The following is a 247,899-nucleotide window of genomic DNA, read 5'->3' as shown; positions in this document are numbered from 1 at the left end:
TCTAAACATCACATTTTGACAGAAGCAACTTTTGTTTTTGTTCTTTCTTTTTATAGACCCACTGGAACCTGTTTTGTATGGTTGAGATTGCCTACTAAAATATATTATGTGATTTCAGTCATGCTATGGAAATATAACTTAAATATTTCCTCATGTACAAAAAGAAAAAAAAATATTTATCTTAATTTTATTGCCTTTTTTGTGTTTCATTAAAAAAAAGATGAATTCTTACAAAATAAAAGCATGTCAGTTGTTTCTTTCCCCACTCCACGCCCTCCCTCCACCTTACTGTTGGCTGTGAGCTCGTTGAATACCTCCCAGTGATCATCAATGCCGATCATTTGTCTGCTGTAAGAAAATGGACCGCAGAAGAAAGCAAGAATGAGGAGGCGAGTAGGTGGGGGAACACGAGAGGAGGAAGCAATTTGAAACTATAGCTGTAGCCGATAGAGGAGGAAGAATGGGGAGAGAAAGGGCAACTGTATCTTAGGGTGTTTCATGAGAGACAACGGGATAAAGTCTCTGCAGGCTCTACAGGTGGGTCAGGTATTCAGAATAATAAAAAAACAGAACAGGATCATTAAGAGAACAAAGGGAGGATATCAGATTTCAGCTGGCAAAGATTTCAAATCTGCACTCTGCATTTTTGTGCTAGCACACAGCTCATGTGAGAGTCTATAAACCACTATAAATAAATTATGTCAGTGCATTCCTGCACTGCATGGGTTTTCTGCTAGTGTGTGTGTGTATTACCCAAGAACAGTTGAGATTATATCCCCCCTGCAGGCTGTGGACTGCCTGGGCCAAAGTTTGCAAATTTGCTGGTGCTTTATTCAAGACTTCCTGCAACATATTCACACCTTTTGTATCGCATTGAGCCTTTTGTTATGCCGCTCACGGCAAACTTCTACTTTACCTTTGACCTCAAATTACAATCCAGTTGCCTTGTGGCCCCTTGCATTGCCTTGAACATCGGTCATAAACTTTTTCTACTCTGAGCTGTGGTTTGTTTTTTTGTTTTTTTTAAATGGCAGCCCCTCCTTCACAGTTTTTTCCATTTTAAAACTCGGGCCAGCGTCTGTTTTGCTTGTCAATACATAACAACTTTACTCATGGTCCTTGGCCATACATACCCACATTCAAATAGGGGCCAGTGGTATGTGTGCATATTTGCGTTTCTTTTGTCTTTTGCATTTAGCTGTTTCGGCAGTTTGACTTGTTATTACAAAGATATGAAACAGTACTCCCACCACACACACACACATGCTCCCTTTCTGCTTACTGTTGGTCTTTTACATCCTCCTCATCGGCCACTCAATCAACCAACGCCTTCAAAACACACACACGTTAAGTGCAGTCTTTGACTCCTTATCAGCAGGTTTGCACTGGGCTTATCTGGTTGACATTGTTAAACTACTTTACCCAGAATGCTGCAGGAGATAGGGCCACAATGGGAGGCTCGGGTGCCCTTTGGGTTAATGAGAGAGGGCTTTCACATTGTTAGAGCAAACATGCTGAAAGCTGATTTGTGTGTGTGTGTGTGTGTGTGTGTGTGTGTGCGTGCGTGCGTGCGTGCGTGTGCGTGTGTGCGCGAGCGCGTGTGCAATGGGTCAAGGTGTCATAGAAAGGTGTGGCAGTTTTCGTTGCATATCTCTGTTTTCAGGTGTAGGTTTGTGCAAAGGCACAACATCTGAAGCATGCTCACCTCAGCAATCCACTGAGTTGAGAAACAGCGAAATTTGGCAGACTGATACAGGAAAAGTGTGTACCTAAGATGCATATGTGTGTATGCATGTGTGTGTGATGCCAGGAGGTGGGGGATGGGTGGGTCCAATCCAGAGAAAGCCCTCTATTTAGATATAGCCCGAGCATGTCACCAGAGTGAATGAATGGCTGTCAGCTGCAGCGGGATGCTGCATGTGTGTGCAGATAGTTGGTACGTGTATGTGTGCGTGAAGTTTTATATGCGTGTGCGAGCTTGTGTATATTCAGGTCACTCAGTGTGGGAGTAAGGAGATCAGCGGCTTCTCTGCATCACCTCATCCATCGTTCATCTGAGCCACAGAGAGCTCGTCACAATGATCCATCTTACTATCTGTGTGTGTGTGTGTGTGTGTGTGTGTGTGTGTGTGTGTGTGATACTGTAGATGTCCCTATAGCCAGCCTGACTCATTTGTAGTTGTGCAACGTATTCTGTGGAAACAGATGGAAGGCTTACATAAATCATGGATTCTTGGCAGTGTGGAAGTCATGTCCATGTCTTCCTACATTACAACACCAACAAGCGTCCACTGTTCCATTTCCCCCAGTTTTATGACTTGACTCTGGACCATTACATGGAATATTTAAAGGAAAACATTAGGCTTGTACTTTCTTCTGAATTCCCACAGATAACTGGCCAAGTGTCAATGATACGGCCATGTTTTCAGCTTAACATATGAGTAAAAATATTTGACAGGTTTAAGGCAGTAAATATCAGGATTTGGTGTCAGTTCCTCAGAGAACTGGGCATTAATTTTATAGCTGCCATTCTGCATTACTGTTCGGGGATCATAATAAACAGTGTATTCTGTACACAAAATACACTGTTTTTATACTTTTAAGACTTTTAAGACATCTACACTTGGCCATTAGATTATTCTATCATCATTAGATCATTAAAGTAGACCTAATGTGGCTCGGTTCTCTAGCTTCCTTTAGTCCAAAAACAGCTAGAAAAAGTCTTTAATTAACGCTTTTGAATGCTGCTAAAAGTGTTGTTCAAACAAAGGTTTTCTTTCTTTTTGCAGGTTCAAGTCGAGTTAAATGTGGTATGACAGGTAAGTGTTCATTGTTCTCTCAGGTTGCAGGCACCGGACGGTTGCGGTTGCTTTCATGGGTAGAACTGCAAATATTTTCTGCAGATACTTGCTGGGAATGATTCCCTTTTCTTCAACAGGCTCGTGTTTCTTTGTTAGGGAGAGGAGGGGTCAGTAAAGTTTAACCAAAAGCAGAATCCCCAAACGGGTCAGGAACGTACGAGTTAGCGAACAACACGGTGTTAAACTAAGAGACCAATATTACTGAATTAGAACACTGAGTAGCAGTGAAAGTGAAAGAAGCAGAACCTGAGGATAGAGAAGAACCATGACAAGATTGGTAACCTGTCCATGCTGTACTCTTCCTTTAACCTTGTGAAATTTTGGCTCCAGCCTCTCTGTAACCGTGAACTGGATAAGAAGATAGATGGATATGTATTGTTATAACAGTTGGCCCTGCTATTAAACATGGTCAAAATGTTAAATAAAGATGTCAGTACAACTACAATAAATTCCTGTGAGCCAAAAGTGGAAGGTTCCTACTGCTCTAAATATACTGTTATACTGAGAGTGTATCTCCTCGATATGGTAATCTCGAGCACAGAGCTCTGCCTGTGAGCTCAGAGCCCCACTCACCTGCTGTTCCTTTCTTCTGCCCTTCAAAATCAGGAGGTTTTCCAATTTAGAAACTTAGGAGAACGTTAGCTTAAAGCGGTGATGTCAAACAAAAGGCCGGGTAGCCAGACTTGGCCCACCAAACACTCGAATCTGGATGATTCAACAGCTTTGGAAAATTTGAAGGAAGACGTACATTTTGGACATTTACCTGTATTTTCACAAGGTTTACAACTTTTCTACTAATTAATATCTCCTCCATGGGAATTCATCTCCTTCATACACCAAAGTAAATGAGAACTAAACAATGAAATGACAGAGAGGTCCGATTTGAATGATTTTTACTATGGGTTCACTTAATAACAAAGAAAATAAAAGAAAGAAAGGATATTATATTTCAATTATTAAATAAAATACACATTTATCACAGAACAGTCTTAGTTAATGATGATCTAACAGAACTTCTTCTGTTATTTTTACTAATTTATTTCTTAAAACTAAAGCCAGGACAGTCATGCTGACAGACGTATTTCGTTTACTACAGCAGCTTTCCTTTTCTTTGTAGAAAAACTGACATGTATTGTTTAAATATCAATTCTTTCATATTAAAACACCTCAAGGGTTAAATGTGTGGCTAAACTTCTTTACACTTACAGAAAGGGGAGTTTCACTGGTCCAGCCCACTTCTAATCAAAGTGGGCTGTATGTGGCCCAGGATGTAAAATGCCTGGCTTAAAGTGACAAAAGCTAACACATTCGTGTTAACACATATTGTTTAAAAGAGGATGAACTGAAGGGCTGCGCCAAAGATCAGGTTTGTTTTGAACTGCGAATCGTGTAAAAGATAGAAAAGGTAGAGTCCAAGAATAAAATCTGCAGCTGGTAATGAGAGACAGCATGAAGAGCTGACGTATCAAAGCTGCCACTGGTGAGAAAAGCATATTTTACACATGTTTGTCTTGCTGTTTGTGAAAGCTGTGGTTTGTCAAAGCAATCATTGTTACATGTGGCATATTAAAGGCTGACGTCTTTAAATATATTTTGTTTTCTTCTTTGTCTGAATGATAAAGGTAACAAGAAAAAATAAATTACTCCTAAAATAATGTTTATGGGGTGATTCAATGGTGCAATGCAAAACGCATTAAAGCAACTGTTATTTATTTGAGCACAATATGAGTTAATTGAGAAAATTCTGCTCAAAATAACTGCATTAAAATGACCAATTTAATCAATTTGTATTTTCTGATACACCGTTCCATGTCAAGGTAAAATCCTTTATCATTACAAACATTGTGTACACAGTGAAGCAGGGAAAAGAGTGACAAGAGTAGAAAGAAGAGAACAGTGACGAAAGGAGAAGAAAAAAGAGGAAAGAGGGGCTGAGGAAGAGGCGAGGATCAGGATGATTTTGCAGCCAGGATGCTGTCTCAGGGTGACATAGTGCCAAACTTCTTTCATGATGTCCTTATTTCACTATTAAACCACAGGAAAAGTAATGGTTTGCTTTCTGTAATGAAGCTAAAACAGACTCCACACACATACACGCACACGCTGTACATTGCTTAGACTAGTTCTGGCGGTTATCACTGATGCTGGTATTTGATATTTGGAATAGTAGAGGAGACTTGGCTGACTTGTGGCCGCCTGCCCCGACAATCAGAATAGGTCAAACATCTTGTAAAGTCTTAGTGGACACAGCAACCCGATCTGCAGACACCTGATAGCAGCAGTGCGGGAATGTGTGTGTGATATTTATGATAGGATCTTGATGCAGGCAAGAATTTACACGTATCTGTGTGTGTTTGTGAAAGAGAGGCACACTCGATTGCCAAACCTGCCAACTCTACCCCAGCGACAGCAGGAGAAAAGATATATACAGTGTATTTATATTAAACAACTAGTGTAAACCCACCCACCCACATGCACACACACACACGCACATATACATATCGCAAACAGGCCTGTATGTTCTTTCCTCTTGATCTGTTGTCAGCTACACTGTGGGGGTCATCAAAATACCTGTAACATTACACCTATCTGGACGTAACACGTACAGTAAATTAAAGCGAAACCTGAACTGTGTGGCAGTGTTGGAGGATTTATCACCTCACATGCTTCTATCACCACTTGAAATGTGAATTGATGCAACAGGCAGACAGTCGGGTCCCATTTCCTAACATTTCATCGGGTTTTTTTAAAACAATATTCCATATTAAATGGATACTATATCACAGGATCACTGTAACTGTTTTCATCGACGTGTGGCGTGCTCACAAGTCCATATCGCTTCTGTGTGAAACTGTTTCTTAAAAGGCCACTTGTTTTATGTCATATGTCAGGATATCTGGGGAATTATGGGAGGTTAAATTATATGCTGCTGTTGTTCTGTGTGTAAATTTAAACTGATGAGAAAACTGCTGTAGCTTTAAGTTGTGTATGGAAATACATTTTTTAAAAGTTCAAGAGAAAGTGAGTCTCTGGAGTTTCTTATGGTCATTAGGGTATTCACAGATCGGTTGGCAAGCGCTTGATGGCTGACGCCTTTTAAAATAATTTGCAAAAAGGTTGAAGAACTAAAAACTTTCCTGTCTCTCCTTTGGTTGATACTAGATTGCTGCAATCACCCTTAATTACATAAAAGATGCTGATTTGTCTGTAGACACTACTCACCATCGTCACTTTCCAAGAAGCTAGCATGTTTTTTGGTCACTAGCAGTTTGCATGCTAGTAGCTGTGCCTTAACAGAGCAAAAGGCCCAGCTTTGGAGTTGTACTCTTCACAATTACACTATAGCTTAGAGACTAGTTTGCAAATGTTTGCAGACTAGTCTGCATCTTCCATACAAACTACTCTTGCAGTTTTAAGGTGGTTTTTGGTGCCGCACCAGATAACTCTTTGCAACCAGTTTCACAGTACCAACTGCCAGCAACTACTCATGAACCATTAGCAGGTTACACACTTTCCGCACTGACAACACTGATTGTTGTCTATACCTACATGTCTGAGGCTTTAGCAACTGATTTTAAAATGACTGCCAGCAGCTTTCACAAACCACTCGCACCCCACTGGGAAATGTCTATTCTTCCCTTATGATGAGTGAGCATACTGGTTGGCCAGGATCAACGGACCCAACCACTGATCCATTTTCCTAACTCCTTAACCAGCTTAGTGTTTGTGGGAGTGCTAGAGTTTGTCTAACTCCAAACCTAACAAATTATTTTAGTTAATGAGGTTCAGAGGTGATGGGGTAGAATTTAAGACAAGCTACTTATTCAACCCTCTAGTCTTTAAGCTAAAGGCCCCCTGGGTGCTGCTTTGTATTTAGAAGAATGACTGAGGCATCTGTCGTCTTAATAGTTTTTATTATTAATAATATTTTTTATTATCTTCTCCTGTAAAAAACGCAGAAAACATGCTTCCTAATATACGTAACTTACAACAGGCTTCCTCTGTTGACTAGCTTGAAAAGCTGCCTGCAGTTACTTATAGAAGTCAGCTTGTCATTCTCATCCCACGTAGGAAAGAAAAAACACATTTTGAAAACCAAGGCAATTTTTTTCGTGCTCTCTCTTTTTAAGAAGCTCTAATTACTGAGACACAAAAATAATATCACCAGATATCTGGTAAAATGTGAAAGGCAATTTGGGGTAGATTCTTTTTTTCTTTCCAATTTACACATATGGGAGATTTGAAAGCAATTAAGAACACATAGAAACTCTGTAGTTATTAGAAATCCCAAGATGAGCCAGGTACAAATATTGATAATAATAATAAACAGAGATGGTGTCTAGATGTAGTTACCATGGTGATAAGTGACTGAAAATGAATAAACAATTTAGATTTTAATTGGTAAATGTAATAATTTGTGCACTGGAATTAGCCCTGATGGGCCTGCTTCATATTTTAAAAAAAACCACACACTCTGAATATATGAAAGGCTGAGAGATGCACGAAGAGTAAGAGTCATAAAAGACAACTGCCTTTGTGTGTTTTAAAACTCACGCTTGTGGTCCCCAAAGATGAGATCTGTTCTTCTCTGTCTGTATAAATGACAATTCATCAACTGACAACAATCCTGAGAGATTAAGACGCCACACTGAGTGAGCAGGGCCGAACCACCAGGAACATACAGTACAAAATCAATGGAACAGTTAAGCCTCCTATATGTCAGACAACAGGAATCAAGACAGGCCCCGGAAACCCTGCTTATATTTTGGTCTTTTTGTTATCCGTGTTGACTCAGCAAAGTGTGTGTGCGTGCGTGAGTGTTTGCATGACAATGGGAGACTGAGGAGGATTATGTGAGAATTATGTGTGTGTGTTTGAGGAAGCTGTATGGAGAATTTGTGGTTGCGTTCTTGCAGTAGTGAAAGTAAAAAGTATGTGTGTGAATAAGACTGAAGGTTTTGGATTAGTGTGTGTGTGTGTGTGTGTGTGTGTGTGTGTGTGTGTGTGTGTGTGTGTGTATACCCCTGGCAGCTGTTTGCCCCACCCAGAGCGGTCTTGGCAGTGTCTCCTTGCAGTAACTGCTCCCACATGTCAGCACAGTCAGGGCACTCTCCTCAGGTGCCAGAGTTTCAAGTGTATGTGTGCCTGTGCGTGACTATGTGAGAGAAAGCAATAGAAAAACAAAGACTGATCTGATTCCTAGCCTGTCCATTTTATACACTTGTGTGCTATATGAATAAAACATCAAATATTATCCGGAGAACTTCCAGGTTAGGCAAGGTACGGCTATGTTTGTGTCAGGGCCACATGGGCCAAGAGACCACTTAGTGACCATCTGGCAACCACCAGTCATGAGGGAAAAATGGGTATTTCCCCAGACAGTTGCAAGTAGTTGCTGGAGTTTGCTGGCAGTTGCTGTGAAATCAATCAATCAATTAATTGATAAAGGCTTATTCAAATATGCCTGTGCATTCTGGCACAGTTTTTAGGCGGTTTTTCTGAAAGCTTGCTCACAGTTGTTAGCATGAAATTGACCACTTAGGCTACGTTCACACTGCAGGCGAAAGCGCATTTTTTTGACCCTATGTGACCCATATCTGATCATGGTATGACAGTGTGAACGGCACAAATCCGATATTTTCAAATCCGATCTGGATCACTTTTGTATGTGGTACTGAATCCGATACATATCCGATGTTTTAGAAAGCGACTGCTGTTTGAACGGTCAAGTCGCATTACATCCGTCTTTTACGTCACTGACACAAGACAGACGCCAATTATCAGCGCCGGAGAAGCGCCTGAGAAGACATCGTGAACGCTTCCTGGCCATCCAGTGTAGATGTCAGTGAAACTGTTGGGAAGACAACGTTGGAGAAACGTGAACATTTTATTTGTACTGTATAATCTGCAGATTCTGACAGAAATCTGCAACTATCCTTTGAAGCACCGCTCCGCTCTAAAACAGCAATAAGGATCATTATTTGGCCATTTGTAAATAACAAAATAACTTTATAACTTAAAGCAAAACTGGGAAACGTAAAGTCAGAAACAGTCAAACAATACTGTTTGGTCTGGGTCTAAACAGAGTGCGTTGTGTGTGACGTCTTCTTTTGCGCATGCGGGCCGCTTTGTGGGTTCACACTAGAGCGCGTTTGCTGTCACATTTTATTTGTAGTGTGAACAAGCAGACAAAAAAATCGGATTTGATCAAAAAATCGGAATTGAGCATTAAGACCTGCAGTGTGAACGTAACCTTAGAGATACATATTGTGTATTCTGTGCTGCAATGAAAACTTTGCTTGCTTTGGTGCTTTGTAACCCATAGTTTGCATTTAGGGCGGCTCAGTTGCAAACCTTTGCCGACTACTCGCTAAGTGGTAAAGAAAAGCAAACCAAAAATGGAGACCTCTCACCTGCAAAGTAAAAATTGCATAATTTAAAATACCTCTGTTTGAGCAGTAAGGTAGAACTTTCAGTTTGAAGTTGATTTTTTCCATGTCCAATCTATGTTTCACTTTTTCAACTTTCACTACAACCTTCAACTGGGTGGCTGTAGCTCAGGAGGTAGAGCTGGTCACCTACTGATCGGAAGGTTGGTGGTTCGATCCCTGGCTCCTCCAGTCTGCATGTCACGTATCCTTGGGCAAGATACTAACCCCAACTTGCTCTCCGATGCATCCATCGGAGTATGAATGTGTGTGAATGTACTTAGAAAGCACTATGTATAGATAAAGTGCTTGTGAGAATGGGTGTGATTGGGTGAATGAGACATGTTGTATAGAGCGCTTTGAGTACTCTGGGAGAGTAGAAAAGCGCTATATAAGAATCAGTCCATTTACTACAGCTCAGAGAGTAAAGGGACAAGCATTCGCAGGCAAGCCGTCATCGTTCCCAGAAACTAGAAGCAACTGTTAGCAATCAAAAAGAGGCGCAGACACAGGACACAGCATCGGGTGGGTTATCAAAATAAAGAAACCTGCGCAGACTAAACACTTTGATTCAGAGGTGCATAGTGTAGGCCTATACCCATGGTTACATTACAGTTGGATATGATTACCTCAAGACCTCAGGGTATGGTAATGTTCGGATTAGATTGGGGTAAATGTTAAAATATTAATGTTACAATAAGATAACATGAGAAAGATAAGAAGTTCTTTATTTATCCCAAAAGTCGGGAAGTACCGGAAATTACCGCATATTACCTTATAATTAGGATATGGTAATATAGAGTTTAATTAAAAGTAAATTTTGTTTTTATGTTTTAAAGTCTCCTTTCTGGAGGAAATGTTTGCATCAAAACAATAAATGATATGTATGAACATTGGCACAAGTCTGTCTTTGTCACTGCTGTCTGAACTACTCCGAGTCTTTATTTATCTAGCTATACTTGCATGTGTGTAAGCCTAAGTGTGTGTTTGGGAGCATGCATATGGTAGTACAGCCCCCTGTGTGTTATTCATGACACGTTTCCATTGGCTCAAAGAAAACATTTCATCTCTAAACGTCCCTTTATCTTCTCCTGAGGTGTGTGTTCGAGTGCCTGTGTGTGTTTTTGCATAATGTGTCTCTGGTTCTGTAAGTTTTCTTCAAGTAAGCATAAACGTGTGATACCTACACGCACATCACAGGCCTCACAGTCGTGGGCTTTGTCTTTCGGTGTGTGTGCTGATGAGCGTGCATGAGTCAGTGTTTGCGTGCCGATGCCTCTTCACCCTTTCATCTCATGAAGTGTTCATCGGTCTGTCCTTCATCAATCACACCATACGGCAGATCACTCATCAGCCTGGTGTCCTGCTTTAAAACGATAAGATCTCTATCCACATAATCTGTCTGTACACGCACGCACACACACACAGCTGCGCACTCACGTGACGCCGACTGTGATCATAGAGAGTTTCGAAGGTATTCTTGCTAACACGGTAGGAGGCCCGCCGTTCGGCACCTACACATTATTACCCCTCCTAATAAACACACACCCTACAGCTCAATGTTAGTCACCAGTGCACACATACACAAATGTTCACACACACACACACACACACACACACACACACACACACACAGTTTCCATGGTGACGGATAGGCAGCCATGCAGAATGAGTGCATATTCCCTTGGGACATCTCCTTTGTCCATCTTTCCATCGCTCTCCTTTAGTGATGACAAGATGTCTCCTCCGTGTCTCTCATTTTTTTCCCCCTCTTCAGTCTCTGTTCATTATGCATAATGCATGTGTTTCGATTCATAAGCCACACTTCATATAGCCCATCCAGTGAGTAACAGCAGAGGTGGTCTTTGTTCCCAAACTCTTTCCTCCAGATTTGCCCATTGTATTGCTCAAAACTCTTATTCAACAAATGCAACTGAGACGTTAAGGTAGCTTGTCCTGTAACCTCGACGGTGTTGCAATAAGTGCTGCTTGAAGCAGTTTGAGTGGCAGCTCCTCATTATGAGTAACTCTAGTATGGATGGAGGGAGGGGAGGAGAGGGGGAGAGAGCGGATTGGTTGTTCTGTCAGTGGTTGTGAAAAGAGGCATTGGTTGTGTTAAAGGTGAAGACTACCCCTCGATGTCCTGTGTGTCACAGCAATCAGCATATTGAGGACATAGATGGACACAGGAAAAGTTATCTTTCTTGCAAAGTCAGTATTTTGGACAACAAGTGCAATTCTCAGTGTCTCTTTTTTGAAGGGTTTGGTATAAAATATTGCGAGTGGGTACTCAGAAGATGAACATGCACAGTTGTTTGAGAGGGCATGGTGCAGCATGGTGTGAATCACCCACCAGATGTCATGTCGGAGCCTCATTTCATGTGACCATGTGACAATAAGAACTGAATTCACCAAGCAAAGGGTGAGAGAGGCAAAGGGTTATGGCTGACACCACGGAGGATAGAAGGCAGGGGAGCTGGAAAACTTGGCTGAAAGGCTGAGAGGCATGGGAAGCAGATGAAGCCACTCAAGAGGGGGTCCCAGAAGTATGGAGAGCTGGCTGCAATGGTGAAAGCAATGCTGGGCAGGAGTCTGGCAATGGAGACAAAATCCCTCAGCAGACCGGCCAGGATCCTGAGCACTCCAGCTCACTCTTTGGAGCAAGCAAGACAGCGGTTGGATCTGGCTTAGAAACTAAAGAGGAGCCGGCCTCACGTCAATCAACCTTTGAACAGGCTTGGACCTGGTGACTATGAGAGATGCTGGCAGCAGCCATCCCAGCTAAAGGATAGTTATCAGCTGACCCACAAGCAGAAAACATGTTGTCAATGGTGTTCAGCAGTAAGACCTCCTTGGTGCTGGGAAGCAGTGAAGCTGAAACACCAGCAGAAAGGACCCAAATACACAGCTAATGCTAATGAGGAAGTGATAGGCAATCACAATGCAGGCAAAGACAAGTGAAAGATGCACAAGACAAATTGATTATAAAAATAAAACAGGAAGTCAAAGGAAGAAGTCACACAAAGCACACACTGGAAAACAGACGCAGCATGGGCAGGGAAACACGGGAGACATGGGGAAAAGGTCAACACTAAGAAACACAGGGCAAAAGCCAACGATTACCTTATAAAAGTTAAGTGCTAAAGCCAAAAAATACACACTGCTTGTAATATTAAAACATCTGAGCTCTGTAATTCTGAGAAGCCACAACAAAACAGTAGCCACCACCGCAGTCCCCTGTACACACACACGAGACCGACTTGTTCTGCCCCATGAGCACAATACGTTAAAAGCATCATCATAGCCAGGTGACTTCAGCTCTGTCATCTGGTATATATTTAACATCCTCTAGGTGTTAATTTAAAACAGTTTCTTATGGGTTTTGATATTCAAAGTGTGTGTATGCTGTTTTTCTTGGACCTCTCTTCACTGTCAGCAGAGATGTTTTATTGAAACAGTGTAACAAACTTACTCATCAGAGCAAAACGCAGTGATTTAAATGCTCAGGCAAACCATATGCGCCATGTGTGCAAATGAAAAACCATTGGTGCAGAAATAAATGTCTCTGCCTCTGTCATTTTTAGACACTTGAATACTCTGAGGCACTACACGATTCTTAGACACTTAATTCAAACCTTAAACATAAAAGCACGTGTTGCATTTTTTCCCCACATCTAAGCTCAACATGGCATCATTGCACATCCTGTTAACTAGATAACAATGACAATGATAGAAAAGAACTTTTCTAACCTAAAAAACATAAATCTTGACAATAAACTGACATGAGTGACATTACTTATTAAATATTTTCATCACTTTTATCTTCTACAACTAAAATAGCCATAGTTTGATTCTCTATGATTGAAGTTGGGGTTGTCAAATATTTGAAAACTATTCATATTGTTCGATATTCATTATTCAAATTCAATAAATAAAGTATGAGTTTGCAAAGAAAATTTACAAAAATTGTGACGTGACAAACTGAGCCCAAAAGATTAAAATGTTCTATAAATCAAGACTTACCTTCATAATAAGACATTTTAATGCAGCTGATATCATTTGGTGTCAATTTTCAGCATGACAGATTCATGTAAACAGGCACATTTTAAATCAAACTATTAGTTTTCAAACACGGAAGTAAAGTAGTCTGGTTTCTGAACCTAGAGCTTCAATCACAGAGGCCTAGACTGGTCACCACCCCATGGCAACCTCCAGTTGCTAAGGGAAAATTTCTATTTCCTGACCAGTTGACAAGTGTTTGTTGGAAGTTGTTGGCTGGTAAAAATCAGTTGTAAACAGGGTGCTGCACCAAAAACTTCTTTGTAATTGCTGTGGTTGCTAAAAGATGGCTGCGCTGCTTTGAGAAAAGTTGACAAGTGTTTGCAAACAAGTTGGTGTCAACTGGAAGGAGGTTTTCAGTCCTGCACCGTATACCTCATTGCAACCAATTTCAACCGGTCACCACCAGCGACCATTCAACCAGCTGGTCAGACACATTTTTTACTCATGATCAATGGTTGCTAGATGATCGTTATGATAGATGATGATCTAGGGCTGTATGATTGTGGGTTTAACAAAGCAATGACTGAAAAGTAAGTAAATAGAGAAAAGAAGAAATGTATTTTACAAAAGTGTTCATCGACTACTTTACATTATATCAAAGTTTCGTATCAAAGTTTTCATATCTTCAATGTTGTCCCATGAAAAGATATAATAAAATATTTACAAAAATGTGAGGGGTATACTCACTTTTGTGAGATACTGTATATATAGTGCCAAATCACAGCAGTTTTCTCTATAATAAAAGCAAGCACATGGCAACAGTGGGAAGAAATAAACTCCCTTTTAACAGGAAGTAACCTGCAGCAGAACCAGACTCGGGGAGAAGCAGCCCTCTGGGAGGGAGGGGAGGGAGACAGGACAAAAACTGGGTCTAGTCTTTTATTATTATTTTATTTACTATCTATTTAATATTTTATTTACTTCTATTCACTTTTATTCACTCCAACAAAAGGATATTTACAGTTAAATATATCATACATTTACATCATACTTTTTTTTTTATATTGGGCAGATAAAAGACTGAATCAAATAAAAAGATGATGATCAAACATGACACAGTTTATTCTAAGTGCAGCATGAATATGTGTACAAATTGGAATATCCATCTCTTAAATTTTTGATGAAAAGTTTCACCTAAAGCCTACATTGCAAACATCACAACACATGGGTTTAGCTAAATATATTGGAAACTATCCAGCTGTTGCTGTCGAAATCACAGTCTTGATCAAGTAAGTGACTAACCGGGCCATGCAGCTCGATTTAAAAATGCTTCTCCCCAAAACCCCATGATCTGAATCACATGGTACTGCTTCCCCACAACTGTGTATGTTCTCCATCTTTTATCTTAATAGCATATGAGTTAAGAATGGATTTATTGAAGGTCAGCAGTGTTCATTCAATATCTCCTTTGAAAATGTCATGAGTTATTCAATTTTATCCAACCATGTGGGGACCACAACCAAATCCACAAAGATGTCAGCTCCGATATCTGAAATAAAACAGACAAATTATTCATTTAACATTTCTGCTTTTAGATCACTTCCTGACAACATTTGTAAGTTCATCCTTTACGGTATGTTACATAGAAAGTTACTTTTTCTGCTCATTTTGGAATGCAAAAGAGCAATATCTCTGCCAAAGGAGCTTCTGTAATCGTTGCTCGACCACACAATCCCCCGACAAAATGCAACAACACCGAATGTTGTAACACTGGTTCAAAATTCTCGTGTTGAGACTGAAATAGGAATGAGAAATGAGGAGTTGGGGTTCAGAGAGATGGACAACTTGTGCAACATTGGTTGTAACGCAGCAAAATGAAAGGTTTGGGGATATGATACCAATGGGACATGGACAATAAAGGGCAAGGGGAGCAGAGGTGAACGGTGAGGGAGGCGATGGCTTTAAAGTGATCTTGTCTGAGAAGTCCAAGTGCTATCTGCCATTTCTCTGTGACTCAGTTTCGCTGTCATTAGTTGTTGCACAAACTACTTGAGCTCATTAGCTGCACACAAAATATCAGCGAGGGCTAATTGAGACTATGTGGTCACGAGTGTGAAGGTTTTAACAGGCTCGCCCTCCCCTATGGGGAAATGTTGAAAATGTGATTACGCGAGGGAGATGTTGGAAATTATCAGGGGAAATGTTAAGAAAACATCATCTGGTTTTACCCTGGGCTGATCTACTACCCAGTGACTGTTCACCCACACCACAGGATCCCTAATAAATAAGACTACAACTGTGCACTTCACTTTTATTGTGCGCGTGTGTGTGTATCTGATGTGTGTGTGTGACCTACCCTGTCCCTTGGCACGTGGAACATTTTGCACTGCTGTTTTTACAAGCTGCGCGTTAAGCTGTCCATCAAATGCCAGGAAAATACCCTGGATCCTTTCCCCCCTATTACACACACACACACATACACAAATGCGCACACAGACATTGATTCCCCAGAAACCACAGTCGCAGTAGTGGTAGCTGCTCCTCTGCCAAGCTCTTAAACACACTGAAACCAACCTCTCCACTCTTTACAGCCTCTTTTATACATGAGCCTTCTCTCCTTACATCTCTCCCTCGCTCATCCATCCTCCCTGCCACCCATCATTTATCTCTCTTTATATCGCTCCCTAAATATCCTTTCTGCTTGGATACAGGCCGCGTTATAAAGCAAGCAACTGCTGACTAGATGGGCTGTGATACAGCCAGCCTCATCTGGCCTTACCACCTTAGATTGGCTTGTTGTGAGATACGCTTGTAAATGTAAAATATAGCTTGACATGGCGCACGGCTCTCTATTACAGCTGCTTTTTTTACAGTCAAAAGAAAGGGTGCAAAGGCTGCGTGAGCATTTCAGTGTGTCTGTGTTTCTGCTTTATTACAGGTAGGCCAATATATCATGATGAAATTAAGCATGAAGGTTACACCTGAATCACAGCCACAAAATATCTGTGTCGCTGTAAATTTACCCTCGCATGAGGGTTATATTGTGTCCTCGATTAACTACTACAAATCCATTTTGGTCATGCTGTTGTAAATAAGCAATAGTGTCTGTGTACTATTAGGATCTACAGTAAGTAATACGTCAGAGGTTTTAGCTGTTTCAGATTGTCCACAGGATAGTCCATTTTGCCTTTAATTGATAATGTAGTTAGCCAAGAGGAAGACAGGAAATGTTGCGATACATGCAACAAAGAGCCCTTGTCTTGTGCCACTTTAAGCTTTTAGCATGGAGCATGCAGGAATGTGCAGTTTCTTCTGTAGAAATGTGGACACTGGCCTTGTGTAACAGAAATATGTAGATAGCATAGCCTGTATTTAAAGGAAGGACGTAGCCATGGTGACATCACCCACTGGTTACTTAACACAACATATTTTAAACAGGAAAAAGAAGAGCCAGGAAGCTGGAGCAAGAAGCCTAATGGCCTGAACTGTTTACCAAAATGAAAAATGTGGCAGATGTTACTGCCCTGTTCTGGTATTAAGTTACTTATCTCTACAGGGTGGGCCATTTATATGGATACACCGTAATAAAATGGGAATGGTTGGTGATATCAAAGTCCTGTTTGTGGCACATTAGTATATGTGAGGGGGCAAACTCCTCAAGATGAGTGGTGACCATGGTGGCCATTTAGAAGTCGGCCATCTTGGACTTCTCCATTCACATAAAAGTTTGCCTCATCACTGAACAAAAACTTCTGTGTGAACTGAGGGTCCTGTTCCAATTTTTGTTTTGCCCATTCTGCAAATTCTGTGCACCAATCTGGGTCATCCTCGTTGAGATGCTGCAGTAGCTGGAGTTTGTAAGGGTGCCATTTGTGAGTAGCTAATATCCGCCGAAGGGATGTTCGACTAATGCCACTCTCCAGTGACATGCGGCGAGTGCTACGCTGTGGGCTCTTGCTGAATGAAGCTAGGACAGCCACTGATGTTTCTTCATTAGTGACAGTTTTCTTGCGTCCACATTTTGGCAAATCTAACACTGAACCAGTTTCACAAAAATTAGCAAGCAGTTTGCTGACTGTAGCATGGGAGATGGGTGGTCTTGCATTGAAATCCGCTGCAATGACCCAGTTATTGCATTTACCAGATATCAACACAATTTCGATCCGCTCCTCACGTGTTAACCTCTTTGACATGTCAATGGCTGTGAACAAAGAAAACTTGTAAATAACTCATGAAAGAATAAAGTTACGTTGAAACCAAGCACACCATTGTTTTTCTTGTGACATTAGCCATAAGTTTGATGTGTCACATGGCCCTCTTCCTATTGAAAAAACAAAAGTTGTATCCAAGATGGCCGACTTCTAAATGGCCACCATGGTCACCACCCATCTTGAGGAGTTTGCCCCTCACATATACTAATGTGCCACAAACAGGACTTTAATATCACCAACCATTCCCATTTTATTACGGTGTATCCATATAAATGGCCCACCCTGTACTTCCTGCTTTACTTACTGAACAATATGTATAACGTTCCAATAGTGTAAGACCTTTTTAACCATGATATTTATTCAAATTCATTCAAACAAATCCATTTAATATGAACTTAATCCTAAACTCCATGCCTATGGCATTTCTTTTGATGACCTGAATTTCCTGAAAGGCAGCTGCATTTTAACATCCCTATCCAGGAATCCAGATTTCTTCCACATTTAGATTAAGATTTCCATATTTGGTTTCATTTTGTATTTGACTTTCACAAAATGGTCTGCCCTGCCTTCTGTGAGTTATAACTTCCAACAAATCATCACAGATCAGCTGCACAAACAGACAGTTTTTGTAGTTTTGTTTCTATTTACCACCACATTGGATTAAAAATTCTCAACACCAGACTGAAGTGCAGTCATTCAAGTTTAATTCAATGGTTTTTAGAGGGTTTTAAGGAATTATTATTAAGGAATTACAGACATTCACACAGTCCACATTTTCAGAGATTCAAATTGAATTGGACAATTGACTGTCAAGCAGTTTTATGACCAGCTTTCTTTGTTATTTCATGACAAATAAAGCAGAAATAAATGTTGAAATTGTATTTTTTTTAGCTGTTAAATGTAATTTTAAGTCATAAAAAGATGCCAGTGCAAAAAAAAAGAAGAGTTATAGCAAAAGTTTTAGGGGCATTTAAATCAACTCTCTGGTAGATTTTGCTGTGACCAGCTTAGCAACACCAAGTATCCTGAATGACCACGAAAGATACTTAAAGTGGAGGATAGCAGAATTATTTCCATGGTTAAGAAAAACATCACAGGTGTATCACTGTCTATAATCAAGATACACATTCATAAATGGAAATAAAGAAGATTTAAAACCCTAGTTACACTCCAGAACAAGAAGCCCAGATTAGACTTTGCCAGAAAACATCTAAAGGAACCTGCACAGTTCTGACAAACAGATGAAACCAAAATTAACGTGAGCCAGAATGATATGAAGAGAAAAATAAGGAGAAAGAGAGAAACAGTTCATAATCTGAAGCATACCACATCATCTGTCAAACATGGTGGAGGTAATGTTACAGCATGGGGACGTATGGCTGCCAGTGGAACTGGGTCACCAGTGTTTATGGATGATGTGACTGCTGATGGAAGTAGCAGGATGAATTGTGAAGTGTACAGTGCTATGCTCTCGAAAGTACTCTGCAAAACTGATTGAATGGCTTCAAAGTGCAAATGGATAATGACCTAAAGCATACTGCTGCAAAAAAAAAAATCAAGTTTCTCACAGCAAAGAAATTAGATATTCCTCAATGACCAAGTTAGTCACTTTCAGTTACTGAAAACAAAAATGTGAGCAAAGAGACCCACAAGCAAAACCTGAAAGCGGCCGCAGTAAAGGCCTGGTGGAGAATCTGAGGGAGGAGAAAAAGCATTTAGCGATGCACATGGCTCCAAGACTTCAGGCAAAGGAGACAGCATTCAAGACAATCTTTATATTTAACCCTTTATTAGTTTATCCAATTAATTTTGAGGCTCTGAAATTGAGGTACATTGTATACAAATGTCTAATTTCTAAACATTAATCCACAATTTCGGTTAAACCCCTCGAAATAAAGTCTACACTTCAATCATGTGCTGATTGTTGATTGAAACTCCACTGTGGTGGTGTACAGAGGCAAAACTACAAAAATCGCATCTCTATCCAACAAATTATGAACCTAACTATATTTAATAGTTTCTCTTCTCAGAGCAGTAGTTGGAATTTTAATAAAGAGAAACACTACACAGTTCAGGCATTTTAAAAATGCTATATTTGTGTTTGTTTCAATCAAAGAAACATGTCATGCTTTCCTCTTAGGCTATAATGATATTCTTCATATGAGTTCAGCAAGAAAATGTTTGTTTTATAGATATTCTATGTTGATATATGCAGTTCACTGGCCATCAGCACTTTCAAAAAATCAGTATTGGCCTTACCCTTCAAAAACTCAGTTAAACCCCTGGTTTATCTATACATCTGTGTGCATGAGAGAGCCTGTACCTGGGGAGAAAACACTGCAGAGAACCTTTGACAAATAAAAGGTGGGAGACAAAGGGGAAAGCTAAAAGGAGAGAAAGCATCACAGGGGCCATGATGGAGGGAAAAACATCAATACCGTGTGCATTTAGAGGAAGTGAGTGAGAAAGAGCAAGAAAGACAGAGCCATGGGAGAGAGGCAGGGAGCTCCGCTGAGAGAGAGAAGGAGGCTTGAAAATCAAGAGAGGAAGTCTAAATGAGATTATCTGAAAGAAGTCGAAGACAATGAGAGAAGCATTCAGAGAAATAGACAAAGGGAAGAGTGGAAGGCTTTCTATGACTTGAGCTGCAGGAAAAATCAAGCCTTGTCCATGAAGTGCATTCTGCTCAAGCCGATCTTCAGCTTTGCTTTTAGCACAGACATAAAGACTTCTAGTCTCCATTAATGTGCAAACAATAATTGACATCTTACCTGCATACGTGCATGAAGTAGCCACGGTGATAGGATGAAAGACCGCACAATGAAACAGACTTGTGGCAAGAAAAAAAAAAAAAAAACAAAGAAAAAAAACCCCACATATCCCTGGAACTCTGCTAATGTGCAAAAGCATAAACAAAACAGTTCATATAAAAAATCTCACAAGATAAGACTTATTTATTTGGTATTATGTCATTAGCAACAAACTGCCAATTTGTGAGTCCATCTTTCAGCATTTTCTCTTCCCTGCCTTTATGCTTTTTCTAGTTTTTGACCACAAATTTAGCTTTTTGCATGTTTGCACAAAGTAAACTATAGCAAGAATATGTCAGACCAAACAGCAGCTGTTAGTGTCAAATGTTTGTTTGTTTATGGTCTTTTTGTTAGATTTGTTGACCATAAGAACAACATAATATTCAAACGAACCTATTATCTAAAACAAAAACAGCTCTTGAGCATATATGTTGGTTAGTTCTACATCGACTGTCTGAAGCAAACTAATCACACTCCAGATAGAATTTTTAAACACATCAAATATCTAAACACATATCAAGTTTCTGGTCTAAAAGTATGTACCGTATTCCGTCTTCATGTCTAGTTATTACATCCCACTATACCCTTAAAATAAACGTGATAATGTGTCTAAACCATATGAGCTACCAGTCTGTCTTATGTCTTTTAGGTCAGTTAAAATCTGTTAAAAAAAGTTTCTGTTTGCCTGAGGTCACATAAATATAAAAAGGTGATTACACAGAAATAAACTTAAGGACCTGCACGGCTATATACATTAAATCAGCTGATTTGTCCACCGTGCTGAACAGATTTACATTAAAATTACCCAAACAGAAGGAAACAAACCTATAAACTTTCTCTAACAGCACTGTGATATAGAGAGACAGTCTCTGAAGCTTAACATAACCTGCTTTGCTTTTCTATTACACAGTTGCAAATTCTCAAAGGATGAACAACTTAAAAGGACTGATGCTGATCCAGCAGAAGTAAAGATCTTGTTCTTCTTAGTCTTTAATTTTTTTTATTCTTATATCTTTTTTGTTAGTAAAACCTTCTGCATTCATTTCCCACAAATCAACCACCAACGGTTTGGTCAGACACTCAGTGTTTGCTAAGCTACTAGTGACTAACGTAATGTAACAAATGGTGACCTTTAACCAGGTCAACATGGACAACGATACATCCTAATCCTGTAAAAAGATGAATGTAATGAGTAACTCACAGATATTCTTTTTCGTCCCATGGCCATCCAGTAAGTTACAAACTAAATTTGTGTTTTTCAAGGGTTGTTTTAAGCATGTGCGTTTGTGCGTGTGTGTGTGTGTGCGTATATGCAAAGGTTTTTGGTGGGGTCACGTCAACAGACAGTCAGCGATATAATTGCACCTCATTAGTCGTACAGATTGGCGCCTTTCACTCCCCTTCCATTTTCCTCAGTTTGGACGACCCCATAGGATGGCTGCCACTCAGAAGAAAGCCATTAACCAATCACAGCGTGGCATTTGTCACTAAGGGAAAAATAATGATAATTGTAATCCTTAGGATCTCCCAGATAACTAATTTATTTCATTTAAAAGCCAAATTACAGTGCTCAAATGCAGCGGAGGCCACAGTGGCACTCAAAGCGCAGCGTCGGAGAGGGATGAGCGACGTGTCGTGTCTTCATTAACTGTGCGAGAGGGAACCAAAGACTCTGCACGCAATTAATGCAACATCACAGTGCTAACGCTTATCACTCGCCCCCACAGAAATACACACACACACACACACACATTGTGAGTGACATAGACACAACAACGCACTGCTCATTACTCCTGTGCAGGTCTGGTCTCCATGGTCTAGGTGATGTGATGGGGGCTCTGGGAGCAGCTACCCAGTTGTCTGACACACACACACATACCTATACCCACAGACATGCACACACACATTCGCGCACACGCTCACAGGCACATAGTCTGCTATAAGGGATCAGGATGAGGGAAACCTCTGATTTGCCGCCTTTTATCTCAGGCGCAGAAACGTGCACACGCACACACACACTCTGTCTCTCCCGCTGTCTTTCACACACAAACACACGCACACACTCATGCACAGTGGAGTCATATCTTGATTAGGCAGCTTAGGTGGTCCCAGGGAAATACACTCATCTCTGTCTCTCTGCCTCCCCCTCTCTGGCATGTTGTTATCTCCAGGGTCCAAATGTTTGGAGATATCTTCACACACACCTGATGGCAAACAACCTCAGTTGTCTCCCCAGCCTGTCCTTCTTCTAACAGGCTTCTGCAGCCTTGACCGGACCCACAGCCTGTTTTACAAAGGGTTGTCCCCAACACCTATTTAGCCCAGTTTGTCAAAAAGGAACAGACAGAAAGGTAAATGCAAAGGTTTGAGGTTTACACTTGCAAAATCCTGCTCTGGAAAATTGGATTCCTCAGAAACTGAGGAATTGAATTTACATTTTGTTAAAATGAAACTGTGTTTGCACCCAACACTCTTTGCAATAGTTTGGTTTCTGGGGGGGGGGGGGGGGGGGGGGGGGGGGGGGGGGATACCCATCAAAGATGTCAGTTGTTAATTTTTTGGGTTTGTTGAGAAAAGAGATTCAACTCATACATGTTCCATGATTGTGTAATCAGTTAACTTGTTTGTGCAAAGGACTGCAAAAGAAAAGATTTGTTTTATATGAAATGTCTCTTTATAGGCTACCAAGCAGTTAGTTTTACTGCATGGCCACCATATAAATATCTGCAAAGTCTATCTGGTAAGTTGTCCCACCCCCAAAACCAACACCGAAGTATAGAGAATCTTTAAACTGTCACAGCTATGCAATGATTTCTTTTCTTTCCCTATCACTACAACTGCTTTACACCCCTTTGACTTATCAAAAACAACAATAGAAATTGTGTGTTCACAGTGTGAATACATCCATTACAGCCTTAGAGAGATAAACGCCCTCAGAAACTAGAAGAGGAGTTCCTTGTCTGTTACACAGATAGTAAACCGAGTTATAAATCAACTCATCTACACGCTATGCAAAACACAGAAAACACGTTCATTGGACAACTAAGGTGTGTTTCAGATAACATGATGATGGAGGGAGACATGGAGAAGTCTCTGCATGACTGATGTGTGTCAACTCTTGTTGCACCTCATTTTTAAATGAAATAATCACTCATTGGAAACTAAGACTTGCCAAATAGTCATCCTCTGGTATCAGAGTCATACACTTTGCCTCTCATACACCTCTCGCTTTCAACTTAACTAGTCACAGTCAGTAACCCATTTCTGGTGTATTTTAATGCAACAGGTAGCCCGTCAGCACCTGGATGATCATTTAGCGTCAATCACATGGCCTAAAACCAGAGATAAACTTTTTCCTGACTTTCATTTTGACTTTGTCTTTTCTGATGCTGTTTGGTTAAAGCAGTGTGGTCAGATTTAGGGAACAAAAATAAGCACCAACCTTAGAGAAATGATCACACACAGGCATTTTTACAAGTTAAACACAAGTTAGGATTAGAGTAATTACACTGTTAACATTAGTAGAAAATTGTCATTGGTTGAGCAAGTCACAAATCAATTCATAATAAAAGTATTAATAATAATTAGTACTTCAGCTGGAACAAATCAGATGAAGACCAGTGATTTTTCCAGCATTTTGATGATCCTGTCCAGTTTGTTCCTGTCTCAGTTAGGTTGCCATACCAGACTGAGGTTTTGAAGATAATTTAATTAATCATCATAATCTAACCATCTGTAGTGGTCAGTATCTATCAAAAGTGGTCAAAGGAAGGAACAGTGGTGAACCACCGACAGGTCATGGGCAGTCAAGGCTCACTGATTCGTGTGGGGAGCGAAGGTCAGCTCCCACAGACAGTGGGAACAGACAAAGTGAGTCTTGTTCAGATTGCTGAAAAAGTAAATGCTGGTTCTGATAGAAAAGTGTCAGAATACACAGTGCATACCAGTTTGTTGCATTTGGGGCTGCATAGCCACAGACCAGTCGGGGTGCTATGCTAACCCTTGTCTGCCTTCAAAAGCACCAACAATGGACACGTGACAATCAGAACCGGACCACAGAGTTATGGAGGGAAGTGGCCTAGTGTGATCAATCACATTTTCTTTTACATCACACGGATGGACAGGTGCACTTGCGATGCTTAATTGGGGAACACCTGGTAAGCATCGGCTTTGATTGACGTTCTGTACGGCAACCTTGAGTCCATGTGGATATTATTTTGACACGTGCCACCTACCTAAGCATTGTTGTAGACCATGTACACCCTTTCATGGAAACGGTATTCCCTGATGGCTGTGTCAAAAATGCTTTAGGAATGGTTTGGTGCACAACAACAAGTTAGAGGTGTTGACTTGGCTTCCAAATTCCCCAGATCTCAACCCAGCCGAGCATCAATGGGATACGGGAAAAACATGAAGGCCCCATCTCGCAAAAAGCAGGACTTAAACAATCTGTTGCTAACATCTTGGTGCCAGATACCAGAGGGCATCTTCAGGAGTTCTGACGGTGTCCGTGCTTTGATGAGTCAGTCCTGTTTTGGCAGCAAAAGGGGGATCAACATAATGTTAAGCAGGTGGTTACAATGTTATCCATGACCTGTGTAAGTAATATATTATATATATTATGCAATTTACAGTTTAAATAAACTTCTGCATGTATGCAACAAATTTATGTTGGTGTGTTTAAACTTAGTTTACATTGGACCTCATTGCTAAAAATAGGTTTTCGGGAATTTCGTTATTATGATTACAGTGAATTTATTTATTTATCTAGCGATACCTTTGTGGCATCCTTGAACAACGTCAGTCAGTGCTGTTTTGTTGAGGTTCAGCTGTCAACGCTCCACTGCATGCATCCTTGTCTACAGTTTTCTGTTAACAAAGTCCAAGATCCTGAGTCATTCCTGTTTGTGTCTGTCTAGTCATGGTGGCTGACATTACTCAACACAAGTATGTGTTAGCCAAATAACTCTAACCCGCTAGCTGACTCATTCAAATTTCTGCAAACAGCTTTGAAAGCAGCTGGGCTGTTCCAAAGGAGCTTCTAAATGGGACAGGACACATCCAGTGTCTAATTCGTTTTTTCGTTCTTTCTGGGGGTTTTTTGTTTATTTGTCAAAGGACATTTATAATGAAATGCAGTCCAGGTAGATGTTTTTAGCATCATTACAGCATGATGCCTTCAGTTACAGACATAATAGTTGGGCAACTCCCCAATAGCTTTGATAGTTTGATCACACACCGTGGGTAGGGTGTTTTCTTCCTGGTTGCAACACTTTTTGAATCAGTACCACTTTTGTCAGTGTTGTTAAAAACTAGTTCGGTTTGTGCATTGCTGTTCTGGTTTCGTATTTCTCTGTAATGTAGCACAGCATGAAACTAGAACTATATGCTAATTTCCAGCTTCAAATTTTTATTCTTGGACTTTGAATAATCGCCAATTCAAAATACTGTAGCAATTATGTTATACTTGACCCTGGTCCAGTCCTTCAGTTCATCCACACGCTGAAACAGGTGTTTTGGCCCCCGCTCCCCCTTTTTATGTTAACTTTTGTTTTGATTGGCTGCTGCTCACAAACAGAAGGTTTAAACAGTATGTGGGCAGGGCATATTAAAGATAACACCTCTCCCTGTCTCATATAGAGCCAAGAGCAAAAGGAAGAAGGTCTAAAGAAGAGCACTCTGCAGCTCAGTTATTGAAGTTTTGTATTTTCTAATTAGCTTTCATTTTTATCGTCTTCTTTTTTTTTTTTTACTTTTTTCAGTTAAGTTTAATTTCAGTCAGCTTCCAGAGAAGGTGTATTCATTCCACTTTAACTTTTTATTGTTTTAAAGTTTTTTGTTTTTATTAGTTTCAGTGTTGTTTTTAGTCTTTTGACTAATATTGCAAGAATAGCAATGCAGGATTTAAACAAATTACATAGTTATCACAATCAAAACCCAACACTCTTTGAAAAAACTAAATCTCAGTAAACATGTCCATCAAAGCCACATCAGGCAGGTTATAAGAGATGTCTAAAGCCTCTAAATGTTTTGCTTATTTTAGTTCATTTTCCAAGTTCATAGATTTTTTTCAGGTGTTTTTAACTTGAACCTAAAAACTGGAACCTAAAACACCTTCTAATGTCCCAGCAAACTCTATATTTAATGATCAAATCAATTTCATAAATGTGCTACTCAGCTAGGAAAATCCTTTGTCTGGAGCTGTTCTAATAATGACAGAGAAATAAAAGCTAAATAGATATATTTACCCATAAGCCAGTATTATTAGCCTGCTGGTTTTTTGCATCATGCACTGAAATGACACCATCTGCTAGAAGTGGAAATTCCCCAGTTTATCACTGGCTTACTATCTTACTACTATTATTATTTTTTAAACGCACTCCTGCAACACATCATTAACCAACTACAGAACAGGATGACACAGGAAAGATATATTTGGGGAACATTCAGGCTGTATGGGAGTTGGCATACAAGGCTTTTAACTTCACAGGACAACAGTGATTAACCTTGAATTTCCAGCCATAATCCTCGCTGTACACAGTAACACATTTGACTTTGTGTGACAGTAAGTAAACCATGCTAGGAACATTCTTTCAATAGACCGCCAGCACTGGTACTGATGAATGATTGACATAAGAAAACACAAACACACGTACACAGTTTCTATCGTTTTCACACACACACACTGATCTGGTTGAGTGGGCCCTGCTCACAACGTAATGACTGTGCTATGTGCTTTTTATTTTTCTTACTCCCGTAAAGTTGACTCCCGCTCCGCTTCCTAGCGTGTGTGTCGAAACGCTAACACAGTTCACTCTTCTCATATTCACAATAGCTGATGATGTGGTGTGATCGGTGACTGGAGCCAAAACTGCTGCAGACACATTTCAAAATGAGTTTAAGGAGGAGCTGTTCAATTTTTCATCTGACTGGCCGTTGACAGCCCGAGCATGCTTGTGTAAACACACGGCTGTGCTGAAACCACGCTTGCGTGTGCATGCGCGCGCAAACATTCGCATGTGCGCAGCTTCGGAGCCAAATGAGTTAACTGATAAACAAAAAACAAAACCACAAAAAAAACTCAGCATGGAGATAATTCACGCTATACCTCATCCTCAATCTTTGTTTAGCTGAAGTCATTTTGCTCACGTGCCCAAACAGCGGCGGGAAAACACACAGAGACAACGCGCGCGCGGATAGGTATATCATGCATTCTGGGCCTACAGTGCCGAGGCGTTCGGTAATTGAAAACAGGGCTGAATAATCGGGGAGAATGACAGCCCTGAAAGATTATGTGAACTCAAACATTAACACAATTAAGTGTGTGAGCACTGGAGTATGTCGCAGCATTAGACACTGTCTTTAATAGTCCCCCAGCACAAAGACGGGGGAATCTGTGCATGTGTGTGTGTGTGTGACAGAGAGAGAGAGTGTATGCATGACAATCCATATCACCGTGGTGCAGTGAAGAAAAACCAGAACCAGAGCAGCGGGCTGTTTTTTTAATGTTGGAAATCAAATAAATATGCTGTTGTTTTATTGTATTATCGGTTTGATGACAAAAACAGAACTCCAGCGCGGCCTCTCCTAAATCCTGTGAAAGGAGAAGCACAGAGATAACAAACAGTCTTATTTTTTCTCCTCTTTTTTTATAGCAGTGATCCGGTTGTTAAAGACAGACGCTTTATCAGACAATGAGCAAATGATTCAATTGTCTCCTGGTGATTCCACGCCTTAGCAACAGCCGCCGGGGCCGGCATGGCGGCGGCCCAGTTCTGATTTATCTAGCGGGCTGCACTCAGGTGCTGTTTTGTTAACAGGATTGCAGCCATTTATAACTGTGTTTCATTACTGTACTAAGAGCCGATAAGATGATCACTCACGCACGCACACACACTCGCACACACAGAGGCGCTAATTCAATCCGCTGACAGGGAAACACGGCAAACAACATCCATTATGGCCTCAGAGCTAATTGGTTATGTAGGGGGAGGGTGTGGTGGGTAGGCGAGAGAAAAGAGCTCACTTACCCAGGAGGAGGCTGGTTAAAGGAAGCCTGGATTTGGTGCGGGGATTTCTACAATGAGGTGGTGCCTTAGGAGAACGTTTCCTGCATTTTTCACCACCTATTGTTTGCAATTATTCAACACACTGATCTCTCACTTTACACCTACAAACAGGACAAGGTCTTTATTTTATTTATTTATTTATTTTAAAGAGTGCGAGATATAACATCCCTTCCTTCCTGCCCGTCTTTCCCTTTCGTACTTTTTCCCTTTTTGCCAATGCAGTGAACACTAAGCCCAAAACAAAGATGGCATCTTAGCCCCAGGTGGCATCAATCAACTGGTGACATTTAATAATTTCTTTTCTCCCGCTAAACCTTCCCTCCCGCCCTCCTAGATCACCTGACTATTACTATTAAAGATAAATCTTCTTCTCTACGATGAAGAAGAACCGGACGCAGATCCTGCTTGATGAATTACTGTCCTTTATGCAAAGACCAGATCTTTTAGGATTCCTGGCTTTGGTTCTATTTATTTACTTCCTCCATCACAGCACATCAGCAGCAGAATGATGGTGGATGAACGGCTGGAAAGGAAGGCAGATCGTCAGACAGATGGAGTTGCGGGGAGAAATAAATAATGTCAGCGAAGGTGTTTCGGGGTGCGAGAAGAGAAAAAGAGGGCATATTATAATAAAGAGGGGGAACAGGGAAGAAAGGGCTTGGAGTGCCCAAGGAAGGGAGACAGATAAACAGATAGAGATGAGTAGAGACAGAGAGAAACGGATGAGCAGATTTAGAGGGCAGGAGATAAGAGAGATAAAAGCATGGAGGAAAGAGGAGGAAGCGGGGGGTGGCTGCTACAGTGTACAGTGTTTACATGCGCCAATATGTTGCTGAACATGTCTGCTTACTTATGTCATTAGCTGGAGCTACAGAGTGCGCACAGACACACACGCACAATAAGAGATGCAGGTATGAAGACGGAGGCACAGGGAAACAGAATGATTGATGATATGATGACAGTACAAAAGTACGGGTTTTAGCAGTTGAGTAACCCTATTCATATTTTGAAAACTTAATGCTGTTTAATGATGAATGAGTGTATGTGTGTGTGAGTGTGTGTGTGATTAACTGCTGAACATGGCTGCACGCTCAGTAAAAAGCACAAATTCGTGGTAGATTGTTTTAAACGTGGCTCTCATCTCACTCTCTTCTCAGCCAAACACAGTATAAAGCTGTGCTCCCGTGTACACTGCAGGCCTCAGTTGTTCTAGATAGCATATGACGAAGGTGCATACGAGAACACTGACCAGAAAATAAATTGTCTTAAACCTCCTAGAGCCCATCTGAAGCAAATGTGGGCTAAACTCTGGAGAATGGGGTGGGGGGAGTAAATGCCACTAGTGTCGTGGGAGTCACTTAAATTTAATAAAGAAGTTTTTTTATTAAAGACATTTGTAAAATATATATACAAACATTCATGGGACACTTCATTAGACACCTTCAGCTGCTTGGTAATGCAAATATCAAATCAGCCAATCACATGGCAGCAGCCAACCAAATTTCAAACCGATCATCAGAATGGGGAACAAAGGTGGTTTATATGGCTCTGAATGTGGTACCAGATGTTGGTACCAGGTGAGCTGGTTTGAATATTTCAGAACGCTTTGTAGAATTTAAAAAGAATGAAAATGGCAACAGGAAAGGAAGGTAAAAAGGAAGGTCTGATGAGTCTCTATTTCTGCTGTGCCGTTTGGACGGTCGGGTCAGAATTTGATGTACACATGGATCCATCCTGATTTTCACAGTTAACCAATCGCCATGCTCCAGTGGAGTACATGTGGGAAGTGGTGAAGCAGAAGATTTGCATCGTGTGCAGCTTCTAAATGTGCATCAAGTATGTGATGCAATCTTAGTATTGTGGACCAAAATCTCTGTTTCCACCAACTTGTTGAAAGTGCACATACTTGCCATACCGAAAGAAAAAGATATGAAAACTGTCACACAAATTTCATTCATTTAAAGTAACTGTAACATTTCAGATTACACATTATTATACTATGTTATTACACTGTATTCATTTGCTTTTTATTGTTTTTCGCTATTATTTAAAATCTGTTGGCTTTTGTAACTTTGTAAAATGAGCTAGTAAGACAGATGAGACAGACCCAGTCCACCTTCAGTTTTCCATACTTCACTCCACACTAAGTTTGGTAGTTTTGCATGATCTTGCTGAGAGACCATCATACAAACAGATAATGTACCAATTCCGACCATGACATAGACTGTACCAGTCTCTTATTGGTAGCTTTTGGTTTTGTTTAGTATTCCTTCGGTGCATTGGCAAATTTTCATAAAGGTGACCCAGCTTCCCAGACCTCCAGATCTTGCCTACATCTCTGATCTGTTCAATTCGAGTGCATTTGAAGATGATCCCATGGCAGCCAGCTCACACAGAGAAAAAGAACATCATCTTCCTATATATTTTTCGAGTTAACCAGCTGCAAATATCAATATAGCTCAAGACACAAGTCATTTCACTATATTAGAAATGCATTAGAAAACTGTTTATATGGATGTAATTTTATGAGTAAATGTCCCAAACTGAAAATGTGGGCTTTTAAAAACATTACATTGTTGTGTATAATCATTTTTGTAATTATCTTTTCAACACACAAAGCAGCTGTTCACTTAGCTGTGAAAATTATTTCATTAGTTAAACTCATGGTGCTAATATGCCTGCATGCTTGGGCAAAGGTCTCTCATGAGCCAGGGAATATCTTAGCCCTTGCCAGACCAGGGGCGTGTGAGTAAGAGGTGAAATAGCTGTGAGGACTGTCATTGTAGTATATCACTGCAACCGATGTGTCACTCTTTTTTTTTAATAATACAAATAAGTGTGAGAAATTAAATAGAACAAATGTGCTGGAACAAAAATCTCATCAATCTTAATACCTTTTAGTAAAAGTGTAGTGTGTTTCACTCTGAGAATATACTGTTCATCGAAATAAACTAACACTGTTTGGATTTCATTTGTAAGATGTTATCTGGAAATTTTAAAGGTAAAAATAAAACTTTAACGTCTGGTAAACAGGGGGAAGGACCTGGAACTCAATTTAGATAGATAATAAAATAAAATAAAAAATATATATACTAATTACACTTTTAATACTTAAGTAGAGTTACGTGCATTTGATTGAGAGGTGTTATCAGAGAGTTGAAAATGTTATTTTTAACTTTAAAAGACAATTGAGGTTAAAATGTTGGGGTTTTTGTATAATTTTCGTTCTATCGCATTATCCCTTTTCCACAATTTGTGTACAGTTTTGACTTTTGGGTAAAAGCCCATACAAACAAAAGCTATTTTTACACAGATTCCTGTGTATAGGGTCAGTGTTGTTTGCAACTGAAGAACTTATTCTGAATCTCGTGACACCGCTCTTCAATTCCTTTATAGTGTCCAGACATCATCATCTTTCAGTGCGGGGGAAATCATGCCCAAAAACACAATTTAGCTGATATAAAGCTACATAAAGGAACTCATTGGTCCCAGTGGACTCTGATGACACTTATAAGAGAAATATGAAGACAGCCATTAGATCACATTGCACCTGGCCATTGCTCGGGGGTCTGGGTTTTTGTGGTTTTTGCACCAACTGCATCTTTGTGCTTTGGCCTTGGTAAAAGACTATTTGTGAATGGCAGCCCTGAATACAAGCTTTGTGAAACTCTGTCATTGCACAGTGTTGGTTGACACTGTAACACCGGGGGTTGAGAGGTTGATTAAAATCTGCAATGAATTTGGGCTTTGTATCTCCACAATATTCAGCAGCTTTCAGGTTACAGTAAATATTTGTCTATCTCTGAGGCTGAGCTTTGACTTTAAACCACTTTATCTCTTTGCTCTATCATCTCTTAAATTATTGCATGAAAGAATTTAGTTGGTTTTGTTGTGTGTAGTTTAGACTCACACTGATAAGCACCCTATCATTAAAATGTCAACATTTTAGAAAATCTCTGATCAAAAAAGTAAACATCTTTTGTAAATAATTATAATGCTTTTATGCAAAATTTTTAGACCTTTGATTAAGAAAAAGATTCGCCCACTGCCTTGCCACTGACAGCTGATCATATATCTGGCAGTGCTTGCTGAGCTAATCCTCACCATCACTGTGTCACCTTGTGAACACAAATCTCCGATCAGCTAATCAACTGATTTCATTTAGCCATGGTCAAGATGACCTGCTGAAGTTATAACTTAGCATCAGAATAGGGATGAAAAAGTGCATGGCTTTGAATGTAGCATGGTTGTACTGTGATTTTTCTGCACAACAATCTCTTGGGTTTACAAATAATAGCCTGAAAAGGAGAAAATATCCAGTGAACAACAGGTCTCTGGGAGAAAATGTTGAAGTAAGAAGTCAGAGATAATGCTCAGACTGGTTCAAGAAGACAGACAGTCAACAGTAACTCAAATAACTACTCTTTAGAACCATGATATGCAGAAGAGCATCTCTGAACATTGAAGCAGATGGGGTATAGCAGTGGAAGACCAGACTGAGTGCCACTCCTGTCGACTAAAAACATACAACTGCGTACAGCGGAGATGGGGGAGGGTCTGTGCTGGCGGACGTTGGTTACTGGCCTGGTAGCCTGGCTGCCCCTGGGAGGGTCCGGGACGGGCGTGGAGGCTTAGGGGTCTGGGGGTGCTCCGCCCCCCAGTCTGGGGTGCTGGCCGGGCCTTGGGGGCTTGGGTCCTGGCTGTTGTGTCGCCGGAGCAGTGGGCGGGTGGGTGCAGGGGGGCTCAGCCCCAGTGCAGGGGACCTCTGGTGCATCGGCCCAACTAGAGGGCTCTCTAACTGATGGGGAGGTTGTTATATCTTTGCAGGTGGTCCCCTCTCTACAGGAGCTCACTCTGCAGGTGGGGGGAGAGTTATAGGAGAGGTGGAGAATGAACTCAACCTGGGTGTCTATTGTCTTGTGTAGTTTGGGAGATAATTGGATGATGGGGTGGGTGCAGTTTTCTCTGGGGTGGAGTCGGGTGGGCTGCTCCGGACTCTGTGGGGCTGGGCGGTGCTGCGGTCCCCGGTCCAGATGGGCCTGGGCCCCCTTTCCCTGGTGGGTTCCAGAGTGTGGGGGTGCCTACTGGGGTCAGCGGGGGAGCTGGCCCCAGGGAGGGGCCGCTTGCCCCTCCCTTTCTTCCCTCCCCATCGTCAGCTGCCTCCCTATTCCCGCTCTACCACACCCACCCACACACGCAGGGCTTGGGGTGCAGGTATGTCACCAGGGTGCAGGGGAGGCACTCCCCCTCTGTCCCCTTCTGGCCGCCTGTGCCTCAATTTTATTCTGCAACCTAGACATCCACATTACTCACACTCTCACATAACACATACACATAGGGCCTTGGGGGTGGGCACGTTTTACAGCATCCAGAGGATGGTCGGTGTACTCCAACCCACCTCTGGCGCTGGTGCATTACCCTCAATTTTAAATGCATTTAGACACTAAGGGTTTTCGGGAAGAGCCGTGCTGCTCTCTGAGAGGAAGCTAGTACCATGCTCTCCTGAGTTTTAAATGCACTTTAGAACAGCACACAGCAACACTACATATGAGCGGGCGTAGGGAGGTTTGAGGTCTTCACTCATCCCGGTTCTGTTAGCCGTCAGGGCTGGGGGGCTGGGTGGAGGTGCTGGCCGTCAGACTGGGGTCTGGGATGCGGGCCTCCCTGCTACTGCAGATAAGGAGGTGGTCCGCTTGCCTCCACCCCAGAGAGAAGGGTTACATCTCCTGGGTCTAGGTGCGGCTTGCCCCTCTGAGGGCGGGGGTACCTGGACCTGGGATATAGAGTATATGTTTGGGGAGTGCGACTGTCTGTGCAGTGTCTATTTGTGTCTGTCTACACGTTGGGTGAGTGCCGAGTATTTGGTTGTGCATATGGGGTGGGAATGCACGTTTGTGTCTGCATGTGCCTGTTCGTCTGTGTCTATATGTCAGGTTGGGTCTTAGACTCAGCCTCTCTGGGAACATCTCAGGCCCTCTAAAGTACGGAGGCCTATCTCCCCTCACCACACTCCCTGCCGGTGGCTGATGCCCTCAGACGTTGGTGTGTTGGTGGTGCTTGTCGTCTGGGGCTGGGCGCTCATGTATGTACCGGCTGACTCCTGGTGGCCGATTGGCGGGGCCGGGCGCCTGTGGCCTGGCTGGGCTCCTTCCGGGGGGTGGGATGCCTCAGGGCCTGAAGCTCGGTCCTCTCTGGCAAAGCTGGCTGCCGGCAGAGCCCGCGGGCACGCCACTGCAACCCCCTCTGGCCTCTGCTCTGTAGCTGCGGGGTGACCTCTCCTTTGGGGCTCTACTCAGCTCTTCCCAGGAGGGTGGCATGGTTTCCCCCCCTTTGGTGGTCCTCCTCAGGTCCTTGTACTCTGGGGCCTCTGGATATCTGGGGCCTGGATCTCCTCCATACCTGCTTCATACCCTGGTGGACGGGGCTATGGCTCCCCACACTTCCTAGCAGATCGTTACATGGAGAAACCTTTGGAATACAAGCATGCTGATCCACACAGGTATGCACACAGGTGTACACACAGGTGTTCACAGACGCGGACTACACCTTTCTTGGCTGCTGCCTCAAAGCACATTGTGCGCTGTCTATCTTGCGTGCTGCACAATATCGTTTATTATTTAGTATCTACTGTTATCTACTGCTAGCTAGTTTATTGTGATGGTGCTGTAATTATTATGTTGCTCTTTGTTGTTTGCTTTCTCTTCTGTTTTTTTTCTCCATACAGGTGATCCAGGTGTTTTGTTTGTTTTTGTTTTTCTTTCTTCCCCCCCCTTCTCACCGTCTCTTCTCCCCTCTGGTTTTCTTTCTCTCCCTCTCTTTCTTTCATTCTTTCTCCCTGTCCTATCCCCCAGTCATGTCTGTCCCGATTTTGTAGCAACTGAAAATAAAATTAATTCATAATTATAATAAATGTCAATCAAATGGACCAATATGGCAAGGCCATGATGATCCACTTGGTAAAATAAATCCGCTTGGCATCTTTCTTGGCCTTAAGACAACAATTCTGATGGCTAAAGATCCAAACGGGACACCAAGAAAAACAAAAAAACAAAACAAAACATACAACTGAGACTAAAATTCACATGCGCTTACCAAAATTGTACAGCAAAAGACTGGAAAACTCTATTTCTGTTGCAACATTTAGATGGTAGGGTCAAAATTTGGTTTAAACAATGTCACAGCATGGCTGCATGCTGCCTTCATCCGCTCACTCCCAGTCACTGCCGATGTCCGCCCCTCCCTGAGCCTACTGAGGTTTCTTCCTGTTAAAAGGGAGTTTTTCTTTCCCACTGTGTCCAAAGCGCTTGCTCATAGGGGTCATATGATTGTTGTGGTTTTCGCTGTTTGCTCTGTATTATTGTAGGGTCTTTACCTTGCAATATAAGGCACCTTGAGGCAACTGTTATTGTGATTAAATAAAATTGAACTTGAATTGTATCAACTGAGCGTTGCTTAAACACCAACCTACCTGTGTATGGTTGCTGACTATGCCCATCCCTTTATGACCACAGTGTACCTATCTTCTGCTTCCACCAGAATAACACAGCATGTCACAAAGCTCAAAAGATATCAAACTGTTTCCTGAACATGGCAATGAGTTCACTGTTCTCAAATGGCCTTCGCCATCACCAGATCTCAGTTCAATAAAGCAACCCTTGAGATGTGGTGGAATGAGAGACTCCTGTCATGGATGTGCAGCCAATAAATCTACAGCAACAGTGTGATGCCATCATATCAATAAGGGCTAAAATCTCTGAGGAATGTTTCCAGCACGTTGTTGAATTTGTAACATGAAGGATTAAGGCAGTTCTAAAAGGCAAAAGGGATCAAACCCAGCACTAGCGAGGTTTTTGTTCAGCTATTATTCTAACTCTCTTGGTTCGGTAGTAGATTCAACCTTTTGCGAATTCCAGCCATTACATCAGGTTCAGTGCAAACTGAATCCAAAAAGCTCAGTCCTTCCCAATCCTGTAACCCCATCCATGGACCTCAGCTGCCAATTATTTATGACAGACTATTAGACTAAGCTTTAGTGGCTTTCTTTTAATAAGTTCTGAACTAGAGCCAGTAACAAGCTTTTTCATTTATCAGCTACCATTCCCTGTAGCTGATTCAGTTTGAAGGTTTGCAGTTAAAGGTTTTCTTCTTCTTTCACCTTAAGGATGTGGAAACATCTGTCCTTGACCTCTTCCTCTGAATTTGTTTTGAATAGTTGTCAATGCACTTATGGTTCATTCGCGGTTGCACGGTTAAAGTGCATCGGATTGCTGAGGAGCAGGAGAGCGGACTGCTTATGATGCTCTCGCTGCTTCCTGTCTTTGACTTCCCGACAGGTTTTGATTAACTATTGCGTCAGTGTCCCGCGTTAGCTAACTGTCCAAAAAAGCAAATGTTCCTCAGCAAACAAACAAAACCAAAAGTAAACCAATGAATTAATTTATTCTCGAGGCAACGGAAGCCCAAGAAAACACAACCAAACGCCAACCATGATTCAGAGCAGAAGCAGACCCATGTGGTTTGAGTTTATAGCTCTATCTGCATGTAATTTGGGCCGCAGCTGATCCAAATACTGCGTAAACACAGGGGGAAGGAGAGAGAAGGAGATCAGGACAGAGACGAGTGACATGGTATCCTCCACTTGTTTCAGTGTGTGTGTGTGTGTGTGTATGTGTGTGTGTGTGTGTGTGTGTGTGTGTGTGTGTGTGTGTGTGTGTGTGTGTGTGTGTGTGTGTGTGTGTGTGTGTGTGTGTGTGTGTGTTTTCCCTCTCTCTCCCTCACTCCTCTCTCTGATACTTTTGGTATGTTGATGGATAGCGCACACTCAGCAATATTTCATGGTATGATAGAGGTACAAAAAAAAAACCTTTCATGGCGAAACAAACAGGCTTCGAGCTGCTTAGGCATGTGTTGACAAATGAGGAGGGAGCATTAAGTACAGTCAGAAAATGGCAATGTGAATCCCCTGAAGAATAGAGAGAAAATATCTGACTACTTGTTTGGACCATAACCACGAGGCTGGGTAAGGCTCACATTGATGAGCGCACACACAAATACACACTCGCACACACACAAGCAAGTCCTTTGAGGAGCCCCGGGCCTAGAGGGAATAATGGTTAGCAACCTGAAAAATGCCCTCATCACAAAAGGCCTCCGACAGTAATAAATGAAATGGTTGAGCCAAACACATTAATCCATGCCAGTGTGTGTGTGTGTGTGTGTGTGTGTGTGTGTGTGTGTGTGTGTGTGTGTGTGTGTGTGTGTGTGTATGCATCCCTGTTTGTGTTTTTGTTTGCATATTGGTACTGGTATCGCTGAGTGTTTGTGTGCGTCAACACACTCCTGCTCACAAGCCCGTGTGTGAGTGAGAAGGAGGAGGGAGGCAGCTGAAAAATTTGAGACTGTAGTTTGAGACACTGAGAGGTGAGAGTGTAAATAGACTCGCTTACACTCTGTGGAAAGATCTTTTTAGAGATTTAAAAAAAAAAAAAACAGTTCGTGTTAAACCACAATTTCAGCTATCACACACTTTAAGTTTTAAAATCTGACTTAGATCAGTATGTGTCCCATCCTCCAATGTAAATGAAGCTTTGCCTGAACATCTTCACACATTCAGTAATTATTAACACTTATATGTTTCTTTAAAGATCTATTACAAAGGCCAGTTCTTTTGCTTTTCAGATGATAATTCATTCTTGTAATGCTGAAGAAGCTTTTAACGATCATCAGGAGCCCTACAGCAAATTTTATTTTTAATTATAATTTTTTTGTGTGCATGTTGTTAACCTGTATTATATACAGAAGATTATATACACAGAGAGACAGACATTTATTTAAAATATAAATGAACGATTATGAAGGCAAATGTTTAACGTTAAATTTGGATCGACAGCTAAGATGTGAATCCAATAAGGTACAACATGTATTACAATTGGGATCTTAAATTACTGAATCAAAGAAATCAGTACACGTACCAGGTTTCTTACATATCTTGTTTAAAATTTCAGGTTTCAGATTTTTTTAGCGATTATCACCGGTCATACCAGCATTACGGTAATTTCACATAAACATCACACCCACGGTGTCATTTTGTTGATAACTGTTTATTAACAACCAAGTTTCTGTTATGAAGTTGTGTAATGAAAATATTCAGAATGACAAGATAAATTAACCACACGTCTGTGATGAAAATGTGCTGCAGGCTTGGCTAGTTTAAATAAACTCCTCTACATATAGTCAGATTAAAGAGTGCAAGTATCAAGATCGTGCACTATGTCACCAGAGCTAATACTTATAATATATTTTAATGTCAAAACATTAAAAATGCAGTGATACTTGTTTGTACCATAGGCTCCATCTGAAATTTTGAGGTTGCGATTATTGATGGGTCGACAGTGGCAGCGGACACCTACAAAAGAAAAATGTACATAGGAGCCAGTTGTAAAGCACCACCAATACTCACTGATAACAAAGGCAGTAAGAATCGAGCATGGAGCTACTCTATGTTAGGAATGCTGTGTGAAATTAGCTGTGCTTCATAGGCAAAAATACTCGCACATGTGGCTAACATGATCAAAACTTTTACGTTAATGCAGTGTCACTAACCTCATACCAGTAACATTAGTAGGCTACTCAACAACTATCCTGACCTTTCAGCCTGTCCCATCAACAAAATATGATGTTAACGTTTAAAATAAATGATCTGCCACCTCCTTGTAATTTAAAATGACTTTTTAAATAGAGGAGTATATGTTTAAGTATGTGGGATTATCATTTTGTAATTATTTATTACTCATAGAGCTTAATAGCTGGCCTGGTGTTGTTTGAGTTACCTTGTGGGACTTTTCTCACTTCTGGGTCTCTGCTCTTCGTTGTGGTCCTTTTTGTTGTTGTAGTTGTTGATGTTGTAACAAAAGCAAACATATTTATACGTTTTCCACTTCTTTGCAACTTCCCTCATGTCCATTTCAACAGTTTCAACAATCTTCCTCCAGGAATTTGCTGATCTCAACATCATGATTGTTACTCTCTCGGGTTTCGCAAGCCTCTGCTGGTGGTAGCACCAGCAGAGGCTTGCGAACAAGTCTGCTGGTGCTATTTGATTAGTTTTCTCAGTCGCCATCTTGGTGTTTTTTTAACTGGATGTGATGAGAGAAGGGCAGACCTCACTTCAAGTCTGTACACTCTTTGCCTGACAACTCGTTAATCACAAGTTGTTGAGCCAATGAAACATAGTGTTGCTAAAATAACAAACTGAGCTTAATATTTTTTTTGTTAGTTTGGTACTTTGTATGTTTTTTTCCGATATGACCTAAAATTGGTCCATAAAGTCATCAGGAAAGTGTTTACACAGCTCAAGTCAGAGAGTTGTTTTCCCATACATCTGGAATTCTTTTTGCAATCACAGGTATTACCCCTTGATGGCCATCAAAAAATGCAGGTTTAAAGCTGCATCCACACAGACAGCAAGTTGTTTGTTGCACATCACTTTGAAACTGACATTTGGTCACTAGCAGATGGTCAAGGCTCTGGTTGCCTGGGTAACCCTGTCATATGTCAGTCACTGATAATATACACTCTCATTGGGAGTCACTATAATTGAGAAACGTTTAGCTCAGGACCGGCCTATTTTCTGTCGCAATTGTTTTTTCCTCCACAGTTACTTAACCCTTTAAAACCAGTCGGAGCGGGCACGCTCTGTTTTGCGTAACTATTTTTAAATCCCTGTAGAACCGGAACCACTTAAGCTAACACAATAATTTTTTCTGCACATGAAACCGGAGGAGTTGTACTTACATCTTATGCCATCAGCTTGTCCTAAGTCACGGTTTCCTTCCACATATAGCTTTGCAAAAACAGCATAAAAAGCACTTGAAGCAACAAAAACACAATATTACAGAAACACAATCCGATCAGCTGTCCATAACATTTCCTATGTTGGAGTAGAAGTCAGCGCGAACTATCGCGTGTCCACCATTACCTGGCCGAAACCGGAAGTGATGTCATTTTCGCGGTAAATGTAGATTTTTACCTTTACCTTTGTTTTTAAAAGTCATGTTTGACTTCATATTTTTTGTATAGAACTCAAATTGCACTGCTGAAAATAGTTTATTTTGATGCACATGCTGGGGGTTTTTTTTTGCAAATTTGCATTATAATATTTATTTTCGTTTTTCCAGCTGTATATAAAAATTGGTGTATCTCAAAAATAAAACTATGAAGACATTTAAAATAAATTTCCTGTTGTTAGAAACTATTTTGTGCAACTTTTTTGTATTTACAGTTTTGAGGGACAAACCGCTTAAATTTCTCTAACTAGAAAGATATGTAAAAAACAAAAAAACAAAAACTATTTTAATTTTTTTTTGTAGTTTATTGCACTTTTTTGCTATTTATATTGTTACTGTAGACTTTATGCATACATATTATCATAATTTGGGCTATGACGGTTATATTGATGTATAGCAACTTGAAATGCTCCCAAAAATGGCACTACAGCATGTAAAAATATAAAGATAACTCTGGCGGACTTGGTTCTATGGTAGGTCTTAAAGGGTTAATCATTGAATGTGGCTGACTTTGGTTGGTCAATGCAAATCAGGTTCTTTGCTGCCTTCACTTTTGACTATTTATTTTGTGTTTTTGTGGTTTAGATTACTGATTTTGTCCTGTTTGTCAACAGTATCTGAAAACATGAATAAATAACTGTCTAGGTTCCAACTACGTATGATATCTTCTTTATTCCTGGAGAAATTTCTTGAGGGGTAATGTAGGCTTCAGCTTGCACAGTAAACGAGTGAAAGTCTAATGAAAAACACCATTGGTCATTATAGGAATTGTAAGAGTTTTGGACATTTTTGGAACTTGGTGTCAAGTAGTGTCTAAAAGTCTAGAATTTTCATCTGGTTCTATTTTTAGGAGGTTAATATTTTTGCGCGTGCGTGGCGTTAAATCATTGGAGTACACTTTCACTTCAGCTTAACTGCACACACCCTAACCTGTTTTGGATCATTGTTTTTCAAAAGATAATTTGTCCTTGTCCACACATGAATGTGAGCCCAGTTTTTCAGATTTATCCCCTCTAGTGACCATTTTTGAAAAGCATAAAGAAAAACGAGTTCTTAAATTCAACCCGCTTAGAGCCGACATGAGCTCCCGCGTCCCTTGCCACTGCGCTTTGGCGTCTGGCCTCCCATTTTTTCCCCCCGCCCTTGCTTCTCTCATCTGTACCGCTTTCTAAACTGTATACATTTTCCCCCTCTCTTTGTTTCCAAACTGTATATTTTTAGTCAGCATTTGGCCTCACCTTGTTCTCCTCTTTATTCCCTTCACCATCGCTCTTTCGCTCTCCCTCTCCAAACTGTGTATATTTGGGTCTGTCTATGGGGAGTCAGGGGTCATTATTAATCTTGCTAGCTCTCCTACCTTCAGGCATAACAGCAGGGCCACATTTCTGTGTGTGCATGTGTGTGTAAGTGAGAGAGAAAGGAGTGTTAGCGAATGAGTCGGTTACAGTGTGTGAGTAAAGGTGTGGGAGAACATGTTTTTGTGAGTGCAATGTCTATGCGGCTTCATGTGTGTTGCATGGAGCATGTGCGTGAAGGAGAGGGAAAGTGTATTTTGCCATGATGGATCATGAGAGACCCACATTCTTAATGCACATTCGCACAAGACAGACACCCATGAGAAATGAAGGGGAGAGAGAGGGAGAGAGAGAGGGGGGAAGGAGAGAGAGACGATGGGGGAACACAGTTAGAGAGAGAAAGAGGATAACAGAGAAAGGAGAGAGAGAGCAAGCATGGAGAGTCCCTGTTCCTCCTGAACTCATTAACCGTTGTCCTCTCCGCCCTCCCTCCCGCACTCCCACAATGCCGAGCAGCGGCGTGCATCAATAACGCCAGTGACAGCACGAGGGGGACGGGTCAGACAAGCAACTGCCATCTCCCTGGCAACCACCACTATGGCCACCATCGCCACGACAACAAGGGGGTAGCGGGTATCCCTACCCCCACCCCCTCCCTCCCCTGCTGGCCCAGCTCACCTCCTGCAGGCGTCACACAGCGAGGGCCGCTGTGCCCGCTGCTGCTGGATCAGAAGAAAGCTAAATCCACAGCATGACTCCAGCATGGGATGAGGCGAGAAAAAGCTGACTGATCTCGATTCCGAGGTTGAACTGAATATTGACAGGAGACTCAATCTGAGCTGAGGTTAGCGGCATTATTCAACATTTCAAGAGGAGGACAAAGGGTAAGGGATGCTCCAGAGGAAGAAATCCCAAAAGGAGTCACTGCGGCTGGGTCTGTGAGGCCCACTGAGCAGTGCTGCCTCCGAGGGAGACACAAGCCCGAAATAACTGCTCTCGTCCAAACAGTAAAAGCTTTAGATGAAAAATAAGATTACATAGCATACTGGTGATTTATCTGTCTGTATCATAAACCATTACCACAGTATGAAATCAACATATATGAATGCAAAAAATCAAGGAAGGGTGGAGATTTCCACCTCTGGTTTTTAGCCTTATCTTATTTTGGTTTTGCTGACCACATTTCACTAACAGCCGCTTACATAGCTCAGGCAGCTTTCATGCAAAAAATAACTCTGATAAGCCTACAGCATGCAACTTGCCTGGCACCAGACGAGTTCAGGAGTCAGTTAAGACCATGGCAAAGAGTGGGGACGGGAATCAAACACTGATATGTCCAATGTATCGGAACAATATGTCTTCAAAGCTTATCAGCCCCTTTTACCAGTGCTGGCATGATTCGCTGAAAGTTGTTTATTTCAAAAACAGTTGTGTCAAACTCATGGCAGAGGAGCTATGTGCACAACACTTACTTCTTTTGACACAGATAACAAAGCACCTGTTTTGGGGATGAATGATCAATAACTGGACCTGTAATGGTACTGAAATCTGTGTAATCTCAAAGCCACATTCACCAGCTATGCCAGAAACATGACTCAAATGTGAAAACAAACAAACACATGCAGTCCTGTCAGTTTGCTTCGTTATTTCAGCTACCTCGAGGTTAAAAAAAAAGTTACCCAGTTTTGCCATTTGATACTGTCTAAAGATGAATGAGTCTCAAACAGGCTGCGGCTCGCTTCATTTCAATAGCCTTTGATTGACTTTACAGTGGAGGTTGTCACAGATTTTTCTGAAACATGAAATACTAAGACTACTGTGGTCTTTTTCTTAAAAAAAAAAAAAAATTAAATCAACTTCCTGGTAAAATCTGAATCCGTCATCATTTCAATCAAACTGAAAGAACAATTATTTTGTTAGCATTCAACAATTCCCAGTGCAGCTCCTATGAGATTTTGACATCATGCCAATGTCAGAGCTTTTAAACTCTTAGGAGCTTATGCACTGCACTTTTTTGGGGGGTGGGGGGGGGCATGGAGAATTACCATTTTGTAATTCGATTTGAGTTTAAAGTGTTCTGTGAGCTTCTTGTGGGCCCTGAGTGCTTCACTTTTTATACACTGCTTCACGTAGGTTTTTTTTCAACTGAAATGTGCTTTGATTTAAGCTAATTGAACATAGTCAACTTTAATAGTACTAAACTAGCACTAGAAATATTTTTCGATTTTACTAATAGATGTCCTAAGTTGCTTATGTTCCAAATGAAATGGATGTTTAGTTTTTTTCTTCCTTTGCTATCCGACCTTAAATAGTACTGAATGCTAGCTTCAGACAGAAGCTAGTGTTACTCCATTAAACTAAAATATATACTTTGCCGTTGACAATTAATAAAAACCGTTTGCTTCCCGATGCACGGAGGCGGTCGTCGACCCGGTATGGAAGTCTTGATGGTCCACATGTTTGATTTGGTGAAGATGCCCTTCCTGAGGCAACCATCCCCTTGGGATCAAAACTAGGAGTGCACTGGCTTGTAAATCGTAAGTGGACCGTTTCTTATACAGAGCGTTGCTACTCTTCTTGAGCACTCAAAGCAATTTATACAACTTGTTTCATTCACTCATTCATGCAAGCACTTTTTTATAATATGTGAAAATACTTTCTAGATAGCATTTGCAAGCATTCATGCACCACTGAATGCATCAGTGCGCACTTGGGGTTCAGTATCTTGCCCAGGAATAGTTTGGCATACTGGAAGAACCAGGGATCAAACAACCAACCTCGTGATTAGTAGATGAGATGCTGAGTTGCGGACATGGAAAGTATAATCCAAGTTTTAATTCTGTCTTTTTTTAGGCCCAGACAGGTTAATTTGTCCAAGTAAGGGCTAGCCTTCTTTTCCAGCAATCCTGGCGTTAGTAGTTAAGCTTTGATTATACTTTACACAAGTCCACTAGGACCCAAGTGATGCACGAGGGTCCATGCTATCATCTGTATGCCTGCCAATTTTTTGTGACCATGAGGACTATTCCTGCGAAGACTTAATACAGCAATGCACCATCTGCGCATGTGGTCCAGGCAGTGGACTTCAAAGAAATATAACAGGAACAGCTATCTGTGTTCACAACAGAATGCAGTCAAGGCTCACCTGCATGGCTGGTGCAATACATAATAACAGGAATACGCTGCCATCATCATCGACGTTCAGTGCAAAAACAGTGTATGCTGTAATAGAGGTTTAATTGAAAAATAAGGTTCACCTAGAAGATTAACAGTTTGGTGGTTGTGTGATCAGGATGGCCTTGGATGGGGTCAGATTCCTGAATTATTGTTACAGTTTGTCCTTATTAAAAAGTGAGAAGGTAGCAAGTGCTGAGCTTGCAAATGCAGACTGTATTTATTATACATGGATGTAGCTTCCAGTTCTGAAAAGTGAAGCAAATGTGCCGTAAATTTCTACTGTGTCCAAAGCTTAGCACATGGCAACTTACTGGGGCTGCAAAAAAAAAGACACCTAGGAAGCCTCTGTAAACGTCTTATTTAATACAGCACTTTGGACGTTATTAGTTTATACAAAAACTGTACAGCAGGCTGGTAAATCAGTTTATTCTTCACTGAGTGATTGACAAGTTGCAAGCCAATGAATGTGTAGTATAACTTGGTTTCACAGTCATATCCGCCTCTGCACTTGTGACATCTGGTTTAAAAAGCTAATCAGCTTTCACAAAGAGGCTGCAATCTATGCTTGCACACTCTGTGCTGCGAACAAGGTGAACAATCTCTGAGAATAAAACGCTTTCCCAAGTCCGCAGATTTTGTTGGTTTGAACAGTTTGTATAGTCAGATGCAGTGGTCTGGTCTCTTTGGAGACACTGGATGTCCCATAAGTGACATTTAAAATTGTCATTCACTGTAAATAGATAAAATATTAAAATGTTCTCAGTTAGCTTCCAATAGCCTTCCCAGATAGATAGAAAGATACTCACGCAACAATTCTATTTGAATCTCCTTGCCTGTTAATCTTTTGTAATATAATTAATTTATTAAAGGTTAACGGTCGTGTCACTGCACATATAAACACGGGCAAAGGCGCGCGCGGATATGTGTGTGTTGCGGTGGATGTTCAGTTTCGTGGGAGAGCGAGTCGGCTGGCTGCTTTGAAGATAAGGAAACATCGCAACAGACAACGTCTCGTGGAAACCATGGTTTATGTCGCAATTTCGAGCCGTTAAGAAAAAAGAGGACCGGAGCGAAATGTCTGTTCTGAGTTCGCGCGCCTCCTGATAGATGTGAAGCGATGGCGCAAGCGGCCGCGCGGTTGCCCGCGCGAGCCCACGGAGCTCGCGAGAGGGATATTTCCTTTCCTCTCGGATAGAAAAACAAGACAGAGAGGGGGAGGGGAGGAAGGGGGAGTGGTTGAATGCTGAAGATTGGCCAATAACACGGAGAGATCGTTGATAGGCGGGTCTTAAATGCGGGGTCTCAGCCAGTGAAAGCTCGACTGAGGGTCCGTGCCCCCACGTGGGTGTTGAGTTCCATACGACAACGAGCGAGCTTTAGTCCAATCACGGCGCCACAAGGTGTTAATCTTGACGCGGATTGGCCCGCTGCTTTTCACAGAGTCCCCTCACTCATCACGTTTAGCCCATCGTTATTAACTCTTTCCTACCACACAGGAAGGAGCTACTCTGCCCATAAAACACAAACCCGCACTGTAATAGCCAAATGTGAATTAATGAATGATTCAGAGGCGGTTTGTTTTTAGAAACGCAATACATCAGTTAATCCGGACTGTTTCAAAGCCTCGTTTCAGACACATTTAAAAGAAAAGCGAGGGTAATATACTATACTACAGTAGAGCACATGGGGCTGCCCGGAGCAGCGCTGAACCCTTTCAAGCGTGTGTTGGCCTGATCATAATCAAATCAGCATGCAAGAAAACCAATGAGATTAAAAGCACATGAGAAGTGCATGCTTAGCAGTGAGGTATAACCCACATTCACACATCCAGGCACTAAAACCGAGGGTCAAACCTGCACTTATAATGCCACGTACAAGCGTGGTTATACGGGCGCAGCAAAGGGGCTCAGGTACGGTGACGACTCGAAATCACCGAAACTGGGGAAATACCCCCCAACTCCCCGCCCCCTTTCATTTTAATTGCGCTGATGTTTTGCAGTTGATAAGGTTTGACGTGTTGACGCCTTTCAGTTTCTATAAAGTCTCGTCCGACCACTACCACCGCCCCCCATAAAGCAAGACACATTAAAAGCATTTTTTAAAGAACTTCATTGCCTCCTACCCCATGCAGTCATACAGGCACCAACACTGACAAACCAAGCATCAATCTTCTCTTTCGGTTTTTTTTGTCTTCGTAGCCTCCAAAAAATACATAGGCAAGGATCCTGTGGAGGAGCCGAAGTAGAAGGCTGACACCGCCCCTCCGCGGTGGCTTTGGGAATTAAAATTTCGAGCATGCAGTGTGTGTCAAGGGTCAGTGTGTGTGCATGATGATACAACTGTCTAATTTTGCAAGCCATCAAAAAGGCCTTATCACAGCTGCTAATTGAATGAATTATTGAATGAATTATTGGATGATCATTCATTTATTTTTAACACGAGGGAAAAGTAACAAAAATTGCAAACTCATTTGCAACATGTGACATATGCCATTGTTTTCAAAGGTTTCCACCTTTCTACTCAGCCACTGCGTGACCTTCTGAACTGCTCATCCCAGAAGTGCGTGTAAAGAAAAGCGAAGCAGGGAAGAAAAAGGTGGACACAGGTAGTCTGATACGACGCAAGATGGGATGGAGAGCGCAAATTTTTACTATAAAGACGCTTGAGCTTTCATATTAACTACAATGAGCACATTTGGTTCATTTGCACTGAAAGAACTGCCCTTTTTCACTTTACAGTCTCTGAAGTTGAAGTGAACTCTCAAGAGTTATTTACACCTATTGTTCCTGCGTTCCTGTCATGAAAAACAGGCAGCTGCAAAAAACAGATTCTGATTTAATAGTTCATTTTTTTCAGCTGCCAGAGGAGGAGTTAAATCTAAATCTAAGCAATGCAGGTACGTTTAGTTATTCTTAAGTGGGTAACTCTGTAAAAGACCCCCCTACCCCACCAATATTTGATAGAAAACTGGGTCCTCCTGCCAGGTGATTTACGGTAGTAAAGAACTGTATGTTGTTGCTGATGCTGTTGTTGCACAACAGCAACAGCAGCTTTACAGCTTGTTTTGGTGTGCCTTTGCACAAACAACAAGGACAACCAGTGGACTTAAAGACTGATCCAGTTGATCTCTCTTTCATTCACTTCACAACCTCTGGAAATGAACTGAGCACGAGAGTGGGGAGAATGGGGAAGACTTGGAGATAAACAAAAATAAACAGATAAATAGATATTTTTTAAAAAAGTGGAGATGACTGCAGGAGGAAACCGACCAAAGGGTGACTGTGTATTTGTGGCTGTGTGCCTGTTAGGATGGGGTAAGAGCAGGGGGGACACTGTGGGGTATGCAGCAGCACCCTGCAGTCCCAAGTAATGGCAGAATAGAACTTAATAGGGTAGAAAAAGGCTGGAGGCTGTTAACTCAGAAACGGTCATTTTGAATTCCCCATTCTCTCTCTCCAGCACTTCTTTCCTGCTCCTCCACTTTTCCATTCACCTTGTATGTCTTTAACTCTTCCCATCCATGCCTGCCTGTGTAATTTCCCGATATCCTTAACCCACCTCCCGCTGCCTTCCTTCCTTTCCTTTCCTTTCCTTTCGTTTCCTCCCTTCCTCCCCCCTATTCTTCATCTGATTCTCCCACTCCCTCCCCTCCTTGCTCCTCTCCTCCATCCTTCCCTGCTTCATCTCTCTCTTTTCCCGCCCTCCCTCCCTTACTGTGTTTCCTTGGAGGAGGTGTAATGATAGCTATTTGAGTGTCATCAGAGGATCGCTGTAATGGCTTCTAAAGCACCATCCCACGGTTGCCACGGTGAACCTGGCACAGCCGCTGTCCCAGAGTAAGAGGTGAAAAAAAAAACATCTGGTTGGGCTATGGACAGGCATCACCGTGCCGACAGCAGCAGCAGGAGCGGCGGCACATCAGCAGACGATGACGCAGCCCCCAGGGGCCACAGAGAGTGAGCTAATGATGCGTGGGATAGGATACATCTGAGGAGGAAGTACAGTACTAGTGATAATAGTGATAGTAATGAAAATAATAGCACTGATAACAATAACAGTTTATGGCTTTTTTGATTGGTGAGCAGCACGTCTGTCTCCCCCTCCCATCGCTTCCCCCCTCAGCCTCTGTGTTTGTACAGTTTGCCCGTTTTAGGCAGAACTGAAGACAAATGAAGAAGGGCAAAAGGTCGACTGATGATGATTTTTAACGATGGAAGTGTGTTATATCTGTTATTTTTCTGTTCTTATTAAAATATTACATGTACGCACGTGCATGCACGCTGCAGCAGGCTTTTTAGCAGCAAGAGATCCAATGAAGAGCAGGGTGAACATTTCTAAGAAGTGATTTTTATCCACATCATTGAGTGTGTTTAAGAAGACGCCATCAAATTTTCAATTGCTTGCGCCCAGATAGAATTTGTAGAATGAACTGCAAACTTATTTTCTCTGCTATTGCTTTTCACCTTAATGTCTCAGTTGTTGAATCAAAAAAACTCTCAAATACTGAAAATGATTTTGGCGGGTTTATATCGGACTGTGTGCAAAAAAAGGGATGTCCTCCATAGGTTAAGCAACAGAGCTCTGTGTGTGGTATAATGTGGATGTGAAAGTAAATAGTAAATTCGTTTTTTGCTTAGTTGTTTATTATTCTAAAAATTAGTCTTATTTTAATTTCTTTCTAAGATGTTTGCTTCTGCTTTGCATTGTGTCACCACCAGAAAGGCTTAAGGGAAAAATTGCACCACCCGCGTCCTTCAGAGCATGTGTGTTTGCAAGCGTGTGATTTTGTGTGCAGTGCGCATTGTTCATTACATTTAGTGTAGTTCAAGTCTGGGTCAGGAAGAGTAAATCTTTAGGTGGGTGGTGTTTACTATGAACCCTGAGACCCTCCTCTGACCTTTGTGTGTATGTGTTTGTGTGTGCAGTGATGACATGTATGTTGCTGTGGGTCATTGCACCTATGTGTGCGTTTAAAGGCACTGACAAGCAGAATGGGCAGTGTGCGTGCGTGCGTATGTGTGTGTGTGTGTGTGTGTGTGTGTGGAGGGGGGGTTAAGGGACTGGGGAGGGGTTGTGTCAGTAGATTAGCCAGGTTGGGATGATTGGGTTGAGGATTAGATGGATTCGGGAACAGACACGTCTGTTTACTCCGCAAAGAAGACTTACAATAGGCTGATTGGCAAGCTTGATTGCACACACACACACAATTGCAGGTGCTTATGCCACACACACACAAACACATTCATTCAAAACCCCATATGTTGATTAGCTTGTTATTGTTGCCTTTCTAATGCCCGCCATCTCCTTTCCTAAATTCAGTTGTAAAGTCCGACTCCCCCTGCCTCTCAGACATAGTTCCCACAAGGACTGACCCAGAGAGCTTGCAATCAGAGAAGGAGTGTAACTAAAGCCGAGCACGGCCAGGTAAGGAGAGCTGCACTCAGGCAACTACTCCAAAGGCACAGGGAGTGCTCTGGTTACACGGGGCTGTGTGTGTGTATATTTTGTTTGCATTGTTTCTACTTGCTCCTCTTTATGCGTCACAGAAAAAGGTGAAGTGCTGAGCTCGGAATAAGGTGCAGAGGCAGAGAAAGGCAGGATTACACACATGGCAGGTTAGAGAAAGGCGGTGAGAGAGAAGGAGAGGATGGGAGGAAAAAGCGACAGAGAGAGGCTTAAGATTACAGAGTCGAGCACCTTTTGTTGCTGAGTTCAGTTGCGATGGACCGCTTAAGTTTAGGGAAAGAGTGAAGGACTTCTTCAATCCTCTACCATAAAATTAGTATGACTGTGGAGGATGTTATCCTTCGCTGATCAAACCTGTGCCTGATTTTTTTTTTTTTTTGACGAAAAGAAAGAAAAGGAACCCCAGACTTCGAGGAAGGTGAAGAAGAAGAAGGTCAGAGTACTTGATGTGACTGATCTAAAGATAGTTGGCAAAGCAGCCAAAGGAGGAGCAAATGCAAAACCCCAGAGAAGTTTAGTAAGAGGGGGGAACAAGTGATTGAGCCTTCAGGGTGAATAACAAGTCATGCAAGAACAAGAGTTAAGCCGGACAAGAGAGCACTGTTCAGCACAAGAGAGAGAGGGCGAGGGTAGGCTGTAGAAGCAGAGATAAGCAGTCCACAGCAAAATTAGTCTACAGAGAAAGAGGGGTTGACACCGGACTGAAGAGAGATCAAGGTTGACTCAAGTCTTTGCTGCCTCTAACCTGATTAGGGAGAATAGTAGCGGCAGTGGAGGCGAGCCGGGAGACCCGATCAACCGAATGTGAGAGCCGGCAAGAGCAAAAAGAAAAAGAATTACAAGAGGACGCTCGGTGAAAGAAGCCTCTTAAATCTGGGAGCTGGAATTAGAGCCGTAGGAACTGCAGAGGGAAAGCCACAAAACCACAGTAAGTAAATTAGGAGGCTGTGGCTGGAAAAATGTGTAATGACGCCATGGGCGGGGGAAGGAATTTGTGGTCTTGGAAGTGCTTTATATACTGTACCTTAATGAATTGATTTCCTGCCTTTGCAACTTTAATATTTCATCATCCTCGTGACATCACCACCTACCATTCCACTTTTAAAACCCACTAGTCCTCCATTATTTCTGTGTTCAGTTTTACCTCAAATTAAGTTTCTTCCCCCTTCATCGCTAACTTGTTTCTCCCTTTCCACTCTTCTCTCTTCTTGCTCTTCCAATTCCACAGGTGAAAATGCCCACAAATGGGAACCGTCCTTTGAAGCTGCAGTTTGGTCTGATCAATCACGAGGGTCGCTACCTTACTGCTGAGTCCTTTGGCTTTAAGGTATAAAAATACAATAAGAGTGACAAACTATAAGGTGTCGATTTGCATTTCTGCTGGTGATGCTTTGCTGTTGGATCAGTATATGCAAGATTTTCAAGTGATACCTTTTCGTGCTTCTTAGGTGAATGCGTCAGCTCCCAGTCTGAAGAAAAAGCAGATATGGACTTTAGAGCAGGACTCCCAGGACAGCCAGGTGGTCTATTTACGCAGTCACCTGGGACGCTACCTGGCCTCCAACAAGGACGGCAAAGTCACCTGTGAGGCAGATGGCCACAATTCAGACTGTCGCTTCCTCATCGTGGCTCAGTCAGATGGCCGCTGGGCGCTGCAGTCTGAGCAGTACCTCCGCTTCTTCGGCGGCTCTCGGGACTACCTGTCCTGCTTTGCCCAGGTGATCACAGATGCAGAGCTGTGGGCAGTGCACCTGGCTCTGCATCCCCAGGCTAACCTGCTGTCTGTGGCCCGTAAGCGTTATGCCCACCTCTCTATGGAGGATGGGGAAATTGCTGTGCATCTGAACATTCCCTGGGGTGTGGCAGCGCTCCTGACCCTTGTCTACCAGGAAGGAAAGTATTGCCTAAAGACCTGTGACAGCCGGTTCCTCGGCAATGATGGAAAGCTCCTAATGGAGAGCGGGAGGGCCACAGCGTACACGTTGGAGCTGAAGTGTGGGAAGCTGGCCTTCAAAGACTGTGAGGGGAAGTATTTGTCTCCCATGGGTCCTACAGGGACCCTGAGGTCCGGACGATGCTCGAAACCAGGCAAAGATGAACTATTTGACCTGGAGGAGAGTCACCCTCAAGTAGTTCTGACAGCAGCCAATGGGCGATATGTCTCCATAAGACAAGGTAGGAAAACACAGAAATATCAGAGGGACAGGATATTCTAGCGAATTAGATTTTATCCTAAATCCTTGCAATACACACACACACAAATTGCTCCCCTGGCAGCTTGCTAGTACCCTAAAGAATCCCACATGTCTGATTAAATGGACAAAGGCTGACCTTAGGTGCCATCGAGAGTGGTCACACAAGCTTTTGCTGACAGACACAGACCTATGTGCATACATAATGAAGGAGAAATTGACAGCCGATAAGGGATGCATGGTAATTATGGGTAATGTAGTCTGCACATCAAGTTGCATCAACAACACAGTACATGGCTGCATGTCTCAAAGAAAACAAGATTGCTGGGGCTGATATGGGAGACTATCAGCCCCATCGTTGAGACCTGAGACAAGCACGTCATTTGTGTTCATGGCCGCTGGCCTACATCAGTATCGAGCCTAAACTAATAAGTTATTTTATTTAAATAACAGACTTAATGTGCATACATTTCAAGGAGAATAACAGAAGCAGACTTCTCAAGAACAACTTGCAATCACTTTTTATGTATTAAGAATAAAAAAGATGGTTCCATACTCCTAAAATATCAGATACCTCATTGTGAAATGTTCAGAAAAAGGGCCCTTTGTTTTCATTTTCTTTCACTAAATAATCTATTACAAATAGAGCTCTTTTCGAAAATCCCTTCTCAATCCTTCTCAAATGTACCTTCTGGCTTTGTTGGGCAATGTTGTTAACACGCTTTTACCCCTTGAGCTTACTGAAACAGCTGCCTGTAACCAATATACTGCAGAGTAATGCTCTGTTGATACTGTATTATGTATTTACTCTTCAGTCTTGTGATCGGGCTGTTGGAGGGGAGTTATTTGATCAGCGCGCAGGCACGACACCACACTACTGCACTGATGGATTACACCTGCTCCTCATTGACGTCGACATTAGGCTTTGTTTAGCGCAGCAGAAAAACTACAAAAACTATAATTGTGAGGGTTACATTACATGTGACTACAAATGCACTTGCATTAGGAGGGACTTGCACAGAGTTTCAATTGCTGATGGTCCAAAGGGCTTGCTGGTCTGATTTGAAACTGGATTTGGGGCAGATTAGCATACACCCCCCAGTCCTTGTCAGCATACTTGGTCATGACAGCCATCCACAGGCTGCAGATTCTTGTCTGCAGGGTTGAGTTACTTCAGGCCTGGGTGCTGTAATTGAATCTCCCCACCACTCATTGTTCCTGGTTAGCAGTGGGGGCTGCAAGCAGGAACCAAAGCATTGAAAACTGATTGGTTAAAGGGAAAGGAAGAAAATGGTTAAACCCTAAACACATATATGTAGCACATCACATGCATGCATGCAAGGATACTTTTTGCAGCATACTTTGTATCTGTTCTCTCCTTCCCCTTCCTACGCTTGTCCCGCACAAACAAAAGCTTTATCTTTCTTTGAGACACTCGCCCACTCACTACCATACCATCCTACTGCAGCGAGTGGTGAGATGAGGTGTGTTGAATTATTGATGAAGTTGGCCCCTGTTCCTGGAAGGCAAGGGTGGGAGGGGAGTCTGCTTTCAGAAACCCAAGCTTCCTCATACCTGCGGCCAAAACTTGTCCCCCACCGAATCCCGCTCTAACCAGTTAATCTAACCTGTTAACCTCAGCCTGAGTCAACCTCTATATGCTACTGGAAAGAAAAATCAAAGACAGAGTAAATATGCTCTATTTAGCAAGCTATGCCATTGTGACAGGTCATATTGCTTTTTTTGTAGGGTTTCAGTGGAAGGTGAGTGAATCAGATAAATTCTTAACCAGCATCAAACACTGAAGCAAGTGTGTGTTTGTGCTTTTCCTTGTATATAGTTTACAAGTGTGCATGTTTTAATGTGTCATACAGATCTGTTATCAAACCTCTCATCACGTTTCCTCGGGCACAAGGGGCCCGCTCTGCCCTGAATGTGAAAAGGAGATGACAGTCCAAATTTTCACAAACTTTTCAGGTCCACAGACACATAAAAGCACACATACCGTATACATGATCAGGCGTGCAGAGCTCAGTAACAGATAAGCCGAAAAAATAATTGGAGTGAAATGCAGTTGTAAAGGATGAAGAATTTAGAGAGAGAGAGAAATAAGGGACATGGGGATAGTAGCATCAGCTTACCATTAATAATTGACGCCAGAGCCATCTATCGTTGATGGATTAGTTAGGCCTGCTCCACTTGCAGGCTCTGTAAGACAACATCAGGAAGTGGAGCTGGTTCTGGGGTCTGATCCAAAATAATGCACTACTGAATCTACCTGTTTGTCCTCCAGATACACCTGAGAGTGTACTGATATGTGTGTGCTGTGCTTGTTGTTTGATGACAACATCTCACTTCTTATCCTCAGATTGCTGGCTTGGATTTCAGTATATCTAATCTCCCTCCCTATCTGTTCTTCTTTTCTTTCTCTTCCTTCATCCTTCTCTCCTTCCTCTGCCTCCCTTTCTCTCATCTATCAAATAGCAGCTGTGAGGTCCCAGCTGAGCCCTGTGTGAAGATCATTTCTGGGTTGAATTAGTGTGAAATGGGCACATGGAATAGGTAGACAAAGCATGACATTGAGTTGGGATGAGAGAGAATGGGAGTGATAGGCCCCCAGGCATAGCTGAAGAGTGGAAGGGCTAAAAATTATGCTTCAAATGCACTTAAGATCAATGATAATTTCACCAGTTGTAAGACTTCATGATGCCACGTTTATCGGGTGTGAATAAGATGTGATTAAAGCATCCCAGTGGCTCAGTAACCATGACATCTTTGTCACGTGTCAGCCCCCTTTTCTCCTTCCAACAGTGAGATTTGAAATTAGCTGTAGAGTGAAGCAACAAAAAATTTGTCATCGGGCCTCTCACACATGCTGAATGTTTATCTGTCTTGGAGTATGCCAAAGTTATTTACATGCATCCATTATTAACCTTTAACCACTTGATGTCTTGATCATAATGAGCAGTTACAAGGTCACAAAGACGTATTCATTGCTGCACAAAAACCTCCTTGTTATTGCTTTGGTTGCTAGCAGTTTACCACAGTCACCCATAGTTTACATAGATGACAGCATCTTGGCAGCAAACACTTACAAACTACTCACTGCTACTGCTACATTTTTCTTTTTATAACTTACTGACCTCACCCACGGCTGGAGTCTCAGCTGAAACCTCAGCCCTAAGATTTTGGTCACTGCCCTTTTGTTTTTTTGGACACAGACGCTTGTTAGCTTATTAGCTTATTTGAGGAGAGGGTGAAGCACCAAGTTATCAGCTAATGCTAGCTAGCTTGGTTAGCTAGCTACATAAGTAAAGAGCACAGTTTGAATGTGCAAACACGGCCAGCTGCTAGTTGGTGCTTACATACAAATAAAATAATTGAATTTTGTTCACCTAATGGGGCAAAAAAAATTGCACAGCCTATTTGTACAAGTAATCTTAGAGCAGGCCCCAAAAACACCAATACAATAAACAGAGTTACAGTTCTGTGACTCAAATTAGTTGAGCAGGCAGCTAGCAGTTAAAGGGATCATTTTTGAGGTGGCTGATACTACCACGAAATGAGTTAACGGGGTAAAGTAGAACTCTTGTACTATCTTATGTGTCATCTTAAGAGTTGGAAGAGAATCAGTCATTGCTATGCTCCTTGTCTCAGATTCAAGCCATTGCTTCACAAGGTTAACAGCTCAGCAAATTAGTAACTCATTCAGTGACAATGTACAACATGGTCCTAGGTGGAAAATTCAGTGTCAAACATTAATTTGTGCATGCATGTTACATACTAACCCACAGTGGTTAGTATCAAAGACACTTCTAGTGTAGTCTGACTTATTTCCTCTTGTTTTCCTCTTTTGCATGTAGATACAGTTCTATTTGACCTCAGGTCAGGGGGAAGCTTGTTCCAAAGAAAAGGACCACAGGAACTGAAAGCACACATTAAATCAAATTCTGGGAACAGTTAAAAAAGCTGGACCTTATACCCTCAGAGGTCTAAGCATAGATACTCATTATGGACCCTAGCAAGTTATTGTAACCCACTAGTGTAGTTTATTTATAACTAAACGGTGCCATTGGTTCTTTTGCATTTTTACCATGTTATCCCTCTGCTTTATCATCCGTGCTTCCTTCAGTTTGAGTTTTGAGAGGTTTTGGTAATTATCTGCACATCCTGCTAAGTGTGGACCATAAAATCCTCTGGTCTCTTCCTGTTTTTCCTTTATTCTTTTATTGAGGGGATTGAGGGATTGGACGGGTAGCACTCGAAAGCTGATTATATCAGAGCCCTGCTGTGAGGAGGGCAGACTGACAGGGCCAAAGGTGGGGTGAGGGTGGGAGGTGGGGCTTGAGGGGGGTCAGGGGGTACGCAGGAAAAGATCGGGGAAGGGATGAAGGTGGAGAATGATGACCAGGGAATAGAACAGGAAGAGATAAGAGGCATGCAGATTAGTGTTGTTAAAGGATTAGGAAAATGTATTGAGAATACTCGGGAATGCATCTAATTTAGGCTTAGCCCTCTGCAAGCTGTCTTGCAGTTTGTGGCAAACTATTGTCTTCCTCTCTGCGTTCAGGACAGTGTTAAAATGTGGCAATCAACAAAATAACTAAAATATGTATAGACAAGAAGCAAATTATCTACTTAAAACTAATGGGTTACATTCAGTAAATAACAGAGGATTAATTGTAAAGCCTGTTTGCCTTTGAACCTAGAAGACAAAGTACCCAAGTAAGAGTTTGTCACAGCTGTTTCTGTTTCACGTGTAAATAATAGAAATACTAAAATAATAATAGAGATTTTAATAAAGTGTTTTTCAGTCACAAGTGAGATTTTTGTTCAGGTGTTAAGTGGTCTTGGTGTAATCAACACAAAGCCTCACGGTGAGAGTGTTGTGTCTCTAAAACAGCTGATAACACTTTCACTTTAAGAAGCATCTTCCTGCCTTGGCATAATTATTTTGTTTCTCCATTTCCTGTATGCTCTTTTCATAACTGCATCCAGAGCTGCAATCACTGAAAATGTATTTACCCTCAGGAAGATATTCGAGGACGACACGTGGGATAAAGAGTGCAGTTTAAAAGATTTTTTAAAAATAACAGGATCAGATATAATTACAAGATCTTTTGTAGACCAAGCTAAACAAATCAGTGCGACTTCATTTTTAATCACAGTGTTTCTATAACACTAAAAACACCTCACATTTTCCAGCTTAAAGCAAAGTAACAGTGACAGCATGTGTTTATTTCGTCTCTCCCAGGAGTGAGCCTTGCAGCCAATCAGGAAGATGAGACAGACATGGAGACGTTTCAGATGGAGATTGACAAGGAAACCAAGAAGTGTACGTTCCGCACCAGCCAAGGGAACTGCTGGGCTCTGGTGGCTCATGGAGGCGTCCAGTGTACTGCAACTGAATTGTAAGAGAAGACTTTTATATGTTGTATAGAGAAAAATTAATGAATTTATCATTGAAAATGAGTCAGTTGGACATTTTACGTTACATAAATTTGACTCATTGCAACTGATAATTAAGATGCAAGGGTTAACATAAGAGGGATGGTCAAATGAGTGCATGAGATAGCAAACAGGTGAATCACATAGAATGATAAATAACTGTTATGAAGGAATGATCCCAGCAAATTTAGGCAATTTTCGTTTTATTTTACACATTATCCAAAACACCGAACTTCAAAAAAGTGTGAAATCTTTTCCACCACAGGTCAGCAAACACCATGTTCTCAGTGGAGTGGCTTGGCCACAAGGTGGCACTAAAAGCCAGCAATGGCAAATACATCTGTACCAAGAAAAACGGCCAGTTAGTCGCTGTCAGTGACTCCATCGGTAGGGGACACTCCTTTATATTATAACCCCTTTCTTTGGTAATTAAGAGGTGGCTCTTACCTCTCTTTTTTCTGATCATTACTATGTTGACTTTTGCCAGGGGATGATGAACAGTTCACTCTGAAACTCATCAACCGACCCATGCTTATCCTTAGAGGAGAGAATGGATTCATCTGCCACCACAGAAACTCGAACACACTGGATGCCAGCAGATCTGTCTATGACATTTTCACTGTGCAATTCAGCAATGGAGCCTACCATATTAAAGGTCAGCACATACATCAAACATACATAAAGCCAGGTTGCTTAGTTTTCCTCTAATTTGCTTGTTTACTGCAATTTGTCTACTCTGTCTGACTTTGGTGTATTTACTTTAAACCCCTGCAGGTGCTGATGGCCGGTTCTGGTACGTTAACAGTGCCGGGCTGGTGTGTTCAGATGGCGAGGCCCCTGAGGATTTCACTCTGGAGCTCCTTGAGCACGGCCGTCTCGCCATCCGTGGCAAGAATGGCAAATACCTGCGTGGAGACCAGGGAGGCACTCTTAAGGGAGATGGACTCTGCCTGAGCAGCTCAGCCCTCTGGGAGTATTAATACAAACCAATATTAGTCCAAACCTGAGTCCTAGCTAATCTCATTGTTGGCATTAAGTGCTTAATGTGAATCTAAATCACTGTTATTCTTTTTCCTTTTGCAAAGAGCATTATTGAGAGAGGCTCACATAGCTAGGTGAACAAAGAGAGGACTGCATATGTATATATTAGGCCAAGAGAATCTCAATGAAGTGAACAGTGTTTTGAGTGAGGATTTTAACAATTAGTGTTAATGAACACTTCATGTTTTCACAGATTTAGTTATTAGTATGACATAACGTAACATGACATGACATCCTTTTATGTATATTCATCATTCCATCTATATCTTTTTTGCCTTTTAACCACTAAAAACAAGTATTACATGAGCAAGCCAGTAAAGTTGTAGTGTGGGCATGTAATGGTACCGTTCACTCATTAGGTCAAGTGACACAGGGTGCCATTTGAGGCAGACGCAGTCACCATTAGAAGTGATGTCACCCTCTAGGTGGGTGAAGTCATGCATGGTACTACTGACTGAGGTTATTAGGAGACGAGAGTGACAAGGTTTCAAATAGCTGCCTGTAGAAACAGAGAAAGACTGTACCCGAGACTCGTACTTGGAGTGTGTTTTCTTTTTCTTTTGTGAACACAGAGATTTTTAAAAATGCATATCTTGCATTATTTTGTTTAGGTAAAGATTGTTTTATGAAAATAAAGGAACCAGGGATATCATAAAAAGCTGAAAATATGCTTCCTTCCCATTAATGTCACAAAATTAGCAGTACTACATCATGTGAGCGTGCCATAGGAGTTAATAACACTATGACCAATTTCAAAGTGTTCCTTGTGGATTTATGATGGACATTATTTCATTCTGACTACATGGAAACAATGCAGCTGGAAGCTTATTATCTACATGCAACTTCTTCTGTGTTAGCAGGGAATTATGAACTCACTCAATATACACTTGCCAGCCACATCATTAGGTACATCTGATCAAGTGCTAAATAGCTGAAATCAAGAAGTCAAAAACTGCACTTAGCATGTGTGTGTTTTGAAGAAGTCGGTTGATTGGGGCCTGATGAGGTGAAAGACCAACAGTTGGCAGAAAATGACCTAATCAGCCAATCACATGGCAGAAACTCAGTGCTTTTGGGCACACTAGACAACCTGCTAAAGTTCAAACTCAGTATCAGAATAATAAAGAAAGGTAATTGAAGCTACTTTGAACGTTATATGGTTGTCAGTGCCAGACAAGGTGGTACTTCAGAAGCTGCTGATATGCTGGGATATTTTGACACTACTATCCAGAAAATATCCAGTGTGCACCAGTTCTCTGGATGAAAATGCCTCATTGATGTCATAGATCAGAGGAGAAACTCATAGGAAACAGAAATAACCAACTCTTTACAAACAAGGTATGCAGAAGGGCATCTCTGAACACCTCACATGGTGAAGCAGATGTACTACAGCAGCAGAAGACCACACTGGGTGCCACTCCTGTCACCTACAAACCAGAAACTGAAGCTATAACGCAGAAGGGCTCACCAAAATTGAACAACTGAAGACCTGAAAAATGTGGCCTGGTTTGATGAGTCTTGAATTCTCCTGTATCAGTGGTTCAGACTGCTGGTGGTGGTGGCTGCCTCTGCACCACGTCACTAGTTTCTTGAATATTGAATGACTTCACTGTATGGTCCCCAGATCTCAATTCAATATAACAACCTTTAGGATGTGGTGGAATGGCAGATTCACATCATGGATGTGCAACCTGCATATCTGCAGCAAGTGTGTGATGCTATCATGTAACTATGGACCAGCACCTTGCTGAATCTTTGCTACAAAGCTATAAAAACAATCCAAGGGTACCATAACCCAGTACTAGCAAGGTATACCTAATAAAGTGGCTGGTCAGTCTATAATCAAGTTTACCACTGACGTTTGATATTGTGGCCTGAGAGACAGAATGTATAAAAGTCAGAAAGTCGACTTTTGTTTTTCTTTATTAAGCTGAAAAACTGCAATGTTTTCTTGAGAGATTCATCTTTTGGCGATTTCAAGATTTCAAGGGGTTAAACTGTTGAATGTCTTATAATCAGCTCTTGCGTTTGCTGTTAAAATCATTTACATTTTGTTGGATCAAATTTAGCAATTTTGTTCTTCATCATCACCTGCTATTCTCAAAGCCGGTGCTGTTTTTGGATGCACCTTGGCTGTCATAGTGAAAGAGTTTAGCAGCAAGGAACAGAACTCACCTGCTGCTGCTTTAGGCGTGTTGACGCTATCAGCTTTCGCACATCACACCATGATGGCAGCAGAAAATACCATCAGTTTCAGCAGCAGCAATGGTTGCTGAAATTATGGCACATTTGTCAGGTGCTTACTGGCTTTCTCCTCCTAAATGTCCTTCTCGCTCTTTTTCAGTCCCTTCTTAATAACAGTGATTGTTATTTTGACAAGAATGAAAATGTCCTGGCAAGACTGCCCAAGCTACTGACCGCTGTCACTGTTTCTATGTTCTGCTCTAAATTAAGCAAATAAATTCTCATGTTCTGTTTATGTGTCAGTGTGCTCATTCATAAAAGAGAGTGGACCCAAACTAGCACTGGAATCCGATGTTGAGACTGAACCCTGTAGTAAAATCTGTTTTTAAAATCTTGGTATATTAGATCTAAAGTCATGGTGAAAAGAAAGCAAAGGCTGTTTCAATTCCTAGGTTTATATGTGGCCATAATGAGAAAATATCCAGTCCACGCCAGGGCTTAAACCTGAGCTGAACAACAACACATGACATATTTAACTGTGTCATTATTTATTTAACAGAACTGAGCCAACATGCGGATGCAGAGTGTGAAAGAGCAGCCCACGTAGAATTTCCTTTAACAGCAATAACTTGAATGCATCGTTTTCTGTGTGACTTTATCACTCTCTCACACTGTTAAGAAGGAATTTTTGTTCTCTCTTCTTTACAGCATTGCTTCATTGATTAAGGTTTGCAGATATTTATTCATGCACAGCTCTGTTATGGCCCTCAGCACTTTGCTCAGGTTCAGGTCTGGACTTTTAACTGGGCCACTGTAACACCTTGTTTTCTTTCAGCCTTTCTCTTGTAGATTTGCTGCCATGCTTGGGATGAGTGTCCTGTTGCATGAGCAGCCAAGCTTTAGCTGTCAGACAGGACCTCACATTTGACTCTAGAATATTTTGGCATTCAGAGGAGTTCATGGTCGACTCAGTGACTGCAGGGTGCGCAGCTACTGTGGCTGCAAAACAAGCCCAAATCATTACCCCTCCACCGCCGTGCTTAACAGTTGTTAAGAGGTGTTTGTGCTGCTATGCTGTGTTTGGTATTCTCCACGTGGTATCATGCATTGTGGCCAAACATCTTTAGTTTGGTTTTATCTGCCCAAAGGATATTGTTTCTATTGTCTTGTGGTTTGTTCAAATGCAACTTGGTCTTGGTTTCTTCCATTTCTCTGAACACTGAATGGTCTGACCTTGGGGTGAATTTGCTGGGACATCCTCCCCTTGGAAGATTGTCCTGAATGATATTGAATAATCTTCCTCACTTTAGGATGATGAACTTCAATCTTGTAATCCTTCCCAGATTGATGGGCAGCAACTACTGCTTCTGTAAGATCACTGCTGATGTCTTTAATTATTGGCATTGTGTTAACACAGACCTGCAAATCACCAAAATATCTGCTTTTATAGAGCTGCTCACATTTGCTAATTATCAGTTACGGTGGTTCTTTTTGGCTTTTGAGTTTTTGTTGAATAAATATGGACGCAGAGTAATATGTCATGTGTTGTTGATCATTTATGTTTGTATTTATCTAATTGTGAGACCTCCTTACGACTAAATTATTTGTATTATATCCTCATACATGAAATGTTGTAATTGAAATAGGGTAGATTTTCTTTCTATCATGACTCTAAGTGATCAAGCCCATTATTTCCAGGATATTTAAGTCACTAATCCAGTTCTGAACCTAGAACCTCAGCAGGCTCACACTTTAATCAGTCGGCTTGCTGTACTTATGAGACAATAACCCGCAGAGTGTTGCTTAAGTTGTGAGTCTGAGCCAGACCTTTAAGGGACAATGGCTGTTAAGTAAAAAGGATTCAGTGAGTTACATATGTTTAGAATGCGATGCAACAACATGACAAATACAATCCTGTAATCTACTTTATACTTCAAACAATCTGGAGGCATTTATTCAACTTCATGCAGAAGCTATTTCTGCATGTTAGTTTCAAGACTTCAAACTGTAACAGAATAATCATTATACTAATAATGATTAGGACTAGTCTGGTTAGGAGTCACCTTTTCATTATGATTGAACCTAAAAAAGAAGCCAGTGACACTAAGGCTTCACCTGTAGAAGTACTGTGTTACCTTACCTGCAGCAGGTGAGGGGAAAACAGCAGGACATGGTGCCTGATCCACTCACACAGAAAAACCTCTGTAATTTAAATATCTGCTAAGTGCTAAGTATTTTAGTTTCCAAATGTACATTTGTGTGCCTTTTTCTTGTGCTAGTCCTAGAGAAAAGTAAAATATAGAAATGACTGATCCATCCATTCTCTTCCACTCATCCAGTTCAGAGCCACAGGAGGCTGAAGCCTGAAGTGTGGGTACACCCTGGACAGATCAGAAATGATACAGACTAAGAAAAAATAAACAAAACAAGTTTTCAACATAATAAAAAAATGCAATCCTGTGCAGTCCTTTTAATTTTCTCTCTGTCTGGTCTACATTAAGAAAAATTAACCACTAAGATTCACTTCTTAGACTGAGTTCTTCATATCATAGCGCTCACAGCAAGGTCTACAAATGAGTAACTATGAAGTTATTAAAAATAATTGCATTTAAACTCAATTACTATTCTGCGGTTTGTATCCATTAGAAGTCTGTTTTATTGCAGTGATGTAAACTGTTTGTAATCACTGTACTGACTGTGTGAGTCTGTATATTAAAAACTCATCGGAGCTTTAAAACAGAAATTGCTCCATGTCTCGGGCAATTAAAGGGACAGTTAATGTAGATCGCTAATAACATTCAATGACTTGCATCTCCCTGACCAGGTTTAGGAAGCTTATCCATCACAAGAACATTCAGTCCCTGCAATTATTATAGTGTCAGTTAAAATGGCTGTGATTACCCATTTTATGTCCAAAATGTACAATCCATCGCAAAATGCTGAGAAAGGCATAGGCAACTTTTTCCTCAGACAACTTTCCACACATAAACATATCAGGAATGTGTTTTTTCTGCAGTGGATTAAATGATTGGCTGAAAACATAACGATACTGAAATCTCAGTTGTCTGTTCCATGTTTATTCCATGTTCAAGCACAACGCATCAGATCCTACACTAAACAGAATATCTAACAGCCAATCACATGACAGAAACCCAGTGAATTTAGGTATGTAGACATGGTCAAGATGACCTGACAAAGTTCAAACAGAATATCAGAATGGGGAGGAAAGGTGATTTAAGTGACTTTGAATGTGCCGTGGTTGTTGGTGTCAGACAGACTCCTCTGACTATCTTAAAAATTGTTGATCTACTGGTGCACAACCATCATTAGTGTTTACAGGGAAAGGTCTGAAAAATAGAAAATATCCAGTGTGCGGCAGTTCTCTAGGTGAAAATGCCTTCTTGATGTCAGACCAAACTGCTTTACCAACAACAAAATTAACTCAAATAACCACTCGTTACAACCAAGCTACGCAGAAGAGCATCTCTGAATGCACGGCAGACCTTGAAGAAGACGAACAGCAGAAGACGGCACCGGTGCCACTCCTGTCAGCTAGTTACAGGAAACTGATGCTGCAAATCACATGGACTCAACAAAATAGGGCAATATCAGGCTGGAAAGATGTTACCTGGTCTGATGAATGTGAATTTCTGCTGTGACATCTGGTAGAGTCAGAGTTTGGCTTAAGCAACATGAAAGCATGGAAGTTAAAAGAGGGGTTAATTAACCCAATCAACTAGCAAGGTGTGCCTAATAAAGTGTCCAATGTAGTGACTGTGTCACACACACACCTGAAATATCAGGAGACTGTAAAAATGCACCTGTAAGACAGTTCTGGAGCTTGTCAAATTATGTGGTCTTTATACAATTTTAAACCCATTATGAGCAAGCGCTTGGCAACAGTGGGAAGCAAAAACTCCCTTTTAACAGGAAGAAATCTCTGACACAGCCAGGCTCAGGGAGGAGCAGCCATCTGGGAAACTATACTTAGGGTTAAAGTAACATGCACAGTATTGTGTTGTTTTAAATGTACATTTTGCACCGAGTCCTGTTTGGAGGTTGTGTAGTAAAATATTAATACTTGGAAACTAAAACAGTTACATGAGTATAAACACAAACAGGAGCAAAGTTACAGAAATACTTCACTGAATTTATTGTCATGTGAAAAAACAAGAGAAACTTTATTATTAGACATCACCAAATTATAACCTCTTCAAAATCAAAATATACTGTAAAATGTCATATAGAAACCATCTTACAGTCTAAAGTATTACATGTGCTTTGCACTGTGAAAGGGCTGGCAGCAAAGTCAGATTACGCAACAACACCAAACAAGCGAGGGCAGCTGTGTAGGTGTTACACTATGAGCAGAGGATTTCGTCTGAGTTCTTGGTAAACACTGAGAAGCAGCCGATCTCTCTGCACTGTGGACACGACCTCACCAAAGGCTCCTGAGATCTGACTTTGCTGGATCTGTTAACGCACAGAGGACACATGAAACAAAAAACACAGACGAGCTTTAATCTTAGCACACTTACAGACATCCCAAGCCCTCAAAAGCTCTAAAGTCTTGCTAATCAATTAATTGAACTAAGAGAAAATAGCTGGATAATTACGTGTATTTAATGATACGGAGGGCTTTGACATTAATGGGATTAATCGTCAAGCGCGGGCCCACTTACCTCGGCCCGCTGCAGCGCCCGTCTTAATCCTAAAATCTGGACATTCTTTGTAGAGGCAGCTTTCTCTGTGGCGCTCTGCAGCAGAGTCTGTGTCGAGGAGCAGAGGAAAAATTCAAACCTAAAGAATTTCAAGTAAAACAGGGACATGAAGCGTTGTTCTCAAGCCCAAAGACACGATAACGCTTCCTTTTAAACCGACCACACTGTTTGCAGCACACGTTAAAAGAATCGTCCCAGTTTCCATGTCATAGCACTGACTCGCAGCTCTCCTGCGAGTAGCTTAGTGTGTTTGTGAGGCTGGACGTCCTCCCTGATGCAGCCCTCCCCTCCCCTTCCCAAAGGATTTGTGTCTCCTCCTGGAATCGAAGCGGGGGGTCTTTCGCTTGTTAGGCTAACATGTGAACCACTGCACTAGGGAGCCGCTATTTTTACGCTCCTTCTATTTATGCCAATTCAAGTGGCTGGAAGGTGGAATGGCAAATTTGCACGTATCACAAAAGTCTAGCAGTATGTTCTGCATCAGTGGTGTCAAACATAAGACTCCAATCCGGCCCATCTAGACATGTTTGGCAAAGCTGAAAGAGGAGATAAATATTGAATTCTTGTGTCCGTGGTAAAAGAAATAAAATAAAATAGGACATTTTCTGTGAATTAACAAAAACTATCTGCTTTATAATTGGAGAACAGTTGGGCCAATCAGCAACCAGAAGCTTTTCTGTTAATGTCTTACATTTTATCCCCTTATAGTCACACTGAAAGATTTCTTTCCTTTGCTACAGCAGCGTTTCCCTATCATGCAGAAAAACTGGGATAATATTGAAGTTGTACTTCTTTTTCTTATATTAGCATATCTCTGGGATTAAATGTGCAGTTAAACTACTTTACAATGACAGAAATGGGAGTTTGATTGGGCTGGCCCACTTAAGATCAAATAGTGTGGCCCTTGATGTGAAGTGAGTTTGACATCCCTGTTATACATCTGTACAGTTTTACATTAAAAAAGAAGAATGCAAAATATTCAAAATCTGCAACTACCTAAGTTTAGCCAGAAATTAGCTTAGGTTATATAAGTGTGTTCTGGACCTGGATCCGGCGCAGCACAGCATGGTGCAGGCCACACACCGCTGCTAAAGATGAGCTCTCGATCTGAACCTCGATTGTAGCCTCCTTGTCTGTGCTCTCCTCCTCCCCCACGTTTATCTGGAGAATAAAGGAGCATTGACGATGAGGATATAAAACATACCAATATATGATTATATCATATTAGATAACGATTGACCTCTTTCACTGTCAGTTTCATTGCCGCTCCGTTTGGACCACGAGCGTGGGCCACTGAGGTGCTCAAAGCAATCTTGTCTCCTTGGCAACCCATCTTCACTCCTTCAGTATCTTCAGACAACAGTCGCTCAAGCAAAGACAGGCAGAGATCTTCGGGGTCTCGTATCGACTCTTTGGCATCCAAATTTGAACTCTTTTTTGGCTTCAGCGTATCCCTCACTATCTCTGATGACACCCATACGCTTGCTGAATACTTCTCAGGCTCAGGCTTTGCAGCACTTTCTCCTCCTCTGTTCGTTCTACCGCCGCACCTGAGCTGGCGCGAGCTTAAAAAGGTCTGGATGCTATCTGCTGCGGCGCTGCTGGGCTGAACTGTGGCCATCTTATGAGTAGCTGTGGGACTGTTTAGCTGCAAAGCATGCAGCCAGTCCACTGTCAGTGTGGACAGGGGCAAACTGATACAGCTGCTCTGCAAGCCTGCAAAGCTCGCCGCCACCTCCTCCTCTCCCAGAAGACTCGAGAGCGAGAAGATGAGCGAGCAGCTCACAGTCATGGGGAAAGATGCATCACCTGCAGCTGCGATAGGCAGAGACGCTTCGAATGTTTGCCCCGGACGGAGGTCGTGAAACGGGAATGAAAAATTAGTGGAGGAGCTTTCTCCTGCTGGGGAGGAAGAATAAGACAGAGGGGACACCGTAATGCTCAGCGTCCAGCCTCGTTCCAGGACAAATGGACTTGAATTATGCAGGAAACACACAAGGCTCAAGGAGTCTTTCTGAAGCAGTCTGCTCCAGCTAGTCTCGAAATGACATCTGATTGGTTTCTCCTTAATTGGAAGATCAGTAGTTGTGTCTGCCATCAGCAGGAAACTGACGCTGACGGCGTGATTCAGAAGCCTCAGAAACTGGTTTTTGGATTTGATGACTGTTTTCAGCACTGATGCTCTATATGAAGAAAGCAAAAAAAAAAAAAAATCACATATATATTTACAGATCTTTGCTGTGTTTTATTTAAATGTCGTCTTTCACACCCGATCAAATACTTGACGGGCATACCTCTCACAAACATCCCCGATGGCAGACAGGAGGTCCCTGACACTGCGGGACACCTGTGTGGAAGGAAGCTTAGACGATCCTTCATCCACCCTCCCCGCAGGTAAGCAGATCCTCTGGAGCTGCCCTCTGGCAGACACTCCAAGCAGCTGTACATCACCTGCTGTGCATGAAGCATTTTTAGAGTTAGGAAAAATAGTTTGAGAGTTTAAATTAGAATACAAGACAGAATTACATGAGTGCACAACATGTAGAACCTGTGCATTTTCCTGTTTCCTAACTTGAAGAGCACATTGAAGCTGAACTTATAATAAATCCATTCAAAGTCAGCACGTCTATTCTGCTCACCCGCAGTGCTGCATGCAGGCTCAGCCAGGGCGATGACTCTGCACACATTTAAACTGCTGGGGCTCTGGAGGGCGGCCGCTGTCGTCCCAGATGTCTCTTCCCCTCTTTCTTTGCTTTCTCTCGCAAACGATCCCTCCGACAGATCCAGTCGGAGCAGATCTGCACCAGTGCTGTAGTAAAAACAGCTTTTATCCATGCAGCCGCACCATACAGGCCCTGGTACACACCCCTCAGTAAAAGCAGCCACAGCGCTTCCCCCCTCTGAGCCTGCCTTGTCAGTCTTGATCAGTGCCACTCTGCCTTGTTCGCCCGCCGCCACCAAGCACTGTGCGTGACCCGTTTCCGTGACAACAGATGCACCGACAAAACAGACCGGCTGCTCCAGGCTGTGCAGGACTCGAAGGCGCGATCCCGGGAGACGCAGAGGAAGGAAACACAGGCGCCCATCTGGCAGGCCGCAAAGGATGACTGGAGATTTGGCAAGGGCGGCTTCAACTCCAAATAACAGTTTGAAGAGGAGAGGCTCCAGGTGGAAGTGGTCTTGAGCTACAGTTGACTCTGCAGAAGCATTGGAGGAAGACGATGCCTCTACATCACCCGAATGGATGCAAATTAGCACAGAGCCCTTTCTTGGTCCTCTATTTGACTCAGCAGCGCCACAGTCCACAGCTGAGGCCACCGGCAGATGGAACGAGCCAAACTCCTTGTGGCTAGTAGACGCCGTTTGCTTTGGCGTTTTGTACAAAGTCAGCAGCCAGGAGGCATCTCTCTGGCAAAGGGTCAGGAGCACAGAGCCAACGAGGAGCAGAGATGACACTTCATCTGCTCCAACAACGAGACACTCTTGGGAGATTTTCAGTTCAGCTGGACTGGAGGATGCATCAGCTTGAGAGCTTTGATCCCTGCAGAGGAGAAATGTCATATTACATAAGAGCAATTTAGCAGAGTTGAAATAACAGCATTAATTAAAAAAGGTTTACTGAAATCTAACTATGAGGGTTCATACCTGTGTAGCAGAAACTGTAAGTTTACACGGTAAACTCCACTCCTGCATGCAACATAGATTAGCTGCTTGTCCTGGTTTCCAACCAGGTCATTAACAGCAGCAGGTAACAGGAGGACAGTCTGCAACAGCACAATACGAAGCAACACACAGTATGGTTAATCCAGAGATATGCCCTGCAGTGTAGCTTATGTCTTAGTATAGCTTAATATTTGATTGATATCTAGATTTATTAGTATCTTTTTTCCCCTAATATATCTCTAGTTAACTTTTTTGCTTTCTGACCCTTGTGGTGTTGTAACAAGTGACTTTCCCCAGTGTGGGATAAATAAAGTACATAGATCTATATCTATTTATCTGTGTCTGATACATGTAAATCGGATACTTGCCGTGATTTTCCTCTCACGTTTACTGAACACGTAGATCTCTTCAGTGCCAGTGCAGATTAAAACATCTGTTCCGAAACCACAGAGGATCTTCACTTTATAAGATCTTCCCGAAAACCCAAACTGTGCCCAAGTCTCGACAGCACACCGTCCCTCCATAACCTGGACCCGGGGGCAGAAGAAGAAGAAGCCGCTGAATGAGCATATGTCACGTTAAGCTCACTTTAATGGTACTATCAGCTCAGTGAGGGATGCTAATGTGAGGTTATGTGAACCGGTTGTTGACAGAGGATGTGACACTGTCTCACAAAGTTCCGCGCGTTGTGCTTTCGACCAATAAACGTAATGAACTACATTGCCCATGACCACAAAGCGGAAGTGGGACGCAAGTATAACGGATGCTTGAACTTAAGGTTGACTCGTGCTCACGTAGAAGGTAGAGAGTAATGAATGAGAGCAAGTTTTGTTTTGTTTTTTAAATAAAGTCGAGTCAAATTTTAAACGTAGTTTGAGCGCATTTGTCTAATAAATTTCCTTATTTTTTCTCTCGGTCAAGAACACATGATGGCGCTCTTGTGCTCATACGATTAACTAATATACACACGAAGAAGGTGGGCAACCAATCAAAACAGCCGAATTGAAGTGTCGTCGAAATTTGAAAAGGCTCTGTAGTTTAGCTCACGGGTTCGTGCGACAGTGAATACAATGGATCCATACAACGAGGAAAACATCAAAATGTATTTTTTTGAGAATAGGTTAAAAACATATGGGGGGTGGCCATTCGACGAAGACTGCAAGTGCACGCCGGAAAACGTGAGTTAACGTTTAAACTGAGGTTGGAAACGGTGAGCGACGCCTTACTGTTGACATGCTAACAGTACAACAGCAGCTGGCGTGAAAGCAAAAAGAAAAGCGGCTCAGATGAAATACAATCTAGCTAAACTCTGGTTTAGCTGTAGATTTAAATGAAATACAAATCTTCTGACTCCCCATCTGTATGCCTAAATACACACTTGTTTTGGCTCCTAGTCCCTAAACCTAAATGTACTCAATTTACGACAAATTCTCACATTTAACGCGCTGAAACCGACACATTAACTGCAAGGATCTATTGTTTTCCTTGTTGATTCATCCGAGTTATTTTTTTTCCAATTAAAACTGCTTAAATTTAAATAGTAATGGACATGTAGTGATGGGCAGATGAAGCTTCACGAAGCACTGAAGCTCTTCGTCCAATTGGTTCACCCCAGTGCAAAGCTTCTTGAAGCTTCATTTGCTCTAGTAGGACACCTACTGGACGTAAAAATATTAGTTGGCATGAATTTGAAGAGTGTGGCCTTTTGCACACAGCCTGTAAATGTCAACAACAAAAGGAGTGTGTAAAACATGTATATTGTAGTGATGGAAGTATACTGTGTATATTTATACTGGCAGTATGGGAAATGATTATTTGGAAATGCTTAAAATGGAAATGATCATTTACTGTGAGGTGAGGTGTGGACAGTGGTTGTGCTTTTGTAATGTTGAGGTATGGACAGCTACACACTGAGGCTTTGAGCCTCAGTCCTGCCCGTTCACATTTTATTCTATAAAAACTACATTTTCACTGCTTTTATGACCTTTTTAGTGGGGAGAACATAGCTAGGATTTAATGATTTAACAAATCTTTTAAATCCTTTGTCATCCACAATGCTAAATGGCTGGGAGTCCTCAATCACCATGCTAACCAGGTCTTCATCTATTTGAGATTGTTCTCCTGAGGAAAGACAATAAAGACAAAGCACAAATATAAAATCACACACGTAACTTATTACAGTTGTATAATATTGTTATATCATTTAGTAATGTTACTAATATTAGTAATATTATCATGACATTTGATGGCTCACCTGGTCTTACTCCTCAATCGGTGTTCCCCTTATTCTCATGCAAAGCTCTGTAGTGCCTAAGCATGGATGAGGTGTTGTTGTTATATCCCAGCTCCCTGGCACATAGCAAACACTTCACCTTGTACAAAAGTACAGACAGCTTAACATAAATTGTATTGCACCATCAGTATTATGAAAATACATCTTCTGTAGAAATTTACATACCTTGTTGGGAGGAATAAAATCAAAATGTTCCCACACAGGTGAGGACATCCTCCTCTTCTTAGCTGGCTCCATTCTCTCCTGACTTTCTCTCATAAACCTCCAAACTGTCTCCAAACTCTCACTAACCGCAACTCTCCATCAAACACCCACATTTTGAATGAAGTCTGAGGGGTTTATATCGCTGTCATAGCTCGCGGCAAAGTTCGAACCACTTCACGAACCAGTCACCTGGTACAGCCGGGCAGCGAGGCTTCGGACGTCATCATTTTCAGCTCCTCCCATAAATGAGGCAAGCCTCGATACGCGCATCGCGGAAACGCCCCCTAAATTACTCGACACAAGCTTTGAAGCCTCGATACAGAACGTCACATCACTATGGACATGTACTGTCAATTTATTAGGTACAAGTTGCTACTATCGCGTTGGGCCCCCTTTTGCCTTCAAAGCTGTTTTAACTCTTCGTGGTACAGATTCAACCAAGTGCGGGAAACATTCAGAGATTTTGGTTCCTATTGACATGATAGCATATTTGTAGACTTCACATCCATGATGCATCCACCACATCCCAAAATCTCTCCACTGGATTGAGATCTGGTGACTGTGGAGGCCATTTGAGTACAGTGAACTCGCTGTCAAGCTCAAAAAAACAGCTTTACGCAATTCAAGCCTTGTGACATGGTGGGTTAGCCTTTTGGATGTAGCCATCAGTGGTTCTAAAGCGCTGGACATTGACAGGAACAATAATCAGTTGCCCGTGGTGTTGCCTAAATGACACTCAGTTGGTAGTAAAGGGCCCGAAGTCAGCCAAGAAGATATCCCACATACCTGAACTGTTGACAGGAGGCAGAAGGCTTCTATGTTGTTTATGCCAAATTCTGACACTGAGATCTGAATGCCACAACAGATACTGAGACTTTATAGCAGAGATTTTAATGAGCCTCTGCGAACTGCAACTCAGTTTCATGTTCTTAGCTGACAGGAGAGGCACCCAGTGTGGTCTTCTGCTGCTGGAGCCCATCTGCTTCAAGGTTCAATGTGTTGTGTGTTCGGAGATGCGCCTCTGCATACTACATTTGTAACGACTGGTTATTTGAGTTAATGCTGCTGTCAGTAGTTGTTGTTGTCATTATTATTTGTAGTAGTAGTGTTATGACAAAACAAATAGCTTATACAGTACAGTCTCAAAAGATTAATATAATGGAGTATGGAGCTCAATAACTTAAAGTCTAGATGACATACAATAAAGAAAAAATAAAGTGAGTAATAAATATATTAAATGACTCATTTTAATTAAATAAACCCGAGTGGTACGTGTGAAAAGCTCTATATGAAGTTTTTTTTGTTTGTTTGTTTTTCGTGCAACATGACATCTTCATTTATTCCTGCAGATGGCTAAAGCCGGCTTCATTCACACACCTTCAGAGAACAGCCCAGACATCGCCATGTGTTTCTTTTGCCTGAAAGAGCTGGAGGGCTGGGAGCCAGAGGATGACCCAGAGTAAGAGCACACATCACATTACTGGGCTCAGAAATAAAAAATAAACTGCCCAATAGTTGTTAATTTCTTCCATAAATTTAAGCCGTTCTTGTTTTTACAAGTCGTTAATAATGTCTCCAGCATGTCTTCAGTATTATTAAGCAAACTTCAAACATGTTGCCAAATTGGTGTCAAAGTTATTGCCAAGTGATTTTTGCTAACATTTTATGACAGCTCAGAACCATCTGTGCTCACCCTGGGTTATTTCCCCCTTTTTGGCTCACTCGTAATAAAAACATGCGAGCGATCCAGTGACACGAGTGTTTGGTGAGGCTTGGTGATTTATTATTTTTTTTGTTTGTTTTTCTCCTCCAGTAACAGCTGTTGACTCCTATAAGCCTTTCCTTTAATGTGCGAGAGTTTGCCTGTGACCCCCGGTCCCCCATTTTGACTCTTATTGTCATAATTAACAAGACTTGTGTTTCAGTGGCATTATTTAGGAGTCTTTGTGACTACATGCCCACAGCTCTTTACTTTCCCATCTATCTCTTGTTTTTGCCAGAAAGGAGCACAAGTCTCATTCGCCATCCTGCCACTTCATTGCCCTGAAGAAAAAAGTGGAAGACCTGACTGTGGAGGAATTCTACAGATTGCAGAAAGAGAGGCACAAGTTCATCAATGTACGTTCTTTATAGGAAGTCACGAATCTGTTGTCTTGTGTAATAACAATTTATTAAATAGTTTTTTGGGATATGTCTGACGAGCGAACACTTTGCCGACTAGAATAATGTCTGCTAATTATTTCCATGACAACAAGGCCTTAATTACTGATCTGCAGTTGATCTTCTTTGCTCACAGAACAAATCTTGTAATGAGGCCATCACCAAGTTTGAAGAGGCAGCCAAACTGAGGCGAGCAGACATCATCAAGACGGCCATGGGAGAAGAGTGACACAGCGACAGATTCAGATGAATGACATGAGCTCGTTTGTGTATCTGAGAAAGATGGAGAGAATAATTGTAGCTGTCAGAATTATTGACTTGTTCCTCACCAAACTCATTTTTATGTTTCCTTTGTGTGCCTTCATGTCAAATTTTTTAAAGTATGTGTTTTTATCTTTTAACACTTTCTGTTTTTATGTAATCTGATATCTAATAAATATTGGATTCTGTAACATAATTATTTATGGTGTCTTTAATATAGATGTAGTCTGTTAGAGCAACATGAATCCTCCACTCAAAAGGTCTGGCTGTATTTATAATGTATTTAGATTTGATTATATTTATATAAGCCTTTGCATCTCTAGCTTTCTCCATACCACAGCTTGAAATTGAGGTTAAAGTATTTTACTCAAACACAAATGAGTGCAGCCTCTTAACTCTCCGCTATTTGCTCCCTCCGTGTTTTGCGTAAACGTGTGCGTTTCAGTGTGAATCCGAGTCCCTCCCAGACAGGAGCTGCTGCTGCTCAGGCAGGTTCTTATCTCTTTGTTACTGTGTGATCATTCATTAATTGAGAACGGAAATGAATATCGATTCCCCTTAACAATTTGATTAGTCAATTGGAAAGATTTTGGGGAGGGATATTTTTTCCTGATTACTTAGCCGGCGGTGATGAGTGCGTAAAAGCACTCCAAAGCACACTCGACAGCAGAAGACCTCCGTTACGCATGAGCTGAAGCCACCGAGTTTCACGCGTGTCTCAAACCTTAACCTGTCCAAGATGAAGGTATCTTTTGGCGCTTTCGTTATCGCAGCTGGCATCTGCGGGATGCTAAGCTTTGCCTTTTTGGCCACTTCCCTCGGCACCGATTATTGGTACATTATAGAAATGAATCCCATGAATGTCAGCGACTTTGAGAACATGAGTTCCCACTCGGGACTGTGGAGCATCAACGAAGGTAGGCTGCCACTTTTCTTAACTTTTGCCTCTAAATGCTGAGATCTAAACCCTCAACCAACATCACCGTGTTGTTAAATGTGATATTCAGGTGGGAAGATGCACACGGGCTCTATCGACTCGTTCACAGTTGACTACTCCGGGGTCTCCGATACCGAGCTGCGCATGCTGAGTGAGTCCAGAAACACCACCAGCTTTTCTGCTAATGAACTTTCACTGTCAAGGCAGCTATAACTCCGCTGATGCTCCATAATCCATCTGTTTCTACCCAGACATGCACAGTGCAATTGTGGTGATGCTTCCCCTCAGCCTGGTTCTGTTGCTCTTTGGAGGCATCTGTGGATTGGTCAGCTCCCTGGCTCGTAGCCCGATCCTCCTCACCGGCACGGCGTCGTACTTCTTCATCTGCAGTAAGTTCGGGTTCACTTTATTTACTCTGATCTGTTTAACCTTAGACCCACGAAGATCGGTCCGGATGTCCAGCTCTGAGTATTGAATACGCGTGAGGTCAGCCGCTTTGTGAGGGCACTGCGGTGTGTGAAAACGGAAAACACTTAGTTGCTAAGGGTTTTAGTGCATCCATTTACCCTCCATTCAATTCTGATCCATTAAAACACAATTGCCACAGGCCAGTGTGGCCAGAGAGCTCTATCCGAAAGAGACTGCGCAATCAATCACCCAAACGTGTCCGTCTAACACTTTGTACTTTTTATATAGTCTGTAATTTCACATCGTGTTTATTGGGCATCATGAGACCTGCACAGGAGTCAGTTAGACCACAGAAGTATTACAAATATAGGTCATGACTCATATGTGGCACACGTAAATGGACTACAAGCAGATATGGGTTTTAAGAAATCTACTTTCAATGAGAATTTTATATTGCAGTTGTCATTATTTTCATAAACACTGTATTATGCAGTAAATTCGGACTATAGAAATTCTTTCATTCATACATGAAATGCATCGCATTTGGAATTAAGTAAAAACTACATGTAACCATATGTTGACGATGATACTGCTCTCCCCAAAAAATTATCTTTAAGCAAAACTTCACTCCAGAAATGTAAGCTGTCTTAATAACGACACAGCATTACTTAGGGAATCGTTTTGATTGACTTGTGATTATTAACTCTGCAACATTTATTAATAATTAACTTCTGACAGGAGGGGAAAATATGAATTAGTGTGCTGTTATTAAGGAATCGCAGTGGTTTTGTAACAGCATGTCTGTGTATCTGTATACAACCATGGCCATTTCATTAGGCACAAATTGCTAGTACTGCGTTGCACCTCATTATGCCTTCAGAGCACAGATTCAACAACGTGCTGGAAACATTTCTCTGAGATTTTTGGTCCATGTTAACATGACAGCATCACAAAGTTGCTGCAGATTTGTTGGCTGCACTTCCATGATGAGACTCTCCTGTTCCACCACATCCCAAAGGTGCTCTATTGGATTGAGATCTGCTGAGTGTGGAGGCCATTTGAGTACAGTGAAGTCACTGTCATGTTTGAGAAAACAGTTTGAGATAATTTGAGCTTTGTGACATGATGCGTTATCCTGCTGGAAGCAGCCAATAGAAGATGGGTACACTGTGATCATGCCAAAAACAAAAAATGATCCAGACAACATTACACCAACAGCAGCAGCCTGAACCACTGATACAATCTCTGTAAACCTTGGAGATGGTTGTGAATGAAAATCCCAGCAGATCAGCAGTTTTCTGAACCAGCTGCTCTGGCAACAACAACTATGCCACATTCAAAGTGACTTAAATCACCTTTCTGATGCTCAGCTTGAACTTCAGCAGGTCGTCTTGACCATGTCTCCATGCAGTGTGCATCAGGTTGCTGTTACATGACCAGATAATTAGGTCTTCTCTGCTTACTGTGGGTCTTTTGCATCCTCTTCATCAGCCCCTCAATCAACCAACTCCTCCGCTAACAAGCATTTGAAGAGGCTTACCTAACAAAATGGCCAATGACTGTATGAATTACACAGATTAAAGGTCAGGCTGCCTCTTTTAGCACACATCTTTCGATTTTGCTCCCCTAAACTACTGTTCCTGCTTCAAATTCAGCACATCTTAAATTTTAAAGCTTTATAATTCAACTTCAGTGGGTTTGCTGAAATTGATATGTTCTCATCGCATCATTAATCAGTGAGGACCGTTTGCCTCAAAAAGATGGCCGGAGCAAACTGGCATGTGTTAAGACACCCCAGTTGTGAAAGAGACAAACAAGACGAAGATAATATTCCAAATGTTTCAGCCGCCATGTAAAATGTTGAACCTGGTTATCTGATCCAAATTCAGAACATGATCTGAGTAAGAATAGCTTAGTTAGAGCTGAATTACTCATTTGACTTTTGAATTAAACAGTTACAGACCACAGAGCTGTTTCTTTTTGGTGTGTATTGAATCTGTGCCGGGCGATAACAGAAAAAACTGAAAAACTAAAAAACAGGAAACTGTAATAAAAGTGGCATTCAGGTCACAACTAAGACAGAAAGTGTTAAGATGTCATGTATCATGCACCTACAGTGATTATTAGTTTAGTAGCTCAAAAAGCTGTAAATGTGAAATAGTTAGATTACTGTTAATGCCATTCTCTTAATCTAGCTATTTCCAGTAATTAAGTTATTCTTGTCTGCATAAACCTAGCGCCTGAGCTTCTGGATCTCCTGGGCGCTCTTCTGCCAACGCCTTATGACCTCCATAAATGGGACCTTGTGATAGACAAACACATACTTAAACAGACTCTTCATAGTCTCACTTTAACAAGCAGCACATGGTTAAGTGTGGAATAAAATAAAGTCTTGAATTAGATTGGAGTCATCTTGTGAACTTGTTGACTGTTGGACTTTTTAAAAGACCTCAGCCTCCGAGCCGGGCATTTCTTAATCTCTCTCGATTTTGCCACTCTGCTCTGTCGTTGGGCGCTCTGCTGCTCTTAGTTGTAAGCATTTAATTAACTTTTAATGTCGGAGTATTTTTAGAGTTAGCCCATTAGTAAGCGTGCAGTGCATTTATGAACACGATTGTAACGTAGTGTGATGAGGAAGACAACAAGAGTTTTGCTATATTACAGGATGAAGTCTTTAATTGTTCATTTGCACAACACAACCAAAATTAAAATTACCAACGGCTAATATTGGTTATCTCAGTGCAGCGTTCTCCTGAGAAGCCTCGGGCCTTGGCATTCGTGCAGATGTTTACAAGTGGAGGTTTGTATCTGACCCTTGATGAAGCCTCATCAGAAATGAGCTCAATGTAAGGGTGGCTGTCAAGAAATCATTCTTAAGTTAGAAAAACAAGAAAAACGGTTGGGATGAATTTCAGCCATTGGTTAAAATCATCAATCTGTTTGGTGGAGGTCAGGATAGAGGTACAACAGTGAGTGTCCATAGCGATCTGTAAAACATGATGGTTTGGAGCTGCATTTCAGCTAGTCGTGTTCAGGATCTTTTTAAAACTGATGGAATTCTAAATGCAAAAATGTATCATCAGCTTTTGATCCACCATCTGGAAAACATCTTAATTAGAAATGGGTTCATTTTTCAGCATGACAATAATCCCAAACACCCCAGCAAATGTCAATAGTTTCCATGTGTTCATTCAATCAGTAGGCCTGAAACATTAATGAAACTTCTTAGTTCAGAAAGAGCTTTAAGGATCACTCCTAGAAGCCTTTCAAGGGGCAAAAAGCTGCTTAAGGGTTATGTTGAAGTGATCGTATCAAATATTGACTTTCATTTCAACTCATTAGAATTGTACCAACTCTGTTTTTGCTTTATTTACTGCATTTCTATATGTCTTTGCAGATGTTTCGATACATCTCTGCAACTATTTTACCATTTTTGTAGCAATCTCTAAAGAAATGAAAAGTCCCTCAAGACTTTAGTAGCTGTTTCTTTTCAATAAATCCCCCGATTTGTAAGATGGCAAATAAAAGTGGTTATTTGAGCAGATACTAGTGTTATTACGTAGGCACTCTCATTTTTGCACAATCAGTTGGTGAATATTTGGTCTAATGTCTGTAAAAAAAAAAAAAATTCAAGACAGTCTATTAATCTCTTAAGATATCGAACAAAAGAAGCGAACCAACTTGACATTAAGATGCCTATTCTAACTAAATCTAATCTAAACTTCAGTGACACTCACGTCCTGTTACAGGATATAATGAAAAGCGATAGTTTTTACACTGAATAAAATATATCTTTGATTTGATTTCTTTATTTCTATTTTTTTATTTATTCTTTTAGCTGTCTGCTCAATCATTAAAACTGATTACACACCTGATGAAAAATTATTCCATTACTTGACTTCCTTATCTCTATTATGGTAAAAGTTGTCTTTCCTATATGCGCTGCAGTTCAATCATTTCCTGTCTCTCTATTTGTTTCTTGGCAAAGTGCATAAAAATGAGGCGTCAGATGCGGTTTCCTCATCATATTCCTAGTTTGTTGCACCTTGGGGTGTAATTGTAATAAAATCTTTATTAGTCCCGCCCCGGGTAGCTTCATTTGCATCCCCTTAAAACCAGTAGCAAGCTGTCAGAATTAAAAGGGTTTCCAATAGCAACACTGTGGAACAGTGTGTGTGTATGTGTGGGTGTGTGTGTCTCAGTCTAGTCTCTGATGAGTAGAATAACAGACAATCCATGCGTCAGTGCTGTTCCTGTCTCTCATAATATGAGATTCTGGGCAGCTTCATGAGTTACCGTTCTCAGCTCTCAGCACAGAGCTCTGACTAGAACACATTTCCGCTTCAGAATTGCTGGAGTACGATGCCAGCTTGTGCAGGTGTTTGCTTCTAAAATGCTATCCTCCTCAACAGGGTATATAATTTATTGTCACCTCTAAACCTGGAACCAAACTAATAGCAGATCCAAATAAGGATTTCCTTTATCTATCTCGCCCAGAACCCTGATACAGGATGCAGGTTTGGTGAAAACTCTGAGTTTGTTAAACTTGAGATCGAGGAAAATGCAAAGCTTTCAGTTCCATAAAGGAAGCCAACTTAAATCCCAGGTTATCTATTGAGCTAAAAGTCTGGGTTTAATCTGTCTCCTCTCCTCCTGCTACGTCTGAACTTTCTGTTTCATTTCCTAATTCATACAGTCGATATCACAGCTCCTATTTGCTTTGCAGAGACTGAGCTCTTTACAAGCACTGAAATGTCAGTTAGATGTTAACATAACTTTTATAATAAGGGCAGAGAAATTGGGAATTTATTATCAGCTCAGAATAAAACTCATAAAACTAATCAGTATGACGATTTAGACAAAAAGGCCTCTCAGTAATAATCAATCATTTTTCATGTCATAATTGGCCACACTGATGAAAACATTTTGTTGGAGAAAATGTTAAGTGAATGTGACACTAAATCTGGACAAAAAGTAACCACCCCTCATTCATCTAAGTTATTTTTTTGCTTCTAAGAAGCAAAAAATGGTTTTGTGCAATCTTTTTCAAAACCAGTTGAATGTAATTTGTTCCCATTACTTTAGTCAATCTACAAAAAAATGCCAACGATAACACTCTCTGACAGACATAAAATAGTATTTTTGCACCGACGAGGTGATTCTGAAAGAGCTATTAGCCAAAGATTCAGCATGTCTGAGAACGGTGTGTAGTGTTTCCAGTTTAAGTGGGGGACAAAAGAAGTAGTGTTAGGACTAAAAAACTATTTTCAGCTGATTCAATTTTCAATTCAATGCAGTTTTATTTATAAATATACAAATCACAACTACAGTTACCTCAAAGTATTTTATACTGTAATGTAAAGACCCTAAAATAATACAGAGAAAATGTCAACAATCAGACCCTCTATGAGCAAGCACATGGCAATAGTGCGAAGAAAAAACTCCCTTTAAACAGGAAGAAACTTTCAGCAGAACCAGGCTCAGGGAGGAGCAGCCAACTGCCACGACCAGTTGGGGGTGAGGGGAGGAAGATGGGACAAAATACATTCTGTGAAAGAGAGTCAGAAATTAATAATAACTATAATGAATAAATGCAGAGTGGTGTAAAGCCACATATTGTGAAAAGAGGTGAGTGAAGAAACACTTACTGCAGCATGGGAAGCCCCCAGCAGCCAAAACAAAGGGAGGATTCAGAGTTCCCTGATCCAGCTCTAACTATATACTTTAAATATACCAGTTTTGACTGCTTTGAATCTGAAGACCCTGAACTTACTTGCCTCTTCCTGTGTGTATATGTGTGAATCTCCAGGTCTGCTGACTATGTGCGGCGCCAGTCTCTACATCATTTACTCGAACCAGGCACTGGCTGAGACTGAGAGGCTGGTGGGTCAGGAGGGCCTGGCCTACATTCACACGTCTTTCGGCTGGTCCTTCGGTCTAGCCTGGCTCTCCTACGGCCTGGAGCTCCTCACTGGAGTACTGTTGCTTACAGCCGCACAAATGGCCAAGCTCCAGCACACCAGTCCCATCATGGCCTAACATAATCAGTGCAGTGGGCCTATGGTGTTCTAGATGAGAACTGAACTGTGTGTGAATACTAGAGAAAGGAAAGGATGACGATGCGGTGTGATTCTACCTTCACACAGACTCCAAAGGCTATCATAAAAATTGATGTGGAGCGAACTGTTTTATGGATCTATTTTCCTTCAGTTTGGGCAGTTCTGACTTTCTGACGATGAGGTCCAAGTAAGGAGGCGGATTTATACTGTCAATTACATTTGACCAATGACGCCCTCTTGTGGTGGGGGTTGAATTTGCACCTCATACACGGAGTGTATCTGTTGATCATACTGTTGTGCCAAACTAAACTGACAAGCTTTCAATTCACTATAATATAATGTTTCTTTAACTTATCTCATATGAGTCGCTTTGTTTGTTAATATATTTCATTTGCTATTTATCTAGGGATTGAAGAGTAACGCAATTTCTATTCTCCGTATGTCCTGTACATGTGGAAGAATCGACAAATAAAGTTGACTTTGACTTTGACTTGACTTTGACTTATATATATATATATATATATATATATATATATATATGAGAGAGACTTTTGTCATGCAGATTAATTTGATGAAAAGTGAAACCGTTTTTTCAGTAAGTCTCATGTGTTGTTTAACACTGTTCTACATAAGTTACACGTTTTTGTATTAGTGTTCAGTGCGACTACAACACTGAGCCAACTTGCTGTCCCATTTCTCATGTTCTTTTGGTATCTCTGTAACAAATTTTAAATCCAATGCAAAGTTTATTGCATAATTAATCTCGTGTCAGTATGAAATTAACTACATGGAAAATAAATAGATACACTTAAACCAAGTTTTGCTGTTATAATAACTATTTTCTAGTAGTTTTTAACCCAAAAAATCAAAAAGGGGCCAGAGAAAGGTAACACAAGTATGTCAGTCCTTCTAATAAGTGTAAATGACTACTCTGCAGTGGACTATTAATTATCATAATTTTGTACTTTAATTTTCCATTGTCATTAGAACACATCACATTAATGAAATTATGAGCAAAAAATAATTAAATCTCTTTCCTTTTATTGTTAATTTTATTGCCAGCCAATAGAACAATTGTGAAGTGGTTCAAAGAGGCTCAAAAACTACAGTCATGTGGAAAAGAAAGTACAGAAAGAAAGAAACAGTCATATGGACAATGAACAGGTACAACATTACCTCTTAAATTCAAATTAATATGGTAGCAGCCAGGCGCTGGTGCTCAAATCCACTTGATTAATTTATCATCAGTGTCAGCATCTCTATAAAAGCAGATGTTTTGGCAGTTTGCTGGTCTGGAGCATTTGAGTATTTGTTAAAACGATTCCACAATCTTCACAAGAATGAACGTCCCAGCAAAAGGGCATCAGACCATTCAATGCTTATAGAAAAAAAAAAAACCCTGAGCGATATCTCAGACTCTACAGGCCTCGGTTAGCATGTCAAATGTTCACGTTTATAACAGCACAATTATAAAAATACTGAACAAGTACTGATGTTTGTTTGTTTTTTTAAAGGATTGGCAGAAGAACATAGCATCGCAATTTAGGTTTGTAGAGTTGCATGTGAACAAACTACAAGACTTCTGGAAGCATGTTCTTTGGACAAAGAAGACAAGGATGGAGATGTTTGGTGGAAACCAAACACACTATATCAGCCAAACACCTCATACTAACGATTAAGCCTGGTGAGCATTAGAGATGTGATCGTTTGGGCTTGTTTTTACCCACAAAAGCTGCACACCTCGCAGTATCAACACAATCACAAACTCCTCTGTATACTGAAGGATTCTAGACTTAAGTGTCTATTCAGGTCGAGATGAATCCATGCTTTTTATGCTGTTTACACCAAATTCTTACCTTGCAATCTGAGTGTCGCAGCAGAAACTGAGACTAAACAGACCAGGTTACTTTTTCCAGTCCTCTACTGTGCAATTTTTGTGAGCCTGTGTGAAATGTAGCCTCAATTTTCTGCTCATTTGCTTTGAGGTTCGACAAAGTTATTGTCTCAAAGTGATGCTGAAAAACTAGATGATGCATTTGTTACTTTAAGGCTTGACTATTGTAAATCATTATTATCTAGTTACTCTAAAAGCTCCCTGAAAAGTCTTCATTTCATCCAGAACACTCCTGCAAGAAGACTAACTGGAACTCGAAAGGTTTCCACGTTACCATGGTAAGCCACTCTGTTTCTGGTTCCCTGTTAAATTCAGATTTTTAAAAATCTTTCTCCAAACATACAAAATCTTTAATGATTAAATGTTAAATACCTCATAGTACCTTATTATCTGAACAGAGCACTTTGCTCTCACACTGCAGGCTTAGTTGTAGTCCCAAGGATATTTAGAAGTAGAAAGGGACCCTCTTCCATGAAACCAGCTCCCAGTTTGGATTTGGGATAAAAACACTTTCTATTTTTAAGATTAGACCTAAAACTTTTTTTTTTTGATGATGTTGATTCGTTAGGCCTAAATCAGGTGAACCTGAATCCTCTGTTAGTTATGCAGCAATAGGCCTTGGCTGCTGAGGGGTGCTCAGCGTAATGCACTTAGCATTATTTCTTCACTCACCTCTTTTTACTTTGTGTCTTTTTACACCACTTTGTATTTAATCATGAGCAATTATTGAACTCTGGCTGTCTTCTGTCACCCCCCCAACCGGTCACGGCAGATCGCTGCCCCTCCCTGAGCTTGGTTCCCCCGGAGGTTTCTTCCTGCCAAGGAGTTTTACCTTCCCACTGTCACTGAGTTGCTCAAAGGGAGTCCCAAGGAAAAAGATAAACGCTCCTCTGGTTGTGCTTCATATGTGATGTGCTGCCTTCAGGCTAAATGCTAACTGGGGTTTCTCTCTAATATTTTAGGGTCTTTATCTTACAATAAATATACATTGAGGGGACTATTACAGTGAATTAGCAGCATATGAATAGAACAGAACTGAATTGAGCTGTTCTTCATATCTTGACTGTAATGACTGGTTATTTGTGAGTTAGTGTTCACCATCTTGAAGCAGTCTGCCTGAACGACACCTATATGTGCACAGAATTGCTCCCACATGATTGGCTAGATTAATCAGCTGTTTAATGAGAGTGTACCTAACAAAGTGTTGAGTGTAGATATTTAGTATGGTAATGGTTGACATTGAGGACAATAAACACACACTACAACTTCAAGTGTGACCTTGATTGCTCTTACTGCAGACACTGTGTGTGTGGTTCAAACATCATAGATGCACACAGCATTATTTTGAGAAAAAGCATGAAAAATAAAAGGAATGGGTATTCCCTTGTCATAATTTTAATGCGATGACACCTTCCATGCACAATTACAAACATCAGTGATTTGAAAAAAAAAAAAGGCACAGACACACACACAGGCATCAGCATTATAGATGAATAAAACAAGTCGATGATTCTATCATTCTTTGCACTGTTTAATCCATAAAATATTCTTTAAAAAAAAAAAGGTGAAAAATCAGTTTACTACATCAATAAGATTAGTAAAACTAACAGAGAACCACAACAAGCTTGACCTTTTCCTCACTGATTATTCACAATGTTAAAAGCTTAAAACTCTGACATCTTTCAACAGCTCCTCTTCCTTCAGTGCGGACACATTTCACAGACTCAAGCATTACAAACTTTGGGCAGCTGTTGCTAATAGCCCATTTTACATTCCACTCAGAAATAGCATTTTTATGACTTCTTGTATCATGAACTTTATATTTATTCCATTGCAGTAAACCATCCTCAAGGCAATATGATCCACTTGACATAGCACTGGCAGAGAAGCTGGCCTTTTAAAACATACACTTCCAAATCTATCATATAAATAAAAGTAATGCAGCTTATATTATTTTGTAGCAGTGTTTGGGGGAAGAACAGACATTATACAGAGGTTGACTGGCCAATATCAGGGCCTCAGACTGCTATCAGGCCTGACATGTGCAAATCGTCCCTGATGGTTCAGATGAGAAGAACAACAGCTCTCCGTCGCCTGTCGTAAATTTTTAGGATGACAGCTCAGACGTTCACAATGCCCCCTTAAATTCCTCGAAAGCTCACATGTCACTTTTGCCATTTTATAATCTGTTTTCTGTTCACTGCCCTGCTTCTTGTTCACGAAGGAAAACAAGGAGGGCCGTTTCAGAGCTCCTTGCACCTGCTCGGCCTCTGAACAAACACATGCACAGATGGACTGCAGCGGTTTTGGCTCCGGTTGCGACAATTCGTCAGCGAGGGAAAGACAAGTACTTCTCAGCTTTCAGCGACGCTTCCAGCTCTGCCGCAGGAGAGTTCGTTCTAACGACGTTGGCTTCCAGTGGTAGCGGTTTTTTATGCGTTTAAAAAGAGAACGTGAGTTTGTCAGCCGGGCAGGCACACCTTCCCGGCAAACAGCAGTCCCACTATGGTGAAGAATATTGACAGAATGAAGAGTACGTAGGAGGAGCCCACCACTGTGTTGTTGGGCAGCTTATATGGCTGTCCTCCAACCTCGTTGATGTAGAATCCAATTGGGAAAATGAACGCAGCCATACAGAACAGGATCACTGCAATGAGAAAATACAAGGATAGAGAAGCATCAGCACCAATGATTCTGCTGCAGAACTAATCGCTCAGTCATACCAGAGTAAAAACAGGATAGCAGCCCCGAAAATATTTTTGCAAGTGACCAAGTTGCATCGACCGCTGATTCCACAACGTTTGAGTGTCCAACAACCCCAATGTTTGCAAAAAATTGCCGAAAAGCAACATTGCTGAAAGCCTGTGTTGCAGGATGGTTAAATCCCCATCGTGCAACAGTTACGTCACTAATTGTGGAGAAAACCCTGGAGTTTCAAATCTGTGGGTGCTGGCTGGAATGTAAGTAGTTAAGGTGAATTTATAAGTATGCAACAATTTCCACAGTTGATTATTAAACTGATTGCATGTAAAATCCAACTTGACCCGAATTGATAGCATACAAACGGCAGTTTTGATTCACCAAAGCCGCTTTGAAGACAGTTGCAGCCTACACAGTGGGCCGTTCTGGCTGTTGAGATGGTGGAGTCAGTGATGGAGTTAATCTTGGGGTCTCAAGTGTCACTTAGGAGGTAGAGTGCATCGCCTACTAATCAGAAGGTCAGTGGTTCGATTCCTGGCTCCACCAGAATGCATTTTAAAGCATCCTTGGCCAAACTGCTGATCAGATTGCCCCTGATATCAGAGTGTGAGTGTGTGAATGTTAGATTAAAAGCATTAGACGTAAAAAATGCACTTGTATGAATGTGTGTGTGAATGCTCTGAGTGCTGTAATAGAGTAGAAAAGGACTATATAAGCACCAGTCCACTTACCAAAACACTGACCAGCTGTTATTAACCTGAATGTTTTTCTTTTAAACATTTAAAGTAATATGACACTCTCTGCACACTAATTATGTCTCTTTTCTACGAAAATAAAAACTAGCAGCTATTAAACAGAGCTCCTTATATATATTTTTATGTTTTCATGATTACCTGAGCTTTCCCACAGTGAAAATAATTCTGATGCAGAGGTAGCTGAAGTTTATTTCACAGCTTTTTTCTGAATTTATTATATAATTTTGGTTTGGTACTCTACATCCATTAGCACACAGCTGCACTGCAAATCTCAGCAAGTTCAAGTTTAGCTGGAGCACATAAGCCAGTCATTTGCAGAAAGGGAAAAAGTCATTTTACAATCCCCGCTGTGAGTAACCACAGGCCTGTAAACACATCCCAGAGCCACGCTCGCAGGTGAAACTGAAAAAGATTATTTGAGCGCATTTTTTGATTGAGTGCAAATTGTGGCAGTGGATACGTACTCCCCGTGAAGGCGATCCATCGGGCATATCTGCTGGCCTCTCGGTGCCAGTGTGACATCACAACAAGACCGCAGGTGACTGTAAGGGAGATGATGCCCAGGATGATGAAGAGCAGCACGGTGATCCATTCTCCCGGCAGCCGTGGGGGGGTGCAGGTCCGATCTCGGCCATGGATGGTCTGGCACTGCCGGACGAGACCCAAAGTCAAAGAGCCTGGGGAGAGGAAGGAAGGTAGGTGAAATATGAGAAAAATGAGGTTTGTGATGTTGCATCCATCAACAAAGCAGAAAAATCACGCTGAGACACACAATAAGCAAACATCATTGTGTGGCATACACAATGGTCTCTATAGAACATGGTATTGATTATTTCAGGTGAATATCGATTCAGGTTTTCATCAAAGCAGTGCTGGTTCTGTACATTTTCACCAAAGAATGACGGGTAAAGGTACTCCAAAAAAAAACCTTTTGAAATACAGGATAAATCTTGTCATTGGCACAGTATGAATCGAAAGATCTCTTCTCCACTAATAGGAGTTGTGAGACAGGTAAGAAAGCCTGCTGCAAAGGAAATGTGACGAAATGCATGAGAATGGATCGTTGGAGAGTTTCAGTCAGTATATCACTACACTGCTATTAGACTTCAGTGCTGCATACTGATCACAGTATTTTACTAATGACACTATTTACAGTTGTGCTGTCATAGACTTATTTACACTGATCCATCCACATAAAAGTCACGGAGTTCCACAGGGATCTGTTCTAGGACCACTACCGAAAATATTATCAGAGGGCAACATGGGCCATTTCTACCACAGAAAAGATGGTGGTAGAAGTACAACTTCTAGGGCCAAAACTGAGTTATTTAAAACTTTGTGCTGGGGCAAATTCTGCATCTTTTTAATAAACCATGACTCGTTTTATGTCTTGGTTCCCACTGAAATTAAAGGTCATTTAGACCCCAATACTTATCACTTTATATATGTTTCCATTGTGCAGATATATTCATCTATGAAAGATGAAAGAAATGAAACTAAAACTTTTACCTAGAAGCCTGGATGACCCACAGTTTTATACTTCTAGATGCAGACAATACTTACTTTATTGTACTTGGCCCTAAAAACCTCAAAAACACAAAAAGACTTCTCTGCTGTTGTTTGTGCTTATCCTCTGAAACTTCCAGGTCTGGTTTCTGCTAGCAAGACACGCCCAGTTTTCCCACAGCAGCTTTTGTTATTTCACTTAACAGATTTATGTATTTGTGTTTCTTTCCCCTTTGTAGCTGGAAAAATATAACATTGCTTTGTTTTTATGGACCAATCAGTAACACCGGAAAGAAATGACATCACAGCTGTGGGGTGGGTTATTTCTGTAACACAAACCATAGACTTTAATAGACAATGAACTTTCAGGTTGAGAAAGTTAAGCCGATGGTGAAGGACCTTATTCCGGCATCATTTCTAATGACCTGAAGGGGGCAGCTTTCAAAGACTGTATGCTCACTTGATCTAAGAGCTCAGTAAACACCGTCTTGAGGAGTTTATGATTTTTATCACTAGTTTCACAGTTTACTGAGTGCAACATAATGTTCATTTTTTACATTCTGTCCCACATTAGAGACAAAAAGTACGACAAAGCAGAGTATACCTTGCGGCGGGCAGCATGCAGTGGTCACACTTTCTCATTTAGATCAGATGGGTGAAGAAATGGAGGAGACATCTTTTATTTACAGTCTATGCCACAAACACACACAATCTGCATGTAGTTAATGTGGCTAAATAGTCAGTATGTGACTGATAGACTCTTCCCTTTAAGCTTCACGTCTACTGTGAGTAGTGTTTAATGTTGTAGAAAGACACTGTGTTGACATGATGACCCTGCAGGAGTCTTTCTCCCCTCCCCACCACAGTCCACAGGGGCCCGAGGAACCTGCTATTATAAAAAACTGGTTGATCGGTAGAACACCAGCAGCAGTATGATATCAAACAGGTCAGGAGTTCTGGCACAAAACGGCAAAGCATCATGCACAGAGAGAGCAACGGAAATGAAGAGATTAGTGGCGCGAGTCCTCTGATGGCCTCCTGTCTCCCAGAGGCCTGGTGGGTGCTGTGATATCAGGTAGGAGGGCTACTGTCTGCACTTGGAGCCCAACAGAGACTGCATCTGCTCAACTTTGCATCCACGCCAACAAGATAAGACTCCAAGCAAACCAGTGCGCGCACTGAGAGTGGAAAAAAAAAAAGCTAAATAAAATCCTCCCACACTATCATTTGTTCACTCGCCTCACTCTGTTTTCTTTCTTTCCCTGAATTATCTTTAGAAGAGAAGCTGTATTCATTTTTAGCATTTAGCAATGCAATCAAGGTTATTTCGACCCAATGAGTGTAGTATTAACACACTTAACGTGATTACAAGCAAACCGCATAAAAAAAGAGAGAAGGAAAAAACAGTGAAGCACTGAAACATCTTTTAATTTGGCAGGGAATTAAATACAATAAACCGCATTTGAATAAACATCTGGTACTCACAGCAATCAAGCCGCTGTCAATTTAGATTTAACTGTTAAGTATTTGTAAATGCACATGTGGTTTTTATCCTCACTCCACCCACGAGACAAGTACAGCACAAAAAGCTGCTTCACATAAAAAGAATCGAATACTTTAGACCATGCATGTTAACAAAGATCCTAATGTTGGGGTGATGATAGAACGGCCGGCTGAAGGAAACATCAGGCCTGAGTCAGATCCCCCCGCAGGCTGACCTAGACCCCATTTCCACAGGACATCCTGTTCTTACCACAGGGTGGAGGAAAGTGCAAATGGTGGATCCATTTCCCTGGAAACTGCCCTAATGATCCAAAAATCAAGTCTGCTGTGGCTACACATTCACACAATCATCCAAACTCTGAAAGCTTTTGCCCTGAGGGACAAACATCTGCTCATCCGAACAGACCGGGAACAGAAATGCAACATTCTGATTACAGCTTGTTTGGGTCACTAAACGCAATCAGCTGTCTACAGGAAACTGGAGAAAGAACTTCACAAGTAATCTTTCATTACCTAAAGGAAACGAAGCTAGGTTTCCAGCAAGTATGCAGTCGATAACCTAACTAAGAAAATCAACACCTAAAAAGCGAATGGCTAACTGTGGAGGTCATATAAAAAGCACCTAAACTCAGGCACTTAACACCTGATGTGCCATTTGACCCTGTGGTGGCTGAGGATTTCCGTCTCGAGCACTTTTTGAATGTTTTGGCATCAATTGTGCTTGAAGTGTTCGGCGTGTTCGAAAATGTTCAGTCATACATGTAGGCTACAGATGGGAATCACCAGACATCCCATGATACGATATTATTCCGACTTTTACCATTCTGTGACATGCTTTGTCAATATCAGTTTTATCCAATAAGATAAGGTTCTCTAACTCTCACAGTTACTTTTTTGCTGCAAAATAAGACTATCAAGCACATCAACACTGTCGCTAAAACCTGCCACAGATGTTCTCATAAAACAGTCAGTCTGCCATCAGTCTGCAATTAAATGGGGCCAAGTTGGCAATTACATGCAGTCTGTTTCTGATAATACAGCAATTAGCTGCAATAAATCATCGAAAATCACATATCTGTTACTGTCTACATAGACAGAAATTCACATGTAACTATTACATTTGAGCTCAGCCTTCCTTTTCTGTTGGAATTAACCAAAATACAACCAGCTGAAACCAGTTGAATCCTCTCGAGTTGCACTCATTGACATATTTGAAAACCTTTGACAATCTCTCTGAGAGTGATTGCACTAGTAATTTAATATACGGTGTCCCTGTAAGGAAAATACTGATTACTTCAAACTGAATCACCTAAATGAGGATTAGAATTTGTTTTACACAATACGATATATATTTATCAGTTTGAGGAAGACGTGACTACACTGAGCACACACGGCTAAAATGAATTATGTCAGAACTGAGCATGTAGAACTTAATTGTCCGGGTGGAAAAAATTACTTTCCCAAGAGGTCCAATTAAAAGTCAAACATCCTCAGTCCCACACAGCACTTCCTGCCTTCAGGTAATTACCATCCAGCTAATTAGACAGGCACACAAGGCTTTTACTACAGTCATTTCACACTATTATTTACTTTGAGGAACGGGAGATAAGAGCTTCACAATGTGAGCTCTTTCTGAGCTTCAGTTCGTTTACAACTACGGCATTTTATAAAAGAAAAATTTACCTGTTTCTCATTTAATCGTGCAAAAATAACCGCTTCTTATATCCTTAACGAGCAGCTGAAACCATTTATTTTTTAAAGAACAAATTCAATCCTGTAATGACCACTCAGTACGGCTGTTATATCCTTGTCTCTGCTCCTCTGAAGCATTTTGATGGAGGTGACAAGAGCCTCGTGCAGCTGTGCACACAGTCGTTTGTGCCAGTTTTAGTCAATGTTTAGCTTTGGATGCTGCATCTGTGTATTGCTTTACTGCAATAAGCAGATAACCAGGAAGGCTGAAACTACATCTTCAGCTGTAGCGCACGCTTACCAATAACCACTAATCATCTAATTTTATACAAAGAAACAGCTGAGCAAACCAAACTGAGCAAACCAAACTCTTAAATTGTATAATCATTTAAAATATAAATGTTTGTCCTCCAGTGTACATTTAGTTACCTGTAACAACAAGTGTATGCCTTTTTAATAGACTTTTTGCAAAAGTATTAATCTATCATTTGGAAGGGTTTGGTGCCTTTGCTGCAAGCCTATCACAAACACAGGCCAACTACACACTATCTGCTTTAAATTATCCTTATGTGTCAAAACCGTGGCAGGACTCTACTGTCAGCAAACTGAATGGACTGGACATAGTTTGTAAAACACATCTATCAGGACTTCACCATAGTCCAAGTAACTCTGTAGACATCCACAGTGTGACGTTGGTGAAACACAGATCAAAGAAACTGTGTTTCCATAAACACCATGACCTCAGTAATTGTGAAACAGCAGATGACCAAAGTGACCAAAAGAGTGAGTAGGTCCTTATCAAAGAGCGGTCACCATAATGGAGCTTTAGGTTCCCCGGTAGAGCCAGAAGAACCTGGAGGAAGAACAGCCATCTCAGCAGTAGTCCATGAAACAAGTCTTAATGGCGGGGCAGCAAAAGGAAGACACTTGAGTTCCCTGTTGTTCTTTCTCACGTGCTGAATAGCGCAGGAGAAAGGCCACTTTTTGCATGTTCTGGAAATATTCTGATTTAGGTGAGGGTGCTGCCAGGGTAGAAGGTGAAGAAGTCAGGTCTGGTGATCTCATGCTATGAACCTATTGGACTATTTTCATCTTAATAATAGAAAACAGTCCAGAACCTGACCTTCCAAAGTTCAGGGATGCACTGCATGTGTGAAAACAGCTGACAGCATGCCAAATGGTATTTAAAGGACTCTGAGAGCTGGAGGGAAAAAAAGATTCTCCAGCGTAAGAGACGAAAACTGCACCCATCATACAAGGTTAAACCAGGTGATGCCCTCCTACAGTAAAGCATGGTGGCTGTGGCATCAGGCCATGTGCTTGTCAGAGACTTTTATCCCTTGAAACAAACAGGAAAGCCTTGCATACCTAAATAGTGAAACAGTGTGTGCAGCTGGTTGTTATTGAGCAGCTTTTTTTGTTGTTGTTTTTAATAAGAAGACAGAATTAAGAGTGCAATCTTCCACAATTGTTCTGCTGTCTGCTTATTTTTCTACAGTGGGTAAACTTTTTCATCTCATGTGGTTGTTGGTAGATTTCCTTTTCCTGTGTCACCCCGACTTCCCCACATGCAAAGCACAAAAAACAAAACACAGTGCTGGAGTGTCCGCAACCTACCGCCTGATTCTCCGATGTTGATCCAGTCCGGGTTGGCAACGCTGGCGATGGCGAAGATGTCCGCAGCTAGAAAGAGACATCCTGATATCACCGTGAGTTTATCCATGTCGGTGAACACAAAAGGAGGGACCGAGGGAGACAGGGCATCGAGAAGTGACCTAAACCCGCATGTCGTGTCCCATCACTGTGGAATTTGGCCTGTGCCTCTTCCACGCCCTCTCTTCACATTGTATTTAATATCCGGTGGTTTGATGTCCATGCATGGGGTGATTTCTCTTTGTTGTTCCTCCGAAAGTGGACTGACTGACCCGACCTGCTGGCCCAGGAGGGGAGTATCGCTGCAGGGGGTCACGGGTCGCTCCACCGCATCTCGGTGATATTCGTGGGGAAAACACGAGTGGAGATTATATTTAAAGAACAAAATACTGTTTTATGCATGCACTGGACTTGGTGCCTGAGTTTGCATGAACAGTCCGATCTCTCTCCCCACATATGGAAGCTGTTTCCTACCTCGGGAAGACCACAGGCGGGAAACGCCGCCCATGCTCACATTAAAGCGGCTTTCCGGAGCTTCACCCCCCACACTCGCACATCCAGCTTTCTTACTTCTTCACTGAACGCCTTCTTTCCTCGCAAAATGACCCTGCTTTCTCAGAGGAAGACAAACTCAAATCTAGACAGCCTACCTCTACCCTCCCGTCTCCACGCCCGTCACTCTCGCGAGAAAATCCGTAAACTCTCGCAGCTTTTTTTTTTTTTTTCCATCGTGCAGATTTATGTAGGTGGTAATAATTTCCTGGACACACACGGTGGGGACTAAAGCCCCATTCCCGAAAGCATGCAGCCACACTGTGGTTATTATCAGATCAAGTAAACTCAAGTCTGATTTGATCAGTTTCCACCAACTCAAACTTTTATTCAAGACACCAATGACCTTAAACTCAGTGTGGTAGATAGAATTTATTCCTTATTTTACATCAGCTATACAGTTAACGTGGACACATGAGTGTGATGCACCAGAGCAGCATCACCTGAAAGTATACTGTTTCAACACCTATAAATACCCAGTGTTGTTACGACAAATGTCTGAGGAGAACACCATTGTAAAATAATCCTTTTTTTGTTGTTCAAATGTAGAAGAAACGAATTCTGCTTTGCTGTCAACCACGCTTGAGTGTGTGGTGATGAGGGTGGGATTTAGATCTCATCCACGAAGGGTGTTTTTACAAGATTGCCACTGGATGCCATGGTCTTCTTTCCAGATACGAATGTTTTGGCAGCCTGAAAAAAAGAAGAAGAGCTAAGTTTACACGCCACTTTTACACTACGACAAAGCACAGACAAAAAACAAAACAAAGTCTTACATTAGCAACATCAGTCAAGGAAATGTTGTCAATTTTTTTGGACATTTCTTCGGGGGATTGGTAGGATGCATCAGTCAGAGCCTGACTGCCCATGGCTTCCAGCAAACCCTCTGAGGTTTCCAGAGACATCAGGTAGTGGCACTTAAGCTGAGCCCTGCAGAAAGAAACGAGGAGGGGAATGTATTAAACATTATGCAGTTAGCATAGTTTAAAATTGTTTAAAAGTTTTAATAAGGAATCTTATTTATCTGCAAATGTTATTAAAAAAAAATACAGGAATGAGTAAAAAGAAAAAAGAAATATGGAGGTGATGGAGGGCAGAGCTTCATCCAGTAGTGAGTCAGGTCCTAGTTAGGGGGTGTTTTGAACATGAAACCAGTCTGGCAAGAGCAGCTGCTGGGTCCAGCTGGCCAGCCTCCACCAGGGGTCGACTGCAGCTGCAGACAGGTGTGAAGAAAGGCCCAAGTGGCAGTGGACCTGCATTCTTTAGTGGGGCCAGTGACAGAGAGGTGAAGCCATCAGTCAGCTATTACGTGCTACCAAAAGCAGACTGTGACACACCCCGAATCAAATTAAAAGTAATTGCAGGCCACCAGAACCGTTCCACAGACTCATCAAATAGACCCAAGACAGACTGTTCCTTAAAGACTAAACATCAGGTGGGTTTGAGCTTTTAGGGAGAGTTGAAAATGCACCACTGCAAATGAAAGGATGCATTTGGTAGTGAACACTTAGAAGCCAAATTCATAATTGGGATCAATGTCCAAAACATCTGCTAGCTCTATATCAACAATGACGCCACAAAAGAGGCAACAAGTGGCAGCTGTACAAAAAAACAACAACCAGAAATTACAAGCTGTGGGAGAAGTCTGAACTCACTTCCTGAAGGCAGATAAATCATACAATGCCAGTAAAAATGAGATGCTTCTCTCTACTGCAGCGTGTTTAAAGGATTTTTAAATTACATAACACAATCCAGTGCGCATGTAACATCTTCCTTTTATACAGGCCAGCGGCCCCTTTCATATTTTTCCTGCCTTGAAAAACAAAAAAAAGAAGCTAATTTTAATTACTCTATATACCGATGAATCTATCAGCATTATTTGTCACTAGATTTTTCTTTCATTAACCTAAACCTGAAAATTTAAAAATCTTTAAAATAAACGCTAAGTACACGCCCCTCCCCCCTCCTTCCCCCAGCGTTTCTATAGCCAAATAGCAGAAAATTTACATTTTCTGTCAGAGGTACATTCTGTCGGGTCTCTCTCATCCTGTTTCTGTCTGTCTGACTCACTTTGCTCGAGTGAGGTCAGCAGCTGTGACTCCACCGTCAGCAACAGCCTTCACCTGGGCAAGAGCAGCCTTGATCACCTGCAGAGAAGAGTGAAACAGTGCTCTCAATAGCAGTTTCATTTGGGGGAAAAGTAAAGAAAAATTATTTTCAAGACTACGGGGCATACTCACATCACCGGCAGCTGCAGCCTGAGAGATGGTGTAGACCCCAAACAGACCAGAGTCAGAGTAGCTTGTATTGAAAGCAGTGACCTGGTGTGGGAGACGAAGACTGAATTAGAATAAAGCTGGATTGTGTTTTTGTGGTTAATGTGCAGACACACTGCTCTGTAGGCGTATGGCTTATTTACAATTTATCTTACAAAAGTGAAAGGCACTCACATCAAAGGGGTCTGCTGTTGCCTTGGAAACACCCTGGACCAGTTTACTGGCGACGCCTGCTCCTCTCTTGACGTGCGGCCCAGCTCCCAGTAAATGCTGCAGCACACTGAAGGCCAGAGCCTCGCTGGTGCCTGCTGCTGCTGACTGGCTCACCACGGCTGAATGGACCAGACTGCTGGTGCTGGGCAGGCGAATCTCACCTGGAAATGGGCACGAGGTCATGAGACAGGGAAGTCTGCAAGGTCTATCAATTTCTCAGGTTGGAATCATTCATTCAAAATTTGCTTAAATCCTATATTTTTTCCTTTTCCTTCCCCCTCTCAGCCAGCTCGCCTCACCTCCACGATACTGTGCCTTAGCCCCTGTGGTGCCGGCTCCACTGCGGATGTTGAGGAACTGCTCTCCCACTTGCTTCAGCACAGTGTGGTCAACACCTAGTAGAAAGGTAAGCATTGTTATCGTTTATCCAAAATCTGGCTACTTCTTTCTTTATATGGAAAATACTTTAAATCCTAACACTTACCAAGTCCAACAAGGGCCATTCTTGCACTGGTGAAATTGTTCTGGACAAACTGGTGCAGCTGGGGAAAAATGGAAACATTGCAATAATTCATAATTGTTTTAGTTTGTACGTTTCGTACTGATAAAAGACAAATAAAAATATATACTCACATGCTCAGAGTGGATGTCGTTGATCATGTGGTCTGGGCAGTACAAGGAGTTACACAGGGCGTTCTTGTAGGCAGCTTCATGCAGACCTTCAACCACACCTGAAAAAGATGGATGGGTGACTGTTAGCTGCAGCGCACTCATGGTGAAGAAAAAACAGAGAGAACATTACTGTCCCTATATGACAGTTTGGTATCTAGGCTCTACAGGGTAATTATTGATTAATCGAACAACCAAGAAGCTTTTTAAAATATTAATCAGGCTCACAGTTGGGAATATAAATTAAGTAGTTCTATATTAAAACAACAGATCCCTTAAAAATCTTTCAAAAACTGAGTGTTGTAAGAGAAACAAAGGACCCACCTATCTGGGTGCTCTGTGCAGCTTGTGCCTTGTCCACCTTTACTTTTGGGGTGAGGTCTGACACCTCCCACGAACGGAATTCGGGGGCTGTTGTCACATTGATCAAATACTCCATCACTGTGTCACTAGAGACCAATAATAGAGCAAGCGGGAAAAGACAGTTATCACTCCTGCAACATCACATCTCAGAGCATTCATATGTTCCAGTGAATGTAGTCATTTCAACAAAATATGGAAAAGTGTGTAAATAGAAAGAGACAAAGTTCTTTAAGTATCTCCTAGTACTTCAAACATTTTCATTACATTATTATTACTATTACTCAATCATGTCAACACACATCATACACACAGGTGATATGCAGAGACTCACACGTCATCTCTTAAGCAGTCAACGGTGTAGGTCATATTCTCTCTGGATGAAGTCACGCTGCACAGAAATAAACAGATATACAATTAGACACCTAAAAAAAAATCAGCATTAAATGACTATTTACAGGATAAACCTTTTAGTTATTGACCTAAGACTGCCTCCCACTGCCTCAATTCCACGGCATATCTTGAAAGCTGAAGCTCCCTTGGTTGTCTGAAAAGGTAGAAAAGTTAAGTAACATGTCAACTGAAATGCAGCAATGTTACACATGATTACAAAAGCAGTGGTCTTAAGCTCCATTTATTAACAACAGTTGTGCAGGCTTTTTAATATGTAAACACTGTTATATTTCTACTCAAAATAAGACTTTTACCTAAAACTGAATAAAGATTTGGTTTGTATTCTGGTGCTTCTGCAGCTTTACTCATTTCTGTCTTTCAACAACACCAAAGAACCAAGGTTGATGATGACAATGGTTACTTCAAGCTAAATGTGATGATTTTTTTTAAGTTACATACCAGACCGGACGCCAGCCGGAGGAGGTGGGTGACACCCTGGTTTTCAGGGGTTTCATAGCGACACCCAGCCTTGATGAAGACTCCAATTTTGGAGGCTGGAGAATAATTCTCCAGTGAAGCGATAACCAGCCCACTGGGCAGCCTGGTCACCTGGAGACATATAGAGATGTCCTTTAGCATTCTTAGTACCCTGAGTTATAGGCAGTGATTCAGTTAACTGGTTTCCTTGGCTTTCATTTATACAGCTCAGATAATGCGGGCATTTAGTTAGATTACTTAACATTTATATTCAGCAAGGTGAAACAAACAGATAAAGCTTAAAACACAACCAATATATACTACAATTTTCATCACTGCCCGACATACGTGGACATCCTGGTAGGAATGGCCAACCCTGGGAGAGAGGCTGAGGCCAGCCAGGGGCTGAGCAAGGGACTGGTCTTTTCTGGCAGCCGCATAGAAGCGTTTCTGCAGAGAAGAAAAAGAAGTCAACAACCACTGACCTGAACATCCTGTGGATGAAAACCAGTGACCTCCACCTTACGGGCAGCCTGGGCTGCATAAAACCTTGTCTGGGGAAAAAAAAACAAAGAATACAGGAAGGCAGGACATTACAACTAATGTTTTGCTGGCCTTTTGGCTGATATGAGCACAAACTTTAAAATAATGGGATCAATGGCATTAGTAGGGCAGTCTGTACTAAAAGAACTGAATGTTGTGACTAACTATGAAGCTAGAATTATGCAGGTGAAAAAATAATCTTATGACAAGGCCCACTTAAGTCTCTGTTCTGCATTTTGTTTAAGCATATCACCTGGTTTTAATCTGCAGGTTAATTCTTCCAAATTATCTTTGAAGGTATCAAGGATTTGTAAGATTGTAATGTACTCTGAAATGTAATAACAACCTCTATATGGTTCTTGGTGTGTTCCATCAGAACGATGGCAAACAACATTACAAGCCTTTAACGACAAATGTGAAAAAGTAAGAACTTATCTTTTTAAAACTAGCTACAATCTACCATTTCAGGCTGCAAAGGTTCTCACTCAGTAAACACACATAAGTGTAGATGTTTACTGCAAAATCCAAACTGCAATAATTGCACAATATTGCAGATAAGAAAGAGGAAGACATCATTAGATAGTAAAATGGAAATGTAAGTTAAGCAACTCGACGGCTAGGTCCTTCATAAACATGAACCTAGCTAGCTCTCATCTCTCAGACGTCAACTAGTTTGATTTCTCTAAGCCTTACTTGAATTAACTGAATAGACAGTATTAAGCTGGGTGTACAACGACTTAAAATCCGCGGGGTTCGTGATGTAACTAGCAGGTTATTGCTGGTTATGCTCGGAGTCATTCATGACAAGACTTAGCTGACTGCTTCCTCGTCTGCTCCTCATCAAAGCCTGCCCGGACACGACCCGGAATTTAGACACCGTCTAACAAACACAGCCCACAGCTCGGTGTGCAAATGTTCCGACACACAGACACGTAGGACACATTGCCCGAGTCCTCACCGATAGCTGACTGATTCCCCGAATCCCCTTCATCTCCCCTCTTGCCTTGGGTCAGGACGATGAAGCAATATGGCTGGCTTCAAAGTGCCCTACCCAGAATGCTCAGCGCTTTCTTCGCTTGTAAACGGTGCCTAGTCAGTGACCGCGCGCCCTCTGCTGCCCTGGAGATAAAATAAAATAAAATAAAATAAAATAAAATAAAATAAAATAAAATAAAATAAAATAAAATAAAATAAAATAAAATAATTTTATGTGTTAAATATTTTTTTTCATTGGACTAGAAATTATGTAAACGGATGTTGAATGTGGAGCTGCCAGGCAGGAGGATAAAATGAAAACCACAGAGGATGTTCATGGATGTAGTGAAGAAGCACATGCGGAGGGTTGCTGTGAAAGAACAGAATGTTGCCAGGTTGAACTACTTTGGCACAGGGCAGATGTGCTGAGCACTGAAGGGAGCAGCTGAAGGGAAAAGAAAAAAAATTCCGTGTATTTATTGTTGTTCAATAAAAAATGTAATCCCTTTCCAGGTTGTCTATTATTTGGTAAAAAAAAAAAATGAAAGTGACTTGTTTCGTTGTATTTTTCAATTTATTAACAACGTTTTTTTTCTCCCAAAGCACTTCCTGTGATTTCGCCAGCTTTGCCAGTGCGCATGCGCCTCACACCACACGTGTGGCAAACGTTTGGACTCGTTGCATGCGACGGAGCTTAGAGAGTTGGTACCGCTGTAAAATACATCACAGGAGATCGCATTTTGCATCGTATCGTTAATCTTTCAGAAGCCAGTCGAATTAAAATAGTCCTCCGTGAAGCATTTCGCCGAGAGGGCCCGAATAGCACAAAAACACCATGGTGAGTGTCTTCTCGAACGAACAAGCTAACAGAGTAGCTAGTTAGCTACCAGCGAGCATAGTAAATTAAGTGCAGAATTCAGTAGAAGTGACCAGAAACGGTGCTGGTGACTTTTTTTCCCCGTTAACTGGTTTCTCTTGGTTAACATGGAGTTACTTTGTTTCTGTGTGGTGAGCAGACTGAAGCACAAGTCAACCCAAAGGCCTACCCGCTGGCCGATGCCACGCTGACCAAAACTATCCTGGATCTGGTGCAGCAAGCCTCAAACTATAAGCAACTGAGGAAGGGAGCCAACGAAGGTGGGTAAACACGGTCGGTGCAAATTAATATTTAAGTTGTTAATGAACGCATTTGAGTGGACAGGCGACACCAGCATGCTCGAAACGTGGTTTCTCTTCACTTTAAACAACAAGCTTTAGTCACAAGCCTCTGATTTCTGCATGAATGGAATGCCTGCGAGAAGAAAAATAACTTTTAGTATTGTTTACACAGATAATTGTTAAATTACACCGTAGCTGTGTCTTCCTGTGGAGGCTAATGATTAGCCAATGTTGAGTGCTTTTATTATATGAATTACTAAGTGCTTGTGAAAAATGTGTTAAACAGACACTTATATTTTTGTTGTGGGCCACAAAAAGAATAACGGTGCAGCAGTAATGAAGGGCACTTTTTCTTGTGTAACCTGTAATATGCTGAGCATTGTTTTGTTTTTTTGTTTCCAAGAACAAACTTGCTGTATTCAAGTTGCTCTTTCTTCCCCAGCCACTAAAACCCTGAACAGAGGCATCGCTGAGTTTATCGTGATGGCTGCTGATGCGGAACCACTGGAGATCATCCTCCACCTGCCGCTGCTCTGCGAGGACAAGAACGTCCCCTACGTGTTCGTCCGCTCCAAGCAGGCCTTGGGCCGGGCCTGTGGGGTGTCGCGCCCCGTTATCGCTACCTCAGTCACTATAAAAGAGGGGTCTCAGCTCAAGCCACAGATCCAGTCTGTTCAGATGGCCATTGAGAGACTGCTTGTGTGATTTTTCTTTCACTGACAAAAACTCCTTGAGGGGAAAAAAAAAACCCATTTTAAATAGTGCTGTCCTTTGTTTGATTAAACATGAGGGGGGAAAATCATGTTTAATTGTGTTTTTGTTTTGTTTCTTGCTTTTTGGGACCGATGTTTCTCATCAGGAGTTTGTAGTAGCCCTGCTCACTTAATAAAATAATTCTTTTTGTTATTTTTTAAAACCTGGTCTTGTGTTCATTAAAAAAAATTTTTCAAGATGAGTTCAAACAAAGTGATTCCCAAATGGTTAGTAACAGAAAACGGGGCGTATCTCTGCATGGTCTGATGTGTGTCAAAGAAAATAGCAGATGAGGACTATCTGAAAATCATGTCCTTGAGAGACCTGACCCAGGACCTGAGAGATGCATCTATTCTTCACTGAAGCCTTATCAGAAATGGTCTCAGTGGAAGGAAACATGGAGAAAAGGCTGAGGTACACCAGGTTACAGAAACACTGGGATGGAAATCAGTGGCAAACAGGTCATATTTAGTGATGGCTTTGAAATGTTTGGTTCAAACTGTCTTCAGCATGGCAGAAGTCAAGCAGCCTTGACAACTATTCTCAAAGACTACTTAAAGAAATGACAGGCAAACTATCCTAAGAGAATTGAAAGAATAAATGTGGTCATACCAAACACTGACCCAACAAACTGTTTTTGCTGTATATGCTGTAATTCCGTATGTTTTTGCATGTGTTTTGATAAATCGATCACCTCTTTCCAATTTTTTCTGGCTCAAAACCTTTGTACAGTACTGTATAAAACACGTTCTTACACTGATCACTACATCAAAATGTTAATTACAATTTGTTTCCTTTTTTTGCATCAGGATAAATAATCAGTCGGGAAACGTTCTCAAAAGCACGGATGTAAATTGTCAATTAAAAGTAATGAATTCATAATTCCGAATTTCTACAGTCATACAAATACTAACAACTGTGGAAGTCAAAGAAAGCAGCATCTAGCTGGCCCCGTTACTGGTTATAATGTGAAGACAGGACATTGTTTCACAATCGTTTGCGTAGAAACTGCAACACTTAAACACGGATTAAGTGGGTATCAACCTGAGATTGGCTTGTTTGAATACTTTCTCCCCTTAAACTGGTGCCAAATCACAGACTACGGGAGCCTGGCGCTTGGAAAGCGCAGTGGATTATACAGCCTCCTCTGTGCGTCCCGCCTCTCTCCGCGCAACATGTTTAAAAAAGCTTTACTGCGGCTCTTGAACGCAGCTCAAATCCCGCTCGATGTTGACTCAAATTTTGTACCAAACCAGTTAAGTCAGTTCCGCATCAGCGTCTCAGAAGCAGCAGCCATGGCTGGGGCTCCTCCTGTTATCATATGGGAGCGTGAAGTTGAGAGCCTGTTGCATTACAAAGAGCTGATCCCCCGTCTGGAGGAGGCTTTAGGTAAGTTCTCCAGCCGGGACAGCGCGGAGGTTATCCAGCCTGTGCGCTCCACGGTGCCCCTGCAGAAACACAACGGGTAAGGCCCTCCGTCTGCTTCAAGAGTGCTTCAGCACAAATCAACCATTAACAGGGTGCAGCTACTGCTGGTTGAAACTCGCTCTCGTTTCTAGGTTTCTGGGGCTGATGCCTACATACATGGAGAATGACGGAGTCCTGTCCACAAAGTTAGTGTGCTTCTACAACAGGGGGGCTGGCTCCACTTTGCCATCAGTGTCAGCCACAGTGTTGCTGCTGGATCCCGAGTCCGGGCATATGAAAGCTGTGAGTTCAATCCCCGCATGCACCTGTCTTTCTGATGGCTTTGGTTTTATGAGCTGCAGTCTCATGCTTCCAACCCGCAGGTCATGGATGGAGAGGCAATCACTAACATGCGTACTGCTGGAGCTTCAGCAATCTCGGCTAAGGTACTTCCGCTCTCGATTTATTCACAGCATGCCTTTTCTATTCTGGAAATCCTGCTGTAGCTCTGAACTTCTGGGTCTGCCCTGGTGTGTCATGCAGCTGCTGATGCGCCATGGAGCCGAGGTTCTGGCCATCTTGGGGACCGGCCAACAAGCCCTGAGTCACTATAAAGCCTTCACTGAAATGCTTTCATTTAAAGAGGTATGCTTCCAAAAAATATATTTATTTTAGAGAACATGATACGTTAAGTACAGCATACTATTACATATTTATTAAAGAATAAGAAGCAAGTGCAACGTCTGCCCCACTAAGAGGCTTGTTTGCTGCAGGGGTTTTCATTTATTTATTTTTTCATTTAAAGAAATCTGTGCAACATAAGGGACCCCAGACTTTTGCACAAAACTGAACATACTGTGAGTTACCTGAAGGATGTCGGCTCTTATTAAATGTGCAAAATGTGTGACAGCACAGCTTGCTGAGCTTCGTGGGGCTGACAGAGAGGGACAGTAGTAAGCATGTGCACAAAGCATTCCTTTGAGCAGTCCCTGCTGCCGACCTGCTAGCGGTGTCGGTGAGAAAGTGATAAAAATGTGTTCTATATTTTGCCAGATGTCGGTATTTAAAATGATCTCTGACCAGTAACAGTAGCAGCAGTACCTGAACATTGTATGAATGACCCATACATTCATGTTAAAGGAAAAACCAATAGTCTTTTGACGTGTGCCACCAGAACACTCTTAATGCTCTTTAGCATTAATTCTCCAGGTATTTGGAGCTGTTCTTTAGAGATAAGTACCATTCCTCCAGAAGATATTTCCTTATGTGGTGTTTTCTATTATAGTGGTAGAGAGTGCTGTGTAAAATGTTGGTCCAAAATGTCCCATTCAGAGTACCGAAATGTGCGCTGCTTTTTGGTCTGGTTACTACCGTTTATGTCAGAACCAGATACCGGTACCCATCCCTACTGCTGAATAAAGAAATCACTTACACAGAACTTCTGTGACAAACTGAAGCAGGCTTAAAAGATTTTAAAAAGTAACACAACAGCTGAGAAACAAGATCAGTGACATCTATGAGTCTGGAAAGGGTTGTAAAACTATTTCTAAGAAGCACCAAAATTGGGACTCTAGTGAGCCACAGTGAGAGCCATTATGCAGAAATGGAGAAAATTTCCTTTCCTGGAGTGGCCGGCCTACCAAATTACTTCAAAAGCACTTTGAAGACTCATGCAGGAGGTCACAGAAGAGCCCAGAACAGCATTTAAAGAACTGCTGGGTTCACTTGTCTCAGTTAAGGTCAGAGTTCATGATTCCACATTAAGAAAGAGACTGGGCAAAAATAGCATCTATGGGAGAGATCCAACATGAAAACCACTGCTGACCAAAAAGAAAAGAAAGGCTCGTCTCACATTTGCCAAAAACATCTTGATGATTCCCAAGACACCTGGGAAAATATTCTGTGCACTGACGAGAGAAAAGCTGAACTCCCATTAGTCACATGTAATGGGACTCAAACCTTGCCATAAAACTCAAAGCATTTCATAAAAAGAACATCAAACCAACAGTCAAACATGGTGATGTTAATGTGATGATCTGAGGAGGCTTTGCTGCATCAGCACCTGGTTTCCTTGATGATTCCAGGATGTTCTGCTTTAGCAGAAAATCCTGAAGGAGGATGTCCAGTTATCAGTTCATGCCCTGAGCTCTGCAGCAGGACAATGATCTGAAACACACCAGGTAGTCCACCTCTGATTGGCTCAATAAACAGAAAATTAAGCTTTGGGAGTGGCCTAGTCAAAGACCAGACTTAAATCAGATTGAGATGTTTTGACAGGACCTTAAACAGGCCATTCATGCTCCAGCATGGTTTAAATCTGCAAACAAGGGGACAATTACATTTTCACACAGGGCCAGGTAGGTTTGGATATTTTTTATCCCTTAATAAATTAAATTACTTAAAAACTGCATTTAGTATTTACTCAGTTACTGATCACAGCTATATTAATGCATTAACTGCACCAACTAATCAAAGATTTGTTGGTTGTTTCGCTTCCCCTGAAACTTCATTTCAGGTACGGGTGTGGAACCACAGAAGGGAGGGAGCGGAGAAGTTTCACCGCTCAGTTGGCGGTCCCGTGACGGTGTGCGGTTCAGTGGAGGAAGCAGTGAGGGGAGCGGATGTAATAGTAACAGTAACCAGGTCTATAGAGCCAGTGCTGTGTGGCCGGTGGGTCAAACCAGGGGCCCATGTGGCAGGTGAGAAGTAATTCACCCACAAAATATTTTAAGGGAAGTGGGGGAGATTTTTTTTTACATTGATGGTTATGCAAAACTGAGGAAACAGATGGAGCGTTTTTTTACCGGTTACTACAGAAAATAATTTTAAAAAGAAAAACAGTTTCTCTACTTTTCCTCTAACCAGCGGTGGGAGCTTGCAGGCCAGATTGGCGGGAACTGGATGACTCATTGATGAAGGAGGCTGTGGTGTATGCTGACAGCAGGGAGGGAGCAATGGCCGAGTCCGGTGATGTCATCCTCTCTGGGGTCAGTGTGTCATCTCCTGTTATGCTTACAGGTCAGTGTGTGTGTCACTGGCATCTTATGTGAGGAAGAATATTACAGCGTTTGTGCCGTTTGCAGGTTGAGGTGTTTGCAGAGCTCGGAGATGTTATTAATGGGATCAAACCTGCTTACAGAGAGAAGACCACCGTGTTTAAGTCCCTTGGTAAGTCTCACTCTTTAAAGCCACACAATCTGGCCTCTACTTCATGTTTTCATCTCATTAAGAAATTTAATGCTTTGAAAATGTCTTTGTTTTTTTAATAACAGGAATGGGAGTTGAAGATGCAGTGGCTGCTAACCTGGTATACGAGCAGTGGAAAGCCAAAGCCTACAAACTGTGAAGCGGCCATGTACTTTTAACCTTTACACATCACACAAATGACCAAGAATGAAGCCATACAAGAACAATTATCAAGGAGCAAAAGAAATATGTCTGGCCTTTCCTCAGAGCTTATTTTAATATTAAGTTTAGCTGTTAGCCGATGAATCACAAAGTCAGGGTAGGGAAGAAAGCAGATAACTGACTTAAGTAATATCGAGGAACCTGAACAAATCTACAACTGCACGAGTTAAGTGAGGCTGTGAGATTAACATGCTGATGTTCCTCTACTGTGGTTATAGTGTTCACCACATTGTTTAATATGGTACACTAATATTCGGAAATAATAGACCACAATTGAGGCAGACTCAAATGTCTGTTTTTTTTAACTTTTGTAACACTTTCCCACCTTGGTTGAAAGAAAAAATCTGGAGTAAATCCAAGTTGAAAGGAAATGATTTATGCATGAAAAAAATACGTTGGCTGACGCTAATAAATTTGGATCCTTGTTTTGTTTTTAATTTAATGTTGTTGATCATTAAAGTGTCGGGAGGTATGAACCATGTTCTGGTTCCAAGCGGGGACAGAAAAAGTTGACAACTGCTGCTGCGCTACAAGAGATGGACAGACCAGCGGCTCCATGTCGTCTGTTAATTTACAGGAAGCTCTGAGACTCTTTTTGTAGTTTTGCTTCTGTACACCGCTTCCATTGTGGTGGAGTACAGAAGCAAAACTGAGTGTTAATGGGGCATTTTCCCCCTTTTTTAAAATTTGGACTACTCCAATCAAAGCATTTCATTGGAAATAGTAACATTTTTAAACCTTTACCTTGACAAAAGAATGTCTGTGGCATCATATAAAATGTAAAAACAGAGTTTAACAAATTTGCTTAAAAAAAAAGAAAAAAGGAAGAAAAAAAAAAGAAAAAGAAATCACAGCAAATTACAATGTGAAAATGAAACCACATTTATTAAGAAATTAAATCCAACTTCCTCTGTGCCAATGAAACGCTGATAAAATGTTGAGTTCCCTGGAGCAATCGCACAACTTGATCATTTCAAAATAATAAATTTTCTGTTACTGAAGTTTAATTGTAAAACAAAATGCATTCAAATCAGCTCTGACCTTCAAAAATTACTTCACTGGCTTCATAACAGACAGTAATAGATGGGTTCAAAATGAAATGTTACACACTTCCATGATGGCTATGACACAGTGGGTATCACATACTAGCAAGAAGCATCGTCTGGGTAAAATTTGGTGAAAGCTAGGGCCCAACTTTAAAGGAAAAATAAAGGAGAGCAAAACAAGACCTGCTGCACAGACACCTTCACATGTCTGACCGTCATTCATAAAATACTGTGCTCACATATGATGAGACAAGACCAATGGATACATTTAGAAAAAAAACATTGAGGAACAAGACAACTAAATGTTAAAAATATTAACCAGACACCGTCTCTTTAATGTTTGATCACTGCACTCTTGCAATTATTCTGAGCAGGAGCTTCAAAAATTTATTGCAGTCATTTTAGGGTTTAAAGGTTTTCTTCACAACTGCATGACGACACGTTGTGCAGGTAAAAACAGTATTAAAGTGTTCACAGAGGGACTAGCAAGAGATGGCTGAGTTTTCGCAGCACCTCTAGTTGGATGACACGTGTAAACAAAAATGGTCCAATGGAGGAAAAAAAAAAATCAAAAAAAAAAAAATCAAAAAAAAAAATCTTTTTACCTCTTAAAACTAAAATTTTAATCAAGGCAACAGGAATCTCTTAGTGTGTAGGGGATAGAGTGCCGTGCAGAACTTCCTTCTTTTAGTGTTAAATCTACGGTAGTGTCACGAGAAATTCACCTTCAGGTAGTGTTTCTTCACAATGTCTGAGAAAACCGACGACTTTTGTTTTTCTTTTAGTAAAATCCTCCCTCTCTCCCCAGCTCAACAATTACATCCCCTGCCCTCCCGTTCCCCGAGGCCTTAGCAAAAAATCACTTCTTTCCCATCCATCTGAAAGGACTAAACAGATGCAAACCCAGAGAAAAGATCTGACAGAAACTCTTCTGCACCCCTTAAATCTGTAAAGTTCTTTCAGATGATCTACTAAAGCTTCTATGTAAGCAAGGACACAGGGTGAAAATAACCCAGCCGTCTTCTTCCCTCCAAGTAGGCGAGTTCTGATTTCGACTGTATTTGCTGCTCCCCGTTACAACACGCTGCACTTCCTCCTCCTTCTCTTGACAGGTGGTGGGCACAGAACTGCCCTGATGGCTTCATCAAACACCGTTTTAAGGCCACGCTGGGTCAAAGCTGAGCACTCCAAGTATTTCACTGCACCTGGTCAACAAAAAGGGGAAAGAAGAACAGTCTCGTTTTTTTAGTCAAAACATATTTTAAGATCCTTCTACACTTTAGGCAGCAAAAGGCAGCAGAGGTTTCTAAATAGAAAAGAAAGAAATGGATAAAAACACAATTACAAATAATCAATGATGAAAAAAACAACTCAGCAATAGAAATGTTAAATATTTTAATTGCCATAATGAATTATAAGTTTAAAACAAATTGTGCGCAGTTTTATCAGATTTCTAAAGGCTTAGTTTCTGAGGCTCCATCTGGAAGGTAGGAGATGGTCTCTTCCAAATAACTACTATGTGACTATAAATAGACACAATATACTCGCCAGCCACTTAATTAGGCACACCTGTCCAGATGCTAATTAATAAGTGTTTTTATTTTTCTTCTTATTATTATTATTATTAAAATGAGAAAAATATCATCAAAAAGAAAATGAAACAAAATGCTGTTTCTAAAGCAGCAAAAACAATTATAGGAGAAAAGTCACTACTTAAATACTGTAACAAGTGTAAAATGTCAATAAATATTCCTGAAATGCCAACAATGAATCGACAAACGAGCAACAAACAGACGCCAGTCGCTGCTGCTGTCAGTCTGCAGCCAAGTTAACAGGAATCTGCCAAATTTAAAATAGTCCCTTGCAGAGTTTGCCTTCTAGCATCCTCATCCTCTAAAATAATAGTCAATAAATTATTATTATTATTATTATTTTTTTTTTTTAAAAGGAAGCATTTGTCAAAGTGTGGAGCTACAACTGACTTATTTCTTTAGCCATGGCCAACCCTTGCGGGTAGATAATAGGAGAGAGTTTCTTCTCCTTCAGCTTCTCAATGGTGTCCTTGTCGTCTCTTAGATCCAGCTTGGTTCCCACCAGGATTATAGGTGTGTTGGGGCAATGGTGCCTCACCTCAGGGTACCACTGCAGGGTGAGGACAGAAGTGTTGGCATGCATTATTATTAAATAAAAAGACGATACTGAATGCAAGTGCATTGTTTAAAACAACAGATTTCTTTCACAGTTTCCAGTTTCAAACAGTGTTACCTTTAAGAAGTGTGTCATTGCATCAAAGAGCTGCATTTGAACTAAAACTTACATTTTGCTTTTAAAACATTTTTTTTAATAGTTTTTTGGAAACCATTGTGACAAAAAAAAAAATCCTAAAATTAAGCATATTTCTTTAGCTAGACTTAGAATTGTGTCAAAAATGCACACCATCATCTGGCTATGTATCACACTAACACAATTACCCAGCCAAGCTGATCTGAGAATGGCATTTCATGGACAACAGTTAAGTTAATATTAAAGAGCATGCTGTACTGACCTTGGCACGGACGTTTTCAAAGGAGGCTGGACTGACGAGTGAAAAGCAAATCAGGAACACGTCCTGAGGAGGACAAAACAGACACAAATCACTACGACATTAAGAACTTCACTATCGCTGTGCAGGCGTCTGTGTTCCAACTTTGAAAATAATAACCCAAACTTACTGTAAGAACTAATTAACCATAACAGTTGAGGATGAACATTTTGAACATAAGACTGACTAATGCAGATGTGAGGATTCACAAATAAACACAAACACAGGCTGGTCCTGTTGGGTAAACAAAGTGACTCCCATTACTCGAGTCATTGGCACAGAGGCCAACTTGACTGCGAAGACAAAGAGGGCAAACAAGAGCTGCTTTTCAAAAGCAAGAGCTGCTTTTCACTTCCTCCAGCCGTCCTCCAGACAGTGTATAGGTACTGTGGATACAAGGCTCTACTCTGCAGAATGCACAGACCCTGTCTTGAGTATTAGAGGCCAGTGAATAACTCCAAATCGGTGCTGGGTAAGTGAACATTGTCTGGCTACACCAAACTATGCAAGACAGTGGATAAACACATGTAATATATGCCTGTATACATACTGTCTGCGGGTAGGACAGTGGCCTGAGCCTGTCATAATCCTCCTGTCCTGCTGTATCCCACAGTCCCAGGTTCACTGGTTTCCCATCAACCATCACATTGGCAGAGTAATTGTCAAAGCTGCAGAGAATGAGAGGTGGATAATGTTTTTGAAACTATGCAAAAACGTACAAAACTTTTTTTCTTCTGTAATATGCAACTTAATGTTCAAGATTAACTGCCACATGTCAATTTGACACCCCTACCTCAGCTGGCCAGTGGGGGATTTTGTGTGTGTGATACTTACACCGTGGGGATGTACTCTCCGGGGAAGGCATTGGTAGTGTAGCTGATTAGCAGACATGTTTTACCCACAGCCCTGAGAGGAGGAAGGAGGGAATGATGAGAAGTGGAGCACTTTACTTGAAATGTGTGAATGGGGAAACTGTGCTACTTGACAGGTTAACATGTCGAGTTACAGGTTTCATGTAAAAGATCTAGCTTTGGATGACCACTGCTGACCTACTGCTTTGGCTTTGTTGTGATCTTTCAAAGAGATGTCAGGTCTTAATCGCAAAAGTTTAATTATGCCCAGGAGTGTCCTGAAACAGCTTTTATATTATACGATCTAAAACACACACAGTATAGTATAGGGGATAAGAGCACATACAAATACATTACAAAATGAACTGTAGGCTTAGAAATGCATCATAATCCTAAGTATATCTGATCCATGATTTTCAACAAAGTGAGAATTTGTACACACACACACACACACACACACACACACACACACACACACACACACACACACAGATCATTAAATGCCACCCAGTCATACGGTGAACTATGATAGGTCTCAACTACTAAATAAAACTTTGTGCTGAGCACAGGTAAAGACATTATGTTTTTATTTGCATAAGTACTATTTCACTTAACATTTTCACTTTCATTTTCATAAAGCTTATTCCAATATATAAATTTGGTAGTAAATTGAAATGTTTGCTTCATATATCAACTATTATTCTAGACATTTTTTTTCTCTACATCCAACCCCAACCCAATAACAACTTTGTAAGCAAGCACACTGCCCTAGAGGAGTCTGATAATGCATGTTTTACATTTAAAATTTGGGGGGGGGGGGGGGAAGGTATTCAAAACGCCTTTTAATATCTCTAACAACACTGTAAACTTAACCTGAATTCAAAGATTCCTTCAGGGCTGTAGGTTTAGCAAATATTTAATCAAATTATTGGATCAGTATTAATAATTAAGAGTACCATCTGAATACTCCAGAATTTTGATCAATTTGAAATAAGCTAATTGGTGATATTTTTGTTTTGTGTAAAAAAAAAAAAATTCTAATTTTTTTTCAATCCAGCATAAAACAAAATGAGAAAACAATACAAATATATACTATTGACAAATTATCACAATTTTTTCTTCCTTTTTTTGTTTGCAATGTGAAGATTTTAATTATTTATTTAACTAGTGTGTGCGCAAATATTAATATTTTAACTTGCCAATATTCAGTCTTCTATGTGCATCTGTCCCATATTACGGATGCTGAATCACTTTTATGGTAGGGAAAGGGAAATTTCAGGCCCTGTCTTTTCTAGTTTTTGAGATATTCATGTTCAAACATTGACTCAGATTTCAATGTGCAAAAAAGGCCTGAAAGTGGATGAACGGGCATTTAAAACTTAATAAATATCCAGAAAAATATTTGAGATATAAAGCTAAATTTTCACAGCAACCACTATGGGAGTCCAAACTCTGACTGGTAGGCAAATCGGAGATGTTTGAGCAGAAAATGTTTAAAAATATGAGGAATTGAGAAGGAATGACCCAGCTAATTTAAAATTAAATGGCTTCTGCTGAATTTTAATGGTGGTTTGTTGTTTTAAAGCCTCAAACAACGAGTGAATTAAGTTTCTCAAAGGCCTTGGGCAGCTTCACAGCTGTTGTAAAACCATAATTTAAACAGACAAATGTAAGCACTTAATCATAACACTTTATAAAAAACGAAATGCCTGCTAAATAACGTGCTGTGGAGCCTTTCAGTCACACCGAACCGGGGCATGCAGATAAATCTGTCTGACCCAGCTGGGCTGGAGAACAGGCACAACAACAGCTGTCGCTCATGTTGGCTGTTATCTTAGGCATGTTAGCCGCTAGCCAACTGTTGGTAACTGGGTCAACTAAAACAGCCATAAAACATCGTACTGTGCTTCAAACTGTGAACATTTAAGAGCTCAAATTGATAATAAAATTGCCCTTTAACTTACCCGTCCCCCACCACCACACACTTTATGGCCTGCATCGAACGACTCTCTCTCTGGCGACTCAGCCGACGTTACAGCAGCTCGGCGTCCGTTAGCTTAGCTGGCTAACAGCGGCTATAATAAAGCGGTCCCGTACCGTCTGAAAAAGTGTGGAATAAACAAAGCGGGGGGTCCTCGACGGTGGTCCGAAAAGTTTTAAATGTTGCTACAGGACGTATCCGACTTGACTGTCCTTGTTAGTAGCACTCCGGTGAAACTCCAAAGTTGTAAAGGCAACACCCTAAAAAAAAAAAAGTCAAGACTGAGAAGGAAAAAACGCCCACAACTTGGAAGCAGAGGCTAGGAGATTCCTGCAAGGCATGAGATGGGTATTGTATGGTAGTCAAAATGTGCCATCTGCTGGTTAAAATAACAACGTGACAGCCTCCAAAAAAGTGACAAAATAACAAAAACTCCATAAACATATGATTCTTTGCAGCAATGCACTGTCATGTAAAAAGTAAGGAGAAAAAAAAGGAAAAAAGGCAAAAAAAAGTTAAAATACTTGGAATATTTTGGAATAACATCTAGCTATATAATAATGTTTCATATTGCCGAATAATTCTTTTTATAACGGCAATGTCTAGTTAGAGGTTAATAAGTGCAATCTATCTCTTAATATCTGAAGAAACGTGAGTTGTTAAATAACTGTAGGGACAGTTAAGCACATTCATGTAAATATTCAAGTGTGCATTCCTGCTGTCTTTATTGGTTAAATGTAACTGGCTGGGGTAAGCAGTGTCATTTTATAAAACTAGCAACATGCACGTGAAAAATACGTTTAAGAAACAAAGAAACCGCAAAAAAACAAAACAACGAAATCATCATTTAAAACCTGCAATTTATTTTCATTCTGGCTATCATTAACTAATAATAAAATTTGTTTTGTGAGATGAAAATTATATGCAAACAAAACAAAAAGAAAGAAAGAAAGAAAGAAAGAAAGAAAGAAAGAAAGAAAGAAAGAAAGAAAGAAAAAGGCAAGAAATGAGGATGCAGGCAAAACCATTTCTGTGGCATGGCATATTTGATTTCCAGCCACTACATTATACAATTAAAGGGCATTAAATTAATAGGTAAAAGGCTTCCTGAACTAGTGTATTTGACAGAGAAGATGAGATATAATTCCCGGACTTGGGGAATTCTTTTGTCACAGTAATTAAATTTGAAAAACAGAGAGTGAAATACATCAAATACTAACATATATATATATATATATATATATATATATATATATATATATATATATATATATATATATATATATATATATATATATATATATATATATATATATATAAATTAAAGGCATATATGTAAATGAAATAATTTTAAAATAAATTAAATTACATTACATTTTGACTGAACAAAGATTTTAATAAAATGAAAGCCAATATGAGATCAAAATAAATACACTTAAGTGGAATAAGTACATATGAAGCAGTAATATCATGTACAACAAGTAAATATTTCAGAATCGGCAAAGGAAGAATGTGTGTTAAATGGGTTACAAAATGTAGCAAAAAAATTATGTACTTCTTTCCATGTTTTGATTTATACATGTAATGATCTATTTTATTTTGTGGCATTGCTGTCTTTACTTAAGGGCCTGAACACTTTTATTACTCATCAACGTGGTACAATCAAACTGCAGTTGTACATGCACACAGCAGGGGGCAGTATTGTACATCTTTGTAGCTCTGTGAAAGGGAAGCCAGTAGTGCTGATTTTTTCGTTGCCACTGGGGAAAAGTATAATAGAATCACAGATCGCTCTCTTTCTCTCAGCGTCTCTGAGCATCATCTCTTGACATTTATTTTGTGTCCATTAACTAATCACAGACTCCAAGGCAACCATGTCCCCGCTCACACACATTACTAACCATGTCTCTGGATTATGTTTTGGGGGAGATTTACCGGCAAACAACACATTAATAGGATAAACGTCACCATTAAGTGAGGGGGAGAAGGAGGGGAGAGAGATTAATGAAGGATAAGCAGGCCTGTCGCCATCACAACGGGGAGGCTGTAAAACACAGCAGAGGGGCGTCACACTGCGTGATTACTGTATGTCAAACTGACAAAATGAATGAAGAAAATCTTCCCCGAGGTTGTACTCATGCATCCTAATGAAGAAAAAAAACACAAAGAAAATTTGTTCTTAATGTTTTACTGTGAATTTTACACAGCACAAAGTTTTTTCATAATAGTTTCTTTTTTAATGTTTGCATCTAGTTTAGCAGCATGTTGTTAATATTTTGAGTCTGTTCAAGTGATATTACCAGTAAAGGCAGTTTTAGCAACACTGGATCTTACAGTATTTGAGCTTTTTGAATATAAATTCAGATATTTTTTTTAATTTACTCTCACCACATTTCTCACATTTTTTTAAAAACCTGTAAAGTTGCATTAAAGGTGAAAAGCTATTTTCTTGCATATCTACTGTATTCTTACTGCTTTACACTCTAATATCGTAATGGATTTGTCCCCTCATTATACCATTATTCTATTATGTTCCTGTTACAATCTCCTTACTTATGTCACACAGTTCCTGTACTTTTTGGGCAATGAACATTGGCTCAATGAACATTGTCCTATTGCTAGCTAAACATTAACACAGTCACATAAACACTGGGAACAGCATCATGCATCCCCAACAATAAAACGTTTTAATAAACTTACCTAAAATAACCATCTGAGACTTTAAAGTCATGATCATTTATAGCACCCAAGTGTATTCATAAAGAAAGGTACATTAAAATGCACACATTTCCTTTTCTCTCTCTCTCTCTTTTTTACAGCAATGTTACTGTTGCAACTGGCATGACAGTTGAAGTAATTTTCTTATCTAGCTGAAAAGAAATGTAGCATTTCCCTGAAAGTTAAACTCTGTCTATATTTTATCATCTCATTTAGATTTTGCGGTTTTGCAACGAAAACCCGATGTGGTTGACTTGTGCAATGAAGCAGATCACATAAAACCTAAGATTAAGACTGTAATCTGATCTCCGGTGCATTCACTGACAGCGGTAGGGATGTATCATTACTTACACTATAGAATACAGTATCTGTTTTCTTCATGGTCAACTTTGGGTGATTTTTTTTTATACCTTTAACATCCGACCTTTAATAAAGATGTGAGGGTTTTATCATTGGGACTGTTTTGGCCTTGTCTTGCTGTAACACCTGAGTTTAGGGAGGTTTTAAAAACTATTCATGAACTTAGCCTCCAAGTCTTTTTTTATGCCATCAGTCCATATGCATCTTCCTTCAAACCGCTGCTCAGAGAGACATATCATCAGATCATTATGCTGTCTAATAAGCACCGAGATTTAATGACCCTTTTCATGGTGTTGCCATTTGCATAGGAATCATATTGACAGTCTGCACGTAGTCATCACTCAAGTGCCTGAGTATAGCTTGCAATGGTGCATGTGGGGAATCACACAATGTGGGAAAATTCAGCATTTTAAATGAAGTAAAAGCTACATTCTCTGGATTTCCTCATTCCAGCTGAATTGAGCACATAAAGCAGATGGCTGATCCCAGCTGAGGATTTGCCATTTGTGCTGCTGCTGCTGCTGCTATCTCTCCTTCCCACATGATCAATGTAAGCCTATGCCACAGCGACAGGAGATAACCTACATAAATGATTCAGTAGTTCATGATGGACTTTCCAAAAATTTAGCTGCGACTGCAACTCTGATTAAGTCACTGCAAATGTTCATTTGGAGCTCATAGTTCGGTTTCATAACTTTACTTTTTTACAGCACAAGTCTATGAAGCAAATCCCCCCATGACAATGTGTTAGAAACAGAAATAAACTCTGCTTTATTCTTTGAAACCTTCCTCTAGGTGCTTCCCGAAGGCTTCCTCTAGCATATTCTCCACCTGGATGTCGAGCTTTAACAGAAGGATGCATGTTTTCCTTCAGTTTGGCTTCAGGCAGTGCTGTGCACCTTGTTTATTAGCCAGTGGCAGCAGATGGAAAGCTCCCTAAAAATAAGCAGCGCTTTTGAAGTATGACAAGCAACATGTGCATGGTTTAGTCGTGAGATGAAAGGGGACTTCCCTGCAAATGTCCAGTCCCATTTCTTTAAAAAAAACACCCATCTTTTAACTATGCAATTACATTTTAACAATCAAATACAAGTCAGAGTTTTTTACAATCAAATGTCCTGGTGAGTCACATGTTGCAGGGGTGGATGTGATGGGAAGCTTGTGTCTGCTCAAACAACAGAAAAACTGCAGAGCTTTGCTCCCAGCTGGAAAGACGTCCCACGTGTTTCCCTTTGTCCCCTCTCTCTCATTCGGTGTGTGCGCATTTCTCTTTCTCCGGTTTCTTTTCCGGCCTTCACCAGCTTTGCCTGCTTCAGTCTCTCCACCATTGTCAGACAGGAAGTGTGTCACATTACTTGTGTGTTGGGATTTGCAGGAATGTGTGGGGGAAGTTCATGATGGTTTTCACAGGATTGAGGAATTCTTAAGAAACTCAGCAGGTTCAAAGCCAAATGATACAAATGAAACAAAATATGTGTTTGAAGAAAATAAATTCTGTATCTGATGACAGACATTGATAAGCAGGGTCATTGCAGTGGTAGACCGAAACACAGGAGGTGATGAATCAAATGCAGTGCACTCACTAATTGCCTAATTACATTTAACATTTCATCACTTTCATTTGTAAATCTCACTTTCAGGGATCTAAAATCCCACTACTTACCTAACAGAGCTCAGTAATCAGCATTTTTCTATCTTAAAAATAGAAAAAGCGTGGAGCTACATTGCTCAACCTATGCCTCATTATATCAGTATGGGTCAGGAAGCAGCTTACAGCGTTGCTGACTTGTAATTTTCTTCTTCAGAGCAACAAAAAGTTCAGGGCATAAAAGTTTGTAAGCTAAAAGAAAAAAGTCAACAACTTCCTGGAGAAAAACTTTTGAGGGTGAATGTGGATTAGTCATGGGATTTTGTGTGTGTGTGTTTTATTGCCAGAGGTGCAGTTGTGGTCAGAAGTTTACATACACTCATCATGGACATGAATGTCATCGTTACTTGATTTCTTTGAACTGTTCTTTTCCAGGGTGAAATGATTGTAAAGCATACATCTAGTATAACTTTAAAAAACAAGAACTTGGTGGTTCTGAAGGTTCCACGATGTCTTGAACTTGACAAGGATGAGGCCTATTAACCTATTAACTAGTGATCATTACTGATTACAATTGATAGATTTATATATTAAGTACATTCCAGGGTCCTTAATCATCAGAAATGATCAAGCTAGGCGGCTAATGTGTACATTTACACTTGTAAATGTGGTAGTAATGTTAATAAAGTGTGAAATGGACACTGTGGACTGATGTGTTTATTACACCTTTTGCCGTGATATTGGGTTGAATGCTCAGAACAATGGGAAAATCCAAGGGACTCTAAGAGGAGTGAGGCCACAGACTTAGGATCATGACACTAGACGACTGTAAGTTGGACACAGTTGGATGTTCCACCAGGACAATGATCCCGAATACATATTAAAATGGTTTTGGAACGGATTAAGCAGACTAACATTAATATACTGGAATGGCCTTCCCAAAGGTCGGTGGTTTGTGGAATACACTGGAAATTTGTGGAATACACTGAAAAGATGAGTCTGTGCCGGGAAACCGGCCAGTTTAAATGAACTTTACAAATTCTGCTAAGATGTGTGATCAAACATCCAGTCAGAATTATGACAGAAGCTTGTTGATGACTGCCAAAACCTTGGATCAAATATTAGTAGGGGTGCATGTATATAGTTGAACCTTTATGTACTGTATAATGTTGATCATTTAGCTATGTCTATTATTCATATACAGTCTATGGTTTAGTGGTACGTAGCATACTTCAGCATGGTGATCTGGTTAAATGAGCACATCTGAGAATGCCATCATACCCACCTTAAACTTGATCTCCTAGCATGTGTGCATGACCATCACACAAAGTTATAATATTAGCAACCAAACCACAAACCCCTGACAATGTCTACATTACCAACAGTAAGAACATCCCCAAATGATTTCTCTATATTTCTTTTTTTGTGAAACAGTAACACATTTACAAAGTTATAATAAACTGATGTTTGAAGAGTTTAAATTGACGCGTCCACAAACATCACAAAAAGGACAACTCTTGCATGCGTGCACCCATTGATGACCCTGCACATGATGTTTTAATGCAGATGACACAAGTTGCCTTACAGGATGTGCGTCCATGCAAAGCTTTTTTTTTTCTGGCTTCTAAAGAAATAAAAACAAAATGCATAACTACATTTTAATGAAGTCAAGTGTGATGACCGACTGGGGCCAACTTTATGAGTCAACAAAAATGAGAATGCTAGGGCAAGGAAAGACTGGCTCTTACTTTTTCTGTCTCTTTCTATTTTAAATTCGCTAGAAATTTGAGATGACTTACAAAGTATTTTTAGGCACACCTCTGGAAGACAAATGTTCCATTTCCAAGTATTCCAAATTATTCAAAACAAAGTGTACACCATAAACAGCAGATGTATGAAGTCTAGCTTCAGTGATTTGAAGGAAGCTCTTGCTTGAGTCCACCCATTTGGTTTCAATGAAGCTGGAAATGGAGCCTCTTCCTGTTCCAGTCCGGACATCTGCATGCAAGACAGGATGATTCCCAAACCTATGGCTGTCACCTCCCTGCATTCCTGCTTATTGTCACAGCCAGGAATACTAGTTAAAGAGAAATATGCCGAAACTGTCACATATCCAATTATTCAGTCCTCAAGTTTCTTCAAGAAGGTTTGTATGAAAACTCTAACATCTGACTACAAGCATGCCTCTGAGGGGGAGTGAGGAGGAATTCATGGGAAACATGCTACAAATTAATTACAGCTACCCACGCTGTGGACTCAGTATCTGTTTATTCCATGAGCTTTGCAGTGGGAAAACAAGGAAGGCCATTAAATTACTATTTTTAGGAAGAGAAGTGTAGTTTGCTCAACAAGTAGGGTCTGTCTTTAATTTGAAGTGAGGAATGAGGAAATGAAGTAACTGTTCATTTTTTATTTTCTGGAAAGAGCACGATTAGAAACATACGATCAGATCACAAGACGGAAACCCATTCTTCAAATTGAAATAATGAGTATTTCCAGATACTTAACTCTGGGAATAAATGAATGTGTGCATATATGTTAAATGTTTGTATTTCTAGTAGATTAAACTGTGTGTCAAGAGTGTTGATATTATTCAGGTCAGATATCAAATATGTAGAGAGTGATTTAGCTTTAAGTTTGTATTAGAATGAAACGTTACCCCACTCAGATTCATAGATCCATTATATCATAGATAAATCTGCTGTGATTGGAAGTATGTGTACGTGTTTGTTCTACTTGGTAACAATGACGTCATTGCTGAGGCATGAAACAATGAATGCAGGCATGATTTATGTCAGCCGTTCAGCCAGCAGAGGGATTTTCAAATCAGGAGAAGTTTACTGTGATTATGCCACAGAAGGGAAACTAAGCACGGGAGTTTTACTCGGCTTTCCAGTAACAGTTCTATTATAGCTCAAGGTTTGACTGAACAAAAGACTTGCAATTATCAGACTCTTGGTATACTAAAGGTGTGGCATTCAACAAGTTCATTTTTCTTCTTGCAGTACAAAAAAGCATCTGAACAAAAGACTGAAAATAAATCATGTTCCTTACATCGCTCTTGTGATGTTCCAAACTGCAAACTTTTCAAGTGAATGAAACCTTTGTAGCATTATGGTGCTTTTACTTCAGGCCTGGATGTTTCCTCCACACGTCTTCATGAAACAAACCCACAAAGCAAGCAGGAGTTACTGAAGTAAAGTAGAACTACTGAAAATATAAGCTGAAAGTAGCTTATCAGGTTTTAATGTTTACTATAATTTAACTTTTATTACTTGCCTAAGTCTTGAGCTGCCCCTCATTTCATTATATTTTGGTAGGAAAGTGGAGAAAAGGTCCAGCGATTTATTAAAATGTGCAAAACACAACTTTAAGTTGCCTTTGGGAATACAATTTAAAAAAAAAAAAAAAAAGCAAAAAAAAAAAGTGTATTTGTGCATGTGCTTGCATACTAACGCAGAAACCGTTAGTGGTAAAAAAAAAAAAGCCACTGCCTCCAAATAAGCTCCCATGTTATAGTCATAAACTGTATATATTGTGCCACCACTATGTTTATTTCCAAATTAAACACGTGTGTCTTCACTCTCCCACTCTGCATGCTTTGTAGTTAATGAGAGTTTAAATCTTGCATGCTGCAAGCTTGTGCTCACATTCATGGATTATTATCCCAAATATTTCAGCCACCGTGGATATGGTTGCTGTTTGTTATTGAACCTTCACTTTGAAAGAGGTCAGATTTCATAATGCTGCAAGGGTGGAGGAGGACAGGCCCATCATATCACTTCCTGCTCTGTAGCTTTTTTCCATTGTGCCCCTGTAGTTCTGCACAATGTGTCCTCAGCAACAACTCCCTTCCTGAGCTCTGGGTTTTGCACTTTCATATGCATTTCATATTCTTTGCAGTTGGACTGCTGGCATGGCTTTGCTGGAAAATCCTCAGTGAGTCAGACTCCTTTGGCGGTGAGCCCTCAAAGGTGTCGTCATGCGTGCATCACCAACATTGAGGCAGGTATATACAGTGGGGCAAAAAAGTATTTAGTCAGCCACTGTAAATAAAGCAAGTTCCCCCACCTAAAATGATGACAGAGGTCAGTAATTTGCACCAGAGGTACACTTCAACTGTGAGAGACAGAATGTGAAAAAAAAATCCATGAATCCATATGGTAGGATTTGTAAAGAATTTATTCGTAAATCAGGGTGGAAAATAAGTATTTGGTCAATAACAAAAATACAACTCAATACTTTGTAACATAACCTTTGTTGGCAATAACAGAGGTCAAACGTTTACTATAGGTCTTTACCAGGTTTGCACACACAGTAGCTGGTATTTTGGCCCATTCCTCCATGCAGATCTTCTCGAGAGCAGTGATGTTTTGGGGCTGTCGCCGAGCAACATGGACTTTCAACTCCCGCCACAGATTTTCTATGGGGTTGAGGTCTGGAGACTGGCTAGGCCACTCCAGGACTTTCAAATGCTTCTTACGGAGCCACTCCTTTGTTGCCCGGGCGGTGTGTTTTGGATCATTGTCATGTTGGAAGACCCAGCCTCGTTTCATCTTCAAAGTTCTCACTGATGGAAGGAGGTTTTGGCTCAAAATCTCACGATACATGGCCCCATTCATTCTGTCCTTAACACGGATCAGTCGTCCTGTCCCCTTGGCAGAAAAACAGCCCCATAGCATGATGTTTCCACCCCCATGCTTCACAGTAGGTATGGTGTTCTTGGGATGCAACTCAGTATTCTTCTTCCTCCAAACACGACGAGTTGAGTTTATACCAAAAAGTTCTACTTTGGTTTCATCTGACCACATGACATTCTCCCAATCCTCTGCTGTATCATCCATGTGCTCTCTGGCAAACTTCAGACGGGCCTGGACATGCACTGGCTTCAGCAGCGGAACACGTCTGGCACTGCGGGATTTGATTCCCTGCCGTTGTAGTGTGTTACTGATGGTGACCTTTGTTACTTTGGTCCCAGCTCTCTGCAGGTCATTCACCAGGTCCCCCCGTGTGGTTCTGGGATCTTTGCTCACCGTTCTCATGATCATTTTGACCCCACGGGATGAGATCTTGCGTGGAGCCCCAGATTGTGGGAGATTATCAGTGGTCTTGTACGTCTTCCATTTTCTGATGACTGCTCCCACAGTTGATTTTTTCACACCAAGCTGCTTGCCTATTGTAGATTCACTCTTCCCAGTCTGGTGCAGGTCTACAATACTTTTCCTGGTGTCCTTCGAAAGCTCTTTGGTCTTGGCCATGGCGGAGTTTGGAGTCTGACTGTTTGAGGCTGTGGACAGGTGTCTTTTATACAGATGATGAGTTCAAACAGGTGCCATTCATACAGGTAACGAGTGGGGGACAGAAAAGCTTCTTACAGAAGACGTTACAGGTCTGTGAGAGCCAGAGATTTTCCTTGTTTGAGGTGACCAAATACTTATTTTCCACCCTAATTTACGAATAAATTCTTTACAAATCCTACCATGTGAATTCATGGATTTTTTTTTCACATTCTGTCTCTCACAGTTGAAGTGTACCTCTGGTGCAAATTACTGACCTCTGTCATCATTTTAAGTGGGGGAACTTGCACAATCGGTGGCTGACTAAATACTTTTTTGCCCCACTGTAGGTCGAGTGCAAAAAGCACCTTTAAAACAGATATTTAGACTTTTCTCACAAGTTAACCACTGATCTTGTAATTGATGCAAATAAATACATCGGGAAAACATCTGGCCAAATCAATAATGTTAAATAAAATGATATGATATGATGTAATCACCTTATTATGAACTATAATGTGAACTAACTAGTTTTAAGGGATAAAACAACAATCCATGATCCATAATCCAACGCCTATGACATGTTTCTTATTGGTTTATCTTCACATCATTGATTAATGAGGTTAATCTCCAACTGAGCTTTTTTTGTGGTGATAAATAGTCTCAATAGTCTCCACATAGTGTATAATTCATATGCTGCATCCTCGCTTGGATAATGTTTTCATTTTGAATGATACAAACAGTTTTTCTGGGTAGTCATGTGAATCTAACACTGCTGAAGTCATCACTGCATCAACAACACTGGAGTTACATGACTGTTCAGAGAAACTGTTAATAAATGATCCATTTAACTGTACATCAAACTGATAACAAAGATGTACATGTTTAATAAAATCAGGCATTTACATTAGGAAGGGCAACAATTAGTATTTCCATTAAGTTCTTTAGCTGATATGGTAAAACGGGGGACTTATTTATAATCAGCAGCCAGTTATGTGCGTTAAATCCATGTGGAATTAAATGAACTGTAAGTCATTATTTTTTAATTTGTAAAGAAACTCATTGTGCAACGTATAATAAAAAGTACAAGATTAAATAAATCCAAATATCCACTATATATATATGTTAGGGGTGCAACGACACACAAAATTCACGGTTCGGTTCGGTACTTTGGTGTCACGGTTCGATATTTTTTCATCCATCCATCCGCTTCCGCGTATCCTTTTCAGGGTCGCAGGGGGCGCTGGAGCCTATCCCAGCTGTCATAGGGCGAAAGGCGGGGTACACCCTGGACAGGTCGCCAGTCTGTCGCAGGGCAAACACATAGGGATGACAACCATTCACACTCACATTCATTCGCACATTCACACCTAGTGGCAATTTGGATTATCCAATTAACCTATCCCCACAAGCTGCATGTCTTTGGACGGTGGGAGGAAGCCGGAGTACCCGGAGAGAACCCACGCAAACACGGGGAGAACATGCAAACTCCACACAGAAAGACCCCGGCCTGATGGTGGAATTGAACTCAGGACCTTCTTGCTGTGAGGCAACAGTGCTAACCACCGTGCCACCATGCTGCCCCCCCGATATTTTTTCGATACAAAAAAATGTTCATGCCTTTTTAATTTGTCATTTATTAAAATTTTTTACCTTTACCTTACAATGTAAAGCAGTTGAGGCAGCTGTTGTTGTGATTTGGCGCTAAATAAAGAAAACTGGATTCAATTTAATCTAACTTTTGTGGGAATTTCTTACCATTTTCCTTTCTTTCTTTTTTTTTTTTTAGAAAAAACCTTGAAAGAAATTGCAAGAATAATAGTAATCTACATTAAAAAAAATCACGTGCAGGGATTGTGTTTTTTCTTTCTTATTTGAGTGAGTAATTTCACTTTAAATATCACAATGCTTTACAATTATTTTGCTTGATTTAAATACCCCACATCACTCATTTTACTTTGTTTGGTTAATCAGTAAGCGCCGGTTACATTGTGTGTAGTGTAATGTATCGTTGGTGTGGGGGGTGTTATTTTTGGGGGGCGGGCCTTGATGACGTCGCTCTTGCAGTGTCGCTGGTGTGAACGCAGACGGAGCAGCTGAGGATGGAGCAGAGGGACAAGAAAGCGGCTGCCTCACATCTCATCGTCTCACCTCACTCGTGCAATTAAAGAGCTTCTTTTAATATACAAGGAGGCTTCTTCCTCACCTCCCTCCCTTCTTCTCCCTTTTTTTCTTTTTTGTTTTCTGTTAATTTTGCCGCTGACATCTGCTCACCGGTCCACTCCTCCATCTGTCAACACACCGCCGGCGTCGCCTATGTGTCAGTGGACGGAAAGAAAATCCCGGTAAAGACAGATAAACAGAATTTCCCGCGAGGTTTCACACCTTCTGCTGGAAGTGCCAGGTCGCTGGTATGGACGAAGACAATCACGGTGAGGCTGTTTTCCTTTCTCCCACACTGGTTTTCTCTCCCTCTCAGTCTGCGCGCAGGGGAGGGGGACACGGAGAGGACGGTATGGATGGATGTGTGCGAGGACGCAAGGATGCGCGAAGACATGAGGTTGTCTTGTTTAGACATTCCCAGTCTTCCACGGTCGGCCGCCGTGTACCCTGATAATACATACCTGCTGATAAAAGAGCGTTTTTCAGATATAGGGCAGCCCTGTAATGATTTGCATGCCCTCATTCATCGCAGGTGAGATCCTGATCTTGGCAGAAATCAGGAAAGAAGGGTGGAAAAAAGCTACACAAAGCAAAATTTTCCCTGCATGCTTCTTTTCCATCTGTTTGATGTCTCTCTGCTTTGCTTTGAAGTATCTCTCACTATCTCTTGGCGCCATGTGAAGCCTGTAAACTGGTGGAAATTGATAAGATATCTGACAGGCACCCTTCCATATGGAGGATAGTGCATTTTCTTGTTAAATGTTCTTTTTTCATGAGCAGTTCTGTGTTTAAAAATTAGTTTTTTTTTTAGGATAGTGACACCCATTGCACATTTGATTAAACTCTGTCTGAAGTTTTACTGCTAGATCTTGTAGTAAAATGAAATACTGTAACACTCATTATTGAATTAGATGCAAGATTTACATTTTTGATCTTGATGTAGGTGGAAATTAAGCATGATGAGCTCACTAGTGATATCCAGTGTACGCTGACTGTCCTGACTTGGGTATTAAAGCTAGTATAATGCAGTCCTGATGGTGGGTTTTGGTTTTAAAGCTGAATGAATTCAACCAGTTCAGGCGAGTGCAACATAACCCAGATTACCACACATGGTGGCTGCAGCTCTGAGTTGGTTATTAAATGATGGTGGCGAGCGACACACATACGGGATGCTTCCAAGCAGATAATCCTAACCGTCTTCTGGCCTGAAGTCCTTGAATACAATGTAGTGTAAACAAATGGATATAGTCTGATAACAGTTTGGCGGTTAAACTGTGAGATTAGTAGAGGCAGGAGAGGCGTTCCTCTGAACTTCCACTTTTTCTTTTTTACCCTCATCGGTGTCATGCTTGAATTACCTGAATATAAGGAAAGCTTCATGCTCTGCCCTGAATTTGAATGAAAGTGATATAGATGACACAGATATTTCCAAATGTTCCAGTCAGTATGCCCTTTAGCTGATGTCTGTGTTCAATTTTATTTGAATTCCACTCGGGTAGCTTTGCATGATTCACGCTTAAAAATCCTCTCCATTCTCTGTCTGAAACAGGCATTCTTTAGCGCGTCTCCATTTAGGCTAGCTTCCTTCGTATTGGCTGCCCCTCTCAAACAATCAGAGCTGTTTGCCGGAGATCAACGTGTTAAGAGTTGAAAAGAAACACATGAGCTGAACATTTACAGCAGTCTGAAAGCTGAGCTCTTGCTTTACAAGGACTACTTATACACACTCTGACTCCATTATTTGAAACTGTTTAATATGAGCATCCATCAGTGTAATATTTATATAATAGACAAATAAGGGACTATATTTTGGAGGATTTGTGTGAATATTAATGTTTGTATATTTGCTGCCAAAATCAGGCGTATTGATTTCTCACTCCACGCTCTCACTCTAGGGCTAGTTATCAACAAGAAGATCTAATGTGCCACAAAGGTAACTGTGCTGATTCATGATCCAAAGGGCAAGAAATATTCATATTTTAGCTTTACCAGAAGGAAAAACAGCCAGCTATGAACAAAGATCTCTCTTTTCACGTGTGTTTTAGGAGAAGAGTTTTAAATGTGTTATTTCAGAGGCTTGCAGACATGAATATTATTTTACAGTCATCCTATTTGGACTCTAACCCATGAGGAGTTAGTGTGGTTGTTCCATTTTCCCTTAAAATCATGCGCACTACAAGCCATCTCCTCATATGAGGTCAATCATAGCGATACCAATTTCTCTCCCCCCCACCCCCGAAAAAAAAATCATGTGACAAGAAGAGAGAGCTCAAGAGCACAGAGGCACGTGTGATTAAATCTGAAATATAGGACACGAGCTTGTTGAGATTACACGCAGCGGTGTGCGTAGCGGATTTTTCAAATAACTTTCCATACATGTTAAACTAATTGAGAGCTCTGGAGCACTTACTCACACTCTCGCTGCCTCCCATCGCTTAAAAATTGTTCGCATGCGCACCTTGATACGCTGATGCTAAGCGAAAGGCATTTGGCGCCTGAATCTGTCTGCCAGTCACTTAACGGGCAGCTGCACAAAGTCAGTAATGTCAAAGACTCAGAGGTGTGTTCTGCTACATTTTTATGTCAGATCACTGAAAAAACTTTGTGATGTCAGTGCCGTGGTGATTTTGCAGACCTTTAGCTCAATGCATGATGATCTGCCTTGTTGCAAACTGTGCTTTGTAGCTCTCTTATCTTGCATTCTAACATATGTGCACATTATGGGACCGTGTTCCCACGCCTGCACGTCCAGCCTGCACGCAAACTGCACAACATATGTTCAAAGTTAAGGGCATCATTTGTTCTGCACCGTTGAGCCAATCTGAGAACAACAGAGGCCCAACAGATGACATCATATTTTATAGGATTAAGCAACAGTACACAAAGAGCTAATGCTCCCTCAACCCTCCTCCTCTGTAACTCTAAACAGTGTATGGGAACATGCAGCTGGGCCCAAAATGACAAGGCTATACTGAGGTTTCTGATATGAGAGGCCTTTTTTTTTTTTTGGTAGATTACAGGTGTGCACCAAATCGGTATAATCAATGCTTTCTGCTGACACTGATTATCAGGTGATCAGGCGATGATGTATACTGTTAGCTGGCTTTGCTTGTAATCATGAACCAATCAGGGAAAAAATTACCACCCGCCTCTGCAGCTCTCTTTAGCTAAATGACCCATTAAGAATATGCTTTGGGCGTGACTAACTGATCGCACCGTGTTGACAGTCTGCAAATAAAATCAGCCTATGATGTGAAAAGACTTTCATTTTTTGTGTTTAAATCCAGTTGCCGCCCACGACTCGTTGAAAGGTTTTCACTATGCTTGGTGTTGTTCACTCTCTAGTCGCAACTTGCGGCCATCTAGCTAAACAAAAGCCGCTAAAACGACTGCGTGCTGGCGTCCCTGCAGTAAGCGACCACATAAACACTAAACCACTAAACACAGTGGAGCATTTAGTTATTTATTTCAGGAGCAGGTGGAGACCAAAACAGAGGGAAAAGGATTTACCATTCATCTCTTAAACACATGCCGATTGTCACGTTTAAGGAATCTTATACATTCAGTACAAAAATAAAAACAAACAGATGTAGGCTGTCCAATGGCCTCACAGTTATTTCACATTGTTAAGCTTTCCTTCCATGCTGCGGCCTCCGTGGTGCTATCACTATAACAGCTGGAGGACACATCGTACATAAGAGTCCATAATGGGCACATTCGTTTATGGAATCCCAAACATTTCCTTTGGCAGGTGTGAATGAGTTTTGTTTTGTGTTACTTCACAGTGGTGCCAGTGTGATCTGCTCCTCATTGCATGCTGCATTTCTGTTGGATGGTTAAGAGACTTAGATCGTAGCTCCAGTCCTGCAACCCTCCATTTTTTCCCACTGTTTAGCATGTTATAGCGGCTAGATTTCAATCCATGTCAACAACCATACAGTAAGCAACTCATTGCAAGGGGAAAAGTCATGCTTGTGTTTGCAACTTGTTGCTCTGCCTCAAAGTGTGTGATCTGGGGGGGCGGGGTTATTGAAATTCGCAGACAGAATCAAGAACTTGTAAAGCACCTACTACTGTGCAGTGTGTGGAGTTGTCCCATCCTGCAAGTAGAACCTATATTTCTTAACTACAGTTATCCCCACGCTGAACGAAACTATAAACGGTGCCACTGTGCATTGTTTGTGGTACTCAGCTGCAGCATGGGATTCATTAGTGCATGTTTACTGCACTCGCTAATCAGAGTTGGCGCTTCTCTGCTCAGCTTGCATGCCACAGAGCAGACAGGGCCTGGCTTCAGATTGGATGAAATCAGCAACAGGCTTCAAAATGTTTTTATTACTCATGTGTCTATTTTTAGAATCATTGTATAGCTGAATGGAGAAGTGGAAAGAACACAGACGCAGGAGCTGGCTAGGAAGCAGTTTGCTGAATGGCTGGATTGAGGCCATGGATTTTTACTCTTGGATTTTAAAAAACTATTTTTTTTAGTATTTCCTTTCCTTTGTAGGAGCTCTGTGATGCTTCAGTCAAGGATTATTGCGAGCTGAGCTTTTTGTGCAGACTTGGGAGTATTAAAATGCTGAAGTGAATAGAAATTTCCAACACCTTTAAAGCCTAAATGAAGCTCTTTGTGGCAAAATTGGTGCAGACGCCCAAAATGTGCAAAACTGTTTGTCTTTGTTGAGCCCCGTCAGGCTTTTCTGTCCATGTTTCCTGTTTAACTGTCACGATAACCCGAGTGAGTCAATCAGCACTCTTCTCTCTATCTGACCGTGGGAAAAGTTAAATGTGAAAGGCCTTTCCTTCTATTCTCCTGCTGTCTTTGGACTGTGAGTGTGTTCTGAAATAACATCTCATATCTGAATGTAAAGACCTGTTAATGGTACACACCACAATGGCAGTTACTGTGTCTCCTAAAAGCACATCCAGGCTTTCTGATCAGTCTTCTCTTGCAGTGAAAGAGCTTGAGTAAAAAAAAAAAAAAAATGCCTTTCTTCTTTGCGTTTCTGTGCAATCAACTCTCAATGGACATCAGACTGGATGCAATTATTTCATATCATATTCACCCCGGCAGGCGTGAAACTCAAGATAAGATGGCTTTTGAGTCTACGCAGAACTTAAGCTCTGAGGGAGATTAGTTGGTAAGAAGGGGAAGTTGGTGTGATTGGGGTATGGTCTTTGTTGTGGCTGTAGGGCGAGTGAGTGGGAGGACATCAAACGGGTACTTGAGGCGAGCTGTGGCTGCTCTGTAGGTATCCATCACCCTGGGCGGCTGAAAGTAAATGGTGCTGGTGCTGAATGGGTGGATACATGTTTACTAGTGGCGACAGCATGAATAGTGTTGTTTTTGCTTTGTGAGTCTGTCTGTCTCTCTCTCTGTGGCATTATGGTTGAAAATGTGGTCTGGGAGACACCTACTCTAGACGGACCTACCCCAAAGATGGTTTAGAGTACTTTAACCTGGGTTTATGTGTCGGTCTGTGCAAAGATTTTGCCACAAGCTCTGCAAGATGCAGTCAATACTTAGCATGTCACATTAGACATAACATTGCTGTCTGATGATAGCTGTGGTCTGAACTGCTGTAAAAGCACAATATTACAGAGTGAATGATTTTATACTACTGCACTCAATCTATGTCTAACGCAGCATGCAGAATAGGCCAACAGGGCTACCAGTTTTAATACTTGTGCTGGTGTACCTGCATTGCTTTGCATGTTTGCTGCCAAAATACTCATTGATGGTGGAGTTTCTCTCTTCAAGTTGGTGTGTTTTCTTCCAGTCGACTCAAAAAAAGAGGAAAAGCCAAAGTAGCTGAAAATGCAATCAGTCATTGCAGTCGATGCAACGTGTAGATAAATCCCCAAAAGTTGATTCTGTTGATCTGGACGTAGCGTTTTCAGTGGGAGAAACGTTTCGTCACTCATCCAAGTGACTTCTTCAGACTCAGCTGACTGCAGGTTTCCCCAATCTTATAAGCAGTACATTTGCATAATGACTTAAACTAGCACCACTGAAGAAACAATGGGCTGGGAGGTCAGTTCCTTGATCATTAACATGCAAATTCTCATGACCATTGATCAACAACCACTGATCAGAGCTCATTGATCAACAACCACTGATCAATGGCCATGAGTACCATTCACTGGGGAATGGCATGCAATCACAGCATGTACCCTTAGGCCCCCTCCACGATTCAGAGATGCTTTCCCTTTCCATGTAAATGGCCTCCTTGACTCCACGGTCAAACCCCGCTCCTCCCCATCCAGTGTGTGTACATCCTCATCCTTGAAAGAGTGTCCACTGGTCTGTAGGTGTAAATAGACTGAGGAGTCCTGGCCTGATGAGGTGGGTCTTCTGAGACTGAAGAAGTCACTTGGATTGGTAACGGAACGTTTCTCCCACTGAAAACGCAGCGGCCAGATGAACAGAATCAACTTTTGGGGATTTACTTACTTGGATGATTGAGCGTGCGTGTAGGTACATTACCATAAGTTAAGGCAGAGGGTTTGACAAGTGTTCATGATTACAGAGTCCTTGCAGTTAAACATAAATCATACTTAAGAGCAGACAGTGGTTTTTTGTTTTTTTAACATGAAGAAATCTCCTCGACGCCCCCATTGAAAGCCTTAGTGTAGCTGCCATTGTGGCCCTAACCAGTGGTTGAAAACACCAAACATGATGTCACATCCACTGGTGCAAGCCACGCTTTGATTGTTTCAGCTGGTCATATGCCTGTTGTTTTTTTTTTTTTCTGGGGGGACTTTCTGTCTTTTGTAACATCACATGGGCGATACAGCCAGATCATGTTGGTTTCATCAGAGCAGAAGCTCAGAGGGAGATGTCACGACTGCTTGAAAAGATGAGACTTCCTGAAAAGATGGGCTCTTGAGGGGAAAGAGAAGACAAAAAAAAGAGGAGCACAGAGAGACCACAAAGAACAAACGGGACAAAATAGAAACAACAAGAACAAGAAGTTCCCAAAGTTGATGACTTGCAGTTGTGTTGTCAGGTGCTAAGTATAGTCCAACTAAGCCGAAACCATTTGTTTCAGCTTTGCATATTTTTCTGTGATAAAAAACAAAATAACTTCTGTTTTGGACTGAATGAAGATAAACATAAACCCGCAGCAACATCCAGTAATATATTTTGGTGACAATTAGATTTCCCGTATCCAACATGTAGTTGAGCAATACTGTATATAAAAAGTGTAAAATCTGCAGATTATTGTGTTACATAAAAAAAGAAATGCCAGTCATCTGAATAGCTGGGGATTTTGAAAAGCACTCATTCGCTTTCTTACCAAGTGTTATGTGAGAAGACTAATATTAATGCTGCTTAAAGCTAAAAGCCAGAAGAGGGTGAGTTTAAATTAGCTTAACATTTATCCAAATGTAATTAAAAAAATAAAGAAAAATCCATAGAGCATAGAGCTCCATATAATTCACCCTTCCAAACGCCATACAGCACCCGAGTAGTCTGAAATGACTGTCTGCAGTGGTTTAGGCAAATGCGTCTATTTTGTGTCATCACAAGCAATTGCCAAAAAAAAAGTGCTAAAATGAACTCTTAAAATCTCGCTGGTTGACCCAGTAGGCAGGCTGTGTTATTTAAAGGCTTAAGGGGAGATTTGGAAAGAACAGAAATTCATTTTGACTGCCAAGATTATGGGTTTTGTGGTGCAACATTAGAAGATTAAACATACAGTTGCATTACACCACATGTAAGTAGACAAACACACAAAGACAGCGCTGGCGGGTGATGCGCAAGGATTGAGTCGAGGCTCGTAACAAACTGCATTATTTAAGTGTCGGGAGAGACGGCTACATATGGACCTGATTAGAAGAGAGACTGTGGAGGCTTTGCAACATGTTCCCATCTCCATGGTAGTAGGTGTGTGTGTGTGTGTGTGTGTGTGTGTGTGTGTGTGTGTGTGTGTGTGTGAGAGAGAGAGAGAGAAAAAGAGAAACAAGACATTGCAACTGTTTGTCAGTGAGGCAATGTTTTTGCTGTTGTAAATAGGGGGACGCTTTGCTTGGAATTATTGCTCCGAGCTTTGAAAGGAGGAATCTCTTTAAGTGCGAGACAGAGAGCAGATGGGAGACAAAAGGCTCGGCAAATTAAATGAGTGTGTTTCACTGTGGGGACCAACACAGAGAGACAGCAGCAGAGATCTGGGCCTACAGTGTCTGAGTAATTTCAGCTGAAGGGGAACGCTGCGTCCAGTTTAGGAGAATGAAGAAAACTGGGTCCAGCCGATCATACAGGCCTGAAAGGAGGGAGGGAGTAGTGGGGGTGGCTGTGAGACTTGCATGTTTTTCTTGGCTTCTGGCTGGATAGAAATGGAGGACGCCAAACCCTTTCTCACCTCAGCACAAATACGTGGGTTACTTTTCAACCACTACTACATATCTTAGGTCAGTCTCACTGTCGGCACTTATGTCAGGCCATATATTAAAGGAACATTTCATCCCAAGAATGAACTGCATGTGTTTTTCCTCTGTTATGTACTACAACTGAACAGTAGGCTTATTATTAACTACTTGGCTGACATGTATTGTTATAGTGCTTACTAAAAATACAGCACAGCTGAGGGGAAAGGTCATAAATGTTTGCTTTGTGCATAAGAATTCTCTAAAACCAGCAAACAATCCATTCTTGGTTTTTCTTTCAGAGGGGGTGAATTACAAGAATAACTGAAGAAAAATCTTTTTTTACCACAGGGCTGATCACTCGATTGTGAGTGGATTAAAAACTGTCTATTATTATGATACATTAGCAGTTAGTACGTTATCTGAATGATCTGTGAGTGTTAGTTTTCTTGCAGACTCCAAAGCTGTGTTCTCTAATCACCCATTAACAGCATGGCTGTCACGTTATGGGAAGATGCAATTGCGATATGATATCGCGGAGGTTTATATCGCGGTTTTGTATCAGTTACAAAATTGTTACGCCCCTAATCTTTGAACATCTTGATACAAACCCTAGCCTTTGCATGAGTCCGTCTGCACAGCGATATCACTGCTGTTTCAGTTCAATTTTATTTATATGCTGCCAAATCGCAACAGCAGTTGCCTTAAGATGCTTTGTGGTTGCACTTTTATACAAAGAAAAACATTGTGCATTAAAATACCCACTGTAAGGTTTGTTTACTGCGCTTTTTATGCGTGTGTTTAAGAGAAGGCAAACATTTCTACAGTTCTGTTCATTTATTCTACAATCAAGATGCATAAATGACTGTACAGGCCAGAGGGAAAATATAGAAATGTCGTTTTTCTTGGGGTGAAATGTCCCTTTAAATACATACTGCTGGTTAGGTAGTTCATAGAGGTGTACCTCTATGATTTGCACTTCTGCCATTGAACCTATTATTGGCTGATATTAGCTATTTCCTGATATATCAGTATCTGCATTTATAACATCCAACAGATGAAAAGTTCAAAAAGTAAAAACGAGACTGGAGAAACACCCTTCAACCATGTCGAGCTCGATGTTGCACAGCTTGTCCAAAAGAGGGCGCTCTGCAAAGTCGACAAATACAACCACCAGCTGATCCGAGCAGCGTCGGTGGAGAGCATAAATGAGGAAGGGTATCTTTTAATGTTTTGTATGTCTGAAAATCAGCCAATATGTTGGAATATCAGATTTTTAAATAACCTGCGTAATGTCAGTATTGGCATCGATATCTGTATCGACTTTTAAAATCCTATATTAGTGAGGCTTAACATCAGACTCTCCTAAATCCATGGAAATGAATCATTCCCTCGTTGGAGAAAACTTTTGAAGTTTAATAAAATATCCGGGCACTTTCTCCTTTCATTTCCTGCACCGTTTTCTCGATCAAGTATATATTTTCACGTCTGTGTTCAACTAGACTTGGATAAGAACTGAAATTTTGTTTTTGTTTTAAATGGAAAGTATTTGATCTGCCAGGTGGCCATCTGGATATTTTGAGGTGATCCGTGTATAATAACTATAGTGAACTTGGGAGTCAATACCAAGAGAGAGCAATTACCTTGACGTTGTGGGTGGCTTGTAAAGTGTTGTTCTGGTCTCATTGTGAACATGATCAGGGTGGTCCACCAGACTCTGTGTTTTTGCAGACAGCGACACATCCCAGATCTCAGAGCGGGCTGAAGGCCAGCGCAGAGCTCCTGTTTAACAGAAGTCTGTGCCCATCATCCAGCTCCAGTTCTCTGCCGCTGCCTGCATGTAGTCTGCATCACTCGAGATATCAGAAGTTTGCTCTTGTTCAGTGATGCGTGCAAAATAATAGGCACCAAATTCGGATTTCAAAATTGCTCCCTGGCTAGATATCTATCACAATATTGGAGGCGAGCATGCACATATCAGATAAAGCGTTGTATTCTGCTGCTTGTCTGTCAGCTGACACCCACAGGAAGCAAAGGAAATGATCAGCCACATACATGTCGTTTTTCAAAATGTGTTGTCATATCAGTGTTGTCCATCTTTGCCGGCTGAAACTGGAACCGCATCCAAATGAGGTTTGACCGTGTAAGGCTTGAATTTTACATGTATAAAAGCGACGATGCTGGTGGAGACGAATTTTTTATTTTTTTTTTACTGTTCTGTGTAGCGCTTATTCTGTTTTGTGTAACATTTGATAACAGTTGTGCTGGTTGTTTAGTTTTGTAATAATTTACAGGCTGTTCAGCCATTTATCAAACATAATCTTCAATGTGTCGACACCAATTTCTACAGTCATCGGTGCACACCAACTTCTTCTACTCCAAGGCTAGCGCTGATACGCCTATCGCTCAGAGAAGAATACTGCAGCAAGTACCTGTACCCTCGGCGCAGATGCAAATGATGATTGGACTTAGTGATGTCACTGTTTCACGCCGCAGCCATAATGTGGGCTTTTAATGCATCAATAGAAATATTATTTTTCATTTGCTGTGAGCAAAGGTCCTTTTTATCTTGCAGCAAAGACAGTGACTGTGCAGGGTCAGACGGGTACAACTTTCCACATCAAACTTTGTCACTATCATGAGTACAGTGTCTGGGTACGTGTAGTGTACTGGGTGTAGCCATACTTCTCAGTGAGAACTTGACTTTATGAGCTCGGAAAAACATTAATCTGTCTATAACCTGGAGCATCCAGGACTGGAGAGTTCCAGTGTGTGAAACTGATGCTGTTTGAACTGCACTCATCCTCTCAGCTCCAACAAAAATGCCTTCTCTGGCCAATCAAATCATCCGATCATAGTTACTTTAGCCACCGGCATAAGGCTGTGGAAGCATCACATCAAATATTGACATAGTGCTGATGCCGAACAGATGTGCAATATAACAAGGACATCATGTGCAGACCACCTCCTATGCAACCACACATAAATGCACTCACAGCAGGAGGTCCCCAGCCCCCAAAACAGCAGATTAACAGAGCAATCAGTGTAAAGGCTCTTCAGCCGCTCAAGCCCCAGATTTTGATGGTGACCCCCAGAGGTAGTTAAAACTAGAGGCCATGTTAGCCACCCAGGAACGTCTCTTCTGACACGATAGGCCAGGACCGTTATGTACCACATGGTGATCTGCTGCAGCGCAAACTATCACGTTACTTTATCCAGCATCACTGAGCCAGGCAGCGGCTAGCAGCTGGGAACATCTGTGTATATGCTGCCATATATCACACTGTATGAGTGTACAGGGCTTGTAAAGAGTGTGTGTAGGATTAGTGCCAGCTGGCTTTGGTGTGCATGTAATCATATGTATTTTCATCTACATGTCCACTGGTATGTATGATCTGGGCTATAATATAATATAAAGCATGCCTTTGTCCACCGTTTGAGGGATTGAGGGCAGCAGAGCACGGATTAGGGTCTGGATCCAAAGGAAGTTTCCTTCCTGGTCTTTCCTCCTTCCTCTCATGTGACACATAGAGCTTCAGAGCCAACTGGGATAAAAAGGATGCCTTTTTTTTTCAAAGCTCATCCACTTTAAAATACATTATAGCGTTTAAAGTCAGTTTAAAGGCAGTGAATCTAGACAAATCCCCTCTCAGTCACACGAGTCAGTGACAACTGGGACCACAGCCAGTTTCAAGTGAGCTGTGGTCATGTGCTGCAAGTACCTCGCTGCTTTTCCTGCACGAATGGTCTGAACACAGGATTTAGAGACTCATTTCTCAAAGCCTGGGAATTTTTTCCCCCTTTCTTCTGTCGACTCCAAAAAATAACTTGAATATAATATATACAATCTACAATATATAATATATATATATATATATACATATACATATACATACACACATCGATGGTTTGCAGACGATTTCCTGCATGGTTTTAGTGGGTGTTTGTGGGACTGTTGTTGCTTTTGGGTGTGAAGAGCAGCAGGAGATTTACACTTAAAAGTAGATTTTGGGGAGATTTTGTTTTTTAAGGCAGGAAATTGCTGGAACCCTTTTGTTTTGCCGCACACATGTTGGAGTGTTAACCTTTGGAATCTCTCACTCGATGCCGTGTATTTCTAATGTCGCCTGTTGGGGATTTCTTCTAGAGGTCATGAAGTTAAAGTGTGTCTAGCTTTTTTTTGTTTTCTTAGACACAAATTGAAGCCAGCGTGCCATTAACTTTTGTATGATTTGACCCTCTCAAGATCTGCTGTTTACTTAGAGGCAGTGACTCACTCCGTAATTGATTTTAGTAGATTATCATTCAAGCATGGCTGCGTTTGGCTTGGTAGCGACCAGTTTGCTAAAGACACTAAAGTCATTTCCTGAGTAAGTCATAGAAGGTCACGGGGCGGGTGTGTTAATAATCTAATTGGTGGACCACCTCTGAAGAAAGGTCATACACTGCTAAGCAAGAGCATCCAGTAGACCAGAAGCACTAATAGCAGGGACTTTATGGCTTTCTCTGTTATCATGTGGTTTGAAAAGCTTGTAGACCCAGCAAGACTAGCCTCGATCGAAGGATCGTGATAACGCTATGCCACTAATGGTGCTTGGCTTTCATTAAAGGGAGCATCCTCTTCTCATTCAATTTGTAATGAATCAAGATTGTAATAATGCACGTTGTTGTTGCAGCCGTGGGATATCTCTATTAGCTAATGCACAGCCATAGGCTAATGGAAAACATGGAGCTGTATGCCTCCTGCATAAAATCATCCTCTGGGACAATTATTCAAAAGGCATAAAAGAAGCCCAGTGATTGGGAAAACCTTTTTAATTTTTTGCTTTATAGATTATTTCCTGTTTTAATAATTAGTCATCTGGTACAAACGGTGTCAGATGCCGGAATACGATTTGATTGTTTAGCCTGAGAAAGCTGGTGCCAGGAAATGTTTTATCCGCCTGTTTAGCTGTTAGCATTCACCATGATTACCATTTAGTTTTCTAAGAAAAACACATTCAACTGATGCTTTAGTCTTTGTCTTAACATATTTGATATATATTGGCATTAACACTTACGATACAATATCCAGTATTTGCTAATAATACTTCGTTTTTAACAAAACTTAATGATAGAAAGTGTTTAGGTTTCCATCACATCCCACAGTCCTCTTTTGGATTGAGATCTGGTGACTGTGGAGACCATTTGAGTACCGTGAACTCATCGTCATGTTCAAGAAACCAGTTTAAGATGATTTGAGGTTTGTGACAGGGCGCATGGTGGCCCACTGTGGCCATAAAGGAATGGACACCATCAACAGTGTTGACGATGTGGCATTTAAACAATACTCATTTTGGTACGAGGAGGCAGTAAATGATCCCCCCCACACCATCACACCACCGCCAGCAAGCCTAAACTTCTTCAGATCAGATTCCAGTTTTCTGTTGTTCAATTTTGTGAACTGAAGCTTCATTTTTCCCATTTTTAGCTGACAGGAAGGCCACCCAGATTGTATTCTGTTGATGTCTGATTTTTTTTTCCTGGTTTTGGCACTGGTATCACCCCCAATAAACGTGGAAAAATTTTATACCATATTCATATCTGTCCATTAAATATGAAGCTATAGTTTAGCATAAGATAACGCTTAGAAACAACTCGACTGTGCTTATATAGGCATAGATTGAGATTTCATAAAGCAGAGGACACAGGGAGCACATCCTTCCAACTAATTAGATGCCTCCAACCCTTCTTGAACTTTTAACCAGTAAAATTCACAAACAGACTTTGATGTATGCAGGCGAAATTGTTCAAAAACACTTAAATAAAACATTAAAAAGTCATGTGAAAGAGCCTTGAAACTGGGAAACTTAGGAGTTTCCCAAGTAATTGTCTTCAAAGCCACATTCATTCATGGTCACAATAGAATTGCAAGTAGTGTAAGTGATGTGAGGTAGCCGAAGGTGAGCAACACTAATTAATTAACATCTTTATTTTCGTTGTGCTTTCATGTTCCCATCTGCTGTCTATTAAAATCATGGCCCCGGGGAGAAAATACCCCTCCCCATCTTTACCTGACCCTCATCACGCTGCTTCAGAATTACATAACTGGGTTAGAAAGTACCTTTTGTGTCACTGCTAAATGCGAATACCATCGACAACAATACTTGGCCGCCCTGAATGCAATTCTTCGGCAAGCTGTCAAATTAAAAGGGGCTTGAGTACTTCCTCTTGAGCCCAGTGACCCTGTTTTATTTTTAATTGGCGCAGAATCCCGACTGTGAGGGGGAAATAACAAGTGGTGGGTTTTTCTTGGTTTTTGGGGGGGGTGGGTTGTTTCTTTTCCCTTTAGCAACATGTGAAGCTGCGCATGATTTTTAGATGTGCCACTTTCCTGTTGAGAGATTTACGCTTTCTGCTTTTTGGTTGGCTTAATGAAGCAGGATTTCACAGACTCACTGTGCTCGGGAAGATGTAGAAAATTGAGAAGTAAAGCGTGCGTTGGATGGAAGAGGGATGAAGTTAGAGGGAAAAACAAGAGTGAAACATTGGAAAAGAAAGCAAATCATCTTTTTCTCTTGCATGTTTTGGTTTTTTTTTCTTGCTCAGAGTGGTAAAACACACACAGCTGGAGGGGGTTGGGGTCATGGGCTGTGTTAAATTACCAAATTCACATGAAAGAAACATAATCTGGATTGGTTTTATTAATAGAATTTTCCCCCCGAGCCAAATGGAGAAGGAAGGAGGGAAGGGGCTAAACACTTTCAAGTGGAATAATTAAGACCCTTTGCCTTCTCTTTTTGTCTTTATAAATTAACATGCAGGCTCTTGATATCTGCTGTTCCAGCTGTTCAAGGTCCCACTTTACTGTGTTAGGAGAATAAGCCTTAAAACTGCTTTTACATCTTTGCAGTGAACTGCCAGATTTGATTTAGCAGTCCTGTTTTGCTCCTTTTAGTTGACTTGTTTTCTTTTAAGGTAATGTCTTCTGTGTTTTCTCCATCATGCTTTTCAGTCCCCGAGGATCTGTCCGTGGAGGAGAGGGATGAACTGTCGAACATCAGGCGGAGGAAGAGAGAGCTGCTCGATGACATAGAGGTGTGTGCTTGAATATATACAGTATATTAACTGGATAGACTTAGCTTCATCTCAGCAGCTAAGTTCATTAACTACAACCGTTGTATATTGATTGAAAATCATTTTATTGCCAAATTAAGGACAGTGCTGAATGTATTTGTTGTAATTGCTCAACTGTATTCCCAGTCTTTTTCCGTTGTCTATACGCTGCTGCGGCACTGTGGGCATTTGCATGCTGTATGTAATGCAAATGGGCCTATCTTTGCACACGCAGTTTCCTCATAAGAAAAAAGTTAGTTTTCCACTGCGTACACTTCTTTCTTAGTCCCGTCTCATCCCTTTGCTTTGTCCTGCTTAAGCATAAAGAAAACCAACTGGGGTTTGTATTTTCTCTGTGTTTCTCACAGAGGTTGAAGTTTGAGATAGCAGAGGTGATGACGGAGATCGAACAACTGACATGCGTCGGAGAAAGGTAAGTCAAAATAGTGGAGATGCTTTGTTAAACAGAGATATTGCTATAGTCTTTTTTTTTTTTTTTTTACCTTATTATCTTGTTTCATGTGGAAAGGCATGTCTAAGTGTGGAAACAGGTTAATTGTTTTTAGTGTGGATTTAATGGCAGCAGTGTGTCTCAAAGTTACTCCCTATTTGTTATGAGGCTTTCATCGAGCCCTTCTCACTATGGCAGCGATCTGTGGAGATAAATACCAAACCCTTTTCTGGGTTACATTTTAAAAAAACAACAAATCTTCTATAGCGTTGACAGAAACACCCTTAAAATAACACAAACATATACAATATTGATTTTGTTCCATGACAGATGATGGTCTACAGCAATAAATAGCAGCAACATTTGATTAGATTTTGCCTCATAGAAGCTATCTCTGTGACTGTGGCTCATTGCCTCTGTCTGAGTTGCGTTTAGGATTTGCATGCAAGTTTTGATGACAGACCAGCATTATGTGACATAACTACATACATAACTACACCTGGCTGTATGAATTATCATATCTATTGTATATTAGAATGGGAATTAAAAAGTTTTTATTGTCATTAAATGTATGATGAAACAAGCGTACAGTCATTTACACAGTAGACATAAAGAAAGTACTTCACATTAAAACTAATAAATAAATAAGATGTGTTTAAAATATGGTGAGGAAGTCAATGTGCTAACAACAAGCGGTCATCCTATGGAGTAACATGAACATGCAAATATTTAAGAACTGCACAATGATTTAAGCAATAATAGACAATATTCTAATATTGCTCATTGCACTTAGCTGTGATATTGTAAAGGAAGGAAATTATCGCAGAATGAAGGAGAGGGGGGGGGGATGTTGGTGGTAGTGGCCAGGTGATTATGGCACTTATGAAGATGCTCTTTCCGAGTCTGTGTGCCCTGTAGCACCTGCAGAGGGGCAACGGTGTTGAACAGGTGAGAGCCAGGATGTGAGGGGGTCCTTTAAAAGCTGGAGGTGAGTAAGCCCTGCAGGGAGGGCGGAGAGCAGCCTTCTGAGCTGTGTCGAAGCCGTCTCCTCTGTGCGTCGGTGCAGCTCCTGGACCTTACCGTGATACAGAGTGTCAGCACGCTCTCTGTGGAGGAGTGTTAAAAGGTCACCAGCAGCTTTTGGTTGTTGTTCCTGAGCACTCTCAAGATGTGACGCTGCCCCTTTACTATGTTTTTAAAAAAGGAATGTTAGCAGCACAGAGGTCACTGCGCTGTTTCCACATGAAGTGAGTGAAAAGTCGACGTTAGGAGGCAGCTCATTTATTGTCTGGGACCAGCTTTGCCATCACTCAGTGTTTGGTTTAGGAAACAAAGCCACTGACTCAGGGTGGATCAAGGAGACCATGTGTAGCCCTACACGTGTAAGAAAACATATCAGAGTGTTGATACCGTGAGTTTATTGTCATGCTAGATGGTGAAAATCATTCATGTTTGGAGTTCTTTTTAGTAAATAAATAAAGTCTCTATATTTATTTTTGTGTTCCAGTAAAACTTCCCAGAGAAACAAACAGATCGCTATGGGCAGGAAGAAATTCAACATGGATCCTAAAAAGGTACTCCGCTGTGTTATTTCTGCGGTTTGCAGTTTTGTCAATGCTCTGAAACTCTTAGCAAAACCCACCACAGCCTTTAAAGTGTCAGTAGCCTTGAAGCGAGTGTGCCGGACTGAAACGCAATCTCTTCACAGCTGTGAAATCTTGTCGTGATCTATCATCCCACCATGATTTGAGATGAGCAGTCATCCTGCTTTCTCCTCCTCCTCTTCCTCTCCAGGGAATACAGTTCCTGCTGGAGAACGACCTTCTCCAGCACACTCCAGAAGACATCGCTCAGTTCCTCTACAAAGGCGAGGGCCTCAACAAGACCGTCATCGGGGACTACTTAGGCGAGCGGTAAGACAAAGCGTCTATCAGGCCTAGAGAGAAAGTCCTCCTTACAGGAGATTTACACCCCCTCTGTGATTAAAGAAGGAAATTATGGACTGGATTTACTGATTAAAGAGGGGGAACATGATTGACCCCTTTCTAACATAAATCTTGGAGGCAGCGTAGGCGTGTTGGTCTATAAGTCCGCCCAGTGGGACTTATAGCTGGTAATAAAACCATCATCCAGCTTTTTATATCTCAGGTCAGACTGCAGGATAATAAAGAAAGAGACAAGTTGTGACAATGCTGTAACGCAGTAGCTGTCTCAGGTAGCTGAAAGACTAGTGAGATGGATGGTGCTATTTTAACCGTATAGAAACACAGGAAGTCCACACCAAGACATGGAAGCTGATAGAAAACGAACAACAAAGAAAACTGTCCACTAATAAACCCTGTTATTTATTACTGAGCCAGGGATTTGGGGGGGTTACCTCCATTTTTTTATATACAGTCTGTAGAAAAAAGGCATTAAAGAGTTTTATTCTGTCATTGATATAAAATCTAAAATGCAAATATCGCAAGAAAAATCTGAATCTCAAACATTTCTATGCTCAGCAATGCTCAGCTGCCTGCAACCAAGACCTAACAACAAGCATATGCCCCCAAGGAGCCAATATAAAATACAGGAAATCACATAGCACCGAGCGCAGACTCTGTCAGGTGATGGTGTATCTGCAGGTGGTGAATAAATCCTCAGCTATTTGGACTGGCTGCATTCCTCTGATGCTGTCCCAGCTGGATTTGGTGCTTTGTTTAAACTGCCATTTGAACAAGCTTAATTAAAAGTAGCCTCTTTTATTGCCAGTGTTCAAGCTTATAAATGGATTCTTTTTATTTTCTGTGAGCGCAGAATGTTTAATTGGTGACAGAGCATTTTAAAATAGCTTCAAATAGACTATCTGCTCCACCGCCTGACCCTTTGCCCTTTAGTCCATGCAGGAAATTGCATCACCAACGCGCTGCATTGGCTTACACGAGTAAAGGTGCTGCTTGTGCATCAGCAGACAGATGTAGTCTGACAATAGTAAATCAATGAAACACACGCTGAAAGACAGGGGGGGTTGGGGGGGGGGCTCTGAAGACTCCTTCTATTACTAACAGGCTTTATTCATGGAGGATCATCAAAGCGGCCATCTACCCACTGGAAATCACACTAAGCACAGGATGGGGGTTTGCACTCAGTAATTATCACTAATTAAGCTTATGCAAGGACCAGGAACCTATCATTAAATGCTGAGCAGAGGGGGGGAGGAAGAGAAGGAAAATAGAGACAGAGATGGTGGAAAAGGAAAACAACTAGGAGACGAATTAGTACTATTATTATTATTATTGCACACTGAGGCACGGATAAACCTTGCATGTAACTCTCACGGGACAGGAGTCCATTTATTTGGCTGTAGATGACAGCCGAGCGTGCACTGTAATCACAAACGAGACCGAGAACTACAAATAAGCAAGAAAAAAAAAGAAGAAGTCATTCTGAGAGTAATTCAAAGAGTGTTTGTTGTAGGTTTCTTATAAGCCAGCACTTTCAACCCTTCTACAATTTCTTTCCACAAAAAACAAAAAGCTAAGTCTTTAAAATTCCTGGTTTGGTTTCAACAATATACACAATACAGAGACTACACAGGGGTCAGGATCGTGGAGCCCGGTGTACAACAAATATGATCAGAGAAGCCGTGACCGCAGTCTGAGAGCAGCTGCTGACTTTTTCCTCTGAAAACCCTCCAATGGCCAAACAAAACTCTGACAAAGAGGAGCCTGTACGGGTTTGGTCCTTTTTAGCTGTTTTTCATCAGTCAAATGCACCGTTTACCCCCATCCTCCCCTCTGCGGTGGAGAGAAACGCACTATTATCCAGCTGTTTCAATTGCTTCCAGACCCTCACAGCGTCTGATATGAGCTGGGGCACAAATATGAAGGGAATGCAACGAAAAAAGGAGTTCGGATTGTGAAACGCCTTCATGGATTAATATGATTTCCCCAACCTGTCTAGGTTTACATAGTTTTCAGGGTTTTTATCGCCATTAAACGTTTTGTATTTTCAAAGAAAATGATTAGCTGTTGAATGATACTGTAAACTTGACTTTTACCTTCTTTGTTTTTTGGGGTTTTATTGCTTTCTCCAGGGACGACTTCAACATCAAGGTGCTTCAGGCTTTTGTGGAGCTGCACGAATTTGCAGACCTAAACCTCGTCCAAGCACTACGGTCAGGGGAGCGATTAACTCAAATATCGAGCAGGAGGGGGGGATAATAATTTCAACAGTTAACTGCATTGTGCGAACCCTACGCCTCGTTATTGCAGGCAGTTCCTGTGGAGTTTCCGCCTGCCCGGCGAGGCGCAGAAGATCGACCGTATGATGGAGGCCTTTGCTTCGCGGTACTGTCAGTGCAACCCTGGAGTTTTCCAGTCGACAGGTCAGAGGCACAACATGTGTGTGGTGTGGTGTAAACCAGTGATTCCCATGTATTCAAGACTTTTCAAATCAAATCTTTCAGATTAATAAACTGTTCTTTTGGCATCATTTTTTTTTTTACCCCAGCGGTAAATGAAAGGAAAATGTGAAATCCAACACACAGAAATCATCTAATCTAATGTGCCTGCAGATATACTGCCTGAGTGATGGCCTGTTTTTATTAATGCATTTCAACCATTAAGCCATAAGAGTTGCTGTAACTAAAGCTCAACAAGGATTAACCAGATTAAAGCAAGTTACATTGGAGATTATGAGTAAAAAACCAATGCATTATTCAGGGAGGCTCAACCTGTCCTGAGTCATACATAGTGTTGTGGTAAACAAAGCCAGCAGCTACATCTGTCAATAAATAATGTAAAAGGTTTCACAGGAACCTTTTGTGTGCTATACCATGGCTGGTGTATGTGGTCCCATTTTAGCATTTGAGCCAATCCAAATGCTAAAAAGTAAAAGTGCTTGGTGATTAAGCTACATGCTTAAAAGCCTCTTTTTTGATACATGAAGTTTTTGTATCATTTACATACTGGAGATTCCTGTGGTAGACGTTTCCCCAGCCTGTAACAGAATCTGATGATAGGCAGGTGGGAATTTTTATTATGTGTGTGTGTGTGTGTGTGTGTGTGACAGTCGGTATGTGTGTGGGTGCACCGGCTCCTGTTCATTGACGTAAACTGCGTATCAAGACTGGGGAAAAACACAACACGACCTCAGGTTTTTAAAAATTCCCACGAGCAAGCGAGTGAGTCTGCGAGACTGTAAACGCTTCGTTCCTCTGCAGACACACACGCGCCTCTCTCCCTCTTGTGCACACGCTTTTTAATAAATTGTAATATTCTTTTTTTTATGTAACCAAAATTGATTAAAATCATTAACAGTGATAATTGTATATTAACAGCAGCGATAAATGTGCTCACTGTGCCTGGACATGGGCTTTTTCTAATCCATCGCATCGCGCCCTTTCCATTTCTCTGTCTCAGACACCTGCTATGTGCTGTCGTTCGCCATCATCATGCTGAACACCAGCCTGCATAACCCTAACGTCAGAGACAAGCCCCCCGTGGAGCGCTTTATCTCCATGAACAGGGGGATCAATGAAGGGGGAGATCTGCCAGAGGAGCTTCTCAGGGTGAGGATTTGTCTGTACCAAGTGTGTGGCGCGATGATTTAAATGTGCGATTGCCCTGCTGCACGCACTCCATACAAATGAGACATTTAATTTACTAGCTTCCCCTGAACCACCACTCTCTCTCTATGCAGAATCTTTACGACAGCATCAAAAACGAGCCCTTCAAAATCCCAGAGGACGACGGGAACGATCTGACGCACACCTTCTTCAACCCCGACAGGGAAGGCTGGCTCTTAAAGCTCGGTATGTATGGGGCGCCTCAGAGGTGCAAAATTAACCTTCACCATGGTAGTTCATGTTGGTCATGTTGGTTGCAAACGTGTGCTGTATTTTTGTTAATAGATTAGACAGACAGACATCACATAGTGAGGTGCCACAAAAAACTACAAAAATGGTGCCTATGACCAACGAATGACGTTTGCCTGTTACCGCTGTCGCATGCGAGCATGCAAGAATAAATGTTAAGCACCTAGGGTAGACTGACTCGATTAAATATTTCACCAGATTCACTCCAGAATAATTAAAACCTTGGAGAAGCAAAATAATAGCAAATGTAGAGGGCTGGGGTTGATCGTGCTGAAGGTGGAAGCATGGCTGAGAGGATCGATGAGAGGTGGGTAGGCAAGGAGTGGAGAGTCGAGCAGGGAGAGCTGCTGTGGCTGATGGTGCGAGACAGATTTGTGGGCAGCATGAGCTTCAAACACAGGGGAGACTTGGTTGTCAGGCAAGTGAGATCACAAGGAAACAAAGAGCTAGGCAAAACTAAGTTGGCTTTGGCAAAGGGTTTCAAAGGAAATTTGTGGTGCACCTGCAGCATGTCTGCTTTTGTCTTTATCCATCAGCTTGTGACCTCTCCTCTTTGTTTTGTCTACTATTCTCTTGTCCTTTTATAGTAATCTCTGCATTTTCTCTCTTCATCTTCCTGCCATGGTGTTTTTTATCTCTCTTTTTTTTTTCCTCCCATGTTTTGGTTCCTCCCTCCCTCTCTCTGACCTCTGTTTCACTCTTTGTTCTGCTATTCCATTTTGCTCTGTGATGGCTGCTCCCTCTTTAAATCTCTGTATTAGGAGGAAGGTAACACTTTGTCTTCATTCCGCCGCTCAATTCATCACAGAGCGCCCTCGTTCTGACACTGGCTGCCATTATCTCCTTAGCACAACAGGCCCTTGAACATGCTGACCTGCTCATATAATTGTGTTGTTGTATCATAGCTGTAAATGGGAAAATAAGTGTATAAGCAATGTGATGTGATGGATTATCTTATTTGAAGTTAAGTCAGAGGTCAATGATCTGGCTCATTCTGCGTGGGGATTGGCTGTATTATTCCTCTTGTGGCTACTGAGAAGGCACAAGGGACACAGCTAAGCTCGTGCTTACGAGAGCTCTAATTTTACTCAGTTTTTCTAAGATTTCTTGCCTTTTTCCATACCAAAAAAAGCTGTATCAGCTGTAGCATTAGCTTCAAAACCTGCACACAACGATTAGAATCCTTTCTGCAACTTCACTGAAAGGAAGCATAAAATTATATAACAGCCATGAAAATATCAGCAAGTACCCCAAAAGGTTAGGCCAAATTACTCGTCAATAGAACGTCAATTCTTTGTAGATGCCAGGAATCATCATGATTCATACCGATTAGCTGAACGGGTCATCTCATGCTCTCTACCACTTCCCTGCACGTCACACATCTCCTGCTCCTCCTGCCAGAACACGCAGTCGTGCTCGGGCTTTAGTGAATGTGGCTGCTTGTGTCTGCACTGTGGGAATGCGTACCTACGGTTGCGTGGCTGGTCATGCAGCGAAACATCAGAGAGAGCCTTTCCCTTTCTTCATTGTCCTCCATTTGTTCCTGCCCTGCAGGCTTTATTACCTCCCGCTCATTCAAGGATTTCTCTGTCCTCTAGCAAATGAGCTGCACTCACTAGACTGTTTTAAATCTTTTGAATTCTTACAGCAGTATATTGGACTCTAATCTAATCACAGCTACATCGACCTCAAATGTTTAAGGAGTTTTAAGGAGCAACGAAGCTCCTTAAAACTCTTGATTTATGTTGTGCTGGTAGTCCCAGGCACAAATAAGGTGAATTAAACAGGGAGGTGTAAATTTAACTCATTGACTTGCCTGAGGGCAGCACAGAGGGTGGCGGTTAGAACTGTTACCACACAGCTAGAAGGTCTAGGCCATCTGGCCGAGGCCTTTCTGTGTGGAGTTTGTATGTTCTCCGTGTGTGTGTGTGTGTGTGTGTGTGTGTGTATGTGTGTGTGTGTGTGTGTGTGTGTGTGTGTGTGTGTGTGTGTGTGTGTGTGTGTCTTTGGACATAAAAGTGGGTTAAGTTAATACTAAATTTCCTATTGTTGTCAATGTGTGCAAACAGTTTTCTGTCTCTCTGTGTTAGCTCTGCGACAGGCTGGCGATCTGTCCAGGTTGTACCTGCCTCGTGCCCTATGGCAGCTGGGATTGGCTCCAGCCCATCCATTCATCCACCAACTCAAACTCTTATAGTTTAATCATAGCAACAAATTTTCATAAAAACTACATTTATTTGAGCTTTCTGTAAACAAAACAAACTGATGATGGCTCTGTATATTAAGTGTACATGTGGTTCTGCAGCAGAGTAAAACTTCTGTTTCGTTAACTAGTCCAATAAATCATACTGGGTGTTAGGATGATAATCTGAGTCACGTTATTGATTACATCAGTGACAGCTGCTTTGTGCACGTTTCATCCAGTCAGCAAACAAGTTATTATGAAGATTATATGTTGACATAAGTCCCATTAAGTTTTTATTTTTTATTTTTTGATTACATAGACAAATTGTTTATCATGTTGTTGATGGGGTAATTATCAGGAAATCCAATAATCCCAATAATCCATTTTTTATTCAATGACAGAGCTAGATGGACAGATTGTGGGGAATTCCTTATATTTTGCATTAATGCATTAAAATGTCGCCCTATGACAGCTGGGATAGGCTCCAGCGCTCCCCCGCAACCCTGAAAAGGACAAGCAGGAGCAGATGCATGGATGGATGCATTAAAATGTTTCTAAGACTGTCACTGCAACAATCACAGGCCATTATTTATTTTTTTCTGCTGCTTTCTATTTAAAAAGTGTCAGGCTTTTCTCAAATCGGGTCATGGCGCTGCTTCTCTTAGCTGTCGCATGTATGCGTTCGTATGTGTCTGTGATTCCTCCTGGAGGAGAAACACCTTCATTCCCCTCCAGACCATTGCCCTTGCAGGCATCGGTCTCAAGGGATTGAGGGATAAGGGTCTGATTCGGTCTTATAATGCTGGGAAATGTTGATTAGAACCAGATGTGGAACGTGGAACAAAGCAGGTTAGCTTCCACATACACAAACAGATTCACCTCTTCAGTTTACCCTCATACGCTGTTTGTTTCTCCCTCGCAGGTGGCCGAGTGAAGACGTGGAAGAGGAGGTGGTTTATTCTGACTGACAACTGCCTCTATTACTTTGAATACACAACAGTAAGTAGGCAATTTGGTGTGTGCACGTGTGTGTGTGTGTCAGGACAGAATTTGACCATTTCATGGTGCACAATGGTGAAGGTGTGCTTTGCCAATTCTTAAAACGTAAAACCTCTAGTGACCGTGAAAACGTATGCACAAGTGGCAAATTTATGCAATTTATATGTAAAAACGACGTATGTTCACACACCGACCTCGATCTATATTTAAATCCACAGAAAATGAAACAGTACTTTTTATTTGAAATATTATAATTAGTCATCATGTAGATGTTACGAGCCTTGGTACCTTCGGTAGTTTATCGGTTAAGTTTAATCAATATTAAACCAGTTGTCCAGGTGGAGTTTGGGAACAAACATGCAGACATACATATAATCAATCATCATGATGCTGGTGTTAAAATAATCTATGCTAAGATAATCAGCTAATTGCACTGCAGTCATGACTTGGTTTTCAATATCGGTGGCCAACTCTCAGCAGAATTGCGAGTAAATATAATCTCTAAAATGTCAGACTGTTCCTTTACGAATGCATCTGTAATAAATTTTCACATTATTTTAAAATATTTAACCCAGGACTGTTTAGTACAGTTTTGTGAATAGATATAGTAGAGACGGATTAAACAAAGGGGCATCAGATTAGTCTGTCACACACACATGCGCGCACACATATTGGCACTGGTCTGTGCCTTCCAGCTTTGCTATTTAACAGATGCCGCCCCCTTGACCTAAATGAACCTCACTCCAGCAATTAACATGAGACATCATAGGAAACATCTGCAAAGTCTGCAACACACATCTGGCCCTGCTAAGCTATAAGCCAAGTGTCTCCCTCAAGCCCGCGACCATGAATCCCTCAGCACATACAAACGCCTTCTGTGGTGGGGGGCATACGCAGAGCCAGCTGTGAGCAGCTCTCCCAGGGCATTTCCTCCCCCCACGCTTTGCCACCTTATTAGAAGGAAGATGACAAGCAGGACATGGGGCTGTTCCTCAAGAGCTCTCCCAACACACACACACACACACACACACACACACACACACACACATCTGGCCCCGCAGACACAATGGGGGGATGGAGAGAGTCGGGTTACATCTCCTTTGGGTGACCAGGATGAATAAAAACCTTCAAAGTGCTTTAATCGAACCTTGATTTTTACTTGGATGCATTCAGACTTAACATAAAGGTAAAAATGGCACCTAAATAGCAAATGTGTTGCATCAAAAACTCTGGGAAAATTTTGTGACACACATATTTTTGAGGTCTTGTTATTTGAAACTGCCTTTAGTAAAACTCCACACTAGAAAACAAAAAGTACTAAATGTCTTCAATATTACCAGTGATGATAAAAGTGTGAAGGTTGTTTGCAATTACATTTTTACAAATTCTTGTTTTGTTTTTTTTAATGAATCATATTCTGTCCCACCAACAAACAAGACAGCCAGCATAGCCTGTATATGAAAGATGGATAATTTAAAAAAAATAAATAAATCACATTTTGGTTTTTGTCATTTTTGGGAGGATCTGGCTCAGAAACACTCATCCAGAAGCATCATGCCCTGCTTTATCATCTATTTTACCATAATGGTTCCATAATTTATAGAATAACATCATATTATATCAATCATACCTGAAACATGCAACTGAGACCATAAACTCACCGGAACGGTGTTTATTGAATTCATAAATCAGGTTAGCAAATAGTTAGTTTCTGTCCAGACTACTTTTTAAAAATTGGAGGCTACATCCATCTTTTAGTCTGTGACTGGGTCATGGCAGCCACAGCACAGCTACAGCATAAGGCTAAAGGTGTCACAGGTGATGTGACAATGATCCAGGCGGATCTTTTGTCACTGTGACTTCATTTGCACATAGATATGATTATTGTAAATGATGTGCATGCAAATGAATAAGTGATACTGAGGACTGTTTTTCTGTGTCTCTTCAGGATAAAGAGCCTCGTGGGATTATACCTCTGGAAAATCTTAGTATCAGAGAAGTGGATGAGCCGAGAAAACCTGTAAGAAACACCTCCTGTACCTGCGAATAAATCCTCATCTCATTTAAATTTAAATACCTTTGCACTGCCAAAAAAACAACAACACACAAACAATGTGTTCTCGGATTCTTTCATCATGTAAATCAACAGTTTCATGATTTTTCTTTAGAACTGCTTTGAGCTCTACAACCCCAACCATAAAGGTCAGGTAATCAAGGCCTGCAAAACGGAGGCGGATGGACGCGTCGTCGAGGGAAACCACGTGGTGTACAGGATATCTGCCCCCACCCCGGAGGAGAAAGAAGAGTGGATCAAATCCATCAAGTAAGAGACGCTGCGTTAGTGTGGATCCATTTACACTGAGAGGGCACTTAGCCAACGCCTGCCTGCTCCCATGTGGGACTTTCTCATGTCTGACCTTGACTGTGAGAAGCCCACACACACACGCGCACACACATACACGGAGCTGCGAGCTTAATCATAACTATGCTTGAGGCTTGAGTACACACACACATGCAGACTGGTGACTAACTGTGACTCATTTTCTCACACTTCCATGCAGATAACACTCGGAGGTGATGTCTGCTCTGCTGGATAAGCACACTTGCCTTTGATTAGCGTGCAACAAGAAAGGGGGGGGAACACACACACCTGCTCAGACTCGGTGCACTGCTGTACACTTAAAAACATAATGACAGTTTTAATGCATTCCCATCCAAACACTTGTTAAACACAGAGAGGAGTGGAGGTGCTGCTGCAAATTGGACCCACTGGGTAACTTTCGAGCATGCTGGTTATGATCGGCTCTGCTTCAGTGCGATCAATATCAGGCGAAAAATTGTACTGCTGAATCTTCCCCGTGCCCCGATGAGATTTAAAAACCCTTGGTGTGGAGAGATGTTTGATGAAAGTGGGGAAAGTTTAAGGGTGAGTTACTGGAATCTTATTTTGGTGAGCATGGCCTGGGGTATGGTTAAATAGACTGAAAACTGCTAATTTTCTTGGTTTGGAAAATTTCACATGGGGGGGGGGACTGCTGGCTTCTCGTGGCTGCACATCATGAAGTCTCCTCCTGTCACTTTGGCAGTGGAATGATTACACATTAGACTCAGCGGGGCAGAGCTGTGCTGCCGCAACCACACTCCGGGGCGGCAGACTGTCCTGTGGTCAGCAGATTTCACACAAGCACGCGACTACACACACACACACACACACACACTGTCCGGCCCTGATTCAACCTGCAAGGCTGGAAACTACTGTTGTAGAAACTGTTCTGCACTTGCACACATGTCAGCCGTCATGTGGTGGGAAAGCGGCTAATTACTCAGCGTTATTCCCATCAGCAATCTGTGACTCCGCTATAGAAGTCCAAATTAAATACGCCGTGGTTGACGAGCAGCTGCGTTAATGAAAAACTTGAAGTTGTAATTTTTACAATTTTATGGCAGCTCCGTATCACATGTGCGAGGTGAAAGATGCTCATTGTGACAAACCCACACATGATTCACACTTTAACCCACAGTTCCTCTTTGCTTCGTGAAGCGTTGGAGCTTTTTTTAGCTCGTGTTGACTTTACAGCCCGCAGCTCATTTTGGTTCAGTCTCTCACCTTCACAGCACAGCAGTGCTTAATGCACGCAAAGTTAGCAACTACCTCACTGAAATATTGGACAAGAAAAAATGCACATCAACTTAAAAGCTCATGAACTTGCAGCATGTCTGCTCCATCCTAAAATTCTGTTACTCAATATTTGACTTCCACTGAACTAAGATACACAATTATCAGTCACACAGATTTCTAGCTCAGCGAGTGTGTTGTTTGTGAAGAACAGCGTTCAGAGGTGTAAGTGCCAGATTTTGGTGCTGATGAACTTGTAGATGGGTGATTTATTTCAACTATACAGACAAAACAGGATGGATAGGATAGAGATATCCAGTTCAAGGTGACAGGAGGGGCTGTAGCCTGCCCCAGCTGTCATGAGGTGAGAAGTAGGGTACATCCCGGAAAAACCATCAGCCTGTCGCAGGGCTGACACAGACAGACTAGATAGAAGCAGTTTTGCTGATATTAAAAATAGGTGTTGTCGTTGTTAAATCTGTTCCTTCCTGTCCTCCACAGAGCAAGCATCAGCAGGGATCCTTTCTACGACATGCTGGCCACCAGGAAGAGGAGGATAGCCAACAAGAAATGATGATGACTCACCCTCACTTACGTCAAGTGTCAGCAGCATTTCTGTCATCAGAGGAAACCTTGTGTGTATGTGTGTGTGTTTAAGAGTCTCAAAGGCGTCCGATTCATACGTTCTCCGTCAGCCCTGCGGGACATGCAGTAAAACATATGGGACTAACGTGGATCATCCCTACTTCTGCCTGAAGATTTGTCTGCACCTCAGTTCTTGGCTGTTGGGAATTAAAGATTCAAATTCAGTCTGCTACAGGCAAAAAATATAATAAAAAAAGAAGGTAAATTCTCACCACACTAGACGACGATGGAGAACAGCATGAGGACTTCATGTAACTGGAGATAGCCATAGCTGTAATCATTAGTCTTTTCAGCATGCCCTAATGTGAGACTACCCCCTGCTGGACACATAAGGTGCTGCAACACATTGGGAGGATTTGAAAGCTGAATGTTCAGCTCCCAGCCACTCAGACCAACTTGTCTGGTCTCAGCGTTTCATTACCTTCACCTCCTTCGACAACTGCCAACAATATTTTGTAGATAATTCGCAACTACAGAAAGACTCAAGCTCATCAGTCAGCTGGTCTGATTGATGTAGCCTTTAAGTGACTGTACCTGTATATGCAAACATACTCAACATGGGCTCGTACACGTCCATTTACGATATTTCCTTTTTAAAGGCAAACCAAGTCGTGTGTAACGAAGCCCGCCAGCAGTAACGCATCATATTAACTCACATAGTGAAGATCCACCTCTGCGATCGTTTTTGTATTTATTTTCTCATCTTTTCACAAAAAAAAAAGCAGCCCTCCCCCCGACTCACATTATGCATGTATAGTATATAATTTACATACCGTTTTGTTTTTTCTGTATTGTGTTCACGTAGTGTGGAAATCATAATGGCTGTAGCCTTTACCCGTTCATTTTCTTTTCATTTTTAGTTTGACAGCTAACAAGTTTACAATAGTGGAAGAGGGTCATTGTGCAGCTTCCCCTCACACTGTTATTACTGAGGTTCAGATAGTATATGTAATATGAAAGAGAATTAGGACAAACCCTTTCAAAATAAGATACTGGAATTTGCTGGAATACGTGTGAATGCTCTAACTGGAATTTTGAGAACCGTTTTCCCCAGACAGATCAAACCGCCCCACAAAGCCAAAACTTTCCTCACGGGCGCAGCTTTCAGCTCTAAGCACAGTTTGGCGTTTGTGCGGGAAAACGGCTCTCGAATACTTTGATGTACACTTTGAATAAAAAATACATGCTGATAAGAAAACAGCTTTTTGCGTGCATGTGAATTCAGCGAGCAGTGCTCGACTCACCAAACTTACCAGGTCTTTGGTTATTTCAAACATGGATACAGTGCTGTGAGAAAATTAGAGTGAGCTGAGCCCAAACAGCTAGAAAAGTGTTTGTATGTAACAAAAACCTGAATACATAGGAGTGTCGTTAGTGGATCTACATTATAATTTAACCGTAGTGGAAGGTTTGCTCAACAAGAGTCTCATACAGTCTAGTCTATATCATACAAAAGCACACAGGGGCTTTAAAAAGCAAAATCCCTGCAACTCATCTTAATCAGCATTTTTTCCCCATTCATTTCAATGCAGCTTGTAAACAAAGTCCAAGACCAAGAACAAATTACAATTTCTGACATTAACAAATGTATTTTAAGGCGTTTACCTTATACAATGTATAAATTCGTACATGCTAAACTTAAAGGTATAACAGCAGTTTTTCTTCCAACTTTTGTCTAGAGTTGAAAAGGAAAAAAAACAAGAACAAAAAAACAACCCAAAGCATATTCATCACTGAATTTGTCCAGAGAATATGCTCAAAGTTTGTTCTTCTAAAAACACAAAACAGAAATCTGAGAATCCTGATACAGGATTTGATTTTTTTTTTTTTTTTTTTTAACATATAAAAGTAACTGATATTACAGTTCAAAATTAAATTCACAGTATTTTTTGACGCTAGACGACAAACTGTATCTTAAAAAAAAAAAAAAAAAAAAAAAGGAAAAAGTGGTCCACCACCATGACAGCAATAGCGTGGTGCTTCTTTTTGTTTTTCGAATGTGGGAGAGAGCGGCATGACAAAACTAATTTCAAAAAACAAAAAACCCCTCTGCATCTGGTGAAGAAAGTTAAAATTACAGAGTGAATCTTAGGCTTCACAAATGGGAACGAAGATGAAAATGAAAGCTGGGAAATGTTCTCAAGTCTTTCCAGGGTTAACATGGAGGTATCAGTCAGCAAAGCTCTGTTCCCACCACTGCACTCATCACCCCCCACCCCACCCTCCCTCCCTCCCTCCCTCCCCTTGCACAAATAACTCCATTAGTTTCACGGCTCCCAGAAAGAAATAAAGTAAAACATTGCAGCTGTGTAGATATGGTGACATCTTAAACTTCCGATGCCTTTCAGTCCTCTCGGGCATCACGTCATTCCCTTTGTTTCGTTCCTCTTCGAAGCAGGTGGATATCTGTGATTGATGTTAACACGTTTTTTTCAAGTCCTGAGTTCCACTGAGCAGCAGTTGAGATGTTTAAGCTCCAGGCTTTGTGTTCATACAAGTATATATTAATATTCTTCATCATAAATGTTCAACAGGTTTCTTTTTAACCGATAGCTAGGAGAAATTACGGCAAATAAATAAGCCCATTTGAGGAAAAAAAAAAAAAAAAAAAAGGGGGGGGGGGGATAGTTTAAATTTTAAAACACTTTACTTAAGGTAAAAATACAATATTATTCCTAATGAAGAAGCACCACGTCAAAAAAGTTGATGTCATTCCTCTGCTGTTGTTAAAATTCGGTTGATGGATCTGAAATGACAAAGATGAGGTCTTAGTGAAGAGAAAGTATTAGTAGCTACATCAACGCTGACCATTTAAAAAGACATCCACTCACAGAGTCAGTATTTCAGGTCACTGGGAAATCCACTGCCGCTGATTTGGCTGTAACCTACAAAACAGGGTTTGATGCTTTAAAATTGGACTAGCTCGTCAGCACCATTTAATTCAGCATTCCTGTGATTTTGGAGACTAAATGAATACCTGGTTGTCCATTGAGATGGCCGTAACTTGAACCGTTTGCCGGTGCGGTATGATCGGAAGGTAGTAGATGGTCACCGCTGCCGTCAGCGTAGTCTGTGCAGCGACGTTTTTCCGATGGAAAACCATTGTCATGTTCAAAGTCTCTGTCAGAGTGGTGTCGCTTGCGGCTCTCCCTTTCCTCGCTGCTTCTGTTTCTGTGGCTCCGAGCTGCGTCTGGGCTGTGCAGTTCGGGATCGCTGTCCTGATGTCTCTTCTTTTTCCTTTTCTTCTTCATTTCCGCAGCTCTGTCTGAATCTCCGTCAGAACTTCTATGGGATGACAGAGAACCAATCACATTGTTTAACAAAACCAAGATCTCAAGCTTTACGGCCAGCCTAAGACAGAAAAAGTGACCCATTATCAATAAAATGATGAAAATTCTTTCCGTTTTTAAGAAAATATTAATACTGATAGTGAGCTTTAACCCCATATTATTTTCAAAAAAAATCTAGCTTAAAACAAACAAACATTTCCTTCTGTTTTCATTAAAGGATTGAGAGAAAGATGGCAATACTCACCCACTCTCACGGTGTCTGTCTTTATCCTTTGATTTCTTCTTTTTCTTACTCTTTTTGTGTTTTTTAGTGTGGCGGGCCTCAGAGCTGTCGTCCCTGTCTTTGCTGAGAGTCCTCTTGTGATTTTGATCCTCTTTGTCTGGAGAGGAAAGGCGAGCCCGTGGCGGGGAGCCCTTGAACTTGTTTGTTTCTGGTGCTGTAGAAGGTGAGAAATTTCCTTCCTTTGAGGAGTAATTTTCTCTCTCTTTGCCATTACTCTTATCCTTCATTGCCCAGGAGTCTCTACTATCCTGCAGCCACCTCCGACTGCCACGAGACTCCTCTCGGTGGGAGTAACCATATCCCCTTCGCTCATGGTCAATGTCCTCTCTTGACCGGTAGCGGTAGTAATGGTAATGGTTAGAGCACCTGTCGCGATCACGCTCCCGAGGGTGCTGGAAGGTTCGCTCCCGGTGACGATCGGCCTCCCATTCCCTGTAGTAACGTCCAGAAAGGGGGAAACGATCCCTGTACTGGCGGTGGTGACCGTCTTTGTAGTCCCGTCTGTACCGGTGACGATCACCGTCGCTTTCTCGTTCGTGACTCCTATCCCTGTAGTGTCTTTCTCTATCTCTGCCAGAGCTAGAGTACAGTCTTTCCCTGTCTCGGGAAGATCGTCTTTCATTGCAACTAGAACTAGGCTTGGACTGATACTGCTCCTTAGTATCCTTACGTCCTTCAGTCCCTGTTGTTGCACATTTATCTTGTGGTAGATCCTTGGCTTCATCCTTGCTTACGCTAACTTTCTGTGGAGCTGCAGAAGCCCCACTGGTGCTTTGAGAGCAGCCCGGCTGAGGGGGTAAGGCTGCAGGGTTGTCATCTTGCCCAGAAGAAGAAAGAGCGGAAGCAGATTCTTTAGCTGCAACAGAAGGGGTAGTTGTAGCAGTAGCTGAGGGTGAAGCGCTAACAGCAGAGGATTCTGTACAGTGAGGCAGGGGTTCAGATGGAGTTTTAGCCCTTGTGACAGGAGTGGAGAAATCCTGGCTTTCATTAGCAGCAGGATGAATGCTCTGAGAAGAACTGGCCTGGGATGAGGCATCTTTGCTGGAAAAATAAAATACAAAAGCAATATGAGCAATGCTTTGTCACACTGGCAGAGAGGAAAGTCTGCACAGTTTTAAGATCACTCCTCTAAACTTAAAAATTTAAATGCATAAAATGGACAGCAGAGCAATAAGTTTTTTTTAGTTCAGTGTTAGGCTTACTTTGGTTGGCTATGGTCACTGCCTATTCCATTAGCAACAGGAGCCGTAGACGTCAAACTGCCATGATTACTGCCAGAGATCTGATGTGCCCAAAATAAATAAAAGAAATATTAATAATACGTCCCTTTAAGAAAAACAAACAAAAACCCAAACAGACAAGCATTCTAAAAATAAAGACAAGATTTACCTTGTCAGGGCCGCTGTGTCCATTCACTTTGTGATGACCATTGTGGTGCCCATTTTGACTGGATTTGAAGTCTCCATACGTTTGTCCATTTAATCCATTGCCGTGATGGTGCACTCCTGACTCCCCATTGGCGGTTTTGGGAGAATTATCAAAGACATTTCCTGTGTCTTTATTTTCATTAGGATGAGACTTGGATGAACTGCCGTTATCCAGAGTGCCACAGTTCTCTTGGTCTGATTCCTCTGAAGACTCTTGGCTGTACGGCACCAGGAAGGATGCCCCGTTTCCTACAGGGTTGTGATCCCCATTACTGAAAGGCATGCCGCCGACTCGGTTTAGTGGACGCGGAATAAAACGAACGTCTGGTTGGACGTCTGAGGTAGACTGTGAGGAGGACAAAGAGCTGGAGGAGGAGGAGCTGCTGGCGGAGGACGGCTGGCAGTAAGAGGAGGAAGAAGCAGATGGGCGGTTCGGTTTGCTTAGCCCAATTGAAAATGAAAGCTTCTGTCGTTTGTCGCTGTCTGGAATCATTGTGGGCCGGCTTACTGAGTGGGAGATGGAAGCAGAGGAAGCAGAAGTAGCTAGTCCATGGTTTGGTTTCCCCACCGCACTGCCGCTGGTGCTGGGCTTGGAGCTTGTGGGATAGTCCCTCAGAGATCCATTCCCATTAACATGAAGCGAACTCTGAAGGAACAAGAAGTCACAACAACAGGTTTTTAGAAGACAAACACTGGGTTTAACAAAAACAACAACATTAGCAGTACCCTCAGGTGAGGAAGTACCTTGTTCATGTGTGGTGGCAGCTGGGGACCTATGAAGCCAACACTGTTGTGATGCATGGTGGCCATGGTGCGTGGGATCACCACCGGCCGGGGAGATGACTGACCAGATATGCCAGCGTTATGGTTCACGTGGCTGTAGTCCCCAGTTTTTTTCACATCTGTGCACCTGATGACATGGAAAAAAGAATATTAACCATGACAAAGCATCAACATTATAACATTAGGTTATAATAATAAATTTTCTACAAGAAAAGTGGGAATAAACATGTCTACATTATTAAATAATGATGGGAAAAGTTCTACTGAAGGAATAAGCCTAGAATGTTTAAAAATACCGATGTTTACTCACTTGATGTAGAAGAGGACATAGGCCTGCTGGTTGAGGACGTTCCTAATGTCACTGACTGACACGGACGAGTCATTCATCTGAAACCACTGCCCATTGCTGGCCTGTGAGACAGAATGAGAGAGATGTGACACAGCAGATTCAGTTTCTGAATTGAATTTGAGCTAAAAAGAAGAATCTTATGGTTATATAGGGGTCTTTTTTTTTCCTCTTTCTTTCTTTCAATGCATACAAAGTATTTTTCTCTGTTTGCATTCAGTTTTCTGCTGAAATGTGTTGTTTATGGTGTGTGTTTGTTTGTACTAAGCAACATTCAAACAGATTCGGGCACAGCCAGTACCTTAATATAGCAGAAATAGTGTCCAGCATGACAACTGAATCCAGAGTGAACCAGCACAGCATACAGCCTGTAGAGCTGGGGCTCCCCGTGGGACTGAGACATGAAGGGCCGCAGATCCAGATGCTCCAAATACTTCACATCCTGATGACCACCAAACAAAAAATTTCAAACATTACATGCAAATATCCTGTTTTATAATAAAACAAAGCATCTGTCATGTATCTTTATGACTTAAGCAGACACTATTGGCCATTTACCTTTGTGATTTTGCCTCCACTGAAGTTTGCAAAGCGTTTGAGTGAGATGGTGAGCACATTGGCGCTGCGATGGATTGTGAATCTTTTTGAGGCCGTTACCATTTTTTTGCACCTGAAGGAAACAAACATTCAGCTTGTTGACCAAAAAAAAAAAATAAAAAAAAAAAATCACACCTAAACACTAAAACTCATCATGGTTTGGCATCTCTTTGACTTACTTGGTGCATTTGTAAGCATTTTCGCCATCCAGCTGTTCTGGCTTGACAAACTGCTCCAGAGCTTTGGAGACATTTGGAGCAGTCTATATGAACAGAGAGAGAGAGGAAAAACCTCACACTCCATAATGCAGAGAATACATAGTAGCAACGTCACTTTGAATGTTGTCCAATTACCTTAATTTCCAGAGTGATATCCAGAAAAGGGTCAAATGTATCTGAGACAGCTTTGCAGTTTAAACATTTAACTGAAACAGAAATCAGTGCTATGAGTATCACACAAGCTGTAAGACATAAAAAGACAAATAAAAGAAAAATAAATCAAACCTTAAAAAACAGTGACTTACCTCTGGATCTTAGGTACCCGCCAAACACTTGATGGATGAAAGAGGTTGCCTGCGTTTGCCTGTCCAATCTATAATAAAAAGATAAAGCACAAAAGTTAACTAATAAGGACAGTGCAACAATTAACTGACCATTTATTTTTAGCATTTTGGAACCAGACGATCACTTTATAGTATTCAAGTAGCAGAAAAGACAATAGGAGGAATTGGAGCACGATTAATTACTTAAGAGGCCATCTGCTGCTACACGGGAAGAATTGATTTGATGAGAATTGACACTTTAGGTTCTTAAAAAAAAAAATGAATTAATAAATTATTTTTAGGAGTCTAACAAGAAGCACAACACTCAGCCCAGTGCATCTGTTAAACGTGTAGTTTTGGTTAAATGTGCACATAGACTTTGAAGCTCTATAGTAACACATAGAAAAACCTGGATTTTCTGAATTTTGCTGCTGCAATAATAGCACTAATGCCATTAGGGTGACCTGAGGGGTTGAGTGCTCCTGCTCACACTGCTTACCCTGTTGCCTCAGAAGAAATCTATACTAGACACTAAGACTGGCAGCTCTCCCCCATAATCCCAGACACCTGTTTTACTACACGTTTAAGCCGCTTCTGATCTTTTCAAGCCCTGTTACCAAAACAAGCTACCACACCCAGTGTAAGAATACTTTCTGTGTTGGAGCAGTCAAGTTCATTAAAAAACTTGATATAATAATGAGGTATTATATCAAGTGGCTTGCCTAGTATGTAAACTGAGGTGTCAGTCAGGCAAGAGACTGAGGAATCTGCATTTCTGAAAAATACTCTCAGCAATTGAAGCATTAATAGTTAAAACGAACTAGTATAAACTGCACTTCCTGAAAAAACAGGATAAAGGATTTATTTCATATTCTCCTACTGTCACGGTGTTACCTCTACGTAGCTAATTATGGATCTTACTACATAATAAAAGTGCAAACACTGTCAAGCCCAAGTAAAAATATTTTTGTGTGTTTAATTTGTTTAGAATGCATGCAATGTAAAATGACACTCACTTGGTTCCAGGTAAGCAGGACTTTTGCATAGCATCCACTGTGCACCGCAGGAATTCATGAGCATCTTCCTGGCTTCCATAGCGGAAGTGCTTTGCAATCCCTGGGTGAGGGGAACGAGGAAAAACAGAACCAAAAAACAAAGCAGGAGGTGAATTATTGTAAAGGATACCACAGTTAAATGCAAGTTTACACTTATTTAAAAACAGAATTCAAAATCCCTCCAGATTATTTCCCTCCAAAATTACAAAAGGTAAACAGTCACACAGCGCCTCCTATCATTAAAATATAGGTAAACACTTTGCACAGAGCACAGCATCAACAGTCATCCACTTACTCTTAAGCTCATTGAGTACACCAATGGGCTTAATGACATTCCCAGAGTTGGCAAAAACCTGAATGATGTGGTTTTGCATGGTACACATCATACAGAACCCTGGCTCATGACCTGCAGCAGAGACAGAGACAAAATACTGAGTGAGTAAGGAGTGATACAATGTGAGAATCAGCGCAGGACTGCGTAACACCACTGTTGGTGAAATAAACTTACATGTTTTGGAGTGCTCCCGCGTCAGCATGTAGTTTGCTAAAGGAGGGGTGTAGCTGAGACACTGCAGGGCTGAGTTGAGGAAGCAGGTGTTCCCCATGTTCTGGAGGCCTGCACCAATGCGGTGAACCTGGGCCCACTTTAGGCTGAGCCGATCTGGTGAGAACAGCACCTTCTGGGGCAAGTCAATTCCATCGCTACTGCTCATCACTGACACACAGAGCCACAATTATTACTAAAAATCTGTTTCAATACATTTTAAAAAGGACATAATTTAATGCTACCTTACTTATACAACCACACACTGGCACATGGCAAAGTCATGTCAGGACATCACAGTAATAGCTACAACTATTAACAGTTATATAATGTGATTCTGGCCACCTAAACAGGCTCAGGAAGAAAGACGGGACAGTTTGCCTTCTCCTTTGTTTCTGCTAAACAAGTTGGGCTGCCGGTCTTTATATAAAAACAGCAATTGCATCACGAGCTGAAGTGACTGATCATGCAAAGCTGGATGCATTACATAACTGGATGAATGAACGGAGAAGGGAAGCAGCAACACAACACCCACAAAAACAGTTGTCAAACTTGTGTGAAAGCAGAAGCAAAAAGATTAGCTGTATGTTACTAAAACCAATTCTGACAAATATGGGTAAATAATGGCTAAAAAGTGTGGTTCCATATTTGCTAAAACAGGTTGGAAAACTATTCTGTCTGACAATAAAAATCTTCAAACAGCTTAAAAAGACATTTTGAAAAAAAGCCAGGCTTTGCTCTGACCTTGGTCCTTGGGCCGGTCCACGGAGGAGGGTGTACTGTTGTACACAGCAGCTCCAGGAGTGGGGGCCAGGCAGCCTACTGGAGCCTTGAGCCTTGGAGAGTCACTGGGTACAGTGGGGCCCACTGCCCAGCTGCTGGAACAACTGCCGTCCATCCCCACGTCTCCACTGGTGAAGGAGGGTCGGTTACATCCGGCTGACTCGTGGTCAGACTTTTCTGAAGATCCGTCAACTATGGTCATTGTTCATAGCTGCATTAGGAACAAAGACACATACGTTTATGAACTGAAAACAAAACAAAACAAAAAAAAACTAAGTCGTTGCTAGGTTTGAATTTTCTCATTGTTATTTTGGAAAAAGGGAAAGAAAACTTAAATACTACATTAATCCTACACTGGTTAGGTAGCAGTACAGTGAGTTTGGACAACAACTACTAAATACAAAAGCCACATTAACAGATTATACCCAATTTCGCTGTGCAAAACACTGCACAATGATAATAAAAAGCTCTAAGTCTCTTATAGCTTATAGTTAAATAACGCTATATTAAACACTGCCCTCATACCATCGCCTAAACTTTCAGCAAACAAGTATCAGAAATTGTGTTAGATTGGATGATTTGTTTACATTCACAAACAGACTAGCATAAGTGAGCGCCAAATATTTGTTTTTGACCCTTTGCTTTTATTTGAATCATCTTGTCAGATTCCTTTTAAATAACAAACACCAGGAGACAAGAGTAACTTTCGACATCTAATTTAACTCTGTCCAACTAACAAACTTAAAATATCGACAAAAATTAGTGTTTAGAAAACTCAAGAGGGGAAATGCCAGATAACCCACTCGACCGAGGAAATTTCCAAGTCGGAAGCACGTTTACAACAGAAGCAGCTGTTCCCTCCCACCTGCTCTTACAGAGTGGCTCACATTGGCTAAATGACGGCTGCTAGGCCTTTAACACGCAGCGTCGCAAAACCTCAAGAAAACACACAAAAAACCCTGAGCACATCAGACGGAGAGCAAGTTGAGAGCTTACCAGTCTTGTCGAATTCCGAGATGTAATGACGCGCACTTAAAGAAGATGCAAAAACCATCGAAACGCCGAACGCAACGTAGCTATCGAACTGTGCTAGCATTTTGTGCGGCTAGCTAGCTTGCCTACTTGCTAGCTAGCACAAGACTATGGACGCTGGCTGACATGGCGCAGAGAAGCGTAGTTACGGACCAGCAAGCTGACGGGTAGTTTCCTGGCTGTGCGGTGACATTTATTTTATTTAAAAATGTGTGGCCTGGGCAACGGGGCGTCTAGCTAGAGGAGAAAGGAGGGGCTCGACGCCGGCGCTTGTGTATGATCACTGCGCTGCTCTCTCCGACACGACATAGAGAACCGGTGTAAGCTTACTACAACAAATCTCAGCGGCTCACGCCTACCAAAATATTACGTGCGCACAGTTAAAGTGGCACTTGATCGTAAAGGCAATACAACACTCACCTGTAACCTGTTATGATCGCGTTAGTAGAGGTTGTAAATCCATTCCTTATTTCTAGCGGGTGTCCGGCGGTGAACAATGACGTAGCTAATTGCCCCACGGGTACATCCGGGTACCTGGGATGAAACAAGGCCTCTGATAGGTTCCTAAAATCGTCAAACGTTCCTAGTGAATATCCGGCGCATGTACATACCTCTAAACTTTGTGTACATGGTGTACCACCCCACAGTATGAGCTCTATAGCTTTATCGTGATTATAGAAGTGGTCCAGATTTAATTATTTTACTAAAACAAAAACTATGTAGAAATGCTATTTTCCCTATATTATTGGGTGCTCCCAGCATTTTAACGTTTGAAAGCTATTGAAACATAACAGAGCGCACCCCCTGTATCTCATTTTAAACAAATCTCAAACATATATGCAGGAAATATAGAAACCCCTCATCATGTAAATACAATAAGTGCCTATGTTTTCAGAAAAAAGAAAGAATGACAGGACTTATTGTGTCAAACAGTAAAGACTGCACCTTGAACTCTCAGGATAAACTATTCTGCTGCTCAGTTCTGCTTAAACATCGACTTGTCAAACTCATAATATAAATCATAGATTTTAAAGAAATACCTCAAATGATTTTAAGTGACACGGTGCTTTGCAGAAACTCTGCCGAATATATTAGAAATAATTTTTATTAAACTGCTCAATGAAGAAAAGTATTTGCAATCCAGATGCATGAGACACACTTAAATATTCAAACATACAAACACACTAATTTGCACTAAGCTAGCAACTTTTTTTTTTTTTTCCTCAAAGGCTCAGGTGTTTTCCAGCTCGGAGAAATTAACTGTGAGTTGTGAAGTCTGGAGCTGAGTGATCCGTCTCCTCAGCTGCATGATCTCTTCTTCCTGCTCTTCAACCCTCCTCTGCAAACCGTGGATCACCTGAGGGTGAGGAATATTCTTAAAACTGGATTGGAATTATTATGAAAACAAAAACCTCAACAACTTCAAACAGTAAAACATAATCCACTCTTTACATGAGTAACTTTTATTTACTTTGTTTCCTTAAGTAAAGAAAGAAATAGTCTTTTAATTACACCATACCTTGTCTTTACTGCAGAAGAGTTCACTCTGTAGAAGCTGGCTGGCTGTGGGACGAACACTGGGTTCTTTATCTGTGAGATTCATGATGTATTTTGTCAGAACTGGCCATCTGTGGCAGAACGAGTCAGGGATTTTCCCTTCCCTCAGGTCCCCAAGTGTCCGGACCCGCTCCATTTCGGTACCAAAAGGCTGGAATAGCTCGAGAGCCAGCACTCCGATGCTGTACATGTCAGACTGAGTGAGCAGCAAATGAAGATTCATGTTCAGCACAGTTGTTAAAAGACAACAGAAAAAAATAATTAATTCTAATAAAATGTTACCATTTCTAATCATAAATTGCTAACACTTCAGAATGATTTTTACATGAAAAGAAAACATGAATTATTAATAAGTAAGGCAGTCCATTACCTTTGAATTATAATTGGAGCCCTTCAGTTGTTCTGGTGCAGCATACACAAATGTGCCAACACCTGAAGTATGGCTGCAATCTTGAAAACACCAGAAATGTCATTAAATAGCAAACGCTGCCATCTACTGGTGGTTCTGAAACATGCCATGTTATGTGGGTAAACTCTTACCGCTGTAAGGAGAAGTGTTGCTTTTGAGTCCATCCGCTATGATGTCCCTGCAGGCCAAACCAAAGTCCCCAATCCGAACATGACAATCATGGCCGTGAAGAAAAATGTTCCTTGGCTGTGGGGAGAAAAAAAAAAGGTTATAATTAAGTTCCATATGTCACTAAGGACACAGATTCTTTTATGTGAAATCTGCAATACAATAAAGACAAAAACTAAACATTCTTATGATTTGAGAGAATCTAACTTTACATAAAATGTGCAATATTTTTTCTTAAATTTTTTTCCACATAAAGGCTCTGATGGGAAAATACATTGAATAATTAATCCAGTCTGTCCCAGTGAACAAAAAGAATATATAAATAAGCAATTAAATGCAATAGAAAGCATATTTTTAATAATGGGACTATTTATACTGTATTTTGTTTTTTCCATTACTTTTCAATTGTATTCATTTTTTTATTTACGTTATTTGTAGTGACTTCACCTACATTTTCTCCCCATTTATTTCCCTGAACTTACTGATTTATGAGATTGCTAGACAACTGCGGCACTTGCTCAGTCTAGCTAAAGATAACTTAAAATGGAAAAATAAAATGAGAAAGTAAAAATATGAAAATAAAATTGAAGGTAACCAAACATGGTCAATTGTTTTTCAATTTCATCCCCCCACAGTCATCAAGATTTAACTTTAAGTACAGGTAAATAAAAGGTAACTATGTGATGCAAACACAGTTAGTTGCAGGAACGGATGCAGCAAGCCCCCAAAATTGGCCCCGAGTGCAGCAACAAGTTATCAGTTCAGACAGGAAGGCTGCACATCAAAGTTAGAAAAACACCAACCACAGAAAACAGAAGTAGCTTTCGACTTCCCTTCCGTAAAGTATTGCTTCCTGATGTCTTTCTATGAAAAACATCAGTGAATTTGCAGCACTTGACCATGCTGGAGGAGCACAAGGAGTGTTTGGATAAGAGAGGTAGCATTAGCAAAATTCACAGCAATGAATATTACACAGCAGTCATGGAAGAGGACTTGCAACGCATTGAAGACTTGATTGAGAAACATGGGAGCAATTTCCTCATTGAGCCACAAGGCAAAGTATATAAAGAAGCCTTCTGCAAGGTAAATGCAACAATGCTACCATCTTATAAAATACTGCAAGGATCTTTTTATGCTTGCAAGCAAGTCTCACTTCACAGAAACAAAGAAAGAAAACAACTTTGATAGCAAATAAATGTCAACTGTTTATAGGCAAACAAGAAACTTAAATTTATGATTATTCCATTTCTTCTTCACTCGTTTTTCCCGGTAGGGCTTTGCTATTCTTCCCCTTCACCTGGCTGCCTCTTACAGAAAAATCCAAAGCATGCAGAGTCTTCTGTCTGCAGGAGCAGACACTGAATTGAGGTATGGATGTAAGCACTAAAACCTGACATCTAACTCAGGTAGAATCACCTAATACTTCCTGAAGCATTTGATCATCATACAATTATTTTATAGGGGGTTGAGAACAAGAAAAATAATGTACTTTCTGTTAAAAGTCTTCTGTTCTCCATGTCTTCACCTTTACCTCTGTCACAGAGATATGCTTGGTCGAACCCCGCTGCACTTGGTGATAATTGGTTGGCCAAGCATCCTGAATACGTCCCAAAAACCAGATTCCAAGTTCCAGACTAAAGTGATCGGTGTGTGTACAAAGGCAGAGGCCTGTTTAAGGCTCCTCTGTGACCATGGTGTAAACATCAATGCTAAGGTGAGTTTTCCATGTAGGCAAATAGATGTCTAGCTGCTTCTTGCAATCTCCTAACTTTGATGTTCAACATGCAAAAGGGCTACCAACAACGTCAAAGTCAGCATACTATAATAAGTCTGTGGAAGTAAATTCTGCTTTAAGATAAATACTGGTTAAATTGTGGTTCATCTGTAGGTGGAGAGAAAAGGCCACCAGACAGCTCTTCACATATCAGTACGCTACAGAGCACTATCTGCTGTCCAAATACTGGCGTGCTATGGTGCCGATGTTAATGCTGTGGATGGCAGTGGGATGGCACCTCTGCATATGGCTGCTGGGATACTGCATAAGAATATTATTGCCAGTCTGCTCAGGCATGGCGCAAATGTTAACATGGTTTGTATTGTTTGAGAATTTGATATTCAGTATTATGTTTGTTTGTTTGTTTTTTTAATCAACTGTGCTTTATGGATAATAAGACATAGGAAAAGTTAATTATAACTGTCAACACCAACTTATCATTAATTAAATATTTACTTACAATCTTAATTACATACTCACTCAATTATATATGCTGTGGTTATAAAAAGCCCCTTCCCATCCAAAAGCATGGATCAAGTTTGTAAAGATGCACAATGGCAGCATGTGATTCAGTTTTCCTTTAACCTTTCTGCTCTCAACACTGTTGAAATATCTTGTGTCCTTCAACAAGTCTGTATTATTCTTTTTAATAGGGAGTGCAGCACACTGGGAACACCCCTCTACACCTCGCTGCTGTGGCAATGGCTACAAAGACCACTAAAACCCCAGAAGACGCCATTAGCAGCATCACTGAGCTGCTCGAACAAGGCGCGGAGCCCAATGCAGTGAACAACGCTGGCATGACACCTTTACACGAGGCATGTAGCATGGGAAACGAGGAGCTCGTAGACCTGCTGCTGAGCTACGGAGCTAGCATGTATAAGCTAAGCGAAGCAGGGGAGAACTGTCTGTACCTTTTCCTGAACAACATGCCTAATGTGAGAAATGTTTCTCTGCTAGTGAAGCTCCTCAGCCTGACCTCACCGCTTACTGTCTACAACCAAAAAGGCCACCTGCCCTTAACCTTAACAAAACCATGTTTCTTTAAACAGAGAGACTACCTCATGAACCTAACTCGACAGCCAAGGAGACTTCAGGATATTTGTAAGAGTGACATTTATCTAACACACGTCAGAGGCAAGAAAGAAGAAACGAGGAAAATCCTTCCTGACAAGCTGTACAAATTTATCTTCAACCATTGGGAGAATGTACACAACATCTCCTTTGTGACAGACAGTGAACAGGAATATGTAAAATAATAATTTCATATTACTCCAACCTGACACCAGTTCAAACTCCACCTGACTTTAAACTTTTGCATCAAACCGCTGACTAACCTTAAAGTAACAGAGGTGTGGATGAAAGAAAGAAAAGAGAAATCATACCTTCAGGTCCCTGTGCATGATTCCATTGGAGTGAATGTACTCCACACCTTCAAGTATGTGTCTTAGCAGTCTGAGCGTGTGTTCAGTATCAATACAGGCATAAGGACCTGAAAACAGAAAATACATCTATTTATTCCCCTCCCCCAAAAAGATTTTCTATCTCAGAATACCCCTAAAAATATTATCTGCATATATTATAAGCAACATGAAGCTCTGGGCTGTAAGTAATCTGAAATAAACATGGATGTATAACTGAGAAATTACATCTTGAGATTTGTTCCTCTTTGGGCTTGGCGTTCCTCTCAGAGATCCAGTCTTTTAGGGAGCGCTCACATAGTTGCATCTGGATATAAAGCATCAGGTGGAAGTGCACCTGCAGATATGCCATAACAGAAAAGTTACATCCTCTGCTTTTCTTTTTTGCAATAAAGAAAAAGAAAAAACTCCTATTGCTCATTTCCACCTTCATGTCTATTATTTATTATAATTTATGGGCTTTACTAGCTTTGCTTTGCAAGCCTATATAAAATTATCTTAAACTAGGTATACCCTTTCAGTTTATTCTCTGATAGGAATGCACTGTTCGAGAGCAGTGTGCTGGAGATGATCATATTACTGATATTCAATCTCACTGACATCCGTGTGAAAACTGTGAAAAATTATAAAAATAAAATAATTATAAATATTATAATTTAGATCAGTCTGAAGCCTGAACTTATGACTTCTACATACACTTACCTCAGTATCTGAAATTAGTTTAATTAGCTTTTTTAAATCCAAGAAAGTTTGGGTTTTTTGTTGTTGTTTTTTTAAATCACCTACCTCTTTAGAAGGCCTCGTTGGACGCTTCTCAGTCCACTGATGACACTCCTTGTCAATGCAGGAGTTGTTTAGTTCCATGCTACTCCTACTGGACTCCTCATCCAAAACTGCTGAAGCGTCCCAACCCATGGCAGGACACTTGGAGGCCTTAATGGGACCTTGCTGTCCCAGAAAAACGCAAGGGACATAGTTCTCTGGGATGCGACGCATCGTCTTGGGACACACCACCTGTCCCTCCTGGGTGGGAACTAAGGCTTTTATAGGCTGCGTGTCTCTCTGAGGTACTTTGGCACTTGAAGCAGTCTCTGCGGGTGTTTGACTGTGGCTCTGAAAAACTATAGAGGAACTGCTGCTGTTCTTCTCCCCACTTTCATCAAGGCTGTAAATGAAAGAGTCGAGACAGACTTAGTGCAAGTTCACAAACTAATTACTAGTGCTGCCTGTACATGCCTCGAGATATCTAGTCATTCACTAGCAGAGATGGGCAGTTACTGTAATCAGATTACTTTTTTCGAGTAACGAGTAAAGTAAGGGATTACTATTGCAAAAACGGTAATTAGATTACCGTTACTTTCCCGTAGGAACGCTGCGTTACTGCGTTACTACAACCGTGATTTTTTTTTTGCGAGAATGTCTCATGACAGTGACGTAAGCGAGTGCGACGTTCATGACAACAGCTGTGTGCAGATCAACAGTGGATCATATATCGAGTACTGGAGAGAGTATGAGCGTGCAGCATTTAAAGCGTGGAAGTACTGACCTTACTTTAAGTTTGATAAAAAGTGACAAAAACATTAGTGTCCGTTGTGCGTGGGAAGAAAACTTCTTTTTACAGCGAAAAAAAACCCTAAACTTCAAATCAAATCAAATCAAATCACTTTTATTGTCACATCACATGTGCAGGTACATTGGTACAGTACATGTGAGTGAGCTTCCAAGCAAGCTCCGAGTGCGCTACCACGTAATGGGAAATTCACAGAGAAACTGCCGTATCCTTCCACTGACCGCTGCGGCACACCTGCACCAGGGTAAACCTCCGCGTACCCCGCTCCTGCTTTACAGGTGAAAATAGAGCAAAAGGACCGCTAGTCTTTGATTTTATTTATTCTCTGCTGTGTTTTACTTGCATCTATTTGAAAGACTGAGTGTAAACACTTTTTATGTGCTGGAATGTGCAGAAAATAGGTTTAAATATTAAACAAATTTCTTCCAGTCAGAGAATGTTGCATATAATTACATTTTTGCTTGATGCATAAAGTTAAAAGATTAAAACGAATAAAACAAGTTTTAAAAAGGGACTTTTCCATTTGATTACATTTTGTATGATGGATTATGTAGAAAAAGTAGAATTGGGCTGAAAGATCTATCGCTTTATCACCTATTCAGGTTGTAAAACGTGTTTTTAAAAAGTAACTAAGTAACTAAGTAATTAATTACTTTTGAAAATAAGTAGTCAGTAAAGTAACGGGATTACTTTTTTGGGGAAGTAATCAGTAATTAGTTACTGATTACTTTTTTCAAGTAACTTGACCAACACTGTTCACTAGTCACACAGACTTTATGCCAAGACCTGCAATAAATAGCCCACCTTTAATGGTATTTCTACACATAATCAAGAATAATGTTACTTGTGCTCTGAATTGAAGTCAGCAATTCATCCAAAGTGTTCCACTTCAAGGTAATTTTACAAAAGCAGGAGAAAATTATTAGTTTTGTCAAAATTTTCCCAAATGCTTTTAAACACAACAAGTCAGAAACCTAGTACATAAAGAAATCAACATAGGGTTTCTAGGATAAACATACATAATGTATGTGTTCCCAAGAAAACCATTTACAAAAATCCAGATTTCTTTCAGAAAAAAAGAAGAAAACAACATTATCAGACTCCTGAAAAACTGACCTTTTTATTGAGCCATAGCACAAACCATTGCTGTGCAATGATGTAACTCTGTAATACTCAAAGCTTGTAAAATCAAGTTAAATCTAAGGGTTATCTTCTAATTTACACAGTTAAAACTTCAGCAAGAGTTTTAGCTGTCACATGAGAAAGCATTATGCCAAAGACAAATAAAATCAGTTTAGACTTGAGAAAAGAATTGTTGATGCTTACCAATAAGGAGATGGCTATACAAAATTATCACAGCATTTTGAAGCGTCAAGAACTGGAGTGAAAAGCATCACCAAGAAATATAAGGAGAGTCACACAGTAAAGAACGAGCCTGGTAGAGGTAGAAAGTGAAAGATCTCAAAGACTGTGGAAAGAAAACTAGAGGGAGACGTGTCTAAAGACCCCAAAACAACTGCCAAGACACCAATGAATGACTTAGCCATGTCGGGAATGGTAGACTTCAAGAAGTAATCCAATAGGGCCTCCAATTCAAGGAGATTTCTGTACTATATAAAAATCTAAGAGAGAACACGGCAACATCAACTGAATACATAAAAAAGAAATGGGAGCAGGAAATAAAAACTGATATCTCAACTGAGGAATGGTTAGATATGTGTGAAACCCAGAACACAACGACTAACTCAAGATGCTGGAGAGAATTTGGGTGGAAACACCTTACTCGATTCTTTATTACACCAAAAATCAAAAGTAAAAAGACTCAAGACAGTTTGCCATGCTGGAGAAGATGTGGTAACATGGAAGCACACCATACGCACGTGTTTTGGGAGTGCCTGAAACTGCATAATTTTTGGAAGAACGTGACTCTTGTAATAGGCAATATCTTGGGCTATCAATTACCACACAATTTTAAAACTGTATATCTTGGGAATATTAGAGAGTATGTTCTGTACGACGACTTGTATTTGACAAAAATCCTATTGATAGCTGCAAAGAAAGCTATAACAAGAAACTGGTACAAACTGGATCCGCCTTCATCAAAAGACTGGTTAAATATTGTTGGAGAAATCTATGCAATGGAAAAAATGACTTACATTCTCAGATTAAAGGAAGATATTTTCGTTGCTAAGTGGGAGAAGTGGACATTATATGGCACCAAGGAAAATTAATGAACGAACAAAACATTTAAGGTCTATGACTCTGTATATCTATTGATGCATGCCCGTATAAAAGTACGTATATAAGCTGGAGTATGTATGCTGCGGAGTAAAGGCAGGCATGCATACGGTAGTTGATTAGAATTGGCACCCACACCTTTTGTTCGCTTTAGTTCTGTTTGTTTTGACTGTGTGCTTGCATGGTTATTTCTCCTGTAATGCAATACATGTCTATGTTTAAACTGTGACAAAACTATCAATAAAAATTACAGTGTCAAAAAAAAAAAAAAGAAGTAATCCAATAGAGCCATACACAGGAATGGACTATGAGGTTGCAGCCCAAGAAAAACTCAACTTCTGCATTAGAGACACCTACAAGTCAGACTGAAGTATGCTAAGGACAACCTCAGAGATGCTGATTATGTTTCAAGAAAGAAGGGAGAGGCACACATTATAAAGAACACAATCCCCACAGAGAGAGACACCATGGTGGGACAATTTCTCTGTTTAACAACACTTGTGAAATAATGAAAAAAATGACATTTCCCCAGAGAGTTTAATAATGCCGTTCATAATTTGTATAGCCTATACTTGTAAAACATTTACATAGGCCACAAATGGAGTTATTTACTCGCACACAAAACAATGCTACTGAACTGCCTTAAATATCTGGTTTGTAATCCAGTCTTTTCTTCTGTTACCTATGCTACTATGTAACACATTGGCAAGATGCCTACTTGGTAGCTACTTTAAGCACCTGAGTCAACTAAATCCAGATGGCAACGTTCCAACAAGAGGAGGAAAGTGTGACAGTAATATGGTTAACATTATGTTTGCTTCTCTCCCATATGCCTTTGTTCACACTACCGGTAACAAAATTTTAGTCAAGCAATATTCCCAATAAATCTGTTCTCATTTATACAGGTAGATTTTTCTGTTTCTGTTCACAGACAACATAAAAATGAAACAGTCAAACAAACTTGGCTCACTGAGACAAATTTAAACCAGAAGCCATGTTCCAAATCATGTGCCAATTTGCTGCTCATAACTAAAACCCTTAATATAACAGTAATGTGGTCTGAAAAAATAACTATTAATATAATCAGCTAAAGATTACATAAGTGCTGTTTTTTTGTTTTGTTAGGTTTTTTTAAAAAATTGTATAAAAACTGCACAGAGAGGACATTAGAAGCAAGAGGAAACCTTTCTGCTTATTTTAAATTGTTGTCTTTTTAGTAACCACTGACAAAAAGTTACTTTTGGCTAGTCCCTAAAGGGTTACAATGGGTAGCTCAGCATCTAATTTAGCACACCCACCCATGGCATTTGTGTCTCCTCCTAGGATTAAAACCAGGAATCCTTTGTTGTTAGGAAAACGTTAAACCGTTATACTGTGGAAATATCGTGCCAACTGACCAGTCGGAACACATTAGGGATTCAGGAAGGGAGCAAACAAACAGCATTGCACACATAAGGTGAGAAGTAATGCTGTATCTGTGTACCATCTGAAGATTAACGCCTGCAAATCTATTCTAGCACACCCTCGAAACGAAAATTTGAGCCCATAAATGAGAATAATAGTAACACTGTAATTATCAACAACCTAATAAATCACAAAGCCAAAACGGATAATAATCACACTGCCTACCTGTCTTGTCGTCCAGCAGATTCTAGTGCAGGCAAGTTTGACTCAGGATCTGCAACAAAGACAGTTTACACACAAAGTCTCCATCAGCGGTCCCATCATGCATTTCTTCCAAGCAAACATGTGCAGGACAGAGTTGAAATACTCACATGCTGCAGGCTGGACATGTTCCATCCATGCGGTGTGATAGCCCACAACATTTACATGCTGCAAGCTGGACAACATTTTGACCTCCCTAAGGACCTACAGCAAGTAAAACAAGTTAAAGCGGGTACTTCATATCTCTGTATTTAAGTTACATAAGTGTTCTAATGAGCACAGCTCAGAAGGCTTACCTTCATACAGTCTTCCTTTGAAACTTTTTTGATGAGAATTTTCTTCATCGCATAATACTGTCCATCCAATTTGTTCATAACCTATCAACGATAACACAATGATTTAACTCAAATCCAGTTTTAGAACAGAATAGACCTTTCTTGTCATTGTACATGTACAATGAAATTGTGAGGAAAAATGAAAAGTTTAGAAGAGTTTCTTAAAGAATGTCACAAAAATTATATATACCTTAAATACGTTTCCATATGATCCTTTCCCAAGTCTACAGATTTCTTCGAACTCACTGAGATACCGTGATGTCTGCGCTTGAAACAGTCCCTCCTTAGGTCTGCTTAAGGCACAAACAGGCTTCCTTAAAAATGTACTGAAATATGCTTTTGAACACATGCATCAGAAAAAAATCCAAATACAATTTACCTTAGAGAAGGATTGTGTGCGTTTGTTCCGAGGCCCTGCAAACCAAGACGAGGATAATCACAATGATCACTCTTTGACACAGCAGGCGGCAAAGAAGGTTTATCAAAGTACAGAATTTGCTCAAAAATGTTGATTAAAACTAACATACTGACTCCAAGCACGCAGTGTAGGTGCTGGCAACAGATCCACTTACCTGAGGGTAGAGTGAGGAGCTGGCAGCATTAAGCAGCTCGGTGAAGGCCCGGTTATGCTGGAGTCTGACGGTGCTGAATTCATCACTTATTGCCAGAGGTGAAAGGAGATTCATGGCAGCTAAACGCTGACCTATGACTGTGAGAGGAGCAATAAAATACTTAAACCTATGTGACACATGAACCAAATGCTAAACATGAACTGTATTTGGATTTCTCTTCTAACTAAATGTCAGTTCTTAGTATAGGATCTCGATGGCTACCTTTAAACAGCATGCGTGAGCGAGCTGGATTGCTCTCGTAAACAAAGCACAGGTGCTCGAGCAAAGACCCGAGGAGAAGGTGGTTGGGGATGGCTGAGGCAAACTCTTGGATTGACGGATAATGCCTACCAGCCATCAACACCTCACGGTTATCGTCTGTGTCTGAAGCTAAACATAGGACAAAAAGAAAGAAAAACACTGAAAATGAGATCAAATAAGCACTTGTGAAAGCAGCTGACTGTTCTGTAAAGTTCACAGAGTAGATTTCTGACACAGCTGTCTTACCTTCTTCAATAACTTTTGCTATAATTTCTACAATGTTTCTTTCTCCTATATCCATTCTTCTGTGTGAAAACCCTTTCGGTGCAATATTAAGGCCTCAGAGCTACACTAATGATTCAACTTCAAGAAAAAATTTGCTCATCTTGTTTATGCATAAGGGGGTGTGCACAACAGTAATGCTTATCTGCCTTATCCAGTGGACACAGGCCCCCCTCCACCTATCGCACAAAATGACTGAGCTTAGGAGAAGATGTGCATGTAGGGGTCTTTGCATGGTCTCCGTCGTCACTCTCATTTTATAATATTGCAGAATTCGTACACAGGGAGGGCCTGACGTGTGAAGCAAACATTAACCAGGTGTATTTTAAATCCTGTTTATGTAAAGGAGGAAGGTCAGGCTAGACCTGCCTCTTTGTGACTCACTTTATTTGAAGGCTCTATGGAGTAAATTCACATGTAAAGACTATTATTTCTCTCTGTGACACTAAGAACTAAAGGGATAGGCCATGCATAAATAGGTATGGTTGCTTTAATTCAGTCAGGCATTTCAGCCGCACATACCTCAAAACCCAAAACATAAATGAGACCTCAAACACACAAATATATACGAGTGTATTTCAAAGGGTTTGGAGCCTTTCTGGTGGGGGGACAAGCACCCCTAATTTTCATCACCAAATTCTCTAAATAGCATCACAAACCTTAGCCGATGTAGGCTAGAGCGCTAAAGATTATTAGCTGTCCATAAGTCTACTGCCATATCGCTTTATGCCAGCCAAGGAGCCAGTGTAGTTTATTTTATTCCCATTCTGCTTGAATTGGGCTTCATTATTTGTTTACAGCACAACAGCACTCCAGAGCAAGCCAGAAGGATGTTAGCTATCAACGGGCAGTGGAAGCCTATATTCAATTAGAATACTATCATAAAACGATGTAAATCCTGCTTTTATTGTTGTTGTTGTACATTTTGTTTCACTGTCACATTTACATTTTGGTGACAGCACAAAGCCTGAGGGAGGAGGATAGAGAGGGTGAGAAGGAGAGAGTGCAGGATGAAGACAGCAAAAGTAGAGGAAGCTTACATGCAATCAAAATCAGCAAAAGTTATAAAGCTACGGTAGCTTCTTCTTTTGGCCACATTCACTGAAGTTTATTTCAAATCCTAAATCTAATACAATCACTGAGGTAAATGGTAGCATTTAACAGAATTCATTTCACTCTAAACATACCTTAAACAGGACAGCTGCCACTATACTTAAGTATAAGTGGATCTGGCTGGGTACCAGCTATCCACAATAAAGGGAGTGTTTGTATTATTTTTTAATGTCTGTACTAATTCATGCTACTTTGATTGCTTCAAGTAAAAGGAAACTCAAACAATGGATACTACAATACGTCATCCAACTAATGAGATTGCTTTTTAAGTTAACATTTTAATGCATACCCAGCTCAAATGGGTTTTGCAAAGGTGAAAAGATTGAATATGCTTGCAAGCACCATATTCAATTAATACTTATTGGAGGGTACCGTGCACGATATCATGACTGGAGGCTGAGGCTGAAGACCAGGGGCGGAGCGTGGGGGTGGCTTACTGGGCTTAAGCCCGGGTTGTTTTGTCAGAAGCCCGGGGTCTTTTGGAGTGTAATTTTTTCATAGTTAGATGCCTGGCTGACAACTGTATAAAACAAAAAGTACACACAATATTCGAAGCACATAGTGCACACTGTGGGAATTTACGACTGTGCGTGAATCCCCCCTGATATTGGTATGATCCGAGCTCAGGCACTAAGTGACTGAGCGAGGGGGCGGGGCAGCTGCTGCCTGTGTGCGCTGTTGGAGAAACGGAGCCAGGCATACTAAGGAGAGCTTAAGTTTGACCAGTTACCAAAGAAAATCATTCATACCGTACAAATAATGTAAATATGACGGTGCATCACGAAAGATTGATATCAAACTGATCACTTGACCAATATTACGTTACTCGCTCTTCAAGTGAATCAACAAATGGCGAAATGAAAAGCCGAACAAATGCTATTTTTTTAGAGTCTTAGCTTACGTGTGTTTATTTCATATTTTCAGTTCTTACCCTCCCCGACTAAATCGGTTTCAGTTATGTACTGAAATATAAGAATGGACATTAGAGGCTTCTTTCAAAGAAAAAACTCAGGTAAATGTTATTTTATATATTATGCTTTGTATGTTGTTCAGTATATTTCTATGCAAAACAAGAGGGATTTCAGTACACAGCAGGATATTCACATTTGTAACCAGATATTTACATACACTTTAGGGAGAAAACATAAAACATTTTTACTGTACAACATCAATTTAGAGTAAACTTTTGTTTTAGATAAATATTGAAATATATTTTGAATTAGTTAAATGTCAGAATAAAGAGAGACAGAGCTTTCTGTTTTTTATCACTTTCATCAAATTTAGGAGTACATATACACTAAGTTTATTGTTAATTAATAAGAAAACTCCAGACGATTCCATTCTGAGCTGAAGAAGCTTCTGATAGGTTAGTAGAGTCCATGTGAGTAAACTGGTGGCACAGCTGTGGATGCATATAAGGCAAAACACAGAGCCTGTTTTTTTGAAATGGGAAAATCAAGAGATGTCAACCAAAACACCAGGAAAAGAACTGTGGAGCTCCATAAGTGTGGCTCAATTTGAATACAATTTGGTGCCATTTGCAATTAAGAAATACAGATAGTTTCTCTCTTTACTCTTAAAGTTAACAAATATGTTTTTTATATTTATCAATCTAAAAAAATAAACATTTAGTCCGATTTGATGTTACAATTAAAAAGTGTTTGTGTTTTGATCTGAACAGTACATAAATATGTGGTTTCAACTGTATATTTGATGATTGTCAGCACAAAGGGGGAGAGAGAGGAACAGAGAGGGAGATGGAGAATGAGGACAGAACAGAGATGAACAAGAGCAGGTGAGACACACATGTTAGTCAAATGGTCATTTGTCAAAAGTATCACCGTATCATAGGTCCTCATGTATCTCGTACCTAGTGTTTCTTTTTAGGTTTGCTATTTTTCAAATTCTATATTTATTAAGTTATGCAGGCTTGTTCGCACAACAAGGATAAATAATTATATAAACTTTTCTCAATCTAAATATTGTACTTTGGTAGAATTAAAAAAATAAGTGTAGTGCAGGTCTATGATGATTTTTAGTGCTACTATCATCTAGTTCTGATTCTGGTTCTGTCTTGGTTAAGTCCTCAGTAGTCCTGATTTTGAACTGTTGTAGTCCTGTTTTAATTCAGGATCAGTTCTGCCTGGTTGAATTGGGGTTTAGTCCCTGTGTCTTGATACAGCCCCGACTTTGTTCTGCCTTGCTGCTTAATTAAAAAACTAGTTTAAGATGTCCTGCACATGTGATATATATTTTTCCCTATATGAAGTCATTCTTTTTTGAACAAAACTCAAAACAGAGCCTATTAATCTTTCAGTCATTTCTAACCCCCCCCCCCCCCCCCAAAAAAAAAAAAATAAAAAAAATACCACATGCATACTACCCTTTAGGGCTAAGCCCCGGGTGTTTCAAATGTCTGGCTCCGCCTCTGCTGAAGACTAAAGCTGATCCTTAAAATTGTTCATGCAGTTAAAATAAACGGTCTCTCAGAGGATGGCTTGTCACACGGACTCTTAACTTCTTAGCTACGCCCCTGCTATATTACATAAGTAAAAATGCAGGTGTGGACTTTCGACAACTCCAAAACTCACATTTCACTCAATCAATGTGGACAACCGTCACGGACGTTTGGTTGACACCGGTGTAAACAAAACCTTTGAGTTTAGCAGTTGTAAAACACAGCAACGAAAATCTGCTTACTGTCAAACTGGACTTCGTCGTCCTCTTCAGTCGCCAAGTTTAGCAGGCTAACGATACTGTCTGCCTCCTGCCTCCAGCTGGGTTTACGGTTATGCCGAAGCAAAAGGCCGCTGCTGCCAGAACATTCCTCCGACTGCACGAGTCCGTTGTCGGACGGTGAGCTGTACATTTTAGTACGGGAAATAACGATGACATGGCAAAATAAAACGCTTAATTCACCACGCTGCCCGACAAAAAATAAAAATAAAAAAGCTGCCCCATGTCTGCAATAAGATGAGTCAAACTCTACGTTAAATCCCAGTTTGTGAAAATGTACAACGGCAGAAAAGTCCGAAAAGCTGTATGAAAAATGCCATAAGGTTCACCATGTCAATGGACAGCCATGTTTTGCGTTCCCCAGCCTTACAGGGACCGTCTGACAATAAGCGTATTAAGCCAAAAGGTTAACTTATTTATTCTATTTAATCTATGTTTTTGTAAAATAAAAAAATAAAATAAAATAAAAACTTAAAGTAAAATTAACATAAGCGCATTTGAAAAATATGAAACTAAAAAGTCAAGACACTGAGGTGGTCCCTGTAGTTAAAAAGTCGTCTTTTCGTTTTTAAAAACTGGATAATTGCACATTCGCCCTGACACGTTACGGAGTCGGTTTGGTGATGAAATAATACTAAGCTTTAGGCAACAGCTTTGAAAATACTTACTCTAACAGTGCCATTTATTTTACTTTTTTTGCTACTATTGTATTTATTTTTGAGGCTGTGTTCTTACGCACTCATTATATTACTGTTTTGCTGCTTTTAATAGGAAGCTGCGCTGTTCTGCGCACACGTGACGCTCGCGAGCAATCTGCGCAGTTCGCGCGGGACTTGCTTTAGGTTTGTGTTTACAGCATGGTGTCGGGTAGTGGATGTACTGGCAAGCAGTGCCAATGATACTATTTGACAGAAGGGACGGCAGGGACTAACTATTCGGTGTTTTACAGAAAAAAACAAATTTAAACTCTCAAGTCACTCCACTCTTCGAAGATGTCTGATGCATGGTAAGCTAGCGAGAGCATTTGTTCATATGGATATATTTGTGTTTTTTATACTTTTGTTACCTTGTACACTGGAATTCAACATTGATTTTCTTTGCTGCAGCTCTGAACCTGCCGGGGCCATCAGAGCTATTGATAAGCACTCGGTGCATCAGATTTGCTCAGGACAGGTGGTGCTGACTTTGGCCACTGCTGTCAAAGAGCTGGTGGAGAATAGCATTGATGCGGGAGCCACCAACATTGGTAATTAAATATTTACCCAAAGTATTTTTCGATAGAGTCCCGTTTGCCTAATAATACTGTTTTGCATTGTTAGATATAGTTTAATGTATCACATGTTTGCATGCTGCAGATGTCAAGCTGAAGGAGAGTGGAGCTGAACAAGTGGAGGTGGCAGACAATGGCAAAGGTGTTGAGGAGGCCAACTTTGAAGGACTGAGTAAGTGTCACCTTTGTATCTGTGTAATTAGACAATATCTGCCTGTGCTTGTTTGTTAAGAAGAAATCATCTGTGTGTTCCACAGCACTGAAGCATCACACATCAAAGCTGAGGGATTTCTCTGACCTCATCCACGTGGAAACATTTGGCTTCAGAGGTGAAGCCCTGAGCTCTTTATGTGCTCTGAGGTAAAGTATTTCACGTTCTGCGGTAATTTTAGATATAAAACTAAATTATTTGCCAGCTAAAATTTGCTCTTGCTCCTTATTGTAGTGACTTAAGTGTCATTACCTGCCACGAGTCCAGCCAGGTGGGCACAAAGTTGGTTTTTGACCACAAAGGCCACCTAGTGCAGAGGACCCCTCATCCTCGGCAACAGGGCACCACGGTCAGCCTGCAGCAGCTCTTTTCCACCCTGCCTGTTCGACACAAGGAGTTTCAACGCAATATTAAGAAGGTCGGGCATTCAGTCGTCTCTTTCATTGTCTTTCTTCACATACTGAGTTTTCCAAAAGTGGGCTTCAGGTGCCCCCTCTGTGAATCGCCACCTTATCGCGGTGGAGGGGTTTGTGCGTTCCGGTGATCCCAGGAGTTATGTTGTCAGGGGCAGTTTGTCCCTGGTAGGGTCTCCCAAGGCAAATTGGTCCTGGGTGAGGAGCCAGACAAAGAGCGATTCTAACAACCCCTATGAAGTCCAAAAAAAATCAAGGGTTAAAAACTCAGGGTTACCAGGGTTCCACCCGTGAGCCAGTCCCAGTGCGGTGAGCGGTGATCAGGGACAAGGTCCTGGTGTGTTGATCCGTGGCTTTCAAAACTAGCTTGTGGTACGTGGTAGGTCACATCTCTGAGATGGGCTGGTTCGCCTCAACATACAACTCGGGCTCCAGAGCCAGTTTCCTGGGCTTTGTTCTACTCTGGAGTTGTCCTAGATGAGAGGCGGCGGCAAGAGTGGGTATTTTCTATGCCAAGTTTAACTTTAAAGTAACAAATTAGATCAACAATGTCAACAGACCTTAATAACGGCTATTATCTTGTTCTGTGTTTTTAGGAGTATGCCAAAATGATACATGTGCTGCAGTCCTACTGTATCATTTCTACAGGAGTGCGCATTACCTGCTCCAACCAAAATGGGCAGGGAAAGCGCAGCACAGTCCTCAGCACTACTGGCAGCCAAAGTATGAGAGACAACATTGGAGCCATATTTGGACCAAAGCAGGTTAATATGCTGTTGCTAATAACAACAAAGCCACTGGCCTGATACTTCATAAAAGAGGCTTGTCAAAAAGCGGTTCATGTGCTTGCTAAATGTTTTATTTCATATTAATTTTTTTTTCTGTGATTATGTGCTGGCTGTACATCTTGCAGCTGCAGAGTCTTCTACCTTTCCAGCAAGTTTCTCCCACTGAAAATGTTATTGAAGAATATGGACTCAAGGGTGCAGATCTACCCAAACAGCTTTTCTCGTGAGTGTTTTATAGGAAGACCTTTTTGCACAATTCTTGTTATTATTTTCTTTTTTGTAATTATTATTATTTTGTTTGCTTTTGACAGGATCACAGGTTTTGTGTCTCAAGGTGACCACGGTGTTGGGAGAAGCACCACAGACAGGCAGTTCTTTTTCATTAACAGTCGGCCTTGTGACCCCCTGAAGGTAATTCCTGCTGAGTGGCTTTATGAGGAGGTGTCAGAATTCATCATTCCTGCCTGAACTCTGGTTATTCCCACCCTGCAGGTGACCAAACTCGTAAACGAAGTGTATCACATGTACAACAGACATCAGTATCCATTTGTTGCCTTGAACGTAGCTGTTGCTTCAGGTGAGAAAATGGGGATTAATCAAGCTGATGTAATTTATGGAACCCGTTTGATTTCCCTGAGTGCATGTGCGTTGTGTTTTCAGAGTGTGTGGATGTGAATGTAACCCCGGACAAGCGACAGATTTTCCTTCAGGAGGAGAAACTCCTGTTGGCTATTCTGAAGACCTCTCTCATCGCCATATATGAGGGTGGAGTCAATAAGATCAGCCTGAACTATACACCTGCACCCAGCACCAGTAAGAATACACCTTTACATGTAGACCCTCATATCTTTACATTAATAATACGGTAAAATAGCAACACTGAGAGGTTTTTAGGAATATTTGTCCTTGCGCTCACTGGTTAGTAATGTAAGGGAAGGAGGAAATAACGCCATGGTTATGAGTTAATTAAGTGTGGGAGCATGAGAGCTACATAGTATTTATCTTCTAATAATGCATGGCCACGTGTAGAATCTTTTTACAAAATCTGTTTACTTTATGGGAGAAGTCCATAAAGTATTACAAAGTATTATCAAATGAAGCATGGATTCATATATTATTTTCAGAAATGTCCTACCAAGACAATAATGTACAGTTACTTCATGGGATATCATAGGCATATGGACCCTGCCAGGTTTAATCAAATCAGCACATTTTGTGTTCAGTATTTAATTATCCCTTTTCCAATGAATGGTATTTTTATTAGCTGTTCTTAAAAGTTTCATTTTGTTTCTGTGCTTCTTCATAGATGCAACATCAACATCTGAACCTTGCCGAACTGTCTTGTCTAACGAGAACAAGGCAGAACGTGAGGAGGACACCGAATCTGTTATTCTGAGCCCAAAGTCATCCCTGAATCTGGCCGGCCTAAAAGCTGCTTTTTCAAGTCATTACAGTTCCAGTTCTGGGAAGTCGAGTAAGGAAAAAGCTTCCGGCAGTGGCACAACACAGAAAACACTGCAGTCTTTTTTTAAGGATCCTGTAAAAACTTCCTGCAACTCAAGTTTAAAATCTCCATTAAAATACACAAGACAGCTGGATAAATGCTCGTCGGCAGGGAAGTCGGTGCTAGATGGGTTTAGGTACCGAGTGATGTCCTGCGAGGACACTGATTCTCAAAAAGACAGTGCTGGGTCCAGTTGTAACACAGCTGAAGCAAAACCCGATATTCAGTGTTCTGACCTGGAGTCCAGTCCTCCAAAAGTGGACAGAACGAGTGTTAATAATGAAACTTTTAAAGAGACATCAGGCAACATTCACACTGTTCCCGAAGATCCAGAGTTAGAGACTGAAGCATGCACTCCTTATGAGGACTCTGCTGTCAGTCCAGAGGCCAAGAGGGCCAGGAAAGACGATCCACATTTCCCTTCAGAAGAAGAATCCAGCACTTTTTCGAACGCTGGTGAGAAACCTCCCTTGACAGTGGATGCTCCAGTCTCCCTGCAGAGGAGGACTGTGCATCTTCAGTTCTCTTTAGCAGAGCTTGCAAAGAAGATGAGGAGGTTACATGACCAGCAGAAACAAAGGGCCGGGGAAGAGCTGCTGTACAGACGCTTCAGAGCCAAGATCAATCCAGGAGAAAACCAGAGTGCAGAAGAAGAGCTCAAGAAGGAGATCAGGTAGATTTTAGAGGTATGGACTTAACTGTCGGTGTGCAATTTTCAAACAAATAATTAAAAGAAAAATGTTTTTAATCCCTTCAGTAAAGAAATGTTTAAAGAAATGGAGATCATCGGTCAGTTTAACCTGGGCTTCATTATCACAAAACTCAAGTCGGACCTTTTCATGATTGATCAGCATGCCACAGATGAGAAGTACAACTTTGAGATGCTACAGCGGCACACCGTACTCCAAGGGCAGAAGCTCATTGTGTAAGAGTGTAAATCACTGAGTAAAACCGTGTTTGGAATGTTTCCAATGGCAATCCGAGTATGTTTTTATTTATTTTCTTTTTCCGTTTGCAGCCCACAAAAACTTCACCTCACTGCAGTCAGTGAGAACGTACTCATAGAGAACATCGAGATTTTCAAGGGCAATGGCTTTGAATTTCTGATTGATGAGGACGGTAATACAATTTGCACCAGGGATTAAAAGTGATCTGATTATTTTGACAGTTACAAATATGAAGCTTAAATTTGTTGTTTATTTTTTGGGGACTGCAGCTCAGGTGATGGAGAGAGTGAAGTTGGTCTCACTGCCCACCAGTAAAAACTGGACATTCGGTCCATCAGACATCGAAGAACTGATCTTCATGCTGAGCGACAGTCCAGGGGTTATGTGTCGACCATCCAGAGTCAGGCAGATGTTCGCCTCCAGAGCTTGTCGGAAATCTGTGAGTTTATATCACTGTGACGTTGTTTTTAAGTGCTCACTCAAGTTTTGACTGGATAGTCATAGACTGCAGCATTGACTGTATATAAAGGATGGACGTGGCCACTTATTGGTTTCTAAAGTCCACTTTTGAAGTCTCGATTTCTAGATTGTTTTGCCCATCGTGATATTACGTTTTTTTGGACTCAGAAATGATATTCATCTTTGAGGAAGCTTGATTTGGAAAGCTACATACATAAACTATATGGTATGATACACCCTGTTAGTAATGCTAGTAATTTGTAGTTATCTAAGATCTTTTAAAAATGTCATTATAGGGAAATTGCATAACATTATTTTAAAAATGCTTTTTGATACATTTTCTGCTCATCAGGTGATGATCGGCACTGCTCTGAGTGTTAATGAGATGAAGAAGCTCGTGGTTCACATGGGGGAGCTCGAGCATCCATGGAACTGTCCTCACGGCAGGCCAACCATGAGGCACCTCGCTAACCTGGACGTCATCTCACAATACTGAGTCTGCAAAGGAAGGAACTGTTGGAGTAACTGATTTAAGATAACTCAAATGTGTCCTCACTCCAGATTACTTCTGTCAAACCACTCTTATGGTATATTGTAGAGTTAAATGGTTTGTTATTGATTTAATGTCATGTTTAGTTGTGTTTAGATTTTAAAAATGTATATTACATATTATATTTTTTTATTTTAATATACACTACACAGAACAATAAAAAAAGATACTGGAAAAATATATGTATTCTGTCTCTGTTACTTTAAATCATTTATTTACAGGTTTGCATTGTGTTGTGTTGACTGAATGGGTCTGCTACTGGAGTGAGGTCAACCTAGATTCACACCTGAGTGGTAAAATTACTGAAGGCAAATGCAGAAAAGCAAACGATCTGTAAATATCGTCACTTTAGGACCACAAGATTTGGGATCGTTTTATCAGCCACTGGATTTGTAAACGTTATACACATCAGACTATCTAAATTTCCAGTAGCAAATGCCGATTTAAGATTAGCAGAAGTAATTTAACAATGGAAATAATGTATTTTCCATTACTTTGAAATCCATAATGAGTGTTTAATGACGCTTGAAAGTGTCCGACTGCTGTATCTGGAAAATATGTTTTATTATTTACTTATTTGCGCTCACAAAATGCCTTTTATTAAGGTTATCGTAAATACTAGATCAGTTGCGCATTCAAAGCCCACCAGGTCAGGGTGTGACCAAGGATTAGCCTAGCAAACTCAAATGAAGGCTTTCTTTCAGGCTTCCGTAGTTGTAAGCGTCCGTTGCCATGGTTAAGTTCCTATTCCCAGCTTGTGCAGTACTTGAGACAAGATGAGAAATAGAAAAGAGGCTAAGGAAAATGTTTGATTGGGAAAAATAATAATAAAAAGGGAAAACAATAACAGTTGGGTATGACATCCAAAACGGAGGAGGGTAGACGATCTTAAAAGTCGATGACGATGAGCCAAATCAAGCTCCAGAATCATCCTGACAGTGACGAGCAGCCCGAGGACGAAGGCAACTATGAACTTCCCCCACTTGTTATCTTAACTGAACAGAGGTACATTGTTATTCACGACGTTAGTTATGTGAATAATTGTTTTTAGAGAACGTATAAGCTTTCAGGATGGCGGCGCACGTAGTTGCAGCAGCTCAGTGTTCTACCGATCGATGCTATGTTTGGATAGGGATGATGCAATGATCGGGGACCATTCTTAATTTCGTTGTTCTCATGACAATGACAATAAAGTTTCTGATTCTGATTCTGATTCTATAAGTTACTCAGGGTGTGAGGTTTGGTGTCTTTCTGACAGATATGAAGGGGAAACCTGTGAAGGGCAGTTTCATGGACAAGGTGTAGCTTATTTTGAAGGAGGCCATGTGTACAAGGTACAGCTTTACAAATGAATTTCAAATACAAATAATGACCGAATTTCATAAATCAATTAAGGATTTATTATAATATATTTTGAAATGTGTTTATATCCTTCCAAAAAAAATGCATCAAACAAATAACAAAAATGTATGTTTGAATTGTATTTTTGTGAAGGGCATGTTTTCCAAAGGACTTATGGATGGATTCGGCACATTCACACGGGCAGCTGGACTAAAATATGAGGTAGCATACAGAAATTATGCATTAAAAACTAACTGTACAGTATCCTTTCTTAAGCAGGGTTTTTGAAAAGTCAATGTATATGTAACATTTCTAAAAACAGCCATCCTTTATATACACACTCATAAAAATACAGGTCAGTAAGGTGTAATGAAACATAATGTGGAGGCAAAGTCTTTGATAAAGGAATGCAGGCAAAATACTGAATTGAATTTATCTAATAGGGAGAGTTTGTACACAATATTCCCATGGGCCAGGGCACTTATACATGGGCAGATGGCAGCACCTATAAGGGGGAGGTTTACAACGGTATACCACATGGGACAGGAACCTACAAATGTACCCAAAACAGCTTGTTTTACAGCGGGCAGTGGCATCAGGGCAAGAGACATGGAAAGGTATGATTTACCATTGATTTTGTCATTTTTTAGGAATTTGGTTGTCTCTTTTTAATTGGTCTCGTTTGTGCTAGGGTACGGCGTATTATAACGAGGAAAAAAACTCTTGGTACAAAGGAGATTGGGTGAGGAACAACAGAGAAGGATGTGGACTGAGATGGTATGCATCAGGTGAATATATCTCCTCATCTGGTGTTGTATTTGAATTACCCTGCAATAACATCTGTTCCTGATAGCTACCCTTCTGGGAACACTTACTCTGGTGAGTGGAAGACCAACCAGAGGCATGGAAAGGGCACGATGCGGTGGCTGAATCTGGGACAGAAGTATGTTGGGGCATGGCAGGATGGAGTGCAGGTATGAAAGAAAACCCTAGTTTAATTATATATGAAGTTATAAAGCTTAAAAAAAATTCATTCTTGAATCAGATTTATGTTTTGGTTGCTCCTGCGGCAGCATGGCCAAGGCACACATGTCTGGAATTTAAGACGAAAAGATGGATCTCAGTATTCCCAGAGCAATCGATACACAGGGGAATTTGCTCAGGGTCAGAGGCATGGATGGGGAACCTTTTACTACGCTGGTGGTGCGATCTATGAAGGAGAATGGAAGAACAATAAAAAGCACGGGCAGGTGTGTTTCACTGTCAGCTGGAAAAAGTTTAGAGAAATCCACAGTATGCTTTCTTATTGATGTATTAAAAGTGCAGAATGAATCAACTCTGATTGTAAAATTCAGAAAAATGTCACCTTTGTTAGGGAAAATTCACACTGAGTGACGGGCGTGCATTCGAGGGACACTTTGTGGATGACCAAATTATCACACCCAACCTGAGAGCACATAGTGCTCCTCTCGGTAAGGAGCAACAGTATTCAAGAGTATGTTCAAAATAGTAAAGGAGGAAATAAGCAATCCTGCAGTCTTGAAATCCTTCTGAAATTTGTCATAGGTGCGTTCCCACTGTCACATAGTAACTCATCTTTACTGGGACCAGACATGGCTCTGAACATTGACTGTCTCCTGGACATGATCCCGGAAAGAAAACGTGACACAGAGCGCAAACAGGTCAGTCCTCAGCCCAGCGTCCTCATTTACAGCCGTGTTCCCACCCTGAAACCGTGTATCATGTGTAACAGGTGGAGTTTGTGGTGCTGAGGCAAGAAAGAGAGCTGAGGTCAATTTGTAGTTTCTACAGCAGGCTTGGTTATGCCCACTCCCCGGTGAACACCCTCCTGCTGTCCCGTCTTCAGTTCTGGCGCCTGCTCAAAGACTGTAACATTCATCATCACGGCATAACTCTGACACAGATAGACCGTCTTATCAGAGGTGAAAGGGACTGCTCCACAGCAGACACTGAATGATCCTCTGAGAGTATTTATAGGTTATTTTAACCGCTTTCACTCTGTGTGTTTCAGAGGATGTTGATCCAGCAGAGATACACTCGCCTTTCACGCCTGTGCTGCTTCGCAAGCTCATCAGCTATCTTGTCATTGTGGCCCACCACATCCACAGTAAAGACATGGTGTAAGGGAACCTGTTCCTATCTTTATCAGAAGATATCACAATGAAACTGCCTGGGGTGTCCCTTAATAAACTTAATAAAATCAGTTTGTTTATACTCAAGAAAACTTTGTTTAATCGGGATTAATCATGATCAGTTATCTGTAATAATTCATTTTTTTCTCTATTTACAGGTCACCAAAGCACCTTCTGGCTGCCTGTTTTTCCAAACTGATGACAGATGACATCCTTCCAAATGCTAAGAATGTAAAAGGTGCTTACACATGCTACAGACCCAATTGTATGTGATTCATTTAAATTGTATTTCACTAGCTGGTGAACTTCAGAGACAATCCGTTCATCAGCGGTACTGCTAGGTAACAGCAAACGACACTGTAATCAGAACTAAAAGAGCAAATCGGTGAAAGAAAAGTTCAGTTACTACTAATGTTTTGGTTTAGTAGTTTGTTGGTTCCTCAATTGGGTTTCTTCACAGGTTTTGATACTCCTGTAGAATCCTGATGTTGTAGTGTTTAACACTCTTGCTTAACTCTATAGTATGTAGTACTAACTGTTCATTAACAATAGTTGCGTCTGTCCAGGCTTTCTGTTTAGGCAGCCAGACGTTGGAGTGGTGGCTATGAACTATATGAAGAGGTGCTGGGAAGTCTTTCAGCTTTTCTGCACAGCCACCAGGGATGAACAGACCATGACCTGCCATCACCTGCTGTGGATGTTCAAGGTGCAACAAACTGTAACACTTTTCTTTGCTTGTATAAATAGTACATTACATTTTTGCTGCCTGTTTCATCAGTGCAAACTAAAAGCTTCTCAGTATTAAATGATTACTGCTGCTCTATTCCCTCTTTCCCTTCACTCCCAGCTGGTCACGGCAGGTGGCTCTTCCTCCTGGTTCTGTTGGAGGTTTCTTCCTTCCTGTTAAATGGGAATTTTTCCTTCCCACTATAACCAAGTGCTTGTTGTTAGAAGTTATCTGATTGTTTGGGTTAACCCTGTATTATTGCATCGTCTTTCCCTTATATTATAAAGCACACAGAAACAACTGTTGTTGTAATTTGGCACTATATAAATAAAACTGAATGAAAGTTTTATGTCCCAGATTTGACATTAATACAATACTTTAAAAAAATTAAAGTGGATTTATGGTCAAACAAATCTGATTTAAATGTCTTTATCAACAACAACAGCAGATAGGATGAATGACATGCCTATTTATCACAAAAACAATTAATCAAAGTTAAAACCTCATGTTGTAACCACTTGCAGGATTTCCATTTGTTGGACCATAAGCTGACCACAAGGAGGTTATTGGAGATCATCAATACAGAAAGCCACAACCCCGACAACCTTTCTGCCAGTGTTGATCTGGAGGTCTGTTTACATCAGTAAACTCATTCAGCTGTTTTTTGGTACAATATTACTCTTTTTGAATCATGAGAGCTGTTGTTCTGTTCTTTCCATTGCAGATTACGTTCCTTGAGTTTTTTGAGGTGCTTCTGGGCTGCGCAGAAGTTACATGTGAGCAGGTTTCTGAAACACTGAAGGAGGACCATCGGGTTTTTGGGTCCAACACTGAAACCAGGAAGGATTCGCCTGAGGTGGAGGTCAGTGAAGAGATGATACAGACAAAAAACAGCCCCTTCCAGTTGGTCAGATCCTGTCTCAACGCTTTCATAATCTCTGTATCTGCTAACCTTGTAATGTCATGTCACATGTAAAATATGTAGTTGTTCAAACATATTAAGGACCAAACATATTTTTGCAAGCTGTGACATAATTATATATTTCAAAATTAACAAGCTCCTGTATTTTTTCCCCTATTCATTTACTTTCAGTGTTACTCATTTTTCCTTCTGGCAGTTTTACTAGCCGATACAGGCCAGTATTGGTTGACAAAACAACCAACACTATATGCACAAAAAGATGACTGGGGCTGCATCTGTGAAGGGTGATTCTGGAATATGCCACAAAACTGGCAGTAACTTTGCTAAAATATTTAATAAGATAAAATCCCATCTTTATTGCAGACTGGGATTTCCAGTGCTCAGGATGGAAGTCAGTGGGATGTCAAGACGGAAGCCAACGAGATACCCGAGCCTGCAGGTTTGGTTTATAGTTTCAGTGTATGCATGCCTGTGTGTGTATATATATATAGGACTTCAGGCCTTCTAGAAGCAGGTCTTATCTTGCCTGGGCAGGGTTTTTTTGAAGAACTTAAACCAATAACCTTTCATTTCAGTGGTGACTGGGATGTAAACCGAGTCCATAACTTCGCCTTGAAAATGCTTAAATGTTTTGCAGACTGACCACCTAAAAAGGCTTAAATTCTTTTCCCTTGATGTTATCCTACTGTCATCATTACAGATTCAAAATTTCATAGACCCAAAGTTTTACATAAGAATGGTTCAGAAAATGAAGGGACATTTATTGTATTCAATGTAAGCTAGACATGCACAGTAAATACACACTTCACAAATCACATATTTAAAACTGGTTTGTACTTTCAAATTCTCAGAATGATTGTGTCAGAACTAAAATGCCTAACATGTTTATTTCCTTTAGAGTACACAGACGATCCTGAAGGTGAAATCATGTGCAGACCAGCAGAAAACAACACTAAAGACTGCAAATTGGAACTTAAGATGAAGACTGTCGATGAATTCTTCAACCACTTTTTCTTCCCAGCCTCTGACTATTACCAGCTGGTCACAAGAAACATAATGGAATAAAAGCACCACCCAGAATCTCAGGTTGCTCTAGATAAGATGAAACAAAAGCCAAATAATGCTGTCAGAACAACATGGAGCTATCATGTCCTTAGTTTTGTTGGTTCAGTTTAGAGCATTATGAAGTGAAAATATTAATACAATGACCTCACACACTTTATTGGTTGTAACCAAAACTTTAATTAGAACTTTGCGTGAGAAAACTTTTCTACTCATCTAAGAACGTCAAAAATCTTTTTTTTTTTTTTTAATATTAAAAAGTGTAAAAAGTTGCTAAAACAAGTCAAAAATAAACACTTCTTTACTTTCTTCAGTCTCTTTACTAAATATTAGGAGGGGTGAAGACCATGAGGTCACTCGGACAGACTGACTGGCGTATCTTGTCCTTCAGGTCTGGGGTGAAGAGAAGCAAGGCAGACTCTGCTGTCTGTACCTAAAGAATAAAAGGGGAAAAAAAAAAAAAAAAATCCAAAGAGAAAAATCACAAAGACAATTTTGGACAAAACATTAGGATCGATCTATCTACTTAACCACTCCATAAAACCCTAGTGTTTAGAAGAAAAGTGGAAAAACTTTGACCTGTCGTGAGTGACGAGTTAACACCGAAGACACCACTGGCAGTGCTGTCGTGACAGAAGTGAGCAAAAGAATGAATAAAATGGTGAAAATGTGTAGTTTTTAAAAATGTGGTGACAAACCCCCCCCCCCCAAAAAAAACAACAACACTTCAACATAAAAATCTCTTTCATTAGTTAGTGTTGCCAAGTTATAAAACATTAGTCTTACCAGACTCTTTCTCAGTAAGAAAGTTCGTAGCTTGTCCTCTAGGACTCTCCATCGCTACATCCACTGCCATGGGTGACAGTGTCTCTGTCGCAACTGTGTCCCTTGGTGACAGGCTGCATCTGTCTGAGGGCTGGAGGTATCTCTCAAAATCCAGTCCAGAAATTTCCTAAAATTACGAGAGAATAATATATTCATTACATGGCTAGAAAACACCCCCCCCCAAAAAAAAAAAAAAAAAAAAAAAAAAAAAAAAAAATTTGTTCTGAAGCACAAAACAGAATTGAGAGGGAAATTTATTTTACCTCAACGACTGTGCTGTCTGGTGTGTGACACAGAGTCTCCACTAGGCCCTGCACAGCAGATGAAGAGACGGAAGGTTGGCTAGGAGTTGCACAGGGCGACAGTGTAAAGCTCGGGGCTGATGAGGGCTCAGGAGCTGGGGGCACGGCAGGTTGTTTGCACGGAGCGCCTGGAACTGCTGGACTGACAGGGTTATCAACAGTTACATCCTCGGCTGGCTCGAGGATTGCTGGAAGGAGTTGTGGAACAGAGGGAATGTCTGTGAAGACTTTTTCTGACACTTGTGCAGGGCATCCGTCAGGTTGGGTGTCATCTGAAATCACTTCCTTGACAGGTGAGAAATCCATTGAGATGTTCACGATGTCCCTTCTGCTCTGGGTCGCCTGAGGAGTGCCGCACTGAGACTTTGGTTCTGGGGTTTGTCTGAGAGTGAGGCGGAGGTGTGCGGGTGCGTGAACATGTTGAACAGGTGTCTGAGCCAACGCAAGGGAGCGCCGGGTGACCCTTCTAGGTGAGAGATATGTGGAGCAGGGAGAGACCCCAGGCAGCACAGCAGCATTTAAATGGCTGGATCTCCTAACTGAACAAAGAAAAAACCCAACATGTGCAATATGATTAGACCAAATCCAGAGTCATCCAAAGTCCAAACTTTTGGCATGCAAGTCACCTGATTGTTTAGCTGGGCTCTCCACCTGGAAGAAGCCTCCATCAAAGACCACTGTGTCCTGCCTTTGAGCCCCTGCTTGTGGGTGTGGATTCTGAGAGCTCAAGACGAGACAGTCTTCAGTGTTAGCAGCACCGGCTGCCTTCTCTGCCTCAGCTGCCTGCTTTTTGGCTTTCATGGCTGCTTTTGCGGCAGCCAGACGAGCCTTAGCTGCTGCATTAGTTCCTGCAGGCTTGGCAGATGCTGCTAGCTGTTTCTGTGAAAAAGACGGGACAAGCTGTTTTCTTAAACACGGAGGCCTTCATATGCAAATGACTACAGAAACAGCAACCATAAAACTCAATTAGTTTTATGATGGCACAGCTGTGTGTTGACAAAAGTAAAGCAGTGTTATTGAACCAAAGCTTAAATTAGGAATCTTTACCTTAACTACTTTCTTCTGTCGTGGTGGAGGCTTGTGCTCCTCCACCCAGCCTCGCTCCTCCGCTTCTTTCAGAGCGTCAAACTTCTTGTTGACATCCTCGACCTGGAATGCGGAAAGAGTGCAAAACAGATGTTAGGTCACTTCTCCTTGTTTGCGTGTTAATGTGTGTGTTGCACCTCTCGAGGCATCACCTGGTAATAAACCATGTCCCAGAACCCCTGCAGGTCAGTGCAGGTGGTGATCTTCTCCCCTCGGCCTAGCTCACAGTCGTCCACCAGACCGCTGAATTGGTTGAAGCGTTCTTTCATCAACAGCCGTGCTTGGCCAACAGCTGTGCGCATGCGATCTCTCACTGAACACGATGAGAAAGAAGATAACAAAATTACTATTAGTCAGAGAAATCCACCATTTTCCTCATATGAAAAACAACCACTATCTACAGAACCAAAATTAAATATTCAAGGTTTTAATAATCAATTGGTGTAGAAGATAAACTCACTTTCTTCTGGGATGGACTCATCCTCCACTTTAGACTCCCAGTGGAGAGACAAGCTCATCAGTCTCTCTGTCTCATTGGCCATTTCTGATCTGAAGCATTTAAAAGAAAATGTTTTTAAAAGAAAAAGAAAAAAAAAAAAAAGGCGTTCTTTTTTGAAAGACTAAACAATATGAAAAGTACCTGAAATATGGTACGTCGTGCTTGGTTTCCACTGATCCACCTGGACTTGGAGGGGCAACCGTGGGAGAGGTATGAGGAGGAGAGCGCAGAGGAGATTTAGGTGGACACGATTCGCTCTGCTCATCACTGAATACGGGGGCTGGTGGAAGGTTGAAGCTGGAGCTGGATGGAAAGAACAGCACTGCTTTTAGATTGACTGAAATTCTAAAGCCTACATATTTTCTTTAAAAAGGGCCCAAAAGAAAAAAGAAAAGATACTACTGCCTGACTCGTCACAGTAATGCTGAGTAACAACAGCAGTAAACACATCTATTAATTGGTGTTTTGCAATACTGTGGCCAACATCAGTGTTTCAGTACATATTTAGCAAAAGGAAAATTTGAGCGGATGAAACGGAAAAAAGAAGCAGACCTTGGTGTAAGGAAGGAGTCTGCTGAACGAGGTGTGAGAGGCTCAAACTTGAAGGATGACAAGCCAGTCGGAGCCTGGAAGAGAAAACCTTCTGGAGCAAATGAGGATGTCGATGGGACGAGATCAGCAGAAACAGGCTTGGCTGGAGATTGATCCACCACCATGTCTTCTTCCTCAGCACATGGTGTCGGGCTGGGAGGACTAGGTCTTTTCTCAATGTCCTGCATCTCAGGCACTGTCAGCTCAGGTTCCTGCACACGACAGGAGCAGCAAAGCAATTAAACTCCAAGTTACTTAAAAGTTTCACAAGTTTAGTTTGTCGTGTGTGTCACTGAACTGCTCACCTCTGAGACAGCATGATGGATAGTGTCATTGACTGCTTCTGTGTTTCATAAAGAAGGACAACAAAAATGGTGAGAGAAATTCCAACAACTGTTCACAATGTAAAGTGAGGCAGACACATTTGGAACAAATTTTGTTTTGGTTTTATGGTTCATGATACCTTTACAGTTCCTTTGTGCACCAGACAGGGGAGCCACAGGATTAAGATTTGCTCGGCTCCTTGTGGTTCTTGCATCGGACACTGGTGAGAGACATTAAACACAAACAAATATCCATTTGTTTTAATCCCTCAACGCCATTTCTTAACTTCCCTTCCCAGTTTCGATATGAAATGAGCTTCCAAACCAGACAATACCTGCAGTCTTGTCCTTAGGTTTGCCTTTTACCACAGGAACTGGAGGTCTGTTGGCAGATCTGGTTGACAAAGCTCGTACGGCAGGTGCTTCTATGGTAGAATGGGATAATACAGACACAAATTAAGAGCTAAACACAGGATTGCAGTACTGCAAAACAAACAAAGCTCAATGGCTGGTTTCAAGGGCAGTTTTTTTTTTAATTATTTGTACCTTTGGTCTTGGTCGTAGTTGATGCAGGCTTGGCAGAAGCTAGCCGGGTCCTTGTTGATCTTTCCACAGCAGGTTGTCCTACAGAAAGAGAAGAAGGTCATTACTAAAACTGCTTCTAATCAAAAGCTGCATTTAAAAAAATAAAAATTCAGTTAAGGGGCATTCAGTTAATTTACCCTTCTTCAGTCCAGTATTTGGATCTTGTATCTTCAGAGGCTGCAGAAATTGAGGCAATAGAAAAACAAATGAACAAAGTATTAGTTTTTTGTTTTAAATAGTTAAATACGAAACTTGTGAAAACAATGGTGCATGCGTGGAAGAAAACAGTACCTTCTCCCCTTGCTGCTGCTGTTTCATTGAACGAGTGACTCTAATACTTTGGGATGGAGCCGTGTTCGCCTTTTTCTGAAAACATAACCAAAAATAAATAAATAAATTCCACTGAGACCAAAAAGAATATCCTCTGATATCATGTGGTCATCACAGTTATGAAAGAACCAACAAAAAGATAGGGAAGTAATGTGATTCACAGACTTGTTTTATAATAAGTTACCTAAAGTGTTTTTTGATAAGTCCCCTCTTACCTCTTGGATTTTTGCTGAGGCATCTGGGACAGCAGGTAGTGAGGTAATGGTTCCCGTTGGATGATACAGACCAATCTTAAACACCCCTTTACGTTCCCTTTCCCTCTTCTCTTTCTCCTTCTCAAGAGCCTTCCGCTCCTTCCAGCGCTCGAGCTGTTTCAGCCTATCTTCCACTGCTTTTGCTGTGGAGTAACAAGCATGGGAAAGGGCACAAATCAGCTAGAGCTAGAGCAGTCCATTTTTTTTTTTAAACTGTGAAGCCATACCTTTAGCAGGTTTTTCATTGTTTTTCGTCTTCTCTTGTATGGTTGACATATTGGCCACTGCAATAGAGGCATTCAGGGAGGACATTTCCAGCTCTGGGAGTTTATCCAGCTGCCTCCGGGTGTTCACAGTACGTTCTCGATTCTCCTTCTGGGAATGAGACCTTCTCCGAGACATTTTTACCCTAAGCATCGACACACTGGTGTCCCGCTGCCGCAGGTGAGCAAATCGTGACTCCATAATCAGGTATCTGGATTTTTCAAGAAGGGAAACATAATGTTTTGAAAGGTACTGCAGATTGCATGCAATAGATATTACAGACATTAGGAGACATTTGTCATATTAGATAAAAACGAGAGGGATCAAAAACTGAATGGCAAAATTTTTTCGTTTTTTGTGTTGTAATCAGCTATAAGAATAGAAATTAGGCAGTTTTTAAACGTATTAGTGTCATTATTCATGTGGTGGCAATTTTAAAACCACACAAAAATAATTCCCAAAACATGGACAATGTACTGAGCAAGAGCTGTCAGGGGAAAAAAAAAACAAAAACAAAAAAACACTTCTTAGTATGTGGTATAGGCTAGGCACTATAAATGGTAACACGGCAAAAACGGCTTCATTTTGGCCTGTTTAGCTACAAGCTTGCAGACGCAACAACCAACAGATCAAAAATATTGACGCTGTGTTTTTTCCCCTCCCGCTTTTCTTATTCTCCGGAAATTCAAACAATTGCGTTAAAACAACGACAGGAATGGCGTCGCGATGGCTTAATTTTTTCCTTGGTGGTTTCTCTGCAAACAAATGTCAACGTCAGTGTTACTGGATTAAAGTATGATTTGAAGGAGACGTGAACCTTACACCAACTACATACCTGAGTAAAAGCAAAATATAATAAGGCAAAAATTGGAGAAAATAAACGTGAGCCAGCACAGTGTTTTGTTCTACTGCTACTAAAAAGTGTAGTGAGTAGAAATAGATACTTTCAAAGGCGAACCAGGAACACGAGCTAATTATTCAACCAATGCTAGTTTTGTAACCCACTCCACCGCGACTGTTGACAGAAGGACTCGCGCAGAGTTCAACGTTCCGTTAACAAATATATCTAAGTGAACAACTTTTATGATTAAAAACCCAACTTACCTTTTTTCTTTTTCCAAAGAGGTACAATATTTTTCTTTTCTTTTTTGTCTACTTACTAAAACCTGACAGCGCAACGTACACGCTCAGTGCAGAAACATAACAATCATGGCGGGTGAGTTTTTAAAATTTGTCCAAGTTTACGCTGATTGGCTGCAAGTCGTACGTGAGCCCTGATTGGTTAGTTTCTTTTCTTCTTCTTCTGATTATTTTGTTGCTGTTGTAACAACTTTCCATTGTGTGCTGAAATTAGTCCAGAAAAGTGGAGAAAAAAATTGTATAAAAACGTTTGCTTGGAATAAATTCTTTTTTTTTTTTTTTAAAGGTCAAACCCTGTATAATTACACAATATGCATGTGTCTGATAAAATCAGGCATTTACAGTAGGAAGGGTAACAATTAGTATTAATATTAAGTTGTTTAGCTGATATAGTTGAACACGGGAATTATTTATAATCAGCAATCAGCTATGTGGGTTAAATCCATGTGGAATGAAATGAACTGTAAATCATTATTTGTTACTTTGCAAAGCAACCTAAAATAAAAATACACATGCATCCACAGAAAACTAATGAAATGATTGTACAATGTGATGCAAATAAAAGTGTTCATCATAAATAAGTTTAATACATTTCTCAATTAGACAGAAGATTTAAAAAGTGATATTTTGAAGCCAAATAAATTATAATATCTCTGTTTTTTTTCCCTCCTCTTCCCCCTGCAGGTGATTTTTATCCTTCAAGCTTGGGACCTGGGAGCTTCAGGGTCCTGCGCAGTAGCTGTTTCTAGGACTGCACTCTTCTGGACAGAGATCTTGATGTTGTTCCTAGGATCTGCTGGAGCCAGTTGCCTAGCTTGGGGGCAGGGGGCCACTGCACCAAGTGCTATACACACTCCATTTACTCCTTTGTGTACCTTATGCAGACTTCAGTGTCCACATCACTCTTGTGTAACTTGCCTGTTAGACCAGAATTGACTCTGAGACCAGCGACAAAGTCATAACTCAAACAAGGAGAGCATAAACAGGTGAGAAAATTTCCAACAGCATATATAAATGTACACACCTTTTTTTCTCTCCACATGAAACTCTGTGTAGTGTAGTTCAACAACCAAATGAAGTAACATCAACACAAATACATTTTTGAGTCATGATCATTTTTGTTTTATGGTGGATTTAAGTCCTAAAATAGTAACAACACTTGTGTTTTAAAGGTCATTAAAAAAACCTGACTAAATATTACATTTCTAACCTCTCTGTCAACAAAACTCGCAACTGTGTTTTTAAGAGATAATATGTCATCACATTTTCTGTCCTTTTCCCCTGCAGGACAAAGGACGAAGTACAAGTTAGGATGTAGTTCAGACAAAACCAAAAGAAAAAGCTGTTCAAGCCTAATTCATGAGATTTTTTGTAAGATTTTGCTAACTACATTTCCTGTAAAAGCACCAAAAAAAAGATATTACAAGCTTAATATGTCATAGGTGCCAAGAATTCAGTGCTCTCTGTTATTTACCAAGAACCACGGAACAGTAGATTTCTATGATCTCTGGCATGTTTCAAGTGCTCCAGGAGTTCATCACAAGTTAATATTTGTGTTATTCTAGCCCATCCTCATCCTTTTTATTTTTAAAGTAACTGGAATTAATTATTTTGAACAGATGTCTTTGTTATAAAATGTAAAAAAAAAACAACAACAAAGCAAAACAAAGAAAACAGGCCACAAAAACCTAAGTAATGCTACCATCTACTCACTTACCTTCAATTAATTTGCACTGAACAGTTATCAAAGAGGTGACCCACACCTTATTATTCTTTACATTTTAATGAGTTTTCCTGACTTCAGTGACTCATGATCAGAATGATGTTGTGGAGTTTCCAAAACCTTTACTCGCTTTTGTGTCTAAAGCCAAAGAGACTTAAAATATTCAGTACACTGCAGAAAATTGGTTCTTAATTTATTTGAAGTTAGGGCAGTTGTTTACAAACCACAAATCTTTTGACATGGCATCGGAATCATCAAATAAAGCCGGAGTATGAGCATGTCAGTTTTTAAATATATTTGAAAAAGTGTCATATGTTCATTATAAAAGTGTATGAACACATTTTAATGCGAAAGAAAATTGTTTCAAATCGCTCAAGTATGTACAAAGAAAATGAAAGAAAGAAAATTACACATACAGTCAAAACCTGGATTTTTTTCTCTTTTTTTTTACACTTAATTACAGAAGAAAAATTACAATTTTTCAAGGTTAAATAAAAAAAACAAATCGATGTGAGGAATCTTTTCATTGTTATTGTTAATTTCACGATGCAATTATTGCATTACGCTGATGCTGTCAAGATACCCTGCAACAGTTTTTAGTGTCTTCACCATTAATCCAAGAAAAATATGTTGTTGAACTGCGTCGCACAAAGCCGCTTAACTTCCTCTGTAGTAAAAAAAAAAAAAGAAAAAGGGGAAAAAAAAAAAAAGGGTCAACGTAAGGAGAAGAGGAGATTACTGGGACAGATGGTGTACTTTTGGTAAGAATGACATACATTTGCTTTATGCCAAATAGGGGAGACGTACCGTTTACTTCGATCAGATTGGCGTTCTTCTGATTCAGGATCACGTACAGTTCTCTCTGGTCTGACTTTTTGCCGACTACCCAGTAGTCTGTCATAGCTTTTACGATGATTTCCTCATCTTCGTCAACCCTGAAAGACAGAAAGAACTACATGTTTCAAACGAAGGTGTTCACCACATTCACAGTGGGCTCTTTGTTGCTTGAGAGATCATGTAATGTACCAGAGAACATTTTAACCTACTCAAAACCCCCCAACTTATTACACTGCAGGATTGCAGTGTAATAAGTTGCTTCGAAGACGGAAAGAATGTGGATATGCAAAGATCCCAGGAGTGTCGTAATAAAACTGAAAATTACACGGCTGTGCTGAAACGCTGGGAAAATGAGTTTGTACTTGTACACATCTTCTTTGTTTGATTCTAAAATACACAACTAAAGATGGTCTAATGCTGCTGTGATCACTCTTATTATTATTATTATTATTATTATTATTTATTTTTATATAAACCAAAACTAATCAATTCTTTATCCTCTCTGGTCACCATTAGGAACACCAGCAGTACCACCTATCTTATCTGTGAACTGTCATTAGAGAACTCTTGAAGAAATGCCTGATGGCACTTAGTAAATATAGCTTAAGTTTCACTAAAGTGTCCTCTGATTTTACCTGGCAAAGTCACAATTGATATCTCCCAGGATCTTCATGAGGTCAGGATGGACAGAGGTGAGGCAAACACTGGCGGTCTTCCTCATGTGGATAGTGCTCTTCTCTGCCAGGTTCATGTGGTTGAAGTAAATGAACTTAAACTGGGGCTCCTTTTCTGGCCTGAAAGTAACAAAAGTAAGCAAAAGTTAAGCAACTTATAAAAAGTGCCGATAAAATGTTAGTATTACAAATTATCCTTTATACCTGATAGTTTAGAGAACCTGGGATTTATGACTTTAAGGTGCCAGCACAGCTTTTCAAAATCTGCATGAAATGTGTGTTACCTTGATATCCAGTAAGATCGGTTAGAGTAAGAGACAAACAAAGTTAAAGAGGCTGGGCCAGTCTCTAAAATCATACTGTTACCAAATGAAGCCTTAAACCAAGGTATCATTTTACTTATCCCTGCTTCATTGGTTACCCACGCTGTGCCAAGTTAATGAGCTGGAGTTTACTTAACAAAAGTGCCTAAACTGCATCTATGGACATGTGTGTGAATGTATTCAAATAAGTGATTTTTATACATGATGTGTGTAATTATTTACCATTGGACGAGGCCAAACCAGGACACAGACCTGAAAGCTAGCTGATAAATTTGCAGTGGCATTATTTATTGAGTGGATTCTTCACTAGGGTGATTAAAAAGGAGCCCATCAAACTGCCTCGGTCAGGTTTGGATTACCTGCCGGGCCGTGTCTGAAGCTAACTGCTGGAATTAAAGGAGCGTTGACCAGGATGCCAGTCCTTAAAGCTGTACTGCTTGAGTTACCCCTAAGTAGTGACATGATGCTACCCAGTGATAGTAAGAGTCTCATCTATCACTGCCAGCCAGGCAGAGCTAATGCTACAGGCCAATGACAAGCAAAGTGGGAAGTGTAATCACCAAGCACACAAATCAATCAGCTTTCTAGTTATAGCAGACTGACTGACAGAAACATGAATGTCATCGATACTTACAAATATGACGCACAAATGACATTAAGGTACGTTATTCTGAAAAGAGACCTGAGACTGCTCTTTTCTAGCCTCATTTTCTAATTTTGGAGTTCAGATTGCCTTTAAATATCCTCCCAGTCTTCCTGATACTGTACAAAGGCACAAGTAGAAAAAAACTATTTGATTTATTTTGAATACAGTAATGTGCAAAAGTCTCGTGTTTTTCTACCCAGGTATGCTTTGGCCTTGGGTCTGGGATCACTATCATTGCTGAAAAATGACACTGGAGCCAATCAAATACTTTCTAGATGGTATTTTATGGTGGACCAAACCTGCTGGTACTTTTCTGGATTCCATCAATTTTGGCAAGATCCCCACTGGCTGCAATGAAGCCCAAACCATGATAAAGCCTCCACCAAGCAGACACTCAGGGTTATACTGTTCACCTGACTCCTCAGTACATACTGATGAAAAGTTGAACCAAACATTTCAAATGTGGATTCATCACTCTAGTTAGTCGCCACTGATTTTCACTCCAGTTCTTTAAAAATGACTTCTTGACATCCACTTGTAAAGTTTCTCCACATTTCTTCATAACACTGCACAAAATCAAACTACTTGGTGCAAAAATACAATTTCATGCATGTCAAACTGTGTTCTCTTTGCCATTTTTGAAGATTTAACTAAGGAATTGGGAAAACGTTGATGTGTTTTTGTGGCAGGCTGCTAGTAACAAAGTATCTAAAGATGCAGTTTTATATGTTATAATATTACAAGAAAGTCTGGCTGCTTGGAAGCAAAATATAATAAATAAATAAGGGGTGGCTCAAGATTTTTGCACAATACTGTAAGCACACAAATAGTCCTTCGATGTCGTAAACATATAATATTAAACTCTTGAGCTACAAACAATAAGATGTATGTCTAGTTTCTAAACCCTGGTTTTGTGTTGCAATCTTTATGTATAATTTTAAAATAAAATGAATAAATATCTGCTGTAGGTATGGCATTTTGTCCGTATCACTTTTTATATCAACAATATTTGTAATTTGCCCAGAGGTGCATCATTATGCCCTGTATTCTCTGTAAAATGAAGCTGAGGTAAGCGTAGCAGCACCACATAGAGATTAGATCAGGAACATGCCAAGCTAAAAGCTAGGAAAGAGGAGAAATTGCAACAAACCCTGATATCCTGCGGTTGATTGTGAACTGTTCACAAATATCAGAAGCCAGCAAAGTAAGCTGAGGGCCCACCAAGCTGTCCAACTGCTCACAGAACTCCCTCGTCAGCTCCACAGAGGCTATTAGGAAACAGACGAGTGAACTGTCAGCTGTTACTGGACATAAGGTGAGGAAAATGTAATAATTACGTTTTATAAGAGCAGCAAAAACATCAAAATGCCGAACTGAAAAAAGCAAAATGAAAGTGAACTTTCATCATTAAACCGGGAGGGCACACACACTTACCACTGATCATAAAACAAGCTGCTGCGCTCATTGCCTGGAGATCAAAGCAGATCACTGCAGGTTAAAATCAAGGTCACACAGGCCAGGAATCACACTAATGTGCGGGATATACTTCATCATTTTAAAATTCCGCGCACTAATCCCTGAAGTCCACATCGTTTGACAGAGCAGTGGAATATATTTTATCCCAAATCTACTATTCATAAACAGAAAAAAAGGTTAAATCCCCCCCAGTCACAGATTACAAGAATCCTCCTAAAAATGAATAACAACTGCCCACTCATTTTTAATGCATTAGAAAAAAAAAAAAAGAATCAAAACTAAATAAATCAAGAGAAATGAAACAAGCCTGTCATGCCAGAGTGTTGCATTTAACCTACTGTACCTTGTAAACAATCAGATGCAGCTCCTCGTAGCCGTCCTCTGCAGAGACGAATATTTTTGGAAATCGGAATTTGGCCTCCGGATCTTTCAGATTTGTAGGTCCTGTCAAAAACCTGAAAAAGACAGACGCAGTGTGCCTGGGTTCATATTCACAGACCAGGTATCAAAATCAAAACAGATGATCTAATTACTCAAAACCAAATGACTGAAAATCAGAAAGCTCAATTGGTGCCCAAAACACACCAAAAAACAAAAGCACACGATGCTATTGACTCTTTACCCCTTGAAACCAGGAGTAACCCTGAGCTGAACGGTTTCTATCATATTTCAGGCCTGTTTATAGAACAACATGACTGGATGTGAGAGGGTGGTCTCTGCCAATGCAGCTTCCCTTAGAAAAACCTGGAAACTATTTTAATGGTTATCAAACCACATCTTTATTAAAATATACTGATATAAACTCGTCATTAAGGGTACAGGGGAGGTCATCAAATGTCATCTTTATGGGGGAAAGAGTTAAGAAATGAACCTGAAGAATGATGGGAATGAAAATATTAAGATATGCGTGATGCTGGGAGCACATGAGGTTTCCAAAACAGGAAAAGCTCATCCTCTGAGAAGCAGTTAAGGTATTATTTCTAATCACATTAGATTTCTATGAATCTATCTACTATCTCAACATCTGTTGGATGGATGGCCCTGAAATTGCGTAGATGTATTTGTAATCTCCGGAAGACGAAGTATTTATTTGTTTTGACTGATGTGTTATGAATCATCACAGTGCACGTTTCTCCGTAATAATCAACAGTTGTAGTAAAGTAGCATATTAGCCTAAAGCCAATAATGGATGGCACCAAATCTAATCAGGAATTTACCACACAAATATGAGCTTAATGTTCTCAGGAGCAAAAACCGTTTATGCCTCTTTTGTTCACAACAGAACAACGAATTCACTGTTATATAGTTACACAGGAATTTAGAGAAACCACTTAAACTGCGGTCGTGAGTTCTCAGAACCTGCTCTTTGAGCAAAAAAAACGACAACATCACAGAACGTAAGTTTGGATAACATCATAGAAAGCTCACGGCTCTCCAACGGGAGATTGAGAGACCAGTGTTGGACTGTTAGAACAGCTTTGAAATTCATATGAGTTGTTCGCACTAAAGTAAAAAGCACCATCACTTCATGCGGATACCCTCTCGGCGCCAGCTGCGGTCGCAAGGCTGGAGCCGAACAAAAAACACCCTGATAACGACTGTGTTTAGTCTGTTCCTTCCCATTCCAAGGCCACCTGGGTTGGCTGGAAGACTGTTTACTTAGCCTAGCAGGGCAAAGGACACTGTCTCAGCTGAACTCTGGACACGCACACACATACATATACACTGATATGCACACACTCATCCCCCCTCCCTTTCCAAACGCCTTCGACGCTTATTCCCTTCCGATGCTGACGGTGGATCAAGGAGACCAGTGCACGCAGGCCCGGATGCACTGTCTAAATCGGCTGTCTCTCACCCTTTACACACCCCTGTTGCTTGTCATGTGTTTCTTTGGTGTATTTAGAGTTTTTTCATGTGCAGAGGTGTTTTTTTCTCCTTATCTTTCCTTATGTGGTGCATTTTCCATTGTTATACCTCTCTGACCTGTCTTCCCCATGTGATGTTTGTGTAATGCATGTATGGTCAGAAGGGTAAGTCAGCGCTGGCAAAGGTCGGCAGCCTTAACCCAATTTCCTTCGGGGTCAACCTTCAGGATCAATAAAGTTTTATTGAATTGAATTGAAAATTATGTGTAACAATTTAATGTTTCCAATTAAATGCACGTCTATTGTGTAGTGTTGTCCAACAGACTCTGCAATCCTATGCAACTTCCATTACTGCAATACCTTGTCTTGATTTAAAAAACATTTCTCAGCATTTTTCAAGAAATGCTGTGTCGTCTGTCCCGTGTAATTTCAGCAAGAGTCACACTCGGACCACTGTAGCAACTTTACATCATCGTGAGACACAAGTTATTTAAGCAGCATGCAGACAGGGAGGCAACACCTGAGCAAACTTTCTCCTGTTACACATGGACACGGAAACCAAATAGAAAGTTGAAACCTCTCGAGGCTGGAGTGATACTCCACCCCTTGGCTAACAGTACGGTGTGTTAGCCAAGGGAGTTACCTCGTTATCTAATTTGCTTGTCAGTGGGTCGAAATCACACATGGTGTCACACACACATGCATCTGTATCTTATCATTCATATGTGCATCCAGAACATGCCTTTTGACGTATCTGGGATGCCTTGGCCCACAAATGACATTACTCTAGTAACCGCACCACTGCAGGGGGTTGGATTAAAAGAGATGGGCGCAGGGATCATAGACTTACCTCCCATAGTGCAACAAATTTCCAGCAACTTCTGGTCTCATTGGGGAGTCCCTGCCAGCCAACTGAAACAAGCAAATACAAGAGAGTAAAATTATGGATTGTTTAGCCAATTATTTAAGTAGATCTATTATGCTTTCCTTATTTTAGGTCATATTTTCTGTCAGAAAATAATCATTATATTACTAAAGTGTCAGATATTTATATTAAACACAGCCAAAGTTTCAGATAATGGGGTCAACGTTTGTGCAAATGATCCCAGTGAGCCACACTGCTCTAAATGCTACAGTAGCTTTGTATGTTTTAATGACGGTGGATCCTTCTATGGAAACTAACAAAACCATGGACACAGACCTGTTTTACAAATTATATAAAAAGCTTAGCATTAGCTGTACAGATTTATCAAGACAAGTTAGCCATGTTGTCATATGATATACACTATGCAATATCGTGAAGCAGTGGTCCTCTTCTCTACAGTCATGACACCTCCTTTGACCATTCCTCGATTTGCCCTTAAAATAATCTAGTGGGCTGGAGTTCTGCAGAAGTCCACTTTTTTCACTCCACCTACCTCTGGTTCTGAGTGTCTGGGGAAAAGCGAGGTGGTCAGATATTTGTACAGGATCCTCATGTCATCTTGTTCCAGCCCGCTCCTGTAAACACGACCACGATGCCAAAAATGACACCTTGTAAACGTCACATTGCACTAATGAAAAAAAAAAAAAAAACTAAATGCATGGATTCATTTTTATCAGGTGTGCTGTCAAATGTGTTATGGATCACTGGATAGATATTAAGAGAAAATGCCTTACTATTTGCTGTTCAGCAGTGGCTATAAATGGGATTCAATGAGTGCTGTGCAGCAGATGCAGCTGCTTAATTTGCACAGTAATTAAATATTCCTTCCTGTTTGTCCATCTTCAGTTCACAGTGAACGATTATGCTGCTCTCAAGTAATTTCATTAGCGATCATGTAATTCCCCCTGTGCTTACACACAGAGCCGGTGGCCGACAGCACAATTAAAAACAAGTGACATGTCAGGGAGCGCATAAACCACAAAGAGGATTAACTGCTGTGTTTAGAACCACCACTGTTTACCCAGCATGCCATTATTCGTGTGCTGATGCCAGCACATGATTTTACCTTAATACACCGGATGGCTCAGTCAAATTTGACAGATGGTGGGTTTGATGGACAAACATACAGTTTAAAGCACAGCATCAACAAGTGTTGTATACCAGATAAGTTGGTCATTATACAGGAAGGCTGTGTATTTGATCAGACTGAGGCTCTCCTCCACTCTGTTGACAAAAGACTGGATCTTCAGGTAGGTCATCTTGTCCAATGGGAAGAAGCTGATGCCTCCGAATACATCGAGCAGGTCGCAGGACTGCAAGTGGAGAGTCTGCAGATACTGGAAACCCCAGCGTGATAACACACGGACACACACAGACACAGGAGACGCAAAAAAGAAAGGGTTTAGTTTACCTGCCCACAAGTGCTTGCTTACAGTTCAATACAGAAAAGAGGATATAAGAAACTCTTTGACTTGTACCGCATTGACATTCAACCTCTGACAAGCACACCACAGCCTCTCTCTTTCTCCCCGTCTTTAGATTTCATGGTGGACAGGGAAGCCCGTGTTAATGGATGAAGGGTATTCCCTAATTAGAAATTAATTTTTAAAGCAGCTCCTTAAAAGCAATGTTCCGGCTAGTTGACAGAAGTGTGACGTGAAGACAAATAATGGGGGCAAGACAACGATCAAGACGTCAACCATGACTGCAAACATCTTACAGCTTTCCAAGAGTAACGGGAGCATTCACAAATAAACAGTGTCCCTATGACAACTGTCATCAGTGAGGGAAACCCTTGTGATAACAAGGACAGTCAGGCTCGAATGAGTTCTGTTAAAAACACACATGCCGGCATTCTAAGGGAATCATCCTGTCAAAGCAAGGTCAATATACATGCATGCATGATCTGAACTCAAAACATATCCGCCTAGCAACAAAAATGTTATGGCTTGTGAGTATTTATTACCCTGTAGAAGAATTTCTCAAGTTTCTGCATGAGCAGCTCCACTCCGCCAGCTTGCATTGCTCTGGAAAAGGTGCCATTGAAGAGCTACAGCATGAGGAAAATGAGCATTGTTAAAACATGACTTATTTTGGCATCATACAGGTATAAATTAGTAATGTGTGACACTCAAGAGCAATGATTCAACATTCCCCCCAGTAATGTAATCCTTTCATTACGTATTTCAAGCAAAATTCCCTCAACATAATGCACAGACCTGACTTCATGAGAAGTGTTACAACCGGAAAAGACCAGCACTAAATTTAAATGAAACAACAGTATTTTACTGACTCCATGTTGCCTTCTTTTTAATTTCTTCCTGTGTTTTCAGCTGATTGCAACTTTTACATTTTGTCTGTCATTTTTCTCTTATAGATTAACCTTAAAATAGTAATAATAGGAACTTAAAATACTATTTATTTCAGGAATAATTTCGGGAATTAAGAACACATCTAATAAATGAACAAAAAAAAAAAATCCCCTGCAACACTTCAGAGTACCTCTGGGGGTGCAGAGTTGAGAAACACTACTCTAGGGTGTCATTACATGGCTTTGAGCGAATAAGGTCTTTTTATTAGAATAAGCCTCCAATGCAGTAAAATACAATTTTAACACAAATGTGATAAAAGCAATGACATTTATTTTAATTACTTTACTAAACTTTAAGTCAAAGATTTCTTCATCCAGAAGATAAATGTATCACTACACACAGCAGCAGGAACCCTTTGACATTTTCTATATTTCTTAACAAGTCAAACAAATATATATTGTACTATTTCATGTCATTTCAAGAGCCGTGAAATGTGTATTTGTGAGGGGAAATGTTTGTGAACCTCTAGCATTAGTAATTTAACATTAATTACATATTTATTTAAATTATTTTAAGATTTAATAGAGTAGTCATTTGACTACAGATAGATACCGAACCCCAAGTCGTGCTCCACAATGCGTTGCTCAGAGTATGAATGTGTGTGAATGAGCCACGTTGTATAAAGCGCTTTGAGAAAGATAAGAATAGATCAGTGATATATAACAACTATTTTACTATTTACGAATCACCATTATGAAGATGGTAAGCTAGCACACACTCTAGGACGCTTTCAAATTTGCTAAGTAGCTCATCGGCAGAAGAACAATGAACAGCAACGATGTTTGTGTCAAAACTTGGTGTCCACATCTCCTCAGACCTGACATGGGCTGCCCACATTCAGGTCCAGACCAAAAAGGCTAGGCAGCGCCTGTATCACCTACGACAACTGAGGAAGTTCAGGGTCTCTCCAAAGAGCCTCAGGATTTTCTATACAGGCGCTGTGGAGAGCATCCTCACACAGAACATGACATCGTGGTTTGGGAACAGCTGTGTGAAGGACCAAAAAGCTCTCCAGAGAGTGATCCGTACAGCAGAACGCTGCTGCAGGATTGCTCTCCCCCCGCTTCAGGACACCTACACCAGGAGATGCCGGAATAGAGCAGCGCAGATACTGAAGGACCCGTCCCATCCAGGCAACAAACTGTTCCAACTTCTGCAATCTGGTAGAAGGTTCCGCATCTTCCGGGCAAGGACAGAGAGACTCAAGAGGAGCTTCTATCCCCAAGCCATCCGTGCCCTAAACACACACACCCGCCCTCTCACATCATCTATAATTGACTGAGACAGGACTCTCTTCCAGACACTCTAAACCAAGGCACAATGTACATTTCAATTCCTTTAATTCTAAATATGTTTATATTGTCTATCCTGTAAAATAGTCAGATGTCTATTCATATTAATGTACAGAATTCACCTGCTTGCTGCTACTACTGCACATTCACCCAGTGTATATACTATATGTCTGTGTGTATGTATGTGTGTATATATATATATATATATATATATATATATATATATATATATATATATATATATATATATATATATACATATATATATATATATATATATATATATACATATATATGTATATATATATATATATATATATATATATATAATGTTCTTCCTCTACACCCCCCCCCCCCCCCCCCAATTTTTGCACATGTCGAGGAGCGTGTCAGGCTACATTTCACTGTGTGTTATACTTGTATAACTATGCATGTGACAAATAAAGAACCTTGAACTTGAACTTGAAAACATCACCACAGCTCATCTGCACTCTGTTCAAAGTCATGCTGACAAGCGAGAATGTTTAATGACTAAATAATTTTAAAAAGGACGTTTTGATGTGAATGATAAACATTTTGTTCTGAAGAAGAGAAAAAGAAGAGACTTAAAATGGAATGCATTAAAAAAAAGTGCATTCCAGTATAAAAACCTTTTCCTCATCTGTAAAACATGATGGTGGCTGTGTCATGGTTTGGGTCTGTGTTGCTAAATAACAACTTATCACACTGGTGGTTTAAGTGATTTTTGTGTTGTAAATGTTAAAAAGTATGGCAAATTCTAAAACCGCACTCAAACTCACCTTATACATGCTGTAGCACTGCCTTACCACTGCACCATAAACAGTATCCTACAAAAGGCAAGAGGGAAGCTAAGTACAACTGGCAATACTCAGAGATAAACAATGAAGACATACACGAATACTTTTCAGTACTCACAAGCATTTCCTCTTCCTGATATTCTACTGTAGGTGGTTTGCCATCTTTGTTTGGTTTCTCAATCATTGGATTTCGAACCACCTGAGGATGGATTTTTTTTTAATAAAACAGCACAAAGGAGCATTACAGAGTTAAGAGCAGAATGATATTTAAAATGAAGGAGACAAACTCTGGACAAAGACTAAATACTGGGAAGGTGATGTACACATAAGCTTGCAAGATACCATGACCATCCAGAAATTTTCCTCGGGCTCAAAGAAAAACTGCCGGTTCTTCTGTGTGTGCAGGGATTTAGCTGGTTTTGTTGGACAGAACGTCCTGGAACAAAGGGGATGTGACAGTGAAGAAGGGCGACACACCCAAACAACACGCACGGCTCTTAAATTTCTGTCTGTATTTACACTAGATATTTATCAGTGTGCATCTGACCACTTATTGCAACATTTCCCTTTTCTATTGTGCTTCAGGCTTCCTTTTGCTTCATCACAGCTACAAACGCTTAAATTTATGCTCAAAGTACAAATAAATAGACTGCAAATACAGCCATGATGCTGCTGCAGTAATATATACACCATAATACTGATACCTGGTGAATTGCACAATGGCCTCACAAAGGCCGACATTTCGGATCTTCTCGTTCTTCTCAACATCACTGGGGTGGTAAAACAGAATCTTTTTCTCTTCCTAAAACAAAAATATTTGCATTAGGCATGCTTTTTTCATCTAAAGGCTAAAAAGGTTTGCATAAGAACTCTTTATCAGGGAGTCTCACTCACCTCTCCTTCTCGAGGTCCAAACGTGGGGTTGTAAATGAAAAAACTGAGTAAAGATGGTGTGTACTGTTTCTCTTGCATTCCTGAGGCCATTTTGGGGCTGTGGCACACAAAGAGAAAGGTGACATACCTCTAGACTCCATCCAAGTTGCTCTTATGTAATACTTAGACTTGGACCTTTTATTGTCATTGTGCACTTTTTTGCACAGCGAAATTGGGTAGCAAGACCACAAAGGTGCAAAAGTAAAGAAAATAATATACAAAGAAGAAAAAGCAGTATATTTCATATTTTCATATATATATATATATATAAATACACATACGTGTGTGTGTGTGTGTGTGTGTGTGTGTGTGTGTGATTAAACTAAATATGGGGGTGCACATAAGTGGTCTGCAGGTGCACATTCGCTAACAAAATAAAAGATGTGCATCAGATAAGAAGTTGCAACGCCAGTTTGCGTACATAAGATTTTCTGGAGGAGGACAGACCTTTGACTAGAACTCTTGAAGATGTCGAAGAAGCAAGCTCCTTTAAGCAATTACTTTGGTGGTCCTCCACCTCCAAAGAAATGCCAGAAAGAGTCCGAACCGCAAAAGAAGTGCGTATACTCGGAAACGTGGTTGCAGGAGGTGAACTGGCTTCAAACAAATGATGAACGCACACAGATGTAGTGCAGAATATGCTGTGAAAATCCCACTCTAGCGGACAAAAACAGTGGCTTTTATATGTACGCAAATGCGCATTGCAACTTCTTATCTGGTGCGCGTCTTTTATTTTGACAACGAATGCGCACCTGCGAACCACGTATGTGCACCCCTGACTATACACGGTGTATGTAGAAACACTGAAACAGAAGCAGTGTGGGGGTGTATACAAGGGCAGTAATATAATATAATAAATAAATAAGGGTGGAGGGGCTATGATCATTTAGGATGGGAATGGTAATGTCACAGAGACCAAAATATTGCACAGAGACCAAAACATTGCATAGGGGCCAAAATACTGCATGGAAAAAGGGAAGACCAAAATATTCAGTCACCTAAACTTACCTGATCATCAGCATTAGTGTAACTTGTGTCTGCCTTTCCTTTGCTCCAGTGGCCGTTTGGTTAGCATGCCGTGTTCCTACAAAACAAAGACAACAACATCCAGTTATATAGTGACACAAATCCATTGGTAATAATACACTACTGGTAAGGTACACATTTTAAAAGGCGCTGGAAACATTCCTAAGAAATTCTGGCCAATACTGACATGATAGCATCACACAGTTGCTGCAGACTTGTTGCCTACACATACATGGTGGGAATCTCTCACTCCATTAGTTCTCTATTTCACTGAGATCTAAAGATTGCGCTTACTGTACTTAAATGGCCTCCACAGAGTATTTTCTGTTACCCTGCTGGAAGAAGCCATCAGAAGATGGCTACACTGTTGTCATAAAGTAATGAACATGGTCAGCAAGAATGCTACAGTAGACTGTAGTGTTTAAGCAATGGTCGAGGGGCAAAGAGAGTGCCAAGACAATATTCCACCCACCATTACACCATCAATAGCAACCTGAACTGTTGATACAAAGCATGTTGTTTACACCAAAATCTAAGCCTACCCTCTGAATGATGCAGGAGAAATCAAAATTTAGGCGAGCATGTGTGAACTGCAGCTTCAATTTCCTGTTCTTAGTTGACAGTAGTGGTACCCGGTGTGGTCTTCTGCTGCTGTAGCCCCCAATTCAAGCTTTGGCGTGTCATGCCTTCAAAAATGCTCTTCTGCATACCTTGGTTGTAAACTAGTGGTTATTTGTATAAGTTTGCCTTTCTATCACCTAGAAACATTCCCCTCTGCCATCAACAAGTCATTTTAATTCCAAAATTGGATGCTCACTGGATATTTTCGCTTTCCCTGGAAACCCTAGAGACGGTGGATCAGCAGTTTCTGAAATGCTCAGAACAGCTTGTCTGGCATCAACAACGATGCTGCGTTCAAAGCCACTTAAAATCATCTTTCTTTTCCATTCTAATTTTCAGTTTGAACTTCAGCAGGTCGTCTTGATCATGTCTACGTGTCTAAATGCACTGAACTGCTGCCATGCGATTTGCTTATTAGATATTTGCATTTAAAAGTTAGCAGCCATGTTGCTGTGTATAATAATAATAAAACGGTGTACCAGTTTTTGACCATTTTGGTTAAAGTTAGAGGCACTAGGTCACGCAAGGTAAAATTTTAGCAGTTCACTTCATTTACTGGAGATAAAAGTGATATAGTTCAGACGCTTACACCTCTACATTTAAGGGGTGTGTTTGTTTTCTACTCGTTTTACATTTTGTCATTATTGTCTCGTACACATACGGTACTGCAAATGAAATGCTACTACTGTACTTTAGCCGGCAGAGAGAAATACTTGGATATTTTTATACAATATGTGTTATAATAAACTACAAAACAAACACATAAGGAAATTTATGTGATTGTGTACTACTATTGACAAACATCCAGTCAGCGACCAGCCGGAGTCACTCAGAGCAGCTAGCTTGTTAGCTTGGCTCTGCTAGCTGTAGGCTTGTGTTGGCTGTCGGAGGAACCGTCAGTGAACCGTGACAGTAACACTCACCTTACAGAAGATAAACACAACACGTCCATGTACTCGCTGATACAGACAGTGAAAATTAAAAGAACTAATGCGTAAATGGTGTTAATGGGAAGCGAAGCCGCTTGCATTCTACTTCACATCCTTAACTTCCTGCTTTTAGTTACGAGGTGCTACAAGCTCAGTCGCTCGGGTCAAACCGCTTTCAAACAAAGTTTCCTACTCTCCAAATAGGGGGTTCAAATGATCTGTGGGGTGCTCCAGTTTAACTGACCACAACACGTTTTGCTGAGTAAGCATACTGCTGTGCAATAATATTACAGAATTAGAATTTTTAAATACATAATAGCAAGATACAAAGTTTGTCTTTTTCGTTTTAAAATGTTTTTTTTTCTTAATTTGCACCCTTTATATCTTATCTTTATATAAAATTAAATCTTTAAAACATACATTTCTTAATTACGGACATTTCAGGTTATAAATGATGAATAGTACAGTTGATACTTAGGAATTAGTGCCACCAAAACATGCCTGCACCCAGACTGTTTTTCTTTTGATTCTCCAGTAAAGCTGTCTGTGAAGGTTCTCAGTCATCCAGGTCATCGTAGTCAAAGGAGCTTGCAAAGAAAAGCGTCTGGACTTATTTTGATTGCTTGAAGACGTTTCACCTCTCATGAACTGAAGAAGCTTCTCGGATGAGAGGTGAAACGTCTTCAAGCAACTTAAAGAAGTCCAGATGCTTTTCTTTGCAAGCTCCTTTGACCTCCAGTAAAGCTGTAATCTTGTGTGTATTTGTTTTTGATTTAGACTGCCATTTATATGTTGTGTTTCGGGTCTTACCGACAACAATGTGCTTTACACTACAAGTTGTGTCCAAATATTTACATATATCCATTTTATTCTATAAATTTAAGCTTCTTTATCTTCCTTTTTTCTACACCTACAGCCAAATAATCTAACAGGCATGTCTTCTGGACTTTGAGCAACACATGGAGAGGCCTTTTCTGTAACAAAGGCTGACATTTGACAGGGAAATTTAGACCCACAAACGTCTTGATATGATGCACCAGTGCTAAGCACTGCTTTATGTATAACTTTATCATCAAAGCATACTAAACACCATAATATGAGTTCGTTTAATATATACACAGTCAGTTCACAAGTGTGTGTGTTTCCACATGTTTATTTACCACATTCATTGTCAGGGGGGAATGCTACAGACGAGAAACCACATACCAATATAATGAAAAGAGACATTAAGTTGTGATGCCTTTAAAATAAAAAAAAGGCCTTTTTTAAAGCAATTTGTGCACACAGACATTAATAGAAAACATATTTAATCCCTGGAAGTGGATCAGAAGACTCCAGATGTGGGAAAGTGACCAAAGGACCTGAATGCTTGAACTTTTTTCATCTGAAAACTCAGGATAGGACCATGGATTGGAATTCTGGGGAAAAGAATAAACAAATAAAGGAATACTCAGAATTAATCATAGCTCTGCATGTGCCACGTGACAAAAATCAAGAAAACAAGCAAATCTAAATCTTGTGTCAATTCCCTTCAGGATTAGGGAAGAGCTGGTAAATAAACAATAAACACAGACTAAAGCGGTCCATTTTGGATCGCCTAAATCCTTCATCCTATTAACTAAGACAACTTTTTTGTTTGCAAATGGATAATGGGTAAAACTGGGGCAAATGATCGAGCATGATGATGACCTTAATATCAACATGTGTGGTTCACACATGGCATAATGGTTAAATAGGGATCAGAAAATACACCAATGAAACATTCCCAGGATTTCAACATTATAGAAAAACAATACCTTCTCTCACCTCATAGATGTATAGTGCATTTAAGGTTTTCTGATGTTTTCTGATTCTTTGTGAAAGACACCCCCCCCCCCTCCCACACACACACACACACACACACACACACACACACTAAATCTCATATATCACCCAGTTCGTCTCTTTTGGCACAGCCTGTGTTGGTTCATTTCCACCAGCTGAGTCTTAATCCAACTAATAAGATCATTTCTGCCCACATGCTGATTTTTTTGTGAGAAACCAGATACCAACCGTCTACTCCAATTTTGCCATCGCTGTCATCATCAGCTGCTGAGATGAAGCTCTTGGTTTCTGCGTCAGTCAGTGTCCGTGCACTGGGGATAAACCGCTGCAGAAAAAACCTAGACGCACACACACAATGCAACACAATGATATTTATCCATGACTGATATTTATGGATGACAATATACGGCATGTTTTAAAAACAGAAAATAATAAGAACATGGAGAAAGACACCACTTCCTAAACTGGACTGCACAAGTCAAACCTCTTATCAAAAAAAGGATGAATTGTGTAACAGAAATGAAATGAAAACACCACTCACAGTGGATTACTGCGAGACAGCTTAACATTCATCACAGTAATAGAGTACTACTGTGTGATTTAATGTACCGAGCCTCCTTCTTTCTTTTTTTCTTTCTATCAGAGAAATAATACGAGATAGATTCACATTAAATATGAAGCCACACCGCACTGGGTCAGTTAGTTGACGGAGTAAATCCAGGTAGAGGAACAAAAGTGCATATTGAAAAGAAAAGACTAAGATTCAGCGCCTCTGGGAGAGCAGACACCCCGTATCCTTTTACGCACTTGAGCTCAGAGTGCTCGATGTAGCCGCTGTTGTCCTCGTCGAGGATCTGGAACACATCTTTGACCTCCTTGGGTGTCTTTGAGGACAGGCCGCACAGCTTAAAGAACTTCTTGTAGCAGAAAGTGTCCGGAGCTGAAAGCATACAAATGTTGAAAAAAAGAGAAACAAATACAGAAACAGAGCTGACCCGTGAGGTTCACCGGGCCGGGAGGTGATGTGGAGATTAAAACGGCATGTGTCTGCAGCGACGGTAAAGTAGGTAAAGTGGTCGCCCCATGATCGGAAGGTCGGCGGTTCGAATCCACTTAACGGCTACCCTGAGGTACCCCTGAGCAAGGTACCGTCCCTACACACTGCTCCCCGGGCGCCTGCTTAGTGGGCTGCCCACTGCTTCACTGAGTGAATGGGTCAAATGCAGAGAAAAACAAGTAATTTCCCCATGGGGATCAATAAAGTATCCATTATTATTATTATTTTCCTCTTCCCTCCCCCCTTTTTTTCTTTCTTTTTTTAAACTTTTAAAGCCAGCAGCCATGCCCCCACAAATATAAAAAACAGAGAAGATTATTAAAACCCCCTTTTTAAAGTAAATAAATAAATAAATTCAGATTTAAAGCGGGTGCGACTTTAGTAGCGAGGACACTGTACAATATTGAAAAGCTGTGGAGAAGATTATGCACCTTTCTGCAAAAACAAAAACAAAACCAAAGAACTCGACTACAGCAACCGTTTATTCGGCATTTAATGTATTTTATTTTGCATATAAGTCATACAACCGTCATAATTGATCATGTTTAGTTATTGTGTGGTCCAGTGTGCATAAGTTGACATCCTACCTTCACAGTCCTTAATGGCATTTTGGATGTCGTCAGCGGAAAGAATGGATGTGAGTGACATGTTGGTCCTGCAAAATAGAAGAAAAGTCTTAAAGAAACACACATAGGTCTGTATTTTTCTTTTTTCTAATGATCTTAACCTACATTTGGCTGTTTGATATCCTCTCAGCCCACTTTTGTATCACACTGGATTACCTTTTTTAATATCTGTAGTGGTATCTAGGTTAATATCATCATCCCATAAGACCTCAGGTTATGAGTTTTTGATGAGTGGGCTTCATGTGTTTTATGTACAATCTCTATTTTATCAAAAAACTCCAAACATATTTTCTGTCTTATCGTTGATGCCAGGTTAATTGTGCTTTTTGATTGGATCTCCCCTGCGAGCTTGTTAATGGGCTTTTTTTTTTTTTTGGCCTTGTTTGAAGTGCTTAATTGGCTCTGTGCAAAAATAATTGGCACTTAGGGACTTTACAAGAAAAAAAATCAACAGAGGGAGGGAAGGAGTAAAATTTGTGATACTTAAACTTCCATTTCAGAACGAATAAAAAAGAGAACTAGGAAAAGTTAAAACACCCTCCCCTGAGCGCTAGACAGCTTGCTGTCTTTAAACAAAAAATAAACGTAGATAAAAAATGATCTGCAAGTTTTTATCAGGTTGTTTTAGGGGAATCTGTTAAAAGCATGAGCAGAAACAGCCCGAACCTGTATTTTGGTCAAAAATCTCACCTTTCTGTCATGTTTGGAGGAATTAAGCAGTGCTAGACGAATTTAAAACTTTCGTCACGTCCCTGAAAAAGTAACCCAAATAGTCTAAAGGCTGTGCCACTGCACCAACAGACCACACCAGACAGATACCACACCTGTACTGAGAGTTTACCTGTGCAGCTGTGGGCTACTCACCGCAGTTGCCTCGGTCCGGGTCCAAAAGCAGCAGCAGCAGCAGCAGCAGCAGCAGCAAATAAGACTCTTTGGTGGCTGCCGACAGCTGGCTCTGCCTTATATACGACGAGTGCGATGCTTGAGTTTCCAATCTGTCCGAGGATCAAATTCTCCCGCAGCCAGCCGCCTCCGTCTCGTGTTCCTCACCCGCTCACCTGTCCAATTAACCTATACGGTTTATATCCGCTGCACATTCTCCTACTCTCTCTCCCTTTCCCCCGTTACTCATATGGCAGCGTGTGGTTCGTCCAATCAACTTTCTCCCCCTGTGTTACACTGCTCTCCCTCTCTCCCCCTCCCTTACATTTTCCCCATCCCATCTCTTCTCTTCTCTCTCTCTCTCCCTGCAGGTGCATTTGAAACCTTAAAAGTATCCAATAATCAGTCTGGCATCATTTCTTTGTTTTGTTTTGTTTCTTTAATGAAGAGTCTCTTTGATTTGGATGACTCAAGCAGGTCGTAATTTATCAGAAATACTCCATTACGCATGCTCTGATAGTAAAAATTCAGAAGTCAAAACCTCAGTGTTTGTTGCAAGTGAGCCATCAACCTGCCTAACAAGTTAACATGAAGATTACAAGTTTCTTTAGTGAGAATTTAGATATATGCATATCATTTGTTACTGTCAGAGGTTTTGAAGCTCTCACTCATGCACCTGTGCTAAAAGGTGAGAGGCTGGGTGGGGCCTGTGCTGAAGAGCCTGCTGGCAGCCTGCCACTCTAAACTGATGAATTTGTTTCCTGCAAAGGGGGAAGCCTTCCAAACCATCTGACGCAGCAGCGTCTCTGGTGAATCCAGTCAGCACTAATGGCTTTAGGAAAGAGGGGGGGACGGGTGCTTTCTGTAACTAGAACCAGGGGGAATAAATCTAATTATTTTTTTCAAACTTTCAATTGCTGCAAATCTCTGACTTAACACTTTGCAAGTAACAGCATTTTCATCAGTCTCACCTACTTGTTACACAAAAAGATGAACTATTTACCCCAAGAGTAACTCCACCTCTTTATCTCCAAGCCTCGACGTTTGCAACTTTAACCATCAAGCATCTGAAAACCCTCTTTGTATTTATTTATTTTAAATGGCGACACCTTGTGGTTGCTTACTATTATTGCGATTATCAATCAAGTTTTGCTCTTGTATGTTGTTGTTGGTTTTTCTCCCACTTTGGAAGGGAGGTGGAATTTAAGCATTACCAGATACTGTAAGAGATAAGAGCTGGATTATGTAGAGCAGGAGTCAGGTGTGTGTCAGCGTATTAGTGAATCTAGATTAAGAGGTTATGTAAGTCTCACATCAGCACAGCTGGACGTACTTGTAATGCATTAATAGTGCAAAAGTCAATTAAAACAAAATGCATTTAAGCAACCAAAACAGGACCTTACACCTCACACAAATCAAAAACTGAGCGCATTATAGTGGAAAATTTTGCATATACAGTATGTGCACTCAACTGGTCTGCTGCAACAGGCTTATTTGGTCTGATATAACTACTGGCACTTAATAAATAATAGATAATTTTGAGTAAAATAAAAAGGTTTGTTTATTTAAATAATGACTCATTAAGGAAAATATAGTATAAACTGAATGCATACAAATCAAGTACATTTCATTTGAACAGAGTCCATTAAATTCACAGGTTTACATTGTACTTGTAATAAAACTACATGTAAAATCTACACGTAATCAAATGATTTAAAGTCAGTTTGCACATAGATATTTTTGAAGTGTTTTAGGTGGGTTGATTTCTGAACATTGCATATCATATCACTTCCATGAATTGTTCACAGAAGATACATGCTGTTGCAGATGTGCTTTAAAACTGCATTCTTCTGGATGTACAAGAGAAAATGCCCCTTCTTTTATGGTCTTAGCAACCGATTCAATAAAAGAACTACATGTTACAATCCCCCTTAACCCATCCATCACCTATTCAACGTTTGGCTCCAAAATCTCAGACGGTGATGCAAAATTCTGAACTCGTGACTTCAATACAGGACTATACAAACCCATGGGGGTGACATTATGTTGGCTATGATCATCATTTATACAGAGTCAATTACCTGTCTGTGTGACATTCGCCTACTTGTTTAGCATTTTAGTTAAAAGTTTAGCATTGATTTATTTTCTTAAAATAGGCACATCTGAGCCATATTACCTAAAGATTACCTAAAGAGCCAATTCACAGGCAATGGGGGAATTGATAGGTGGGTGGGTGGATGTTACATGTAGAAGTTTTCTCATGCATTTAAAAGAATGTTTTTGAATTTCTTTAAAAAAAAAAGAAGCTATCATTGATTTACTACTTCACAACTGAATAGCAAAGAACAGGGTCAGACTTGTCTTACTGAAAAAAGAACCTTTATTGTTTTCTCATCGTCCGTCCGTTTGCCCTAAAAGTGCATCATCACTGATCTCACAGAAAGCAGAAGTCACAGTAAAACGACGACAGAAGTGAGAGAGAGAGAGAAAGACACGAGTCAACCACGCTATACACTTAGTTGGTTACATTCATCGTGGACAGCATTGGGGTCTGCACTGCCAGAGAAAGAAAGAGAGGGAGCAGTTTGTCCATGGTCAGGGGTGAAAGGTTGAGTGTATAAAAGTGGTGTGGAGAACTGAAGAGAGACAGAGAGAGAGAGAGTGAATGGGAAGAGGAGAAGAAGAGAGGAAAAGGATGTCTTGATTCAAGTTGTTCCTTTAGAGTTGTGAAGTCAGTCAGTTGGTCAGTTCATTCATTTAAGACTTGACCATGGCAGCGAACTCTGTAGAGGGAGAAAGAAAGAAAGAAGGTTATTGTTTTGCTTTTGTTGGATGGCCTTTACATTGTTCTTCTGGAGGTAAAGATTTCCTCACCATCAACTCCGATCTTGCCATCGCCATCAGAGTCACCGGCCTGAAGAAATGTCTTTGTCTCAGCATCAGTCAGAGCTCTGGCACTGGCAGAGAAGTTCTGCAGGAACAGCCTGGAGAGGGTAATCAGAGACAAAAGATGAGCTTTTTTTTTTTTTTAAAAGAGAAGCCTTTCTTTGAACAGTTGTTTTCTGGGATCACAGTGAATATTTTGTGCTAAACCGATCATCTATTCAAAAAGCATATTAAATATCTCTAACTGAATGCTTCTTGTTCTATTGGATGCTGAGGTTTTTGGGCTTTGTCATGAAAAAAATGTAAGCAGGCTACAATTCCTTTCCTTTGTCCTCTGTTCTACGTCACCCTACAGCGAGAGGCACTGAAGGAGAGAACTGGTATTGAGTTGCAGTCTAGGAGAACACCCAGTAGCCCGAGCTTCTCAGATGCTTTTGGGCCTCTGACATCATTCTGATTTCACTGTGAGCCAGAGAAAGATGATCCCAGTGCTACAAGAGCTTTGAGGAGCTTGTGGGTGAAATTTAAGAGAGGGTGCCTACTTCAGCTCATCCTCCTCAATGAAGCCACTCTTGTCCTGGTCAATGATGGCAAAGGCATTCTTGATCTCATCGGCGGACTTGGCTGCCAGGCCGACCTTAGCAAAGAACTCCTTGTGCTTGAAGGAATCGGCAGCTGTGGAAAGATGGACAGAGGGAGGTTATAGCACAAACACAGGCTGTGGTGTGTTTTGCAGAGGCTGTAGTTTCTGCATGTAAGGCCTGGCATTTGGTTGTATCCACTTTCCCTTCCTGACCATCACTCAGCTTTTTTTCTAATGTGCAGGTCAGCTTTTCTTACAGTAGATGCACTGGTGCATGCTTTATGCTGAGACATACAGCCATTTAAAGCTCTCTATACTACTGGCAGACACCTGAGATTTTTTTTTCTTTTTTTTATAATATTTTGCAACTGGATGCGAAGTTTTTGCAGTCACAGTTTGGCTGTTGTCTAGGCTTTCCCTAGGTTAAAATGCTATGAGTTTCATCATGTTTACCTTGGCAAGCTGCAAGGGCTGCAGTGATGTCAGCTTCGGTCAGGACTCCGGCGAATGCCATTTTTTAACTGAGGGAGGAGAGAAGAGGACAAGTCATCGGTTAGTCAGTCAGGCTGTGGGGAAATCTGACACGATGAAGCAGCTTTACTCTCAATCTAAGGCCACCTTTTAACTTCCCTCAGTGCACTTTGTAGTGCACTGCTCAGAGTTACAGAGCTTCATGCAATACTCATTATGCCATGCAGTATAATTCACAGTCCCTCTCTGTGAGTCTTCCAAGCCACAAAAGGTAGTCCAATTTCTCCAAAATAAAGCCTTCCAAAAGGCAAAAGATTAAATCTCCTTTGCATCTGTAGTTGAATTTTTTTTCTCTTTCTCCGTTTCGTTCCTCTGTTAGTCCAAAGCTGAAATCTGGCCTTGTGATGTTCAAAATCTGGACATGATTTACATCCCATTGCATGAAGAAGTAGAAGCCCTGTAACTCTCTGAGTCAGGAAGTGGACTTGCCTACAGGTCTGCAACTCTTCAGTGAAACTCACCTTAGGGTCTGGCTAAGACTAGAGTGGATTCGCTCAGATGAATCTGGTGACTGCAGTAAAGCCCCCAGCGACTCTCACCAGCTTATATACCTTGTCTCACCCGAAATATGATGCATAGGCTATGTAACAGACACTGTGTGCAAAGCAGTCAGTCAAAAAATGTGTCCAGTAGACAGAGCTGTTCTATTTATATGAACATAAATGAAGATGCTTAAATGGTAGGCTAAGCGTAGGCCTATGTGAAAGTGCTTAATATTGCATAAGGCTAATAATATATGTTGCTGATTTGGTTGAAACATACTCTGCAGCCTGTTAAAGTGTGCAGAACACCTCAGAGTGAAAGCTGGGGTAAACTTTTATATTATCTTTGACAGCCAGAAAGTCTTATTCCAAGTCAACCGTACTTAATACTGTTATTATTTTTTTGTTTTTGCTTTGTGTTTATGTAATTTCACTTGTTGACTGCGCTTTAATGAATGTCGTTTCAAACGCTGTCTTTAATCATGTTTAAATGACAAATGTATTAATGTGAAAAAGCGTTGTGTTGATTATGAACTCTTTAAATGACCTTAAATAGCTATCTTCACCAGCTTTGGTTCTAAATAACCTTCAGAAAAGTTCCTTTAATAAAGCAATGTGTTTTTGTTGTTGTTGTTTTTTTGTAAACCCCCCCAAACACTCAGTACATTTTGGTAATATTATCTCTGTGCTTTTACACCATCATCGCTGATCACGGTTTGGTTGAAACGGCGCTTGTGCGTAACTGGCGTGCGTAAAACGTCTGCGATGACTTTGCTGACCTTCCAGTGTCAGAACAGGCTGATTGGTCTGATTGATCACTGCAGGTAGGGACGTTGTAGTCGAAAACCTACGTAAGTTAAAACACCACGTTCAAAATGTAAACGTTCATTTCTTTATTTGTTCTTTGGATTTTTAGCCCACAACAGGGGAATGCCTTTAACACTTTTCCCTATTCCAGCTGTTCTTAGCTTCACATAATGGCAACATTGAGAACACTAGGCTGATCAGCTATTATACTACTATATTATGGAGAAAAACATTGTCCTGCTTATCTATTCCCTTGATAAAAACAATTATGTGTGTATGATTGTTATATGAATTATTAATATATATATAAATCTACGTCAAACTTATGGACTACGGTTTCTATGAGTCTTTATGATTTCTATCTTCCTAATTCGTATGTATGTTTATGCACATTGTGCCCCATTTTTTGAAGTTTCATTCATTTTTATTGCCGTGAATGCGTAGAGGGGACTTGTATATAATAGCAATACTGAACTAAAACAATGTTATGATAATTTTCCACGCCAAACTGTGAGTTATAGTCTTATGAATAGGAGGAAGACGTTTATATGAAGTGGGGAGCTCCAGGGATTAATTGAAACGCTTTAATTTAATAGTACATCACCACTATCATCATGCACCTACATACAGCCACCGGCTCTCATGCCGGAACTTATTTCTGGACCTCTTACATCCATTCAAACCATTTCTCCATATGGCGATGAAACTATTTGTGGTGCTATTTGGGGACACGCTGAAAGCTGATACCCTCGGTATCATCGCACCCATTATCATCATCATCATCCTTTTAACTAATCCAGTTTGGCACCGGATGGTTGCATAATGACACCGAGTTCTCACGTACTATCAAAACAAATGACAATTAAACGGGGATAGTCCTGGGGACTTTCCTTATCATGTTTGCTTTTTTTAGGATAGCCAGGTGTTATGCAGTAATTCTACATCAGGTGGCAGTATTGAGATGATGAGGAGTTTTATTGAAATACCAGCAGAATTTAATTGTGTGTACAAATCATAACAGAATCTATATTAAACATATTTAATTTCAAGCTCTGGACACGTAATACGTTGTTAGTTTAGCTGCTGCTACAGTTCTCCATAAGTCTTTCACAGAAATGTCTTCAGGCATAGGTTGTCCAAGAAGCCACAAATTGTACTTAAAATGTGTTTCACTGGGCTTTTTCTTTACTTCTTAAAAACTCTGGAAAAACTAATCTTTGGCGTTTAACATCTGCTGTGGTCAAATGAGGTCTCTCACCTCAAACGACTCAGCCATAGATACTGTAACTATTTCTGCCCTTCTTCAATATCAGGCTTAAATTACAAATATCTCACAGCAGGAATGAAACCCACCAAGCCTGTAATCTGAAGCAGCAACGAATGATCATAGGACGTCTTCTGAAATGTACATTTCAGAAAATCCTGTGAAATGGGTTTAGGCCACAGAGATATTTTGCCTTCTGTGTGCAGAAGAGTGCACATATTGAATCAATATCTCCGCCTGAGAGCAGAAGGTCGCTCTTTGGTGCTGCAGCAGAAATAGAAGTGACCCTTGTTTCCTGTCGCTCTGTCCTCTGCCAGTCAGGTGAGTGACTCGCCGTCTGGGAGAAAGTTGCAAATAAATGTGCATCATTGACAGAACTGTAAATGCGTCGACCAGTTCCCCAAAGAGATCCTGGAACGACGCAAGGTCCTGTTCCCAGTTCGACGTAGCTTCATCCAGAAAGGCTCCCGTGCTGTCATCGCCGTGGACCGGCTCTACGTGGACGGACAGCTTTACCGCGACCTCGGCACCACACCGTGGTTATATTAACTGCACTCCAGATAAGAACCCGCTACACTCTTTTCTTATTCATTCACACTCTCTCCTTTAACATGAGTTTAAGCTAGTAATATCAATATGATGTCATAGCAGATATAACACCGTCACCCTCCGTCATTGCTTTAATTGGAATGTTTCCATTTCGTTTCTTTTTTTTTGTTGTCGCTCACAGTTCATGTGGTTTCTTTCTTTCTCTTGTCTTTCACTGCTGTGGTCACCTACTTCCCCACTCACCTACAAACAACACCCTCTATTTCTCCATATTTTCACAACACGATCACGCAAACACATCAGCTCAACGGCAGCACATTCACAACAGCCTCACAGCACGCACAGACTTGCAGGACACATAAGCAAGCCACGCTTGTTCATATTAGTGAATATTCACACACATAGTCAGACTTATGGAGTCTCTCACCACACTTCTTTTTCTCTTTCTATTTACAAACAAGGGATGTTTCCATATTCTCTCCACCTGTCTAAACGAAACACCCAGCATACATCATTAGACATACACGCACAATTAAGGGCATGCTGAGGTTTGTCACATGGAATGTAAATGGAGCTGGCACCAGAGGAAAGAGGTTAAAAATATTTAACCAGCTTAAAAAACTACAGGCAGATGTTGTTTTATTACAAGAAACTCACAAACCTGTCACAGGTTTAAATGAACTTAAAACACCTGAGTTTCCTAACGTGTTTGCAGCCGGTTATAATTCTAGACAACGGGGAGTAGCAATTTTAATACATAAAAATGTTAATTTTACAGTACTCGATACAGTTATAGATCCAGAGGGTAGATTTCTAATTATTAAACTATCAATATTGAACAAAAAACTATGTATTGTTAGTATATATGGTCCAAATGTTGATGAACCCTCATTCTTCCACGGTTTTTTTAGTGCACTCTCTGAACACCTTGATTGCACACTCATTCTTGGCGGTGACCTCAACCTTGGACTAAATGAAGAAATGGATAGGCTCAACACAACAGGAACTCAGCGTAATTGGCAGTCCACAAATATAATCAAACAGTATATGAACGACTTTGGTCTTTGCGATGCATGGCGCTCTCTTCACCCCACCAGTAAGGAATATACTTTTTTCTCGCATGTTCATCACTCTTACTCTCGTCTGGATTATTTTTTGGTCAGCAGCTCACTGCTGTGTGACATTTCAGACACTGAGATTCATCCTATAGCTGTCAGCGATCATGCTCCTGTATCTTTAACACTAATGCACAAGAATAATACTACGCCAAGTAAAAACTGGAGATTTAATATATCACTACTTAAAGATGAAGACTTTATTAAATACTTTAAAAAGGAATGGACTTCATATTTAGACTTTAATGACACTCCCGGAATATCTGCTTCTGTTCTATGGGAAGCAGGGAAAGCTGTGATGAGAGGTAAAATAATTTCTTTCTCATCACACAAAAAGAAAGAAGAAAACAAAAATATTCAGGAATTAGAAAAAAACATCAAATCACTAGAAGAAGCCTACGCGTCCCACCAAGATCAGGAAACATTGAACAAAATATGCAAAACAAAACTAGAATTAAATGAAACTATTAATAAAAAAACACAATTCCTTATACAAAGACTTCGCTTGCAGAATTTTGAACACAGTAACAAATCAGGTCGATTTCTAGCTAACCAGCTAAAAATAAATAAAGAAAAAATAACTATATGTGCTGCTAAAGATTTATCGGGGAACACAATATATGATCCTGGAAGAATAAACAACATTTTTAGGGATTTCTATGAAACTTTATACTCACCACAAATAAACCCATCTAAAAATGAAATTGATCTGTTTCTTGACAACGTAACTCTTCCAAAATTACTAGACAGTCAAGCAATGGAACTGGATTCGCCACTGACGCCAAGTGAACTCCAGGAAGCCCTGATAAGTATGCCCAATAATAAGGCTCCAGGTCCAGACGGCTTCCCTGCAGAATTCTACAAAGAATTCTGGACAATTTTGGCACCAGTATTCCACAGCATGTTGCAGGAAATCGAGGAAAAGGGCAGACTACCACCAAATATGAATTCTGCCAACATTAGTCTCCTGCTAAAACCAGGCAAAGACCCTTTATTTCCCTCAAGCTATCGTCCAATTTCTCTTTTAAATGTAGACCTTAAAATAATCTGCAAAGCTCTCTCAAAGAGATTAGAGAAAATGACCCCCCTCTTAATTCATCCTGACCAAACTGGTTTCATAAAAGGTCGGCACTCCTCAACAAACACTCGTAGATTACTTAATTTAATAGACTACTCATACGATAAAAACATCGAAACCATTATCTCTAGATGCAGAAAAAGCATTTGACAGAGTCAATTGGAAATTTTTATTCGCAACTTTACACAAATTTGGTTTTGGAAACTCTTTCATAAACTGGATAAGAATATTATACAATTCCCCAACGGCTCGTATCAGAACAAATGACCAGACATCCTCCAGCTTCTGTCTCCTGAGGGGCACCAGACAGGGATGCCCACTCTCCCCTTCACTTTTTGCAATTTTTATCGAACCTCTAGCAGCAGCATTTAGACAGGCTACAACAATTAAGGGCATAAAATGTAAGAACATAGAACATAAAATCAGTCTCTATGCGGATGATGTGTTGCTTTTTCTGCAAAACACACAAACCAACCTCTCTGAGGTAATTACTTTAATAAACTGGTTTTCAAGAGTTTCAGATTATTCAATTAACTGGCCAAAATCTACAGTTCTCCCCATTAACTGCTCCTTCCATAATTCTTCCTCTGCCCCACTGCAATCCGGAAATATTAAATATTTAGGTATTAATGTCTCTCCTAAGCTTTCAGACTTAACTAAACTAAACCACATCCCACTTCTAAAGAAAGTAGAAGGCGATCTGACTAGATGGAAATCTTTACCCATATCACTCATGGGAAGGGTCGCCACTATAAAAATGATGATCTTGCCAAAAATAAATTACTTATTTTTGATGATCCCTAACAAACCATCACAAGATTGGTTCAGATCTCTGGATTCATATATTTCCAAATTCCTTTGGAAAGATAAACCCCCGCGTATTAGCTTAAAAACGCTACAAAGAACCAAGGATAGAGGAGGATTAGATCTGCCTAATTTTCACCAATACTTCTTAGCCAACAGGCTTCAGTTCATCTCAGAATGGTTAAAACATACCTTCTTAGTTGAGCCCTGGCTAGATGTTGAACAGGCACTATACAAGGATCTAGAGATTTCAGACCTACCATTTATTAGCTCAAACATCAAAAGACATGAATGCTTTAAAAGTATCAACATCAGCTTTTCTCTAACAGCATGGTGGGAGTTTCTAAAAATAACGGAGTCTTCATTAATCCCATGCAAACGTACACCTATCTGGAATAACCCTGACATATTACAAAACAATAATATGATTAATTTCCCAGAATGGAGTTGTAAAGGAATTAAATACTTAGAACATATATTAGAGGGAACAGAATTTATTCCATTTGACAGACTAGTTGAACAATATGGGATCAACAAGACAAGGTTTTTAGAATATCAACAAATTAAATCCATAGTAAAAAAGAAATTTAACCTCAGTCAAGTTGAATTACAAACACCACTAAGTGCGGCACATTTTCTTACTCTTAAATCCCCCAAATTATTATCTAAAATATACAGAACACTTTCTAAATTAGATGAATCAATATCCCTTCCTACTGCAAAGTAGGAAGCAGATTTATCAGTCAACCTAGACCAAAACTTCTGGTCTCAGATTTGCTTAAAAACTTTTAAATTAATTAAAAATCCCAGTCTGCAATTAATACAATACAAAATACTTCATAGAGTGCACTATACAGGTCATCGGATGTTCAAGATGGGCTTTACATCTTCCAACAACTGCTCACACTGTCAAGGCAATACACCAGACAATTACATCCACGCTCTTTGGTTCTGTCCACCAGTGCAAAAGTTTTGGCGCGAGATATGTGAAGACTTATCGAAGTGTCTGAAATGTAACATTCCAACCTCCCCCTTAGTGTGTTTGTTGGGCAGCTTAGATAATGTCACTTCAGAAAAGAATATAGCCCATATGATCTTCACTGCCCTATGCATAGCCAAGAAAACAGTCCTCATGAACTGGAAAAATAAAAATAATCTTAATTCTAACCAATATAGAAATTATCTATTAGATTACATTAGTCTTGACACAGCCTCTGCCACCACATTAGATCAATTGCTCTGGGCCCCTTTTATCAGCTCCATCACCTAGTGGGGGTGGGGGGTCATAGTTTGGTCCCGCCTTCACTGTTGTGATTGGTGAGGGGGTAGGGACAGGCTTAGGGCGTCGGGGGGTTCCCCGGAGGCATCTTCCTTGGGGGGCTCAACCCGGGGTAGCGGTCACGTCCGGTTGGGGGCTCTGTTGGCTCTCAGGTGACTGTTTCCTCGCGGCTGCGTGCAGCGGGGCTAGGGGAGGGTCTGTGCTGACGGACGTGGGTTACTGACCTGGCAACCTGGCTGCCCCTGGGTGGGTCCGGGATGGGCGTGAGGTTCTGGGGGCGCTCCGTCTCTGGGCTGGGGCCCGGGCCGGGCCTCGGGGGCTTGGGTCCTGGTTGGTGTGTTGCCGGGGTTGTGGGCGGGTGGGTGCATGGGGGCCCGGCCCTGGAGCAGGGTGCCGCCGGTGCGTCGAGCCGCCTGGGGGGCTCTTCAACTGGTGGGGGGGATGGTCACATCTTGCAGGAGCTTTCTTCTCTTCAGGAACTCTCTGCAGGAGGGGGAGATACAGGAGAGGTAGAGGAAGATCTCAGCCTGGGCGTCTACCGTCTTATGTAGTCTGGAAGATGTGTGGATGGTGGGGTGGGTGCAGTTTTCTCTGTGGTGGGGTTGGGTGGACTGTCCAGGGCTCTGTGGAGCCGGAGGGCGCTACTGCACTGGGCCCCGGTCTGATGGGCCTGGGCCCCCCTTCCCTGGCGGGTCGCGGAGGGTGGGAGTGCCTACTGGGGTCAGCGGGGGAGCTGGCCCCAGGGAGGGGTTACCTGCCCCTCCCTTCCTTCCCTCCCCATCTCCAGCTGCCTCCCTCTTCCCGCTCCTCCACAACCACCCACACATGCAGGGCCTTGGAGTGGGGGTATGTCACCAGGGTGCAGAGGAGGCTACCCCCCCCCTCTCTGTCCCCTTCTGGCTGCCTCTGCCTCAATTTTATCCCACAACTTAGACATTCACATTATTCACACTCTCATTACACATACATATAGGATCTTGGGGGTGGGCACAATCACGGAGTCCAAATTACCATCAGGGTGTATACCTCACCCCTGACGTCGTTGCCCACCTCTCAATTTTAAATACACTTAGTCATTGAGGGCTAGCAGGAGGGACTATGCGCTTACCTGCTGCTCCTTGGCAGGTAGCTCCATGCCCTCCTGGGTTTTAATTGCACCTTAGAACACATATGCATCAACACTACAATGAGCGGGTGGAGGGAGGTTTGGAGTCTTCTCCCACCCCCATTCTCTGCGGCCTGCTGGAGCGGGAGGGCTAGTAGGAGGAGTTGGCCGTCCGACTGCGGTCTGGGGTGTGGAGCCTCCCTGCTGCTGCGGAGTCGGGGTGGTCTGCCTCTCCCCACCGCAGGGAAAAGGGTAACACCACCTGGGTCTGGGTGCAATTCCCCCCTCCAGGGGCAAGGGTACCTAGACCCGGTTTGTAGAGTACGCTTGGGGAGTGTGATTGTGTGTACAGCGTCTCTTTATGTCTATCTCCACGTTGGTTGAGTGTGGAGTGAGTGCATATGAGAGCATGAGGGTGGGAATGGATGTTTGTGTCTGTGTGTGCCTGTATGTCTGTGTCTATATGTCAGGTTGGGTATCAGACGCCACCTCTCTGGGGACACCTCAGGCCCTCCAAGGTTTGGAGGCCTATCTCCACCCACCACCACTTCCCCTGCCGGTGGCGGACTCCCTCAGGTGTCGGTGTGTTGGTGGTTCTTTGTGTCTGGGGGTGGGCGTCCGGGTACACACCGGCTCACTCCTTGGCGGCCGCTTGTCGGGGCCTGGGGCCTGGGGCTCGCTCGGGCCCCTTTGGAGGTGGGGTGCCCCCGGCCTCTCGGCCTAGGGCTCGGTCACTCAGGCACAGCTGGGGGCCGGCGGAGCTCACGGGCGCGTCACTGCAACTCCCCCTGACTTCTGCTCCGCGGCTGCTGGGCGAGCCCTCATCTGGGACTCTCCTCAGCTCTTACTGGAACAGTGGCGCGGCTGCCCCTCTGTTGGTCTTCCATGGTCTCTTGTGTTCTGGGGGCCTCTGGATGTCTGGAGTTTTGATCTCCTCCATACCCGCTTCACACCCTGGAGGACGGGGCTGTGGCCCCCCCACACTCCCTAGCAGATCATTACATGGAGAAACCTTTGGAATGCAAGCATGCTGATCCACACAGGTATGCACACATGGGTATTCACAGACGCGGACTAAAGCTTTCTTGGCTGCTACCTCAAAGCACACTGTGCGCTGTCTATCTTGCGTGCTGCACAATATCGTTTATTATTTAGTAAATATTGATATCTATGACTAGCTAGTTTATTGTGATGGTGCTTTGTTTTCTCTATTATTATGTTGCTCTTTGTTGTTTGCTGTCTCCTCTGTTTGTTTTTTTTGTTTGTTTTTTTTTTTTTCTCCATACAGGTGACCCAGGAGTTCTTTTTTTTTTTTCTCTCTCTTCCCCCCCCCCTTCTCACCGTCTCTTCTCCCCTTTGGTTTTCTTTCTTTCTCTCCCCCTCTTTCTCTCATTCATTCCCCCTGTCCTATTTATTAAAAAAAAAAAAAAAAAAAAAAAATGACAAAGGATGAACTGAAGCTCTGCCATCACGTAATGTCGCATACTGCTGTTTCTGATGTCATTTAGGAGAAAAAAAAAAAAAAAGAACTGTAAATGCGTCGGATCAGAAATTTAATCCCGTCGCAGAGTTTCTCTGCTGGGTCATGCAGGTACTCCGAAGCTCTGCCAGACACCCAGTCACCTCACAGCCACTTTCCTGTTTGCCAGAGATCAGTTGCATGAGCCAACTGTGCCCTGCTTGTGCACCCCTGGTGCAATTTGCACCAATAAGCTTTTTTTAGTCTGTAGTGTTTGAAGTAAGATAAAAAAAAGAAGAAGAAGAAGAAGAAGAAGAAGAAGAAGAAGAAGAAGAAGAAGAAGAAGAAGAAGAAGAAGAAATAAAGTTGGACTAGTATTGATCCAACCTATCTGGCCCTGCGTCTTACTACTGCAGTGAAACAGTTTGGTGGAAATGTAATACAATTTTTTTTTTCACTATGAACAAAAGTTTAGTGAAATTTTCTATCTCTAGCTTTTTAAAAGTGCAATTTTATTCATTTTTTCATTATTTTATTTTCTGTAGTCATGTGTCTGTGATTACACTGGTATATCTTACTTCCATTATCCACGATTAATGAGTAATTTACTAACAGCTGATGAACATTTTTCTGTTACTTACAAATAAATGCAGGACTTTTAGTGGTAAAGCACCATTTTACACGACCATTTATACTCTTAACAATCTGAATTCCTTTTGGTGATAATGTAGTTATGTCGTCCAGCTGATCTGAGGTTTTTTCTGTCTTTCTCTCCAACTTCCACTCTCTCTCTCTCCTCTTCTCTATCGCCGAGGCGGAAGTCATTGTGGGTTCACGCCGTCGGTGAGCCTAATCAGGGCGGTCAGCATTTAAGCCAGGAGGTGACTGCTGTTCTTCGCTGGATTGTTGTCTGCCAGGCGTTAGTGAATGTCAAGTCTACAGCTAAGCTAAGCTCAAGTGTTTAAAAGTGAACTGTGTAACTAATCCTCGTCTCCCCGTCTACAGACCTCCTGGATTCCCTCCCCGTGCGATTCTTTGTGTCAAGTGTGGAAGAGTGAACCTGTGGCTGTGAGTGTGGAGAGTTGGAGAATGCGTGACTACCCCCGTGGATTTCCCCGGAGCCCCGTCCCTCACCTAATTGTATATAGCACTGCCCTGCACTTCCCATAAATACACAATGTGGATTCTGCAAATAAATTATTGTGTACAGCTGATTCTGGAGTCCTGCGCTTGAGCCCTCACCATCGAACTGTAACAAGTTAGCTTTTTTGTCCAGCATTCATCTATAAAGACAATAAGAAAAAACCAAATAGATGTGATATGCTTGGGAAACTGTTTTCTAACTGAAGCTGGTTGCATGCTGGCTGAATATCTTTTCTTGTAACGTTAAACTTTAAGTGAAAATTAAACTGCACGATCCCCACCTTAATTGTTAATATTCTCCATAGATACTAAAGACCCGGTGTAGGAATGAATGCATGCAGTCGATCTGTTAAAATAAGGAGTTATATTAACCCAGAGCCTTGTGCTGCATTAGCTGTACGAGAATGTAAAATGTAAAGGCAGAAGAAACCATTTCTTCTAATGGCTCATCTGTAGTCTTGATGATTTTTTTTTTTTTGGCATCTATAGCAAATCAATCAATCACCTCTTTAAAATGATTTCAAGGAACACGGGATAAATACTGAACACATGGAATCTAAATGTAAACATATTCACACCAATTACTGCGCACGGAGTGTTAAACTGGGGCGACTTCATTTGCTGATTGGAAAATTGCACGTGCGGTTAAGTGGAGACTCAAAAGTCTCCTGTGTACTCCTCCCCAACCCCCTTGGCTAGCCTGGATGTGACCCAGTGCTCAATATAACATCAAAACAATAGGTTTTACTGTAACTACTCATCTGTGTCTCTCACTGGCTAGTAAAAGTCACACCATGAAGAAACATATATTCTAACAGGGACACAAAGCAGAGAAGCGAGATCTAACTTGGGGTTTACTGTAGGAAAAGGATCATCCCCATGCAGTAAATCATTCAGATCTTGTGCAGACTTGACCAGAACTCTGAAAAATAAAAATATTAGATGAAGACACCAGCTACATTTTAGCTTTGCAAAGTAAAAGACAGTGTAAGGTTGACAGATCACTGTCAAGAGATCATGTTATAGCTGGTGACTGCCACTGATACCAGCACCTGGGATCTGGGATTCAAAATGACAACGGACATAATCAGGAAAAGATTTTTCTTTGCAATCACTGCTCATTGTTGTTAATGATGAGTGCGCTTTATTATTTTCATAAACAAAGAAACCACAAAAAGAAAAAAAAGTGTGAAAATGATTTTTGTTTTTTCAGAATAAGACCTGACCACAAGGCTGGTGAATAAATATAATGGTACAATATAAATTAGAATTGAATTATATAATAAACATGTGATGACTAAAGACCTATTTTTAAAGCTGTTCCTACTGTTTTCTATAGGAGTGCTTGTCTTCATTTCAATAAGGAGGGATCATTTATGATGGAACTGAACATAATTTATTAATATACAGAATTCAGTTTGAGGTATTTGGTGGTTAGACTCCGATGGCGCGTCACTGAACGAAATCCCAGCAGTTATAGGGATTATGGTAGGACCCCCTGGAGTCTAGATGCTGGTGGTGGAGATGAAGATGAAGGCTTGAATGGAGCCTGAAAGATGAGCGAGAGGTGATGATGGGGAGGAGGTGGGTTGCATGAAGGCATCTGCAAGGGACAATGACTAATGTCCAGTGAGATTTAAAGTACACAGAATCACAGCTGATTGGCCCGAAGAAGGCTGGCAAAAAGCTGATTGGACGAGACTAGTGATGTCACAATCAGCTTTACATCGTGGGAAAGCGGAAGTGATGTCAAGCTTAGAATGGGCAGCAACACCTGGGAAGCAGACAGATGTGTGACTATGGCATCAAATCAAATACACATGCCTGAAAAAGCACAAAAATAAAAATGTGAACTCTATATCTTTGGTTAGTTGTACTCAGACACACTGACCTTCCCAGCCGATCTCACCGTCACCATCCAAGTCTCCCTCCAGGAGGAAAGCTCTGGTGTCTGCTGGGGTCAGAGGTCTTGCTCCTTCACAGAGTTCTCCAAGAAGAGCCTGACCGAGAGCAGTGAAGTGACAAGTGAACAAGAAACACAGAAACGAACAACACACTAAAATTGTCTTGGCAAAAGGTGATTTTATATATCAGATCAGAATGCTTTCTGTGCATGTGACTCAACTGTAACTCACCCTGTTCTATGTAGCCACTTCTGTCCTGGTCCAAAAAGCTTAAAGACACACTCAAGCTCTCTTTTATAACTGTTTTGATAAAATTCTTTACACCAAAGGAATCTGATCAGATCAACTCAGACGAAATGATGATACCCACCAGGTGACAGAAGGCCTTTTTGTCCTATGGCAAACAGGAAGTATTCACACCCTACACTACTATTTACTCAAGTTCACAAGTGCTCATTGGAGAAGTGATGTCTGGTGCAAAATTTGAACACTGATGGTCGAAAAGAAACAGCTGGTGACAGTGAACAAGCTTCAACCCACCCTAAATGTCAGAAACCACCAATTTCTGTCTGTCCACTGTCACCTGCAGCTGACCCCATCAGCCATCACTGTGTGCCATCATACAGCTGTGTTTTCTTTCTCCAGGGGTCACTGTGGAAAAAAGAAAGACTTAAACAGACCCCAAGCAGGTAGAGACTCTGTGTAAACAAAACAGCAGTCAGTGAGGTTATATTCGGTGCATCTGGAGGGAATCTGGCCGGCCTGCATTTCCTCTTCACTCGTGTTTCCAGCCACAGCCAAAGTTGCTGCCTGCTTGTGGTTGTCCCTGGCAGGGCTTCCGCATGCTGTAAACATCCTGTTATTATGGAGTCTGTCACTTTCAGGCTCTGCTCCATGGAGCTGTCTCCGCTCACAGCCACACTGTTTCCAGCAATACTACATTTAGCATTTAGAAAATGAGGAACATACAATAGACATTCACACTAGACTTACATTATATAAATGCATTTAGTTTTGTATGGATCGCTGTGCCTTTTCTCACAAGCTTGGAAAAGTATGCCCCAAAAAGTGGGACATAGTTGGATGATTGAGCATACATTGGAGAAGTATGATGTGTTTCAGAAATACTAGCATATATACTGACACGTCGCACGAACGTTTTCTTACTGTGTTCAGAGAATAAAGAGAAGCGCACGTCTTAAAGTAAGATTTTTTCCCCCCTCTATTATATTCACACAGTATTACTCTGGCAAAACACTGCAAACTACAAACATTTGCCCAGGCAGCTCACACTCTCTGCAGTATTTGCTTTTAAGGGAATAGTAATGCATTTTGTATGCATAATAATTTTGTTTTCTTTGTTTTAAACTGACTATAAGAAGTTTGCAGTACAGGCTTTTGTTATTTGCCCTGTTTAAAAAATAATAATTTTAATTTAATTCTTTAATATACTTTAATACACATGAGATAATTTTGAGTACTATTATTTTTTAGATACGATGCATTAAAGGTGTAATTGTATTAATATGCACATTGCAACATAGTTATAGCTGTTACGAATACTTAAAAATAGGTACACTAGGTTTTTACAAAGAAATAAAAAATAATTATACTGTAAGCATTTTTAAAAACGGCTTAATTTCCTGGTAATTGGTAAAAGCATCTTAATTTTCTCTGCATGTGACGCATTATGAAGTGTCTTAACCTTGCCTAACTTCCAGGTATTATACAAGAAAGCAGAAGCAAATGATATGTAACTTATTTGTGTATAAGCAATTTTTATAAGTAAATTAAGTAATCTTAAGAAAAGATGAATTAAATAATACACTATTCATCGTGTGCATCCGCAGAATAAATATTAAATAACAATGTAAAACATTATGATATAAAAAGGCAGGTTGCTCCATAACACATCCTGAAAAGTACAGTGTACTTACAATATAAGATCATTGTTCTTCGGCTAAATTACACTCTACTTGAAATTAATTACACTGTACTTTAAACTTCTTTCCAAATAGTTTCTTTAAGGCAGATGTGAAATCGTAAAGTAAGGTCAGAGGTAAATTGTGACAACGTGATTTTTATGCAAACAAAGGAAGTAGAATTTTAAGCATAGTTTTCAAAATAAAATGCTTTTAAAAAAAGTTTGACCTTATTCGACCTTGAAGAGATCAGAGGTCCAAAGTAATGTAATATTTAGAATCCCATAATATTATTTTCTATATGTCTATATGTTGTCGGCACAAACAATGGCTATAATTTTACCTTTGAATAAACACTCTGTTTGGCATTATTATCACTTTGACTTTCAGCTCAATCTATTGACATTGAATGAGAGGTCACACGTCAAATGTGTCATGATATTTAAATCTTTATATGATACTTTCTATATGCTGACAATGCACACTACACTTACAAGAATCATAGTTTCTAAGTTATAAGGCTTTCTGTCAATTTGACCCACCATAATTTGACCTCGAAGACTTTGGTGGATGTAAGGCAAATGTTATTGGACTGCTAAGCTGTTACTATGTGTTACAGACAGATTGACGCACACACAGACTCGTAAACATTACCAAAAACATGGCAGAGGTAATAACTGCAGTAATGCGGTACGTTTGTGCTTCTAAATATGTTTTTTTTTTTCTTTTCAGGCTGCAGATTTCACTTATATTTGTGGATGCAGAGATGAAGCAGAGTCACTGACGGAGGTGTTTCTGTGCCCACTCTAGGATTTCTTTATTGTTCTTAATTATTTCCAGCTAAATGTTTTCTTTTTCCCTTTATCACTTTAATATGTCGCTGAAATGATTTGAATTGTTGCATTTAAAGCAGCCTGACTTCTCTGCACCTTTAATATCCAGCTTTTTACAGAGCATGAAACGTATTCAGTTTTTTTCACCCGAACTGTAAAAGCATAGCTACGTTAGTAAATGTTTTTACTTTTGAAGATTATTACTAAAACTTCCCATTTTGGACAATGTGTCCATTTTTTTGTTACACTGTAAATCAGTCAGTGGGACTCTGTGGAAAACCATGTGCAGATAAATTCCCACACTTGCAGGTGGCTTGGCAGATTGCAGTGATTACATACAGGAAATGGAGGCTGGATAGATGGCAAAGTCTTCGACTTTTGTTCTAACACTGAGCCTCACCACACAGCGCTGCTGTATGCTACATTTGATCGTCTGCTGTGATTGTTGCTGACTTTTTCCTGCTTGTTAAAGCTTTTATGATTTTTAAGAAACAGCGTTTGTTTGGAGGGATTACTCCAGCGCTACAGTTACTGCGTCACACCGGCCCTACGAGGGAGCACGTGTGGGCCCAAGGCCTGACCAGAGTGACGAGGGCTTGGCTTCCTCAGGATGGACTACATTGAGGCTTGCAGTAACCAGAGGGGCAGTGGAATGACAAAAACATCCTCTGCGCCCCCACACGTACCTGCCCCCCTTGTCCTTGTCCCTTTCCATGCTCGGAGACTTGTTTTCAGGAAGACCAGACTTCCTGTGTGATGGAGCAATGGATGAGAGGAGGAAGAGGGGGATGGGATAGACAGGAAAAGACAGACAGAGCGAGACAGATAGGGATGAGGCATCAGTCCAAAACACATTGTGATTTTGGGCATTTTGTTTCTTTTTTTCTTTTCCTGACAGACGAGCAGCTGTAAGGGAGTCCAAGCAACAAGAGAAGAGAAAATTACAATGCAGATCTTTTGCTACGTTTCATGCTTTTACCTTTTGTCTACTGCACCTGCAAAAAGTCTTGTCTCATGTAAGGCAGCTTAGCAGGGAGTGGTCTGATGAGCTACAAGGATTTATTCAAGGCAATCAGTTCTCACGGGTACTAACAAGTTCGTTTTTTGGACTTGGATTTGAACATTGTGCACTCACAAATCAAAAAAGCAATATTTGCCTTTTCCCCCTTTTTCCCTTCAAAAATGAGAAACACTGAATAATGGGACAACCAGCAAAAGGACTGGAAACAAGAAGAGGTAAAGCTCCCATTAACAGAAGGTAGGTTGCACTTCACCTTTGATAGGCAGAAAAACAGCATTTTCTCTTTGTGTATCTGCATCTAATTTATTAGCATAAACAACCACGGAGATTTGGCATTATGATTTAAATGAAAATCTAAAACTATACAAATATGAAACTTTTTAAATGGGCATCATCTCACCATCATCATGACAGTTGTATTCAGTTTTATAGCTTTGGAAATTTGTATCCTTGGGTGCAGTCAGCTGACATGTAATGCTCATGATTTTCTGTTTTTTCTCTTTGTCTCTCTCAATATTTTCTTCTCACTTTCACTTTATCAGCATCCCCGACTCTCAGTTTTGTCCCATCATTGGCTTTTTCTGTGAATCTTGCTCATAAAGTCTCAGTACGAGTGATTTAATGACTGTGGCACGGGTGGATGAGTGGGCTTTTGATTGATTTGTAGGGCAGGTGGTTCAAACCTGGGCTCCTTCGACATGCATGCACAAGTATCCCTGAGTAAAAAGCTTAAATGAAGATGGGTGGTTTATGGGAGCCTCTGGTGCCACTGGCTGTGAAAGTGGAATCCATATAACATATAATGCTTTTCCTGAACAAATCTGCAATAGTTAGCTAATTGCATTTACCAGGCGAACCAACACCAGCTGTTTATTTACAGCTTTAGCCATAATGTGTCTACCATACACTTGAATATCGTTAGCTTCATAGCATAAGTGCCTAAGTCATTGACTTAGTCAAATGACTTAGGCAATTATGCTATGAAGCTAACGATATGTAAATATCCTTTATGTTAAACATGTGCCATCACCTTGAAAATTGTAACACTTGCTTTTTATCAGACATGGACTGTAATAAAATGTACTGCAGTTCTGGATTTTACAATTTTTCACAATTTTTTGTTACAGAGCAAGAATTTTTTTTCTCACCCCCCGTTTTTAGTGTCTCATGATGACATACTACAAACAGCTTTATGCAAAGTTTGCAAATCTGTGACAATAAGCAGTAATTTTGACATCTGCAGACGTTTGCACTTTCTGCACCACCGAAAAGTGCACAGGTTTACCCGAAGCAGACTATTTCCACAGTTTTTCTTTCCCAACAACAGACTTATTTCCATCATGGTCCTGGCTTATCCAGGTGCATGCGTTAGATGATGGATTTTTATGATGACTTTGCAGGAAGGCTCTCCGCAGTGCAGGTGAAACAATGCGCTCCCTGCTCTTCTACGGCTTCCTGCACCTCCCGCAGGACCTTTGGCTAGTTTCCTTTTTCTTTTGGCCCTGGACACATTTTTTCTTGATGTCATTTTACTTTGTCATGAAGCCTAATTTTCAGTTGTAGTTAGTTGTAGTATAATTCTTGAATGTTACCAAAAGGTTTGAAGAGTCAGAGGGTTGATCAAATCTGGACTGATCAGTTGAATCACTCGCTAAATGTACTATTAATCATGTTTATATATTTTATTAAGCACTTTACAGTCTTGATATCAAATCCTGACATCATGTATCTGCTTTATTTATTTATGATGGCTCATCAGGTTAGACTTGATGTTCCACTGATGCTAAACTAAATCTTTAAGTCCCCCACTAATGCCTGCAATGCTCGGCCTCTCAGACATGAGTGAGAGAGGCACCCTGTTCGTCCTTCCGTCCAGGGAAAGTGGTGGCTCCTCCTCTTTTTGGGCTCAGTTACACCTTTGACTATTTCTATCTGACCAGCTGCGGTGTGGGCATGTCAGAGACACTCTGAAATTCAGCCAAGTCCAGCCCTTCAAAAGTACTCTTAAACTCCACCCTCCAGGACTGCTCACCACCCTCTGTCTTTGGAACAGTTTAGTCTTGTGCTTCTGTTTTGGCACCTGTCTTTCAGCACTAAATGTGTGATTGTCTGTGGCATTCAGTGTGCATGTGCATGTGTGCATGCCATTCTATTTCATCCATGCACTGTTTTGATGCACTCTTGTGCAACTGGTTAGTGTGCGTATGCAGTACAATGAGACAGTGTGCGCAATTTTGAATGAACCCAAAGCATATTGCTTGAGTGTGTGTTCATGTTGCTGCCTTTAAGTTGCTTAAAGCTATAAAACTCACACATACATGTAATATGTTTATAATGAAGAACAAGAAAGGTACCCTGTGGGGTAATCAGTAAGTAAACTGTGATGCTTCAAAGACTTATTGACATTTATAATGTACATATTGGGGTGTCACCCTGGTCTAAGCACGGCAGTATGAGCTTACTCTAGCCCATGTTAGTACACCTAGCAACCACAACCAACTAACTCCAGTGTGGATATTATACTAGAGTGTTCCCTTTCTCAGGCTTCAGGTGAATACAGACCAGTGCCACCTGAACTTGATTTGCCTCCTGATTAAAGTAGGTCTATGTATGGATGCACAGCACTACATAACATACCTATTGTGTGACACGTAAACAATTACGTTTTAAAGGGGACATTTGTTTAAATAAGGAAATGACATAAATTAAATATCTTCAGGTGGAAATCCTTTATAAATTGTCTGTTATGCTATCTCTACAATGTCCCTGGTTTTAACCCTGTTTCAAATCAGCTGTTTTACTGCTAATGAGCTGCCCACGCCCTGTTAGGAAGTGTCTCAGTGACAGCAAGTGGCAGCCAGTGGGAGCAGCCCAGGTCATGTGGGAGCAGACATGAGACACTCTTTTGCGTGGTCTGTCTGAGGAGCAGTTTTACATATAATTTTGGCCAAAGCACAGCCCTTGACTTTCAGTTACATGTTGGCAGTTTGTGTCGCATGGTGTTCGTTTTAGTGCAAAGTAGCAACCTAAAAATTGCTTGGAGGTGGTAACTGGTTAACACTGTAGCCTTTTAATATAACAGTGTTTCAAGTGGACTGAACAATGCTTTATAGTCTATGGTAATGTAATTATATACAAACAGAATTCCAAAAAAGTAGAGAAGCTGCACAAAATGTAATTAAAAAGAGAATGCATTGATTTGCAAAAACCCATATTTTAGAAGACATCTCAAATGTTTAAACTGAGGCATTTCACTATTTCCACTTTGCCTCAGTCCATTTTAAGTGAGGTTTGTCTCTGAATCGGCCAACACATAGCTTCATTGCATTACAGAGCTTTAACCTGGATTCGAGGATGGCACGGTGAACTGTGTTCACAGACAGTGATTTATGTAAGTGTTCCAGGCTTTATTGTTTGCTACAGGGTCTAACCAAAAACTGCTGAGAACCACAGACCAAAACAAGCCACTATATAAAAGGATTCATCATGAAAGCATAGTGTCCTGTTTCCTGTTCCTATAGTGTGAGATAGAGGATATAGCCCTGGGCAGAGCTTGATTCCCAAATAAAGATAGTTATGTATATTCCAATGCCACAAGCCCCTGTAAATCTCATCACATGTAAGATTAGCCGCTGAAACAGATCTGCTCTTATCTGATCAGGGCTGTCTGTGTGCCTGTGTGTGTGTGTGTAAATTAGAGCTCTGTCAACGAGTGCTTGAACTCAGCTCCTTCAAAAACACTTCAAACCAGTCGAGGAGCACCGCAGCTGTGATCAAGTATGTGTGCCTAAATGTGAGTGTGTATGTACAGGTCAGAGGTCACAGTCAAGCCTTTTAACAGTTTTTCTCTCTGTCGTTGGCTCGCCAGCAGTCCTGACAGTTTAAGGAAATTCCTTCTCACATGTATGAACTCTGCATGTTCACTTTTTTTAATGCTGAAGTATCACTTTGCCCTGCTGAGCTGAGCCCTTAGCAGCACTTTGATTACAGCACTGGATGAGGTAAGTGTTTACATGGATAAGTGCGACAGCTACCAAGTGACAGACAGGTCAGGCCTTTCACCACTTGGTTTGTTGGTTGCACCAACCGGCTGATGTAGCGGTTTAAGTGATAAAAGCTGCTCTCCTCCTTGCTCTGAATGTCTGGAAAATCAAATATCGCAAATGTAGCATCACCAATTTTCCCTGCTAGGATGCTTTACAGTTTGTGTGTTAGTGTGTGAAATAAAGTACTTAGCAATTTTTAATACGCCACTTGAGGCTAACTTTTACACTCTACTGCCACCAAGTGGTAGGAGGCTGGACTATTCTCCTGTTTTCAATGTTTCTTATGATCTGTACCAGTATTTAAAAAAAAACATCCACTTCATAAGATGAACATTTTTTAAGCCTAAATGTGTGATTTTCTTTAATCACTAAGAAAAAAAATGTTAAAGGTAAAGTTTATTTTAATAAAGGTCAGCTCCTTTGCATCAGCAAACTTGTGTTTTTATGTCATTTTCCTTAAACAAAGTCATTCAACTTTTTTTCACTTCATATTTTTCACTTCTTCCTTTATTTAGTGGTTATGGAGTCAAATTCAGAGGCCAGGTCTAATTAGTAATCCCAAGGAAGTAGAACAGGGATGTCAAAGCAATTCTGCACCATGCGCCACTTTTGACCTTAAGTGGGCCAGATCGGCGAAACCCCCCTGCTTTCAGTGCAAAGAAGTTTAATCACACATTTAATCTGTCAGAGATCTTAATATGAGATAAAGCGGTTCAGTTTCAACAGTATACACCAGTTTTTCTACATGAGAAAGAAATGCTTCTGTAGTAAACGAAAGAAATATCTCAACTATTTGAGCTTAAAATGGCATAAACAAATGTTTAAATTTACTGAAAAAGCTAGAGCCAGATTTGGGTATCAGATTGGAGGCCAAATGTTTGACATGCCCAAAATAGAACAATAATGGGCTCGTGGCTTAAATATCTAATTAAAGTATGGATATATTAAAATGATTCACATTTCCCATCCTGTGCAAGTCATTCTTGAAGTAGCCTACAGTTTTTAGACTAATATATTACACTTTATGTCCTCATATCACCAAAGAATGAGTTCAGATAGATCCCACCCAACTCCACCTCATCCCTACCCAGCTGACAAAGATCCGAGCTTCTCATACACTCCTGTCTGATCCTATATCTGTCTGTCCGCTTCTTTTTTATTCAAACACACAGTCACGCCTTCCCCAATGCAGTATGCCCCCTGGCACTGGCTAGTTCAGACAGACTGGCAGTGTTCTCAGAGATCTGGAAGAGCAGGTGTACTGCTGTCAACAGAGGGCCTATGATCTGAGACAGATTACACACTCATGTGTTCATATAAAAGCCACTATTAAAATATTTTCTCTCTGCAAAGGGAGCTGTGCACTGTACAGCTGATGCGAAGCAGCTTAGTCATTCATTTCACAGATGCAGAGCTGGCACACCGGCTTTTCCTTCAAACAGTTTTCCAAAAAAAGAGGATGTTACAGTTTTATTACTGCTAGGACTGCACACCTTAAACCAACAGGGTGACATATTTATTACGTTTTATGATGTTTTTTTAGTGTAGCATTTCACTCCCTCTCAGCTTCTCTCATCTGCGCCCATGAGACCGAGCCGTGTCCAAATAAAGGCTGCAAAGAGCACCAGCGGCATTCGATGCTGCTGTACATTACCCACAGTGCTTTGCCGTGTCTCATTCCACGGCTGCCAAGACAGTGGCTTTAGGGACTGGAGCTCCATATGTTTCTCTCAGGGGTCTTGAGCACCGTGTACTTGGCATGCTCAGAATAAGCCCAGTGATCTCCAATTACCCTCCTCTCACGGATTGTTTGGTGTCACTTGCCGTCTGCCGGCTGAATATGATGATTCTGCGCCTACAGTGTAAAAGGATAGTCGCACAGATCTCTTGGCATGCACTGTGCTCCTTACAACTCAATTGGAGCGGTGACCCAAAGCCAGTCCAAACTAGCCAATTATGAATTTCAAAAGCTCTTCAAGTCACATGTGTCAAGTCAGTGTTGTACTGTGTCCCCCCTTTTGAGCTTAACACAGTTCTAATTCTTGTCTTTCCTTTCCTTCACTTCTTGATGCCTGCTCCAAACGATGTCACAGGTTGTGCCATGATGAGTTGGCCCAAAATAAGCCAGCTTGACTATCATCACTTCTCCAGTACTTTAGAGAAATAATAAACTACAGCAAATAATAAAATACAGCTACCGGCCTTCTTCCTGTTTGATCGAAACTAAAGCTGCATCATACATCTG

The 247,899-nt window shown here is 41.0% G+C and overlaps 19 protein-coding genes across 31 annotated transcripts; 9 read left to right on the top strand and 10 right to left on the bottom strand.

The window, feature by feature from the left end:
* Nucleotides 1-50,860: 50,860 nt before the first annotated feature.
* On the top strand, nt 50,861-61,527 carry fscn2b (fascin actin-bundling protein 2b, retinal). The gene is made up of 7 exons (XM_086304744.1): nt 50,861-51,312; nt 51,613-51,711; nt 51,833-52,559; nt 57,831-57,987; nt 58,290-58,411; nt 58,512-58,679; nt 58,799-61,527. Exons 2-7 carry the CDS (start codon nt 51,619-51,621, stop codon nt 59,002-59,004), a joined length of 1,473 nt encoding a protein of 490 aa, XP_086160870.1. The 5' UTR covers nt 50,861-51,312; nt 51,613-51,618; the 3' UTR covers nt 59,005-61,527.
* A 3,476-nt stretch (nt 61,528-65,003) lies between these two features.
* faap100 (FA core complex associated protein 100) lies at nt 65,004-71,177 on the bottom strand. Of its 3 annotated transcripts, XM_086303118.1 has the most exons (9): nt 71,069-71,177; nt 70,002-70,160; nt 69,616-69,734; nt 68,610-69,511; nt 68,265-68,424; nt 67,211-68,153; nt 67,015-67,131; nt 65,932-66,018; nt 65,004-65,722 (listed from the first exon to the last, which is right to left on the bottom strand). In XM_086303118.1, the coding sequence occupies exons 2-9, from the start codon at nt 70,155-70,157 to the stop codon at nt 65,606-65,608; spliced, it is 2,601 nt and encodes an 866-aa protein (XP_086159244.1). In that variant the 5' UTR covers nt 70,158-70,160; nt 71,069-71,177; the 3' UTR covers nt 65,004-65,605. The 3 variants fall into 3 exon arrangements, with proteins under 3 accessions (XP_086159244.1, XP_086159243.1, XP_086159245.1); XM_086303117.1 differs by lacking the exon at nt 71,069-71,177 and having other exon boundaries at nt 70,002-70,764; XM_086303119.1 differs by lacking the exon at nt 71,069-71,177 and having other exon boundaries at nt 68,265-68,421; nt 70,002-70,764.
* Nucleotides 70,424-74,747, top strand: birc5a (baculoviral IAP repeat containing 5a). The gene is made up of 4 exons (XM_086303120.1): nt 70,424-70,811; nt 73,480-73,589; nt 74,131-74,248; nt 74,427-74,747. The coding sequence occupies exons 1-4, from the start codon at nt 70,704-70,706 to the stop codon at nt 74,517-74,519; spliced, it is 429 nt and encodes a 142-aa protein (XP_086159246.1). The 5' UTR covers nt 70,424-70,703; the 3' UTR covers nt 74,520-74,747.
* A 349-nt stretch (nt 74,748-75,096) lies between these two features.
* tmem235b (transmembrane protein 235b) lies at nt 75,097-82,318 on the top strand. The gene is made up of 4 exons (XM_086304743.1): nt 75,097-75,468; nt 75,559-75,639; nt 75,740-75,877; nt 81,706-82,318. Exons 1-4 carry the CDS (start codon nt 75,291-75,293, stop codon nt 81,933-81,935), a joined length of 627 nt encoding a protein of 208 aa, XP_086160869.1. The 5' UTR covers nt 75,097-75,290; the 3' UTR covers nt 81,936-82,318.
* A 2,904-nt stretch (nt 82,319-85,222) lies between these two features.
* LOC147323030 (uncharacterized protein C16orf52 homolog B-like) lies at nt 85,223-94,331 on the bottom strand. The gene is made up of 3 exons (XM_086303116.1): nt 93,623-94,331; nt 87,769-87,981; nt 85,223-86,496 (listed from the first exon to the last, which is right to left on the bottom strand). The coding sequence occupies exons 1-3, from the start codon at nt 93,726-93,728 to the stop codon at nt 86,312-86,314; spliced, it is 504 nt and encodes a 167-aa protein (XP_086159242.1). The 5' UTR covers nt 93,729-94,331; the 3' UTR covers nt 85,223-86,311.
* A 232-nt stretch (nt 94,332-94,563) lies between these two features.
* Nucleotides 94,564-100,220, bottom strand: uqcrc2b (ubiquinol-cytochrome c reductase core protein 2b). 2 transcript variants are annotated; one of them, XM_086303114.1, is made up of 14 exons: nt 100,100-100,220; nt 98,947-99,048; nt 98,581-98,730; nt 98,211-98,275; nt 98,063-98,119; nt 97,693-97,817; nt 97,333-97,430; nt 97,184-97,241; nt 96,999-97,094; nt 96,661-96,860; nt 96,451-96,531; nt 96,281-96,357; nt 94,987-95,140; nt 94,564-94,903 (listed from the first exon to the last, which is right to left on the bottom strand). In XM_086303114.1, exons 1-14 carry the CDS (start codon nt 100,130-100,132, stop codon nt 94,820-94,822), a joined length of 1,380 nt encoding a protein of 459 aa, XP_086159240.1. In that variant the 5' UTR covers nt 100,133-100,220; the 3' UTR covers nt 94,564-94,819. The 2 variants fall into 2 exon arrangements, with proteins under 2 accessions (XP_086159240.1, XP_086159241.1); XM_086303115.1 differs by lacking the exon at nt 98,947-99,048 and adding an exon at nt 99,084-99,152 and having other exon boundaries at nt 100,100-100,205.
* A 531-nt stretch (nt 100,221-100,751) lies between these two features.
* Nucleotides 100,752-102,190, top strand: snu13b (SNU13 homolog, small nuclear ribonucleoprotein b (U4/U6.U5)). Its single transcript, XM_086304742.1, has 3 exons — nt 100,752-100,954; nt 101,133-101,253; nt 101,717-102,190. The coding sequence occupies exons 1-3, from the start codon at nt 100,952-100,954 to the stop codon at nt 101,977-101,979; spliced, it is 387 nt and encodes a 128-aa protein (XP_086160868.1). The 5' UTR covers nt 100,752-100,951; the 3' UTR covers nt 101,980-102,190.
* A 997-nt stretch (nt 102,191-103,187) lies between these two features.
* Nucleotides 103,188-109,355, top strand: crym (crystallin, mu). Its single transcript, XM_086303112.1, has 8 exons — nt 103,188-103,492; nt 103,587-103,737; nt 103,818-103,880; nt 103,978-104,079; nt 105,950-106,133; nt 106,300-106,421; nt 106,518-106,602; nt 106,707-109,355. Exons 1-8 carry the CDS (start codon nt 103,203-103,205, stop codon nt 106,778-106,780), a joined length of 1,071 nt encoding a protein of 356 aa, XP_086159238.1. The 5' UTR covers nt 103,188-103,202; the 3' UTR covers nt 106,781-109,355.
* On the bottom strand, nt 107,709-113,632 carry LOC147323026 (ras-related C3 botulinum toxin substrate 1). Its single transcript, XM_086303113.1, has 6 exons — nt 113,285-113,632; nt 111,304-111,375; nt 111,020-111,137; nt 110,434-110,496; nt 109,871-110,030; nt 107,709-109,093 (listed from the first exon to the last, which is right to left on the bottom strand). The coding sequence occupies exons 1-6, from the start codon at nt 113,317-113,319 to the stop codon at nt 108,963-108,965; spliced, it is 579 nt and encodes a 192-aa protein (XP_086159239.1). The 5' UTR covers nt 113,320-113,632; the 3' UTR covers nt 107,709-108,962.
* An 11,683-nt stretch (nt 113,633-125,315) lies between these two features.
* LOC147323025 (cytohesin-3-like) lies at nt 125,316-156,424 on the top strand. The gene is made up of 13 exons (XM_086303111.1): nt 125,316-125,675; nt 140,771-140,853; nt 141,240-141,304; nt 142,830-142,896; nt 143,117-143,235; nt 145,398-145,478; nt 145,576-145,688; nt 146,725-146,873; nt 147,005-147,116; nt 150,287-150,363; nt 152,312-152,383; nt 152,532-152,686; nt 154,481-156,424. Exons 1-13 carry the CDS (start codon nt 125,657-125,659, stop codon nt 154,551-154,553), a joined length of 1,185 nt encoding a protein of 394 aa, XP_086159237.1. The 5' UTR covers nt 125,316-125,656; the 3' UTR covers nt 154,554-156,424.
* A 444-nt stretch (nt 156,425-156,868) lies between these two features.
* Nucleotides 156,869-166,265, bottom strand: usp42 (ubiquitin specific peptidase 42). Of its 3 annotated transcripts, none has more exons than XM_086303101.1 (18): nt 165,270-166,265; nt 164,235-164,484; nt 163,455-163,661; nt 163,242-163,352; nt 162,908-163,007; nt 161,874-161,941; nt 161,704-161,774; nt 161,530-161,612; nt 161,312-161,423; nt 161,055-161,195; nt 160,718-160,818; nt 160,369-160,534; nt 159,587-160,270; nt 159,400-159,479; nt 158,159-159,238; nt 157,602-157,909; nt 157,456-157,509; nt 156,869-157,370 (listed from the first exon to the last, which is right to left on the bottom strand). In XM_086303101.1, the coding sequence occupies exons 2-17, from the start codon at nt 164,473-164,475 to the stop codon at nt 157,460-157,462; spliced, it is 3,603 nt and encodes a 1,200-aa protein (XP_086159227.1). In that variant the 5' UTR covers nt 164,476-164,484; nt 165,270-166,265; the 3' UTR covers nt 156,869-157,370; nt 157,456-157,459. The 3 variants fall into 3 exon arrangements, with proteins under 3 accessions (XP_086159227.1, XP_086159225.1, XP_086159226.1); XM_086303099.1 differs by having other exon boundaries at nt 165,726-166,265; XM_086303100.1 differs by having other exon boundaries at nt 164,235-166,265.
* Nucleotides 165,480-172,832, top strand: LOC147323023 (ankyrin repeat domain-containing protein 61-like). Of its 3 annotated transcripts, none has more exons than XM_086303109.1 (6): nt 165,480-165,625; nt 166,535-166,668; nt 168,713-168,807; nt 168,982-169,153; nt 169,328-169,528; nt 169,867-172,831. In XM_086303109.1, the coding sequence occupies exons 3-6, from the start codon at nt 168,767-168,769 to the stop codon at nt 170,470-170,472; spliced, it is 1,020 nt and encodes a 339-aa protein (XP_086159235.1). In that variant the 5' UTR covers nt 165,480-165,625; nt 166,535-166,668; nt 168,713-168,766; the 3' UTR covers nt 170,473-172,831. The 3 variants fall into 3 exon arrangements, with proteins under 3 accessions (XP_086159235.1, XP_086159234.1, XP_086159233.1); XM_086303108.1 differs by lacking the exons at nt 165,480-165,625; nt 166,535-166,668 and adding an exon at nt 166,675-168,522 and having other exon boundaries at nt 169,867-170,151; nt 170,266-172,832; XM_086303107.1 differs by lacking the exons at nt 165,480-165,625; nt 166,535-166,668 and adding an exon at nt 166,675-168,522.
* eif2ak1 (eukaryotic translation initiation factor 2-alpha kinase 1) lies at nt 166,395-182,198 on the bottom strand. 4 transcript variants are annotated; one of them, XM_086303103.1, is made up of 16 exons: nt 182,114-182,198; nt 181,410-181,570; nt 177,276-177,443; nt 177,015-177,151; nt 176,822-176,856; nt 176,633-176,735; nt 176,404-176,484; nt 176,218-176,311; nt 176,072-176,120; nt 171,421-171,799; nt 170,863-170,971; nt 170,599-170,705; nt 167,403-167,517; nt 167,233-167,312; nt 166,825-167,058; nt 166,395-166,662 (listed from the first exon to the last, which is right to left on the bottom strand). In XM_086303103.1, exons 1-16 carry the CDS (start codon nt 182,125-182,127, stop codon nt 166,537-166,539), a joined length of 1,992 nt encoding a protein of 663 aa, XP_086159229.1. In that variant the 5' UTR covers nt 182,128-182,198; the 3' UTR covers nt 166,395-166,536. The 4 variants fall into 4 exon arrangements, with proteins under 4 accessions (XP_086159229.1, XP_086159230.1, XP_086159231.1 ...); XM_086303104.1 differs by having other exon boundaries at nt 176,633-176,732; XM_086303105.1 differs by lacking the exon at nt 182,114-182,198 and having other exon boundaries at nt 176,633-176,732; nt 181,410-181,890.
* pms2 (PMS1 homolog 2, mismatch repair system component) lies at nt 181,284-187,755 on the top strand. Its single transcript, XM_086303102.1, has 16 exons — nt 181,284-182,287; nt 182,395-182,451; nt 182,552-182,691; nt 182,801-182,887; nt 182,973-183,075; nt 183,161-183,344; nt 183,936-184,103; nt 184,253-184,350; nt 184,439-184,538; nt 184,620-184,704; nt 184,788-184,940; nt 185,434-186,304; nt 186,389-186,556; nt 186,650-186,750; nt 186,848-187,017; nt 187,390-187,755. The coding sequence occupies exons 2-16, from the start codon at nt 182,438-182,440 to the stop codon at nt 187,531-187,533; spliced, it is 2,586 nt and encodes an 861-aa protein (XP_086159228.1). The 5' UTR covers nt 181,284-182,287; nt 182,395-182,437; the 3' UTR covers nt 187,534-187,755.
* A 568-nt stretch (nt 187,756-188,323) lies between these two features.
* rsph10b (radial spoke head 10 homolog B) lies at nt 188,324-194,259 on the top strand. Its single transcript, XM_086303098.1, is given in 17 exon segments — nt 188,324-188,592; nt 188,846-188,921; nt 189,082-189,150; nt 189,372-189,545; nt 189,620-189,705; nt 189,782-189,902; nt 190,002-190,178; nt 190,304-190,400; nt 190,495-190,610; nt 190,682-190,871; nt 190,961-191,069; nt 191,240-191,319; nt 191,648-191,787; nt 192,333-192,437; nt 192,533-192,670; nt 193,094-193,169; nt 193,629-194,259. Coding segments are annotated over 17 exon segments (2,070 nt in total). The 5' UTR covers nt 188,324-188,443; the 3' UTR covers nt 193,796-194,259.
* dlgap5 (discs, large (Drosophila) homolog-associated protein 5) lies at nt 193,550-200,115 on the bottom strand. 3 transcript variants are annotated; one of them, XM_086303095.1, is made up of 19 exons: nt 199,687-199,847; nt 198,815-199,062; nt 198,549-198,730; nt 198,295-198,369; nt 198,141-198,180; nt 197,965-198,042; nt 197,754-197,843; nt 197,559-197,639; nt 197,401-197,438; nt 197,057-197,307; nt 196,646-196,807; nt 196,466-196,554; nt 196,158-196,318; nt 195,967-196,068; nt 195,546-195,798; nt 194,881-195,458; nt 194,579-194,744; nt 194,372-194,415; nt 193,550-194,225 (listed from the first exon to the last, which is right to left on the bottom strand). In XM_086303095.1, the coding sequence occupies exons 2-19, from the start codon at nt 199,050-199,052 to the stop codon at nt 194,115-194,117; spliced, it is 2,739 nt and encodes a 912-aa protein (XP_086159221.1). In that variant the 5' UTR covers nt 199,053-199,062; nt 199,687-199,847; the 3' UTR covers nt 193,550-194,114. The 3 variants fall into 3 exon arrangements, with proteins under 3 accessions (XP_086159221.1, XP_086159220.1, XP_086159222.1); XM_086303094.1 differs by lacking the exon at nt 199,687-199,847 and adding an exon at nt 199,956-200,115 and having other exon boundaries at nt 193,552-194,225; XM_086303096.1 differs by lacking the exons at nt 194,372-194,415; nt 199,687-199,847 and adding an exon at nt 199,956-200,115 and having other exon boundaries at nt 193,552-194,225.
* A 435-nt stretch (nt 200,116-200,550) lies between these two features.
* ccz1 (CCZ1 vacuolar protein trafficking and biogenesis associated) lies at nt 200,551-216,608 on the bottom strand. The gene is made up of 17 exons (XM_086303093.1): nt 216,449-216,608; nt 214,887-214,962; nt 213,840-213,936; nt 213,650-213,747; nt 213,288-213,381; nt 213,064-213,144; nt 212,928-212,975; nt 210,430-210,513; nt 209,625-209,800; nt 208,957-209,038; nt 208,389-208,450; nt 206,014-206,125; nt 205,629-205,662; nt 205,345-205,462; nt 203,187-203,345; nt 202,522-202,649; nt 200,551-202,381 (listed from the first exon to the last, which is right to left on the bottom strand). Exons 2-17 carry the CDS (start codon nt 214,898-214,900, stop codon nt 202,326-202,328), a joined length of 1,443 nt encoding a protein of 480 aa, XP_086159219.1. The 5' UTR covers nt 214,901-214,962; nt 216,449-216,608; the 3' UTR covers nt 200,551-202,325.
* A 983-nt stretch (nt 216,609-217,591) lies between these two features.
* Nucleotides 217,592-221,092, bottom strand: pvalb9 (parvalbumin 9). The gene is made up of 5 exons (XM_086303092.1): nt 220,826-221,092; nt 219,923-219,990; nt 219,086-219,218; nt 218,507-218,616; nt 217,592-217,872 (listed from the first exon to the last, which is right to left on the bottom strand). Exons 2-5 carry the CDS (start codon nt 219,981-219,983, stop codon nt 217,847-217,849), a joined length of 330 nt encoding a protein of 109 aa, XP_086159218.1. The 5' UTR covers nt 219,984-219,990; nt 220,826-221,092; the 3' UTR covers nt 217,592-217,846.
* Nucleotides 221,093-223,200: 2,108 nt separating this feature from the next.
* LOC147323016 (parvalbumin beta-like) lies at nt 223,201-225,450 on the bottom strand. The gene is made up of 5 exons (XM_086303091.1): nt 225,305-225,450; nt 224,766-224,833; nt 224,272-224,404; nt 223,718-223,827; nt 223,201-223,626 (listed from the first exon to the last, which is right to left on the bottom strand). The coding sequence occupies exons 2-5, from the start codon at nt 224,824-224,826 to the stop codon at nt 223,601-223,603; spliced, it is 330 nt and encodes a 109-aa protein (XP_086159217.1). The 5' UTR covers nt 224,827-224,833; nt 225,305-225,450; the 3' UTR covers nt 223,201-223,600.
* Between the last annotated feature and the right edge of the window lie 22,449 nt (nt 225,451-247,899).

The sequence above is a fragment of the Aulonocara sp. 'chitande type north' Nkhata Bay genome, linkage group LG8, assembly GCF_057382095.1.
Source record: "Aulonocara sp. 'chitande type north' Nkhata Bay isolate Kocher_YH1m ecotype deep benthic linkage group LG8, A_spYH_male_GT1.1, whole genome shotgun sequence".
Taxonomy (NCBI): Eukaryota; Metazoa; Chordata; class Actinopteri; order Cichliformes; family Cichlidae; genus Aulonocara; species Aulonocara sp. 'chitande type north' Nkhata Bay.
The sequence above is the reverse complement of the archived record's forward strand: the minus strand, read 5'-3'. Positions and strand labels throughout refer to the sequence as shown.

Excerpts from the sequence above, each read along its gene's own strand:
- fscn2b (XM_086304744.1), top strand. The coding sequence starts at position 51,619 with ATGCCCACAAATGGGAACCGTCCTTTGAAGCTGCAGTTTGGTCTGATC. Across the intron at positions 51,712-51,832 it reads CTGAGTCCTTTGGCTTTAAG|GTGAATGCGTCAGCTCCCAG; the intron begins GTATAAAAATAC and ends CGTGCTTCTTAG. Across the intron at positions 58,680-58,798 it reads TGGAGCCTACCATATTAAAG|GTGCTGATGGCCGGTTCTGG; the intron begins GTCAGCACATAC and ends AAACCCCTGCAG.
- faap100 (XM_086303118.1), bottom strand. The coding sequence starts at position 70,157 with ATGGAGGGACGGTGTGCTGTCGAGACTTGGGCACAGTTTGGGTTTTCG. Across the intron at positions 68,154-68,264 it reads ATCGGGGATGTTTGTGAGAG|AGCATCAGTGCTGAAAACAG; the intron begins GTATGCCCGTCA and ends TTCTTCATATAG. Across the intron at positions 65,723-65,931 it reads GGGCGCTGCAGCGGGCCGAG|ATCCAGCAAAGTCAGATCTC; the intron begins GTAAGTGGGCCC and ends GTGCGTTAACAG.
- birc5a (XM_086303120.1), top strand. The coding sequence starts at position 70,704 with ATGGATCCATACAACGAGGAAAACATCAAAATGTATTTTTTTGAGAAT. Across the intron at positions 70,812-73,479 it reads GCAAGTGCACGCCGGAAAAC|ATGGCTAAAGCCGGCTTCAT; the intron begins GTGAGTTAACGT and ends TTATTCCTGCAG. Across the intron at positions 73,590-74,130 it reads GAGCCAGAGGATGACCCAGA|AAAGGAGCACAAGTCTCATT; the intron begins GTAAGAGCACAC and ends TGTTTTTGCCAG.
- tmem235b (XM_086304743.1), top strand. The coding sequence starts at position 75,291 with ATGAAGGTATCTTTTGGCGCTTTCGTTATCGCAGCTGGCATCTGCGGG. Across the intron at positions 75,640-75,739 it reads TACCGAGCTGCGCATGCTGA|ACATGCACAGTGCAATTGTG; the intron begins GTGAGTCCAGAA and ends GTTTCTACCCAG. Across the intron at positions 75,878-81,705 it reads GTCGTACTTCTTCATCTGCA|GTCTGCTGACTATGTGCGGC; the intron begins GTAAGTTCGGGT and ends GTGAATCTCCAG.
- LOC147323030 (XM_086303116.1), bottom strand. The coding sequence starts at position 93,728 with ATGGATAAACTCACGGTGATATCAGGATGTCTCTTTCTAGCTGCGGAC. Across the intron at positions 87,982-93,622 it reads CAACATCGGAGAATCAGGCG|GCTCTTTGACTTTGGGTCTC; the intron begins GTAGGTTGCGGA and ends TCCTCTCCCCAG. Across the intron at positions 86,497-87,768 it reads ATGGATCGCCTTCACGGGGA|TGATCCTGTTCTGTATGGCT; the intron begins GTACGTATCCAC and ends TTCTCATTGCAG.
- uqcrc2b (XM_086303114.1), bottom strand. The coding sequence starts at position 100,132 with ATGAAGGGGATTCGGGGAATCAGTCAGCTATCG. Across the intron at positions 96,532-96,660 it reads CAACAGCAGACCCCTTTGAT|GTCACTGCTTTCAATACAAG; the intron begins GTGAGTGCCTTT and ends CTCCCACACCAG. Across the intron at positions 95,141-96,280 it reads GCTGACCTCACTCGAGCAAA|GGCTCAGCTTAAGTGCCACT; the intron begins GTGAGTCAGACA and ends TTCTTTCTGCAG.
- snu13b (XM_086304742.1), top strand. Across the intron at positions 101,254-101,716 it reads GAGGAAGGGAGCCAACGAAG|CCACTAAAACCCTGAACAGA; the intron begins GTGGGTAAACAC and ends TTTCTTCCCCAG.
- crym (XM_086303112.1), top strand. The coding sequence starts at position 103,203 with ATGTTTAAAAAAGCTTTACTGCGGCTCTTGAACGCAGCTCAAATCCCG. Across the intron at positions 103,881-103,977 it reads CTTCAGCAATCTCGGCTAAG|CTGCTGATGCGCCATGGAGC; the intron begins GTACTTCCGCTC and ends TGTGTCATGCAG. Across the intron at positions 104,080-105,949 it reads AAATGCTTTCATTTAAAGAG|GTACGGGTGTGGAACCACAG; the intron begins GTATGCTTCCAA and ends ACTTCATTTCAG.
- LOC147323026 (XM_086303113.1), bottom strand. The coding sequence starts at position 113,319 with ATGCAGGCCATAAAGTGTGTGGTGGTGGGGGACGG. Across the intron at positions 111,376-113,284 it reads TGTGTGGTGGTGGGGGACGG|GGCTGTGGGTAAAACATGTC; the intron begins GTAAGTTAAAGG and ends TCCTCCTCTCAG. Across the intron at positions 110,497-111,019 it reads CACTGTCCTACCCGCAGACA|GACGTGTTCCTGATTTGCTT; the intron begins GTATGTATACAG and ends TGTCCTCCTCAG.
- LOC147323025 (XM_086303111.1), top strand. Across the intron at positions 140,854-141,239 it reads AGCTGCTCGATGACATAGAG|AGGTTGAAGTTTGAGATAGC; the intron begins GTGTGTGCTTGA and ends TGTTTCTCACAG. Across the intron at positions 142,897-143,116 it reads TCAACATGGATCCTAAAAAG|GGAATACAGTTCCTGCTGGA; the intron begins GTACTCCGCTGT and ends CTTCCTCTCCAG.
- usp42 (XM_086303100.1), bottom strand. The coding sequence starts at position 164,475 with ATGACCATAGTTGACGGATCTTCAGAAAAGTCTGACCACGAGTCAGCC. Across the intron at positions 163,008-163,241 it reads TGTACTCAATGAGCTTAAGA|GGATTGCAAAGCACTTCCGC; the intron begins GTAAGTGGATGA and ends CCCCTCACCCAG. Across the intron at positions 161,196-161,311 it reads GTGGAGGCAAAATCACAAAG|GATGTGAAGTATTTGGAGCA; the intron begins GTAAATGGCCAA and ends GGTGGTCATCAG.
- LOC147323023 (XM_086303107.1), top strand. The coding sequence starts at position 168,340 with ATGCTGGAGGAGCACAAGGAGTGTTTGGATAAGAGAGGTAGCATTAGC. Across the intron at positions 168,523-168,712 it reads ATAAAGAAGCCTTCTGCAAG|GGCTTTGCTATTCTTCCCCT; the intron begins GTAAATGCAACA and ends TTTTCCCGGTAG. Across the intron at positions 169,529-169,866 it reads ATGGCGCAAATGTTAACATG|GGAGTGCAGCACACTGGGAA; the intron begins GTTTGTATTGTT and ends TCTTTTTAATAG.
- eif2ak1 (XM_086303103.1), bottom strand. Across the intron at positions 177,152-177,275 it reads CTCACGCATGCTGTTTAAAG|TCATAGGTCAGCGTTTAGCT; the intron begins GTAGCCATCGAG and ends CTCCTCTCACAG. Across the intron at positions 167,518-170,598 it reads TCATGCACAGGGACCTGAAG|CCAAGGAACATTTTTCTTCA; the intron begins GTATGATTTCTC and ends TTCTCCCCACAG.
- pms2 (XM_086303102.1), top strand. Across the intron at positions 182,888-182,972 it reads GGCCAACTTTGAAGGACTGA|CACTGAAGCATCACACATCA; the intron begins GTAAGTGTCACC and ends TGTGTTCCACAG. Across the intron at positions 183,345-183,935 it reads TTCAACGCAATATTAAGAAG|GAGTATGCCAAAATGATACA; the intron begins GTCGGGCATTCA and ends CTGTGTTTTTAG.
- dlgap5 (XM_086303094.1), bottom strand. The coding sequence starts at position 199,052 with ATGGAGTCACGATTTGCTCACCTGCGGCAGCGGGACACCAGTGTGTCG. Across the intron at positions 197,640-197,753 it reads ACCTAAGGACAAGACTGCAG|TGTCCGATGCAAGAACCACA; the intron begins GTATTGTCTGGT and ends GTCTCTCACCAG. Across the intron at positions 196,555-196,645 it reads CACGACGTACCATATTTCAG|ATCAGAAATGGCCAATGAGA; the intron begins GTACTTTTCATA and ends TAAATGCTTCAG.
- ccz1 (XM_086303093.1), bottom strand. Across the intron at positions 206,126-208,388 it reads AATTTGTTGCACTATGGGAG|GTTTTTGACAGGACCTACAA; the intron begins GTAAGTCTATGA and ends TGTCTTTTTCAG. Across the intron at positions 202,650-203,186 it reads ATCAATTGTGACTTTGCCAG|GGTTGACGAAGATGAGGAAA; the intron begins GTAAAATCAGAG and ends TCTGTCTTTCAG.
- pvalb9 (XM_086303092.1), bottom strand. The coding sequence starts at position 219,983 with ATGTCACTCACATCCATTCTTTCCGCTGACGACATCCAAAATGCCATT. Across the intron at positions 219,219-219,922 it reads TGCCATTAAGGACTGTGAAG|CTCCGGACACTTTCTGCTAC; the intron begins GTAGGATGTCAA and ends GTATGCTTTCAG. Across the intron at positions 218,617-219,085 it reads ATCGAGCACTCTGAGCTCAA|GTTTTTTCTGCAGCGGTTTA; the intron begins GTGCGTAAAAGG and ends GTGTGCGTCTAG.
- LOC147323016 (XM_086303091.1), bottom strand. The coding sequence starts at position 224,826 with ATGGCATTCGCCGGAGTCCTGACCGAAGCTGACATCACTGCAGCCCTT. Across the intron at positions 224,405-224,765 it reads AGCCCTTGCAGCTTGCCAAG|CTGCCGATTCCTTCAAGCAC; the intron begins GTAAACATGATG and ends ATCTTTCCACAG. Across the intron at positions 223,828-224,271 it reads ATTGAGGAGGATGAGCTGAA|GCTGTTCCTGCAGAACTTCT; the intron begins GTAGGCACCCTC and ends TACCCTCTCCAG.